At 39.5% G+C, this 288,358-nt stretch overlaps 2 protein-coding genes, 1 long non-coding RNA gene and 2 pseudogenes across 13 annotated transcripts; 4 read left to right on the top strand and 1 right to left on the bottom strand.

Annotated features, from left to right (window-relative positions):
- Positions 1–43,293: 43,293 nt before the first annotated feature.
- Positions 43,294–44,235, top strand: LOC100614857 (PRELI domain containing protein 3B-like; annotated as a pseudogene).
- A 15,683-nt stretch (positions 44,236–59,918) lies between these two features.
- On the bottom strand, positions 59,919–63,044 carry LOC107970238 (uncharacterized). 2 transcript variants are annotated; one of them, XR_001712677.2, is made up of 2 exons: positions 62,452–63,044; positions 59,919–60,858 (listed from the first exon to the last, which is right to left on the bottom strand). It is a non-coding gene; the product is annotated as an uncharacterized LOC107970238 (long non-coding RNA). The 2 variants fall into 2 exon arrangements; XR_001712675.2 differs by having other exon boundaries at positions 62,416–63,028.
- A 40,427-nt stretch (positions 63,045–103,471) lies between these two features.
- Positions 103,472–239,508, top strand: MARK1 (microtubule affinity regulating kinase 1). Of its 10 annotated transcripts, XM_063791672.1 has the most exons (19): positions 104,087–104,232; positions 155,015–155,218; positions 156,727–156,780; positions 169,573–169,711; positions 173,988–174,036; positions 175,450–175,515; positions 179,735–179,805; positions 191,595–191,651; positions 193,958–194,194; positions 194,284–194,403; positions 206,652–206,751; positions 207,818–207,930; positions 210,988–211,141; positions 211,445–211,638; positions 226,209–226,309; positions 227,575–227,739; positions 228,677–228,928; positions 233,364–233,408; positions 237,386–239,508. In XM_063791672.1, exons 4-19 carry the CDS (start codon positions 169,667–169,669, stop codon positions 237,738–237,740), a joined length of 2,124 nt encoding a protein of 707 aa, XP_063647742.1. In that variant the 5' UTR covers positions 104,087–104,232; positions 155,015–155,218; positions 156,727–156,780; positions 169,573–169,666; the 3' UTR covers positions 237,741–239,508. The 10 variants fall into 10 exon arrangements, with proteins under 10 accessions (XP_016794566.3, XP_009439790.4, XP_016794577.3 ...); XM_016939077.4 differs by lacking the exon at positions 169,573–169,711 and having other exon boundaries at positions 103,472–104,232; XM_009441515.5 differs by lacking the exon at positions 169,573–169,711 and having other exon boundaries at positions 103,472–104,232; positions 228,674–228,928.
- On the top strand, positions 201,263–203,157 carry LOC100615118 (histone deacetylase 1-like; annotated as a pseudogene).
- Positions 239,509–265,300: 25,792 nt separating the features above from the next.
- C1H1orf115 (chromosome 1 C1orf115 homolog) lies at positions 265,301–274,291 on the top strand. The gene is made up of 2 exons (XM_001172852.8): positions 265,301–265,858; positions 271,748–274,291. The coding sequence occupies exons 1-2, from the start codon at positions 265,349–265,351 to the stop codon at positions 271,865–271,867; spliced, it is 630 nt and encodes a 209-aa protein (XP_001172852.3). The 5' UTR covers positions 265,301–265,348; the 3' UTR covers positions 271,868–274,291.
- The last annotated feature ends 14,067 nt before the right edge of the window (positions 274,292–288,358 follow it).

The following is a 288,358-nucleotide window of genomic DNA, read 5'->3' as shown; positions in this document are numbered from 1 at the left end:
CATATCTACAAAAAAAATTTTTTTAGTTAGTTGGGCATGGTGATACACACCTGTAGTCCCAGCTACTTGGGAAGCTGGGATGGGAGGATTGCTTAAGCTCAAGTGTTTGGGGCTACAGTGAACTATGACTGCACCACTGCACACCAGCCTGGGCGACAGAGTGAGACCCTGTCTCAAAGAAAACAAAAAACCTATTTGATAAGTGAATTTTTATATTTTAATTCAAATATGTTAAAGCCACACAGACCGGTGGTCTGGGCTGCACCTGTGTTCCGTGTTCCTACCTCCCAGAAGCATGTTGAAGAGATGAAGAGACTTTTGGCCTCTGCTGACTCCTCCTTTGCCTCCCTGGCAAAGTCAATGGGTGTGAGATTAGGGTCAGGAGCTTTGGGTGTGGGTTTAACATTCAGTGGAAGCTTTGTGACCTGGGTCAAGTTAAATTCTGTGAATCTCAATTGCTTCATTTGCTCATAACATGATTTTGAGGATAAAAGGAGATAATTATGTGAATTGGCTTTGGACATTGTCACTTTCTGCATTTTTTTTTCTGCTGGTAATTCATAAGCACAAAGAGCTGAAGCTATGGACATCTGAGGGGTCAAGGGGTGTAAGTTCTTATGTCAGGCAAGACTAAAATCTAAACTGTTCAAGATGATGGCTCTCTGTATCCATGTGTTCTGCATCCCTGGATTCAACCTACTGTGGCTGGAAAAAAAATAATGGGTGGTTACATCTGTATTGACCATGTGCAGGCTTTTTTCTTGTCATTATTCCCTAAACAATATAGTAAAACAACTATTCGCATAGCATTTACGTTGTATTAGGTCTTATAAGTAATCTAGGGATGATTTAAAATATACAGGAGGATGTGTGTAGGTTATGTGCAAATAATACACCATTTTTTATCAGGGACTTGAGCATTATGGATTTTGGTATATGCAGGATTCCTGGAACCAATCAATCCCCCATGGATACCAAGGGACAACTGTATTTGAAAGTTTCCATAAGTGGAAAATTCACAAATATCTTTGGTAATGTGTTCAGAGGTTTAGTTACTTGAATTTTGGAAAGGCTTTACCTGTAACATAGTTTGTGCTGCCTTTAGGTCCTATAGCATCTATCAGAAAACTACCAATTAACTCCTAATGTAAAGAAGGCTCTCCCTTTTTGGTCCAAAAGGGTGTGTCTCTAGCTATCCCTTTGGAAGGGCCAGGGCAGTCCTGTGGTAAGGGGGAAGGTGCAGTGCCAGATGACAGGCTATGGATGGTCACTTCTTGCTGCCCCATGGTCCACCATAGGGATTGTACCCATGGAACAGTCACAGGGAACACCTGACTTTCCCTGGGGTAACCCCACACTGGACCTCAATAAGATGCAAGACCTTTTTAATGAAGGTCTTTAAATGGTCATTCCAAAGTTGCATAGAGTGGGAAAGAGGATGGAGGAAGAATTGGCATTTCCCCCCGGTTATTTCTATGGCCTCTCTGGATCACACAAGGTGCCAGGTCCCATCTGCCTAGGCCTACTTTACCTTCATGTTTCCCAGGCAATTTGAGGGTACCTTGCAGATTTCTCTTGTTCCTGAAATCTCTATTTACCTCCTACTTCTAAAGGTCCTTGCCCTTTCACTCCTCCCCACCTGCCTTCAGGATGCCTTCCTTATGGAAAATAAATTCCAGGTCTTCTCTCAGGTATTGTACATTTCACGATCTTTATCACTGAATGTTAATGGTGGTATGGTGGGGCACCATCCCTATGTCTGCCTGTCCCTTATGATCTGACTCATGAATGGAGAGGTGGAAACTAGTGGACTTCTTCTCCAGACTGGCTAGTTTCCTTGAATGTATTGCAAATCAAACACCACCATGAAGATCAATTTCTTTCCCAACTTCCCTCCTTTTAGTCTGCAGGGGAAGTTGTTATTCCTCCTATTGTTGTAGCTTTGACTCTCTTTCTTGTGAAATACTTCTGTCAGCTTTATTATGTTGAGGGAGAGCTGATGGCTCCCTCTCTGCCCTAAGTTATTTCACAAACCGTCTTAAATAAACTTAACACTGAAGAGCACCATGTCTAATTACTTCTTAAACCCTCAGAGGAGTCAAAAAACTAAAAATAGAGCTATCATATGATCCAGCAATCCCACTACTGGGTATATACCCAAAAGAAAGGAAATCAGTGTATTGGCGAGATACCTGCACTCCTGTGTTTGTTGCAGCACTGATCACAATAACCAAAATTTGAAAACAACCTAAGTGTCCATCAACAGATGAATGGATAGAGAAAATGTGATATATGTACAAATGGAGCTCTATTCAGCCACAAAAAAGAATGAGATCCTGTCATTTACAACAGCATGGGTGGAACTGGAGATCATTATGTTAAATGAAATAAGCCAGGCACAGAAAGACAAACTTCACATGTTCTCACTTATTTGTGGCATCTAAAAATCACAACAATTGAACTCATGGATCTAGAAAGTAGAAGGATGGTTACCAGAAGCTGTGAAGCATAGTGGGGGTGTTGGGGGGTGGGAAAGGTCAATGGGTACCAAAAAATAGAAAGAATGAATAAGACCTAGTATTTGATAGCACAACAGGGTGATTATAGTCAATACTAATTTAATTGTACATTTAAAAGTAACTAAAAGAGTATACCTGGATTGTTTGTAGCACAAAGGATAAATGCTTGAGGAGATGAATACCCCTTTCTCCATGATGTGATAATTACACATTGCATGCCTATATCAAAAATCTCATGTACCCCATAAATGTAAACACCTAGTATATACCCCCCAAAATTAAAAATAAATAAGGGTGAAATAAAATTTTTTTTCAGACAAACAAAAACATCCTCAGAGGTGGATTTGGTGGGTTGTAAGAACAATCTCCATTGGCCCCACCATAGTTATCATTATCATGTGGCTATGTGTCAAATATAATAATGATCATTATTATTTTATTCTAATAGCTGTCACTTTTGATTGCTTACTATGTGCCAGGCAGTGACCTAGGAGCTCTACTTGTATTATGTGTTAAATAAAAAGTATAGAAGGCCATTGTTTTGGACTAAGCTCCTGCACTAGCCCTTAACATGAACCAGACTAAAAGTGAAAATGGAGTCACTCATGCTAAAGTTTCATGTCATCAAACCTAAACTAAGTTGTTATCTGACCTTGGGAGAAATCAGGAAAGAGATAACAGCCAGTTTCTCAAACAGGCCAGTTTCCACCTTCAGTCAGCATAAGGAAGTTCTTTCTGTTTTAACCTGAAGTAACCTAATGTTAACCAGCCAGTCATCATCTTTTTGTTGTCCTGTCACTCTGTGCCCACCTTACATGGAAAGTCACTTTGAAATGACCAATCCACTTTTAGTTCTTTGTTTCTGCTTTCTTCAGTCCTTCTGTGTCTGTAAGCCAACCTCTTTGTTCAGCTCATTGGAACACTTTCTATTTTATGGAATGAAGTGTCACCTGATGCTAGAATTGCAAATAAAGCCAGTTGAGATCTTTCAACTAAATTTGTTGTAATTTTATCTTTTGCCATATGCTACTATAATTCATGATAACCCTGTATGGTAAATACTATTGTTACCACCACTTCACAGAGCAGAGCACTGGAGCACAGGGACTAAGGGGTTGTGTCCATGGTCATGGCCAACAAGAGGTTGAACCTGTGTCAAACCCATGTCTGATTAACTCCAGTGGTTTATCTGTGACTCTGACTATAGCTGACATTTCCTAAGGATGGTTGATTGATTTTCAAAAGAACTTTTAGATCCTTGATATTGAAAATACAAGGTGTAGTTATGTGCTCTGGTTAGTGTTTGAGCAACTACAGTGGTATATCTGGTTTATCTGTTACTCTGACTATAGTTGGCATTTCCTAAGGATGGTCAATTAACTGATTTTCAAAAGAACTTTTAGATCCTTGATATTGAAAATACAAGGTGTAGTTATGTGCTCTGGTTAGTGTTTGAGCAACTACAGAGGTATATCTGGTTTATCTGTTACTCTGACTATAGTTGGCATTTCCTAAGGATGGTCAATTGACTGATTTTCAAAAGAACTTTTAGATCCTTGATATTGAAAATACAAGGTGTAGTTATGTGCTGTGGTTAGTGTTTGAGCAACCACAGCTGTTTTACAATAAAGAGACATGGGCACTGTCAGTTGAAATTTACCCTAACTAGAATGGTGTTATTTTAAAAGCCTCCCTTTCTGACTTGCTAAGTGAATTTAATGCTCCAAATGGGTGCCAAATTGGCAGCCTGCAGGATACATTCCACTATTTATGCAAGAAATGGACACAGTGGCCTTGTGCTTCCACCCTATCCTTGAAGGACCTCCTTTGCAGAACACAAGGTTAATGCGCCCTTCACGTCTTATTCCATCTTGGCCCCCATGAGCTCTACTGACGTAAGTGTTGGGCCAACAGTTGTAATTGTAGTAGGAGTTTTTGGGCTGTGATTCACCAAATCTGCTTGTATATCAAAAGTACCTGGGGACTTTAAAGGTATACAGATTTCTGGGCAATCTACCAAACTTTCTGAGTCAGAACCTGGCCAGGAATCTGTACTTTCCAAATGCCACCCCAGGTTTGAGAACCACTGCCTTGGGGAAAGTACTATCCTCTGTGGACTATTCCCTGCTTTTATCCTGCACTGTCATTAGCCATCTGCTAGCTTATTTACCCTTCCATCTTCACGCATGTACTATGAAGCCAGTGTCTTACTAGTGTCAGAAAAGCTGGAGGAAATGTCAGGCTTTATCGACTGAAGTCAGTATTTACTTGAGAAACCTTTTGGCACATCTGTGTTACTAGCAAATGTCTTTCCAAACTGCTGAAACAACTAAACCTTAACCAGTGGGCTATATTTAATTATAGACTCGACTTCTAAGATGCATTCACATTTTTCTTAACATATTTTCCTCATTACTTCTCAGTGTGTTCTATTGTTTATTTCTTAGGAATTGTTTCCAGAGACTAGAAGGCAAAGAAAATGAAGCATGGCTAGAAACAGGTTGGAAAAAAAATCCCAGTCCCTTTGATAGAGACTCAAATAATAACTTATTGGCAGTCATTTAAAAGAAATATTATTACAGTAGGATAACCTTGCAGTAATTGCTGTAGAATTGTCAATTGTCAGTGTTGCAAATCTGTGGAGATTACAGGCAAGAAGGAAAATGGAAAACAAGTGGCTCAAATTCTTCTTCAGGTATGCTGGGGAGAAGAAAAGGGAGGATATATATAGAAAATGTGCCCACGATCTTGATTTTGGAGGCTCTTAATATCATCTTCTTCCTTATTGCCACAAATTTTTACCAATTGTGTATAATCTATTTGTGAAAGAGTTCCCTAGTTATATTCTGTAGGTTTTTACACTAGCTAGAGCCAAAAATCCGGAAAAATACAGTCTACAGAACAATCAAGTATTTTCTTATAAGGACTTTTAATGTTAGAGAAAGATTTGATGAATAGGAAATTGCATCAACAGACCTGAGTTCTACAATATGCCTCTGTGTTTCCCAGTCTCTCAGAAGTATTACCCTGACATCATTGCTTTATTTGGAGTTTTAAAGAAATGAAATTCTTTTCTTCCCATATGTAAATTTTATTCAGAATGCCAGTATACAGGACAGATATGAGCTATGCTTTTCAGGTGGAAATTGGGGGGCAGAGCACCTGCCATGCAGCCTCCTCCATCTGGGCACCTACTGGAAATTTTGAAACTCCACGAAACAAGATGACTTTGAATTAAGAGATGACCACTGGGCCCACAGGGCTCTCTCCTGACTGCCAGAGCTCCTGCTCTCCTGCTCTTTTTTCCCTGCCTCAGGTCACCTTGGGGCTGTCCTCCATGAAGGGCCTTAATAAGGTGCTCCTTTATAAGTATGTCCTCTGTCATGGCTATCATCCTTATGGGGGACCTCCCATGCCAGGCTGTTGATTTCTCAGGATGGCATCCCCTGCCCTCCCTCCCACCTTATTCATCCAGGGCTCTGATCACATATTCTGAGTCCAATTCTGATTATGCAAGGGAACTACCTCCCCTTGCAAGGGGTTTCTTTTTCTTTTTAGTGTGGAGTGCAATACCTAAGAATGCATACAGATTTGGGGGGCTAAATCTTATAACATTGGAGAGGGGGTTAATCTTTAAGAAAAATGGTACAAGTGGACAAATAAAAATTGCTAGGGTCCCTCTCAGAAACTTGAAAGCAGCCAAAGCAAGTGACAGGCCCTGAAGCTCAAGTTTGATTCGCTTCACAATAATCTGCTTTTTATAATGCTGTCGTGTCTTTCCAGATCAACTCTACCAACTCCTGTTTTGGCACCTAGTCCCACCTTTGCTCCTGGGATCATGAATGAAAGAGATTCATCTAATTCCTGAAGAGACGGCTCCTCCTCCTATAAAAGCTCACCTGTGGACCCAGTCTGCAGAAAAAGAAAACAAAAGATTCAAAATGTACCATGGGTTACATAGATATAAATCTAATTGGATAATTCCCAGTGTTGATGATGAGGAAACTGCAGAAAACGGATTCTATCCACAGACTATAAACAGTGGAGTCTTGGTCTTCTAAGTTTAAGATCCAAGTAAGATCTTCTTTAAGCTTTCGATCCCATTAACTTAAAGTTAATCAGATCCTGTCTATTAATAAGGTATTGCCATACAATGAAAGTGGAAATTTTGGAGAGGCAGAATAACAATGGCAGTCAGCAATCTTGTGGGGAAGAGAGTGGGGAAGGTTGTCCTCTTAGGATGGGGTGATTTTTGTCAACTAGGAAGTTGAAGATGTCACTGGGTTTTCATTGATCCCAGATGGAGAGAGAATTGTCAATTTATTTAAGATTTTCCAGATATTAGTGACTATACATGGCAGAGATCTGGATACATACATCAATTTATTCTTCATATAATAATGTCTTTTATTTAATATTTGCTTAGTAAAGTTTCCTATTGAAAAGGAAATGCTTTGAAGATGTATTGCAAATGATAATTTTAATAAATTAATCAAGAATGTTTTTAAAAAGAAAGTAGTATGAAGTTCACAGTCTAAAATAAAGATTTTTGAGGGGGGGTTATAAAATAAAACAACAAAACAACAGCAAATTCTCAGAGATTGTTGGAGGATACCAAGTTGTATTAAGAATTGAAATTAGTAATTATGATGACAAAAAGGTCAGAAAAAACACTGCAGGGGTGTGTGTGAGTGTGTGTGTGTGTGTGTGTGTGTGTGAGAGAGAGAGAGAGAGACAGAGAGAGAAACCCTCACCTAGTAATGACCTAAAGATCAAAGGATTTCCTGAAAAACAATGGCATGTTTATATAGGTTAATAGGTGAGGTTCTGGGTCACAGCCTTTTAGACACTGAGGTAGTTAAGGCATGGTCCTCAGTGATTACAGCCAAAAAGGTAGAGAAGTGAACCACAGTGGACTGGTTGAGTGTGGTTATTGGGAAGGACTTGTCCCTGGGATTGGATTGTGCATTGGTCAGTAGAAGGCAGGTTCTTCTCCTGGCCTGGGTGGGAGTTGCTTATTTCACATTCCTCAGGCATTCCACTATGAGGCAGGAATGTACATGGTTAGAACAGAGCTCTGAGGGAGCCAACAGCCAGGCTTGACCCAGGCCCTAGCATTTTAGCTAAGTGACTTTGAGCAAGTCTTGGATTCCTTAGCTGTAAAATAAAGTCAAGAACAGTTACTATTTAATTGGATTGTTATAAAGGGTAGTTAAGATACTATATGTAAAGCATTTAGCATAGGGAGTAGGACTTAGTAAGTACTCAGAAAATATTAAATTTTATTATTACAGTGTTATTTTTGGGTGTATGAGGTAGACTCATTCATATCCTATATTATTTAATAGATTTTTTTTAAACAAAGGAATGGTTACAAATTTTTAAGTGTAATAATAGTGCTGCAATGAACATGGGAGTGCTAATATCCCTTCGAGATCCTGCTTTCAGTTCTCTTGGATAAATACCCAGTAGTGGCTGGATAACATGGTAGTCTTATGTTTAATTTTTTGAGGAAGTGCCATACTGTTTTCTCTATTGAGCACTATCATCAGAGACGGTCTGCCCCCTGGTTAGCCTGAGACTCATGAACAGGAAAACCAGAGTGGAACTAGATGATCACAGACCTCTCCAGACTCTGAGCTTCTAGGGTTCTCAAGTACTGTTTTTCAACTGGTGAAAATAAAAGAAAATCAAGCAGGTGCCTGGGGATCAGCCTGGCCGAGGAGGTATTTCTGTGGATTCTATTGAAAGAAGCCATGGACCCCAAAACTCATATCACATAAAGTTCTGGCCCTAAGTTTCCTCCACTCTCAGCCAAAGACTTTGGGAAATAGATCCTTTAATAGGAAGGGGAGGACATGTGCTCCTAGCATCCCAAGTTGGAAACTTTGATGTATTTTTCCACAGATATGGTTATATGTGGTGGCTAGAGTCTAATAATAGTAACAATTTATATTTCTGGAATATAAGAATATACATTATTAACACATGTTCTTTCTTTTTGTCTTTTTCTTTTTCTTTTTTTTCTTTTTTTTTTTTTTTTAGACAGAGTCTTGCTCTGTTGCCCAGGCTAGGATGCAGTGGCACAATCTCTCAGCTCACTGCAACCTCCATCTCCTGGGTTCAAGCAATTGTCCTGCCTCAGCCTCCTGAGTAGCTGGGATTACAGGTGCCCACCACCACGCCCAGATAATTTTTTATTTTTATTTTTGGTAAACGTAGGGTTTCACCATGTTGGCCAGGCTGGTCTCAAACTCCTGACCTCAAGTGATCTGCCTGCCTTGGCCTCTCAAAGTGCTAGGATTACAGGCGTGAGCCACTGTGCCCAGCCTATTAATTCATTTTCATGAGAATCTTGTGAAGTAGATACTTGTATCAGTTAGAGACACTTGTATTAAGTCAGACATACTTGATACTTGTATTAAGTCAGAGAGGCAGGACCACTAGGAGCCATACAGAATAAGGAATTTTTATGGGGATTTAGCCTTTTGCAATTGTAGGATCTGGTTAAACAATGTATGTGTGACTGTTTTTTGTTTGTTTTTGTTTTGTTTTGCTTTGTTTGCATCTGGTGCTGGGTCCTGAAGTGAGTAGGGCAAGGGTTAGGGAACTGTGGCTGTCAGCCTCTATGATGGCCCCAGTGATTCCTGCTTCCTGGTATTTACACCCTTGTGTAGTCCCCTCTCATATGGTGCCAGTAGCAATCTGAGTGACTGACAGATACAGCAGAAATGATGGCATGTCACTTCTGAGATTGGGTTATAAGATAAATTGTGACTTCTGTTTTGGTCACTCTCTTTTGCTCTCTCTCTCTCTCTCTCTCAGATCACTCATTCTGGAAGAAGCCACCTGACTCGTTGTAGTAATGCTGTGGAGAGACCCACGTGACAAGGAACCGAAATCTCTGGCCAACAGCCAGTGAGGAACACAAGCCAGCTAGCAAACACTGGGGAAGCTTGGAAGTGGGTTCTCCGGGCCCAAGTAAGTCCGCAGCCCTGTCCAAGAATTTGACCAAGACCTCATGAGAGACCTTGAGCCATAATCACCCACTAGGCCTCTCTCAGATTTCTGGCCCTAAGAAACCATGTGAAATTATAAATTTTGTTGTTTCAAACTTCTTATCTGGGGTCCTTTGTTGTCCAGCAACAGACAGCTAATATAAGAAGAAAAGCAAGACATGAAGTGGAGAAGAACAAAGACAGTCTGAAACCCTTAAGGATAAGCTGGAACCAAAGGACAGACTGGAACTTGCATGGGTCTTACGCTCCTTCTAAGCCTTCATCTTTGATGATGCATGATCTGCAGGAGAAACTGGGACCTTTCATCACAAAGCTAAACAAGCACATGACTCAGTTGCTGGAGAGGCTGAAGGAAGATTCAGCAGGAGCTAGAGTGGCTACAGGCCTGGCTGCCACACTGTACCATCAAGGTGAGTCATCAGATCAGCTGTTACAAAGTGCATGAGCTACAACAGCGCCTGGTGCCTTGCACCAAATCTGAGCCTGAGATGAATATGGCTTCTGCTTCACTTCTGCCTTGCAAATTGTGCACAGAATGTCTCTTATGGCCAAGTTAACCTAGAACTGTGCAGAGAAAGAAATTCTGGGAAACATAGCTCTAATTTAGCTAAATTGACACGATACAAATCCACCACGGCATTATTTCATTTAATAGGTATAAGCTTAGAATCTGAAGGTTAAAATGATTTTTTTTAAATGCCACGCAGTTGGCTGGTAGAAGAACTAAAATGGAAAACCAGGGCTATCAACTCTTATCATTACATCTATTTGAATCCTTCTAAATTAACTAACTAATGGGCAAAATAGCCTTTCATGGATAGACCTAGGGAAACAAACAATTGTCTTCCAAATACATAACAAATTAATGGTCCAGGTCCCAGGCTCTTTGTACATAGCAATGGTGGTGTGCCTGTTCTCTCATGCCCTCTACTCACATTCCGGGCACACAGCTAGGGGCTCAAGATTAATCTCTTCTCTGAGCGGAATTTCTAGCTCAGAATTTCAGCAGTGTATACCTTTTCTCTTGACATCTATCCTCTTACTCTGGACCACAGTGAAGCCTGCTGTCCTGGCTCTTCCTGTAGAATGACTTTCTGTGGGTTGTTCTCACTGGTGTGACTCTCTATATTGAAAGAGTTTAATGTCTGTGACTTGTGAACTCCCTAGAATAGCCCTGTCTCTGAGGCAGGAATTCACCTTTGGTAGATTTTCTTTCATAATGGAGCAGTTGAGTAGTTGAGAGCTCAACAATTTCAAGCTAGATAGAGACATCTTATGCAGAATGTTTAATTTCAGCCAGCATTGAAACTGTGCATGATAATAACTAAAAATAAGCATATATATTGTGCATTTACTGTGAGCCTGATGCTGAACTAAGTTTTTTACATACATTAGTTATTTCATGTAATTCACACAACATCCATTGAGGTAGATATTATTATTATTCCCATTTCACAGATAAAGCATGCAAAGACTGCTTCATTATCAGTTATTTATCAAACCACTTCTCTTTTCTCCCTGGGATACAGACAAATTTCACAACCCAGGCTGTCTTGCAGTTAGATAAGGCTAGGGGATAAGTGGTGTACTCCACTGGCCCATAAAAACCCCTCACCCAATCCTCCAACCTATGTCTCTTTCCTTACCTACTGAATGAAGGCAGACTCCAGTAGAAAACTCCAAGGCCTGGGAACTCCATGGGAAACTTAGAACCACTAGATAGAAGGAGCTTGAGTCCCAGGATGAATGTGTGAAATAGAACACACCTTGGCAATATAAGCAAGAAATAAATATTTATTCTGGTTGTTATATTAGATAGCACACTTATATCGATGCCTTGAAGTATGGGGGTCTTTCAAAACAAAACTCCAAAACATGTGACATTGGTTTAGCAGTTGAGTAATGGACACCAAGAAAACTGACATCAAAGGCTGGAAAGATGGCAACCTACATTATGCAGTGGTGAAACATTTGGTAAAACTGTCACCTTGCTTAATTTGCACAGAGTTTACATGTGCACTGAAGCTGTAGCTCCAGGGGAAATAGTTGGAAAATAACAGAGTGTTAGTGAGAGTATGACAATTATTAGCTCTCCTTGACAAGGTACTACCCAAAGAAGAAAAAAGAAAAAAGGTAAGCTAAACAAACTGGCCAGTTTACGAGTCACAGTGGAAGAGTGTAGAAGGAGTCCAGAAATTTTGGACATCAGGTGTTAAAGAATTAACTGCTTCTTGATCCTAAAAGGTAAAATGTATACAGACCTTGAGTGACAAAGATCTAGTAACATTCTTCAACTGAACAGAGTGACTTAGCCCTTTGACAAAAAAAGTCAATTTAAGTGTGTGTCCTTCCTTCATCTTGTTTTGGACAACTTCAAGGTGGCCACTGTTAAGGAGAGAGAGAGAGAATAAATCATGGAGATGAAGAAGGAAAGGAAGAAACCAGGCTTGAGGAGTACATCTAGGAAAGAACTTTGGGTGTTGTTACTGGCCCATGGGACTGACTGGTGGAAAGTACACTGGAAGCCTAGGAAGTGTTTGAAAGCATTCTATTGCCAAGGAAATCATGAGCCTGGACTTTCCAAGGTGCAAAACAACACCTGGACTTCCAGACTTGCCTCACTCCTATAAAAGCTCCAAGCACATAAACTCCATAAGCACATATACTGCAGCTCTCCAGACTTCAGACAGGGACAAAGAAATGATCAACTAGAAAAAACACCACAAAGGGCCAAACCAGGGGCCCTAGAGAATGAAGGACAAAGGAGTTCTTCCCAGAGTGCAGAATTAGGTTGTAACTAAATTACTTCTTCTACCCCAGGGGAGGGAGCCTTCTTACTGACTGTTTAGATAAGGGCCAATGTTGCTACATCTCTCTTCTATCCCTTTCTAAATGAGACTTTCTATTGAGAATACCCTGTCCCTAACCCATCATAGTATATTGGGTTTATATGGGGGAGGGGGAATGGGAAGCAGGTAAATTGTTTTTTAATCCAAAGTGACAGATCTCTAGACTAGAAGAGGTCACATCTAGACTTGATGGAGGGGAGCATGCAGCCCTTGGAGATCCTAGACTTAATCTAGGTGCAGAGACTGGGTGGGGTTTTGAGGGACTTTGGGGTTGTCTCCTTTGGATTGCCTACAAGAGGAAGGTTACACAAATATTTGATGACCAGATTGGGGGTCTACAGCAGAGATTGAATAATTGTTTATTTGATCACTCATTTTCCTCCTAAGCATATAACCAGATGACAATTTTCTATCCTTCCTTGTGGTTATGGGCAACCATGTCACTGAATTTTGTCCAGTGGACTATGGCTGGATGTAATGCATGCCATTCGAGGCCTGACTGATAAAAACTTCTGCACAATGCTCCATGCTCTCTCTTTTCCAGCTTGGCTTAGAAAATCCAGCAGATAACTCTGAGGAGAGCATGGAGCCCGATGGAAGGAGTCTGGACCTGCATATCCATCTGAGATGGAAACCCCTTCCAGCCTGCACTGTTTTGTGATATGACTGAGAAATAAATCTATATTGTGTTAAGCCACCAAGATTCTCAGAGTGCTTTTTACAGCAGTTTGCCTACTCTCACCAATGGAAATAGATTTAGAGCAATTAAGTAATCTGCCCAGGTCACACAGCTATGGAGGGGTAGAGCAGAAATGCAAGTGAGGAGTAGGTCCCAAACTTGGGTCTGTAGAAGAACACAATGAGAATCATCTGGGAACTTTCTCGAACTACAGATTCTTTAGTTCTACTCCAAAAATGCTGCTGTTGTAGTTTTTTGGTGTGAGGGGAGTGACAGGGGCTTTAAATCTATTTTTAACAAGATCCCTGGATAATTCTGCTGCCTAAACCAGTGTTGAGAGGCACCAAATGCCATCAGTTATTCTAAAACATAGAAGCTGAGTTCCTGGGGAGAGATGTCAAATGAGTAGGCTGGTCAACTAATTTATCGTCCAATCTAAGACACTTCCAAGAGTGAAAGAGGGAGCTATTAATAATCACACTTGAGCACCAGGCATAAAATAGGACTTTCCCAGGCAAAGTGGCATGTAAAAGCCTCTGTGTATGACAGCAAAAGATGGGAAAGCTGTGTTCTCTGCTAATAGAAAGTGTTATTTCCCATTAAGAGAATTTTCAGTTTTCTAGAGTGCTATCTGCCATCTGGGTGGGACAAAAGTGGCCTTCAAGCTAGATGCAAAGCTGCATTCTGGAGAGAAGTTTTGAGGGGTACCCTCAGAGGCTTGGAGTAACAAAACGAAAGTGTCTTATGGAGTTGTAGAAATGATACCTGAGTATTGGCAAAGGCTCACACAGACCCAGGGACCACCAAAGGCTTAAAGAGCAAGCACAAGCATAGAAAAGGATGGGAACAATCCTGATTGAAACCAACAGAAGCTTAGAAACAGGCAAAGTACAGAGCCAGGGTTCAGACTAGGATGGGAGAGGAATTGTCTTGATAGATTTTCCAAGAAAAGATTTTGTGCTCTCCTTTCGAAGGCGCTGGAAACAGGTAGCACCTGGCACAAATGAAGCTAAATTTGGGCCTGGAAAGGTGTAAGGTAAAGGCACCTGACAGCAATAACTTAAGCACATCCTAAGCAGATGCACCTGAATGTGTGTTGAGCTAGGGAATCTGGGAGTGGCCAACCTGGAGATTCATTCCTTGTCTATGAGGAACAGCTAAACCCCCATCCCATCCCAGGTAACATGGTTGTACAGGGGATAAAGGCCCTGAGTTTTGGGTTAAATGAAGGTTGCCACATGGAGGTCATTAAGAGAAGGGTGTTAAGTGAAAATGCTGTATAAACTGCAGGTTGTTTGCAAGTTGTTGCAGTTTTCCTGCCCAGCCCACCACCCCGGGCCATGCAGTTATCTTGTCCAGCCCACTGCCACTGGACAATCTTCACTGTATTAAGCCCCCAGTAAAGCCCCATGTCTCGTTTGCTGGCTCTGGGTCTCTTCTTTGGCCTCTTGAACCTGTTGCCATCCTGATTGGAGTTAATAGGGGTTTGGCATGACAAAAGGAAGTTCCAGAGTTTGGCTAATATCTACTCTTGGGACCACACAAAAATAATATTGCTGTTCTCAAGTAATTTGTCATCATTCAGCCACTTATTAGCTGATCAGTACCACCTTAATCCGTCTGTTTCTCACCGCCCCAGTGGGGAGACTTATACCTCTCTCAGCCTACCTCATAATGGGTAACTGGGAGGATGAGGCAAGATGATATGTAAGTATTAGGTTGGTGCAAAAGTAATTGTGGTTATACTATGGAAAGTAATGGCAAAAACTGCAATTACTTTTGCACCACCCTAATAGTAGTGCTTCTGAAATAGCAAAGTCTTTTGAAAGGAAAGATATTACTGTTAGTGACATTAACAATAAAGTATAACAAATAGTATCAGGTAATAGCAAGTTTCCCAGCATGTGTTAACATTTTCTTCATGAATTGAGTAGGTTCTTAAGTGAGCTAGTGTTCTCCCTTATGTAAGTCAGGTGTGTGTGTGCCTGTGCATTTGCACACTTGTGTGTGTCCCCTACATCTCATATATTAGCATCTCCTGGGGCTGCATGCTAAAAATGCAGATTCATTTCAGGTTTGCTGGATCTCTGCTGTTGAGGCCCAAAAGTCTGTAGCTTTAACAGGCTTCCCAGGTGATTCTTATGCACCATTTTCTGAAATTAACTGCTTTGAGCAATGGGGCTCTAAGAATCAGCTTCCTGTGGCTTGGAGGCTAATTGGTTATCAAATTCTATTGCAGTTTGACCCAGGAGCAGAAACTAGCCAATCTATCAATCTATCAATACCTCTCTGAAGCTAAAGTCTCCAACAGGTGGACCAGGTAACTGCTGTATGTGGTGTGATGTGTTTACGTATCTTCTTTGAATTACCTAAGTGAAGCCAACTGTGGATCATGGCACTTAATTGGTCACAGAGAAATAGAAGGATAGAAAAACTTCTTACCTCAATTTGCCAAGAGAAACCTGAAACCAGCCATTTGGAATTTACCATCTATTTCTCTAGGTTTTCCTGGAGATTAAAGAGATAGAGTGAATTTCAGGTCCAGAAACTGACTGTTCCTTAGACAAGGTCTGATTCAATGAAAGAGACAGCAATGAAAGCACTTCTCACATCTTAGATGTCAAAAAGGTTTTGATCATTTTGGACCAATATTTATTTCATTCCTTCAACCAGTATTTATTTCTCACTTGTTTTCTACTATGGACCCTACTAGACAATGAGAAAAAGTTAATGAACAAGACAAACACAGCCTTTCAGGATAAGGCAGCTATTGATCTTACTTTTCAGACTCGCTTTCTTATTCCACATTGATCTTGGATGTTCCTGTGATGGTTAATTTCATGTGTCAGCTTGGCAGGGGCATGCAGTGCCCAGATATTTGTTCAAACATTATTCTGAGTGTTTCAATGAGAGTGTTTTGAATGATGCTAACATTTAAATCGGCAGACTTTGAATAAAGCAGGTTGTCCTCCAGGGTGTGAGTGGACCTTATCCAATGAGTTGAAGGCATGAATGACAACAAAAAAGACCGGCTTCCCCCAAGCGAGAGAGAATTCTTCAGCAGACTGCCTTCAGAGTTCATCTGCAGCATCAGCTCTTTCTGGTTCAAAAGATGTCTGCCTTTGGACTGGAACTAGAATCGCAGCTCTCCTGGGTCTCCAGCCTGCTGGCCCACCCTGCAGATTTGGACTTGGCAGTTACCATAATCATGTTAGCCAACTCCTTATAACTCATTTCTTTCTATTCTCAGTTCTTTTTCTCTGGAAAACCCTGACTAATACAGATCCCCGGTGCAGTCACTAGATCCAGTAACATCCAAAAATGCTCTTTTACATTCTCCATAGCAGTTACTTGCTTAACTAGGATGGCTGTGAAGGAAATATGGACATAGAACAGGATCAAGGAATCAGGGTACCAGGGTGAGCTGCGATAAGTGAATAAATGCATCTTCTGTTCTTCCCTTGGGAACCCCCAATCTGAATACACAGAGCATTAGAGGAGTAAGCAGTAGGGAGACAGTGAACCTGACTCTGTAATAGGGCTGGATAACTACAGAAGGCCTAGTGCTCCACCAGAGTCTTGCCACTCATTGATTACCTCAGGAAGCACAGTTGACCCTCAATGACACCTCTCCAATCCCATGGCATAGCAAGAGGGTGGTGGAGGGAATCCTGTCCTACCTCCTCCATATACTCATTCTTCAAATATTTACTGGAAAGCACAAGTACTGTGGGGATGGGGAGAACCAAAACTGGAGAGTGATGCATGCTTTGCTCTTTTTTTTTTTTTTTTTGAGATGGAGTCTTGCTCTGTCACCCAGGCTGAAGTGCAGTGGCATGATCTTCACTCACTGCAACCTCTGCCTCCTGGGTTCAAGTGATTCTCCTGCCTTAGACTCCCGAGTAGCTGGGATTACCCACGCCTGCCACCACACCTGGCTAATTTTTGTATTTTTAGTAGAGACAGGGTTTCACCATGTTGGCCAGGCTGGTCTAGAACTCTTGACCTCAGGTAATCTACCCACCTAGGCCTCCCAAAGTGCTGATATTACAGGTGTGAGCCACCATGCTCAGCCTGCTCTCGATTTGCCTAAAAGCTATTTGAAGAGAGACCAAGCTCTGCATATATTAGAAGGAGTCAACAGTTCCATGTAGCAAATAGCAACATGTAACTAAATGGATGATAACAAACTCTCAGTTTATAAGTTGAGTCCATTAGCTATGGAATCAAGCTGATCTTCAATATGCCACTTCCAAGCTATGTGACCTTGAGGGAAAACTGCTCAACTATTGAGTCTGTTTATTCCTCTGAATGGTGAAGGATACCACTACCTACCTGATAGGGTTGTAATAGAGATTAAGTACAAATTCATGTAAAGCCCTCAGCACAGTACCTGTTGGGCTAAGCTGCCTCTAATTGCTTCTTACTGTTGATATCCTCCATGAAGAATTAAATAATAGGAAGTTTCTGTGAGGAAGAGAAATCCTAGCTCGATCTCTGATCTTTATTGTCTTTAAAGATATGACACGGTTGTTTGATTTTTGTCTTCAAACATTTAGAGCTAGAAAAAAGAAATTCCCTTCTGAAAGTATGAGGAGAGAAAGGGAGATGGATATCTTGAGACCTCTGGAAAGTGGTGGGTTTTGTGGCAGATATGAGATACAGATCCCTAAGCTGTGAAGTATTAAATAATATATTACCTCTTTAAGCTCACAGAAATCATTGCAACTTTTTTTAAACTCAGACCACTATTTGCAATAAGAGTTTGGACTAGATTTTGCACACTTAGACAATAGCTTTCATACTTAAGGATTTATTAGAATGACCTGGAGAGCTTGTTAAAGCAGACTACTGGACCTTACTCCAGAGCTTATTTCCCAGCAGATCTGGGGTGGGACCCAAGCATTTGCATTTCTAACAAGGAGAAGCTGATGCTGCTGGTCCAGGGACCACAGTTTGAGAACCAATGTAATGATTAAGGAGACAACAGGTAAGTATGAGAGTTGCTGGTGAGAAGAAGAAATGGTTCATTAGCATGGTCGCAATGTGTCTTCCCTGACATCCTATGGCAATTATTGTCTGCACAATATATCTGGCAATTAATCATGTCTTGCCTTTTCACAGTTCTTCTCTTTGCCTGAATGCTATTTACATCTTTTTGTTGGGTCTATGCTTAAGATCGAGGCAGGACGAGAAGCCAGCAATGGACAACCAGTGGGAGAAAGAGGAGAGGAATTCAGGCCCAGGAGGGAGCAGGAAAGGGATGATTGAGCAGACAGAGGATCTGCCTGTGGGAAAGTGGAGTTGGAGCTACTCTTAATACAGGAGGAAGAAAGCAAGGAAGAAAATTCATGCAGTTTTTGGAAGATACAGTATGGAAATGACAGGCAGGCACCAGAGAAGCCATAGGTTAACCTCACAGATAAATGACCCAGCTGTCAAGACAGATTAAGGGAGAAGGGGTTCATGTGCACTGCGATATCCCCTGAAGAAGGAACCCAAATCTTGTGTGGCATTTTCCTTTATCCTCTGCAGAAGAAAGGAAACTGTGGCGGTGAGGAAGGTGCTGATGTGTGTTGTTTGAGGATGAGGAGGGTGGAGCAGCATTGCTTCCTACTAGGAGACCCAAGCAATTTGGGTGGGTAAGTTCCAGGAAAATGGATCAGGGCCAAATTCTTGGGAAAGGCTATTTTAAAGACACCAAACGAAGAGGAATGGAGCTAGTGCCTCAATCAAAGGAAAACACAGAGTGTGGGTTGGTTTAAGAGAAACAGAATTGGGTTCTTGAGATGGGGTGGTCAGTTTTTTGTTTACAATTGCTATACTCCTCCTTTTCGGCCATTCAACACCTATTTGCAAAAGGCAGCCTTTCTCTTTTTTTTTGAGATGGAGTCTCACTTTGTCACCCAGGCTGGAGTGCAGTGGTATGATCTTGGCTCACTGCAACCTCCGCCTCCCAGGTTCAAGCAATTCCCCCTGCCTCAGCCTCCCGAGTAGCTGGGATTACAGGCACCTGCCACGACGCCCAGCTAATTTTTGTATTTTTAGTAGAGACGGGGTTTCTCCATGTTGGCCAGGCTGATCTCGAGCTCCTGACCTCAGGTGATCTGCCCATATGGGCCTCCCAAAATGCTGGGATTACAGGCGTGAACCACTGCACTCAGCCATCTTCATTTTTTTCTGTTATTTTTTTCTCCCTGCTTATTTCATCCTACATTCTAGGCAAATCTTTCTACTTTTACATTGTGTTGAAATTGTTAACATTTACATTTGCTTCTGCAACAAAAATCAAGTCTTCTGTGTTGAGTCGATAGTTGGCTCTAAAAGGTAAAAATCAATACATGTTTTACATTACTTTGATTGTTCTACGCTATGCTGAGGGCTGGGATTACATTCTTTTCTGGGAGTCCAGTGGAAACATCCACAGGCTAAATAGAGTGTTCTTAGCTTCAAGGTCAAATGGCTATTCTCTTTTAGGTTGCATCAGTTGCTTAAAATCTCAAGATGTTTTTGTTTGCTTAGTACTTGATCTATGTGTTTCTTGGATAACTTTCTGTTTTTCCTGGAGTTGATAATTTTCTGCTTCATTTTCTTACAATTTATCATATCTTCAAGTGTTTCCAATCTTTAACTCATTTTATCTCCTCTATATGTCTTTTCCAGAGACCAGGACTCCTCTTGGAGTCCTTGATCCAACTTAAGCTAGCTTCACAGCCAGTATCTGAGAATTCTCCTCTTTGCTTTCCTGAGTTGGGTCCTCTGGATTCCATGTCATGTCTTTCTCAGTTTACCCTTTATTTGCTGTGTTTATCACCAAGTAATTTCCTAGGGAAAGATTTTTTTGTTGAAAATACTTTTTTCTCCCCTCACACTTGCCTGATAATGTGCCGTATATAGAACTCTAGGTTAAAAACTATTTTGAAGACAAATATTTGAACATCCAGTGTTGCTGGAGAAACTTGATGGCAAACCAATTCTTATTCTTTTCCAGGTGACTTGTTTTATTTTCTCTGAAAGCTTTAATATCTCTCTTTTGTCTTTGGTGTCTTGAAACTTCATATAAAAATGTTGAAGCATGAGGATTTTTATTGTTTTTGTTAATTATGTTGATGCTCAGTGGGCACTTTCCCTCTAAAAAATTATATCTTTCGGCTGGGAGTGGTGGCTCACACCTGTAATCCTAGCACTTTAGGAGGCCAAGGCAGCCGGATCACCTGAGGTCAGGAGTTCAAGACCAGCCTGGCCAACATTGTGAAACCCCTTCTCTACTAAAAATACAAAAGTTAGCCAGGTGTGGTGATGGGCACCTGTAATCCCAGCTACTTGAGAGGCTGAGGCAGGAGAATCATTTGAACCCGGGAGGCAGAGATTGCAGTGAGCCAAGATCACGCCATTGCATTCCAGCCAGGGGGATGAGTGAAACTCCATCTCAAAAAAAAAAAAAAAAAAATTATATCTTTCTTTACCTTTGGAAAATTTAAATTTATTGCTTCCTTAAAGATTTCCTTCCTTTTATTTTCTCTGTTGGTTTCTTCCTAAGATTCACATTCATCTGACCAGATCTTTTAGATTGTCCTTCTATTGTTCTAAGGAGATCTTCTTGATTTTATTTGTAGTTGTTATATTGAAAAAATTATATAGTCTTCTTTTTATTTTGTTTCATTATTTTATAAATATTATATAATATCATTTCAAATCTTCTGAATTTATTAAGCAGAAAGGTTTTTTGTTTCTAGTTCTTTTGTGTTTCATGAATTATCTGTGCTATCTCTAGAGTCTACGTTATGTTTCTTTTGGCTATCTGCATCCAGGCTGCTTTTCATATCACATACCTAATCAAGCTACTTGTCTTTGTTTCCTTCTATTTAGGAAAGAAGGACCAGAGCTGATCTGTGCCAAAACACCTTTCAGAAACTTCCCAGGAAAGAGTTTATGGAACATACATTTTTCAAATGTTGGCATGACTAGTGATGTCTTTATTCTACATTCATCTTTGAATGTTAGTTTGATTTGAATGATAAAATGTTATTTTGACGGTCATTTGTTTTTAGAAATTTGAAGGTATTTTCTCATTGAAAATTTTGTTCATTGTGTTAAAATAAACATAACATGAAATCCACCATTTTAACAAAAATGTACAACGTACTGCCACTAAGTATATTCACATTGCTGTGCCACCATTACCACTATCCATTTCCAGAACATTTTCATCATCCCAAACAGAAAGTCCGCCCCTATTATATAACTCTCCACTTCCTCTCTCCCTTTGTCCTGTGGTAACCACCATTCCACTGTGTCCCTATGCATTTACTTATTCTAGATACCTCATGTTGCCGGAAGTCAGGGACCCCGAATGGAGGGACTGGCTGGAGCTGCGGCAGAGGAACATAAATTTTGAAGATTTCATTTTGATATGGACATTTATGAGTTCCCAAATAATACTTTTATAATTTCTTACGCCTGTCTTTAATCTCTTAATCCTGTTATCTACGTAAACTGAGGATGTACATCACCTCAGGACCACTGTGATAATGATGTCAACTGTACAAATTGATCATAAAATAAGCGTGTTTGAACAATATGAAATCAGTGCACCTTGAAAAAGAACAGAATAACAGCGATTTTTAGGGAACAAGGGAAGACAACCATAAGGTCTGACTGCCTGCAGGGTCAGGCAAAAAGAGCCATATTTTTCTTCTTGCAGAGAGCCTATAAATGGACCTGCAAGTAGGAGAGATATTACTAAATTATTTTCTTAGCCAGGAATATTAATAACCTGGGAAAGGAATGCATTCCTGGGGGGAAGTCTATAAACAGCCGCTCTGCGAGTGTCTGTCTTATGCAGTTGAGATAAGGACTGAGATACACCCTGGTCTCCTGCAGTACCTTCAGGCTTACTAGGGTGGGGAAAAACTCCACCCTGGTAAATTTGTGGTCAGACCCGGTCTCTGCTCTCGAACCCTGTTTTCTGTGGTTTAAGGGTTTATCAAGACGATAAGTGCATAGACCCTTATCAGTAGTTCTGTTTTTGCCCTTGGCCTTGTGATCTTTGTTGGACCCTTATCAGTAGTTCTGCTTTTGCCCTTTGCCTTGTGATCTTTGTTGGACCCTTATCAGTAGTTCTGCTTTTGTCTTTTGTCCTGTTCCCTCAGAAGCATGTGATCTTTGTTAGACCCTCATTAGTAGTTCTGCTTTTTGCCCTTTGAAGCATATGATCTTTGTACCTACTCCCTGTTTTACACCCCCTTCCCTTTTGAAATCCTTAATAAAAAACTTGCTGGTTTGAGGCTCAGGTGGGCATCACGGTCCTACCAATATGTGATGTCACTCCCGGCAGCCCAGATGTAAAATTCTTCTCTTTGTACTCTTTCTCTTTATTTCTCAGCCGGTCGACACTTATGGAAAATAGAAAGAACCTACGATGAAATACTGGGGACAGCTTCCCCCGATAACCTCACATAAATGGAATGGTACAATACTTATCTTTTGGTGCATGACTTATTTCACTTGACATAATGTTTTCAAGGATCATAAATGTTGTAGCATGTATTAGAATTTCATTCCTAAGACAGAACAATATTTTATTGTATGTATATACCACATTTTGTTTATTCATTCATTCACCAATGGGCACTTGGATTGCTTCACCATTTTGGTTATTGATAATGCTGCTATGAATACTAGAACACAAACATCTGTTTGAGTCCTTGCTTTTAATTATTTTGGGGATATACCTAGAAGTGGAATTGCTGAATCATATAGTAATTTTATGTTTAACTTTTTGAAGAACCTCCATAGCGGCTGTGCCATTTTACATTTCTACCCTCATTCCAATTTCTCCACATCCTCATTGACATTTGTTATTTTCTGTTTTTATAATAGCCATTCTAATAAATCCAAAGAGGTATCTCATTGTGCTTTTGTTTTGCATTTCCCTGGAGAAAAGTGATTCTGATAATTCTTTCTCATATTTATTGCCCATGTGTGTATCTTCTTTGGAAAAATGTCTATTCAAGTCCATTGCCCATTTTTAAATTGAGTTGTCTTTGTTACTGTTTTGTTGTAGAAGTTCTTTATTCTAGACATCAATCCCATATCAGATATATGATCTGCAAAAGTTTTCTCCCATCCTGTGGATTCTCACTCTATTGATAATAACGTTTGATGCACAAAAGTCTTTAATTTGATTAATTTATCTATTTTTTTCTTTTGTTGCCTGTGCTTTTGGTGTCATATTCATGAAATCTTGCCAAATCCAATGTCAGAAATTATTCCCTGTTTTCTTCTAAGAGCTTTATAGCTTCAATTCTTACATTTAGGTCTTTGATCCATTTTGTGTTAATTTTTGCATATGTTATAAAGTAAGGGTCCAAATTCATTGCTTTGTATGTGAACACCTAGTTTTCTCAGTACGATTTATTGAAAATACGTCATCATCATTTTCTCATTGAATGGTCCTGACATCCTTGTCAAAAATCAATTGATCAAGCCTGGCATGGTGGCACATGCCTATAATCCCAGCTACACAGGAGGCTGAGGCAGGAGGATCACATGAGCCCAGGAGTTCAAGGCCAGCTTGGGTAACATATAGGGAGCCCATCTCAAAATAAAGAGAAAACATTTATCATATATACTCTACTGCCTTTTAACTACCAGTGTTGCCATTGTGAAACTTGCTGTCATTCCGATTCCTGCTAATTTAGAAGTGACCTATCTATTAAAGTTTTTTGGAAGATTTTAACCTAGTGGTGGGAAATTTTGTGATAATGTGTCTTTGTAGGTCTCTTTTTATTTTCTTTCATTTTGATGGGCATTTGCTAGGGCTTGTTTGGGGAAATTTTTCTTGAGCTATTTCTTAGATAATTTCCTTTCTTCCATTTTTCTCTTTTCTCTCCCTCTGACTTATGGTGTTAGGTTTCTTTTTTCTCCTGTTTTTTAATTTTTCTCTTTTCTGATCTACTTTATGGAAAACTTATTTGATTTGTAACATACAACCCTTCTATTGTGTTTCAGAAAAATTAGGCTCACAATTTACTTTTCAAGAACCTTTGATAGTGTTCTGATTGTTTCTTTTCATAACATTATATTCCTGTTTTAGGAAAGCAATATACTCTTACCTTTTAAATGGTTTTTGACATTTCCTTCTGTGTTCTTCACAATTTCTGTGTGTTTGTTCTACCTATTTGTTTATCTTGGGTTCTTTCTTTGATGTTAGAAATTGTCCTTGAATGGCTTGTGATTGTTGGTATTTACAAGTAAGGTATTAAAATATTGATTGAAAGCATAATGGCGGGGGCAGGGCTTGTCTTTTGGTGGGCTTTGTTAGAGGATGATCAGGTAAGCTGGCTTCTTTGTTGTGGGATCTCAAGAATCAGTATGAGATCTTTTTATTCTCTTTCTCCTTATCCAGACCACAACTTCCTGAATTCTAGAGACCTTATTTTATAATTTTTTATTCCTTTCAAATCCTATTATGTTTCAATAAATGATGACTGTTTATTGATTTGATGCTGCGGTAACAGAAACAGTGGGAACTTCAATTAATCAAACAATTGTTTTGTTTTCTCAAAACACGAAGTTTGGCAGCTCCCCTCCTACTCCAATTTCTTGCTCACTTTTTCAGGTGCAGAAGTGGCCTAATATGTATGTGTGTATGTGTGTATATATATATTTTATATATAAATATACTTTATATATTTATATAAATATATACTTTATATATAAATACATATAAAGTATATATAAAGTATATATATATAAATATATTTTAAAAATGTATATATATTTTTGCATTAGAAGCCCACATCTGTATTTCTGAGTTCTACCTTAAGGAGGGTGGGCAAAAGTGAACAGGAGCAGTGGCCTGAGAGAGAGGGCCAGTAGCCACTGACCAAATTCACACAAGGGCATAAAAAAAATTCTTGGTCCAGGAAATTTTAAGAATTCCAAGGAGGTGATGGAGGAGGGAGTGGGTTGGAGATGAGAAGGGTGAGGGTGAATTGGTTAGAAAATAAAGCAGAGCTTCTGAGTATGTGAAGCAGAACAGGTACACAGAGATCAGGTACACAGTTCTGAATGCAGATATTGGAAAAAGCAGAAATAAGGCCTGGACCCCAGAAAAAGAGAAGACAGAACAAAGGACTGCAGTTAAATAATTAGAGTAGTACCTATCTGTTTATGTTCTGTAGAGACGGATCACTCTCATAAGATGATCTCCAGCAAAACATGGACTATAGAAAAGATGATTCTAAGGTTAGATACCATCTCTATTGGATGTTTGTAAAATTTAAAAGCAGTTTTTGAGCTTAAGAATCTATGTGGTGAACCAATCTTTCTTATTTTGTCTAATCCAGGCTTTTGCCAAATTCATTAACCTCTCTTTATTAGTGGTCTATGGAACACACTTCGGGAAATGCTCAGCCCTCCCTAGGCCAGACCTCTGCAGCATTCTGGTTTCTTTCCTCACTCTCTAAAACGCCTTTAGCTCTGGGTAGAAAAGGGCAATAGTATACACAGCAGAGAGGCTGAATGCCTCTGTGACAGAGAAAAGTCCCTCTGTTATTTGTTCTCACTTTCTGTGGCCACTCTGCTTAAGCCCACATTTCCCAGTCTTTCTGAAAGTGGGCAGAGCATGTGACTGGATTCTGACCAATGGGTCAGCAGAAGTCATGTATGCAACCTCTAGGTTTTGCCCTTAAAATGAAAGGAGCATAATCACGTGGTGACTGCAGACAATAAGGATCCCATCAAGCTGGCTGTCTTTCTGCCTGCCCTGTGTCACAAAACGGGGATTCCTTAACGCATTATCAAGGGGAAGGCAAGACTGAGACATGTAGTCCACAGGAAGACCTGCACCACTGTCGCCTTCACACAGGTTAACTCAGGAGACAAAGGAGCTTTGGTTAAACTGGTGGAAGCTATCAAGACCAATTACAATGACATGATGAGATCCGCTGTCACTGGGGAGGCAATGTCCTGGGTCCCAAGTCTGTGGCTTGCATTGCCAAGCTTGAAAAGGCAAAGGCTGAAGAACTTGCTACCAAACTGGGTAAAATGTACACTGTTGAGTTTTCTGTACATAAAAATAGTTAAAATAATACACATTCTCCTTCAAAAGAAAGAAGGAAGGAAGGAAGAAAAAGAAAAGAAAAGAAAAAAGAGAGAGGCATACACTCTCTTTTCCTTCTCATGTTCCTGAAGGTTGAATGTGAATTCAGGGCAGGGAACTAGAGCAGCCACCTTTGACCATGAGATAGAAGCTGTATGTTGAGGAGGAAGAGCAACAAAGATGGAAATAGCCTGGGTCCTTGCCACCACGGGACCTCCATGTCCAGACTGGCTGCTTACTCTCAGTCTGTTCCTGAAAGAGAGAGAAACCTCTCTCTTATTTTAACTACTTTTTTTTTCTGTCCTTTGTTTCAGCTGCTGAACTAGTATTCAAAGTAATACAATGGTATCCCAGAACTTGATTCCCGATATCATTAAAGAAATGCCAAAAGGATAGTAACCCAAAATGGCGTCTAACAATGGAGACAGCAGAGCAATAATTACTGATGCACAGCTTGGTGCATCCTTTAGGCTCTATGAAGGAGAGGAACACCCTAAAAATGATGCCAGGTTCACTGGGTCCCGCCCTGCAGAGCTGCTTTATGTCACTCACTCCCTTTCCCTCACCACACACTAAGCGCCTCAAAAGCGGGGGCATTCAGCACACTGTTGGGGGCATGGCATTAATTTCTGAATCTTCTCCCTCAGCCAGGTTCTCTCATCCAACCAGATCCTGCTTCTCACCCTCATCCTGCTGGCAACCCCTACTGTTTGTTTTCCTCTCTTGCTTCTTGGAGTTGCAGTTCACACTGAGATCCATTTCTAGAGCTCTGACTTTGGTTCACCTCTAACATAATTTGGCTAATTTATCTTAGTTTCTTCTCCCATCCCAGCTCTGCCTCCTGAAAGGTAACTTTGCTGATTAGCAGAGGTTAACATTTTTTTTTAAAGGCAGAGGTGGATACAAGGGTGTGATTGTTTGCATGCTTTGATTCTTATTAAGGAAAAAATAAAATAATTCATGCTTCATGATTGGAGTTTGAAAACAAAATGGCTTAAAACACCTGTGTGATGAAATAGATTTTAAAAGTTATTATTTTTAGTTAAAAAGAAGTTTTATAGACTACATATAGTATTAAACACAAACTAAGACATGGAATACTGTAATATTATTGTGTATATTTTAAAAACAGATTATTTGTTCCATAAATATTTATTGACCGACAAGCCAAGAAGCTATCACCTGTCAAGCATGTTGCTAATGTGAGAACAGCTACAAAGGTAAATGACTATAATTCCTTTCCTTCAGAAACATGAAACTAAGTCAGGCAGAAACACATGAAACTAAGACACTATAGGCTATGATAGAATGCAATAAATATGGTAAGCTCATGAACCTGATTTTCCTAAACAGTATCCATTTAAAATACTGTCCCTCATACTTTCCAAAATATATGCACCAACTTCTGACTTGGAAAAGATGGTCTCTTTGGCTGTAAGATTATGTACAAAGCACTTTGTGAACTCAGAGGAGGAAACATCTTTCTGCCAGGGAGAATCAGGCAAAGCTTCAAAGATAACATTATATTTAAGTCTGGTTTGGAAGGGTAAAAGAGGAGCTTGACAAGGGGCTGAGGGGAGAAGATGTGCGTGATAGAGAGAGGGAAATACAAAGAAAGATTCCTGGAAGGTCATCACTTTCCATTAGTAGTTTTCTCCTCATTCGTAAGTGATGTCAGACATTAATTCATTGGAACCTCACATCTCTATGAGCTGTTTTGGTATATTATTATCCCCAAACCTTAGATAACCATGTAAAGAAGTCTCTGGGAAAATGCTCCAGAATCTTGAAATTTCTCCAGGGTCTGCCTCCTACACACAATATTAAGTAAGCTTGTCTGCCTGGGTGACTCTAGTTTCCATGTTTGGCTTCTGTTTCGCTGTGCAGCCTTGTGGCTAGACACATTGGTTGCATTTAGGTTCTGACTTTACTTCCAGTGCTGTGTTTGGCATTCCCTCGGCTCTGTGCTCTGTAACTCTCAAGTCAACCCCATTTCAGTGGGAGTATCTCAGCCTCAAGCCCAGAGCCAGATCAATTCTAAGATTTAGCCTCCTTCATCTCCGCTGCAGTTAATTATGGGTAGGGATTAAAGAGCTAAGAATGGTCAAGGAGGCTGCATTTGGATCTGTGTGTGTGGCCTCATATACCTTGTTGTAGAGTTTACAATGAATAAACATTGTAAAAGTTACATGGTAAGATTGTTTGGTGACCGCAGAGTTAGAACAAGGGGCAATGGTTTTATGATCAGAGGTGATTAGGAGCCTGGGGCTTTGTCTCCACCATAGAGGCATGAACCTCAGGGCAACAGATCCTTGCACCAGTGTGAAGAACCGCTTTCTTCTCTGCTCAGTGCTTGAATAGGAGCTGCTAATTTCTGACCCTAAGTTGCCAATCACCTAACATGGTATGAAGCAAGTGATAGTCACATTTACATTTCAGTATTCCATTCCTAAAATCACTTCACTTGAGAGTTCATTGACGGTCTCTTCAGAACCCATTTATAGTTAATCTGCAACCTTAACCTCTCTTTCCTTCCTTTCCTGACATTTTCCCCTCAAATATTCTGCATTCTGGCCAGACTGGACTGTTACTTGTACCTGGACACTCCCTGGTTTCTACCTGCTCTCTTTGGCTTATGATTTTCTGCGGTCAGAATTCCCTTCTCTCCATCTCTGCTCTCCATCCTCGAGAGTGTAGCTCCAGTTCACTTCTTGCCTTCAGCTTTTTCTGATTCCTGCAATAATTGTGATCTCATCCTCCACTTAGCCCAGTGACCTTTATCACCCTGTGCCTTGGGCTGTTGTTGCTATTTGCGTGTCTGGATACACATTGAGCAAGGACAAGAAACTTTGCCTTTGATCTCTCCAGCAGTGCCTGGCTCTAGCAGACTCTTCTCTCGAAGTATGTGAATCTATTTAAATGTTATCTAACCACTCTCTGTATGCTGATGGGAAATTGTATCTGAAAAAAATAGATGTTGATAGGAACAGTTAACAAAAGACAGAGTTGACAATCAGTTGGAATAAAACATTCCAAACCAAATATAAGGAATAAGATGAATTGGCCAAATCCCTTCAGATGTGAATTAAGGTTATAGAGCTAATAAATATCTATACATAAAATATTTTTTACCAGAGAAATACTCCTCAGCCAGATATGGCAGAGAATCCCTTTGGTTTGGAAAAGGCAAGCAATGACTTTAATGTTTGTTAAAAAGAGAAGTAGCAACTGAACTAACTGCTGGATTCTTGCACAAGCCATGAGTGCTAGAATCTGAAGCAGAGACTGAGTTGAAGTTTCGTAGAAAGGGTACAAAAAATGTAGTAGAATTAAGAGAATAAAACAGAAGTTTAATAAATTTATTTCATTAATTTGTTAGCTTCCTGCACTTGGTATTCTCAGTGAGTAACTTAGATAGTGAGTTAGTTTAAGTTTAATTCTGAATATTCCAGTTTGTTTGGTCATGGCTCTTAAATATCTGGACCGTCTAGAACCTGTAGTGAAAAACATTAGCTGAGTTTCACCAACCAGTCAGCATTCTCTCAAATCTTCAAAATGCTAAGATATTGTGTCAGAAGCTTTCTAGTTGACCTAGCCCCAAATTCCTCTTTAGCTTTCTCTTACCCCTACTTAGAATCCAAAGAAAGGAACTTTTGGCCATTCACACCCCAAACTTCTTGCCTTTCAACACCACCTGGGCAGATGACATCCCTTCCCATAAAAACGGTTGTATTTACCTCTCAAACCTCTTCATTAGCAATTAGAGTCTCCTTTGCTCTAAAGACACATGATATATCCCAGCCCAGTATGCCTATCACACTGGAATACTAAAGAAAGGCAAAATTGTATAATGGTTCTCTCCGCTGGTCCAGCCCAAAAGAAGCACCAACCATTCAGGGAAATTAGAATCACTCACTGTCAGCAGGTTCAAATTGTACTTGAGGTCAGAACAGATTTTTGCTTTGGAAGCAGCAGAAGGGAAGAAGACCTAGAAGAATCATTTGGATGATTCTTGCAGAAGCATGGGTAAAAGAAGGTGGCATTTTCATGAGTTGGGCTCTGCCTGGCAAGCAGGGCTTCTCACTAGAAGACCAGGTTTAGTTTATGCCACCTCCTTTGCTGCCAGGCCATCCCACCAGCATCTCAGCATTGGAAGCCAAGTGAATTTTTCTAATAGTTAAGTCCAGTGTTTGGTTCACCTCCTTTTACCACAATGAACCCTGTTTATGCTCCATTTTTCAACCAGTCTCCTTAAACATAACACTTGCTCCATTTGTCATAAACCCCAAGGACATCACCATCACAAAATCTTTACAGAGTCACTGTAAATCTGTTGGGTTTGGTCATCACCCTGTGTTAATTTGAACTGGGGAACGATCATTATAACAGGATTTGTCAGGGAGTATTTCTCTGAGCTATCAACATCTTCTGTCTTTTATGGATGAGAGGTGTTTATACTTCCTTACCAGTACAAGAGAAACATTGGAGGCAGGTATCCTGTGTGCTTGAATTAACATACCCTTTTATTTTTCTGCATTAATTTTTGCCTTTTCCCCTTCTTCCCTGTGGTTCTTCCACCCTTCACATGCTTAACAAAGCTACCATTGTTCCTACCTCCTCTGGGAGCTGAAAAGAATACCATAAATGTTTCCTATGTGAGGCACACGTCAGGTTACCATCTTCTCTCCTCCACTCCCCTGGAAGAATGGTGTTCCAAGAGTGTTTGGATATTCCAGTGAGATCGCATGAGAAAAGTCAAATCTTCTTCTTTTTCTGTTAAAATTCTTTCATTATTTTTTAATTGTGATAAAATTTACCATTTTAACCATTTTTAAGCGTACAATTCAGTGGCATTAAATACATTCACATTGTGCAACCATCACCGACATCTACCTCCAGAACTCTTTCTATCTTGCAAAACAAAAACTCTGAACCAGTTAAATAATAACCCCACAACCCAGCCACAGGGAATCTTTTTACTTTTTGTCTCCTTACTTTTTGACAACTCTATGTACCTCATATAAGTAATTGTACAGTTTTTGTCTACTTGTGACTGGCTTATTTCACTTAGCATGCTATCCTCAAGGTTTATTCATGTTGTAGCATAAGTCAGAATTTCCTTTCTTTTTAAGGCTGAATAATATTCTATTGTGTGCATATTTCATATTTTTATTTATTGATTGATCAGCACTTGGGTTCCTTCCACCTTTTGGATGTTATGAATGATACTTCTATCAATAGGAGCTTGGATCCCCTTCTTTGGAGAATATGTAAAAAAGGGATGGGAGAATGGGAAAATGGCAGGAGGGTAGAAGGATTGTTGGGAGGAAAAGTTCGAAATAAAGTAATTTTGTTTTTGAATATATATCATAAAAATTCAAGCAACTCTGAAAATGTCATTCTAAATTCTACTGCTAGGAGAAAATCACTGGTAATATGGTGACGATCTTCTTTCTATCTATCTCTTTATATGTCCATGCCAAATATATCTTATATAAATGAATCATATCTTCCATATTGTTTAATAAGCTGATTTTTAAATTCAGCTTTATGATACGAACCTCTTTCCATATAAATAAATGTACTTTTATACCATCATTTTCATGGTTGCATACTTTTATCAATGTATCATAATTTATCCAATCTTCTATTGATGGAGTCTCAACAAATTATCATACTTTTATCAATGTATCATAATCTATTTATCCAATCCTCTATTGATGGAGTCTCTACAAATTATTCTCTTTGTTTTTTAAAAAAGTTATTAGCATAAAACAGTGTGGTGACAATTATTATTTTACATGTTATCTTCGTGCTCTTGTTTCCTAAGCCTCTAAAACTGGAAGTGAGTCAAAGGATTTAACTTGACATTTTATTTACCAAGCATAATTCATATGTGTGAAAATCCTAATATCTTAGATCTCTTATTCTTATATATTTATCTATGCCAAAATACATATTTCACATCATAAGGGACAGAGTGAGAGCTCTCTAGAGCTTTTCTGGGGAATGTTCTATGTGGAGAAGATTAGAGACACTGAGTTATATCAAAATATTACATTGTATATGAATGCATGTCAATGCAAAGTAGTAGAGAAGGTTGGATTTACTATCCTTGTTGGTTCAGTCAAGCAATGTATGTATAGTCATTAGGAAAGGAAAAACAATCTTGAAATGAGCCAAGTAATGGCTATAAATTCACTTATAGCTTGGCAGCTTCAAAGCCAAAGTGGTGGTTGGATGTAAAGTGGAATTTTAATTGGCAGAGGAGGCAGATAGTGAGAAATGTTGATCTAATAATAACGTGAAGTCCAATAATTTGTGTTAATCCAGAATGTAGGTCAAATCCAAAACTGGTAGCCAGAAGCTCAAATCAGTGTCTAAATGGTTTTTTTGGCCAGTTCTGTTACTAAATGTGGTGCAATGGTGGAGTTTCTAGGCAAGTAGAATCTTCTAAATCTTACAGGTGATGGTATTATTTAAAAAATGGTTTATCATCCCATTTACTAAGGGCATGGGATATAGGATCTGTTAGCGGTGGTGAATCCATACAAGTCCGCAGCAACCTGAATCCTTGCCTCTTCAGAAGAAAGAATTCAACCAAGGGGAATATGGCAGAATGAGACACTGAGGCAAGTTTTAGAGCAGGAATGAGTTTATTAAAAAGATTAGAGCAGGAATAAAAGGAAGTAAAGTACACTTGGAAGAGGACCAAGAAGTGCACCGTTTGACCTTTGACTTGGGGGTTTTATACGTTGGCATGCTTCCAGGGGATTGAATCCCTTCTCCCTTGATGCTTCCCTTGGGGTGGGCTGTCCGCATGCGCAGTGGCTTGACAGCCACTGGGAGGGCTGCATTGGGAGCATGTTTACTGAAGTTGTACACATGCTCACTTAATGCGTTTTTCCCTTCCCAGTCGAGTGTTCCTATAAGGTCATACACCAGTTAAACTCCACCATTTTGCCTCTTAGTACACATACTTAAGCCCACCCACCCAGCTCCTGAGATCTTATTGGAAAGTTGCTGATCAACAGTGTCAGGGTTTTTTTCTATCTAATGGGAGACTGCCTTTCCCTGGCGCTGTCTGCATTCAATTACTATTTTAGAGAGACAGTTTTACAACTGCCTGACCATCGTGTGATTGTTGCCTGACATTCCTAGTGGTGGTTGGGGGTAGGTGGGGAAGGCTTTCCTGCCCTGCTCATGTCTGACTAGCTACCTCCTGTAACAGAGTGAACTATTTGTGGGAGAGGACAGGGATGGTCTTCACAGAGATTATCACCAGCCACGTTGGCTTAGATTTGAAGCAAACTCTAGATTCAGGTGGATCATTGGAGTGTGGGTAGCACTGTTTTATTGTAGGACAAGCTTCCAGGAAAACAAACTGAGCTGAAATTTTGAATGGAGGTAGTTTATTGGAGAGTGCTCTTGGGAACAATGCTTACAAGGATATGAGGGAAGGATGATTCAGCAGAAGGAAAAGTGAAGTTGTAGTGCCTTTGTAACAGAGGTCTCACTCAATACCATAGTTGCAATCTCATTCAATTCATAGAGCCCTGAAACTTGAATGGCTGTTCAAAGATGTCCAAATGAGGCAAGAAGACTTGGCCTTTTGCTACCATGCTGATCAGCTCTTGGATATGGGCTACCCCCAAAGAAAGGCTGTAATCTTGGACAAGGCAGCTCCCTTTGGTTGATGGCCTTCCTGAATGGAGGATCTGGGTGGCACACCATAGCACCTTCTATAGACTATAAGGCAGAAGTTCAGCTATATGAATCAAGCAGACAATATCTTGAATAGATAACCATAGTTCACTCTAATAGTATCAGATGAGAGCATCTAGGCTAATTTTACATCTTCTCTTAACACCCTTACTCCAGTCCATTCCATTCCACTTCAACATACTGTTGGTGAAAAAAACCCAAACTCTGAAGTATTTAAAGAGGCTTACTCGGAGCCAATTTGAGTGACCACGGCCTGGGGAACAGTCTCAACTTCTCAACTGTGCCCGAGGTGATTGACTTACAGTTTGGTTTTACCTATTTTAGGGAGACAAAAGTTACAAGCAAAGACATAAATCAACACACCTCAGGTGTACATTGGTTTGGCCCAGAAAGGTGGAACATCTTGAAGGAGGGTGGGGGGTGTGCTTACACATCATAAGTGGATTCAAAGATTTTTCTGAGTAGCAATCGATTGAGAGAGTTATGCTTTGTCTAAAGACTTTCAGTCAGTAGAAAGAAATGCTTAAGATGAGAGGGGTTGTGGAAACCAAGGTTCTTGTTATGTAGCTGAAGCCTCCAGGTAGCAGCCCTCAGACAGAATAAATGGCAAATGTTTCTTTTTGGACCTTAAAAGTTGTCAAACTTGGCCGGACTTGGTGGCTCACACCTGTAATCCCAGCACTTTGGGAGGCTGAGGCAGGTGGATCACAAAGTCAGGAGTTCAAGACCAGCTGGGCCAACATGGTGAAACCCCATTTCTAATAAAATGCAAAAATTAGCCAGGCATGGTGGCACATGCCTGTAATCCCAGCAGCTCAGGAGGCTGAGGCAGGGAATTGTTTAAACCCAGGAGGCGGAGGTTGCAGTGAGCTGAGATCGCGCCACTGCACTCCAGCCTGGGTGACAGAGCAAGACTCCGTCTCAAAAAAAAAAAAAAAAAAAAAAAAGGTGTCAAACTCTTAATCTTAATCTCTGCTACATCCAGGAAATGCCTGGCAGCATTAACGGAGGCTCTCTATAAATGCAAATTTCCCCCACAAAAGATGGCTTTGCAGGGCCATAACAAAATATGTCAAATATATTGTGGGGTAAAATATTTTGATTTCCTTCAAGATCTGCTATCTTTCATGTGATGTTATACTAAAGACAGGATGGAATTTGGTACAGTCTGCTTCGTCAGTCAGTCTTTTGATTTCTATTTTAATGTTAGTGCTGGTCAGTTGTGTATAATGAGGTTTGTCCAGCCTCCCTTCCATTCATGGCCTGGGATTCAGTTTTTCAGGTTTCTATGGGATCTCATTGGCCAAGAGGGGGTTTGTTCAGTTGGTTGGAGGAATTAAGATTTTATTTCTTGTTTACAAAACAAACACACATGCTGATGAAAACGGGATTCCAGTATGAGTTAAGTTTGAGTCAGTAACAAGGCAGGGTTAAATGTTGAGGATGCAGGTCTTTCCTGTTGATAGATGCAGGAGGCAAATAAGGGAGAGGGTCCCCAGAGAATCTCTGACCTGCCTGCACACTGGGAGAATGGGGTGGAGCCAGGGCAAGTTCATGCGTGTACAAGGGTGAGGAGCCTAGCCTCTGCAGTTCCTGTGTGTGGCCTGGAATCAGTGGGTGAAGTGGGAGGCCTTGTTAGCAGGATCCCCTCTCGTTTTGCTGGAAGTTTTTTTCTTCTTTTCCTTTTTCACCCAATAAATTTCATTCCCTTCACCCTTCAATGTGTCCGTGTTCTTAATTCTTCCTGGTCATGTGACAAGAACCCAGTTTTAGCTGCACTAAGGAGCAAAGTTCTGCATCACTATCTGCAGCTGAGCAGAAGGGACAAGGCAGTCATGGACTCCAGAGAGCAAAAATATTACCATTAAAAACCAGAGATGTATAGATCTGAAATGTGGAGGCCATATAAATTATGTTTCTATTTAAATAAGAAATTCCAACTCCTTATCAACCCCTTCAATTCTATCACTCATAGAATTAGAACTCATAGAACATTCATTTATTCATTCTTTAAATATTTCTAAATTAATTATTATATGCTAGGCACTGAGCTAGAGTCCAAGAATTCAAAAAATAAAATATAGTTCCTGCTTTTAAGGGCTTTGCAGCTAATGGGGAAAACAGATAAGATAGGACTGTGGCATGAATGCTGGTTACTGGGTTTGCTAGGGTCATGGAGTGCACTTTATTAAATAGACTATAGGACTTTCCTGTCTGCATTTCTGTCAATGTTGCATTTAACAACAGTTGAAATGGGCCTTTTTGTGCTTGGAGTGGTCTACAATTTAAACTTAAGATCTGGTTAAAATTGTCTGACTTCAATTTGAAGAGAAAAAATTACATTATGGTATAAAAGACAGTAACTGCAGTCAATGATTAAGCAATGTCCCTCTAAAATTATCCAAGGGCTTATTTAAGTGCACTGTTAAAATATTTTGGAACTCTAAGAATTGCTGAAACAGAGCATGTCTTTCCAAGTTTCTATCTTTGTCCTCATGTGTTCTCTTTTATGTATGTTTGCCCTGGGGCTTAAGAATGAAGTAACTTTTTTAATGTGAGTTAAGAATGAAGTAACTTTTTAAATGTGGTTCCAGTTAAAAGGTATGATTCCTGATTCTCCAACATTCTGATTTTTAAAATCTGCATTTGTTTGTATCTTATTTGGGAAGGAATTTACCAGATTTTCCATAGCACACATCATTTTCTAACATGCTATATAATTTACTTATTCATTATATTATTTATTGTCTGTATGACCTTGCTGGAATGTAAACTCTGTAAGAACAAAGATCTTTGTTTTGCTCAATGTTGTATCCCTCCTTCCTAAAAAATACTTGGCAGGTGGCATATATTAATATTTCATAAATATGTGTTGAATAAATGAAATAAAAGATAAAGGAAGACCAGTTCCACAGACCATTGATGATGATGTGCTGTGAATGGAAGAGTATAAAGAACGCAATTACTTGCAGCCACTAAATAAATTACAGTATGTTAGGAAGCTCACCATTTGTCTTCCCATAGAATGACCCATCAATAGCTCCTGAACTTGGAGTTTTTCCTAATAGTATGTCCTCTTAGTTTTCTAGTTCAGACTTCTCTGGTCAGGCCCATTTCACCATGTGTATCTTAGGCCGGTTAGATATGGTTCATTTCATATCACATGGACCCACTATGACTCCTTTGAGATGGTACATATAAACCAAACCAAGTTAGAGGCAGAGGGAGGCTTGCTTCATTCCCATGTCTAATACCACAGAAAAACAACAGACTTCTTCTAAAAATGAGTAACTGATAAATGGAAATACTTCAATTTTTCCACCTTACTTGCCAGAATTAAGTTAGTTTATCTTACCTAGTTAGAGTGCAAAGGCAGATTACTTCAAAAGTATATTTCTTTGATAGGACTACCTTGAAATTTTGACCTAAAAGATATGGGATTATTAAGCCTTTTTCTGTTAATTAAATGTTCTTTTTGAATATCCAATATAGTTGAATGAAAGTGATGGTACAATGGCTTTTACTCTCTGAAGTTCAAGCAATGCATGACCATCCTACAAAGAGAACCCACTATTTTCACAAATAGAACCCACTTGAGAATGGAAAAATCCATTTGTGTTTAGGGAATAGGACTGTCCCAGTGCAAAGATGTGGCTTGCTTCAGAGCTAAAATTCATCAGATTGATCCCATTAAAATAGAACTTATGTGAGAGTAATGAATTTTAAAGCCCCAAAAATAATTTTTTGAAGTTAAAAATACAAGCAAATAGTGAGTTGAATTATTAACTTTAATAAATTTATCATCATAAAAGTATGTTTTAATTTGACTTCAATGGTTTTTAGCTCTGGATTCAAGCCAGGATGCTGTCATCCGAAAAGACGATCCGTGATCAAGAAAGAAACGTGTTGGGGTTTAGAAAACTGGGAGTTCAATACTGTGGAAACAGTTTTGAGACTCTAAATCTGAAAACTGAGAAATGTTTAGGCATGAGGAGGTGGTAGACAGTGCCATCGTATATGCATTATATCAAGGGATACCATTCTGAGTGCCCCAGTCCATGCCGGGCAGAGGCTCTGAGGATAGGGCAGCAGCTGTTGTAAAGTTGCATGGTGTGAGGATGCTGCTGGATTACTAACACAGGAAAGTTGCTTCCAGTGTCTATGTTCCATTTTGCTTATATGCCTGCTGGTCTTGGAGCCTCCTGAAGACCTGCAGAAGAAAGCAATTAAAGGTAGGCAATGGAGACATAAAGCACAGATTTTGAAACCAGATGACATCCCTCATTAGAGATGACTTATTTAACCTCTTTCATAGTTATGGAGAGGCAATCTCAGCACCTCTCATGGCAGATTTGAGATTCCCTTTGGTTATGGCCACCTCATATTTCCACTAGTGAATAGAATAGTTCTCACCAACTGTTCTCTTGGCTTCTTCGTGTTTATTCTCCAAAATTACCCAATACCTATCCCACCGCTATCTTAAGTGGCCCAGTGTAGTTTTACCATCCTTTAAGATAAGTTCCTTTCCTTAGGCCTCAAGCCAGCTAGGTGGACTCTCAGTGTTCTTGTTCCTGAGGACAAGAGTCTTCTCAGGCTGGTACACAGCCTCAGCCTCACAGTTGAAGCTAATCTTACAGATGACCCAGTAGGTAGTCTAAGAAAATGCTTGATATACCAGAAAAAGTAAGGCAATATATTTTTCAAAATATTTGTTAAAACTTTGCTAATTTCTATATTTTACTTGGCTTTGCATTAGTATCATTTTTTATTAGGAATTTCGCCTGGGAAGAATGTTGGAGCACCTCCTAATCTTTTTCAGTGCTTAAGGCCTGCAAAAGTCTTTGTTTGGCTCCCACCCCAACCCTAAAGTTCTTTATTATCTTTTCTCTGGATCATGCACCCACATTTTCTTAAACTAGTCTCTTTTCTTGTAACTTGAGGCAAATGACCCAACCTCTGCTGCTGTTTTCTCAGATCCTGCTTTTCTCACTGCTCTCAATTTTTGCCTCTTTTTGATGTCACTTCCACTGCCCTATCTATAGAAGCAACAAACACCCCTATAAAATCTGTTGACCATGTTCTATTTCCTTCTTGTGACAACCCATTACCTCCCAAACAAATGAATTCATAACCATTGATCTAGACTAGTTCTTTTCTATAGCTAAAGTGGGATGGCTATACTACACATATCTTTGCATAGATCCTTCCTAAACTCTCTCTCACCCTAACACCTGCTTCCTTCAGCTCTGCATAAGCAGTTGGAGCCTGAGGTGGGTGTGGGGTGAGGAAGAACAGCTCATCTCAAATTTTCTAAAATCATCCGTCATCACCAACAGAAGCAGATCCATGCGGTATTAACAGCTGACATGGTGACCCAGGAGGTTTGATAAAATGCATATTTTTACCTATACAGGGTGATGAGAAAGTGTTACCACTTCACATGGCAGCATTATAATTAGGTCTATAATCAACAAACACCTGGGGAATAAATGAATATGTGTCTTTGTGTGCATATGTATGTGAGATACAGACAGAGAGGATTTAAATATATTTGTTTCTTACTGAAGGACCTGTTTTGTACTACATAGTGTTTCACTGAAACATGGAAGTGTCTCCTGGTCGAATGACAATGGGTCATATGTAATTGGTCCTCACCAAACCTGCCCTGTATATATATTTATATCCTCTCTAGTTGTCTTTTGTCAAGTAGTATGAAAGAAGAGCTGGAATCACAGGCTCAGCAACCCTGTTGGCAGGGTCATACCATCAGTTGTATTTTTTGTTTATATTTACTGCCTTTAAAAAATGATACTAGTAATATTTAATACATTCTTACTGTAAATTATTCAAATAATATCAAGTACAAGAAATATATAAACAGAAATGTGAATATCTTCATTCCTCCCACACTGCCTTATCTACCTAGAGGGGAGAATGTCAACGTTTTGCCAAACCTCTGCTATGGTCTAAATGTTTGTATACCCCAAACTTCACATGTTGAAACCTAATCACCAAGGTAATGGTATTAGAAGGTAAGACCTTTGGGAGATGGAACTAGTGCCCTTATAAAAAAAGACTTGAGGGAACCTGTTTGCCCCTTTTGTGAAGACACAGCAAGAAGGCGCTACTCATGAGGAACAGGCACTCACAGACACTGAATCCTTTTGATGGCAGTGGCTGCTGCCATCATGCCGGCTGCAGCAGGGAAGTGCAGCTGGGGCTGCACGCTCCAGGAAGCAAGTGGGAGCCCCGCCCCTTCTGAGTTGGGATGGGAGCTCCCCGTGCTGCTGCAGCTGCCCAAACCACAGCTGCAGACCCAGGCCCCCTGCTCTATAGAGCAGACAGGGGCCCCGACCGGGGCTGCAGCAGCGCAAACTGCAACTGTGGATCTGAGCCTCCCTGTGCTCTTGGGGGAGCTGGGAACAGGTAGGATCTGCCCTCCCAGGTGTAGCTGCAGCTGCAGCACCTGTGGCTGCAGACTTGGGCCTCCGGCTTCAGGAAGTCGGTAGAAGCAGGGAACAAGCGGGAAACCTGTCCCTTCCAAGTTGGTGGGGCAGCAGCTCCCAGGTGCAGCTGCTGCTGCCCTCCCAAGTACAGGACCTGGGGATCTCTGCAGCCTGCACCCTTGGGAGCCCTTGGGCACCCCAGGAAGGTCCCCCTCACCCCCGTCCCTGCAGGTTCAGGGGTGTCTGCTCCCACTGTCTGGCTTCTCTCGGCTCCCAGCACCCTCTCCAACCTCAGAGTGGGGTTGGAGCCAAGCCCCGGGGCCATGAATGGCAGCCGGAGGCAGACAAGAGCCCTAGACAGAAGGGGTGGGGTCCCCAGTGAGGCGCCACCCTCAGGCAGTGGAGGGCCTGAAGGCTGGGGACTGGGCTGCTAGTTTCTCCCGCCGGAGTGGGAACTCTGGGTGCCTCTTCCAGCCTGCTCATGGCCGCCCATGGACCAGTCAGCACACACTTCCTCCCCTCTGAGGTCCATAAAAGCCCTGGGCTCAGCCAGAGTAGGGCAGAGGATGGCTGGAGGATGAAGAGTGCAGACAGACAGGCCAATCAGCTGCAGACAGGAGTACCCTTTCCACTGACAGCAGCAGAGAGGAGCTGCTCTGTCTGCTGAGAGTTTCAGAGACCTACAGAGACATCTGAATGACTTGCCTGCATGGAGGAGCCACCCTCTCCAGGACCTCCTCTCTGCTGGGAGCTGAACATTCGACAGGATGACCTGCCTACAGAGAGGAGCTACCCACTCTTCTGAGCTGTTCTATCACTAAATAAAACTCTTCTTCACCCTTCACTTGTCTGGATGCAGGACAAGAACTTGGGGAAAGGCACCATGGCCAGAGGTTTCCAGTCAAAGAAATCAACGCTCCAGAGATCCCGTAACATTTTGGTTCCTTGATCTTGGACTTCCCAGCCTAGAACTGTGAGCAACAAATTTCTGCTGCTTTTAAATTACCTAGCCTAAGGTATTTTGTTATAGCAGCCTAAATGGACTAAGACAACATCTTTTGGTCTTCGGTCTTTTTTAAAAATGCATGTATACATATGCACTATACACCACACAGTTTAGCTATTTGTTTTACACACATGATAATAATATATGGATCATTATTCAACCTGTTTTTTTCATTTAACAATAGGTCTTTAGAGCTTTGCACATCACTGCAGTCAGCTCTAGCTCCTTCTTATAATGACAACCAGTATTTCATATTATGCATATAATATGTAGTGTTTGACCATTTCTCTATATAACCAATAATGAATGTTCTTGTATGCATCTTCATGAAGCTATGTAAGTATTTCTTTAGAATGGAGTAATTGCTGAATGAAAGGGTATATACATTTTTCTAAAGTGATCTTTCAGATTCACTCCCTTCTATATTTTATATTTACTATCCATTTCTGCTTAAACATTTAATATTTTCAATTATTTTAGTTGATACCATTCTGATAGGCAAAATTGGTATGCTTGTTCCAATTTGCACTTTTCAGATGACAGTAAATTGCATATCCTTTTATTCTCTGTTTATACTTTTTCTGTAAATTTTCCTTTCCATCCTTTGTCCATTTTTTAAATAGGCTATTTGGCATTTCCTTACTAATTTGTAAGAATTCAATGCATGCTAGATTATTAACTTTTTTCTGTAAATTTTCCTTTCCATCCTTTGTCTGTTTTTTAAATAGGCTATTTGGCATTTCCTTATTAATTTGTAAGAATTCAATGTATGCTAGATTATTAACTATTAGCCCTTTAAATATCTTGCAAAGTTTTCTCCCTGTAATGTAACTTAATTTTACATATGATGTCTTTTACTGCATTGAAGTTTTAATTGATTCAATCTACAATTATTTTTATGGCTTTTTTTGCCTTGCTTAGAAATGATTTCCTTGTTCCAAAGTTAGAAAAATACCCTACTATATTTTCTTCTCACATACATTTCAGGAATAACTTTTAAATTTATTTGGAGTTTATTTCAGTGAGTGCCATGAGGTATGGAGTCAATTTTTTCCCCAAATATATATTAATAGTTATTTCTTTTAACACAATTTGGTAAATTTCTTCAGCTGACTTAAAATGTCACTTTTATCATAAACTAACTTTTAAAATATACCTAGGTCTGTACCTAGACATTGGCTTAGAATTCCAATTTCCAGAAAATTTGGCACATAACATTCAACATTGAGAAATAGCCTAGGAAACTTGAAGAAAAAAACACAGAAAGTAGAGATACACAAAATACAAAATGATAAAGGGGAAATAACCACATTAGAAGAACCATTTAAGATGGCTGAAATCTATGCAAATGAATTTTAAAACCTGGATAGAAATGAATAACTTTCTAGAAATTCACCACATTTATCAAAAGTGACTCCAGAAGAGATGGAAAATCTAAACAGTCTGATTTTTATAGAAGAAATCAAGAAAACTTTCAAAGAGTTACACCCCCATCAAGGCAACAAGACCAATAGTGTTACAGATGAATTTGATAATGGCATTAAAGGGCAAATAATTCCAATGGCTTTTTTTTTTTTTTTGAGATGGAGTCTTGCTCTGTTGCCCAGGCTGGAGTGCAGTGGGGGTGGAGCCCTAGCCAGGGACCCACCTTTCTCTACCCACCACTTCCCTTCCCCACTTCCCTATCATTTAAAGGGACCACACTGTTCCCTTCTCAGCACTCCTATATCAAAACCTCCATATTCTCTTTATGAGACAGATATAACTGGGCTGCGCATCAGGAGGTCCCTCATGTTAGGCCTGAGAACAGCTCAGAAGAGTGGGTAGCTCCTCTCTGTGTTCTGAGGGCTGGCTGGGGTGCTGGAGGTGGGCCGGGGCAGGTGTAAACTCTGCGTCTCATTGTTCCCTGGTGCCACCAGACATTGCTCAGGCTACCAGCACCATGAAGATCTGGACTTTGGAGCACGTCTTTGACCACCCATAGGAAACTGTTACAACAGCTGCAATGCAGAAATACTCAAACTCTATGAGCCCAAGTGTGGTTGGAGTTAATGTGTTGGACAGACATATAGATCTGTCTGGAAAGTTGCACAGCCACAGACTTCCCAGCACAGAGTAGGGACTGCTGTCCATTGTGAAGTCTCTTATTGGTGCAGCAAGAACCAAAACGTGTGTGAGAACATTCTGTTGATCCTGTAGAGAAAGCAATGGAACTTAAATCTACTAATATTTCATTTGCAAATATGGTTTCAGTAGATGAGAGACATATAAAACCACATCCTCAGGACCCAGAAGGAACCATTTTGACTCAACAAGCTGTAATCACCATGAAAGGAGTTAGCCTCAGTGGTTACCTTGAAGGACTGATGGTAAGTACAATATCCTCAAGTGCTAGTAAAGGTGAAGAAGCAGTGGAATGGGTAATACACAAATTAAATGCTGAGAGTGGGCTGGGTGCGGTGACTCAATGCCTGTAATCCCAGCACTTTGGGAGGCCAAGGCAGGCAGATCACCTGAGGTCAGGAGTTTGAGACCAGCCTGGCCAACATGGTGAAACCCCGTCTCTACTAAAAAATACAAAAATTAGCCGAGCATGGTGGTGGGTGCCTGTAATCCCAGCTACTCAGGAGGCTGAGGCAGGAGAATTGCTTGAATCCGAGAGGCGGAGCTTGCAGTGAGCTGAGATCCTGCCATCGCACTCCAGCCTGGGCGACAAGAGCGAAACTCCATCTCAAAAAAAAAAAAAAAAAAAAAAAAAAAAAGAAAGGAGATTGAAGAATTGACAGCCTCGGCAAGAGGAAGCAATGGCAGCAGCAGCATTTGCAGAAAGGAGATCCTGAAAGTTGACAGACAACATCGGGTACCCCAGGTCTCTCCAAGCTGACCATATATTTATTTGTCATTTTAAAATTGCAACTATAGGTAGATTTTTTTTTTGTTAAGCTGATATAAGGCTATGTGACTTTTGATCAAAACAGAAAGGCTTCTAAATAAAAGGGATTATCTGAAATTAATGTTGTTTGAAATTACTGATTTTGAGGGTTTCAGTATTTATGTGAAAAATTAACAAGAAGTCCTTGGAAACTGGTATTGACATTAAATCTCTTTAAGGTAGAATTTTAAAGCTTTCCATACATTGGAACTCCACCTGCCTTTGGACCGACCCCAGAACAGAGCAGAGCCACTTCCTATTGCCCTGCTGCTGTATACGCTTCAATAGCTTGCATAAGGGAATTCACTCAAAAGGAGAAATTGCATGGTTTTAAACTATATTCTGTGTAAAATAACTTGCTCGGCTATAAACCACCATTAAAAACCAGTGTTTTGATTTGGTACTTAAATATTTTGGGAGTGAAAATTGTCACTAAAGTAACATATGACTCCAACAAAAGTATGGTTTTGTGTTATGTTTTGTTTAGTTTTGAAACAATGTCTCGCTCTGTCACCCAACCTGGAATGCAGTGGAGCAATCTCAGCTCACTGCAACCTCCCCATCCTGGGTTCAAATGATTCTTGTGCCTCAGCCTCCCGAGTAGCTGGGACTACAGGCTCGCACCACCACTCCTGGCTAATTCTTGTATTTTCAGTAGACATGAAGTTTCGCCATGTTGGCCAGGCTGCTCTCGAACTCCTGGCCCATTCTTGTATTTTCAGTAGACATGAAGTTTCGCCATGTTGGCCAGGCTGCTCTCAAACTCCTGGCCTCAGGTGATCTGTCCACGTTGGCCTCCCAAAGTGCTAGGATTACAGGCATGAGCCACTGTGCCAAGCCAGAAGTATGGTTTCATTATATTAGAGTACAGTAGGCCAGGCACGGTGGCTCACGCCTGTAATCCCAGCACTTTGGAAGGCTGAGACGGGCGGATCATGAGGTCAGGAGATCGAGACCATCCTGGCTAACATGGTGAAACCCCCTCTCCACTAAAAATACAAAAAATAAGCCGGGTGTGGTGGTGGGCGCCTGTAGTCCCAGCTACTCAGGAGGCTGAGGCAGGAGAATGGCGTGAACCTGGGAGGCAGAGCTTGCAGTGAACCGAGATCGCACCACTGCACTCCAGCCTGGGTGACAGAGCGAGACTCCGTCTCAAAAAAAAAAAAAAAAAAATACTGTATTGATTTGCCAAAGTTTGCAACTTAGTAAAGGTATTATCTTCCTTGGATTTGTACTTTGTGATTTAGTGTGCCGTACCATGGGCTGGTTATGTTAACTGAAAAAATAAAGTCATTACCTGAGTTTTGCAGCACTCTAACTTAAACAGAACAGCTGTTCACATTTTTAGCACTTCACATTTGCCTAACTTAAAAATCGCCATGTGTCAAAATCATGGTTTGTAATTGCTAAGGCATGATATGTCAGGTCATTTGAATATAATTACTTTTTGAAGTAGTTGTGACCACAAAACATGTTTTTTACATGAAGGAACTGTAAATCATTTGAAATTACTCAAATGATGTTTTGTTCTGAAGCATAAATCCCAGGTACTTTATGTTTTTACTAATATGGTGCCACTGCAGAGTTTGGGGGCAGTAGGGAAGAACAAGAATAATGATGGAGGGAGGATTGGTCTGAAACTAACCACTAAGTGAACTGCACTGCAGCTTTTATTTGTGGGAACCCCTTGTTTGGGATCTCAGAGGGCAGCTGCAAACTGAAAAACAATCCAGTAAATATGCTTTGTTTAATATTTCATAGCAGGCAATAATCAACCACTTAATAATAGCTTTGACATTTGCAACTGTTGCATACAAAGTATTTTTGCTAGAAGATGACTAGCTCTCACTTTTATTTTACAGTGCTTAATGTGATAAACTTCTAGTCATGTTTCCTATCAAAGAGATCAGTTAATATATGTACATCAACCACAGAAACAGTATAACAAAATATTTTAAAATTATCATTTTTCTACTTCAAATATGTTTAGCTTAAGACTTCTTAGGACATTTATAAAAGCAGGTTAAATTTAATAAGATTTCTGATTTTTTTTTGTAATTGAAGATAGTTTTTACCAGTGAAATAACATTTCAGCTAAATAAAACTTTGCTAAATATTGATATTTGATAAAAAGTTACCTTGTATAATTTCTGCAAATTATCCTTGTTCTGAAAAGGTGTAATGCCCTAATAATAAAAGATTTTTAAACAAATCCTTATCTTTTGATTTTTTAAACTCTGATCTAATGATACAATTTTATAAATTTTCATTTTCCATTTTCCAGTGCAGTTAGTTACTTTTTTTTTTTTTTTTTTTTTTTTTTGGAGAAAGAGTCTCGCTCTGTCGCCCAGGCTGGAGTGCAATGGTGCCATCTCAGCTCACTGCAAGCTCTGCCTCCCGGGTTCACGCCATTCTTCTGCCTCAGCCTCCCGAGTAGCTGGGACTACAGGTGCCCACCACCATGCCCTGCTAATTTTTTTTCTATTTTTAGTAGAGATGGGGTTTCACCGTGTTAGCCAGGATGGTCTTGATCTCCTGACCTGATCTGCCTGCCTTGGCCTCCCAAAGTTAGTTACCTTTTTAAAAAAATAGCTGGTAATTTCATAGCTTTTACCTGTTAAATATAAATGCACAGCAAGCAAATGAATTTAAGAGGACTAAACTGGAATAAAGTGTTAATAAATGAAAATCTTGGACTATTTAATATTAAAATCGAAATGTGAATTAAGAAAAACTTGTGTTAGTAAAAACTTTCTTCTTTTAAAAAAACAAGCATAACTAAAGATCAAATCCATTTATAAATGTCAATGCAATAATCCTGAATAAAATATTGGAGACTATAATCCATAAAAATATGAAATTAATATTATGGACAAGTAAGATTTAGTTCAGGAGGGCAAAAATGGTTTAGGAAATCTTTTTTCTTTTTTTTTGATGGGGGGATGGTCTTTTTTGCCCAGGCTGGAGTGCAATGGCACAGTCTCAGCTCACTGCAACCTCCACCTCTGGGTTAAAGTGATTCTCCTGTCTCAGCCTCCCGAGTAGCTGGGATTATAGGCATGTGCCACCACACTTGGCTAATTTTGTTATTTTTAGTAGAGATAGGGTTTCACCATGTTGGCCAGGCTTGTCTCAAAATCCTGACCTCAGGTGATCTGCCCACCTCAGTCTCCCAAGGTGCTGGGATTACAGGGTGAGCCACCATGTCTGGACCTAGGAAATCTGTTAATATAATTCATCGAATTAATAGTTTTTAGAAGATAAACTATTGAGCCTCTCTATAAATGCTGAAAAGGATTTGGCAAAAGTCAACAACCATTATTGACTTAAAACAAAACAAAACTCAGTATGATAGGAAAAGACAAATCCTTAAAATGATAAGATAAAGCTTTTTTGTTTTTTTGCCCCAAAACTGAGATTATTACCTTTGATGTCAGAAACATGACAGGGATACCCACTATCGTCATTTCATACTGTGCAGGAGGTAGTAGTCGGTGCAATTAGCAAAAAGGAAAAAAATGGAAGTATGAAATTGGAAAGGAAGAGGTAATGCTGTTACTATTTTTTTATTGATACAAAATATTTTACATATTTACGGGATACACACGAGTACTTGTTACATGCACAGAATGTGTAATGATTAGGTCAGGGTGTTTGGGGTATCTATCACCCTGAGGATCATTTCTATATGTTGGTAACATTTAAAGTCCTCTTTTTTAGCTACTTTGAAAAATACTATGCAATGTTGCTAACTATAGTCACCCTACTCTGCTATTGAATATCAGGACTTATTTGTTCTAACTGTATGCTTATACCCACTAATCAACCTCTCTTTATTCTTCCTCCCAAACACTCTTACCAGCCTCTAGTATCTGTCATTCTATTCTCTATCTCCATGAGGCCAATTATTTTTTAGTTCTCATGTATGAATGAGGACATGTGGCATCTGTCTTTCTGTTCCTGATTTATTTCACTTAACATAACCTCCAGTTCCATCCATGTTGCTGCAAATGACATAATTTCATTATTTTTTATGACTGAATTGTATCCATTGTGTATATATACCATATTTTCTGAATCCATTTATATATCGATGGAGCTATTACTATTTTCAGATAACATGAAGACCTAGGTGAATCAACTGCAAAACTATTACAAACAATAAAATAATTCAACAAGAAGGAAGGGCACAAAATTAATATAAAGAAACCAATACATATCAGATACAGAAATCACAATCACCTAGAAGCTATAATGGAAGAAAATCCCCCAATATTACAATATTTTAAAAAAGTAATTAACAATAAATGATAATATTTATATGACGGAAAGCTTAAAACATTTTGAGTCCCAGAAGGGCAGGAAAGTGAGAATGAGGAATAAACAACATTTGAAGAGATAATGGCTGAGAATACAGTCATGTACCACATAAAAATGTTTCAGTAAACAACAGACCGCAAATACAAAAGTGGTCCAAAAAGATTATAATACCATATTCTTACTGTACTTTTCTATATTTAGATACACAAATACTTACCATTTCGTTACAGTTGCCTACAGTATTCAGTGCAGTAAGATGCCGCACAGGTTTGTAGCCAGCAGCAATAGACTCTACCACATAGCCTAGGTGTGTAGTAGGTTATACCATCTAGTTTTGTGTAAGTATGCTCTATGCTGTTCACACAATGACAATGTTTTCTAAGGTCATGTTTCTCAGAATGTATCCCCATCATTCATTGTTACAAGAATGTATTCCAAAACTGATGAAAGGCATCAATCCACAGATTTGAGAAGCCCTATGAATCCAAAGCAGAATAAATAGTTACACCTGAGACACGGTGTAAACCAATCAATGTGAAATCTGGGTTTATTGGGAATGGTGAGTCCCTATGTAACCTTGTGGCATTGGAGGAAGAGAAGTTGGTACCTTTTGATTATCCTTGTAACTCCCCTCTCAGACTTCTCTGGTCCCAGGTAATAGATTTCTGGTCTGGTCGGGTCTGTGAGTCTCTTTACACTACTGTCCACTGAGGTGTGGCTAGCAAACTTCTGGTTTGTTCTTTCAGCTGGGTTATAAAACCCTGTGGTTCTCATTGTGATCTCAGCCTACCTTGGGTCTCACTGATCCTGTAAGTTCTAATTCTCCATCATGGTCCTCACTAAAAAACCTATCCTGTGGCTTCTGTGGTACAGTCATTATCCTCTGGCTACAGAAGCCTTTGGAAATCTTCTTGCTCTCACTTCAGTTGTCTTTAATCTAGTGGTTAAAGGTATAGACTTCATAACTAGATTGACTTTGTGTTAAAATCCTCATTTCATATTACAGCAGTGTGGTCTTGGACAAAATAGTTAACCTCTCTGTACCTCAGTCTCCACAATTTAAAAAGTGCAAAAAGGACCTATGTCATAGGGCTGTTGTAAAGATGCAGTAAGACCATTTTTGTAAAGTACTTAGACTTGTTCCTGGCACATAGCACTCAATAAATGTTAATTATTATTGTTTATTGAGGTTCATGAAGGCCCAGTAAATAGCACTCCATTTCCTCACCTGAGTACTCGTGTAATTAGGAAATAGAGAGTAAAGTAGATGGAGATCAAAATTCACCTTTTTTTTACACTGATAATGCATTATTGTAGAATGTGATTTATATCTCTGGGCAAGTGTCTTCTTTACACCAAACCCCAGAAGTAGGTGGACCTACCCAATCACAGATGACAATGAACTGGGGCAAATCTGTCCCTGTGAAATTTACAGTAAATCAACCTGAGCAGATGCTTCTGTGATCAGATTTCTTCTTTCTCTCATCTGTTCCAGCGATAATTGCCTATACAGCTAATAATTTGGCAATTGATCATGTCCAGCCTAATACCACCACATTAGAGGTGATCAGATGCTGTCAGAGGTCTGCTTATATCCCATTAGCACATTTGGCCATTTCCAGGCACAGCGATCACATTGATGTTGTGTCCGGAATTGGTGGGTTCTTGGTCTCACTAACTTCCAGAATGAAGCCGAGAACCCTCGCGGTGAGTGTTACAGCTCACTGCACGCCTAAGGTGGCACGTCTGGAGTTTGTCCCTTCTGATGTTCAGATGTGTTCGGAGTTTCTTTGTTTTGGTGGATTCGTGGACTCGCTGGCTCAGGAATGAAGCTGCAAACCTTCCCGGTGTGTGTTACAGCTCGTAAGGCGGCACGTCTGTAGCTGTTCATTCCTCCCGGTAGGCTCGTGGGATCGCTGGTTCAGGAGTGAAGCTGCAGACCTTCGCGGTGTTACACCTCATGCAAGCAGTGTGGCCCCAAAAAATGAACAATAGCAACATTTATTGCAAAGAGCAAAAACACAAAGCTTCCACACAGTAGAAAGGAAGCCAGAGGGTTGCCTCTGCTGGCTCGGGCAGCCTGCTTTTATTCTCTTATCTGGCCCCACCCACATCCTGCTGATTGGTAGAGCCCAGTGGCCTGTTTTGACAGGGTGCTGATTGGTGCGTTTACAATCCCTGAGCTAGACATAAAGGTTCTCCAAGGCCTCACCAGAGTAGCTAGATACAGAGTGTCGACTGGTGCATTCAGAAACCCTGAGCTAGACACAGGGTGCTGATTGGTGTGTTTACAAACCTTGAGCTAGATACAGAGTGCCAATTGGTCTATTTACAATCCCTGAGCTAGACATAAAGACTCTCCACATCACCACCAGACTCAGGAGCCCAGCTGGCTTCACCCAGTGGATCCAGCACCGGGGCTGCAGGTGGAGCTGCCTGCCAGTCCCGGTGCTGTGCGCTCGCACTCCTCAGCCGTCGGGCGGTCGATGGGACTGGGCGCCATGGAGCAGGGGGCGGCACTCGTCGGGGAGGCTCGGGCCGCACAGGAGCCCACGGAGAGGGGGGGAGGTTCAGGCATGGCGGGCTGCAGGTCCCGAGCCCTGCCCCGTGGGAAGGCAGCTAAGGCCCGGCGAGAAATCGAGCACAGCGGCGGTGGGCCGGCACTGCTGGGGGACCCAGTACACCCCCCGCAGCCGCTGGCCCGGGTGCTAAGCCCCTCACTGCCCGGGGCCGGCGGGGCCGGCAGGGCCGGCTGGCTGCTCCGAGTGCGGGGCCAGCCGGCTGCTCAGAGTGCGGGGCCCGCCAAGCCCACGCCCACCCAGAACTCCAGCTGGCCCGCAAGCGCCGCACGCAGCCCCGGTTCCTGCTCGCGCCTCTCCCTCCACACCTCCCCGCAAGCTGAGGGAGTGAGCTCCGGCCTTGGCCAGCCCAGAAAGGGGCTCCCACAATGCAGCGGTGGGCTGAAGGGCTCTTCAAGTGCCGCCAAAGTGGGAGCTCAGGCAGAGGAGGCGCCGAGAGCAAGTGAGGGCTGTGAGGACTGCCAGCACGCTGTCACCTCTCAATGTGAGCTTCCACTCCTTAGAGCAAGCACCCACATCTCTCTGTTGTAAGGCTACTTTTAAGCAGTGATGACCCACTTTTCCTGCTAGTGCAGACAGCAGGAAGTGCCTGGAAATTTATTTAATATAAGTGGCCATCACACTCCCAACCCAGGGTGCCTCATCTTAAGGGCTGATGGACAGGAGGAATAATTACCCCAGCTCCCTGGCCCCGGACCAGAACATGGTCTCCAAAGACTGAAAGACTGAGCCGAAGTTACCCTTTATGGAATTTCCCTTCCTGGTCCTACTTTCCTACTCCCCAAATCACTTTCACACAAATCCTCATCTGGGGATCCCAGCTTAAGTCGGGAAACAAATCTATTATTGTCTAGTGGCATTTATATATATTTTTTACTTTCAATTGATTTCCTATGTTGACTCGTTGTAAAGGTTTCTTTGGGGGATATGAGCAGACCTCCAACAGAGTGTAGTACTTGTGTTTCTTCATACTCTCCATCGTATAGTTGTACAAACAGTAGGAACTAGGCTTTTTTAAAAAAAAAATGCTTTCTCAATTCATTTTCTTTTTAAATTGACATCAGAGAAACTCAAACTATGTGAATAAACAAGGCGTTTGGGGAATATGCATACATATCATGCAAAGGGTGCTATACACAGCCATAGAATTTTAAGGTTATTTTCTGAATACAAAAATATGTTACATAAATTTATAAAGATCGCAGAGAATATTTAGGTTGATATGAATATTGTATAAAATTATTATTTGGGATTGAATAGCTCTATACATGCTCTTAGAGACGTTTTAATGTTGAAGTTGCTTTTAAGAATTAGTAACTAGTGAATAATTAAAATGTTGTCAGAATGGATTCAAGGCCAATTAGTTTGGTTGCAGATAAAAAGTCCTAAGAAATCCATGACTGCCGTCAGTGGCAATTAATACAGTTTTATTTGCATGCTAAAACAATCCAGGGTAGGTCCCAAAATGTACATTTTCTGCAATACAGTAATTTAGCTTTCATGCCCAGACTGGAAGTGTGATACTTAGAATAAATGAATCCAATAATGGAGGTGCAGGAAAATAATAGCATAGTGATAATATTTGACATTTGTATATGCTTTATTACTTTTCAGATGAATTTTGCAGCTCTTTTACTCTGATAGCTAGACCAAAAACCTATTTATAAGTTTGTACAGGCTACAGTTTTCTTCGCTTTGAATACCGACTAATGAATTTCAAACCACCAATCTGACCCTTTTATATCAAATTAACTGGTTATTTGGTCAACCCAATTCACTTGACCTGCTATCCTGGTGACAAGTAGATATTTCCTGAATCAGTGTCCATCAGTCCATGCCTTGCTTCAGCCATGCCCAGCCCCTGTGTCTCTGACAGCCAGGTCCAGAAGATGTATCTGTGCTGGTACAAGTCTCATCCTACATGTTCTATGAAGCACTGAGGGCAGGGCCTGACACTGTGTTGGGGAACTCTCTAGAACCTGTGATTAGGTTTCCATCTTTCTCAATGCCTACTGTTTGTGTCCTTTTGCTTCTAGATCTGCTATACTCCTACTTTTCTGGATGATAATCCCAGCTTGAGTCCTGCCATGCTCCTCTCAGTTCCATTCACCAATGATAGTGACGAACTCCATTCATGCCTTATAGCGGGAGCACACCATTCTGCATAATATTCAGCTATTTTCTAGGGTTAAATTTACCCCCTGAAAATATATTTGATTAAATACATATAGAGAATTTTCCTACTGATAATATTATTATTAGTGGTAATAATCATAATTTTCATTATTAGTCTCAGGCTCAGTCCTTGTACTTAAAAAAAAAAAAAGATAGCCAAATAGTATACAGTGGGACATTTAATAAAACCTGGAGTTGTCTTTTGATTATTAAATTAATCCAAAGCTCGCAACGGATTTTTAAGTTTCTTTAGCCACCAAGCAAGTTGTGAGTAAATATATAGCAAAAAAAATGGAAATGAATCTAGAAAGTTTTATATTATTTTGGCCAGGTGCGGTGGCTCACACCTGTAATCCCAGCACTTTGGGAGGCTGAGGCAGGTGGACCACGAGGTCAGGAGTTTGAGACCAGCCCGGCCAAAATGGTGAAACCCCATCTCTACTAAAAATACAAAAAACTAGCCAGGTGTGGTGGCGGGCACCTGTAGTCCCAGCTACTCAGGAGGCTGAGGCAGGAGAATTGCTTGAACCCAGGAGGCAGAGGTTGCAGTGAGCCAAGATCATGCCATTGCACTCCAGCCTGGGTGACAGGGCGAGAGACTCGGTCTCAAAAAAAAAAAAAAAGAAAGAAAGAAAGAAAGAAAGAAAGAAAAAAGAAAGTTTTATATATATTTTAAAACCAGGCTTTCTCTTAGCAAATTGAAGATGCTAGTTGAGGATACTTTATAGACATCGCAGGCCCCCAAATATTTTAAACTGAAATACACTGATGCCCAAGGAAACATATTCATTTTGCTGAAATTAATAGGTTGTTTTAATTTTTAATTTGTACGATAGCATGTACATAACCTTTTATTGTCTACTCAATTTTACTGCTGGACATTTACTCAGTTAATGAATCTTTCAATAAGATACTGACTATCATAAACTCTTGGAAAGACTCATTCTGTGGTGAGCTGAGGGAATAAAAATTTGTTTTCCTTTTTTCTGTGGAAGTAGTGGGGCTGCCAACTCTTCTTCCTGGCATGTTTTAATCTTTTTTTTTTACTTTTTAATTTTAATGGGTACATAGTAGGTATCTATATTTATGGGGTACCTGGGATATTTTGATACAGACCTACAGTGTGTAATAATCACATCAAGAAATTTTCTCCTTTTTTTTTGGCAGGGGCGCTTCAAGGTCATTATTTGGAACTCAGGCTGTGACATTGAAAAAAGATAAATGGGGTTTCCATCACCTCAAGAATTCATCATTTCTTTGTGTTGCAAACATTCCAATTGTACTCCCTTGGTTATTCTAAAATGTCCAACAAATTATTGCTGGCTGTGGTCACTCTGTTGTGCTATCAAATACTAGATCTTACTCATTGTATCGAATTCTATTTTTGTACCCGTTAACTACCCCCATTTCCCATTTCCCCTCTCCACTACCCTTCCCAGCCTCTGGTAGCCATCATTCTACTATCTCCATGAGTTCCATTGTTTTAATTTTCAGCTCCCACAAATGAGTGAGAACATGCAAAGTTTGTCTTTCTGTGCCTGATCTTTTTTGGAGCTACAAGAAAGCATCTTGGCCAACTAGGTGTCTGCACAGATTTCCATCTGGAAAGGGAAGCTCTTTGTCTCAGAGGCAAGTGAAGGTTTTGTTTCAGGCCAAAAGCTCAAGGTGAAGGTGCTCAGGAAATTTTTCTTCTTCTTCTTTTTTTTTTTGGCAGGGGCACATCAAGGTCATTATTTGGGACTCAGGCTGTGACATTTAAAAAATATATATATTCCTTCAACAGCAATCTATTTCCTTCTTTGCCCAGAGGACACCTGTGCTGTTGCCCAAGTACATGTGAAAAGAACCAGTCAGCCTCACAATTTATACCTTGCCCCATTTGTAACAACTAGGAAGTCTCATCGGATTCATCTTTTGGTTTGTGTTCCATTTTAACAAATCACTCAGAAGGCTGCCAGAGATAATAACCTCTCATGAGGAAACAAATATTTCATCTCAGTGCTTTCTTCTCAAGCTGAAACTGGATCGTTGCAATTTGGTGTAATGTCGTTTCTTAACTTAGCCTCTGAAATTTACCCCATATATGAACAGAAAAGGATTCTTAACAGTTATTTTCATGTTGGCACAGAGTTCTGCTCAGTAGCACTTAGTTCTTTTGCTCCTTTTGAAGCATCATGACTGCCTGGTCTGCGCCTTGATGGACGTCAGCACTCTCAGGTCAGGTCTAGACAGGGCAATCAAACCACCCAAAGGAAATTCAGTATTCAGTCATCTGTGTGGATGACTCTGTACCCGGTAACCTGAAGGGCTACGTGATAGTTTATTCCGATTTTTTTTGTTGAGATAGACAAAAAAGGTCTGTTAGTTATCTCATGATCTTTCAGACATGCCAGGAAGTTGTTTCTGCATGTCTTCAGCCACCATTGAAGAAAAGGAAATTTCAAATGCTATTAGAGCAAACGAGCTATGTCGGAACGTTTCCCCATTACTCCACTTAGATGCACAATCCTAAATAATAATAACTTCTTTCATATGGAATACTTACTCTGGTGCCAGACATGAATTAACCCAGTGCTTTCACATGAACTCAGTGAACCCTTACAATGCCCTATGAGGTAAATACTATTTTTTTTTTGAGACGGGTTCTCACTCTGTTGCCCAGGCTGGAGTGCAGTGGTGTGATCTCAGCTCACTGCAACCTCCGCCTCCCAGGTTCAAGTGATTCTCCTGCCTTAACCTCCTGAGTAGATGAGACTACAGGTGCATGCCACCATGCCCAGCTAATTTTTGTATTTTTATTACAGATGGGGTTTCACCGTATTGGCCAGGCTGGTCTCGAACTCCTGACCTCATGATCTGCCCGCCTGGGCCTCCCAAAGTGCTGGGATTACAGGCGTGAGCTACTGCGCCTGGCCAGTAGGTACCATTTTTATCCCTACTTTTTAGATGAGGAAACCGAGACATATAGAAGTTAAGTAATTTATCCAAAATGACACAACTGCTAAGTGACAGAGTCAGAATTTGAACCACTAGTGGTACCACTTGCTGGTAAACACTCATTACAACAGCCAAAAGTAAAGTGATCATCAAAACAATCGCCTAACATTTTTTGGACCTTTACATGCTCTGGTAAAGTAAAGTTACATGGTCCAGCAGAGGTGTGAGAAAAATTTAATGAATGTTACAAGACATGCTCTTAACTTTGTCTGCCTCAAGCAATAGGAGTGAGGATAAGTGACGCCCGGTGAAGATCCTGCAGAAGTCAGACTTTTCCTCTTAAAGCTATGGCTTCTCCTCTAGAATGAAAAGTTGCGATAACAGGAGTCCTAGAATGTGGGCCACAACTTCACATTCTGGATGCTGAGTCATTTGTCATTTCTGTGCTGAGCAGTAGAGAAATACTAGGTGGCCCACCTTCTAGGACTCCTATTATCAGAACTATTCATTCTAGAGGAGAAGCCAGAGCTTTTAAGAGCGGAAGTCTGACTTCTGTAGGATCATCACATAGGTGTTACTTAATGCTCACTCCTATTGCTTGAAGCAGAGAAAGTTAAAAGCATGTGTTGTATAGGCACAGGCAAAGATTTCATGATGAAAGCATCAAAAATAATTGCAACAAAGCAAAAATTGACAACTGGAATCTAATTAAACTGAAGAGCTTCTGCATAGCAAAAGAAACATCATCAGAGCGAACAGACAACCTACAGAATGAGATAAAATGTTTGCAATCTATCCATCTGACAAAGGCCTAATATCCAGAATCTACAAGAAACTTAAACAAATTTAGAAGAAAAAAACAAACAACCCTATTAAAAATTGGGCAAAGGACATGAGCAGACACTTATCAAAAGAAGACATATATATGGCCAACAAACATATGAAAAACTCAACATCTCTGGTCATTAGAGAAATGCAAATCAAAACCACAATGAGATACCATCTCATGCCAGTCAGAATGGCAATTATTAAAAAGTCAAGAAACAACAGAGGCTGGCGAGACTGCAGAAAAATAGGAATGCTTTTACACTGTTGGTGGAAATATAAATTAGTTCAGTCATTCTGAAAGACAGTGTGGCCATTCCTCAAAGACCTAGAGCCAGAAATACCATTTGACACAGCAATCCCATTACTGGGTATAGACCCAAAGGAATAGAAATCATTCTATTATAAGGATGCCTGCATGCATATGTTCATTGCAGCACTATTCACAGTAGCAAAGACATGGAATTAACCCAAATGCCCATCAATGTTAGACTAGATAAAGAAAATGTGGTACATATATACCATGGAGTACTATGTAGCCATAAAAAGGAATGAGATCATGTCCTTTGCAGGGACATGGTTGGAGCTGGAAACCATTATCCTCACCAAACTAATGCAGGAACAGAAAGCCATACACCACATGTTCTCACTATAACAATGTGAACACATAGAACATGGAGGAGAACAAGACCCTGGGGTCTGTTGGGGGTCAGGGAGAGGGAGAGCATCGGGATAAATAGCTAATGCATGCTGGGCTTAATACTTGGGTGATGGGTTGATAGGTGCAGCAAACCACCATGGCACATGTTTACCTATATAACAAACTGCCCATCCTGCACATGTACCCAGAAACTTAAAATGAAATTTCTTTAAAAAGAGCATGTCTTGCAGCATTCATCAAATTTTTCTCTCACCTCTGCTGGTAAATCTGTCATTTAATTTTCCACTCAGGACTGCACTTTGCCATTATAGAAATGATCTCTGAGTGACTTTGAGCAATTCATCCCCTGGAGAACTTTTGTCTTTATTTATGAAATATGTATAGAAACACAAACCTTTGAATGTTATGGCAAGAAATCATCAACTGACAGACACTTCATCCTTTTAAGTGTTTTGGTTTACAAAGCCGACTGATGATACAGAATTTCAACAATTGTCAGCCATCTACTATAGGAATGGAAATCCATTTCTTCACTATTATGATTTCTTATTTTAATGGCCAAATTTCCTGGATTTGATCATTGTAACCAATTCAGCTTCATTTAGGAATATCTCATTCTTCATGCAGCACTTTTTATAGTGTCTATTTGTGTTTTCAATAGCAATACACATTTTGGAGTTTTAAGCAAAAAGAACCCTGAAATATCTTCCTTCGTTTCTGCTCCCTAGAGGATAACCTTTATGAGGCCAAGAATTTTGTTTAATTTCTTCATTGGTTTATCACAAATATTTGGCACATAGTAGGTGCTTCAGAATTATTTTATTGAATAAATAAATTTATAAAAGTACATATGCCACTTTTAGGGGGAAATTAAATTATTTCAGCTATTAGCCTTTGGAGTTACAAGATTCTAGATTTGATTCCCAGCTCAGTTTACCAATTGTGTGACTTGGGTCAAATTCTTGGGGTCTTGGGAATGGGATTTCCTCATTTGAAAACTGGAGATGACATCTAATTTACAAGGTAGGTATGAGGAATGCCAGTGAAGACCCAGCCCATAGGAGGGCTCTGAAGTGTTAGCTTTTGCCCATCTGTGGATCTCAAAGCACTTCTCAAATCTTAGTTATACGGACTAGGCAGGTAAAGTATTATTCTCATTTTGCCCATGGGGGAAAATGAGAGAGGAAAGACAGACACAATTGGCTAAAGACTTTTTGGAAATGTAGCTATTTAGCTCCAGTTAACAGTTGGCTTTCCTCCTTCTCTAGGCTGGCTAGTGATGACTTGGAATTTAGCATACTCTTTGGGGGTTTGAGGGAGGTGATTATGTAGAGCTTCTTTAACAGTTCCTTGTGTCTTTGTTGTAACTTTCAGTGGTGAGGAGGGAACCATGGGTTACCAGCCCAGGACTTGAGATTCTACCCATCTGGTAGTGGGTGGGACCGTGGGGATTGAAAGAAATGATATGAGAGCAAATGACGACATGCTCGTTGACTTTAAAATGTTATTAATAGCCCGCTGCGTTGGTCACAGCAATTTCCATTGCAACTTTCCTCTGGAATTCCTTGGATTGGGAAATAGCAGCTTCAAAGTCTCCTTGCTTAAAGAAAACTGAGACTGACCTTTCGCTGACAGTGTGTTTAGGGGTTTGGAGTGGAGACTAAGCCAGTGACTCTGGATAAACATCTCCATATTGTGGTGTGAGCTTGTGTTGCCTTCCCTCTCCATGCTGGAGGGGATTCTGGGTGTAGAGGAGGCTGGAAAGGGAGGATTTGCCCATATGTTTGCAAGGCAGACTTACAGGCCCCAGAGCAAAGCCCCAACCCCAGCAAAAGAGAAACACATATGTGCTGCATATTAAACTCCTACTAGGATGGGGATGGTGTGGGAGAGAGGAATGCAGAGGGACAGATAACAGAAACTTTGAATTGATATATTTCCTAGGGAAGCTGGGTTTGTCTGTCTCCAGCATCATCCTTGCACTGGCAGCATGACTGCAGAGAAAGAGCAAACTGATGAGTCTTGGCAGAACATTTCCCATTACTCAGTTTTTGCAAAATATGGCTCTAGACACTTGTATGTGGTGGGAAACTCTCTCAGCAATCACTTAGATGCCATTAATGCTCCATTACTACATCTGTTTAAAAGGCTCCTGTTTTTAATTGTGACACATTTCAGACAAGATGCTTTAAGAACATATTGAATAAAAATGTTCCTAGTTATGAAGGACTGGGGCAGTGAGGGTGACTTGATTCTTCCATCCTGTCATTACTCAGGTGGAATTGGCTACAGCTGACATTTCAAGAACAGAGTGGTGTACTAGTGGAAGAAACCAGGACCAGACAGGGTCCAGGGTGGGGAGATGTCAGTCGACCACATGGATTTGGGGAGGCCCACGCAGAGGATCCAGAAGAAAAGAGAAAGGCACACTAGTGTGAGATATAGACAGGCGTCCATATCAGCAGGGGTCTAATTGACAAATTAGGAGAGTCAGCCAAAGCCTTGACCATGAGGTTCTAGGCATTCATTCCTCCACAGCAGAGTCCCAGCCAACAAAGTGGGCTTTGAGCCCTGCCCGAAGCCCAGGGGTAGGCAGAGCTGGACTGTGGGCTCTGTGAGGCAGGGCCTGCTCTTATGTCTATGTCTGTATCTGGGTGCCAAGAGTAGTGCCTGATATGAATATGCATGCACCTAATGGTTAGTGGATGAACAAATGGAAGAAAACAAAGCAAAAGCCAAGCTAAGCCTTCCAGACTGAGTTAATCCTGAGCAGGGCAGGCAGGTCAGGGGTGGGTAGGTGTGCAGGCACTTAGGATAATGATGGCCCATATATTTGAGGCAGCAGACTCGAATAGGTCCATATCCCACCAGTGAGCAGGCTGAGGTTGAAGGACTATATGCTGTCCATGTCACAACTGACTCACGAACTGCAGAAGGCAAAGCTTTCCATTGGAGAAAGGCATTCATGACCTCATCCCAAAGGACTGGCAGAGGTTGACATCTATAGGTGAGCTTTGGAGGTATCTCTCTGGAGGGTGTTTCGTTCCCTTATTTGACATCCTTCTTGGGGCTACAACTCTATCAATAAATATACAAACACTCAGGTCAAACACACAGCATTGTAGATTTAGAGAATCTGAAAGCTGGAAGGGGCTTTAAAGACCATTTAATCCAACCTCATTGTCATACAGACGAGGAAATTGGGACCAAAAGATAAATGACTTGTTGAACAGGGTCTAAGTGTTTTCTCTTTTATTCTATTTGTTTTTTCAGCTTTACATGGTTTTTGTTTCATGTCTTGCCCCTAATAGACTGTGAGTTCCTCCAAGGAAACTATTTTTGTAATATCATGATCTCAAATACACATGGCATAATTTTACGGACAAGGAGTCTAAAATACAGCTGTTGGCTGACTGATGGAATGAGTGAGCGCATACATAAAAGAGGACATTTTTTAAAGGGCAAGTGAGTCGTTTTGAAAGTCTGAAACCCCACGTAATGAACAAGCTACTGAGAGCCCAGAGAGGTGCTCCTCCTCTCAGGCACGTTCAATCTTCAGGATTCAGAAATTGTTCTGAGTAGAAGTTGTATTTCAGGTAACACTGCCTCTGCTGCAGGGCCTGGTAATGGAAACTTAATGGAGATGGCCCTGGGGGGTTATTATTTCTCAAGACAAGAGGATTCAAGCCGGGACAGGAAGGGCCTTTCCATCTTAATTTACAGGGCCATGCAGCAGAATAATCATGGGTCATTCTTTTAAAATGGGGCTTCCATGTTTCGAAAGGAAAATGGGAAAATGTAGCATGGTGGCCTAACTAGCTAATTGTGTTAAGCACAGTGGCTGGAAACCAAGAGTGTACATCATCGTCACCTGCAGAGTGCCTTAAAAGCACATGCCCAAGCCCTAAACATATTTTGGGGATGGGGACTAAGCATATTAATTTTAAAAAACTTCTAAGGGGATTTTGATGTGTACACTGCTAAACTAACCAACTGCATTAGAAGAAGAAACCAAATAATCAGAGAGTAATCCTTTGGCATCTGTCTCCGGCAAAGTGATATTTCACCTGTAAGTTTCAATTTTGAATGGTTTCCACCCACTGTCACTCCTCACTCCTCACTCCTCACCAGCATCCAAATAGTCTTCCTCCACTTATTAAAACTGTTCTCCCAAAGGATCTGTTAAACGTATTCATACCACACTGTAGATAACTGACAAGGCTTAATACTTTCATTTTAGGGTTAATTGCATTTTTTTCTTTGAAATAATATTAATATGACTGAAAATGCAGAGGTGACATCCATTGACTAGAGCAGGGTTTCTCAACCTCAGCCGGGCTGGTTAATTCTTTGCTGCAAGGGCTGTCCTGCTTTCTACCTACTAGATGCTAGTAGCACCTTCCCAAGCTGTCTCCAGACACTTCCAAATATCTCCTGGAGGTCAAAATTGTCCCAACTAGAGAATCAGTTCAAAATTAATATGCTTGTAGAGTTAATTGAATTTTAACTATGGTCAAAAGACAGTGGTGACTCTAATTATGGAATTTTAAGTCTGAATTAGTTCATGGTCAAACTCTTTGGAGAATTAGAGAAACTTTCCTGGTGTCCCCAAATCTAGGCATATAGAACACTCACCTAGAAGTAAAAGTGGCTGTGAGGAAGTAAACATACCCTGGTCAGAAGGGTCTCAGGGAAGCTGGAGGGCAGGCGAGGCAGATTCTAGAAGTCCAGTCACTGAAGGGCTGCTCACTTTCTGGGGCTATCACAATACCCCAGAGTCCCAGGACACTGGGCAAAAGATAGCCTTGGCCCTACTACTCAGCCTTTCTGTAGTTGCTGTTTGCTGTGAAAAAATAAAACCATAAAATAATAACTCTATGAAGGGTACAGTACCATCAGGCCAAAGAGGCCTCTGCCAGGAGACATTTCTGAAGTCTGAAGGTGTGCGTAGGGGTAGCATAAATGCCATGGTTAATTTTTAACTTCCCCATTGGTGAGTCCTGAATCAGAGGACAGTGTTTCTATGGTGTCAGGCGATATTCCTGTTCACGCTGAGGTGTCACCTGACAGGCACCAGGTGAGTAATGTACAGGGTGGTGGCACCATTGTAAGCCTCTGCCACATCTCCTGAGGGCCCAGCTTTAATTACACCAGGATCCAGTGTTTGACATTTGTACTGGGTGACACTGTTCCTTCCTGCTACCTTTCCATTGTTCCACCCTCTCTTAGTTGCAGCATTCTGGCAACTGTGGTTTCACATTACTAACTCATTGCCATGGTTTCCATTTGATGTGCGATGACGTCACAGCTGATGAGGAATGGAGCTTCCTTTTCACTCTGATTACAGCCTGCTACACTTCTCTTTTCACACTCACTATAATACAGTGAATGCTCACAGTAATCAGCTCTCTTTCATATGGGTTCTGCCTTTCACTGAACATGTGATTTCCAGTTGATCATAGAACAGGCACTGAACAGAAATAAAAACTGGAGTGTGCAGGATCAGTGGTTGGCATCCAGGGGCAGGTTTGGTTCATTATCACAGGGACAACCTCAGGTACAGGCATTGAGGACAAATGGGGGGAAATTACAAATTCTATATTTTTTAATGTTTTTGATGTTTTGTTGTTAAACAAATACCAGACTTTAAAAACAAAGGGAAGTAAAAATACATCAAAAACTACTTATCATCACACCACATAGAGATAACCACTGTCAGCATCTTCACTCATTTCCTACACTTTATTCCATACATATGTGTAGCAGAGATGGGGAATTCTTTAATGAAGATTGGGTATGTGGACATCTCCTTACACTCAGCCAGACGTATATTTGTGTTTTGTTATCCATGTGCACAGAGACTTTGGCATTCTGGGTGAAGGAAGAAAGAAGAGAATATACATGGAAATCCAGGGGTAAGAGAAAAGGACAACAGAGAATGTGGCATGGGGAATGCTCTGCTGGGTCCCATTGAATGGTTCTGAACCACTGTGGGAAAAAAGGAGTTAGAAAGAATCAGATGCCAAAGGAGCCAATTTTCACAATACTCCGAGACTCAGGGCAGTAGCCTATGGGTAAAAGAAGACACAGAACTGAGGGGAGGACTTTTCCCCTGAGTCCACCACAAACCGCCATGGAGCTGAGGCAGCCTGAAGTCTCAGGGGCATGGGAGGGATTTGCCTTTTGGATTTCTCCAATGGGATGTCTTACAGGCACTTCATATTTAGCAGATCCAAAACTTAACTCAGATACTCCTCTTGCCATATCTGTTCCTCTTGCTGTGTTCCTGACCATGATTATCACCATCACCTACCAGCTGTGTAAGCCACACACCTGGGAGTCCTCCTAGCCTTTTTCCTCCTCCTCTCATCCTCCAAATCCCATTGACCATCAGGGCCTACTGAGTCTACACTCCAATTTTCTTTTAAATCTATCCCCACTGCCACTGTCCTAGTCTAAGGCAATACCACCTGGTCACCCAGATCATTCTATAGCTTCCTAGTAAGTAGACCAGCCTTCAGTCTGAGCCCTCCTCGGTCCTTCCTCCCCAGTGCTGCTGGAGTAATCCTTCTAACACAACCATGAAAGCAGGTCACTGGGGCTCAAATGATGTCAGCGGCTTTATCATCCATGTTGCCTGGCTTTTCACAGGCATGTCTTGCAGTGCAGCCTTATAACTCTCTGAACACACCTCTGTATCCTCCTCATTCTTCATGCTTTTATAATGTCAAGCCATGCGACACTCCCTACATATGCCATGTTTTCTCTTTTTCCTCCTCCCCCTCTCTCATTTGCAGCTTCCCATACTTATCTTCCTAAACACTACTCTTTTTGAAATGTTTATTTAAAGGGTTTCTTATCTTTTAAACCATCTCAGACTCCCCTGGGGATTACCCCTTTTCCTATGTTTTTATTGTAGCATCCTCACAAATTCACTTTAGTTCCTTCGCATTCTGGTGTCGCTATATATTAGTGGGACTATGTCCCCATTAACCTGTTAGATCTCTTGAGAAAAGGGACATGTCTTTTCATCTTGAGTTCCCCAATACTTAGTATTGTGCTTAGCATATGCTAGGGGCTCAGTAAATATTTGATATGTGTGTGAAAGAATGAATCAATCAATCAATAACAAATGACAGACAAACTCCAACCCCCAAACCTAAAAAAAAAAAATCAAAACTTTCCCCTTGCTCTTAGTGTAGATACTGCTCATCAACATAAGGCAAATTCTTCCTGCGCCTCTCAATACAGAGGAGGCGAGAACTCACAGAATCACAGAATTAGAGCACTGGCTTTGGCATGAGAACACCCTGAGTTAAAATCTGGCTTCTGCTATTTATTAGCCACATGACAGTGAATCTCCTTGAGCTTCTGTTTTGTACAAACTTAAGTTTGGCTTTGTGATCTTATTCCTCTTTGGTGCATCTGTACAACCCAACTGCTTATTCATATGACACTGCTAAAACATGCCTTGCCTTCTCCCCCACTATTTTTTTTGGAGACAGAATCTCCCTTTGTCACCCAGGCTGGAATTCAGTGGTGTGATCTCGGCTCACTGCAACCTCCACCTCTCCAGTTCAAGCGATTCTCATGCCTCAGCCTCCCGAGTAGCTGGGATGACAGGTGTGCACCACCATGCCTGGCTAATTTTTTGTACTTTTATTAGAGACAAGGTTTTGCCATGTTGCCCAGGCTGGTGTTGAACTCCTGAGCTCAGGCAATCCACCCACCTTGGCCTCCCAAAGTGCTGGGATTACAGGCGTGAGCCGCCACATGAGGCCTATTACTACATACTTAATAGGGTTGTTACGAGGATGGAATGATGTATTTTAGGTGAAGTATTTAGCATAATACCTCGCACATAGGAATTACCCAATAAATGACAATTGTCGTCATTTCTTTTGTTTTTAGGTTTTATTTCACTATTGTGTCATCCAATCACTGGAAACTTCTTAGTGTCAAACACCCTTTTAAGAGTCTGTACACATATATACAAATTTTACAAACAATTGCAAGAGTTTTACACAACTCCCAAAGCAATTTCATGGAATCCATGTTGAGAATCTTCACACTAGGAAGTAGAAGAGGAAAGGAAGACATATCATTCAAACTGTATTTTGCTTTTTGGAAAAAAAATCTGAAATATAATTATAGATTGTCAATCACTAGGTGAAAGATCACAGATGCATCTGAATTTCTTAATACCTCTGGCAAAATGCCATCAAACCAAAATACCTATTTAAGAAAGTTGAGAGGTTTGAAAAATTTAGCCCAATGACTTACTTATCCTAACTTTCTGGTGGATCCAATTTGCCCAACAGTTGTACCCTGGCCAGTGGTTCTAGTGACAAATTTTGGGATAGATAATGTCCATGGGAATTCTTTAACCATAGAGTGACCTGTGCTGGCACTATTGAAAGACATAGCATAGGAAGATTTTTAATATACGTATACCCCGAAACCTCCTAGAAAATCCTAGAGACTTTCTTTCTTACACAAAGAAGAAGTTACACACTGTAAAGTAAGTGTGTTTCTGAGAGTTAACACATTTGTTAGAAAAACTCAAAAAAAAAAAAAAACACTGGGCATTATCCCCAGTCTTCTCCTGTTAGCTGGGATTAGTGTACGACTAGTGGCTGGAAATGCCTCTTAGGCACTGACAACATGGCAATCACAGCCTTATCAGTGCTTGTATTTCTAATAGAATTTACCAGGCACCAGTTTGTTTTATATCAATACAGGGATGCAGAGTTTTTCTTTTTCAATAAATTAATATTTTAAAATAAATGCACAAGGGGTTCTCATGATTTGATAACTATGGCGTTGAAATATATAAAAAGTGAAGAGTTCTCTTAGGAATTGTCCACTAATTTGAATATTTTATTTATAAGTTTGAATTTTAGCATTTAAGATGTTTAAATAACAAAGTATAGCTATACAAGGTCCAGCTTGTAACAGAGCTTGAGGTCGGTCATCTGTAATGCACTTTTTCTTTCTAGTTTGGGAAAATACCTCACTTGTTTGACCCTCATCAGGACTGGAATTAATATTTTAACCAAGCAGAAAATTGCTCATCTCAGATTGGCAGCCGTGCCTGCCAGCATATAGTATTTTCTAGGTGGCCGTGATAGATAAGAAGAGAGCGTCACAGTTGGGACAAAGAAACATCTGTTGCATGACCTGAAAGTAACAAATTAAATGTTTAACTCTCCCGTCATCCTTGGCCACAGTGGTGGAGTCTGCTGATTGTTCCCCCTTATCTTCCTTTAATAGGACCCCTTCTGTCAAGTTTTGACAGGGCCCATGGATGACCAGCAAGAGCCTCCTTTTAGTTATAGGTGGTCATGTGCCCAAGTTCTCACCAGTGAGATGCAAGTAGAAGTGACCTGCAAAACTTCCCTGTTGCATTACATCCTTAAAATAAATTTGATTAAGTTCTTATTTTCCTCTTTTTCATTCCCGGGGATTAGAATGAAAATGAGATGGTAAATCAGTTTGCTTCATGGGGATTTAAACAGCATTCTGAGGAAGGGATAAGCCACAGGATAAAAGGAACTACAGCTACCCCTCCACACTGCACTGTTTGCAGATCTCTGGCCTGTTATTAAAGAGAGACAACGAAACTTCTATCCCATTTAAGCCACTGCTTTTGGACTTCTATATCCAAGCAGCTTAGCTTGTATCCTCAATGAGCCACAGTCTCCATTATGATGATACACAGTGGTGTGGATAGCCTCTCAGATGGTCCCCAATGATCCTGCCTCATGGTATATGTACCTTTGTATAATCCCATTCTCTTGAATGTGGGTTTGTCTGGTGACTCTCTTCTACCAACAGATTGTGGCAAAGATGGATGACGGGATGTCACTTCACTGATTAAGTGCCAAAAGGTTGCAATCTCCTCTTGCTAACAGACTCTCTGCCTTGCTGGCTTTGATGATGCAATTTGCCATGTTGGAGCTGCCTATGTGGCATGAAACTGAAGCAGGCCTCCAGCCAACAGCCAGCAAGAAACTGAGACCCTCAGTCCAACAGTCCACAGGGATCTCAATCTTGCCAACCACCATGTGAGCCTGGAAATAGATCCTTGCCCAGTTGAACCTTAAGATCACTACATCGCAGCTGACACCTTGACTGCAAGTCTGTAAGAGACCCTGAAGTGCAGGAACTTGCTAAGCCTGCCCAGACTCTTGACCCACGGAAACTGTGAGACAATACATGTGGGTTGTTTTAAGTTTGGGGGTAAGTTGTTATGCAGCCAAAGGTAACTAATGCCACAGAGACATCATTTTATTTTCATACAGTGATATGTAACAGAAGTAGTGTGTTGAAGTCAGAAAGTGAATTTTAAAATATTAGAGAAGGGGATGAGCTTGACACTAACTTAGGACTGCATACTGCAAAGGACCTCAGTTCTTTGCTGTGGACACTGAATCCCAGGGTGTGATCCTCTGCTTTGGAGATCCTTAGACTTGATTTATTAGCAAGCCCAGGGTTGTTCAGGCTCAGGGGAGCTTAACCAGCTAAACAAACTCCCAAGAGAGCTATATCTAAATCAGAATGCCAATTTGTTAATTTACTTTTATAAATAAAACTGCCAAGTGGATCAGATAAGTTATATCTTTGTATGTTAGTTCTTCAAGGCTGAGTAAAGTGTCACCTTATTTCTTTTTCTAGTCTCTCTCTCTCTCTCTCACACACACACACACACACTCTCTCTCTCTCTCTTCCATATTCAGAACAGACTTCTACGCGCTCAAATATTGTATCTCCTGATATATTGATGCCATTGAGTAGGCCACAGCTTGCTTTTCCAAGCAGCCATGCTCTATATCTGGTTAAACACACTTGGGGTGGACACCTGGAAGCCCAAGTGAGCATGGATCTTCCTGTCTAGCCCCCTTCCTTGGAACTGGGTCCTTCTCAGCTGCAAGATGACTTTTCATCCACATTCTTTTGGAGTTCTAGGACAAGGCTCCAGTTGGACTCTGGTCATTAATGCCAACCATCTACAGTAACTCCATGCCTGTGCCTACACTGGCTTTCTATTTGCTCCTACCTCCTGCTTACAATGACTCCTTTACCCATTGTAACAGACTCTTCTGGTGCCCCATCTCACATTATCTCTGCCTAGCTTTTACTCCAGCCACCATACTGACAACCAGCTCCAGGTAGGTGTAAACCTGACAGCATGTTGCTTCAGCTGCACCTTGTTATCATCTGATTTTTCTGGGGCTTCTCAGAGGCCTTAGGGTAGAACACCTGTGGAAAGCTGCCTGGCACTCACACTGCTGCAGCCTCACAAGAAAGAGTTCAAGCCCCACTAAGACAATCCTTGACTTCCCCCTTAAGTGGAAGAAGAAGGTGGACAAATTCTGAGGTTCATTTTACATGGCATTTCAGAAGTTTCTGAAGGCAGGATAGAACCCTATTCAATAACAGTAGAGATCACTCAAGAGCATACCTTTTCATTAACTTTTTTGCCTTCCTTGTTTCAATCTCCCCGTTTCCCCACTCCTACTCACTAGGATCTTTTCCTCAAATCAACTAACTGCATGCAAGCCATCACCTCAGGCTCTGCTTTCTGAAAGAACCCTGGTGAAGCTTACCCCTCTCTAATGCTGTCATTCACTGATGGCCCTGCCACTGCTCCATTGAGGTCTCTGGCCTCTGGCTCTTCTCCTCCACGGCTACTCCTGTTGCCATTGTCCTACACAGCAAGGATGACCCCATCTGCCACCCAAGCATTACAGACTGCTTTGATCTTCTCTAATTAAATGGCCTCCACCCCACTTCAGCATCCCCACTGGAAATAAACATTACCCTGAACAGGTCTATTTCTGAAATCTTTAACATCAATATCTTAGCTTTGTACATCAATATTCACCTATGGGTCCTATTTCCTCATTCTTATTCCCACTTTCTAGTATTTGAATTTCACTGAGACCTCTGGTGCTTTGACCACTCTATTTTCACTCCCTTGGAACTTCTTTATTCTCTTCCCTACCCACCTAGATTTTTTTTTCTTTCTTGAGACAGGGTCTCGCTCTGTTACCCAGACTGGAGTGCAGTGGCGTGATCACAGCTCACTGCAACCTCAACCTCACGAGCTCAAGCAATCCTTCCATCTCAGCGTCCTGAGTGGCTGGGACTACAGGTACACACCACCATGTCCAGGTAAATTTTTGTATTTGTTGTAGAGATGGGGTCTCCCTATGTTCCCCAGGCTGGTGTTGAACTACTGGGCCGAAGCAATCTGCCTGCCTCAGCCTCCCAAAGTGCTGGGATTGATTATAGGTGTGAGCCACAGCTCCCAGTTCTCCTTCCTAGATTTTATGGTTATTTATTTCAGTCACTCTCCAGAAAGGCTCTTGCCTCCCTACGCCTGTATATTTTGCCTTCTGAAACTTATTTTTTATCATCCAAATCATCCAATGATTCCACTTATAATCAAGCAGATGAGCACTGCCGCAGAAAATCACATTATCAGGCAGATGCTGTCACTCTATGTATGAACACAAAACTCAGCTGAACCTTCCTCACCCACCAACCCTGTCTGATTATGTGTCCTGCTTCCATGCTATATAGCACACTGTGCATTGGACACATAGACACATCATTTAGCACTTATTTAATGAGCACCTATTATATGTCAGGTGTTGCATTAAGTGTTTGGGGTGAAATTCTGAATGGCTAATAGGGAAATACGTCCCTGTTCTTTGGGAGGCCTACATTGTTCTCTGATATACTGCACTCTAGTCATTGTACTATGCTTGTCTGTTCTCATTATTAGACTGACTTTGTCTTATTTATATTTTGGATCCAAAGTATATGGCATGTAGTAGGGGTTCTATTTTTGTTGTATAAGTGAACAAATGAGTGAAAAAGATAACTACTGCTGATTAATAAGCATACCTCTAATATTCAAACATTCCTATTCAACACTCAAAGGGTAATCTGTTCTCAATGTGGGCCCTCAGGTACTGACTGCAGGGTGCATGAGAAGAAAAAAAATGCATTTGATTTGACTTCACTACCCCATGTGTTTATTGTCATTTTCCATTAAGATGCCAAGTTTTGAAAAAAATTAGTGAAGAAGTTTAGAACAAATGATTCTTGACATCGTATATTTCCCCCCGTATAATTTGTGTGGGCTTCCCTTCCCATGTATGCTAAGTTCTGTATCTTTTGGTCTCTGCCTCCATGTGTTTCTGCAGGTCTTTTCTAGTTAGGTGCTCTGTCTGCTCTCAACATTAATTCCTGGGTTGGGGCAGTGAGTACTGGGGTGTCTAGGAACACAAGTTAGCATCCAGCTGCCTATTTATCAGAGAAGACCTCCTTGGCCAAATGGGCCAACAAGTCATGGGAAAGGCATGAATGTGAGGACAGGCTTGAGACAGAGAAGGAGCAAGATCCCTTCCTTCAAACCCCAGCCTAATATGTCCAGAACGCTTTCATAATGGAGTCTTTTTATCTAATTACTACATTGGTGTGGTAATTGGGGATATGGTCCCAGAAAGCCTGGGTGAATAGCAGTAATCATGCAATAAAGGAAAAGAAGGAAAAGGCAAAGAGAAACAGCCTCTCCTTGTATTAGTCCATTTTGCATTGCTATAAAGGAATAGCTGAGACTGAGTAATTTACAAAGAAAAGAGGTGTATTTGACTCACAGTTCTGTAGGCTGAGCAGGAAGCATGGCACCAGCATCTGCTTCTGGTGAGGGCCTTAGGAAGCTTATACTCATGCATGGAGGAAGGCAAAGCAGGACCAGGCATCACATGGCAAGAGAGGGAGCAAGAGAGGGATGCCAGGCTCCCTCAAACAACCAGCTCTCATGTGAATTCATTACTGCAGGAAGGGCATCATGCCATTCATGACAGATCCACCCCCATGACCCAGACATCTCCCACTAGGCCCCACTTCCAACACTGGGGGTCACATTTCAACATGACATATGGAAGGGACAAACTATATCACCCTTGATATGCACCTCCTCGGTGAGTATTACCCAGCCACTCATTGGTTTTTGTTGTTTGCTTGTTTGTTTGTTTTGAGACAAAGTCTCACTGTCACCCAGGCTGGAGTGCAGTGGCGCCATCTCAGCTCACTGCAACATCCGCCCCCCAGGTACAAGCAATTCTCCTGCCTCAGCCTCCCGAGTAGCTGGGACTACAGGCGCACACTACCACGCCTGGCTAATTTTTGTATTTTTTTAGTAGAGACAGGGTTTCACCATATTGACCAGGCTGGACTCGAAGTCCTGACCTCGAGTAAGGAGAGTGGATCCACCCGCCTTGGCCTCCCAAAGTGCTGGAATTACAGGCGTGAGCCACTGCGTCCAGCCGCCAGTCACTGTTTTAACTCTATGCCTTTGGGTCTGCGTTGTAATAATACCCTTTACATCACTCTTTATCACAGGAATTTGTAGAGTTTCCTTGTATGTGTACTAGACTGTGAACACTTTGGAGAGACATTTTCTTATTTATGTAACTCCTAGGACATGGCTATTATTACTCATCCAATGATTTCTGGGTTAATTAATTTTTTTCATCTCCATAATGTATAATAATTCAGATCGAGGAAAAGAATTTCAAATCCAATATGTAATATGCCAGCATGTTACTATTATTTTGAAGATTGGTCAAGAAATTCTCAGAGAAGAACTGAAAGTAAAATTAATTTATTTGATATGAATAAAAAACATATTTTGCTAAATTCCCCATTTTTTTTTGATAGGCAGCATAAGTAAGGTGAGGGATGTAAAGTTAACCACCCTTTGATTGCATGTCCCAACTTTAGAGAGTTGATGGCTGAGGGGTGCCCATTGAGATGCTGCAGGGCAGCCCCCTGACTCAGAAATTCTGGGCTCCTCCAGAGAGAAAGAGATGCTGTCAAACTACAGGCTTAGATTGAGATTAGGTTTCAGCTGAGCATAAGGAAACGGGAATTTGTTGCCGAAGGGTGGAAACCTGAGGATGTGGGACTTTCCTTTCCAGCCTCTTGGCTAAACCTGCCCTTCCCCTCCCACACCCAGACAAAATAAGCTCCTTTCTCAACACTCCTCAAGCTGTCTGTGCTTTCTCTACTTCCTTACCTGTGAATCTGTTGTTACCCCTGCTCAAAAGATCCCCACTCTCACCTTCCCACCTCTTCCCTAGTTATCTTAGATAAACAAATAAATGTGCTAGGGGATTTGGGAATATTGTCCCATTTCGCTCTGTACTTCCCCTGCAATTTATGCACATTCTATTCAAGTTGCTTGTTTAATCGTTTACTTGTTCTCCCACCAGACCACAGACTTCATGAGAGTGGGAACCATGTCCAACTTGTTTCCTATTGTAGGCCTGGCCCTCAGCTTCATGTCTGTCTCATAGTAGGTGTACAGCAAATGCTCAGTGAATGAATGAATATTCAGGCTCTCCCTCTACATATGGCGTATCCTTCATCCTTTTGAAGTGATCACTTTACCCAAGTTTTGCTTGAATCCTCCTGCCTAATTTGGATTTAGAGATGCCACTCCCTGCCATACATTCCACTGCAAAATTTGCCAAACCATTTTGACATCAAAACTCCTTTAAAATTAGAATGTACTGACAGAGCATTGACAAAAGGTCAGGAGATGTAATAGAGGCTTGGTTTCTATTTATGCCAGAAAAGGGACAGACAAAACAATTGCTATCATAAATGATTAAAATTTTATCAGTTTTCTTTTTTTGAACATTATGTGACAGTGAAAAAACATTTCTACATAGTCCTGCATGGATTTCTAGGGAGAGTATTTTGTTTGCCAAGTGGGGAATGGGGTGGGTGGGGGTGGGGGTTGAATATACTGAAGTAGATCTCAAGGAGCTGGAGGACTGGAAGGCAATACCAGTGAGGGAAGGAGGGAAAGGCAGATGGGGAAACAGGGACACACAGACCTGGCAGCTGGCAGACTAGACCAGTCTTGGAGAGCAATTACCCAAGGGAAATTTTTTAATGAAGTCATCCATGATGCACCATGAAATCTTTGGTGAAATCTACCTTGCACACTAATACCCTGTGGAGTGGATTTTATATTACGGAAACTGGGAGAAGAACTGTCAGTATTAGCACAGGGCAAACACAGAGGATGCTGTGGAGAGAGACAACTTTCTGAGTGCCCCAAGGAAGGCCCACCTCAGCATTGTGGCACATCTAAAAAAAACACAAGTCCGGCTTTGAAAGTCTTAAAGACTAATAATGATTATTATTGAAGATTATTTTGGTGCTACTGCTTTTCTATGAGCAGAAAAAGAGAGAATTATACTGCAAAGCACAGAGAAAAACCAAGCAGTTTTTCCTCATCCTTCTCAGTACGGAACATTATTGACGGATGCTGCTTCCAGTTCCTTTCTCTGCCTGTCTTTCCAGAACTTTGATGCCCTCTCCCTGTCTTTAAGTTTGTGTCATTCTTCGTGATCTTTTTCTATGAGCTCATTGATGTTTGCGTGGTTTCTCTCAACCTTTAATTTGCCTTTTTATCCCATCAGCACCACAAAGGTACAAGGAGCTAAATGTAAAACATAGGATATTCTTTAGAAGGAGTGACAAGAGAAAGGATATAATATTTAAGGTTTCACAGTTGTTGTCTTCCTTCTAAAATTGTCACACAAAAATTAGAAAAGTGGAATATTTTAAGAGAAAACATAAAAATCTTATTTTACATGTTAATGTAAAATGTGACATCAAAAAAAAAACCCTTTTGACAAAAACAATGTTTTGTGTCTAATTTTGGAAATGATATATTGCTGAATTAAAATCCAAATTTGAAGTGCAGCATCTAATCTCTTCCACATTTTCCTTTCATTTCAAAGAAAAATAAAAAATCCATGGTTTTTTTGTTTTGTTTTCTTTTGTTTTGTTTTTGAGACTGTTTCGCTCTGTCGCCCAGGCTGGAGTGCAGTGGCACAATCTCGGCTCACTGCTGCCTCCACCTCCATGGTTCAAGCGATTCTCCTGTCTCAGCCTCCCAAGTAGCAGGGACTACAAGCACCTGCCACCACTCCTGACTAATTTTTGTATTTTTAGTAGAGATGGGGTTTTGCCATGTTGGCCAGGCTGGTCTCGAACTCCTGACCTCAGGTGATCCACTCACCTTTGCCTCCCAAAGTGCTGGGATTACAGGCGTGAGCCCCCATGCCCAGCCAAAAAAATCCCATGTCATAGAGGTGGTGAGTGTTACAGGGAAAGAAAGAGCCCAAATTATATATTTTGCAAAATCTTGGTACCATTGACTTAGATTATTCTGGAATAATTCAGTGTTTCATTTTGGGCATCTTACTCCCAGGCATGTTTAGAAAGCAAAGCTTTAACCTTCATTTTGATGTATTCCAACTTCTGCTTGATTGTGACACAGTTTGAGAATCTCAACACTCTTTTTTGTTGTTTGGAAAGGTCCTTTTTTGAGTCACAGATCTATGGAGCATAAATTTGTGTAGCATAAGTATTTAATATAAAAGAAACATTAAATATTCATTTATGTTGAAATTGTAAGACAAGATAGATAACACACAGCAGCGGACACTGAATAAATGACATAGATCAACCTGTAATCAATGCTATTTATGCATCACTATAGATGGTGAACATTTTGCATGCTCATATTAAGTAATAATCTTTCAAGGAAAGTGTTCTTGGATATGGCAGATTATTGCATATTTGGGGTCATTATATAAGAGCATATTTTGGATTTCCTTGTCTGAGAATATTGAGATGAAAAACAGTTACTATCATTGTGTCAATTTGTTTCCTAAAGTGTCAGTTAATGTCTTGAGGCACAGTAGTGCTTTTGGGAAATGCTGCCTGTGGCAGACCAACTCTAAGAGGGACCTCAATGAGCCCTGCTTCCTGGTATTCATGCCCTTGTTTAATCCCTTTTCCTTGAGTGTGCATGGAACTTGTGACTGCTTCTAATGAGCAGAGAAAGCAAAGAGGATGGGATGTCATTTTTATGATTAGGTTACATAACATAGTAACTTCTGACCTGCTAGCAGACTCTCTCATTTGCTGGATTTAATCAGAAAACTGTCATGTCAAAGAGGCCTGCATGGTAAGGAATGGTAAGGAGAGCCAACAAGGAAATGAATCCTGCCAACAACCTCATCAGCTTGGAAGCAGATTCTTCCCCAGTTGAGCCTTCATACAAGACCCCAGATCTGGCAGACACTTTGATTGCAGTCTTAGGAGACATCCTGAAGCGGAGGACCCAGACAGGCTGTGCTTGGATCTCAGTCCACAGAAACTGTGAGATAATAACCGTGTGTTGTTAAAAGCCACTAGCCTTATGGTTATTTGTTACACAGTAATAGGTAACAAATATACCTCCCTAACTTGAATTGTAAGTCAGAGTGTAAGTATTAATCCTGAAAAATTTGCAGTCTTTATAAAGAATGTTCACGAAGCCAGGGGCTTCCAAGTAAAATCTGAATTACTGGTAAAATATTTTCCTTTTCTCTTTTTTTCCTTTTGGCAAATGCTGGAGGTTTTTTGGATGACATAAATGTATGTTATGGATGTTAAATAATCTTGCCTTAAGTTGATCCTTTTAATGTGAATTAACAAACTACTAATCCTTAAAGATTGACCCTAGCAGAATTTCCAGCTCTTCTCTGGACATTTAAAGGAGCTAGAAACCTGGTTTCCTTTGTACTTCACCTTGCCCCTTTTAGACTTGTCCAATTAAACAACCTTGCCTCATTCTCCAACTTCTACTCAGGCAGCTTTGGATCCAAATAAAGACAACAGCATCTAATATTTATTAAGATATAAGTGCCAGGCACTGTACTATGTACTTTACATTGACTGATTGATTTAACATTCATGGCAATTGCATGAGACAGGTAATATTACTATCTCCATTATACAGATGTGAAGACTGAGGTACACAAGTTAGATAACTGTTACTCCTCCTCCTCCTCCTGTCCCCTGCTCCAGCACCCTGGCATCTCCAGCAGATGTTGACTCACTTATGGTTCTTGTTGGCTCTGTCCTGGGTCACTCTTACTCAAGACCGATAATGTCTTCCTGGATAGTAGACTGTTCCTAACCTGGGGTGTATGCCATAGTCCCTTAGGTGTTTCAAAGTACATTGAATCAGATCTATGTATTGGGGGCCCCAGGAAATTATATTTTGACAAATATCCCCAGTGAAATCAAACAATCGTCCTAAGCATCTCTTGTCCAGTAGATGTGGGAGATGCACTGCGAGTCAGAAGTCCAAGGCTTTCTACACATGCAGCAACGATGACCACATGAATTTCAACCAGTCATCAGCTGCAGTTCTCAGGATGAGAATGAGGATACTTCACAGACTTCTCAAATTATGCTACTGTGTAAAAAGAATGTGCTTGATATAGTTTGAATATATGTCCCCTCTAAATCTCATGTTGAATTGTAATCCCCAATGTTAGAGGTGGCCTGGTGGGAGGTGACTTGATCATGGGGTAGATTTCTCATGAATGGTTTAGTGCCATCCTCTTGGTGCTATCCTTACAATAGTGAGTGAGTTCTTGCGAGATCTGGTTGTTTAAAAGTGTGTAGCACCTTCCCCTGCCTCTTGCTCTTGTTCCTGCCATTTAAGACACGTGCTCCTCCTTCACCTTCTGCCATGATTGTTGGTTTCCAGAGGCCTCTGCAGAAGGGAATCTTGGTGCTATGCTTTCTGTACAGCCTGCAGAACCATGAACCAATTAAACTTCTTTTCTTTATACATTACCCAGTCTCATGTATTCTTTTATAGCAATGCAAGAGTGGCCTAATACAGTGCAGATCTGCTGCATGGTTATAACCATTTTAGCTACTTCCAGCATAGATGAAGGCCAGCATGGGTATTCATGCTGATTTGGAGAGAGTAGTTTCAGGGTAGGTGCATCTTACCCCTTCCCTTCCCTTTATATCCATCCTGGTGGTAGGTGGCAGAGGTACAGGCTGAGGGTGGGGTGGGAGTGTTTCTGTTCTTTACCCTCATCAACCCAGGCCCTAATACACAGATGGCCAAATGCCACTCATTCATGATGCTGCCCTAAAGTAATGTCAAACAAATTGTTTATCAGTTTATCAGTGTTTTATTGTCATTTTTGAAAGCCCCATCCTTCAAATTATAATAAGTATTAAGAAGTACAACTCCAGGACTTGCTCTGGACTCCTATAAGTCTGTAGGGATGGGGTGGGGGCAGTTTAAAAATACAAAAGGGAAAGCTACTGATGAATTTGATCTTTTTGGCTTGACCCCTGGCTGATCATCCACATTCCCTGGCCACATTAGATGGTTTAGAATTACTGACCAAGGTGGGAAGGCCATCCTCATTAAAGCAAGGAGCATTTTTCCTTCCAAAGCATTTGTACTGTTTGTGTAGAGTGTACCTTTATCCTGTGTGGCATAAGAGAATGCACACAGGAAACATTAGGCCTAATGCTAATCCATTAACAGGCAGGCAGACTCTGTACCCACCTGAGCTATTACCTAGGCATGTGATATATTTAAAATTGTTTTCTTCTTTGGCTATACCTGCCATAAATTCTTCACTTTGAACTCTTTTTTGCCTATGGTATCACAATATCACAATATATGAAGTTTCTCTCTAAAGATTTTTTTTCTGTTTCTCCCAAGAGCATAAGAACTCTCTTACTGAATACCAATAATTCAAATTTTTTATTCTGAGACGAAAATCTCACTTTTTCCCTCCTTCCCTCTCTCACTTTACAAAGTGCAGAAGTGAAGGAGAAGGGCAGGCTTCTCTATGTAGTTCTCTCTCCTAAGCAACACCATCATATTAGAAAACTTTGATATGAACAGAAAAACCCAGATAATAATGATGGTGACTTACATTGTAGATCATGTGCAAAGAGAAGATGCTAACTAACCAACTAATGATAAAATGATGTCCTGCATTTCTGCAGCTCATTTCCTTGGTCACGCTACAATGTTGGTAAATATTAGCAGATTTCCTGTACCTTCTCAGGTGACAATTAGTCAGTTGGAGAAACTAACCTGCATTTGTGGTGGAGGCTACGGAAAGAACCCTCCCACTCTGTTAAGTCACTTATTTGCCTTTTTTTTTTTTTTTTTTTGAGACAGAGTTTCACTTTGTCACTCAGGCTGGAGTGCGGTGGTGCAATCTCGGCTCACTACAACCTTGACCTCCTGGGTTCAAGTTATCCTCCTGCCCCAGCCCCCCAAAGCAGCTGGGACTACTAGGTGTATGCCACCACGCCTGGCTGATTTTTGTATACTTATTTGTCTTTAAAAAGAATGACATTTCGAGAAACTTTTTCTCTTTTATGATCTGGTTCTTTGTTCATCTTTTGATGGGAGAAAAGGAGACCGATACCACAAGCTGGTGATACCACATCTGGGGGACACCTGTAGTCTTTTCATGCCCTGAATATTAATCCTCTCACAAGGCAGCCTTCTATTACTGCCCAATAGCTGCAATATACAGCACTTTTCTCTTGCTTCGGTATGATGTAAAATGTGGTTCTATATGATCATAAAATTGGTTTAAATGCAATTATTTCAAGACTAGTTAATGGACATTTATTATTTAAAATATCTTTTAAGGTCATTTGCAACCAGGAAGGAAAAAGCTAAATTCTTTATCTTCTCTTTATTCCACTAAGAAACATATATTTGTTACTGAAAATGCTCACTAATGACTTTAGCTTATTTGTTAATTTAGAAGGTTTGTTTTCTAATAAAACTGGGGTACAGTTATTTGACTACCTGAATTTGTAGCAAAGAATCTTTTAAAGAGAAATACTTGACTCTCATTATAGCACTTGTTTCTGAAAGGCTATAAGCTGCTATTTGGAAGTGGTCCCGGACTTTCTCCCAATATGAATTCATTTTTCAAGCTACTATCTTCAAGGTTATTTTCCAGTTCAGGCAGATGCTGCTATTAATGAAAGCCAGAGAGCTTTCTCCTACTCACTAGTGACCTCTAAGACGTCTTCACCAATTATCGTTTCCATTCTAGTCTGTCAAAAGCCACTGCCAGTAAAATCTATAACAGTTGTTTCAGCATCTTCTCCCTGTGATCCCTCATCCCAGGATAGCAGCTGGACTGGTCTTTGAATTGACACGCAGTTCAGCCCTCCTGACTGCTATGAAGTCCCAGGGAGTGTTTATAACATCAGCCTTCAGATGGCTGCTCAGTTCAGTGCAACCCTATTTTCTCTAATGTTGGTTGAGCAGGAAGCAGGGCTTTGCAGGAGGGAGAAAAGAAGATGGCATCGAATAAAATTATTTTTTAGATTTCGGGAGCTGGAAGGGCTCCTAGAGTTTATGTAGGCAACCTTTATCATTACCCTGGATCTTAACATGGTAAACCACACTAAAATCTTTCTCCCTGCTCCCTGTAGCAGTGGGACGTGCAAAAATGGACCTCACGAAAAGCACAAACTATCAAAAAATATTTACTCCTCCCCCTCCCCAACCAGGAAGAAACAGGGAGATAATTAATGTAAGAGTCTGTTTGTGTGGCATGGTTTGAGGCAATGGGATACAAGACGTGCTTTTGGTTCTCTACAGCGAACAGCCTAGTAGAAAACAGACAAGTTAATCAGCCCGTCTTCTGACCAGGGTAATAAGTGCCGCACTAGAAGCACACACAGGGCACTGAGAGCACGGAGGAGGGCATTTAAATGTGACTTGGGGAGCAGGTCACTGAAGGCTTCTTGGAGGAGGTGAGGCTTGACTTCATTCTGATGAAAGAGTTGAAATCAACTGGTAGAAATATAGCTGCCTGGGGGTCAGGAAACCTGAATTCTGCATCCAGCAAAGCCACTCATATGACCGTGGACAAAAATCTATACATTAAAAAAATGTGGCAAGAAAACCTTATGCAAGAGTGTAGAGAAAAACAAGGCCATGCTTGAAAAAAAAAAAAAGGCCATGCTCCTTTCTTAAACCCTTCTGTCCTCAGACCTCTCCGACAGGTGAAAAGACCCAGAGATGTTCACCATGGTGCTTGTCAACAGCAGCAGCTCTAGGGAATGGTGACTTTAAATATTTGAAATGACAAGTGAGAACAATTGTCTCTGAGGTATTTTACCCTGAAAACCATAAAGGTTTGCAACTGGGGATTTATCTGATTGCCCTGGGCTCTCACACAGGCTGTCACGGTTTGCACATTGGTTGGAAAGGTGTCTTCAGCTGACTTCAGCCAGTAGCTCCCCACAGTAAAGATGAGGGTCCTTTCCTCAGGCTTAGAGGCTCTATATTGTTATGGTATATTACTTTATTACTAGCATATATTAAGAGTCTTTTCAGTGTCATGCACTAGACTGGAAACTGCTATACACAGATGGCATACTTAAAATCCCTAAGACACATGCAGTTCAGCAGGAGAGACTAACACGAAAATCCATGATGACGGGACAATGTAATAAAACCTATAACAAGGCAGGGACCCAATGGACATGGATGAGATCCCGCTGAGGGGCGCAGGCAGCGAGGGATTCTTCGAGGAGGAAAACCTTGAGCAGAGATTTTGAAGGAGAAAGTACAATTAGCTGGACGAATATGCGTGTTTGGGTGTTAGGGATGGGTGGAAAGGGATATGGTTAAAATAGCCTTCTGAACACAGCAATTTGGCCATGTCCTTTCTTCAAATGCTTTGAATAAACTTCTAACTACTTAGCACTCAAAAATTAATCCCAGAGGGATGATATCTATCTTCCCCTCCGTTTTTATTTTATTGTATTTTTTTAGACAGCATCTCTTTCTGTCGCCTAGGCTAGAGTGCAGTGGCATGATCTTGGCTCACTGAAACTTTTGCCTCCGGGTTCAAGTGATTCTCCCACCTCAGCCTCCCGAGTAGCTGGGACTACAGGCAAATGCCACCACGCCCAGCTACTTTTTGTATTTTTAGTGGAGATGGGCTTTTGCCATGTTGGCCAGACTGGTCTTGAACTCCTGGCCTTAAGTGATCTGCCCGCCTCGGCCTCCCAAAGTGCTGGGATTACAGGTGTGAAACACTGCACCCAGCCTTCCCTTCAGTTTTAAAGAGCAATAAAATAAAACTTGCTCTACTCACACAGTAAATTTTTAGGATAAACTTGCGGTTGGAGAAGATGTTAGAGATCATTTCTTCACAGCCCTCTCCAGTGCCCAAATTTTCTATGCAGAAACATTCTTGAGAAGAAACTTTTCAGGTGTTCATAGGCATTTTGCTAATGGTAAAGTAAAGATACAGAAAGGGTTCACTAGGCTTAAACTTCCTTTTTATATTCAGAACATTAAGCATTAAGGGTTAAGAATTTGGGTTCTAGAACCAGACCGGCAGCAAACCCTGACACTTCAACTTTCTAGGTGTTGACCTTGGGCAAATTACTTAAATTCTATGATCCTCAGTTTCATCCTCTCTAAAATAGAGAGAATAATAGTCTAACCACCTCATGGGATAATCTTTGTAATGGATTTAACACAGTACCTGGTACAGAGTACATGCTCAATAAATTATGTGTCTGCCCATCTATCTATCGATCTATCTACTTATCTACTATCCATCCTACTTATATAAATCCCACTCCTCAACCCATCCTAACAGGCAGATGGACCATCTGCAGTCCCCCTGCTTCCACTTGAATTCACATTTCCTCTTACTGAAGTTATCGTGAGGCCTCAGGGAAGGGATAAAAATAAATTTCATTAGGAAACAGATACAGCTACTTGCATGTTTTATGACAGTTTATGCTGTGAGAAATGAGAATCCTTTAGAGATATTTTGTAATATGTTACATCTTTGAGGAAACTTGTCGGTGAATGTACATAGAGTGCTACCCTTCCCTTTTCGTGTTCCTGTCTCTGCTTTTTCCTGAGGAACAGATGACTCAGGATACATACATAATATAGTGACACTCCAAGCTATACTGTGGCAGTGAGATGCATGGGCAGGTTGGTGGGGACACAGCAGCTGTCTAGTCACTCCCTAGATCCCACATAAAAGCATGCTGGCCAGGCTGGTCTCGAACTCCTGAAACCCTGTCTGTACTAAAAATACAAAATTAGCTGGGCATGGTGGTACACGTCTGAAATCCCAGCTACTTGGGAGGCTGAGGCAGGAGAATTGCTTGAAGCCCAGAGGTGGAGGTTGCAGTGAGCCGAGATCACACCGTTGCACTCCAGCCAGAGCAACAAAAGCGAAACTCTGCTTCAAAAAAAAAAATGCTGGCTTTCTAGCTGGCCTTTATCAGACCTGACTTTTCTTCTTTCCACTCCCAACATGTGTATGAGCATGGATTAATATTTACTCCAACCAAACTACGATTTGGTTCCCATTATGCTAGTGCCTGGAAGGATGCAGGAGTCTTGGTGAAATCACTTAATTGCAACATATGCAAGTACTTGATTAGATTAATTTCAATTGTTTTGGTTTGATGTGAATACAGTTGACCCTCCATATCTGCAGTTTCCACATCTGCAGATTCAAACAACTGCAGATCAAAAATATTTGGAAAAAAATTAAAAAGTAACTATACAACAATAAAAATAATACAAATAAAAACAATACAGTATAGTGACTATTTACATAGCATTTACATAGTATTAGGTATTATAAGTAATCTAGAGATGATTTAAAGTATACAGGGAGATGTGTATAAGTTATATGCAAATACTATGCCATTTTATACAAAAGACTTGAGCATCTGCGGATTTTGATATTCTTGGGAGTGCTATAATCAATCCCCCTAGTATACTGAGAGATGACTGTACTGTGGTCATTGGGAAAAGGGAAATAATAAAGTGAACTAAAATAGTCAGAGAAGATTTCAGGAAGGAGTTGGATATTTAAGGTTGGTTAGGATGGAAGGTCGAGAAAAGTTATCTTAAAGTTGAACAGGGATTAAAATGTAGACTTCTAAATTGAATATTCAATTGCTAGGTCACACTGTTCCTGGCCATGGGGGATTAAAATATTTATCCCAGATTTTTCTATGTTGAGGGGTTTGATATCGACAAAAATGTTTGTTCTCTTATGACCACAGTGAATGACTTCAACTCAGGTTTGAAAGTAAGGAGGAAAACAGGAGATGAGTAAAATTTTAAGAGCAAGCTGAGTATGGAGAGCCATGTAAGAAAGCCGCAGAATGATACTTGGTTAGGAGTGCAGTGCTTTCTGTTGGGAATGCTGTTGGTATCTGTAAATTGTTTTTGGAGGCCAGAAATTCTTTAGGGTGAAAAGGAGGAAGCACTTGGGTATATGAGTCCTGCGGAGAGCAGTCACCCTCCTTTTCCCAGGCTCCATCATGGGCTATGGAAAGCTGGGGTGCTACACAGGAAGATGTAATGAACTGAATCATGTGGAAGGACAAGGTCATATCTTGTAAAGTCTATACCAGCCGGAGATGATGAAGAATGGTCGAGAAAAAAGCAAAAGTAGGATAGAGGGAAGGGCATGACAAAAATGGAAGGGGAAGGAGAAAGGGACTGAGGAACAGAGGATGGGACACAAGGTGGGAGAGAAGTGGACGAGTGGAATTTTTTGTCTGCTGGCCTTTGTTGTTTCTGGGTAAATTGATGTAAATTCTTAGAGCTGCTGTTGGTTGATAGTTGTGTTTGTTAAGTGATTCCCCGAACATTTATTTCTGTTTGAAATACTTCATTTAATAAAAATATAATTATGCAAAAATATTAGCTCAAGAAGATGGTTCTTGGGTGATTCAAACTCCTCCTAATCGCCACTAAAAAGACTTAATAGATGTTAAAATTTTCCGATATTCCCTTCAGATCTTTTCTTCTTTTAAAGGAAAGTATTCATTATACAGGGTGTCTTGACCTCTTCTCCGAGCTCAGATTCACCTGCAAATTGGATATCTCCATCTGCATGTCCCATAGGTACTTCAGACTCATGTGTTAAGTGAACAATAATTTTCCCCACCCCCCAACATGCTCCAAACCTGTTTCTCTTCCAGTATTTCCTTTATTAAAGAAGGAAGCCGTCATCAGTTCTAGTGGTCCATAAGCTTGTTTTGTGTACTCTACCTGCTCCTCCGTCATTAAGCTCATGAGTGCACAGGATGGTGCATCCCTCCTGCCCTTTGCTGTTCCAAGTGAGTCTCTGTAACTAGAGCAATAACCTTGGTATCCAGATGTAAGCTGATAATACAGTATCACCGCATATATTTTTTTAAAAACAGGCACGTCTTGTTCTCCAAAGCCTTATTTGTCTCTCTACATACTTTGAAGTATATCATGCTCTTGTTTCAGCCAGCAGCTGCCTAGAGCAAGGATCTTGATACCTTCCTCCTATGCTTTAAGATTATGTATTTCCAGGAAAAAAAAACAAAAACAAAAACAGGATACAAACCTGATCAGCTTCCATTATCTTCAAGTCGAAAAGGAAGTCTTTAATCTAAGGCTCTGCCATTTGTCAAGTAGAAATGGTTTGAAGATTGAGAGCTGCCTCTAAGGTATGTGTGTTTTCTGTGTGTATTTTGTTGGGTATGTGACACTTTTTCCCCATTTTATAGCATGCCCAGAATACTTTTTTTTCTCCAAACCCATCCTCTTATATTACATGTCATTTTATTTAACTATCTTCCCAGACTCTCCACCACTCCCCTTGTCCTTGTAGGTCTGGGAATCATTTTGTATGTGTCCATGGAGAATACACTCACTTGTCCCATCAGAATACCTATGACTCTGTGCTGTAACTCCCTGCTTCTTTCATTGTCTGGCCCCCTCACTAGAAGGCAAATGCTGGCACGTCAGGGGTTTGTGTGTCTTGTTCTCCACTGATTCCCCTAAACATAGCAGAAGCTCTTGCGTTTAGCAAGCACTCAGTGAGTGTTTGTGAACTGAATCAAGACTTTTCAGCAATTCCTAGATTCCTTCCTCTTGTTTCTCCCCTACTCTACTACTTCTATGGCTGTCTGGCTTCTCATAATCTCACATATGGATTATAGCAGAACCTCCATCCCCCTGACTACCCCATAATACTCATCCTCCCAAATAATTTCTTGCACCAATGATAGATTCATATGCCCAAACCTTTTCTGCCACTTTCTTGGAAATAGTTAGCAATTGTTTTCTATTGCCTATCAGATTAAGTTCAAAGTCCTTTTATCACTTCAAGATTAATGTTCTTGGCTTACCTAAATATACAAACTCAGGTACTTGCTATTCCCAAATATAACTCCTGTCTATAGACAAGCCAATTTCCTTCCTATTCTCCCATCCATGCTTAGGTCAGGCTTACCTGGCTTACTACTTGCTCTTTCCCCCAGCTATCTCTTTATGTCCCCCTTCTATCCATCCAAACCCTTCTTATCCCTCAACGCTCAAGCCAGGGAGCTTGAAGCCTTCTTTCAGTCATTCATGCACACATTAATCTTATAATTTTATATCCATCTCTGAAATTTCTAGCCAGTTGTACATTAGTACTCTTTGTATCTAATTTCATAGACAATATCTTAAACTCAATTTTAAGATGCTTGATGTCAAGAATTATACCTTGTAATGCCTAGCTTATCAGAACCTGACCTAGCATGTTAGATTAATTGGTACACTATTCTTAAGCCTGTTGATTGATTGATATTCCAGAGTCATCTAAGGTATTAAGATATCAAGAAAAGTCATATAAAAATGATTCAAGATACTTAAATTTATGTACCTTCAAATTAAGTGTTACCTTATTACTTCATGGAATAAGAGGAAGTCCTATACACCTCAACCCTATCCCAGGCAAATATTTTTTAATGGGAACACAATAATTGCAAATTGTAATATTTGTCATGGGCCCTAAGTGTTGGGAAGCATTGGACATAGCAGTTACCAGATGACTGGAGCTACAGTTGGTAGCCCAATCGGCATTCGAACTGATGCTGATATATACTAAGGCCTGCTGCAAGCCCTCTGTACTGTCTATTGCTAAGCAAATGGAGGATGAGACAGGTCTGGTTGCTGACACAGCATGCATAAAAGACTGAGTCACTGTTCCTGCCCTCTGGGCATTTGAATACAGTAAGGGCAACCGAGGAGCACATAAATAACTATAATCTGAAAGAGTGTCTCTTAGATATGGGAGGTGTATGTGTATAGGGATAAACTACAGAAAACTCCAAGGTCTTGGTCTGGGATACTGTAACAAAATGGAATGTCAAGAAGGAAGCCAATGTGAGAGACAACGATGCCAAATTTGGTTTTGAGCCCATTTGAGGTTAAATTAGAAGTGTGCTTAATTTTGTTAAGCGTAAGTAAAGAATGAATGGCTTTGATGGGAATGTAATTTGGGGAGTTGAGGGCATAGAAGTAATGAACAAGGTATGTAGGTAAGTTGCCCAGAGAGTGAATGAGTTTTCCTACATGTTGTTTTTCCATCTCTGAACTGATGTTAATAATACTTGATTTCCACTTGACATGAAGTTCTGAGAATTATTCTTAGATCTTGAAAGTGCTTTATTTAACCTCTACTGATTGATAAAGAGACTGGGCTTTCATGAGGCTGCTGAGAAATTCCTGGGAGGCTTTCCGAGATGGAAGCAGGCAGGAGGTTGCTATTGCCTCACACTCAGGTTACTGCTGCTGAAAGGGAGTGGCGGCTTATCCCACTGTGACTGCCCCTGGAGGGCACAGGAGGACATGGCACATTTTGGACCTGCCAGAAACAATTCAGTACTTGGACTTGCACAATGGCTCTTCTTCCTTCAAACAACAAAACTGTAGAACAAAGCATCCCTGATCCTAATTAAGAAAGTTCAGATCAGCTCCTATCAGCATCATCATAGTTATCTTACATCCTGTTAGTAATACCTTGGCCTATTTACAGTTGTGTGCTTTTGTTTGGAACGCTTTTATACAGATTGTCTTGTATTTATACTGATATATGGTCTAGCTAGATAGTGCTGCGCTTTTCTTGAGGGCTTTCTACACATTAAGCACTGAATTAGATGCTTTGCGTTCACAGATCTGGCGTTATGAGTGTGCACCTGCGCAGTGGCACAAGATGCTGGCCTCAGAAAGGCCTGCATTTGATTTAATGCTCTGCTGTTGCCATCTTAAAATTCTGGATAATTTTTGAAAAGGGGGCCCTGCATTTTCATTTTGCACTGGATCTCCGTAACATGTAGCTGGCCCCGTACACGGGCTATTTCCTGTAATATGTACAACTACTCTATGTGTAGGACATACGATGCCATTTCACAGATAAGAAAGTGGGCTCACAGAGTAATTTGCCAAGATCCTTAACACACCAGAATTGGTCTTTTGGTTCTGGTCTGTGCAATTCCCAATCCTATGCTCTCAATCGGTGCTTCCAGGTGAATGTTTTTCCTGGTGTGTCCACAGCCTACCTGCGTCAGATTCATCCAAGAAGCTTGTAAACATGCAGATTTCTCATAAGCAGGATCTACAGACAGGGCCAGGGAATCTGTATTTTAGTTCATTGACCAGGTGACTCTTGTACACCATTCAAGTCTGAGAACTAAAGCCCCACATCAATCGCTTTCAACCATGTTTGGCCCAACCCAGGTAAAAAATTCATTTTACATCAAGATGCAGTATACACACATGGCAAAAGTGTCATAAGATAGTACTTACCAGCTGGGCATGGTGGCTCACGCCTGTAATGCCAGCACTTTGGGAGGCCGAGGTAGGCAGATCACCTGAGGTCAGAAGTTTGACACCAGCCTGGCCAACATGGCAAAACCCCGTCTCTACTAAAAATACAAAAATTAGCCAGGCTTGGTGGCATGGACCTGTGATCCCAGCTACTCAGGAGGCTGAGGCAGGAGAATCACTGGAACCTGGGAGGCAGAGGGTGCAGTGAGCCGAGATCATGCCACTGCACTCCAGCCTGGGTGACAGAGCAAGACTCCATTTCAAAAAAAAAAAGATAGTACTTACCCTTATTATACACAAGACACTAATGATTATTTTACTCTATTCTAATTCTCTTGTAAATGCCTACAGTGCTTTATAGTACAGATCACAAAGGTAATTTGAAGAACACAGTGGCTAGATGAAGAGGAAATATTAAATAAGGCTTGAGTCTGGCACTATAAAGAATCTAAGTCAAAAACACAGAAAGAAAGCTACTCTTCCATTTAGGATTGTTTAAATGAGAAGTCTTAAACTTTTTTTTAAAAACAGAGCTCCTTAAAAAATCTGACTAAAACTAGGGCCCCATTTTACAGACAACTTCACATATACTCGTGATTTCTTATATCTTTCAGGGGGTCTCTAGATCTCCCTTTTTTTGGGGTGGGGTGGGGATGGAGTCTTGCTTTGTTGCCCAGGCTGTAGTGCAGCGGCGCTATCTCGGCTCACTGCAAAACCTCCACCTCCTGGGTTCAAGTGATTCTCCTGTCTCAGCCCCCTGAGTAGCTGGGATTATAGTCAGGTGCCACCACGCCCGGCTAATTTGTGAATTTTTAGTAGATGGGGTTTCACCATGTTGGCCAGGCTGGTCTTGAACTCCTGACCTCAGATGATCCACCCGCCTCGGCCTCCCAAAATCTTGGGATTACAGGCATGAACCACCATGCCTGGCCTAGATCTCCTTCTTTTTCAGACTCTAGACAAATGATCCTTAATTTAATTATAGCTCTATACAGAAGCAGAAGTCCAAAGTGGATGACCTCATTGCATCCTCATTACATCATGGCGGGGGAGGGCTTGAAGTTTCAGGAGGTTATTTTCTTTTAGCTTTAAAGTCATAAGGACTGATGCCCTTCGGCCATTCTTCTTTATTTTCTATTTATCTGATATCACGGGAATGCAGTTATTAGAGAAAAATGTTGCCAAAGGATAAGGATGGCTGCTTGGAAGCATTTTTGGAGGCAGCTAATGTCATTTGGTGGCAGAGACCACCAAAACAAAGGCTAGGAAGGAGGACAAATGCACTTCTAGAGTTCCCAACTCTCTTGGGCTCCCCTGTCTCTGGACCAGGGATTGGGGCATGGAGGACCTGGCATTCCATGGCAAATCTCAGGAATCTCCCCTACTTAGCCTAGGAGTGGTGTGCAACTGTGGAGTTGTTTGGACAAGCCTAGACTATTTAGCTTTCTTTACCAGAAGACTATGCCCATTCCCAGTGATTAAGTAACTACTCAGATCATTTCCGGACTTGAGATGAAGACACAAAGCTGAGAAGATGCTCTGGATGCTCAAAGATAAGATGACATTTCTAAATTGCTAGCACTAACCATGCTCCGGTCTTGCATACTCCTCTATGCATAGTCAATGAACTATGAGATCAGTATTAAGAACATTTTGGGGTAAAGTACAGGAGGAAATGATGGAAAGAGAGTTCAGGGAGAGTACATTTGAGCAGAGCTACTCAAAGTATGGTCAGTCCACACGCTGGTGCCAAACTCGGAATTGTTCATTTTTGTTCAATGATGAGCTGAGTACCCATTGAGTGTTTAGAAATGTATAGAATTTTGAGAGTCCCTGGCACATTCGCCAACCTCCTCCCTCCCTTCCTTCCTTTCACCTCCTGGGGAAAAAAAAGGAAAAAAAGAAAAAGAAATGTATAGAACTTGACGGAGTAATTTTAGGTCTGTTGAATCTAGTAATAAATTTAAGCTTTTATTGTGTATGTCTACATTTTTAAATGGTTTTTAAATGAATTCATTCTTATTGTACTTTACAAAGGTATAATTATTTGACAGGTTTGAAATTTGGGAGGAAAACACCTGGCCCCTCAGCATAGATAATGTTAAAAGCAGTATTCTAAAGCAACATACATATATTCAGAAGCCTGGGAAAGGCATTCAAAGATCAGAACTATGAACCTTTCCCTCAGAATTGGGCCACATATAAATTAATGTAATTTTAAGTGGCATTTTTTGTCACCATCTAAGAGGTCTGTCAGGAATGATCAATTCTCTATTCTGGCGACTTTTCTTATTACATCACGTAGATATTGTGATTTTATCAGAAATAGGAGAAAGTGAGTACTTTCAAACCTATATTTATAGTTCGCTGGGCCTTTGAACATATTTTATAAGCATTTACTATGAGGTGAGAATGGCTATCTCCATTTTAATGAAGAAACTGAGGCACAGGGAATTGCCATAATTGACTTGCGTTGAAACCAGGAAGCAGGCCCAGAGTTCCTGTTGTTCCATCATCTGGTATGGCTTAACATCCAGACCCCGCTTCCTCCCCAGAGGAGATTATGGAGGGTTGGAGTTGTGTTCATTTATTGTTTAAAGCTCTTAGTATCACGAATAAATGGTCTATAAAAATAACAGGCAGCAAAGCAAAGCAAATATATTTCTTTAGCAATGCATTAAAGTATCTTACAAAAACAAGTTTCCACATGCTGAACTGCAAAATATTCTTTCACTACAAATAGTTGTGGTCTTTTGTTGGGAAAGAATCTCAGAAAATGCACAATAATACATTTCAACTAAAAATAAAGATTGTATTCCCCTCTTAAGGAAATAGAAAGTTTGCGTGTGTGTATGTGTTTAATACTAGTATTTATAGACCTAAGGGAGTGAGTGTTGCTAGAACTCAGAGGAGCCCAAAGATGAGAATTGAATGGTCCCACAGGGAGAAAACTGCGAAGGAATTGAAAAAAGCAAGCAATGGTTCCCAGCATTATTTTAAAGCCATCTCAGTAGATGCTGATGGTTCTACAGCAAGTAGCAAAATTCTATTCAGAGAAAGACAACGTTCACCTATGAGCACACATAGCTGAGTTCTTAAATATTTTTTCACATGAATGATTCTTCAGGACTGTGGAAAACTTTGTTTCAGTCAAACAAAGCTACTTGTCATCGCCCATCCACAGCATGCTCATTCTTGTTTCCAGGCCTTTACCCATTACATTCTTCTTGGAGAATGCCTGATTCACTTTACTTATATTTGTCCTTTTTGTCTTTTAAAACACAGCTTAAAGCTCTGCTCCTCCAGGAAGTCTTTTCTAATTAACTCATGTAACTGACTCAGTCATTCTTTTGTGGCCCTAATCTATACATTTTATACTATATTTCTATGCAGGCATTTTGCTTTATAGGTGCTTTTGGCTCTGTGTAGGGTGTGTGTGTGTATGTGTGTTCAGGTCTTGGTGGTAAAGTGGCAAGATGTGGTGGGTAGGCATCTGATCTACTTAGATTGTGAGACCCTCGAAAGCAGGGACAATTCCCTCAGGCTGTGGTGGAGTCAGACATATTTCATAAGTGTGTGTGACTTTAGGCAACTCCCATAGGATTGCTGTGAGGATTAAACAGCATGACAAACGTGACCTGCAGGGCACCCGGTAGATGTTCAATAACAGAAGCGCTCTATCTTTTTGTGATTCTAGTACAAGGCTCAGTATGGGAGCTCTTCACTCCAGATTGCTAGTTTTCGTGGCTATTGCTGTTGTGGTTGCTTAATGAAAATAGCCTACGTTTATTCTCCTGGGAGAGTTAGATGGCCATTGAAACTAATGCTAGCATTTAGGAAACACCTTGTCTTTCACTAACTACTTAACCTCCTTGGGCAGGTTGTTACAGGCACACCTCATTTTATTGCACTTCACTCTATTGCACTCCACAGATATTGCATTTTTTTACAAATTGAGGGTTTGTGGCAACCCTGCACCAGGCAAGTCTATCAGCACCATTTTTCCAACAGCACATGCTCACTTCATGTCTCTGTGTCACATTTGGGTAACTCTCACAATATTTCAAACTTGTTTCTTGTGGTATCTGTGATGGTGATCTATGATCAGTGATCTTTGATGTTACTATTGTAATTCTTTTGGGGAGCTACAAACTGTGCCCACATAAGTCGGCAAACTTAATCTATAAATGTTGTGTGTGTTTTGACTTCTCTACCTACTGGCCATCTCCTCATGTCTTTTCCTCTCCTCGATCCCGCCTATTCCCCGAGACATAACAATATTGAAATTAGGCCAATTAATAACCCCACAATGACCTGTAAGTGTTCGAGTGAAAGGAAGAGTCACATGTCTCCCACTTTAAATCAGAAGCTAGAAATGATTAAGCTTAGGAAGGCATGTCGAAAGACCAGGCAGGCCAAAAGCGAGGCTTCTTGCACCAAACAGTTAGCTAGTTGTAAATGCAATGGAAAAGTTCTTGAAGGAAATTAAAAGTACTACTATAGTGAACACATGAATGATAAATGAAACAGCATTATTGCTGATATGGAGAAAGTTTTAGTGACTCAATAGAAGATCAAACCAGCCACAACATTCTCTTAAGCCAAAACCTAATTCAGAGCAAGGCAGTAACTTTCTTTAATTCTACGAAGCCTGAGAAGTGTGAAGAAGCTGCAGAAGAAAAGTTGAAGCTAGCAGAGGTGGGTTCCTGAAGTTTAAGAAAAGAAGCTGTCTCCATAACGTGAAAGTGCAAGGTGAAGCAGCAAATGCTGATGTAGAAGCTGCAGCAAGTTATCCAGAAGGTCTAGCTAGGATCACTGATAAAGTGGCTACATGAAACAACAGATTTTCAATGCGGAAAATATAGCCTTCTATGGGAGGAAGATGTCATCCAGGGCTTTTACAGCTAGAGAGAAGAAGGCAATGCCTGGCTTTACAACTTCAAAGGATTGGATGACTCTCTTGTTAAGGGCTCATGCAGGTGGTGACTTTACATTGAAGCCAATACCAGTTAGGGCCCTTAAGAGTTATGCTAAATCTACTCTGCCTGTGTTCTATAAATGGAACAACGAGGCCTGGATGACAGCATATCAGTTTGTAGCATGATTTACAGACTATTTTAAGCCCACTGTTGAGACCTACTCCTCAGAAAAGAGGATTCCTTTCAAAATATTACTGCTCACTGAGAAGGTACCTTGTCACCCAAGAATTCTGCTGGAGATGTACAAGTAGATTAATGTTTTTTTTCATGCCTGCTCACACAACATCCATTCTGCAGCCCATGATCAAGGAGTAATTTTGGCCTTCAAGCCTAGAGGTATATTAATATTTTGTAAGGCTATAGCTACCATAGATTGTGATTGTTCTGATGAATGTAAGCAAATTGAAGAGCTCTGGAAAGAATGTATCCTTCTAGATTCCATTAAGAATATTCATGATTCATAGGAGCAGGTCAAAATATCATTAAGGGGAGTTTGGAAGAAGCTGGTTTTAGTTCTCATGGATGAATTTAGGGGTTCAAGACTTCAGTGGAGAAAGTAACTGCAGATGTGGGGTAAATAACAAGAAAACTAGAATTAGAAGTGGAGCCTGAAGATATGACTGAATTACTACAACCTCATCATAAAAGCTGAAGGCATAAGGAGTTGCTTCTTATGGATAAGCAAAGAAAGTGGTTTCTTAGATGAAATCTACTCCTGGTGAAGATGCTATGAATGTTGCTGAACTGACAACAGTGGATTTAGAATATTACACACACACAGTTGATAAAGCAGCAGCAGGATTTGAGAGGATTGACTCTAATTTTTAAAGTCCTACTGTGGGTAAAATGCTATCAAACAGGATCATCTGTTAAAGAGAAGTCTTTTGTGAAAGGAAGAGTCAACGAATGTGGCAAAGTTCATTGTTATCTTATTTTAAGAAATTGCCACAGCCACCCCAGTCTTCAGCAACCACTACCATGATCAGTCAGCGCCATCAACATGGAGGCAAAACCCTCCACCAGCAAAAAGAGTACAACTTGCTGAAGGCTCCAATTACAAGTTGCTGAAGAATCTGGTGGTATTATTTTTTTTTTTAGTAACAAAGTATTTTTAAGTTAAGTACCTTATTTGTTTATTCATAATGTTATTGAACACTTAATAGATAAGTATAGTGTAAAGATAACTTTAATATATACCGGGAGACCAAAAAATTTGTGTAACTTGCTTTATTGTGATACTTGCTTTATTGCAGTGGTCTGGAACTGAATCTGCAATATCTCTGAAGTATGTCTGTAGTCCACAAGCTCTCTCCCAACCATCAACATGGCAAAATTTCTCTCCACTTCGGCATATAGGTGCCTTTCCCTCTTACCAGTCCCTCCAATACATACTCTCTAGGCTGTACGTTACATAGTTTTATTATTTCTTTCCTATTTCTAGTTTGCTGTTTGTCTTAATTCTAATCTGATTTCATCCATATAAAAACATCAGGCAAGCTACACAATGCAGTTTGTCCTGAATCCTGCCTTTATGGCCAGACCTGATTTTATTTCACATTTATAGCAGAATAAGTTCACAACATTTATTCATATATTTTTATGTCCTTAACACTCCCCTCCATGTCTCTGTTGCACTAATGTTCTCATACTCAGAAGACTACAGTGGTTTTTAAAAGTAAAAACAAAAAGAAAAGGGAGATATGGATGTGGGAGTCAGCAATCATTATGCAGGTGCCTGTGACCCAGAAATGAATGAAAAGAGGCCTGGGTTCAGGGCTGGAGGGCCTGGATTTCCAGATCCATTTGTCATGGAATATATGCTACAAGACAAACCTTTTTACCTTTTGTGCCTTGGTTTCTTCTTTGGGGAATGGACTAAGAACACTTGCTGGTTTATAAGAATTTTAGGCTGAATTACTGGAGATGATGTAAGCAGAAGACTTTAGAAAACCCACATAAACTTTAGCTCTTAATAAAGACGATGATGATATACATTGATGTTTCTGTATGAAGCCTTTTCTTTATCTTCCTTTGCCGCTAGTGCCCTTTGGACAGTTACCAATTAACACTGTATTTTGTTCTTTAACTTTTCATGTTACTCTATTAAGACTGCATGTTCCTCAACTGCATGCACCATATGACCACCTGTAGAAATGATTGTAAAATAATTAGTACATATCCTAAAATAGTTACTTTTCAAGATTTTATGCTTGAAAAGAGGCTGTCATCATTCATTGTTTTAAATGCTCCTTTGAGGAATGATCCAGTTTGATGAACATAAGAAAATACTGTTGTTTTTACTATTACATTTCTGTTGTTTGATCAAATGTGGGATTATCCAATTTAATTATCCATGCAGTTCATCAAAGTTGTTTCCAAACAGATACTTCATTAAAAATAAGTCATCAAAAGACAAAGATTTACCACCCCTGAGAATATACAAAACATCAAACTACAGGTTCCAGAGCTCTTGCAAAATAAATTCATAAAGTGTACCATCACATCATTGTATTAAATATATACTTCCTCAGAGTGACTACTTTGAAAGCTCAGCTCAAGTTTTGCATACAACTCTTGTTGTATTTATGTAAAAATTTTGGGAGGCTGAGGTGGGTGGATCACGAGGTCGGGAGATCAAGAACATCCTGGCCAATATGGTGAAACCCCGTCTCTACTAAAAATACAAAAATTAGCTGGCTGTGGTGGTGCATGCCTGTAATCCCAGCTACCGGGGAGGCTGAGGCAGGAGAATCGCTTGAACCTGGGAGGCAGAGACTGCAGTGAGCACAGATTGCACCACTGCACTCCAGCTTGGAGACAGAGCGAGACTCCATCTCAAAAAATATATATATATATTAATTGCAACATGTTAGCATCATACCTCATACCTACTACCTCTTAGAATAGAACAGAACTCATAGTACATGCTCAACAGTATGCAATTGATTGTGGCTTATTGTTAAGAGTTTGATATGACAGAAGTAGATAACAAAAGAACGGTTAAAAATATTACAAATGAAATATACTTTTTCATATGTAAACAAACCTGGATTCTAGCCATAGTAATCTTCTGAGATGCATATTCCATGATTGTAATGTTTTTAAAAGGACACATTTATAACTTTAGAAATTTAGATGCTTGTTTTAGTGTTAGAAAAGGAAGATATTAGTAAATAGTGGAAAAAGTTAATATGGGAGTCTTGGCAATTGAGTTCTTAAGCAATGGATGGCAAGTGCCCAATGGGTGACTATAGAGGGTCAATTTGGAAAGATTAAGGACACTTAACCTGGGTTCTTCGCTTATGAGTGGTAATATACTAAAATCATCTGAAAGAAATCCAGGATCTGAAAACATATGCTCAAATTCAGACAGATGATTAAATCTACTATTCATTCATCTGCTTAATTGAGCAACTCCCATATGCTAGGCACTGTGCTAGGCATTAGAGACACAGTATTGGACTGAACATTCACAATTGCTTTATTTTAGTCATTATTATAAGAGCTATTAAAGAAAAGTAGAATATACTACTAAAGTAATAGGGAGATTGGTTTTTATGGAATGGACAGGGAAGAGTATTCCAAAACTGTTTATTTATCTGAAAAAAAAGTACTGCTAAAACAGTTATAATAAAGCTGTTTCTACTATTACAGAGTTATAAAGTTTACACATCAACTTTGATGAGCTGCATTGATAATTAAATTGGATAATCTCACATTTGATTAAATGGTTTCAGTCTGCTGAAAGGCTTTTGCTTAGGTTATAATGTAGACTCCTATTTACTATATGATTTTTTGCTGAACTACAAAAATATTATTTAGCACTAACAGAAATAGAAAACTATCAGTTATTGAAGATAAAGCAGTTCATAATGTTGAAATGTAGTAAGTGTACTGGTGTCAATATAATAAAGCTGGCATAATATTACGAAATGTAGATCAAATATAAGTCACCTGCTCAGGAAGGCATCTTTATTATGGTTTTCAAGTACCTAAGCTAGTTGTGGAACCAGTTGAAGCTGTTTATACAAAAGCTTATTGGAGAAATGCCAAAATATTAAGGCAGAAAGCAAATTATAATTGGATTGGAGAATAGATCTAGCTGCTGTAATTCATTAATTTTTTTAGAAAAGTTAAACCTGGGTGCTTGTGTTTGTTACAAGAGTAATATAATCAAGACATAACAAAATGTTATTTGGGAGTCTCTGGTTTTGAACTGTCTAGACACTGAAAGTACCTATAAAAATGTGAACTTCATGTGGGTGGGGATTTTTGTCTATTTCGTCTACTGCTGTTTCTGAAGAGCTTAGAATAGTCCCTTACATTAACAGAGCTATATATTTTTAAATTAATGAATGAATGAAAAGCAAAGTGAAAAATGGTGTATTTATGTACAAAAGGAAGAAATCAACAAAATGTTAAGTGATGTCACATTTAACATAGAAAAAATAATTTGAAGGCATTGAATAAATTGAGTTTATAAAAAGAACCTACAAAAATAACATTTTTATATTAATAAGGTAAGTATAAAGACATGAGGGAACAATTCACTTAGTGTGTCATCTAGGAAATCAAATACTCAAATTGCAAGCCTGTTTAAAAGGGCATTGAACTACATTATGTGTAATTTGTAGTCACAAATGCCAAGTAAAAGACAACCAAACTCCTACTTTAGGGAGGCTACCATAAGACTTTCAAGAGATTGTTTTGCTTTCTATGTGACTTTACAAAACTACAGTATGGAAGGTACAATAATGTGGGTATATCTATACTGATACATTTATGAACTCATATGCAACCATTGTTCCTTTGAGATAACGCTATGAATGTTGATTTTCACCTGCACTTTTCCAGCATTGCTAAAGACCAGTGCATAACTCACTGCAATAGTAACTTCCATGTGTCTTGTTCTTTGTTTTGCTGTGCCAATTTGCACTGCCAAGTGACACTGTGGCGCTCAGTCTGCTGAAAGGCTTTCACTTAGGAAGAGTCACCCAATTTCTGATGACTGTTCCCTGGGGTTGACCGCCAGCTCTATTGCCTCTAGCACTTCATTGTCGTGTCATTCCATTTTTAATTTTTCGACCTACTTTTGAAGTGTTTCCTCCTGACCAAGTACAGTACACCTTGGTTTATGCAGATACTCATTTAAAAGACTTATTGAAATATCAATGATCAGCAATTCCTATGTATGGATAAAAATGAATAATTACAGTAAAATCACAGAGCAGTAAAATTAGTGGCACTATGGTAATCTGTAGGAGACAGAACAGAGTCACTTTGCTACCCAGTCAATAACATTTACTGGGAAGATACTTTGCATATTATGTAAACTCTTATATCCCCCAGTTGTAGACTTTAATTATCCTCCTATATTTTCAATTCTCCTATATTTTCAATGATGCTTCTTAGAAATTTAAAAGAATGTGAAAGTTCAGGAGAACATACAAGTCAATAAAAGTCATTTAGGAAATTGGGCATCTACTAATTGCTAAGCACTGTGCTAGGTTCTAGGCAAAAATAAATAAGACATATTCCCTTCCTTTTCCTAGTGCACAGGTGGATAGGGGACCAGCCAGGTACACAGTGCAAGGAGAGCAACAGTAGAGGTATGTCCAAGGTACAGAGGTAGTGCACAGGGAGTGATTAATTAACTGTGGGTGTGGGGAGAAATAGCGGTGTCAGGATAGGTTTCTAAAGGAAGGTTTTTAAAGATCAACTCTGAGGCCATCAGGCAGAAAAGAGGAGAGGACATTCCAGGAAGACAGAACAGATGACACAAATGCACAGAGGAGTCAAGAAATATGGTGTGTTCGGGGAATTCCAAGCAAACCAACATCGCGGAACCTACAGTGCTTGTGGGAAACAGAAGAGTAAACAACTCTTGGAGGTTATGTTTGTGAGGTGTGGAGTGGCATAACCAAAAAAAGCATTGAGCTGACCCTTGCTGGGTCTGACAGTTTATGTATATGCTGATGGCTATGAAGACAAGTATAAGTTAAATTATCACAAGGACTTTTCAGTCCTTCTATGACAATATATACAATGTAAAAGGCAACAGCTTTAAGCAGTTTTAAAAATACGATATATCGTTTCTTTTGAGGATCTTGTCCATTTCAGTGATTCTATATTTTAAGTAGTGAATGTTGACACAATAAAAATTCACCTTGCCAGACAGGCAGGCAATCAGGACCCAGTTTATTTGTGACAAGGACTGATTATTCTTTCCTGATGGACATTAACCTTGTTTCTCTTTAGCTGAGACTGCTCTTTGTTACCTTACTGAACTGTCTATCCTGTAGTTTTCCTGTGTGGCTAAATGAAAGATTGTAAATAGCCTTGTAGTACCTAAAACAAAGTACTCAAATAATTATTGACTGGCCAAGTCTATCAGACATTGGATACATCTAAAGCACATGATATAAAGACGTGCAGTTTTAAGAGTTTACTATTAATCTGCTGAATCTGTCACATTTGATAAATTCTTTGTTTACAAATGACTGCAAGCTGGTAATGCTCATTTGTATGAATTCAACTTGTTTCCCACTTCGTTCTTTAAAAAGAATGCTGTAAGACTGACTGCCGCTAACTATTAGGTGAAGAATATTCCCCTAGAACAGCACAGCATGGCATGTGGTAGAATGGTGCCCAACAAGCATTTATTGGGTGCCACTCTACCACAGAATGAATTATTAATAGCTTATAATCAAGGCCTTCGATTCTTAAGCAACTAAGCCTTTTTATTCTCAGCTTTGACCATATGGAGAAGTACTGTCCAACAGAGAGATAATGTAATGTAAACCACATATGAAAGTTTATATTTTTTAGGATCAGCATTTGAAAAAGTAAAAAAGAAACAGTTGAAAATGATTTAATAATATATTTTATTTAACCTAATATATTAAAATATTGGCATTTCAATATGAAATGGTTATAATATTTATAAAGAGACATCTTACTCTCTTTTTTTCCCTACTATTTGAAAATGTGGTGTGCATTTTATATTTATAGCACATCCCAATTCAGGTAATACATTTCCATCAGAAATACTTGATCGGTATATAGATTTCAGAAAATTTACAGTTGAAAAAGTAGATTCATATACTTAACATACTTTCAAACATAACACAGTTTTTCAGTCACTGAATCAAATCGGTTTTTAAGTGTAAATTATTTGAAATTGAGTCAAATTAAAAATTCAAGCAACATGTCAAGAGCTCAGTAGTCACATGTAACTGGTACTGGACCCGGTAGTTCTAAAAAATTCTACTCCATAGGGCTGATGGTAGGCAATGCTCTTTTCCCACTTTTCACTGTAGGTTTAGCACCTTTTAGATCTTTATTTCCCTTTTGTTTTGTCAGTACTTCAATTTTCTTCCGAAACTTTCATTACCCTAACACATTAAGTTAGGAACCTGTGAATTGAACATGCCACATTTGGTTAATAACCCAAAAGAAAATTACTCAAAGCCTTAAAATATTCCCTTTGTCATTTCTCCATAGTCACAGACACAGAAGCTATATATAGTAACACAAAAAAATTTTGCTCATGAGCATTTTCATTTCTAAGGACTAGGGTTAAACAGTATTGACTCCATCACAATAATGCCTCATGTCATTTTTTTTTTCCTCTTCCATGTTTAAGGATCTACTAATGCCATTTTAAGGGGAGAAGAGCTCATATAGGGACAGACAGTATTTCCTTTTGAAAAACATAGTGACTTTTTTTTTTTAACCTGGGCAAAGTGCATTTTCACTTAGTTTTCAGTACATACCAAGCTTAAAATTGTTAGGTATTAATAAGGATTATTTGAATGGCATTTTCTTTTGAATAGAGTTGTTCTTCCAAAAAAACCATTTGGTTAGCTAGAATTATGGATTCGAGCTACCTAGTAATGACTCTCTTTGAATGTAGTTTCACTGTTAGAAGTGTTCTTTGGGGATTGACTTAAACAATAAATATCCCTTCCTATTATTATGTGATATTCCGTAAATTTCAATATGTGAAATAGTGAGCATTGTGTAGCAAATACAGCTAAGGGATTTGTCCATGGCTTTTAACATACACTTTAAAATCTGTGGAAGCCACTGTGCCAGAATCTGGGGCTCTCCTTTAAGCTCTGTCTCGAATTAGCCATTATATCTTATGGGGTGAACCTATGGTTTTTGTGACTGGTGCAAGATTGAACAGCACCACATATTTCAGTTATCTTCTTCTGTATCTTATTAACCTGGTGCATCTGTGATCTTGAACAAGTTAACTTAGTGGAATTTTGTAAAATGGAAATAAATACGCCTGTCAGGGTCACCACGATTATAAAGATAGAAAAATATGTGAGTATACTTTAAAGAGCAAAATACAAACTACCAGCTGAAGGAATGATTCATATTCCAATGGGGCTGAACGCCTTTTCACAGCTACTTGTTTATTGCTAGGTTAACTCAGGTACTATTGCAACACTAGGTACCCTTGTGTGGCTGCAGCAGTCAGTGATGCCGCTGACACTGTGGTGGCAGCCCCTACAGGCAGCCGTCGCAATAGTTAACCAGAAAATAACCAGAAAAATACAGGATTATGTCCTTGCAACTTCAATACATCTTGGTGATTCAGGATTTTCTGCAGAGGGCATGTAAATGCTTGACATTCTCAGTAACACATCATAGTTCAGGAGGCAGCATTGCAGTTCCGCTGCCTAAATTCTGTTTGAGAAGTGGTGATGACCACCAAAGGGATCTTGTTTTTTTTTTTTTTTCATTTGCTTTGTGAAATTGGTAAGTGGTTACAAGAGAAAATGCTAAAGAAATAAGTACATAGATGGTGTTCTAGAAGTGAATATAGACTGAGTGAGAATTGCTTCTTTCCTCAAAGGATTTTTGTGTTTGCTATTTTCAGGTCTTTTGGACCCATGCTTCAAGGGTCAAGTGTTAACTTTTCAGAAACAATCTTTAATGAGTCAGGATAAAAACCATCTGGTTCAGGGATTCTTCTTTCAAATGGAGGAAATTCAGAAGAGACGAGAAATTTCCCACCATTATAAGAATTCCATTGGAGGCATACTGAAGCAGCTCAGAAAATCAATGTATCCGCTCCTATCTTTCATTCCTTTTGTCTTCCTGCCCATCCATGAAAGGAAGTGAAAAAGAAATGTTGCAAAGAAGAATAGAGAGACGATAAGGTTTTCGTTCTACAGGCTGAATGTGCAAAATGTAAGCTCTCAAATGAGATTAAAAAAAATGCAGCCTTGCTTATAAAAGGCGAATGGGTCCTGGACAATGCACTACAGACGCGGGTGCCTACAGGATGTCTTGAGGCAGGTGGGTGGAAGTGTGAGGAAGCCACCTGGAAGAGGGAGGACAGGGCCCAAATCAGACACAGCTCTCCATCCTCCCTAAACAGGCTCGCCTAAGTGACACTTCCTTGTGTCCCAGGAAGTGACGATCAGCCAGTGTAGATGTTGTGACTCGCGGGTCTCACCCACTCCGAGGGTGCTGCAGGGCGCCCAGAGCGAGACGTCTTCCGCCGGCCCCATTCCCGAAGAGGCCGCGCCGTCGGGGGCTGAGACCCACTTGTACTGAGTCTCCAGCCGCCCCCCTAGGCTGCTGGCGCTTCTAGGGGCTTCTGTGCTTTTTGCCAAACTCTGAGGGTGACCCTGAACCTAACGGCTCCCTAGAGAAGGAGACTGACAGAGGGCTCAGGCGACGACAGGGATTGAGAAAGCGTGGAAACGGGGGAGGAGGAGTAGAATTTAAGAATGGTAAAAGTCCCGAGGTAGGAGAAAAGGAGGGGTAGGATCCAGGGTAGGATTGAATCCAATTCTTCTCCAATGAAACGGACAAACAAACAAACAAACAAAAACAGAAAGAAAGAAAAAGAAAAAAAAAAGCCACTGATTCACATCAGCTCTCTCTCACCCTCAACCCGGCAAAAACCAAACACGAATAAAAATAAAACCACCAGAGGCTCTTAGACGACCGTAAACTCTGCGGGTGGGGCACGAAACAAAAATAAACACAGGGACAGGCGGGCAAGAGAGCGCGGGAGGAGGAGGAGGAGAAAAAGGAGGAGGAGGAGGAGGAGGCGGCCCCGCATCCCTAATGAGGGAATGAATGGAGAGGCCCCCTCGGCTGGCGCCCGCCCACCCGGCGGCGGCCGCCAAGTGCCTCTGGGCGCTGCGTGCCGCGCCCGCTGCTCCGCGCGCAGCCGGCTCGGGCCGCTCCTCCTGACTGAGGCGCGGCGGCGGCGGTGGCTGTGACCGCGCGGACCGAGCCGAGACATTCGCGCCGGGGGATCGGGCGCCGCCGCCGCTGGGCCCCGGGCGCGTGGATGCGGCTGGGTCGGGCGGCGCCGCACACCTGAGGCGGAGAACGGGGCGCGGCGCGGGCGACGCTGTCAGGGCCGCGGTTCCTGACGCCCAGGCGCTCGCCAGGACGCGCCAGGCAGTGATTTGAGGCACCGGGTTCACCTTCACCCATGGTCCGGAGAGCCTAGCGGGGCTCGCCGCCGCCTCCCGGCTCCCCTTCCACGCCTCCCACCCCTCGGCGCCGCATCCTGCCAGCCTCGCCGCCCCGCCAGCGCCGGGCAACCGCCTCGCCCGAAGCCCTCCCTCGTTACTGTCCGCATACCCCGGCGGCGCCGCCGCGGGAAGCGGCTCCCCCTCCTCTTCCTCCGCGTCCTCTTCCCTCTTTCCCCCGCCGGGGCCGCTTGTTGCACCGCCCCGCGGCCTGCGGGAGCCGCTCGCCCCGGCCTTGTGCTCGCGTCCGCACCCCTTTCCTGTCGCCCCCCGGGGCCCGCACCACAGCCCGGCCGGCGAGACCCCGGCCAGACCCCGCTGCCCGCACAAAATGTCGGCCCGGACGCCATTGCCGACGGTGAACGAGCGGGACACGGAAAATGTGAGTAACCGGAGCCTCCCTCGGGAGCAGTGGGGGCGAGACCCTCCTCTGATCCCCACTTCACCCGCGCTTGGGCCGTCCCCCGTGCCTCGGCGCGGCCACCCGCGGCAGGGTCTCCACCTGGAGCCCGGCATGACCCTCACCCACTGCTCAGCCCTATTCTTCATTCCAACCCCATTTCGCTTGTTTCCCCTCAAGGGTGAGGGTGGGGAACCGTAAGTGGCGCCCTCTCGCTCGGAGGTGGTCCTCCAGGAGCGGATGGGGTGATGGAGGGCAGAGAAGCAGAATGGGATGGCAGAGTGGGCAGTCAGGATTGCTTTATTTCTACCTCTGCATTCTGTGCCCCCACCCGAATGAATGCTTGCTTTACAATAGCAGACGAGCCGGCTACCTCTCACACTCTTGCTTTTCTGGATCTTTCAATCCTTTGCACTCTCCCCTCCTCCCCCCGCATTGCCCCATGACTTTGCTTTTTGTAACATTGTGTCCACATTTTGGGTCATGGGCACCAAAGGGAGAAGGATGGGAATGGAAGTGGAGATGTGTGCGTGTTTGTGTATGAGTTTATACTGCTGTGACACTCTTAGTAGGGATGAGTAGAAGAATTTCACGAACAGCATCTATGGCCCTGGGGTTACAGCAAAATGTTGAAAAGCCACATGAAGCCAAGGGCTTTTTAATCTCTTCCTTAAGTCAGTGATAATGATGCAGGGCAGGTTTTACTTTAAATATCTCTCCTCCTTGGAGTGTCACAAGGTGCACATCTTTAAGGGAGGGATTTTCAGTGTCTTTGATCAGATTGCCCTCTGGAGCTGTTATCAAGATGCAGATGTGCCGGGCTTTTAAACTCTTGAAAAACGAAAAGAACAAGATCCCTTGTATTTCCACCTTCTGAAAAGTACAGTTGTGTGTGTGTGTGCAAGTTCCTTTGTGGGAAGGTTTTCTTGTTTTTGTTTTTGTTTAAAACACTCAAGACCTGTAAATAGGGCTTGGCTGATTTTCCGACTGATTTTAAGGACCTAGAGGGGTACTAAGTTTTGGTCAGCTGTCCAGAGCTCTCTGTCTAGTTATCTCATCAGCCGTCCAGCTTTTGATATACCACTGACTTCATGGGGTTGGTAAAATAAAATAACGAAGCGCTTTGGTGTTCTTAGACAAAAGGCATGAGAGAAAGGATACAAGCTCACTTCTGAGTTGTTGGGGGGGTATAAACAGATGATTTCATCTTAGGAGGGAAGCACAGAAATTTAATATAACTATACAAAGAGAGAAGAAATTCTACTAAGAGACCATTGTTAGAGGACCTGTGAAGATGTTTCAGAGTATGCTTTTGTCTTCCCTAGCGCCGTGCATTTAAAATGGGAAAGATAGTGTAAGGCTGCTGCTATCATAAATTAGAACTTCATTTGCATCATAACTATTTTAGAAAATATAATTGATACATAATTTTGATTGAGAGATCGAACAAGTTCAGAGAAAAAGATGGATATTTTGGTTTAAGTTGGTTTTAAAGCCGAGTTGGCACAGAATTTTTCTAACAGGAACATTAAAAAAATGCCTGTCATTCAAGAGTGTGAATGAAAAGTATGACAGATGATAACCTTTGTTTTTATTAGCAAATTACTGTATGTGTTAACCCAGGAGGAGTGGGAAAATACATTGTTTTTATTTTCTTTTAGATTTTGAATAGTATAGCTTTTCTCATACTTGTATGAATAAGGTACTTCATAAAGACATGAGATATAATTATAGAAATATGCATTAAGGAATAGCACAAAATGCAGCGTCTCATGTAAGAACACACAAAAAAGGATTTTAAAGCTAAGCAATAATAGTATGATAAATTTTGTTGTGAGTACCTTCTGAAAATGATTATGCTGTATAAACTGATTTGCTGTTTCTGAACATGTTATTTCAAAGTCACTTTTATGGTCTTGGGCCTTATTGTGTTGTACATAATGATATCTCCATTTAGCTTACTTTACCCACACCTTATTTTCTCCTAATTGCTGTGGAAAATACCTATTATACGACACCTGTCAATTAATAAGTATGCACTCAGCATGTTCATTTTTTAGGTAAAGGGTTGGGAAGGGGATATAGAAGTAGTGTTTAAGATAAGGTCTCTCCCTGCAAGGAGCTTACAGAAGAGATAATAATCCCAAACAAGTAATGTATGGTAGAAGACATTGTGTAAATAGGGCTAAATTGGTTTATAGGTATTATAGGTGTTTATCAAAGAGGCCACCACTGATGGCTACGAAATCACCATTGGTGACTCTCTTTATTCTCTAGTTGGTAGTAAATGGCATCATCCATTTTTACTTCTCATCGATGAAATAAAGTAACAAACCTGCTTGTTAGCTAATATATTAATGCCAGTATGGCAGCCAAAATGTATTTTTGTTTATAGTCATTTTCAATTACATGACATATTTTTAAAAATAGTTACAAAACTTTTATATTCATATGACTATTAAAGGGTTCTAAGTCCTTTGGTATATCAAGGACACTAACTAAAAACATTTTATTTTCCTTAGAAATTAAAATCAACAAATACAGTAATTTAAAACACCATCTTGATATTTCGTTGTCGTTTGCAGTTAATATAAACATTTCTTTGGTCATCCATATAACGTATTTGGATTTTGTGTCCTTGGGAATATATAATATCTACCCTTCTCAGTGTCACTAATATATATTCAGGATAAATAAAAATCCCAAAAGAGGAATATTATAGCACTGATCTCTTATATACTACTACTATATATAGTAGAATGAGAAAGAATTGCTTTTCTCTAAGAACAGTCTATGTGTACTTTTTCAGGAGTATTTTCTTTGATGAAAGATTTGTGTGTGCCTTGTTAATAGGCCTCAACGGGCTAAATACAACAGGACAACCAATGATTAACTTTTAAGGCAATAAACACTTTGTAGTAAAGTAAAAAAAATGTGTTGCAGATAATAGAATCTATGCAAAATGTGTTTGATTTTAGATTATAAACAGTAAGTCCAGAAAAAGAGTAAAAAAGATTTCTCTTTTTTTCTTTTGGTAGATTTTATTTGGATAATTCCACCATGGATATAGATAATATATTATCATTACTCTTACATGTTTTTTAATGAAACAAGAAAAAAAATTTAGTATTTGGGAAAAACTCCGATTATGCTAATTATTAATGGGTCAAAAATGCTCAGCCTAGCTTTCTGTGATGAAATTTTGATCAGTATGAAGAAAACTCTTTTGACTACTTCTTGGAATGTTTTAAAATTGAATTCAGTTAGACTAAAAAGCCTTTAATAAAAAAAGACTCGATGTTGAGTCTTGTGACATACTGAAATTCATGGCGGTGATTATAATGATTACCTATTGTAACTAAGGTTGCCATCAGTAGTTTGTCTTTTGAGAATCATTGTTAATGGCATGAAGAAGCGAGAGGAAAGCATACCTTTGTCACTACCCTTGGATTTTCTGTGCATCCTTCACATGTCACAGTACGTATCACGTAGCATCTAATTGCCTGACTTTGTCTCCCTTAGTCTGTGTTGCCAGTGCCCAGCACAGTGACTAGTACTAGTATATAAGAAATCAGTGCTGTAGCACCCCCTTTGAATTTTTTCATTTATCATCAAAATATATTGGTGACATTGGTGAGGGTAGACATTACGTATTACAACCTGAGAGGCTGAATGAAGCCTTCAGAGAGAAAATTTAGTGACCTACCCAAGGTTAATAATTCTATCCTTCAAGGTGAATAATGAAAATCTGACACTTTCCACTATTACTGTACTCATGCTGTTACTTCGAGAAAGTGTTTTTTTGTTTTCTTTTGTTTTGTTTGTGTCTTAAAGATTTTAGAAGAGTGGCTCATGCCTCTAATCCCAGCACTTTGTGGGGCCGGGGTGGGAGGATTGCTTGAATCCAGGAATTCGAGACCAGCATGGGCAACATGGAGAAACCCTGTCTCCACTAAAAATACAAAAATAAGCTGGGCATGGTGGTGTGTGCCTGTAGTCATTCACAGCTACTAGAGAGGCTGAGGTGGGAGGGTTGCTTGAGCCGAGGAGATAAAGGCTGCAGTGAGCCAAGATCACACCGCTGCACTCCAGCCCGGGTGACAGAGTGTGAACCCTTTTTTTTAAAAAAAAAAATTAGATTTTAGAAGAGCATATGAAATGGTATAAGATACTTTATTAGAGGAAGAACAGGGTATGCCGTCCCTATCCCTACTTCTGAACCTTTACTGTTTCCTGTGTGGAGTGCCTTGCACTTGTCCCTTTATATCAAATTTACAAATCCTTTATGGCTTGTCTCATTGTTTTAACAAGACTTCTGAAATGATTGCAGCTAATATTGTTGTTTGTTGTAGCTGAACAGTGGTGGATGTATATAGTACACATCAGTGGTCTCTAAAGTGGGTGTGCAGGGCGATACATTGGAAGAAGAAATGTATTTAATGTCTGTCACTTCACTTCTGACCTACATGCTATTACTTTTTTTTTATAAAAATCCAGTTCATATAGAATTAGACACATGATTTTAAAGTTATTATTGTTGTTGTTGTTATTATTTTTCTTCTTCCATCTCATTGTTTCCTTTGGGTGTCATTTTCTCTTTTCCTGATGAATATCTGTGGAAGTTCTTTTGGTGCAGGATTGTTAGTGATGAACTTTTTTAGATCTGAAGACATATTTTGCCCTAATTCTTAAACGATAGCTTTGCTTGGTCTGTAACTCTAGGTTGATAGTTTGATTTCTTTCACCACTCAGAAGGTAGTATTCCATTGTCTATTGATATACATTGTTTCTGTTCAGGAGTCATCTGCTATTTGGTGTGTGATCCTTTCTGTCTGTCTCTATCTTGTGTGGATTCATATGTCTCATCAGTTATGGGAATGTACCAACCATTATGTCTTTGAATGTTACCTTACCTCTGTTCTGCATAGTATTTCTGGCACTCTGGTTAGATGTGCTAAAATTTATCATTCTATCCTTCATGTTTAACCTGTCATTTATTTTTTTCCTCCTATTTCACTGTTTATCTGTACTCCAATCTGTAGTATAACCTATACTATAGTTACCATATATGTTTAGATCTTTCTTCAGCTGTATATAACCCTGTTAACCTATCTGTTGAATTTTTTTTCATTGTGGTAAAAAGCACACATCAGATACACCCTTTTAACAAATTTTTAAGTGTGCAGTACAGTATTTTTGGTGGGGAGGGAGTAGATTTTAGTGGTGGTAAGGTGGCAATTTTATTTTTTTATTTTTTCACGTCTTATTTTTTATTTAATTTTATGATATGTATTAGATCTATTAGTGCATATTTTGGGGGTATATGTGTTAATTTGATACATTCATATAATCAAATTAAGGCAATTGGGATATCTATCACTTTACATATTGATCTTTTCATTATACTAGCAACATTAAAATTATTCTAGCTATTTTGAAATGTACAATCGATTAGTTAACTATAGTCACCTCAGTGATCTATTGAACACGAGGTCTTTTTCCTTCTAAGTGTATGTTTATACTCATTAATCAATCTCTCTTCATCCTCCCCTTCCTACTAACCCTTTCTAGCCTTTGTTAACCACCAATCTACTCTCTATCTTCATGAGATCGCTTTTTTAACTCCCACATATGAGTGAGAACATATTTGTCTCTCTGTACTTGGCTTATTTCACTTAACATAATGACCTCCAATTTCATCCATAGGCACAATATTGTACAGCACATCTCTAGAAATTTTTCATCTTGTGTGACTGAAACAGTGTACATATTGAACAGCAACTCCCTATTTCCCTTTATTTCCAGACCCTGGCAACCACCATTCTTATTTTCTGCTTTGATGAGTTTGACTACTTTAGATACCTCACAAAAATGGGATCATGTAACATTTATCCTCTGTAACTGGCTTATTTCATTTTAGCACAATGCTCTTAAGGTTCATCCATGTTATAGCATATGACAGGATTTCTATCTTTTTTATAGCTGAATAATATTCCATTGTATTATGTACCTTGTTTTGTTTATCTGTTTATCTGCGGGTGGACATTTGGGTTGCTTCTACTTCTTGGCTCTTATAAATAATACCTCAGTAAATATGGGAGTGCAAAGATCTCTTCGAGATCCTGATTTTAGTTTTTTGGATAAATACCCAGAAATGGTCATATGTTAGTTCTATTGTTGGGTCATATGGTAGTTCTACTGGGTCAAATGGTAAGTCTATTTTTAATTTTTTGAGGAGACTTCATATTGTTTTTCATAGCAGCTGCAGCATTTTACATTTCCACCAACAGTGCACAAGGGTTGCAATTTCTCTACATCCTCACCAATGTTTATTTTCTGTTTTTATTTTATTTTTGTTTTATGGTTTTTAAAATTATAGCTGTCCTAACAGTTGTAAAGTAAATATCTTACTGTGGTTTTGATTTGCATTTCCCAGATGATTTGTGATGTTCACCATCTTTTTATGTACCTGTTGGCCATTTGTATGTCTTCTTTAGAGAAATGTCTATTCAACTCCTTTGCACATTTAAAAATCAAGTTTTTTTAAATCAAGTTTGCGTATAGTTTTGCTCATACTGTAGTGTGCTTTTTCACTCTGTTGTTTTCTTTGATGTGCAGAAGCTTTTTAGTTTGATTTAGTCCTGATTGTCTGTTTTTGCTTTTGTTGGCTGTGCTTCTGATATCATATACAAGAAGTCTTTGTCAAGACCAATATCATGAAGCTCTTCTCCTATGTTTTCTTCTAGGGATTTTATAATTCAGGTCTTAAATTTAAATCTTTAATCCCTTTTGAGATAGTTTTTGTTTATGATATAAAATGAGGGTCCAGTGTCATTCTTTTGCATATATATATCCATTTTCCCAGCACCATTTGTTGAAAAGACTGTCCTTTACCCACTGTGAATTTTTGGCATCCGTGTTGAAAATCATTTGACTGTGTATGCATGGGTTCATTTCTGAGCTCTCTATTCTGTTCTTAGTGTATATCTCTGTCTTTAAGCTATTACTATACTATTTTGATTACCATAGCTTTGTAATATGTTTTGAAGCCAGTAAGTGTGAGGCTTCTAACTTTGTTCTTTCTGAAGATTGTTTAGGCCATTCAGGGTCCTTTGTGGTTCCATATGAATTTTATACTTTTTTTTGTTTCTGTAAAAAATGCCATTAGGTTAGTTCTTTGTTAGTGCATAGAAATGTAACTGACTTTTGTATGTTGATTTTGTAGCCTGAAACTGTTGAATTTGTTTATTATTTCTAGCAGTTCTTTTTTTGGTATTTGGAATCCTTAGGGTTTTCGGCATATAAGATAATCTCATCTACAAACAGTGATAATTTTGCTTCTTTCTGATTTGGATACCTTTTATTTATTTATTTTTTTCTTGTCTAACTGCTCTGCCTAGGACTTCTAATACTATGTTAAATAGAAGTGGCAAGAATGGGCATCCTTGTCTTGTTCTTGGTCTTAAAGGGAAACCTTTGTTTTCTACCACTGAGTGTTATTTATATTAGTTGTGGGCTTTTTTTTTCCCCACACAATACATTTTATTTTATAAACTACTGTGTACATTTTATGCAATTATGACTGTTTTCCATGCCTTAAGTTTCTAACCTTATCATTTGCAATGGCTACATTAGAGTGGGTGAACTAGCATTTATTTAACCAGTCCTCTCTCTCTTTTTTTTTTTTGAGATGGAGTCTTATTCTTTCACCCAAGCTGGAGTGCAGTGGCGCAATCTCAGCTCACTGCAACCTCCACCTCCTGGGTTCAAGCGATTCTCCTGCCTCAGCCTCCCAAGTAGCTGAGATTATAGGCACACGCCAGTAGCTGGGATTACAGGTGCACACCACCATGGCCGGCTAATTTTTGTACTTTTAGTAGAAACAGGTTTCGCCATGTTGGCCAGGTTGGTCTCAAGCTCCTGACCTTGGGTGATCTACCTGCCTCAGCCTGCCAAAGTGCTGGGATTACAGGCGTGAGCCACTGTGCCCGGCCCCAGTCCTCTCTTGTTAGATATTGAAGGTTTTTCCATTTCTGTACTGTAAATAACCTTGATGAGTATCTCCATAGATAAGTCTCTAAGTGTATCTATTGTTATTTTTTTTTTTCAATTTTTAAGTTCAGGGGTACATGTACAGGATTTGCACATTTGTTACATAGGTAAACATGTGGCATAGTTTGTTGCACAGATCATCCTATCACCTAGTTTTTTTTTTTTAATTTAAGTTTTAGGGTACATGTGTACAATGTGCAGGTTGGTTACATATGTATACATGTGCCATGCTGGTGTGCTGCACCCATTAACTCTTCATTTAGCATTAGGTATATCTCCTAATGCTATCCCTCCCCCCTCCCCCCACCCCACAACAGTCCCCAGAGTGTGATGTCCCCCTTCCTGTGTCCATGTGTTCTCATTGTTCAATTCCCACCTATGAGTGAGAACATGCGGTGTTTGGTTTTTTGTCCTTGCAATAGTTTACTGAGAATGATGATTTCCAGTTCATCCATGTCCCTACAAAGGACATGAACTCATCATTTTTTATGGCTGCATAGTATTCCATGGTGTATATGTGCCACATTTTCTTAATCCAGTCTATCATTGTTGGACATTTGGGTTGGTTCCAAGTCTTTGCTATTGTGAATAGTGCCACAATAAACATACGTGTGCATGTGTCTTTATAGCAGCATATTTATAGTCCTTTGGGTATATACCCAGTAATGGGATGGCTGGGTCAAATGGTATTTCTAGTTCTAGATCCCTGAGGAATCGCCACACTGACTTCCACAATGGTTGAACTAGTTTACAGTCCCACCAACAGTGTAAAAGTGTTCCTATTTCTCCACATCCTCTCCAGCACCTGTTGTTTCCTGACTTTTTAATGATTGCCATTCTAACTGGTGTGAGATGGTATCTCATTGTGGTTTTGATTTGCGTTTCTCTGATGGTCAGTGATGATGAGCATTTTTCCATGTGTCTTTTGGCTGCATAAATGTCTTCTTTTGAGAAGTGTCTGTTCATGTCCTTTGCCCACTTTTTGATGGGGTTGTTTGTTTTTTTCTTGCAAATTTGTTTGAGTTCATTAAAGATTCTGGATATTAGCCTTTTGTCAGATGAGTAGGTTGTGAAAATTTTGTAGGTTACCTGTTTACTCTGATGGTAGTTTCTTTTGCTGTGCAGAAGCTCTTTAGTTTAATTAGATCCCGTTTGTCAATTTTGGCTTTTGTTGCCATTGCTTTTGGTGTTTTAGACATGAAGTCCTTGCCCATGCCTATGTCCTGAATGGTAATGCCTAGGTTTTCTTTTAGGGTTTTTATGGTTTTAGGTCTAACGTTTAAGTCTTTAATCCATCTTGAATTAATTTTAGTATAAGGTGTAAGGAAGGGATCCAGTTTCAGCTTTCTACATATGGCTAGCCAGTTTTCCCAGCACCATTTATTAAATAGGGAATCCTTTCCCCATTGCTTGTTTTTCTCAGGTTTGTCAAAGATCAGATAGTTGTAGACATGCAGCATTATTTCTGAGGGCTCTGTTCTGTTCCATTGATCTATATCTCTGTTTTGGTACCAGTACCATGCTGTTTTGGTTACTGTAGCCTTGTAGTATAGTTTGAAGTCAGGTAGCCTCCAGCTTTGTTCTTTTGGCTTAGGATTGACTTGGCGATGTGGGCTCTTTTTTGGTTCCATATGAACTTTAAAGTAGTTTTTTCCAATTCTGTGAAGAAAGTCATTGGTAGCTTGATGGGGATGGCATTGACTCTATAAATTACCTTGGGCAGTATGGCCATTTTCACGATATTGATTCTTCCTACCCATGAGCATGGAATGTTCTTCCATTTGTTTGTATCTTCTTTTATTTCCTTGAGCAGTGGTTTGTAGTTCTTGAAGAGGTCCTTCACGTCCCTTGTAAGTTGGATTCCTAGGTATTTTATTCTCTTTGAAGCAATTGTGAATGGGAGTTCACTCATGATTTGGCTCTCTGTTTGTCTGTTATTGGTGTATAAGAATGCTTGTGATTTTTGTACATTGATTTTGTATCCTGAGACTTTGCTGAAGTTGCTTATCAGCTTAAGGAGATTTTGGGCTGAGACAATGGGGTTTTCTAGATATACAATCATGTCATCTGCAAACAGGGACAATTTGACTTCCTCTTTTCCTAATTGAATACCCTTTATTTCCTTCTCCTACCTAATTGCCTTGGCCAGAACTTCCAACACTATGTTGAATAGGAGTGGTGAGAGAGGGCATCCCTGTCTTGTGCCAGTTTTCAAAGGGAATGCTTCCAGTTTTTGCTCATTCAGTATGATATTGGCTGTGGGTTTGTCATAGATAGCTCTTATTATTTTGAGATATGTCCCATCAATACCTAATTTATTGAGAGTTTTTAGTATGAAGTGTTGTTGAATTTTGTCAAAGGCCTTTTGTGCATCTGTTGAGATAATCATGTGGTTTTTGTCTTTGGTTCTGTTTATGTGCTGGATTACATTTATTGATTTGCATATATTGAACCAGCCTTGCATCCCAGGGATGAAGCCCACTTGATCATGGTGGATAAGCTTTTTGATGTGCTGCTGGATTCGGTTTGCCAGTATTTTATTGAGGATTTTTGCATCAATGCTCTTTTTATATATGGTCTTTTTTATGTTGATGTAATTTTTTTCCATTCTTATTTTGTTGAGTGGTGTTTTTAATCATGAAAGGGTACTGAATTGTGTCAGTGCTTTTTCTGCATCTATTGAGATGATCAGGCAATTTTAATTTTCCTTCTATGAATGTGGTATATATCACATTGATTTTTGTATGTTGAGCCATCCTCGTATCCTAGGGATAATTGCCTCTTGGGCGTGGTACGTGATCCTTCTAATGTGCCGTTGAAATTGAATTGCTAGGTTTTTTTTTTTTTTTTCCTGAGAATTTTTATATTGATATGCATTAGGGATATTGAGTTGTAGTTTTTTTTTTCCTGTAGTGACTTTCTCTGGTTTTTTATCATGGTAATGCTGGCTTTATAAAATGAGTTAAGAAGTATTCTCTTCTCTTCTTTTTGGGGGAGATTTTGAAAAGGGTTGGTTTTAATTCTTCTTTAAATGTTTAGTATAATTCACTAGTGAAGCCATCTGGTCTTGGGCTTATCGTTGTTGGAAGGTTTTTGATTCCTGATTCAATCTCCTTACTAGTTATAGCTTTGTTTAGATGTTCTATTTTTTCATAACTTAGTTTTTGTAGGTTTATTAGGGTTCTCCAGAGAAACAAATCCAATAGGCTGTATATAGATATATGAGGAGATTTATTATGGGAACTGGTCCATGTGATTATGGAGGCCATGAAGTCTCACAGTATTTCATCTGAAAGTGGGAGAACCAGGAAAACCAGTGATATAATTTAGTCTATGTCTGAAAGCCCAAGAACCAGTAGGTCTAATGCCTGCAAGCAGGATAAGATGGATATCCCAGCTGAAGAAGAGAGAAATAAATTTTCCGTTTTTTTTCTTTATATTCCAATCGGGCTCTCTCAATGGATTGAATGATGCTTGCCCACATTGATGAAGGTATATGCTTTGTTAAGTTGCTGATCAAAATGCTAACCTCTTCTGGAAAAACTCTCTTGGATATACCCCAAAATAATATTTTGCCAGCTATCTGAGCATTCCTCAGCCCAGAAAAATTGACATATAAAATTAACTATCACGGTAAGTTATATGTTTCTAGGAATTTATACATTTCTTCTATGTTATCTGATTTGTTGGAATATGATTATTCATGGTAGTATCTTATATCCTTTTTATTTCTGTGGCATCAGTTGTAGTATTTCCTCTTTCATTTCTGATTTTATTTATTTGAGTCCTATCTTTTTTTTCTTAGTCAAAGGTTTGTCAAATTTGTTGATCTTTTCAAAAAACCAAGTCTTTTGTTGATTTTTTTCTGTTGTTTTTGTATTCACTAATTTGTTATTTCTGCTCTAATCTTTTTTATTTCCTTTCTTCTGCTAAATTTTGACTTAGTTTGCTCTTCTTTCTCTAGTCCTTGGGGTGTTGAGTTAGATTATTTATTTGAGGTCTCTCTCTTTTTTTTTTTGTTTGAGATAGAGTCTTGCTCTGTCATCCAGGCTGGAGAGCTGTGGTGCAATCTCAGCTCACTGCAGCCTCTGCTTCCTGGGTTCAAGTGATTCTCTGCCTCAGCCTCCTGAGTAGCTGGGATTACAGGTGCCTGCCACCATACCTGGCTAATTTTTGTATTTTTAGAAGAGACGGGGTTTCACCATGTTGGCCAGGCTGGTCTAAAACTCCCAACCTCAAGTGATCTGCCCACCTTGGCCTCCCAAAGTGCTGGGATGACAGGCAAGAGCCGCCACACCCAGCCTCTTATTCTTTAACGTAGGTGTTTTTTTAATGAAATCACGATAAACTTCCCTCTTAGTACTGCTTTTGCTGCATCCCATAAGTTTTGCTGTTGTATTTTTGTTATCTGTCCTGGAGAATGTTCTGTGTGTGCTTGAGAAGAATTTATATTGTGCTGCTATTGGGTGGAATGCTCTGTATGTCTATGTGTCTGTTAGGTCAATTTGTTCTATAGTGTTCTTCAGGTCCTCTGTTTCCTTGTTGATCTTCTGTCTAGTTATTCTATCATTATCGAATGTAGGGTATTGAAATCTTTTATTGTTGTGTTGCCGTCTATTCCTGCCTTCAGTTCTGTCATGTTTGCTTCTGTTCTGATGTTGGGTACATATGTATTTATAATTGTTTTAGCTTCCTCATGAATTGATGCTTTTATCACTACGTAATATTCTTCTTTGTCTCTTGTGACAGTTTTTGACATAAGGTCTGTTTTATCTGATGTAAGTTTGGCTACCTCTGCTCTCTTTTGGTTATTTCATCCTTTAATTTTTAGCCTGTGGGTGTCCTTAAATCTAAAGTGAATCTCTTGTACACAACATATAGTTGGATGTTATATTTTTAATCCATTCAACAATTCTATCTTTTGATTACAGTGTTTAATCCATCTTCATTTGGTGCAATTAGTGATAGGGAAAGACTTACTATTGCCATTTTGTTAACTATTTTCCGTCTTGTAGGTTTTTGTCCCTCTTATCCTCTCTTGCTGTATTCCTATGTGTTTCATTGATTTTTTTGTAGTGACCTCTAGTGTAAGCTGGGTTCTATCAGCATCTAAAACCAGTCCCTCTGGCAGTCCCCTAAAAATCAGAGCATTGGATCCATGCTCCACTCTTTTTCCCCATCTGTTGAATTTTTAATTTCATTGATCATATTTTTAATTTCTAAGTTTTAAGATTTTTCTCTTAAGCTTGTCTGCCTTTTTAAGTAGATTCTTGGACTTTGCTTATTTTATGATTTCATCTTCATTTCCTTGAACATTTAATATATAGTAATTTGCATCCTTGCAATTTAATATATAGTAATTTGTTTCTGGTAATTCCATTATCTGAAGTCCCTAGGAGGTTAGATTTATTGTTGATATCTGCTAATTCTCATTCACTATGGTTGTTTCTTATTGAATTGCTGGTATTTGATGGTGTCATTCACTATGGTTGTTTCTTATTGAATGTGCTGGTATTTGATGGTGAACTCCTCTTTGCCTGATTGTTATTTGTGTGAAACTTGGGGGCCTAAATTGAGGATGCTTCCTTCAGAAAGGGATTGGGTTGCTTCTGCTGGGAACCCCTACTGACCTGGGGCACTTTAGTCTCCTGTAGGGATTCCTGGGAGTTGTAGGTTCAGCTCTCTCACCCTGTAGTGAGTCCAAGGCTTAGTATTTGACTCCAGGGTAACTAAGGCTTTTGTGGTTAACTTTTAGCTGTTGTTTGTTGATTTGTTTTTTTATGTTTGTTTACTTGTTTTTGTTTTGCCCTTGGAGGTCTCTCTTACTCTCTTATAGTTCAGTAATTCATTTAAAAAATAGATACTATTTTGGAGTACCCCTTATGATATCATGCCTACTGCACTGTAGAAATTCTGGAATAAGTTTTTTGTAAATGGGTCTTCAGAAATTTACATACTTATGGGATTTCCATACTTATGTTCCATACTTATGTAAATTTCCATACTTATGTTCCTAAACCATGTATCATTTCTGAAATTCTCATATCTGTATACTTTAAAATGTGCATAATTTTCTGTTTATAAATCTTTCGTTTGAAAATTTACTAGATTTTTGAAATCATTTGTTACAATTGTTAGAATGATTAATTTTCAAGAATGGCTCAGGCAAAGTGGAAATCTAACAGAACTTTTGCATAATTGGTGAATAGATCGAACTATGAGCATCATAATTAAATAAGTGCAAGCAGTTGTCCACTGCTTCCATTTATGTGAGATGCTCTCATTAGCCATGACAGTCATTGAAATTAAGTAGCAACATAAACTGGACTTATAATCAGTCTTTCAGTTCTTTATCACAAATTGTTAAGCCAACATTTACAAATCTCAAGAAACATTCATTTGTATTGTATAACATTAATAATATTTTGCTAATCACTGAAAAGTTTGTACCATTAGAATTCAATATGTTTCCAAAAATTTTTATACTATACTTTTTAATATGCATAATCTATTTATAAAGTAATTCATATGTAATTTATTAGCATTTCTATGGGAGTGCATACTTACACATTTTGAAGCTAAAAATACCTTGGACTGTAGTTTAGAGGCCATTCTATGCCACAGAGTTTAGCGTTGTTCTCTAATTCTTCTGCGTATAAACTTCTGCTTTCTAGCTAAATTGAAAATATTTTGAGGCCATGGACCACTTTCAACATTATTTCTGTATATCCTTTATTACCTAGCATAGTGTTTGGCATATTTTTTGGTACTCAACAATTTAATAAACCAAGGTCTATTTTATTTATTTATTCTCAAATACAGTGAGTTTATGAACTACCTGAGGAGATTGTTTCAAATTTGCATTTCTTAACTCCTGCTCCCTCCCATTCTTTGTTCTTGCTCAGTTTTTCTAGGATGGGGTCTAGGAATTTCTCTTTCTCCAAACCCTTAGGGAATTCTTACACAGATACCCACCAGCTAGGTTTTGGAAAACACTGATTTATGTAATGATGATGATTACATTGTAATTAACCTCATATTATGATGAAAATGAAAAGACAATTATAGTTGATGGCTATATTTTAGAAAGTAGGATGGAAAAAATGATAAGTCAATCCTTTTGTAGGTGATGACAACAGTAGAAAATATCAGGGAATTTTCTGTAAGTAGTAAGGTACATCCATGTGGTTGTTATAGGTGTGAGATATAAGAAAGGGTTTAAAGAGGAATTTCATGTTCTTCCCTTCCCTTCCCTCAAATTTACGTGGTTAACAATAAAGTGGGAAGGGAGATGGCAACCGAAAAAGGAGTTTACCATATGGTGCCTGCTGTGGTGTGAATGTGCCTCCCAAAAGTTTGTGTGTTGGAAACTTAATACCCAATGCAACAGTGGTGGGAGATGGGGCCTAATAAGAGATGATTGGGTCATAAGGTCAGAGCCCTCACGAATGGCTTAATGTTTTCTCAGTAGCAGGTTAGTTATCTCAATAGTGGGTTGTTATAAAGCAAGCCCTGCCCATAGTGCTTTTCTCTTTTGCACACTTGCTTACCCTTCTGCCCTTCTGCCTTTCCACCATGGGATGACGCAGGCTGAAGGCCGTCACGAGATGCCAGCCCCTTGATATTGGACTTCCCAGCCTACAGAATCATGAGCTAAATAAATTTTTGTTCATTATAAATTACTCAGTCTGCCGTATTCTGTTATAGCAACGGAAAAGAGATTAAGACAGTGCCTTTAGTTTTAGGCTGAATCTTTCTCCTGAGAAAGTGTTATTTAATACTGTTTTGACCACTGTATCAGGTTAGTCCAGGTGGTAAACAAATTAGAAGCTGAGCCACAGTACCAAATTATAGTGAACTACCTGTAAAGTATATGGTGACAGGTTTAACAAGACTACCTTTCCTTTTGGGATCAGCAATGCTGCTTTCACAATTTGAAAAGAGGGTTTGCTTTTATTTCCTTTTCTATTTGCTTCATCACAATTGAAGATGATAAGGATACAAAGACAAATGAAACCTGTTCCCTGCTCTGGAGTGACTCAGAGCCTGAAGTGGGAGACAGACATAGAGACAAACAAGTATAGTAGAAAGTTGCAGTTCCTTGTCATCCAGCTGATTAGAACACAGAGTAAAGAAGGAAGGAGAGGCGGGCCAGGTGCTCAAGAAAGCCTTTGAAATGAGGCTTGAAAGATAAGTACTCCTTCACCAAGTGGCTCTGTGGAAAGTTGAGTTGGTGGGAAGACGAGGGCATTCGGGGTGGAAGGTGCATTTGCACAAAGTCCCTGAGTGTGAAGTGGAGAAGAGGAGAGCATCACCCTGAAGAGGGCAGCATTTAGTGAGAGGGCCTGGCTTGAGATTAGGCAGGGCCTTATATGACATAGCAAGAACCAGTCCTGGAGGCCGCAGAAGCTCTTGGAGGATTTAGATGGAGGGTCAACTTGATGAGATTTGTATTAAATATTTTCTGTGTGCCTGCATGCTTTAGAAACACTCTAGTTTTTAAATTCAGTGGGCTGCTTTCTCATGGTTTTTTTTTTTTTTTTTTTTTTTTTTTTGAGATAGGGTCTTGCTCAGGCTAGAGTGCAGTAGCGTGATCACAGCTCACTGCAGTCTTGGCCTTTCGGGTTCAATCAGTCCATCCGCCTCAGCCTCCTGAGTAGTTGGGACTATAGGTGCTCGCTGCCATGCCTGGCTAATTTTTGTATTTTTTCGTAGAAATGGGAGTTTCGACATGTTGCCCAGGCTGGTTTCGAACTCTTGGGCTCAAGCAAGCCACTCTATCTCTGTCTCCCAAATTGCTGAAATTACAGGCATGAGCCACCACACCCAGCCTGAAAGCGCTTTTAATACAGTATTTATATACACTTTATCTGGCATATGAGAGAAAGGTTTGGTAAAGGGGAGACGCCAGTGCTAGTGACAAAGACTCTTGACAAACTTTAATTAGGCTGCTCAGAGTCCTGTTCTCTACTAGGCCTTGACCTTGGCCCTCTATTTCCTTCCTGCCCTTACTGGGCCTGCACAACTCCGAATTAGCAAAGAATCTTGCTAAGTCAGTTTGGTGAGATATCACCCTTGATATCTGACCACCCCTGAGAGCTGATTGAGTTCTTCACCCCCCATCTTTGATGTCTGAGTCCTTGGCCTGTCATTTGCAAGAACCACCTTACCCTTGATGTCTTCTTTAGTACTTTTCCATCTATTGACCCTCTCACTCTGCTCCTTGCCTATAAATCCCTAGCCATCTTTGCAATATTCAGAGTTGAGCCTGTCTCTCTTCCCTATGGTAATACCCCTATTACAATAGTCTTGAGTAAAGTTTTCCTTATAGTTTTAACAAACATCAGAATAATTTTTTATTTAACACCAGTTAAGAAAATATTCACATTTCATAATGAAATCCCACACATTTTTCACTGTGGTGGTATGTATTGCGAGTATGGTTACAGATGTCCATGGTAACCATAAAACAATCACTTAGTATACTAGAAAGTAGAGTTTCTCTAGATTTAGGGCAGAAGAATAGGATGATAAAAAGGGGCAAGGAGAAGGATTTAGCAAATACTAGGATTAGTATATCGTTGTCCTTTAATGGTGATTGGTCTTTGTGATTTTAATCAGTGATGAATATAGTTGAACTAAAGGGAAAGATTATTTAGCTACTGCTCTGTTCTGGGTTAGATTTATCTTTCTATTACCGCCTCTTCAGTTTCTTAAGGAGGGATATTATTGCTTTGTAAAGATAGTGTCCAGCCTGCTTTTAGAAATGAAAAGCAACTAATTGGCTGGGTGCAGTGGCTCACGCCTGTAATCCTGGCACTTTGGGAGGCTGAGGCAGGTGGATTGCCTGAGTTCAGGAGTTCGAGACCAGCCTGGGCAACAATGGTGAAACCCTGTCTCTACCAATACAAAAAATTAGCTGGGCATGGCGGCATGCGTCTGTATTCCCAGCTACTCGGGAGGCTGAGGCAGGAGAATCGCTTGAACCCTGGAGGTGGAGGCTGCAGTGAGCCAAGATCGCACCACTGCACTCCAGCCTGGGCAACAGAGTGAGACTCCGTCTCCAAAAAAAAAAAAAAAAGAAAAAAGAAAAGAAAAGAAAAGCAACTATAGGAATAGAAAGCAAAAAGCTATGGATAAGCTAGTTTATCTTGGATCAAATCACTAACCTTTCTTTCTTATGGCTCTTACTGGTACATTTCATTTTGGTACCTACTTACCTGTAAACTGTCTTGGGTACTTTTTTCTACAGAAATTATTTATTAACTGAATAGCACTACTAAATCATGCCATTGATCCTTCTGGCCACTCTAGATTCTTTCTGTATTGCCTAAATACCAAGAACTAGAAGGAAATAAAGTATTTACTAGTAGCCACTGTTTAAACCAGTGGAATTGGCTTACTAGTGAATTGTTAACTACCAGTGCCCAAATAACATCCTACGGAAGAAAGTCTTGAATAGAAAAGGTTGGAACCAGGTTGGTTGATCACTTCCACCTTTCCCTTCTACCTTCCTCTCCAGGAGGGGAGAAAAACAAAGAGAGGTAAGAGTATGGTCACTGAGGAGACTCTACTCCCCTTTTTGCCAGAATTGAGTATTTATCAGTTGCTAATTCTGCTTTGTATGTACTTTGTGACAGTAGTGTCAAACTGTACTGTGATTTTCTTTTTTTTTTGAGGTGGAGTCTCACTCTGCCACCCAGGCTGGAGTGCAGTGGTGCGATCTCAGCTCACTGCAAGCTCCACCTCCTGAGTTCACACCATTCTCCTGCCTCAGCCCCCCAAGTAGCTGGGACTACAGGTGCTCGCCACCACACCCGGCTACATTTTTTTGTATTTTTAGTAGAGACAGTGTTTCACCGTGTTAGCCAGGATGGTCTGGATCTCCTGACCTCGTGATCTGCCCGCCTCAGCCTCCCAAAGTGCTGGGATTACAGGCGTGAGCCACCGCGCCCAACCTCTGTACTGTGATTTTCTTAAGCCTGTCACACACATAATGCTGCAAACTCCTTGAGACCAAGAACACTTACTGACTCCTGTATCAAGCAAACAGTGATACCTGCACTTTGCAGAATTGCTTACCTTGCTGGATTAAAAACAGTAAGAGTATGTCAATAAAATACATTCCTCTTCCTACAATACTTTAGCACAGTGCTGTGCACATAGTAGCAACTCATTGGATGTTTAGTAAATGTATACAGTTAAGATTCATTCATTCCCTGGAAATAGTGGAGTACTTTAAGAATATGAGATGATGCTATGTAGATACAGTATTTGCTGGTTAAATTCTGGTCATTTTTTGGTGAACATCTGAAGTATATCGGAGAGAGGTTCCTCTCTTTATGTTCATGATCAAAAGTTAAAGTTATCATAAAATTTCAATGTACTTCAAAAAATTAATTTAAGTTGATATGATTATTAGCTTATATTAGGAAATAATTACTGAATTTTGTTAGATTTACTAAATATAACTGAAATGAAGGTCGTAGAATAAAGCTCTGACTACTAGAGTATTAAATTAAATCAAATGTAATGATTTAGAGAACAAACATCTGGTTGGGCACGGTGGCTCACACCTGTAATCCCAGCACTTGAGGAGGCTGAGACTGGCGGATCACATGAGGTCAGGGGTTTGAGACCAATCCGGCCAACATGGCGAAACTCCATCTCTACTAAAAATACAAAAATTAGCAGGCGTGGTGGTGGGCACCTGTAGTCCCAGCTACTTGGGAGGCTGAGGCAGGAGAATTGCTTGAACCTGGGAGGCAGAGACTGTGGTGAGCCGGAGGCTGCAGTGAGCTGAGATCGTGCCACTGCACTCCAGCCTGGGTGACAGTAAGACTCCCATCTCAGAAAAAAAATATAATAATAATAATTAATAAATAAAGAACAAACACCTATTGTAATTTCTGGCATGAGTTTGCTGTAACGTTTTTGTTCTTGTGAGAGTGAAAGAACTAGGAAGTTTGGAAAAGAATTTAACACGGTATTTTTAGATAATTTAGGTAAGTGTTTTCTTTTATTACCAGCTTGTAATAAATCCTGGCAAGTGGTAGTGAAAGCCCTCCCAAAGTAGCTTCTTGGGGTGTAGGGGAGTATCTTAGGGAGAAGTGCCTCTAAAATTAAAATACAGGCTCAGCCACTCCCTGTTCGCCTCCTCTGTCTCAGCCCTCAGGCTGTGCTTGTGTGGGGAATAGGGGTAATTGCCCTTTGTATACCACAATTCAGATGTAGAGGCAGTGTAATTTCTTGGTTAAGAGCACAAGCTTTGAAGCTCAAGTCCTTGGGTTCAAATCCTAGCATTTATTAGTTGTGACCTTGGGAAGCCACTTAACTTCCTTATACCTCAGTTTCTTTACATGTAAAATGGAACAAAAGTGTCTACCTTATTCAGTTGTTGTTTTGTTTAACTAACTGAACACATATAGCGCCCTTAGAACAGTACCTGACACCTAGTAGAAGTGCTAGCTGCTGATGCTGCTGTTATTATTCCATTTAATTAAAGCTTGAAAGAAGTAAATTTGCCAGTTTTAAGTGCATCTCAGGGTTCCTGAATTACATGGTTTTCATTTTTTAAATTTCTGTATTTTACATCATGGATTTATTCCTTTTATACCAAGAAAAAGTATTACATTTACAACATGAGGTCTTTCTGTTTTACTAGAATTCTTGTAGTAAGTGTAAGAGGGCCACTGTGAAGCTGAATTATCTGCAGTCGGCTTGGTAAGCAGGGAATTAGAGCAGAGTACAGAAGAGGAGAGTTGTTTAGTGACATAGATGTCCTCAGTGGGAATGGACATATTTGTGGTGTTACATAATGTTTAAGAGCACAAACTTTGTAGACAGGACATTCCTGGGGTTTATCCTGAGCTCAGCCTTTTACAAGGTGTATTACATTGGGCATGTCTCCTTATCTGTAAAACAAAGATAATACACACCTGGTTGGATGGTTGTTGGGTTTTCATTAGTAGGCTTATATAATATACTTTTATAATAATAGATGTTCAGTAATGGTATCAAAGAAGCAAGGAATCAAACCAAAATGATGAGAAAGTTCACAGCTGTTGATCAGGATGTATTTCTCTTACCCCACAGTCGTGATACAACTAAATTCATGTTCTTTGGGCTTGCCTTTTCTCCATGCTTACCAGTTTCTTCATTTTAATGCATTCATTCTTGAGACTGAGTACAAATATACTTGAAATGATTACAGCTTTAAACATGCTAATGGAATCTCTCTCTTGAGACTGCATTGATTTTACTGAACCCAAATATAAAGGCAAGTCTTAAGTCAGGGATTTACAGCTTGAAGATAATTTTCATAATGTCATTGTGTATGCTGGAATATAGTATTCTTCTGTTGTCTTTTCTGAATCATAATGCTTATATTTTTGCCCCTTAGAAATGATAGATAATAGTTTGAAGAGCTAGAAGCAGAGTTAGGAGAAGCTCTTTTTTTTTCTTGAGACAAGGTCTTGCTCCGTTGCCTAAGCTCGAGTGCAGTGATGGGAACATGGCTCACTGCAGTCTAAACCTCCCATGTTCAAGTGCTCCTCCCACCTCAGTCCCTCAAGTAGCTGGGACTACAGGCGTGCGCCACCACACCCCGCTAATTTTTGTATTTTTTGTAGAGACAGAGTTTTGCCATGTTCCCCAGGCTGGTACCAACTCCTGGGGCTCAAGCAATCTGCATGCCTTGGCCTCCCAAAGTGTCAGGATTACAGATGAGAGCTGAGGAGTTCTTCTAATTCTGTTTGTCCTGCGTCCCTTTAAGGAAAGATATTTTCATCTTTCTTAAAGTAATGCTTGGTATTTTTTTATTCAAAGGAATTAACTTCACCTTGGTCAGGTTTACATAATAGTGACTTAAATTAGAAATACAATCTCATATTCAATTACCTTTTAGAAGTAAGAACGTTGCCATTTAATTTATCACATCGGAGTTCAGTCAGGGAAGCAGAATTCTGTTAAGTGATACAGAATAAAGCTTTTACTAAGGGATTATACTTACACAATTGTGGAAGCTGGTTAAGCATTCTGTGTATAGTTGCTGCTTCAGAGTCTGGTATTAAGAGGCTGAAATCCTCAGGGCCAGCAGTCAGAAGGGAAAGATGAATGTGACATGGGGGAGTAAAACAAATTAGAACCTGCGAGGACAAACTGGAACTCGTGTCTCTCACTGCCTTCTGTCTTCTAAGATGGGTGACCTGGAGGATAAGCTGGTGCCCTTCATTGGAGAGTTGCCCAGGCATCTGGACCAGAATTCAGAGCAGCTGAAGCAAGTGGTCCAGCAGGAGCTGAAGGAGCTCCATGAGACATGCCAGCAACATCAGCTATGTCAAGCGTGAGTGCTGCTGTGTCTGGCCCTGCACTGACCTTCAGAGCATATAAATGGTTACTGTTTTCATTTCTGCCTTCTTAATCTTGTGCAAATTTCTCTTGTGGCTGATGTTAGCCTAGGACCATAGAGAGAAGGGAATTCTGGGAAGCGGAGTTCCAGTTTAGCTAAGTTAACACATTGGAAGTCATTAAAACCCACTCCTTGTCAGCTTGGCCATCATTTTAAGTATGAGATTTAGCCACACTTCTCTTAACCGTACTTAAGATAAAGATAATAGCAGAATTAATCTTTAGCCTAACATGATACAAAAGTCTCTTTATCTATCTTTAGGTGATGCTCATTTCTCTTCTCAGTCTCTCCTTATTCCCTGCAACTTCAGTATTAACATAAAGAGTTAGCTAACGTTAACACTTTGATGTTGAATGATGGAGAAATGGGAAGGGGAATCAAAAAGAAAAAAAGAATTGGTTAATATATATGCAAGTATATTTACAGCAAAATAAGGAAAAAATATTTATAAGTATTACAGGGCTTGTTTCTGTAACTGGTCCTGTGGTTGTAGGTGGTATTTATAATTACCTCCTTCAACTACTGATTCCATATTTCCTTTGCTCTCGGCAAACACTTCAGCTGAGTTTTGTTCTTTGCCTGGTGAAGTAACCCAAGCCTTCATTCCTGAGGAGTCTGGGCCATCAGAAGTCTTGCCTGCACTGGGTTATTGCAGTTTTCCATTGCCTTATCCCATAGGACATGGGAGTAAGAAGAGGTGCCCCAGAGGATCCCCTGCATTTCAGATATAGTCCTTCTTATAGACATTATGTAATAGCAACCTAATTTTCCCTTGATAGTCAGGATCAGTCACCCCAGCCAGTATGGTAACCTCTTTTTTTGCCTATTGATTCACTGCCATGAAGCAGTCTCAACTTGCCATTTAATAGACCATTACTATGACATCTGGTGGAAGCATTTTCTCCCTAGGCACTAAGACTTCTAGACCAGCAGAACCCAAAGTTGTAGGGACTAGAAAAAAATTTTTTTACTAATGGATCACTAAGGATAATAGTGAGAACAGCTATTCCCATTTCTATTTATTGATTCCTGAACCTGTGAATTCTGGTTACAGGAGAAATAGCACCATATCTTAGTCACAAATTTAGAGTACATATTGCATCCTAGAATATATTACCCCAGCTCTGCAAGGTATCATTACCCAGCTGGCATCAAAACAATCTTCAAAAGATTGTTTTATCAAGACAGCTGCTTCAGAGTATTGGGGGAATATAGTGAGACTGGTGATTTCTCAAAGCATGAGCCTGTTTTCATTCTTTATTTGCTATAAAATGAGTTCGTTGCCTAGAAGCAATGCTATGTGGAATACCATGATGCTAAAGAAATACTATAATGGTGAAAATGTATTCTGTAAGTCCACCAGTGAAGGTTTTGGCATAGCATTGTGGACAGAGAAGACAAATACATGTCTGTAGCAAGTATCTGTTCCAATGAGAATAGACAAAACACCTTCCCTTCTATTATGAAAGTAGTCTAAAATAAGCAACCTGTCACTGGGTGACTGGGTAACCTTCTCTTACCCACCTGCCCACTCCACCCCCTGCCGCCTGCCACCCCCAGGAGTGGTGCTATTTTGGGAGCTCAGTGTTGTTCTATGAAGCTGACAGATTAGCCTTAGTGAATGTTCATCTATGTTGCTGGGCCCATGCATAACCTTCATCCCTGCCATCATGGCTACTTTGTTCATGAGGCCATTGGGCAAGAATGGGTGGCTGGAGAAAGAGATTAACTGATGTATACAGCATGAGTCATCTTTTCTGAGTATGTACATGGGAAACAGTGATCTCCATATGCTGTGCTCATTCAGGGAGATCTATTCACAGATTTCCTCCTTGTTATTAATTTTCAAATCATACTCTTTCTAAGTCCTTGATCATTCAGCCAAGCCATTAGCACCAGTCTGTGAATCTCTATAGATTTATACTACATACTCTCTCTCTTTCTAGGCAAAATAAACAACCAGGTACACTGCTCAAAGTTCCGCCTGTACTCTTCCTTTGGTACCACCCCAGAGTGGGACTCTAGTGCTCCATCTACTTATGGGTGGTACCAGCATATTGTGCAGAAACAACTGTAAATAAGACTTGTATTGTTTTCTTTCTTCATCACCAGGTGCTAGGGAACTCCCCATGAGGCCATACTTGTTGGTTTAGACATCAATGTAGCAGGGGAGCAGGAGTATGGGTCAGGAGCATCTCATGCAATGTAATTTGTTCCTTTAAGACCTGCTCAAGCTTTATCTAATACATACCATTTGCATTTATAGTGGAATGTTGCAGTGCATGCCCAACTTTTTGGCTTGATGAATCGGACAACACCCAGCTCATAATGGGAAGCTTACGTTGAATGGTAACTTGGTGGCCTATGGTCAATTGCTCAGTGTTTACTAGAGTTCGGTAGTAAGCTACTAGCTGCTTCCTTAAAAGAGAATAGTTGTGTGCAGAGAATGGCATACCTTTGCTCCAAAATCCTGAAGATCTACACTGTGGTTCATAAGGGGCCCACCAGAGGCTCCATACTGGATTTCTATCTGCCACAGACAGTTACTTCAAGCACCAGTGAGTCTTCGGGGTTCAAGTGGCTAAGCAGCTTGCATGACAGCCTAGGCCTGTTGCAGACCTCTGATGTTCTGGCATCCATTCAAAACTGGCAGGCTTTCAGATTAGCTGTAATGGTAATGCAGTATATATTACTTTCACTACTGACATACATGGTACCCTTTCTTAAGGGTAGAAGGGCCCAGATGCAGCAATTTCTTTTTGTCCTAAGAGAACTATCTCAGCATGTCCCAGACCACTAGACTCCTGGGAATTTCACTGAGGAGGCAGGTCCCTGAATTTATGTGGGATGTATATCTCACCCTCTGGCATGCTTGTGTCTTATCACGGTGTCTAAAGTAGTCATTACTTCCTGCTCACCAGATCTAGTCAGTGTAATGTCATCAACATAATGGACCAGTGTGATTTCCTATAGAAGGAAAGGTGATTAAGGTCCCTGTGCACTAGATCAGCGCTTCTCAGCTGGGGGCAGTTTTACCTCCCAGGGCACATTTGCCAATGTTTGGAGACATTTTTGGTTATCACAAGTAGAGGTTGGAGTACTACTGGCATCTGCTGAGTAGAGGCTAGGGATGCTGTTACACTTCTTATAATGTGTAGGATAGTCTTCTATAACAAAGAATTATGTGGCCCCAAATGTCTGTAGTACTGAGTTTGAGAGACCCTGAACTAAATTATGACATAAGGGTAGAGGTTTGAAATAGCCCCCAGGTAGGATAGTAAATGAAGCAGCAAGCTGGTTCAGATGTTTATTTACTAACAATTATAAAGAAAAAAGCATTTGCAGTTCAGTAGTCACACACCAGGTACTGGAGTGTGTTGATTTGATTCAGCAAGGAAACCACATCTAGAATAGTGCTGTAATTGGCATAACCAACTTATAAAACTTTGATAACTTAACTGTCATTTTACAAGATTCATCTGTCTTCTGCATAGGCCAAATAGGTGAGCTGAGTGGAGATGTAGTGGGAATTGCCATCCCTGAAAATTTTAAACTTTTTATGGTGGCACTAAACCTACAGTTCCCCCAGGAAGCAATATTGCTTTTGGTTTACTATTTTGGTAAGCCCAAGCAGTTCTAATGGCTTCCACTTGTCCTTTCCCAGTGTAATAGTCCTTAATTCGCAGGCCAAGGGATGAATGTGTAGGCTGTAGCAGATGCTGAGTACATGTCTTCCAACTGTATTCCAGAACTGGGGAAGTAACCACAGAATGGGTTTGGGGACCCACTGATTCCATTGTGAACTGGACCCAGTCCAAAAGGTCATTGATCATCTGATTTCCATAAACTCCTGCTTTGATTGGTGGATCACAGTGGAATTTGGGGTCTCTAGGAATTATTACTTTGGAGATAGTTTGGAGATGTGGCAGGGGGTTGAGGGCGTGGAAACCTATTACATAATCATCCTATCTGTATTAGATATATTTAATTGTAATGAAAATAATCACATATGACTTAATTTATGTCTCAGTTTATTCTGGCTGCTGTGGGCAGAATTCTTAGGGGTAAGGAGGATGCAAAATAATGACAAGCAGAGAAAATTGTTGGGAGGTTGTTGATGTATTGAAGTAAGAGATGATGACAAGTTGGTCTAAGTGGTAAAGGTAAAGGTGTAGAGAAGTGAATGGATTTGTGACATGTTTTGGAGCTAAGGTTGATTGCATTTGCTTATGGGACTTGATTTGAGGAGTTAGGGTGAGGAAGAAGAAAACCAAAAATAACTAATTGATTTTTAGATGTAGAACCATTTAATGAGATGAGCTATTCTGTGAGAGGAGCAAATTTGATATTTGGAAATTAAGTTATGTTTGGCTATGAGAAATCTGAAGTGCCTATTCGATATCCATATGGAGATGTCATACAGTTGACACACAAGTCTAAAATTCAAGGAAGGTCATAGGTAGAGAGAAAGTTTGGGTGTCATATGGTACAGATAATATTGAAAGTCACGTGACTGAGTAAATTCACCTAGGGAGAATATATAGCCAGGAAAAAGGGGAGAGTACCAAAAACATAGTGGACTGAATTGACATGGTTCCCTTTCTTCTTGCTGCTAATATGTAGATAGACTTAAAATATAATTTCTGAAAGTTTATTAACTACATAACTGAGCTTTAAAGGACAAAGGAATGAAGAGAAATCAAAGCCAGAATGGTAAGCACAAGCTGACATAACGGCATTCCTCAGGGCTTTTTGATCCAGCATAAGAGTTGGGACATGTAGCTCTAACACTGTCTTAGGGACAGGAAATACGGTATCAGCACCATCTGTGCTGGAAGAACTGGAAATGAACCTCCTGTATGAAGCTCAAAGCCTTGATAGCTCTGTCTCCCTGCAAAGAAAGTTAGAAAAGACTCTGCCCCTTAGTTGAGGGAGTTGACAAGGAAGCTTGTCATCAGTACCGGAGGCCTTAAGTTTAACGGGGAGACACTTAAACTTAAATGATTATTCTAAATAAATGAAAACATCAGCTCCATGCTATATGTCGAGTAGAAACCCCAAACTATGAAATTAACTTGAAAAAAATTTCATGACTTGTTTTTGCTAGAAACAAGTGAAAAAGTGCTTGGTAGGATTACTTTCAAAATCTAGGACCCATGGGACTGTCACAAAAAAAAACCAAAAGAAACCAAATTACAGATTTCATGAGGAAACTAACCACTTGTGGAGAGAGTTAACAAATACAAAAAGTAGGAATACCACCCTAAGAACTGGAAATAATGCGACTATCTGAACAATCTGAAATAAAGCAGAATATAAATTTGTTTAAAAAGTTTTAAAGGCAGTAATAAATACCATAATAAAAGAATAAGAAATGAAGAGAATTAAGCTGATTAGAAAAAGAACTAAATAGAAATTATAGAAATGAAGTATGTTGTCACTGAAATTAAAATCTCAGTAGAATGATTAAGCAGCAGATTATTCCCAGCCAAAGATAGACTTGATGGACTGGTATAGATCTGAGGAAATGACTTGGAATGAATCATAGAGAAATAGGGACTGAGGATATTAAAGACTGGTTAATAAATATGGAATACAGATAAGAAAGTGCAGCATTCATCTACTAGACATCCAGGAGGAGATAATAGAGTAAATTTTTGAGAGGCAGTATTTGAAAGATTGTGGCTAGGGGTTATCCAGAAGTGGAGAGAGATACATGTCTTCAGATTGATGCACAGCAAGTACCAGCAGAATAAATAAAAGGAGATTCATACCTATGGAATGGCAAACTCAGAATAGAAAGAAAATTTTAATAACAAAGAGAAAACATGATTTCCAAAGTAACAAAAGTTAGAGTTCTCATCAGCAATAACAAATATTTTTAAAATGAAATAATATTTTTAAAGAATATGACAGAAAATATCGGTCTCATGTTATCTTCTTAACTAAATGATCCTTCAAGAATAAGGACAAATTAAGCTGGGTGCGGTGGCTCACGCCTGTAATCCTAGCACTTTGGGAGGCCAAGGCGGGCAGATCACTTAAAGTCAGGAGTTTGAGACCAAACATGGTGAAACCCTGTCTCTGTTAAAATAGAGCTGGACCTAGTGGTATGTGCCTGTAGTCCTAGCTACTCGGGAGGCTGAGGCATGAGAATTGCTTGAGCCCAGGAGGTGGAGGTTGCAGTGAGCCAAGATTACACCACCGCACTCCAACCTGGGTGACAGAGAGAGACTCTGTCTCAAAAAAAAAGGACAAATAAAAGTTTTTTCAGACAAATGAAAACTAAGATTTTTCTACCTATGTACTCTTATGTTTGAATTACAAAAAAATATAGTTCAGGGAGAAGGAAACAGAATTTAGAGGAAAGAAGTTGGATACAAGAAGTGATAATATGCAAAAGAAGTTGCAGGTTGATAACTATGAACAAGAACTGACTGTAAAACTGCCAAAAAAGAGCAATTGCTTATTTTTAGGGTGTTGGAAAAATCAGGTGAGACAAAGATGCCAGATAAGAATAATATGGAAAATGCCTGGGCACTGTGGCTCACACCTATAATCCCAGAACTTTGGGAAGCTGAGGCAGGTGGATCACTTGAGCCCAGGAGTTCAAGACCTGCCTGGGCAACATGGTGAAACCTGTCTCTACAAAAATTACAAAAAAATAGCTGGGCATGGTGGCATGCACCTGTACTCCCAGCCGCTCAGGGGGCTGAGGTGGTAGGATCACCTGAGCCTGGGAGGTCAAGGTTGCAGCAGTGAGTCACGATCACATCACCACACTCCAGCCTGGGCAACAGAGTGAGACCCTGTCTCAAATAATAATAATAGTAATAATAATAATAATATGGGAAATGGCAGGGGAAACATTGGAGCTAAAAATTCTGAGGTCTTCAGTTATTGGGGAGGAGGATGGAAATGGACTTTTATTATGCATTATGCATTTAAAATTTTAAAAGAATAAAAACTGAATGTATAACTTCATAGCAGCTTGCAGTAGGGAGGAAGATTGAAGAAAAGTAAATCCAGTGGGTAGAAGAAAAAGAAAAAACCAGGTAAGATAATCAGAAAATAAATATAAAAGGATTAAACTCTCTTATTTAAAAAAATAGTTTCTCAGCTTGTGTAAAAACTAGTAAAACATAACTCTAGCTATTTTAAAGTGACTAAAGCTTGCTGACAATGAAAGGTTGAAAAAAAGATGATTAAGAATCTGACATATCAATATTAATATCAGACTAATAAGATAAAGAGCATTATTAAAGATAAAGGCCATTACCCTAAATAATCAAAGATATTATTAACAAGGAGATATATTACTGTAACTATACATATATAACAACATGGTCCAAAATATATAAAACAAAAAATTGATATATTTATAAAAGAAATGGGCAAATAGATGATTTTTAAGAAGCATCTCTAATGATAAAACTATAGAAATAAGAATAAGCAAAACTTGAACAAGCAAAATAAGTATTACTCAATGGAAATGTATAGAGTTGTATACTCTCAAAACAGAATATACTCTTCTCTTGAAACATTTATAGAACATTTCAGCTAAAATGCAACTAGGATGAAAATTTATTACCCTACATACACATATTAGAAAATAAGGAATTGAAAATTAATCAGCTAGTGTTAGAGAACTAAATAGGTTCAAGAGGTCAGTTTTGCAACCTAAAATAGGTTAAACAGATAAGGTAAGTAGAAGGAGGAAGTAATGAAAATTAGAGCAGCCATTAATGAAATAGCAAAATAAAGAAAAATTACAGAAATCAGAAACCTAAAAAGCTGGTTCTTTGAAAAGATGAATAAAACAGAAGGGGCTTTGGGACAGAGCTCTTGTGCATGTCAACATTTGGTGCTAGAGAAGAGCAGCAAAGGGCCGTGAAGTATCTGTTAGAAGGAAAATCTGGAGATTGTGGTGTTGTGGAAGCCAAGAGAATAAAGAGGGATAGGTCATCTGTGTTAAATGCAGCTGTTGTCAATCAGCAGGTAACTGATGATCTTGACAAGGCTAGTCCCAGTGGAATGATGGAGGCAAACCTGGTTGGAGTGGGTTGAAGTAAACACAGAGAAGTGATACAACAACTACAAAAACTTCTTTTAAGAACTTTTTATATATAGGAAAGCAGAGAAATAGGCCCATAGTTGGAAAGGGACATGTGGTCATGGGAGAATTTTCTCTTTACCATGAGATACAGGAGCATGTTTATATGCTATTGAACAAAGTCTATTTGAGAGGGAGTAATTGATGATTCAGGTAAGTGAGACTAAGTGCGGGAGCAAAAGCTCTTGAAAAGATGGAACTGAACAGAATCCATAGCATGGGAAGTGGTTTTGGCAGGGAGATTTCACATAGGCAGAGAATATGGAGGCAGTGGGAAGGCTGCAGTTTTGATACAGATTGATGACTGAGTGGATCTCTAATTGTTTCTGGATTAATGAACCATAAAGCAAAGACATCACTGGCAAATGGGGATGTAAGAAGACAGAGGAGGAAGAATGAAGTGGAAGTTTTAGAGAAGAGTAAAGTGAGTGTACAGTAGTCCCCCCTTATACTTGGGGTATATGTTCTAAGACTGTGTTAGTCCGTTTTCACACTGCTGATAAAGACATACCCAAGATTGGGTGATTTATAAGGAGAAAGAGGTTTAATGGACTCACAGTTCCATATGGCTGGGGAGGCCTCACAATCATGGCAGAAAGCAAAAGGTACCTCTTACATGGCGGCAGGCAATAGAGAATGAGAGCCAAGCGAAAGGGGAAACCCCTTATAAAGCCATCAGATCTCATGAGACTTATTCACTACCATGAGAACAGTATGGGGGAAACTGCCCCCCCATGATTCGTTTATCTCCCACCAGGTCCTTCCCACAACACATCAGAGTTATGGGAGCTCCAATTCAGGATGAGATTTGGGTGGGGCCACAGCTAAACCATATGAAAGATCCCCCCCAGTGGATGGCTGAAACTGCAGATATACATATACTGTGCATGAATTTCTTTTTCCTCCTTTGCAACTTCATGGTTAGATTTGTTCTTCCCATGGATCTTAATTGCCTCAGCATGGGATTATTATTTTTTCCTTATTGTTGAGAACTTGCACCTTCTCACTTAAATTAAGTACATTATGGCTTCTCTTTGGCATACCTTAATGGCCAGCATCACTGCCCTTGCACTTGGACCATTACGAAGTAAAATAGAGTTACTCAAACATAAAAGCACTGTGATGCCGAGACAGCCTATCTGATAAGTGAGATGGCTACTAAGTGACTAATGGGTGGAAAGCCTATACAGCATGTGTATGCTGCACAAAGGCATGATTCAGGTCCTAAGCAGGACAGAATGGACAAAGTAAGACCTCATCATACTATTCAGAATGATGCACAATTTAAAATGTATGAATTGCCTATTTCTGGAATTTTCAATTTAATATTTTCAGGTCATGGTTGACCTTAGGTAACTAAAACCAGAGAAAGTGAAATCACAGATAAGCGGGGAATACTGTACTCAAAGTACGGAGGACTGTCAGGTGATGTTGAGTCCTCATTGGGATCTGTGACCAAAAATTTAAGTGAAATCAGGGAGCTCATTTGTATATGTGTGTAACAATGTTGAGCTTTCAGGTGCAGGTGTAGAGTAGGGAGTGGTTGGGTTTTGGAATGGTGTGGGTTTGCCAAGCAAATATGGAAGAGAGTGTGGAAAGCAGGGAAGTTAGGGATGTTTGCAAAGGAGTGGTTATACTGAAGGACCCTGACATATAACCTGAGTAAGGAGGTGTAGGTAGGACATTACAGGGATGAATGGTAGTGAGAATGGGAAGGGCCAGTGAATTAGAGGCTTTGAGGTTAAAGAAAGCTTTGAATATTCCAGGAAAGGTATTTGGGACCAGAGTTAAACACATGAAATAAATGCTCTATATCAAGCTTGTCCAACCTGCAGCCCCTGGGCTGCATGCAGTCCAGGACAGCTTTGAATACAGCCCAACACAAATTTGTAAACTTTCTTAAAACATTACGAGAATTTTTGTGATTTTTTTTTTAAGTTCATCAGCTGTCATTAGTGTTATTTTATGTATGGCCCAAGACAGTTCTTCTTCTTCCATTGTGACCCAAGGAAGCCAAAAGATTGGACACTTCTGCTCTAAATGTGCTTAGCTTCTCTGTGACAAGATTTACTTAGAGGGATACATGAAAAGTTAAAAAGTTACAAAGAACAAGGTCAAACAGAGTTTGATAATAGTGTTTCTAAGCAATGTGACAGGATTTAAGCACTTCCTGGGAAGATCCATGCCATTTTGAGACACATGATCAGATAAATATTGTTAATATTGTCTGAGTTATTATTAAGATCTACTAGAATAGTATAGACAATGGTTAATGAAAATTGGACTTGGGTGAATGAAGAGACAGTATGTTAATGAATAAAAGATCAACCATTTTGTATTTGGAATTTGGCCAGGGAGCTGTTGTGTTCTGTTTACTTCTAGATATTCTAGATTTCAGAGTTTCATGGACTTAGAAAATTAATAAAAATAAAAACCTATTGGCAATGGATGACATTGCCAGCTTTTTGTTTGTCAAGTATGTGGGGGAAAACTTACCATGAGAAGAAGGCCATGATTTCAGAGGGATGGTCCTTTTAAGAGAGAACATTTGGCAATCTTACACTAATATATGTGTATGCATTTGCATATGCATACAAATATATATTTTTTATTTGCTGAAGACCTGTGTAAACTTTTATCTGGTTGGAAATATTTTGGAAACACTTAACTTGCTTATTTGAGAATCTTGGTATAGCCAGTTGGCCTTTTGATGATACTATTACTATTAACAAAAACAGGCCGGTCATGGTGATTCACGCCAGTAATCCCAGCACTTTGGGAGGCTGAGGCAGGTGGATCACTTGAGGCCAGGAGTTTGACACCAGCCTGGCCAACGTGGCGAAACCCCATCTATACTAAAAATACAAAAAAAAAATTTACCTGAGTGTGGTGGCACACACCTGTAATCCCAGCTACTTGGAAGGTTGAGTCACGAGAATCACTTGAGCCTGGGAGGTGGAGGTTGCAGTGAGCCAAGATAGCGCCACTGCACTCCAGCCGAGGTGACAGAGCGAGAACTCTGTCTCAAAAGGAAACAAAAACAAAAACAGTAGCTAAGATAAAACTTCAGCCATAATGAGTAAAGGACTTTGAAGGTCCCCAAAGAACTGTGTAATTGATGAGGATTTCCATTAAATGCTCAGGACCATTTACAAACTCCCACCTCCCTCAACCCAGTAACATTTTGTATAGTTGTCACTCCATGTCTGTGGGGATTGGTTCCAGGACCTCCCGCAAAAAAAAAATTGACAGATGCTTAAGTCCCTTTATATAATATGGCATAGTATAATATTTGCATATATCTTGTGTATATCCTCCTATATACTTTAAAGCATCTTTAGATTACTTACAATACCGAATACAGTGCCTTCACACCAGTTCATTCATGTGGATTCAATGTAGTATTTGGCAGAGCAAATTCAGGTTTTGCTTTTTGGAACTTTGTGGAATTTTTTTTTTCTGAATATTTTCAATCCATAGTTGGTTGAATCCATGGATGTGGGACACTATAGATGTAGAGGGCCAACTGTACATATTGATATCAGTCCTCTTCCTGCATTTAAGTAGGTAGCTTGGCCAGTAGCAGGTGCTGAACTAAGACACAGTCTCTTGGCAGGTCAGGGCTGTCTTTATTGCTTTGTCTACAAAATGTGGTTCTTAGTATGGTGCTCAATAAATGTCTGAGATCAAGGTAAATGAAATAATGTATCCCAAAGTTAGCTCCTAACACTGGAAGGGAAAATCCTTTCAAGCAGTAAATTAATGTAATTCTTGATTTTGGCAAATCGTAAATACAACCTGCAAAGACAATGAGGAAATTTATAAATAATTTTCCTTAAAAGAAGGTAAAAGAAAAGCCAAAAAAAAAATTACCAATTACCTGAAAAATAATGGCTAACATTTATTGAATGCTTAGTATACCTCTTACTGTATTGTATGTTACTCATTCCATTTACTCAGCGTTAACTGAGTTCCTACTTGTGAGTACTGGGGACTGTTCCTAGGAATCAGGACTATAGAAGTAAATAAGACAGACAAGATTCTTATTCTTACAAATCAGATGAAAACAAGTAAATGATAACTGTCTATCATTTTAGATAGTAGTAAGTTATGTGAAGAAAATAAAGGAAAGTTAAAAGATGGAGAGAAACTGGCAGGAGGCATTTTTAAAAACAGTGATCAGAGAAGACCCCTCTGTGTAGTTGGGTGAAAATTGAGCATAGCCCTTTGAAGAAGATATTATCATTCATTTTCCTACTTGTGGTAACCTAGGAATATGCAAGTTAAAAAACGTGCCCAAGGTCACACAGCTTACAAGTTGCAGTGCCTGGATTCAAACCAGGTGGCCTGATTCCAGACCTGTTCATTTCTTTTAATCACTGTGCTAAAGTCTGTAGGAATGAATGAATAATCAAAACATATTTTTAATGGAAATATTTTTAATTTGAACCCCCATCTTTTTTTGCTTTAAAAAACTGATAATCCAGTTTATATAGAGAGAGCCTTCCTTCTTTATTGTGCTGTCTTCCCTTTGGTTATTTCATTGTAAATCAGTACTTCCGTTAGAGGATAGCAGTGGAAAAGAGAAGAGTTGCCAAGTTAAAATGGATTACATGCTTATTTATTAAAAACATTAGTTTAGTGAGAGACAAAGTAGAAATCATTGCATTAAATGGCCTTTAAATAGCCTGTGGATTTAATTTCTCTGAGTTCTCTGTGCTCTTAATTTAATACAAATAATTGAGGGTTTTTTGTTTTATGTGTTTTTAGTCTGTAACTTCTTTTTGTGGCTTGGATTGAAACAGTATTCATTAACTAAAGGCTTTGTGACATCTAATGAGTATGAGGTACTGCACTGGGGAAGCCCAGTAGTAGGGCTGTATGTATTTGGATGTTTAATCCTTTGTTTCATACATGAAAATCTGTTGTGAGCTGAGTATCTGGTACAAAGTGTTTTGTTTGGTATGAGACAAATGAGTCAGCACTTTTTCTGCCCTTTGGAGACATACAATTAATTATTTAATTATAGCGATAATTGTTAAGAAGGTAAAAACCAGATGTGTATGCATATTGTTTTCTCTATATATTATCCAATTAGGTCTCGGATGGTACAAGGTAGATAAGAGATCTACTGAATTACAACTCAGGTGGCCTGAGAATTGCTGTTTAATGTTGGGAAACAATTCTAGCTGTCAGAAACATAGCATCCTGTGTGTACCTTTCTTATAAAGTACCATATCATATGGAAACTGTTAGTTTTTCCTACTAACCTTTAATATTTTGGGCCATTTCTTGTAATCATGTTTATTTCTTCAGCAACTATAGGTTGTCAATTAGTATTGGTTAAATTCAACTAGACAATGTGATGTTGAAGTGTAGGGACTTCATCTTATTCCTGAAGTAATACTGTCTTTTTTCTTCTTTAAGGCTGTTTATTCAAATACCAAAGAAGAAGTATCCAGTATAATTTCCTCTTTATTATCATTATTCTCATTTTCTTCTTTAGATTACTTTTTCTCCTTTCTTCCCCTTCTATTTTTTCAGAGAAGAAACTTGCTTATATTGTAATTTAAAACACTACAGAACTACCTATTTTATGCAAAAGCATGTAAAATCCCAAATGTGTATAATTCTGCCTTTATATTTCAGTAAGGTATTGTTTGCAGTAAATTTTTCATTAAGAATAGAACAGTAGATGTGAAAAATGAGCAGAGCTTTAGGGGAAAATAAGTATATTTTAATTATATCCATCAAATAGATTCCCATTTGTTTCTCACTGAGCATTTAAGCTATAACATGAATGATCAGTTTTCTCAGCTGTGACCATCATTTAGAGCCTGTGGGTGTCTTTCATCAGCTAACAACCTATTTCAGATGGTGCCACAATATTGAGGTCCTTCTGGGAGCCACCAGTATCCCTATGGTAATATCCAGAGAATACTACCTTGACTCTTGGTTTTGTAAAGTGGCCCATAATCTTGATTTGTTGAAGTTGCCGTCATTGTTTTGGAGGAACAGAAGGAAATGCTGAAATGTGAGTGTGTACTTGTATATGCACTGTTCTGTGAGGGCTGGCTACATGGCAAGCCCCTGGTCTTGGATTGCCTATGAAGAGTGGGGGTCGGTGGGGGAGGTTGGAGCAACAAAATATAACTGGGAGTGGGGGAGGAAACAAAGGCTTCCCTAGCCCAAAAGCTCAGGCTAAAGACTCTGTAGGAGGAAACTGGCCTTGTTGTAGTAGCCAGTGAGAGATATTGATGAGATTTTTCCTTGTCCATGCCTGTAAGAATTCCCGTCAGATTTTTTATGTTTTTCTCTCACTTATTGTTTTTAGTTATTTGTAAGGCTGGACAGTCACAAGCCTCTGGCACAAGGGGCAGAGCCTGCCTTGCAAAGCTTACCATGTAGATGAAAGCTGATAACACTCTGTAAACACTCAGCCCCAAGAGGAATCCTTTGGTATCTTCAGAGACTGTTAATGTTGGGATAGGAGGAAGGTTTGGGGAGGTAGCTCTAGTGAAAAGCATAGGTCTTATAGTAAGATGGATTTAGGTTTTGCCTCTGGAACTGACATTTACTAGCTGTGTGACATTTGTTTTGCTTTCCAAGCTTCTGATGTCTCATCTTTAAATTGGGTAATGTTATCAGTTTCTCAAGCTTACAATTAGGATTAAATAATATAATGTCTAAAAAAGCATTCAACACAGAAGACATTGTCAGTGTTGAGTAAATGATGACTGCTATTACTATTATTGGACTGGTAGTAACATTATTCCTGTTTTCAGGGATTACAAGTAGTTGCCAATGTATTCTGCTTGTAGTAGAAGCTAGGACAAAATGGAAGAGAAGTGACCAGATGAAAGAACCACCATTTAAGGCGTAAACCTATGCTATTTAGTCTTGAATGATCTATTAATAAAGAATAATACTGAGTCACACCATTTCACCATACATCTATCTGCTAGAATTTTCTAGTTTGGATCTCCATCTGCAGACCAGAAAACATTTGTACTTGAAACTATTATTGGTCAAGCAGTTTACTGAGAGCAAACCGTTGCTGGGGTTTTTTGTTTTGTTTATTTGTTCATTTCTAAAAGGAGGTGATGTGAGTGGATGTAAATACACTGTGCTTGCCAGGATCAGTAAATGTAATTTGTGTGGGCATGTATGTAGTTCCCTAATGACAGCAGTATTAACTAAACAAATTATGAAATTGAAGAAAAAATGTCAATACATAGTAGATATTTAGTTAGCCTTTGGTGAACAAATTCAGGCATAATCTACTAATTTGCTTAGAAAGTAGGTAAGTAGTTTCTATCTACTTAGTAACTACTTAATAGCAGCCATCATTTACTCAACACTGACAACATCTTCTGTGTTGAATGCTTTTTTAGACATTATTTTATTTAATCCTCATTGTAAGCTTGAGAAACTGGTAACATCTGCTAAGTAACTACTTAGAAACTAACTACTTAATAGTCTTTTGTTTAAATATTTTTGTTGATAGGTAATATATTCAAATACATGAAAATTTTAAAAGTTCAAAAGGGTATGCCAGTGAAGTTTTCTTCCCCACCTAGTCCTTAGTATCTTGAGTTTGTTTTCATATATATTTTATGTATATATAAGCAAATACAGATTTCTCCCTTACACAAATGGCAGCATATGACACTGTAAGTGTAATAGTATGTCTTAGAAATGATTGCATATCACTATATGAAGATTTTATTTCTAAAAATTGCTTAATACTCTACCTATGGACATATTTAACCAAGTTTGCTACTGATGGCTATTTAGGTTGTTTCCGACCTTTTGTTATTACAAATATTTTATTGCAGTGAATGTCTGACCTGTACTTGTGTAATTTCACATTCATATGTGTGGGAATTTATTTGTAGGCTAAAATCTTAGAAGTGGAGTTGCTGGCTCAAGGAGTAAATACTAAAGAAGCTTCTGATAGGACAAAATTAGTACTTGTGTTTTACCTAAGAGGGATGGAAAAACACAGGAGAGCTACCAGTTATGTGGTAAGCCTTTTCACATTAAAGGCTATTCAGGCCTCTTCCGATTCCTGAAGAGATATCCGAAAGCTAGAATTGCTACTCTGGACTTTCCCTTTATTTTAAAACAACTCGGATTAGGCCTATTTTTCTGATATCAGAAATATTGAAAGGCATTTGTTCCACTTTGAATTGTGACAAGGACAGTAATCACAGTAGGTTCTGGTATTGAGAATGTGCCAAGCATTGTGTTAAATGCTCTCTTTTGTATAATTCTAATTTAAAAATCCTTGACTTATAGGTAATAACAACATTTTATAGAATAGTAAACTGAGGCTCAGAGAGGTAACTTCCCGAAGGTCACATTACTTAGTGGCATAGGCACTATTTGATACTAAGTCTATCTAGCTTTAAAGCTTATCCTCTTAATTACCACATGGCCCCTGCTTTCTATCCATTTGTATTTGCCTAGTATATTTTACTTTTAACTTTTTTTACTTCAGTTGTTTTAGATGTGTCTCTTATGGGCAGCATATAGTTGAATTTAGGTACACCCCTCTCATGGTATAAAAAGTCTTTTTCTTTTGAATAGGTTAATGCAACCCACTTATGCTCAGTAATATAATAGATATGTTTGTTAAAATATTGTTAAATTATTGTATTTGAACCTTTTTGGTACTTCTTGATATTTGTACTTTCTCAGACACTTGGGATATAAAAGTAAATGCAATAAATATCTTTGTTCTTATGAGGGTGAGAAAACACTAATAAACAATCAATCAGTAAGGCAAAGGAGATGTGTGGTATGAAATAGGTCAAAGTAAACCTCACTGCAAAGATGAGATTTAAGCAAAGACTTGAGGGACCTGAAGGAATTGGACAAACTGATATCTGAGAGAAGAATGTTCTAGGCAGAGGGAACATCTAGAGCAAATGACCTGTTGTATGAGTGTGCCAGACATTCCTGAAGAATGGCTATGAAACCAATTTGGCTGGAGCAAGGTGAGTGAGAAGGGGCATAGTAGTAAATGAGGGCAGAAAGGTAATAGGGGGTCCGACTTTGTTAGTCTTACCTTATTGGTCATATAAGGGCTTTGATTTTACTCTGAATAAAATGGGGATCTGTTGCAGGATATTTAACAAAGAGTGTGATGATATGATATGAAAAAGAAAATGTTCCCTATGCTCCTGTTTCCCAGTCCCCTAGCTCCCTTTTCTAGAGGTAACTACTTTCTCTTCTGTGTCTTGTGTAACCTTCTGGAGATAGTCTGTGCTTATTGAAGCATGTGCATGGAGGCACATGTACACATATACACATTTACAAAGAACATACCGTACATACATAACCAGCTCTGCCTATTGATGGACTTTGTGCTTGCTTCTGTTTTTTGCTGTTACAAACAGTGCTACAATAAATATTGTATGTGTTCATCTTTACACTCATTTGTGACTATGTCTGTAAAACTAATTACTAGAAGTAAAATTTCTAGCCCAAGGATTGTGGGAATTTACTTGATAGTTGTCTCCCAACTCCTCCTATACATAGAATTTGTGTCAATTTTCACTGTGACCAATGATATATAAGTATGCCTAGTTCTATACCATCACCATCAAATGCTATCAAACTCTAATCGTTGTAATCTGATAGATGAAAAATAGATTTTATTGTAGCTTTAATTTATATTTCACTTATGATTTACTTCATATGTTTAAAAGTCACATATATGTCCTTTTCTGTGAAATATCTGTATACATCCTGTGCACATTCATATTTGCCCATTTTAAAAGTTGACTTGTGGAAGGTTTAGTATTTTAAAATTAACCATTTTCCTGCCATATGTTACAAATATTTTTTCTTAATTTATTGTCTGCCTCTTTACTTTGATATAAGGAGAGTTTTTTAAAAAATCAACTACTGTCTTTTAAATTTGCGATGTCACATTTATTAAACTTTTTTTTAGTGAGTTCTATTTTATGTTATACCTAGAGAGCCATTTCCCGTGCTGAGACTAAAAAACACTTGCTGAACTGTCGATTCTTTCTTCTAGTACTTTGGTGGTTTCTTTGTCTTTGTGTTTTTTTCTGTTTCTTTTTACATTTATATCCTTAATCAATTGTGAATTTATTTTGGAGTAAAGAGTGATACCTCACTCCTAGAGATTCAGCTTTATTTTTTCTAGCTGTTCCAATACCATTTGTTGAATAATTTATTACTTCTTCATTGAGATGAAGTGCTAAATTTCACACTAACATATCACATATGTTTGCATTTAGATCTATTCCTTAGACAAAGGTTTTGTAAAAAGTTTTTTCACCTGGAACTTCTGTAGGATTTCTTCTGTCTTTTATTGTTTTGTCATTCAGAGGTCACAGTTTGTGATGTGTTTATAGATATCAGTAAGCCATGTTTCTGAAAGGTTCAACCTTCTGGAATAAGTCCAGAAGTAAGTGGAAAAATGTTCCTTTGTACCTGTTCTGTATCTAATGGAATTATTGTTTACATGTGAAGTTGAAATAAGAAAAATTAGTAGCTGTAAAGATTCAGAAAGTGTAGCACCTACACACCTATCTGAAAAAAATTTTACAAACTAGAAAAATCGAAGAGAAGTGCAAGGATGTAAGAAACAATGGTGAATAATATATCATTTCATAAAAATTAATTTAAAAATTTGGAACAGTGCAGTGCTAGAAATAATAATAGAAAGACCAAATATGACACTGAACCTGGCTTAGTTGAAGAAGGAGTGGAAACTCCAATATGATGTGTGGTGTTTCCTGGGAAGTGATATCTAAGCTGAATGCGAAAGGATGAGTGAAGAGTTAACCCAGTGATGTTTCTCAGAATGTAATGATTGTTAAGGATGTTTCCTGTCTCTTACAACTTTTTGAACCTCCGAAAGATACTTTATTGATTTACTTGGATTTTCTAGGTTTATATTTATACCAGCTGCAGAAAGAGAATACAAATAAATCTTTTCCATGTATATATCTTCTTAAGAAGTATTGCTGATATATCTAATACTACTGCTTTGTTGAATGAGGGTGTTTGATGGGATATTCTTGTTTCTGTTTTTATGGTTTATCTCAGTACTACTCTATGTTTTTAAAGTTGAAGCAGTAAATTGTAATATTTTTCTTGTATAGAGTTAACTTTGCCTTCTGATCATACACCTAATTGATTGAAGTGATAATTGTTTAATATGTTATGGTGATATCAGCTAATATTTCATTTAGGTTCCTTGGATCTCTGTTAATACACTGTATTGGCTACTTTTCTTCATTGTTATCTTACTGTTTAGGTTTTAAAACTGAACCTATTTCTAGTACCTAAAAACAAGCCAGGTAAAAGACTACTTGTAATATGAACATTTGGAGAAGTATGCACTTGCTCAATAAGGGCAGGCAGGAACATATTGTACAATTTCTCCCTTTGGATTTATGCTGTGCATAGCATAGTAGCTTTCAGAAGGTTTTAGTGGCAATTTATTTCAATAGCTTTTTCTTTTTCCATTGTTAGAACTCATATTTTTGTGTTTTATGTTTTTGTAAATAGGTATGTGACTGTCTTATCAAATTTATTGACATCTCATTGAAATAAGCTCCGATATATCAAATAAAATTGATTTTTTTGTTTGTAATTAAGTTACATTTTGTGGAGGACTTTTAGTTTTGTTGATTTTAAAGAACCAGATAAAATAATTACTGGCCAGTTTGCAGAAGGATTTAAGTTGAGTATTTAACAATAGAAGATAACATATTTAGTGGGTCCATTCATGTACTAGTCACTATATTGAATGATAATGCATGTAAAAGACGTAGTGCGTGACAACTTAAAAGCTCACAGTTTCATAGAACATGGTTTAAAAAAATAAGGTAGTTTCATTGTAAGGTTGTAAGTATTATGTAAAAGAATGTTTCAAGTGCAGTAGGAACATAGAGGAGGAGAATCACAGGTCTTCTGTGCTTCATAAGCATTCTTTTCCAGCTGTTAAAACATTTTTGTCACTCATAAAAGTACTGTCACTGACAACATCCACCATCGTACTATTTAATATGAAAATTCACCTTCAAATGCCAAAACAGGGGAAAGAGGGAGAGATTATTATTGTATAGTAACATAATAAAGGAAGCGTACCAGCTCAGAGAAATATTTCTGACAACTAAACTCAGGCAGATTCATTGCTTGGATCCTTATGAAGTAGGTATTAATTATTATTAATGTATCTTCAGCCATGTTCCTATACAGATGTAACTGTTCTTTTTTATTTATTTATTTTTATTTCTTTAGAGACAGGGTCTCACTATGTTGCCCAGGCTGGAATGCAGTGGCTCTTCACAGGTGCAGTCCCACTGTTGATCAGCACGGGTGTTTTTACCTGCTCTGTTTCTGACCAGGGCTGGTTCACCCCTCCTTAGGCAACCTGATGGTCCCCCACTCCCAGGAGGTCACCATATTGATGCTGAACTTAGTGCAAACACCAGGTCAACATAGTGTACTACAGCCCAGAACTCTTGGGCTCAAGCGATCCTCCCACCAGCCTCCTGAGTAGCTGAGACCACAGGGAAACACCACTGCAGCCAGCAAAGTAGCTGTTCTTTTGAAGTTATCCTTTGATTAAAAAGACAAGGTTATCACTCTAAAGAGAACTAAAATATCTATGGAAAGAGCTTAAGGGAGCTAGAGAAGTGTTCTTGACTTAGAGTTTAAGAACTATGTGCTTTAAGAAATCTGTAAGCTTCCATAACTTGATAGTGTTGTTCAGATTTTGTGTATCCTTACTGTTTTTTCTTTTCCTTTTTTTTCTTTTTGGAGACAGAGTTTCAGTCTTTTTGCCCAGGCTGGAGTACAATGGTGCGATCTCTGCTCACCACAACCTCTGCCTCCCGGGTTCAAGCAATTCTCCTGCCTTAGCCTCCCAATTAGCTGGGATTACAGGCATGTGCCACCACACCCGGCTAATTTTTTGTATTTTTAGTAGAGACGGGGTTTCTCCATGTTGGTCAGGCTGGTCTTGAACTCCCGACCTCAGGTGATCTGCCCTCCTCAGCCTCCTGAAGTGCTGGGATTACAGGAGTGAGCCACCGCGCCTGGTGGTTGTTTTTTCATGTATAGTTGTTCTTTCAGCTATTGAAAGAGTAATGTTGAAATCTCTGATTGTGGTTTTGTTTTCACATATACTTACTTCTGCTTATAAGTTCCACGTACAGTATTATGCTTTGCTTTGAACAGTCATATGTCTTTTAAATAAATGAAGAGATGGAAAAATGTGTACTGTTTTGTATTTACCCACATATTTTCTAGTTCCAGAGCTCTTTATTCATTTATATAGATTCATTTTACCCTCTATTGTTACTTTCATTTCTTTAGCATTTTTTATAGTGTATGTCTGTTGGCAACCAATTCTTTCAGTTTTTGTTAATCTAAAAATGTCTTTTTTGCCTTTTTTGAGGAATGTTTTCACTGGATAATGAATTTTGACTTGCATTTGATTTTTCTATAGCACTTTAAAAATGTTGTCATCTGACTTCCGTTGTTGATTAATGAGAAGTGAGTTGCCATTTGTATTGTTATTCTTATGTGTGAATGTGTCATTTTTCCCTGACTCCTTTTAAGGTTTTTGTTTTCCTCTATGCGTGGTTTCAGCAATTTGACAGTGATCTTCTACACTGGGTTTTTTTATTTGTTTGTTTGTTTGTTTGTTTTGGTATTTATCCTTCTTAGAATTTACAGTTTGGAGGAATTGTATGGCCATTATTACTTCAAGTACTTTTTTCTACCCTATTTTCTTTTATTCCTTCTCTGGGCCCCATTTATACATGTGACAGTTTATGTGATATTGACCCACCACAGATCATAGAGGCTTTGTTTGTTTGTTTATTTATTTATTTATTTATTTATTTATTTATTTGAGATGGAGTCTCACTCTGTCGCCCAGGCTGGAGTGCAGTGGCATGATCTCGGCTCACTGCAAGCTCCGCATCCTGGGTTCACACTGTTCTCCTGCCTCAGCCTCCTGAGTAGCTGGGACTACAGGCACCTGCCACCACGCCCAGCTAATTTTTTGTATTTTTAGTAGAGATGGGGTTTCACTGTGTTAGCCAGGATGGTCTCGATCTCCTGACCTCGTGATCCACCCGCTTCAGCCTCCCGAAGTGCTGGGATTACAGGCATGAGCCACTGTGCCCGGCCGAGGCTTTATTTTTATTCAGTCTTCCTGTGTCCCAGTTGTTAAGATTGGCTATATTTTATTAATCTGTCTTCAAGTTCATTGACCCTTTCTTCTTTGCAGTCTACTGTAATCCTATCCAATGAATTTTTCTTTTTAAATGTTGCAGTATTGTAGTATATTGTATATTGTAGTATATATTGTAGTATATATGTAGTATATATTGTAGTATATGTAGTATATTGTAGAATTGCCATTTGTCTCTTTATTATAGTTTTCATTTTTCTGCTAACATTTCCCATATACTTGTTCTTTCTGGCCATATTTTCCTTTACTTTAAAAAATGTATTTATAATATCTGCTTTAAAGTTCTTGCCTGCCGATTCCAACTTCTGGGTCATCTTGGGGTCTGTTTCTGTTGACTATTATTTCTCTTGACAGTGAATCATATTTGTCTGTTCCTTCATGTGTCTAGTAAGTTTTACTTACATACTGGACATTTTTATTGATACTCTACGGAGACTCTGAATTTAATTATCTTCTGAAGTGTTGGTTTTTGCTTTAGCAGACAGTTAATTTGGCTTCACTCAAACTTCAAATTCAGCCTCCGTTGTGGTGGCCAACAGGCCAAATACCTACTTTATTATCTTACACTTCTAACTGCCTTGTTCTAATGTGTTCCTTAGAGGTTGTCTTGCTTATACATCGTTTGGGACTTAGCAAAGCACCTGCAATTAATATACAAATTTCATTTTTCTTCTCCATGACTTCATTTTTCCCAAGGTTTTCTCTCTCACTTTCCAGCCATTTTGTGAGCTCCCAAACCTATCCTCAGACTCCTTTTTAGCCGAGAAAACTGTTGCTGTCTGCTTGAGTTTAAGTCACATGGAGCGAGGTGGGCCAGAGTTTGCCCCCAGCTCGAAACTGTAACAAGCCAGATTCTATGTTGTGAAATTTTTCTTCATTCAATGATCAACTTCCCTTAAGACTTTGCCTGCTTTTTTGTGGCTCTTCAGAGCCTTCAAACAGTTGTTTTTAATATTTTGTCTACAGATTATATTTTTGTCTGCTGATAGGTTTAGTTACAAACTATTCTTTGTTGGAAGCAGAACTTCCCTACTCCTTTAATAAAATGACTTTGAGAAATGAAAGTTTGGTTATTGTTTCTAAATTGCAATGACCTGTATTGGTGCTAATATCACTTGGCCAAAGGGTGGTTGTGGTATGCAAAAATAGCATATTCCAAAGTCCTGAGAGCAGAGCTGTGACAGCCCTACCTTCAGGTCTAATATGTTATCTGACTTTTTAGGAGTATTTGAATATTCGGTCACCAAGCAGATTTAGTGACTGTCATAAAACATTGCAATTTTTAAAAAATATTTCTAAGGATGTATAGCCAGTGAGTAGAAGAACTTCATTTCAGTCAGTATTAAAGGCAGGGAAAATTCTCTTATTACTCAGGAATTTGAGTCTGGTGCTCCATGGGATGCAGCACTGAAGAGCTAATGAAATCATTATCTCTGCTTACTTTGACTACACTGCACACTCAGGGCAAGCTTTAGGGTCACATTACCACTGCTGCAGAAAGAATAAAGGAATTCACAGTCTACTGGATTAAGTGGAAAACTTGAAGAAAGAATGACAGGATTGGAACTTGTGTTTTCAGATAAAGGTAGAAATTTAAAATTCATAGACATGCTGTAATTGAGCTAACATAATTTCTTCTATCTAACAGCCTTAGGATTGAGGTAGTTCCAAATTAAATTCACTGTTTAATCTAGCATGAGCTGAATTGATATTCTTGCCACATTTTCTATTTGAGAATTAAGCTATTGATCAGGAAAGTGAGATCAGCTATCCCAAACTGTACTTCAAAGAGTCCTTCCAAGGAAAGGTTGTCTCCTAAGTGATGCTGTAGCAATCCTAAGGAAAGATGTAATTTTTGAAAATATTTGTTTTGGTGGGTATCTTATAATCAGAATATATAATATATTCAGAATGTATAATATATATAATATAAAATATATGCTGTATATTCTGATTTTTTATTTAAGACATATAAATGTATTGTGTATAAATGATCATGTTTAATGTTGAGAGCTAGGAGATCTTTTAAAAAAATCATTGAGAACAATTTAAACCTGTATCCCAAAATGTGACATGTTACACCAAGGGTTGGCCAACTGCAGCCTATAGGCCCATGGGTATTATTTCTCCAGAATCGTTTGTCGATCTCTGTGTTACACCATACTTGGTGATGGGGATGCAAAATAATCAAGGATTCTGCTCCCATACAGCTTACAATGAAGGGTTTCTCCTTAGGGAATTGACCGTATATTGCTCCTTTTTTTTTTTCTTCTCTCCCTCCCTCCCCCTCCCTCCCTCCCTCCTTCCCTCCTTCCCCCCTCCCCCCTTTCCCCCTTCCCTCCTTCCCTCCTTCCCACCTCCTTTCCTCCTTCCCTCCTTCCCTCCTCCTTCTCCCCTTCCTGTCCTTCCTTCCTTCCTCCCTCCCTCCCTCCTTCCCTCCTTCCCTCCTCTTTCTCTCCTTTCCTCCTTCCCTCCTACTTCTCTCCTTCCTTCCCTCCTCCTTCTCTCCTTCCTTCCCTCCTTCCTTCCTTCTTTCCTTCCTTCCTTCCCTCCCTCCTTCCTTCCTTCTTTCCTTCCTTCCTTCCTTCCTCCCTCCCTCCCTCATCCTTTCTTTTCAGACTCTGCTAAAATGTAAACATGTCTGATAAGAATCTTCCAATTGTTCATAAGTTTTTCCCTTTTCTCTTGTGTTTACTTTTTAATTTTAAAATAACGATAGCATTGTGTATCTACTGACATTGCCGTGTAACAAATCATCCCAACCTAAGTGGCTTAAACCAAGAACCATTTATGATTTCTCATGAGTCAGAGTCAGCTGTGGATCAGTTGATTAAATCTTGGCTTAACTGGCAGTGACTCTGCTCCATGTATTTCTCATCGTCCTGCTGTCAGTCTGGATAAGTCCTTCTCATGGTGATGGCAGACAGCAAGTTGAGACACAACAAGGCCTCTTGAAGTCTAGCTTGGGACTCGCATAACATCATGTCTAACTCATTTTATTGGCCAAAAAAAAAAAAAAAATCACTTGACTAAACCCAAAGAGTGGGAAAGTATGCCCCCGCCCTCAGTGGGAGGGTCCTGGAAAAGTTACATGGCAAAGGGTGTGAAAATTTGGGATTAATAATACAGTTCATCAAAATGTGGTATAGTATTAATATACAGCCTACAACCAGCATTAGGAGCTGAGCTACATCTCAAGTATTTTAATGCATATTGCTTTTATATGCATCAAAGATCTGGACAGCATGGACTTATTCCTCAGAAGTCATTCTATAAGGGTACCAGGAGTATGAGGATCCTAAATCCCTTCAATTTAGTTAGTATGTATCAAATGCCTTATTTGTGCCTAACACTGTATTAAGTTATGGGGCTTTAGGAGCTTTAAGTTAACGGTAAACACAGACCATGGACAAGTACTTAGAAGATGGTGTGAGAGTTCTAATAGTTGAAGTATATATTGGGTATATAGGTAGCAACAGAAAAGAGGAATAATCATCTCTGTGAAAAGACATAGAAAGCTGTGTGGAGGAGATACTCATATTAAATCTTGAAAGATGAATGGCCAGATGCGGTGGCTTATGCCTATATCTCAGCACTTTGGGAGGCTGAGGTGGGAGGATTGCTTGAGCCCAGGAGTTTGAGAACAGCCTGGCCAACATGATGAGACTCCATCTCTACAAACAAAACAAAACAAAACAAAAAAACAGTTAAAAAAGCAGCCAGGGGCAGCAGTGCACACTTGTAGTCCCAGCTACTCAAGAGGCTGAAGTGGGAAGATCACTTGAGGCTGCAGTGAGCAGTGATCGTGCCACTGCACTCCAGCCTGGGTGACAGATCAAGACCCTGTCTCAGGAAGAAAAAAAAAAAAAGATACATCTTAAAGGCTGGAGAAGTCAGCATTCCCTGCAGAACAAGTTCAGGTAGAGAAGTACTAGTTGTAGGAAATATCATGGCAGTCTGTTAACTCTTAGAAATTAAGTACTATAATTAAAATCTCTTGTTTCTACCCAGGTAATAGAAGAGTCTCCAAGAGCCAGTGAATAACTTTATATTTTACTCCTTCTTACATTATTTTCATTGCAGTTCTCAAATGTTGGCATGCATCAGAATCACCTGGAAAACTTGTTGAAATACAGAGTGCTGGACCCTACCCCCAGAGTTTCATATTCAGTAGGTCTGGAATAAGACCAGAGAATTTGCATTTTGAACAAGTTCTCAGATGATTCTGATGGTGCTGGACCAGGGATAACACTGTGAAAACTATTGCTTTATTGAATCCTTCCTGTGTATCTGGCAGCCTGTAATGTGCTGAGTACATAAAGATGAAAAGAAAACATCTGTGCCCTAAAATTGTTTATAATAGGGTGGTGGGAGACAGACGAGTAAATGTATAATGATAGCACAATGGAAAGCATGCTGTGATACGTGGAAGTACAGGTTGTGGCGAGAATACCCCAAAGCGCATCTAACACAGAATGAGGCCAGAGGTTGCAGATGTGTATAAGACCCAGAAAAACCCTTAATCCTGAGCTGAGTTTTAAAAAATTATCATAAAATAAAACAAAAAGTAGTAACAAATAGAAAAATGACTTTGAATCATGCTTTGCATGAGATTGGTAAATGGATTCCTCTTTAATGTTGCCTTTAAGATCAAAATTCTTTAGGAAGCTGTTGCTTTTACAGGTAGGACAATATAACTCTGCATTAGTCATTTTGCAAACAAAAGATATCCTTTCCTTTGTTATTTTGTTTTATTCTTCTTCAGCAATTTTTTAAGAAGCCAGAGAAAGATGTTGTGTTTATTATGTGTGATTCAACATTTTCACAAAAACTGCTAGAAATTTTATGTATGTCAAAATGCAGACAAAGCTAGACAAGAGCAGGAACAATCACAGCTAGTGAAACAGAGCTGGTTAGGCAGCTTGACCTGGGAATTTAGGTGCTGAGTCCATAGGTGAACAGGATCAGCTCTCCATTGCAATTGTAGGTTAGCGTGAGACCATGAGACAAAGTGACATATTTGCCTCCAGAACAGCACTGATGCAATGGATAGATTATGGACCTGGGCAGGACTATAGATAGCTTTCACTTGGACATGATAAACTGGGTGAGGGGGTTGGGCAGAAATGAATTAGAGGTATACTTGAGGCAGGCTGCTGATTGGTCAGTTCTTTGAGTTATATGCCCAGAAAATGGAAGCAAGAACATGACAAATGGCTGGGCTAGTTTTGAGAAAGAGATTTATACTCATGAGGTTGTCTTGGCAATAAAGACATTCTGCCTTTTTAATGAAGCAGCCCTGAGCTATACTGTCATCACAACCTAAAGCGATAACACCTTTATAGGAATAATGGTTTGTGAGGCTTCTGGCTGTATATTTACAATTTTAAATTGAAAGCATATCCCTAAAGCCATGTAGAATATTTCACTTTATTTTATTTTTTTGAGATGGAGTCCCGCTCTGTCACCCAGGCTGGAGTGCACTGACATGATCTTGGCTCACTGCAACTTCCGCCTCCCAGGTTCAAGTGATTCTCCTCCCTCAGCCTCCTGAGTAGCTGGGATTACAGGCACGTGCCACCACAACCGGCTAATTTTTGTGTTTTTGTAGAGATGGGGTTTCACTGTTTTGGCGAGGCTGGTCATGAACTCCTGACCTCAAGTGAACCGCCTGCCTTGGCCTCCTTAAGTGCTGGGATTACAGGCATGAGCCACCATGCTTGGCCTGAATATTTCATTTTAAACAATTATACTCTACCTGGTAAAGGGAGCTGAAGTCCAGAAGAAATTATAAATAGAATGCTCAAACTTCAAAAGGATGTAGTGCAATATGTTTTTATTGAAGAATTGGTAATAATAATTATTTGTACTCTTTTTACTTGTCCTTTTATAATATAATTTAATTAACAATGAAATCTTGTAAACTTTTTCTTAGCATACATCTGTGGATGGATATACTGAACCACACATCCAGCCTACCAAGTCAAGTAGCAGACAGAACATCCCCCGGTGTAGAAACTCCATTACGTCAGCAACAGATGAACAGCCTCACATTGGAAATTACCGTTTACAAAAAACAATAGGGAAGGGAAATTTTGCCAAAGTCAAATTGGCAAGACACGTTCTAACTGGTAGAGAGGTAAGTTTGCACAATGCCTTTTAATATCTGCCTGGACCTCTCTGGAGTCTTGTTAAAGCTTCCTTATAGCCCATGTTTGGGAGTAAAATGACAGTTTCAATATGATTAACACTGGGGTGTGTGTGAATGGAACATTAGTAGGCAGAGGTTTATCACGGCATAAAAGTTGACCTTTTAATATTTAGAAAAGAATCATTCCTATATATTAGCATCTCATAAATCAGGTGTGCTGCAGATGAGCTTTCCTCAGATTCTGACTTTCGTTATATGATTTCTGTGAACATTTCTGATTGCCATTGCTGCCCAGCCCTCAGGAACAAAAGTTCTTGCTGCTTGATATAAGTTAGGTATAAATATGTAGAAAGTCACCTGCTAATTTGTATCTGTTTAGAGACTACATTGAACAAGTACTTCTATATGGGTGGTTTTCTCAGGTAATAAGATAATTGGATTTCTAAAATCTCGTGTGTTTTAAGTTATATGTATTTATATAGTAAGAATTTATATGTTTGCACATATGTACGTTGTGTATATATACCTGTATGCTAGGGTTAAAGACTTTATTTGAATAAATATGTAACATTTTGTATTATATAACGTTTACTAGATCTGATTAGGACATTATAAAAAAAAATCTCAATCAGGCCCAATGCAGTGGCTCATGCCTGCAATCCCAGAACCTTGGGAGGCTGAAGTGGGCATAATTGCTTGAGGCCAGGAGTTCAAGACCAGCCTGGGCAACATGGCAAAACCCCAGCTCTACAAAAAATACAGAAATTAGCTGGGCTTGGTGGTGTGCAACTGTAGCTACTTGGGAGCTTGAGGTGAGGATTACTTGAGCCCGGGAGGTCAAGGCTGCAGTGAACTGTGGTAGCACCACTGCACTCCAGCCTCAGCAACAGAGTGAGATCCTGTCTCAAAAAAAAAAACAAAACCTCAATGAAAATATTTTTAATAAATTTTCACTTTGCTCTATGTATAATATTATTGTCATTTCCCATTGAATTTGGTTCCTTCTGTCTATTCTGACCCCAGGAGCCATTCAGAGGCAGGGAATACTGGGCAGAGCCTTAGATATTCAAGTCCATTTTGTCAGTTTGCTCTAAGTAAGCTTGGATATCCAATCTCTCTACCAACATAATTGTTTTATTCACATAATATTTAACTTACTGCAAGTTCACAAGCCACTTCCCCCTATAATTGTTGCTTATCAAGATCGTGAGTAAAAGGTTAAGATACAGGATGATTTTTACTTTAAAGAAGGAAACTTAGAAGAAATAACAAAGCTTTCATTTCATTGGCTCAGGATCAAAAGATTAAAGACTTGGGTCAATGGAGTATATTCTAAGACTGCCAAATTATCAAAATGTTACTATCTGATTATGTGAACACCTAAAAAGAGCTAAATTATATCTAGTTAGGAATGAAACAGAAATTGGATTTTTTGTAAGTTTTATTCATTAAAATATGCATTTTTCAAATAGAGTTTAATGATTCTTCTTTTTTAGGTTGCTGTGAAAATAATAGACAAAACTCAGCTAAATCCTACCAGTCTACAAAAGGTATTTAATTAATTTAATAAGTAATTAGAATGTGAGTTTATCATTAATATGTGATGTTCTGTAAAATCAGTCATTCTAAATTTTCTATTAGGTACAATTCTACATTTCATCAATATAAGAAGAAAAGACATAATATAAAATGTAATGTTTATGACTTACCAAGTAGTTGCTTGAAAACTATCTACTACTTAAATACATGTAGTATATGAAAGAAATGTATCTCTTCTATTCAATAGAATAAAACCTTGTGTCATACATTTTGAAGTATTCAGGATTTGAAATATTCAAATATTTTGAAGTATTTTCAAGTATTCAGAATTGACCTCTGAAAATTAGACTTATATTAAATGAATAATCCATTTACTGATAATATCTGGTGCCTTAGCTGTTATATAAAATGACAAATGGTGGTGGCCTAAGCCATTTAAACTTTTGTGAGTTTTCAGATAAAGTCCAGAGACCTTGCTGATAAGCTTCTTAATTAAAAATCTAGTTAGAAGTTAATATTGTTCATAGGTGAGTTTCCTTTTATTGCTTCATTTGCTCTTCTTCCTTCTTCCACAAGAACTACTAGTCTTTCAGATAACTCACAGTACAAAATAAGAATGTTTCTTTAAAGGATTGAAAATATGAAACAACATAGAGAGAAAAGAAAGCAGTTAGGAAGGGGATTGCCTTAGCAAACCAAAGCTGTTTCACGTTACTTCATTAATTACTTAAATGGGAAAATTTTCTCAGATGCGCATTTTAGTACTTTAAAAATGAAGCAAATGTTTTAACATTTATGCCATATGTGATAGGTTTGTATAGAGTGAGAGAATATACATTGTGACTTTTACTAGAATATAATGGGACCATTGTCACATATGTAATTTTAACACAAATGACTTTGAATTCCTAAAACAGAAAGAATCTTATAAGAAATTGTTAGTATGCTGTGCTTACATCTGCTATGATTATAGCATTAGATTAAAATTTTAGATTTGTGATATTCAAACTTTCTTCTCATTTGGCTCAGTCCCAGATTTCTTCTTAGAGCTCTGCCTTTGTACTTATCGGAGATTCTTTTGAAAATTTGACAACCAGTATAACTTTTCATAACACTGATATTTCTGCCCAGTAAGAACATGAAAACTTTGCTGGGTTCTTCTTTTTCTGTGAATGTGAGATAATGTATTATGGGTCTCTTCTTGGAGAAAGTCTCTTCTTTTAGCACCAGTCTTTTTGCTAACCATGATGCCTTTGTGTAAGTGAGAAAAAGACATCCTACCTGGACCAATTAACTATGCAAAGATGCTGTTTTTTACTGGGCTGGAACCACAGTAGGACATATCTTTGCCTACCCCTGTGCTGGGAACCCACTTAAAATGCACAAACTGGGTAATTGTACACAGTGTCCCTGTCCATGGCCCACCTAGCTTTTCTACTTTTCCTGGATTTAGTTGTGGATTACTCTGGCAAATTGAGTGATTTTTAAGTGGCATCTAGAACTACTCAGGCCTGTTGTGCTAGCTGGAATACACAGCAATGCAACTCCTACTCTGTCTTTCCCAAGGTTGTATAAACAAAGTTGTACTTATTGAAACATGTGAACATGAAACTGAATGTTGCTTTCTTTATCTGAATAACTAAAATGTGTACTTGTTGATGATAAATAATTTCTGTCATAAAATCTACTAATCTTGTTGATAAAGTATTGCTTTTCCAAATAGGCATATAAAAAATGATACAATTTTGTTTTCTTTAACCCGTGAAAATAAAAATAAAGATGAAGACTCACTAAATGTAGCCAGTACACTGTGTGTGTGATTGTTTTTTGAGTGATTTACATGTATGTTGATAGACTTGCTTTCTTTTAGAAGTTCTGAAGAAAAAGCAGATCAAGTCTTCATTAATTCTCATGTGTTTAGAACATTCAGCATTTGACCTTTCCCATTTAGGCAGTAGCATCTCCCAGTCAGTCATACTTAAAAAGTAATGGAATGTGAAACAATCCATTTTTCCCTAGCATTGAAAAAGACAGTAAAATTTGCTTCCATGTCTTAGGTATACTCATAAAAGGCAGGTAATTATCGCACATTTATATGAAATAAGGATTCATTGTAATCTCACTTCTAGAAGTGTTTGGGTAAATTTGTTCTGGTTTGATCTGAATTTAAGCTGATCCCTCTCCTTTATCCTCTTCTGTGTATCAGATATTTATAGGAATTACTGCCTTCCTTTGCAAACATCAATGATAGATAAAAGAATCTAAAGTTGATACACCAACTGCTTAATACTGCCAAAATACAAAGTTCTTAAACATGTTTGGTTTTTGGAATTGTTAAGTATCTTTGGCTTCAATATTGTTCCCATAATATGCTCATATTATTTGTATTACATATTTTGAATTAATGGAATCCAATTCCATGAGTTTTCATAGTTAAAAAGTATTTTAGGTAGATGCTATTTTTAGTTTTTCCTCTTCAAAGCATTAGTTCTACCTCATAGAATAATGTATTTTAGAAGAGGGTCCATGAACCATACTAGTGATTCCTGGGTTCTTTTTTTTTTTGAGACAGAGTCTTGCTCTGTCGCCCAGGCTGGAGTGCAGTGGCACGATCTGAGCTCACTGCAACCTCCACCTCCCAGGCTCAAGTGATTCTCCTGCCTCAGCCTCCTGAGTAGATGGGACTACAGGTGCATGCACCATGCCTGGCTAATTTTTTTTTTTTTTTTGTATTTTTAGTAGAGACGAGGATTCACCACGTTGGCCAGGATGGTCTCGATCTCCTGACCTCGTGATATACCCACCTCGGCCTCCCAAAGTGTTGGGATTACAGGTGTGAGCCACTGCACCCTGCCTCCTGGGGTTCTTTTAAGCAGCCTACTAATGTTGAAGGAAAAGCAAGACAATAAAATAATATTTTTCATAGTTCATAAATTTGAAATGTTGTAAGATCATTTTCTCAGAGATATCACTAGTTTTGAAACTTGGACACATCAATTTATGCAAAGATGACAAAGTTTGTGTCAGTCTGTCTCAGCTTACAGTCACCAGAGTGCAGTTTATCTCTGCTAACGTTTTTGTATCTTCTGTGTATTACTTATTAATTTACATTTTCTATTGTTTTACTGTGTTATATTATGTTCCATATTCACAAAAGTGGCTAAGTGGTTCAGAAGTGATTTCCTAAGTAGTAAAATCTGTAATGAAAATAAAAACAAGACTTAGTACAACTCAGAATTATGTCATTATATAATAGATGACTGCTGCGCTAAAGTTTTATAGAATGTGAATCGCTTTGCTAGGACAGTGATTTTACACAAACAGGAAAAGGGTAAAACATTTAAATTATTGAATTCTGAAAATTAGACTTTATTAAATGAATAATCAAGTTACCGCTCGTGTCTGGTGTGTTACCTGTTATATAAAATGTTGTCAAATGGTGGCCTAAGCCATTAAACTTTTGTGAGTTTTTAAATAAAGCCCAGAGACCTCTCTGGTAAGCTAATTAAGTTTTCCAGATTATCTGCAAAATAATCTTTGTCATGTTGAAGAATTTGGTAACTAAAGGTAGAGAGGAGAACAGAACCATGGGAGCAATATTCAGAATTCAATATGTTTTAGCAAATTATCAGAAACCAAACTTGCAAAACCAATCACAAAATTATTGACAAATATTTTTATCAAGGAGAGAGCACAAGAAGCTCTTTGGAAATATTCCTTAACAAATGTCACTATTGGACATATATTGAAATATCAGCTACTCTCACATATACATGCTATATAGCATATTTCACTCTATAGCTGAACAAAACCACTTATGTGCTGAGTACTTCTTTCATACAGTTCTTGTCACATGTGTGGATCATTTGAAGGAACAATTTGGCCAGTTCTTACGTGGGCCAACAAAAACATAAGTGATAAGAGAATTATTATTTTGTGAAATGATATGTAGACTGCATAAGTTATCTTTTAACCAATAATGATGAAATACCCCTAGAGCTTTTTTGAGGGTTAAAGGTGGGGATATTCTGCAAGGAATAATTCTGCCATGTGAATAAATAAGATTATGCCTAATAGCCAGTTACCCACTGTTTCACTCTCCATGAAATTAGTGGTCAGCAAAATGCTTTTAATTTTGATTTGGTTTTGGACAAAGTACTGAAAACAGAGTATAACATAAAATCATATGAAGAATTGGTGGGAAGTATACTTTTCACACTGAAATATGAGGATTTTGAGGGAAAGGTGTTTAAACAAGTGTTTTAAAGATGATACCAATAATATTAATATCTGGCTAAAATATCAACAGTTTAAATGTTGAGGATGTGATCATCAGATTTGCTGAGAAAAACAAACTGTGCAGTTTAGTGACCAAAAATCTGACTTTTCTAAACCTTGTTAGCCCTCTTTAATTACTGGGGAAAGGGCTCAATGACATATAATTGGGCATTTTTAACATACAGATGTGCATCCAAATATGAAAAATATCTTCCAGAGCAAGCATATCCAAAGAGTATGTCAAAAATCTATTTGCTAATATCCCTCAAATTAAAACTTCCAGTCTTTCACGTTTTGAGTTTAGTAAGCTCAACAACCTAGAATTTCACAGCCATACATAATCTTCGGGGAGAAATATCTCTTTAAGGTTAGATTCAGTAATCACTCTGGATGTCTTGAGAATTACCTGAAACATTACCTAATGCTTATTCATTTTCCCAGTCAATCTATGATTGTGACTTGGGAATTTTCAGTCTTGCTGATTTTATTTCTTGTATCTCTTTTGAAAATGTCTGCTTTTATCTTTCTCTATCATGACCAGTTTAGACAAAGTCACTGTTATCTTCTTGTAGCCTTCCAACTGCATCCACTTTACATACGTATACACACACACACACACACGTGTGCGCGCGCGCAGAGAGAGAGAGTTTAAAATGTAATACATAGAGTTTAAAAGTCCTCAAGGATGCAAAATACATCTGTGAATATGCTATCCCTTTGTTTAAGCTTTCAGATGGCGTTTTATTGTTTGTAGTCCAAAAATCAAATTCATTAACATGGTATAAAGGTCCTACCTTCCTTTTCCACCTCATGGACCATGAACTCGCCGTAGCTTCTCTTCACTCTCCTCTTCCCCGACTCCTGCAGCTTTAGTGATTTTCATCTGCTCCTATTCATACTCTATTCCAGTTACCAGGCCTTTGCAACTTTCTCCCACCTTCTGGGTAAGGCTTATCTCCCCTCTTCCCTTAATTAGTCCTTACTCATTCCTCCCATTTCAGCCTAGAGTCACTTCTTCAGGGAAACCTTTCCTATTCCCCTAACAGTGTTAAATCCACTTACCCTCCATAAAATCAAGCACTCATAACCAAGGATTATTTATAAATAACCACTTTATTTTTATTTGTTTTGGTTTTGGTAGTCGTTTGTTGATTTGTTTGTTGACACTTTTTGTTTCTGATGTTTTTGTTTTAATGCCTGTATTCTGCCTCTAACTCCAAAAACCTCTGTCCTAATTGCTTGGTTTTTAATAGCTGCAAAGCATCCATTTCTGTGTTCTCAAGAAGCTACTTAAGATATACTGAAATCAATGTGGAAGAATTTTCTCTTGAGGGAAATGAAGGAGGCTTAGAGTCTTTAAGTCACCTATGAAGTTTAGACTAACTATCTGGCTGTTTTAAAAGTCACAGTCTTATGTTCTTATTTAGTTATTTTAAGCATCATATTTTCATGTTTTTCTAAGCTTGGCAGTTTGTTGATATAATAAACTAGTCTATTTTTAATTTTTGGATGGGGACTTCAAAATGTCTTTCCCATTTTAAAAAAGTTGCTTTCTCATGATATTTATTTATTGCACTAAAATGTTTTGTTCTAGTCTTGTTTTTAAAGAAATAAAACATCACAGCTATAATTGAAGACTCATGTGTCATTTCTTGGTTCCAGTCTTGTCTTTCCTACCTAGAAATAACCACTATTCTGAATTTGATCTTTCTTATTCCCACTTAAATTTTTAAAAACTTTTTTTTACATATGATTGTACTTAAAATACAGTATATTAGTTATTTTAAAATTTCCTATCTTTCTGTAATCAGATTTTTTCATTTAACATTGTCTTATAGTTTATTCATGCTAACTATATAGTCTCTCCTTTCCTTCCTTCCTTCCTTCTTTCCTTCCTTCCTTCCTTCCTTCCTTCCTTCCTTCCTCCCTTCCTCCCTCCCTCCCTCCCTCCCTCCCTCTCTCTCTCTTTCTTTCTCTGTCTCTCTCTCTCTCTCTCTGTCTTTCTTTCTTTCTTTTTTTGGACAGAGTTTCACTCTTGTTGCCCAGACTGGAGTGCAATGGCGTGGTCTCTGCTCACTGCAACCTCCACTTCCCGGGTTCAGGTGATTCTCCTGCCTTAGCCTCCCAAGTAGCTGGGAATACAGGTGCCCGCCACCAAGCCCAGCTAATTTTTTGTATTTTTAGTAAAGACAGGGTTTCACCATGTTGGCCAGGCTGGTCTTGAACTCCTGACCTCAGGTGATCCACCTGCCTCAGCCTCCCAAAGTGCTGGGATTACAGGCATGAGCCACCGTGCCCGGCCTTGTTCATTTATTTTTTATTGCTATTGTTAGATCCCATTGTATGAATATGCCATGCATAGTTTATCCATTTTCTCCTTAATATACTATATCTATTTATTTTCCTGTTAGTGGATTTTATTGTTCTATGTATTTTATTTTGTTTTTCTAGTTAACTATTTGTTTTTACTATACAGATAATGAATGACCATTATTGTGTATATCTTTTTGAGAAGATGTATAGAGGGATGTCTCTCTTCAAGTAGAATTGCTGGGTTGAAGGGCATGCATAGCCTCAACTTTACTAGATAATGTCAAATTGCTCTCCAGTGTAGTTGTACCAATTTTTACTTAAGCCAACACTGTATGAGATTTACTGTTGCTCCACATTCTTGCCAACACTTTATATTACCATGTTTTAAAATTTTTGCCAACCTTATGGGTGTGAAGTTGTATCTAGTTTTAATTTTAATTTCCATGATTTCTAATGAGATTGGCCATCTTTTCAAATTTAGGCTGCTTTTAAGTTTAATATCTTCTTTCTGAAATTATTTAACTTCATATCTCCAACAATTACTTTTACTGAGCACCAACTTATACCCAAAGCTGTGCAGGATCTTAGGAGAGATTCAAGTAATGTGAAATTGGTACTAGTTCATAAGAAATTATAAGACTTATAATCTTCTTATAAGAATCTTATAATCTACCTATGTGAAGACAAAACTTTGGGAAACTGACACAGGCTATCATTTATAGAATATTTCCTTCTATTACTTTGCAATGAATAATTGGCTGCAAGTTATCAAGTTTATAAAGAAATACTGAATAATTATTTTACTGTTGTAGTTATAAATCATCTAATATATATTCATTTAATTATATTCAGATCTCTTTCTGTGCTACGATTTCATAGGAAGACCTTAAGAAGTTAGCTTAAATTGTTATAGTGCTGCTAGCAATAATTTTACAAAATACTTGACATCCCAATGAGATGTCTAAAAGCTAAAAAGGAAATGACATGATGATCCTAGAATTTAAAAAGCTGAAAGTTTAATCTGTAGGATTCTGTTAACATAGATAAAATATATATATACATAATCCCTCAATAAATGGCACTTATGAGATAGTCTAGACAAGGACCTAGCAGTCTCTTGGAACTGCATGTCACCTTCAGGGTAAAACCACACCCACACTTCATATTAATAGGCCAGTAAACTGTCAAATATACAGACAGAAGTTTTATAAAGATTGCAGTGAAGACAAAGAAGGGTTCCTATCCCTCCTGAAACCCAAATCAGAGCAAAATCCTTGAAAGGTGAAGAAGGCTGTGTTGTAAGGCACAAGAACTGTATGCCAGCCTTCTACTAGTCCAGTTTACTGTGACTCTGAAGACAGCCTGGAAGAACTCTCTCAGGAGGAACAAGCTGAACCACTGCCTTTGTCAAGCTCCCAGTGACCACAATGTGCTCCTTCTGCCTCAAGATCAAGCAAGCGATGGCGAAGTCCTGTGACATTGATGAGACCAAGGGCAACTTCATCAGACTGGTGAGCAGGTCTGATGGAGAGAAAACCATGTGCATTTGGCCCCTGACTATGACACTTTGGGTGTAACTAGAATGACGATTGTCTAAGCCATGTCCAGTTGGCTAGTTCTAAAAATGACAGACTTTTTCATCATCACGAAAAGAGTGCTAGCAGAGGAATGGAAGAGATAGGAAGGAACAAAGAGCAGTTGAGAAGAGAAAAGGAAAATGCACATAATTGAGGGAAATATTGATTGACACTAATGGAGTTTGGCTAACCCTGACCTAAGCTCTAGCCAGGAAAGACCCAATTGAAAAGTAAATATCTCCAAAGAATTGAAGATTGTTTACTACTTTAGTTATCTGGAACAAAGCCAAGAACCAAGAAGGAAACAATAAAGGCCTCTGAACAACTAGAATAGCTGTGATACAGAAGACATATCTCAGGCCTTCACTCCTGACTTATTTTCCTAATTTAACACACAAGTCTAGCAAACTCTGGCCTTAATTTCCAGCCTACAGCAAACCTGGAACAGTAAATTTGAAAGGGAATAGTAAACTCAGAGCTCTTTTACTAAATTTACATTTGCTAGCAACATTGTGTGACATCACAGTTTGAAAATGAGAAAGAAAAAACTGAAAATTAACATCAGAAACTCAAATAATAGCATGGCGCTGCTGTTCTTAAAATTACCTCTATTTTTTATACTTGTACCTGGAGTGTATGACACATGCAATAATTAACTTTTTAAAGAATAACTCTGTTTCAAAGTAAACTTCTTTTCATAGTCTAAATGCCTACTCAGCTCTCTCCGCTGACCCAAAGAAGTGTGAAGATTGGCACCTTGCTGATGAGGATCTGCTCTGGGTTAAAAGATCACATATGTATATGTGGCTCTTCCTCTCCCTCTGCCTGCTTCCTTTTGCCTCATGCAGCTCATGCAGAAAACTCTGCCATTAGCTTCTGTCTCTTTCTTTCATGCAGCCAGCTGGAAAATAAAGAGTTAGGCAGGGGTTGAGGGGAGTCTTGGAGAGGAAGAGATATCTTAGACATTTGCTTAAGATGTGGTACTTTTCAATTGGCCAAAATTCTCTAGATTTGGAGGGTTATCATACTAGTCTGCTAGTCGGGCCATCACAAAATACCACAGACTGGGTGACTTAACAGAAATTTTCTCACCTTTCTAGAGTCTGGAAATTCAAGATGAAGGTGTGTAGGCAGGTTTGGTTTCTCCTGAGTTCTCTCTCCTTGGCCTGCACATGACTAGTTCATCCCTGACATTTCTCCCTCTTTTTAGGACACCAGTCATATTGGATTGGAACCCCACTCTTCTGACCTTATTTAACCTTCATTAGCTCCTTGAATTCCCTGTCTCCCAGTATAGTCACACTGGGCATTAGGGATTCAACATATGAATTTAGGGGGGCACAGTTCATTTCATAACAGGGATCCAAATCCAGCTGACAATTCAAGTGTTTCTTTGTGAGGAGAGATGCTTGATGGAATAGGAATCTGGTATTCCATTATCCTTACTCAATATACCATGTAAAACATCCTAATGCTCCTTCTTACAGCAACCATTCTTCGACAACTGCCTATCATTTTTAGTCAACACACACCCAAACCCACACACATCTTCTTGTTATCGCTTATGTTTTTTTCTCTCTCCTTGTCCAAAACTGCTGAAGGAGAGGAAACTAAGGATTAAACAATATACTCAAGGCATCTTTGAGATATAGGAACCCAATGGCTGTGTATTGTTGTTTTATTGGAATTAAAAATTCCAGTTAAAGTTCTGATTAGAACTTTGGCCCTGCCTACACCTCTTTTTCTTGCTTCTTCAGATGGAAGTGGAGTGACCTTCTGTTTAGGTGTTGTTTTTGTTATGGATGCCCCAGTTTTCACAAAATGATTTTAATCATGTCCCTCAGCTCATGTCTGTTCTTTGTAGAACGGAATAACTGCATTCCAGGTACCAGTCAGGGATTGAATTTATGAACTAATTGCAGTCAAAAACCCAACTTAAGAAATAATTAAATAAACAAAAAACACCCCAATACTTTTGGAGGAATTCCTGAAGAATTTGCTGCCAGTCTATTTCTTTAGATTAGTTGTTCTGAAACATGGAGCTGCCAGGAAACATCAGTATGTTTCTGTTAGTTTTGAGATATGTCCCAGCCGATTCTAAGAGAAAACTACCAAATTTGCCAGTAATTTCATAAAAAGTAACTAGAGTAAATTCAAGATTATTCATATGACAGTGTTGTCTTCAGTATTCTGTAATTTGATGTGCTTTGTCAAGACAAGAGAAAGAAGAGGAGTTAGAACCCAGAAACCAGCATGGCTTATTCATGTTGTAGCTTAATGGGCCACACTTCCTAGTACACAGGAAATGCCTGTGCCAATTAGAGAGTACAAGTAAAAGCCCTCTTTCATAGTGCAGTAAGGAGCTGTTAATTGAAAAAAGCAGGTTAAAGTGAGGAATTATTAAAAGTTATATAAACATTTAACACTTCTATTGTACACACAAATGTATATGCATTGATGAATCTTTTCATGTAGGGCCAAAGCTTTTTATTTATTTATTTATTTTTTGAGTTTGGTTCTGCCAATTGTCATTCTACTTTATTTACCTTATACAGATCACACTCATAAGCTCATAGTACACTTCCTACTATTTCCAGTTTTGTTTTGTTTTAATTAATGAGATAATTGAATGACACTCGGGCAGCAATCAGAGCAGAAGCCTAGATTTTATTCCAGTCTTTTGCATTTATCTTGCCCACACCTAGCTGGACAGCAGTCTAGCAACTTTTATCTAGTATTTCCAAAGTATTCAATTTGGTTTTTTTTGTCAAACAACAAACATGTACTTCATTGGTTTATGTAAAATTTGTATTGGACAGACTTTGAGGCAACCCCCATGATTCTTGCCTTCTGATGTTCACACTTTTGCATAATCCCTTCCCCTTGATTGTGAACAGGACCTATGACTTGCTTCTAACCAATGCAATAGGGAAAAGGTGATGGAATTTCACTGTCATGATTATATTATATTATATTATATTATATTATATTATATTATATTATACTATCTTTCTAGCAGACTTGCTCTAGAGACTATGCTTGCTGGCTTAAGAAAGTAAATAGCCATGTTGGAGAAGTCCACTTGGCAAGGACCTATGTACAGTCTCTAAGAGGTAAGGGTGGCCCCTAGCTGACAGCCACCAAGAAGCCAGGGTCCTCAGTACTAACAGCTAAAAAGAAATGAATTCTGCCAGTAACCTGGGTTAGCTCAGAAGTAGATTCCTCCCTAGTCAAGTATCCAGATGAGAACCATCCTGGACAACATGTTGATTGCAGCCTTACGAGACCTGAGCAGAAGACCCAGTTAAGTCAGGCTTGGAATACTGAGCCGCAGAAACTGCAAAGCGACAAATGTATGTTGTAAATTGCTAGGGTATGGTACTTTGTTACTCATCAATAGGAAATTAATATATAAACTATTTCCAGTGGTAACTGCAACTGGCAAACATGTTTGGGACCTAGACAACCTCTGGTAAGCATGATTCTCAACTGCTTGGAGTGTAAGGCTGCAGGGAGCACCACTAGCCAAGAGCATTATGGGTGCACAGATGTCACTCACTGTGTGTTGCAGAGGGAATGTAGAGCAAAGGTTGGCAGGTTAGTTAGTAGAGGCCAGTTACAAAGATGTCTGATACACTGAAGTGCTGAGTTGTGATTTTTTAAGTCATTTCCTACAGCTTAACAAATAAATACAATTTTAACAAGAAAGCAAGAATAGATGAAGAAAGTAGAAGCGGTAATTCATTTAGATATTCTATATGAGTGTAGGAGAGCAAGACTGATGCCAGGGACTTTTCTGTTAGAGATATATAATAGCAATAATACAAATAAATTACAAATGAAACATAATAATGCTACTTATATTAATAACAAGTTCATAAACTTTAAAATCTATATCTTATAGCAAAACCAAAATAAGTACTGTTTGTGTTTATTCTTTATAATATGTTCTCGGAGGCTTGGGGAAGACTATTTTTAAAAAATTATGTTCAATTTTTAAAATTACCTCAGTTACACTTAAGCATTTTTTCTTATAAAATGACTTTTAAATGTTTAAATGGCTGATTTTACTACCCAGTGCTTATAAAATGATTTTATGAAAGTCATCAAATAATAAGCTACCGTATTTGACTTGACTTTCTGGGAAAAATTACTTGGTTACATTAAAACCTAGAATCAAAAGATTTGTGAATTTTGGTTTTATAGCTATATGTGAATCTTCTCTGCTCATATTACTTGTGAATTTTATCTGCTCATGTGCCACAGTAAGAAAAAAAATAGGTTGAAATAAGAAGCCTAGATCCTCTGCAAATCTAACCCACAGAGCCCCACCCCTACTGTCAGCCTGGGAGTCTCTGGGCAGTGGTCACCTGATGAGGTGCCCCCTTGTTTCTCTTTGGGGTTCTCAGGGAGGTGAGTCTGGGGCGGGTTAGGTAGGCAGAGAGGAGGCTCAGGTGGAGTCAGAAGCCAAGGTAAAAACCCTGAATGTGTTCTGAGGGGACTACCTGCTCAGACCAAGGGACCCCATGGAGCTCCATTTCTGTTGTCAGTCCTGGGTAGGCCCAGGCAGGGGTGGCATCCTTTCTGTGTCAGAGTGAGAGGCCCCCTCAACCCTCACTCTGGATAATCACCCAGATTCCAGGCACATTCTCCTCTGCTGACCTGAGGGCACGCCACTCAGACCAAGGCCCACACCTCCCTGAGACCCCTGAGGAGGAATTGAGGGAATATGACTTCTGGCTCCCTCTGCCCAGGACCTCCAGGACTGCCCACGGTAAGGACCCTTTCTCTGATGTGACAAATTAGAATCAACAAGATATTTAATGAACATTCTACATTTCCTACTGTCCACAGGCATCTGGTATTGTTGAGGATTGGAGGAGGCTTCTCAAAAATTGGCTTGAAAAGGCTTGAAAATGAACAACTTGATTAACACATAGGTGAAGGATCTGAACAGACACCTCATCAAAGAAATTATACAGATGGCAAATAAGCATATGAAAAGATACTCCACATCATATGTCATCAGAGAAATGATAATTAAAACAATAGTGAGATACTGCTACATACCTATTAGAATAGCAAAAGTCCAAAACACAGCACCAAATGCTGGCAAGGTTGTGGAGCAACAGGAACTCTCATTTGTTGCTGGCGGAAATGCAAATGGTACAGCCACTTTAGAAGAGAGTTTGGCAGTTTCTTACAAAACTACACATATCTTACCATATGATCCAGCAGTTGCACTCCTTGGTATTTACCCAAGGAAGCTGAAAACTTACGTCCACACAGAAACTTGCACATGGATGTTTATATAGCAGCTTTAGTCATAATGGTCATAACTTGGAAGCAACCAAGATGTCCTTCAGTAGGTGAATGGATGAATAACCAATGGTACATCCAGACAGCAGAATATAATTTAGCACTAAAGGGAAATGAGCTATCAAGCTATGAAAAAACTTGGAGGAACCTTAAATGTGTATTACTATGTAAAAGCCAATCTGAAAAGGCTACATGCTGTATGATTTCAAGTATGTGACATTCTGGAAAAGGCAAAACTGGTGACAATAAAAAGATCAATGGTTGCCAGAGGTTAGGGAAAAGGGAGGGATGAACAGGTGGAACACATTTTTCAGAGCAGTGTTAGTATTAGTCTATGTAATACTAAAATGATGGGTACATGTCTAAACCCATAGAATGTATAGTAGTAGCAAGAGTGAACAGTAATGTAAATGTGAACTTCCAGTGATAATGATGTGTAGGTCCATCGATTATAACAAATGTACCTCTCTGGTTTGGGATGTTGATGGTGGGGGAGGCTCTGCATATGTGGGGACAAGGAATATATGGAAACTGTTTGTACTTCCTGCTCAATTTTGCTGTGAACCTAAAACTGCTATAAAAATAAAGTCTATTATGTTTATGTGTATCATAGATATGTATATGTATATAAAATGACTTCTGGTGCTACTTTGACTTTTCCTGGTTCACATACCTGAGTAAGGCAATTTGGTCAGTGAATGCAGCTGTCCCTCTGTGGGTCAGATGCTCAGTTTTGACAAGCAATCAGTAGCATGCTAATAGCTAATAGCTTTTTAAAACCTGTTAGCCCTGTTTGGGAGGTGAAGAGTTCAAAACTCTGAGGAACGCTTCTGGGTGAAGGCTGACTCCCATTGTCCAAGGCTGCAATAGCAAAATCATCAGTTACAGTCACTTGGAGCTCAAAGGGGCCATTAGGACTGTGGAGCACAAAGGTAGAGCAGACGAGGCTCAGAGTAGGCACTTGAGAGTCATGAGATAAGGCTAGAGAGGTAAATAGGATCTTGATTTTTTTCTAGAGTCTGGTAGCCAGTGTTCAAGATTAGGGGTTTTGTTCTAATGGCATTGAGAAACCACCAGTGGATGTTAAGTAGTAGATAACGGATTGGAGGATGGGAGGATAGAAAAGATGTGTGGATAACAGATTGGAGGATGGGAAGGTAGAAAAGAGAGTCAGAATGGTTGTACCAAGACCAGTGAGATTCAGTGTGACAGTAGTGTCAATATGGATGGGTAGACGTTGATGGATTTGAGATAAATTGTGGAGGTGAATAAAAATGTCTTAATGATGCATCTGATGTAGAAATTTTAAGAGATGGTGTTGTTAAGGATGATCCTCAAGTTTCAGTCATTAGGGTGCTTGACAGACATATGGAGCTGGGGAAAACCAGTATCAAATTTGATGTGAGAAATCAAGTATTGGGTTTGAATTTCTGTGAGACAGCCAAGTGAAAATATTGAGTAGGTATATAGGGATTGGATATAAATGTTGGGATGATAAAGTTAAATTTAGTAGTCAGCAACAAATCGATGATATTTGAAGCCATGATAAATCATTAGGAGAAATATGTAGAGTGAGAAGATAAAGGGGGCTAAGGGCTGAACCCTGAGGACCTCCATGTTTAAAGGTTGAGTAGAAGGGGAGAGGTTTAGTGGAAGACTGAGAGGGGTCATTTAGGCAGGAGGATGGTCAGGAAGATGTACTGTCAGAGCCAGAGCAAGAGATGATCTCAAGTGCACTGAAGACCATGTGTACTGAGAGGTTAACCCGCATGCTCTTTGTCCCAAATTTGAAATGAAAATGTGTTTCAAAGTTACAGAAAGTACTTGTCTTGAACATGAATGAATCCACCTTTATATTTTATTTACTGATAGGTAATTTTTAATTATTAAAGTTGTAAGTATCATGGACTTTATAAAAATTTATTTATATGAATATACATATGCACACATACAGACTCCCTGGGTTTATGTAGGAATTATTGAGAATAGCTAGGGAAAGCAAGCTTTTTTGTAGGAGGTAAGCCTTAAGTCATTTTGTTTTAATTGGGGTGAACATTTATTGATTCATTTTTGCACATTTTATTTCTTTCCTTAAATTGTGGTAAAATATACCTAACAAAACTTACCATTTTAACCATTTTAAGTATACAATTCAGTGGCATTAAGGTGCATTTACATTGTTGTTCAAACATCACCATCAATCTCCAGAATGTTTTTCGTCTTCCAAAATGGAAACTCTGTACTCATTAAACAGTAACCCGCCCAGTGCCCCATCCTTCCAGCCCCTGGCAACCATCATTCTACTTTACATCTCTATGAATTTGACGACTCCACTCTAGGTAACTTATATAAGCATAATCATACAGTGTTTGCCCTTTTGTGACTGGCTTATTTCAGTTAGCCTAATGTTCTTAAGGTTTATCCATGTTGTATCTATCATGTGTCAGAATTTCCTTCCTTTTTAAGGCTGAATAATATTCCATTGTTTGTATAGACCACATTTTGTTTATCTCTTCATCTGTTGATAGACTCTGGTTGCCGGGCTATTGTGAATAATGCTACTATGAACATGGGTGTACTAGTATCCGCTTGAGTCTCTGCTTTCAATTCTTTGGGTATATGACATATACCCAGAAGTAGAATTACTAAATCATATGGTAATTCTGTTTTTAATTTCTTTAGGAACTGCTATATATTTTTTTTCATGGAGGCTTTATCGTTTGTCATTCCCGTCAATACTGCAGAACTGTTCCAGTCTCTCCACATCCCCGCCAACATTTGCTATTTTCTGGGCAGAGTTGGGGGTTGTTTTTTGATAGCAGTCATCCTAATAGGTGTGAGGTGGTACCTCTTTGTGGCTTTGATTTATATTTCCATAATGATTAATAATGTTCAACATCTTTTTGTGTTCTTTTGACTATTGTGTATCTTTGCTGCAGAAATGTCACCTCTGAAAGTAGTAACTTTAGATTTTATTCTGATAAAATGCATATGTCTTAATATACTTTCAGAATATCACTAATTTTTGGTTCTCCTATTTTCTTGAACAAATTGCTTTATTTGGAATCTAACATATACTCAAAGACATAGAGAAAATAATACCAAATGATGCTTTTGAAAAATGTGCCCTATATTGTTTAAAAAGTAAAATGAAAAGGAGGGAAATTTTAACATTTGTGTTTCAAGTCGCTTCTTGTCATTTTGTTTTTATATAAATTAGTAAATGTGTTTTTATTGTTCTTTAATGTTATTCTACAAATCTACCTAAAAACCTTACTGAATCTTTCATTAAAATGTCTGATCAGTCAGAAGAGATGACTTTAAAGAGTCAAACCCCTAAGGAAGGTGGTTTCTGGGTAAAAATCATATGAAGGAGCATTTAGTTTCATTTTCAGTGTTTTTCTTCTGTAGCTTTTCATAAGGAATGGTTAAAAAATTGTAAGTTTTATTGTGTATAGTGTATTCACACCACAGACACACACAGACCATTTGAGTTCATCTACTTAAAATTCTTTTAGAAACCAAGTCACAGCGAAGTTAATGTCACAGTCTAAGTTAACATAGCTTGTTTGTACAGAGTTGGGACTGAGAAAATATCTTGTTTCAATGCATTACCAGAATCCTGTAGCATTTTGTAAGCAGATTAATTTCTTCAAATAAATATTTTAATTGGCTCTCTGCTTGCTTGTTTTTTTTTTAACAGAAATATATCTACCTGTTTTCTTTAACAGTTATTTCGAGAAGTACGAATAATGAAGATACTGAATCATCCTAATATAGGTATGAAATATATATATATTATATATATATATAATTAGTGATGAAGTGTTTTCCTTAATTTGAGGGTATTTGAAAAGACACAATGTTTAAGGATAGTTTATTTAAGCAGAAGAAAAGTGATAACCTGAGTGATAACCCCAGGAAGTGATACTTTGGGTAAAAATAGATTACAAAGAAGCTAACTGGAGGCTACAGATTGCTGTTTTCTGCTACCTTGCTATCTTCTGCTCTCCACTAAAATAATTGATATCACTCAGAATTAATGCATACAATTTTTTTTAATTTCCTAATCAAATGTTTCTAAATTTTAAAAAACATGTCTTTCTGGCCGGGCATGGTGGCTTATGCCTGTAATCCCAGCACTTTGGGAGGCTGAGGCAGGTGGATTGCCTGAGTTCAGGAGTTTGAGACCACCCTGGGCAACACGGCAAAAAAATACAAAAATTAGCCAGGAGTGATGGTGCGCACCTGTAGGCCCAGCTACTCAGGAGGATGAGGTGGGAGGATTGCTTGAGCCTGGGAGGTGGAGGTTGCAGCGAGCCAAGATCGCACCACTGCACTCCAGCCTAGACAACAGAGTGAGACCCTGTCTCAAAAAAAAGTCTCTAAATAGAGATTGCAGGTCATTTAGGTATTTATAAAATAAAAAATGGCTTTCAGATATTTTGATACTATGCACTTGGGTTTGATCATAGGTTTACAGGCAAAATAACTTTGCATTTTAAAGAAAATAAAAAGTTGATTTCAATTTTAGTAAAATTTTTCAGTAAGTTCTGATTTCTCCCCATCTTTGCAAATAAACGTATTGATTAGATATATTATTATATGAAATCATTTGATTGTGACAAGTAAAATTCTTTTTAAAATCTGTTTTTTAAAACACTTTTGTTGCACATTTAAAAATTTATCTGTATATAGTTGTTAAAGTGTTTATTTGTGGTGAATATTTGAACTACATAAATTTGATAATTTGGTAATTTTTCTAACCAGAAACTTTCATAATATCACAGAAATACAGAAATTCTTTTGTTTCTGTACCAAAGATTATTTAGCATTTTTTGATGGCTCACTGTAGTGTAACATAGTCTCTTTTTAAACTTCAGTTTAAATTCTGTTTTTCTGATTTTAAGAGTTCCTTTTATTACCTTATTCTAATTTGAAAAAGTAATGGCCTTTTAATCCTAGAAACTTAACTTTTTCAACTCAAGAAGTTGGTTCTAAATCACTTTGTGGTAAGTAGTTTTCTGTCATAGGAGTAATAATCTTTGAGAGACTTTTTGAACTTAAAATTGTGATTAATAATGTTTAGTAAATAGTCAAATTTTCTACTAGTTTAGTGTTACCTTAGATTTTCTTAAAGCATATTCAATCTGTGCTAACAGTTATAGAGTTATATCTCTAATTTTTTTTCAGTAAAATTGTTTGAAGTTATTGAATCAGAGAAGACTCTCTATTTAGTCATGGAATACGCGAGTGGGGGTAAGAATGAGGGTGATTGAAAAGTTCTCTTTGCTGAGACATACACAAATGTTAACACCTAAGAGTTCATTATGACATTTATGTCTTCAGTGTTAATGAATCTATTGTTTTATTTAAATGCCTTTAAATTACATCTTAAGGAAAATTCAGTGTTTACTTTTAAGACCTTTCGATCTTACATTATAAATGGAATTTTTGGCTTATTTACATTTTACTTAGGGACTTTTTTGAAACGTTAAATTTGTATTTTCATCTTATAAATGTATTGATTCTCTTATCTAAATTTTACTATATCATATCATGATTAGAAACTCTTGGCTATCAGCAGGATATCTCAAGTACAGAATGTATTTAATAAAATCTATAATAAAAGCTTGTTCTAGGTCAGTGTTTATTTCACTGATTGTTCACATATGACAGATTCTCAATATACATACATTTCCAAGATAATTCATAAAGTGAATTAAATATTTCAATTTAAACAAGTATTGATCTGTACATTTTATATGTTAGAGGACTGAGTTGACAGGGAGATAGCAAGATGCATTTGTAGTAGAATATCACATATGTTTTAACTATCATGGTGTCAAAAATAGGAATGATTTTGAAACACTGATATGTGATAGAAAATCATCTTCATCTCCTGCACTTTCCCTTAAACGAGAAATGTGTCAGCTCAGAATCACTTTTCTTTTAGACTTAGGACTTCACTTTCTCAGAAATGGGTTGAAAATTTATGGAATTAATCATTTAATAAGTAAAAATAAAGAATACTTAAAGGGAGGTTTTAAGGGCTCAGGATTTAAGCAACTGAAGAAGAAAGAAGGCAGCTGAAATTATTTGGCTGATTGATTTTTTGCTAATCAATAGAAAAACTTAGTGTTGAACTTACTATTGAGCTCTTTTAGTTAATGAAATTTATAATTTTTATGGTGATTCAGATTTTATGTGAACTAGAATAAAAAGGATTTATCTAGTCTGTAGCAACTAAACTATATTTATACTGTCTCGTATTTCTTTTCTTTTTTCTTTTTCTTTTTCTTTTTTTTTTTTTTTATTTTGAGACGGAGTCTTGCCCTGTAGCCCAGGCTGGAGTGCAGTGGCACGATCTCGGTTCACTGCAAGCTCCGCCTCCCAGGTTCACTCCAAGCTCCGCCTCCCAGGTTCACTCCATTCTGCTGCCCCAGCCTCCCGAGTAGCTGGGACTACAGGTGCCTGCCACCGTGCCCGGCTAATTTTTTGGTATTTTTAGTAGAGATGGGTTTTCACCGTGTTAGCCAAGATGGTCTCGATCTCCTGACCTTGTGATCTGCCTGCCTCGGCCTCCCAAAGTGCTGGGATTACAGGCATTAGCCACCACGCCTGGCCTCATATTTCTAAAAAACTACTATAGATGTTAATATATTTAATTGCTTTTGCAGTTGTTTATACAGATTGAATATTTTAGTCCTTTTTTTTTTTTTTTGCAAAACTTTTGTCACCTGAAAAAAATATTTCAGTGTAGGTTCTTTTACTTAACTTGAAAATCTATCATTAATGTTTATTATGATAGGATTTTAAAAATTATATTAAAACAGCCATGTAAATTTCCATAAAATGTGGATCTATAATAAAACTAATGAATCTACAGATACCACATAATGAACTATTTCTCTATTTTTATGTCCTTCAGTTAGATTGCTATAATAATCTGTCTCATGGGAACCCCAAATATTATTTTTAGTTTAGTTAGACTCTTTTCTTCCTTTTAGTGATATAAAATTTAGAGAAAGGGGCTATACCCACTTTGATTTGGGAAATCATAGACTGCTAAAATTCTGTAGACACCCTTCTCTTTTTATAAAGGCCCACTGCAAGGCTGTGTTAATATTAACATGTGTACTGACTTAATGGTTAATGGTAAGTACAGTCAACTCTCTATTGGTGCTAATGAAGGGGAGTAATGGCTAGAGTAAGAGTATGTAAGGCCTTCACCACTCTCCTTCAGTAGCATATTTGGGAGGCACAGTGGGGAGTAGTGTAGAGAAATGGGTACAGGAATTCAGACCACACCAGCCAGTCTCATTAAATCCTGATTCCTGCGATAGGTTTTCTTTGAGTTTGCAAGTTAGTGATTCTGTAACAAAAACCATCATGGTTCTGTGGCAGTAAATCTAGAATGATTTTCTTGCCTTTTTAATCCATAAATGGCAAGGTGACTCTGGAAAATAAAACACTAAATATTTTTCCTCTGAAATTTCTACTTAGTTTAGGATCAAATCTGACATGTACACTAGAAAGGTAATGTGAATAAGAATTAAGTCAGACAACTGCCTCTTTGCCAAGAGTTGATTCTGGTTCACTAATGGAATGAAAATTTTCAGTGATTAGAAAATCAAAGAAATCTTTTTTTTATTTTGAACCATGTTTAATCCAAAGGAGCCTATTAAAAGTGGGTTTCAGGACTACTGTGGAATGATGTGTTTATTCTTTCTTTTGTTCATTCAAACAACATTTATAAAATGCTTACCATGTGTCAGGTAATGTTCTAGGTGCTGGGAATACATAAGTGAGCAAAGACAAAGTCCCTGCCCTCAAGACACTTACATTCTAGTTGGGGAAGTAAATCATACACAAACAATATATGATAAGTACAGGACTATGTCATGTAAATACCTGGGGTAAGTGTATTCTAGGCAGCACTTAAGAGTAGATCCAAATTTTTTGAACTCTTATATATATCTTTCCTAGCCTAAACTCACATATCTAGAATTAACTGCTATGATGGGTTAACTAGAATTAACAACTATTACCACATATCTAGAATTAACTACTATGATGAGTCAACTAGAGCATCCATTCATTTCTCTGTTCTCATCATCCCATTTAATCACTTAAGTATGCTTAATATTATATAATATGCTGTCTAACATTGTAGATGTATTAGTTTCATGTGACATACATTCATTACGTATTTGATTTTTAATATTTTATTTATATCCTAGGATTGATATTGCATATATATGTAATATATCTGTATACCTAGGTACAAAAATGCAATTTATTGAGTGCTTACTATATGCCAGTCGCTGTGCTAAGCACATGCATTATTTCATTTAATCCTTACAACAACCATGTGAGTAGACAGTAGGTAGAAACTGAGTCTTAATGAAGTTAAGAAATCTTCCTAATAATGTCTTTCAGTAGTACTCAGGGCTAAAACAAAATTCATACCAAAATTGGTCTGATTCTAAAGTCTGAGTTTTTTTGTTTTTACCACTTTGCTATACTTTACAAGAACACTTTAAGCCATTTTGTGAGTTTTTAATATACATGTATATCTATCTGGTACAAATTATAAGGACACAAAAATAAATTTAATCCTTATACTAAGATAATATTTTATTTTTAAAATTGTAACTCAAGTTTAATTTAGTTTTAAGCTATTACTAACTAGAGAAAAAGGAGAAAAACTTACAGACATGTAAAGTAATGGATCCAGTAGAAAATTTATACAGCTTCTAGTTCTTTTTAAATTATTTCACCAAACATTTATCTATCCACTTTGTGTTCTGCCATGAAGATGAAGATGCAAATTAAGTATGGATATTATGATGATTTTCAAGTAATTTACAGTTCATCTGGGGTAATAGAGATACACACACAAATGATTTAATTCTGTATAATATGTGGCTGACTACTAGAATGTATGAAATGAGTAGAGTGAGAATAAACACAGAGTATAGGAAAGGAAAGAAATAAATCAATGTGGATGGAAGTAGTGAGATGGAATTTTATCCAGACTACATGACAGGGAGAATTTAAAAGAGCAATCCAACAAAACACACTTCGTCATTTTGTTTGAAACGTAGGCCCCAAATACAAAGCCAAATGTAAATTTTGATTGACCAGGCTGTGGCTTCCCTTTACTAGAATGGATAATAAAGAGTTGACTGTATTTTTACATAATACTTGAAAGCAGAAAGCAAGTTTTCTTGGTTGTGTTTTTATGACTTATTTTTTAAAGAGTTTTGCTAAATCACAAACTGCTACAGGTACTCAATTTTATATGTAATTTTTTCCTTTTTTCTATTCATGTGTTAGTTTGTAACTTACATAAACTAGCAGAAAATTGTGGGCCAAAAGTTTCTTTATAAACAAGGAAAAAACTTGACATTGCATATATTGTTAACCAAAAATCTATGTATATTTTACTACCTGCTTTACCTTTCTGATTCAGGTGAAGTATTTGATTACTTAGTTGCCCATGGAAGAATGAAAGAGAAAGAGGCCCGTGCAAAATTTAGGCAGGTATGGAAAGTAGTTTTCAACTTTGTTTTGCTGATAATTGTAGCGATGTACAATGGACAGTATTACAAACTGGACTTCACAGCACATGGTATTTTAAAAAGAAGAATTCCTGCTTTCTTATATTTTTAAGGATGGAAAACTCCTAAAAAATAAACCTTTCTGAATTTAAATTTAAATAGTTGCAGATGGTTATTTTCAGATTGTCATAAAGAGTAAATATTTATAGATGAGACTCACCTTATTAAGACTCTCTGAGAGTCCTGGAAACGTAGACTAGACTGAGATAGAAAAAAATTAGTTAACGCTTTGAAGTCTTTATCCAATAATTATTATAAATTATTACTGGCTTTATATATACAGCATATATGTGTACTGTTTAAAGAGGTTATTGTATTATATTCTTTTAATTAAAGATGTTTTGGTGTTTAAACTCATTTTTGTAGATTTAAAGAATATGGTCAATTTTATTTAACCAAGTAGGCAAGAAACTCCAAATTGTGGCAGAGGAATATGATAAGATACTCATATTTCCAGTTCAACTTGAATATGACTTATTACAGAAATGATAAAATAAGAAAAAATAAATTTATCTAGAATTTTATTTTTAATTTTTAGAACTGAAGTGATTGAAATAAGCATACATATAAGTTACCATATAAATAGCAAATTAGTGAATTGTAAATTGTAAGCATACATGTAAGTTACCATAGAAATAGCAAATTAGTGAATTGTAAATTGTTCATAAAATTTACTAAAGTTTAAGTGGATAATTTACTATATCCTAAACTTTTATTAAATTTAGAATTTTAAAAATGGCTCGCTACCTCTTCTGCCTGCATGAACACTTTAATTCTACAATTAAAGAGGTTCTGTAATCAGTATGTTCGGAAAAGACCAAATACTGATATAAGATCTTTCTCTAAGATACATATGTGTGTGTTACCATGTTAAACAAATAGAGAAGTCCTGAAAGGGAGGGGAGGAAAAAGCCTGTTTAACTTGTTGTAACATGGCATTCTCCAAATTGACCATGAAATGAGTGTGTTTGTTTTGTGAAACCTCTGTTATTAATGTTTCACAGAATTATTGCTTTTTGGAACACAATTTGTGAAATGCTTTATACCAAAGATATGCATAGCACTTTTATTTGTGATAGATTCCTAGAAATATTCGTGTTAAAATAGCTGAATGTAAAGACAACTGGTAATAAGGAAAACAACTTTAAGAAACTGAACGGCATTCAACCACGTACTGTAATATTATTTTCTATCCTGGGATGGAAGTTCAGCTTACCCTTAAATAAAGTATTACACACATCATTTTTTAAAATTTTTATTTATTTTATTTTATTTTATTTTTCTTCCTTTTTTAAATTATACTTTAAGTTTCAGGGTACATGTGCACAACATGCAGGTTTGATACATAGGTATACATGTGCCATGTTGGTTTGCTGCACCCATCAACTCATCATTTACATTAGGTATTTCTCTAATGCTATCCCTCCCCCAGCCCCCCCCACCCCACGACAGGCCCCAGTGTGTGATGTTCCCTGCCCTGTGTCCATGTGTTTTCATTGTTCGACTCCCACTTATGAGTGAGAACATGTGGTGTTTGGTTTTCTGTTCCTGTGTTAGTTTGCTGAGAATGACGGTTTCCAGCTTCATCCACGTCCCTGCAAAGGACAGGAACTCATCCTTTTTTATGGCTGCGTAGTATTCCATGGTGTATATGTGCCACATTTTCTTAATCCAGTCTATCATTGATGGACATTTGGGTTGGTTCCAAGTCTTTGCTGTTGTGAATAGTGCCACAATAAACATATGTGTGCATGTGTCTTTATAGTAGCATGATTTATAATCCTTTGGGTATATACCCAGTAATGGGATTACTGGGTCAAATGGTAGTTCTAGTTCTAGATCCTTGAGGAATTGCCACACTGTCTTCCACAATGATTGAACTAATTTACACTCCCACCCACAGTGTAAAAGCGTTCCTATTTCTCCACATCCTCTCCAGCATCTGTTGTTTCCTGCCTTTTTAATGATTGCCATTTTAAACATTCTAACTGGCGTGAGATGGTATCTCATTGTGGTTTTGATTTGCATTTCTCTGATTACCAGTGATATTGAGCATTTTTTCATGTGTCTGTTGGCTGCATAGGTGTCTTGTTTTGAGAAGTGTCTGTTCATATCCTTTGCCCACTTTTTGATGGGGTTGTTTTTTTCTTGTAAATTTCTGTGAGTTCTTTGTAGATTCTGGATATTAGCCCTTTGTCAGATGGGTAGATTGCAAAACTTTTCTCCCATTCTGTAGGTTGCCTGTTCACTCTGATGGTAGTTTCTTTTGCCGTGCAGAAGCTTTTTAGTTTAATTAGATCCTAATTTGTCTATTTTGGCTTTTGTTGCCATTGCTTTTGGTGTTTTAGACATGAAGTCCTTGCCCATGCCTATGTCCTGAATGGTATTGCCTAGATTTTCTTCTAGGGCTTTTATGGTTTTAGGTCTAACATTTAAGTCTTTAATCCATCTTCAATTTTTGTGTAAGGTGTAAGGAAGGGATCCAGTTTCAGCTTTCTACATATAGCTAGCCAGTTTTCCCAGCACCATTTATTAAATAGGGAATCCTTTCCCCATTTCTTGTTTTTGTCAGGTTTGTCAAAGATCAGATGGTTGTAGATGTGTGGCATTATTTCTGAGGCCTCTGTTCTGTTCCATTGGTCTGTATTTCTGTTTTGGTACCAGTACCATGCTCTTTCAGTTACTGTAGCCTTGTAGTATAGTCTGAAATCAGGTAGCATGATGCCTCCAGCTTTGTTCTTTTTGCTTAGGATTGTCTTCACAATGCAGGCTCTTTTTTGGTTCCATATGAATTTTAAAGTAGTTTTTTCCAATTCTGTGAAGAAAGTTATTGGTAGCTTGATGGGGATGGCATTGAATCTATAAATTACCTTGGGTAGCATAGCCATTTTCACAATATTGATACTTCCTATCCATGAGCATGGAATATTCTTCCATTTGTTTGTGTCCTCTTTTATTTCGTTGAGCAGTGGTTTGTTGTTCTCCTTGAAGAGGTCCTTCATGTCCCTTGTAAGTTGGATTCCTAGGTATTTTATTCTCTTTGTAGCAATTGCGAATGGGAGTTCATTCATGATTTGGCTCTCTGTTTGTCTGTTATTGGTGTATAGGAATGCTTGTGATTTTTTGCACATTCATTTTGTATCCTGAGACTTTGCTGAAGTTGCTTATCAGCTTAAGGAGATTTTGGGCTGAGATGATGGGATTTTCTAAATATACAATCATGTCACCTGCAAACAGGGACCTCTTGACTTCCTCATTTCCTAATTGAATACCCTTTATTTCTTTTTCTTGCCTGATTGCCCTGGCCAGAACTTCCAACACTATGTTGAATAGGAGTGGTGAGAGAGGACATCCCTGTCTTGTGCTGGTTTTCAAAGGGAATGCTTCCAGTTTTTGCCCATTGAGTATAGGGAATGCTTCCAGTTTTTGCCCATTCAGTATGATGATATTGGCTGTGGGTTTGTCATAAATAGCTCTTATTATTTTGAGATACGTTCCATCAATACCTGGTTTATCGAGAGTTTTTAGCATGAAGGGCTGTTGAATTTTGTCAAAGGCCTTTTCTGCATCTATTGAGATAATCGTGGTTTTCATTGTTTGTTGTTTATATGATGGATTGCGTTTATTGATTTGCGTATATAGAACTGGCCCTGCATCCCAGGGATGAAGCTGACTTCATCGTGGTGGATAAGCCTTTTGATGTGCTGCTGGATTTGGTTTGCCAGTATTTTATTGAGGATTTTTGCATTAATGTTCTTCAGGGATATTGGTCTAAAATTCTCTTTGTTTGTTGTGTCTCTGCCAGGCTTTGGTATCAGGATGATGTTGGCCTCATAAAATGAGTTAGGGAGGATTCCCTCTTTTTCTATTGATTGGAATAGTTTCAGAAGGAATGGTACCAGCTCCTCTTTGTACCTCTGGTAGAATTTGGCAGTTAATCCATCTGGTCCCGGACTTTTTTTGGTGGCTAGGCTATTAATTATTGCCTCAATTTCAGAGCCTGTTATTGGTCTATTCAGAGATTCAACGTCCTCCTCGTTTAGTCTTGGAAGAGTGTATGTGTCCAGGAATTTATTCATTTCTTCTAGATTTTCTAGTTTATTTGCATAGAGGTGTTTATAGTATTCTCTGATGGTAGTTTGCATTTCTGTGGGATCAATGGTGATATCCCCTTTATCATTTTTTATGGCATCTATTTGATTCTTCTCTCTTTTCTTCTTTATTAGTCTTGCTACTGGTCTATCAATTTTGTTGATCTTTTCTAAAAACCAGCTCCTGGATTTATTGATTTTTTTTGAAGGGTTTTTTATGTCTCAGTCTCCTTCAGTTCTGCTCTGATCTTAGTTATTTCTTGCCTTCTGCTAGCTTTTGAAAGTGTTTCCTCTTGCTTCTCTAGTTCTTTTAATTGTGAGGTTAGGGTGTCGATTTTAGATCTTTCATGCTTTCTCTTGTGGGCATTTAGTGCTACACATTTCCCTCTACACACTGCTTTAAATGTGTCCCAGAGATTCTGGTATGTTGTGTCTTTGTTCTCATTGGTTTCAGAGAACATCTTTATTTCTGCCTTCATTTTGTAATTTACCCAATAGTCATTCAGGAGCAGGTTGTTCAGTTTCCATGTAGTTGTGCGGTTTTGAGTGAGTTTCTTAATCCTGAGTTCTAATTTGATTGCACTGTGGTCTGAGAGATAGTTTGTTGTGATTTCTGTTCTTTTACATTTGCTGAGGAGTGCTTTACTTCCAAATATGTGGACGGTTTTGGAATAAGTGCAAAGTGGTACTGAGAAGAATGTATATTCTGTTGATTTGGGGTGGAGAGTTCTGTAGATGTCTGTTAGGTCTGCTTGATGCAGAGCTGAGTTCAAGTCCTGGATATCCTTGTTAACCTTCTGTCTCATTGATCTGTCTAATATTGACAGTGGGGTGTTAAAGTCTCCCATTATTATTGTGTGGGAGTCTTAAGTCTCTTTGTAGGTCTGTAAGGACTTGCTTTATGAATCTGGATGCTCCTGTATTGGATGAATATATATTTAGGATAGTTAGCTCTTCTTGTTGAATTGATCCCTTTACCATTATGTAATGGCCTTCTTTGTCTCTTTTGATCTTTGTCAGTTTAAAGTTTGTTTTATCAGAGACTAGGATTGCAACCCCTGCTTTTTTTTGTTTTCCATTTGCTTGGTAGATCTTCCTCCATCCCTTTATTTTGAGCCTATGTGTGTCTCTGCACATGAGATGGGTCTCCTGAATACAGCACACTGATGGGTCTTGACTCTTTATCCAATTTGCCACTCTGTGTCTTTTAATTGGGGCATTTAGCCCATTTACATTTCAGGTTAATATTGTTAGGTGTGAATTTGATCCTGTCATTACAATGTTTGCTGGTTATTTTGCCCAATAATTGATGCAGTTTCTTCATAGCATCGATGGTCTTTACAATGTGGCATGTTTTTGTAGTGGCTGGTGCCAGTTGTTTCTTTCCATGTTTACTGCTTCCTTCAGGAGCTATTGTAAGGCAGGCCTGGTGGTGACAAAATCTCTCAGCATTTGCTTGTCTGTAAAGGATTTTATTTCTCCTTCACTTATGAAGCTTAGTTTGGCTGGATATGAAATTCTGGGTTGAAAATTCTTTAAGAATGTTGAATATTGGCCCCCACTTTCTTCTAGCTTGTAAGGTTTGTGCCAAGAGATCCTCTGTTAGTCTGATGGGCTTCCCTTTGTAGGTAACTCAACCTTTCTCTCTGGCTGCCCTTAACACTTTTTCCTTCATTTCAACCTTGGTGAATCTGACAATTATGTGTCTTGGGGTTGTTCTTCTCAAGGAGTATCTTTGGATGTTCTCTGTATTTCTTGAATTTGAATGTTGGCCTGCCTTGCTAGGTTGGGGAAGTTCTCCTGGATAATATCCTAAAGAGTGTTTTCCAACTTGGTTCCATTCTCCCTGTCACTTTCAGGTACACCAGTGAAATGTAGATTTGGTGTTTTCACACAGTCCCGTATTTCTTGGAGGCTTTGTTCATTTCTTTCTACTCTTTTTTCTCTAACCTTATCTTCTCGCTTTATTTCACTAATTTGATCTTCAGTCACTGATAGCCTTTCTTCCACTTGATCGAATTGGCTATTGAAGCTTGTGCATGCATCATGAAGTTCTCGCACCATGGTTTTCAGCTCCATCAGGTCATTTAAGGTCTTCTCTACACTGTTTATTCTAGTTAGCCATTCGTCTAATCTTTTTTCAAAGTTTTTAGCTTCCTTGCGATGGGTTCAAACATCCTCCTTTAGTTTGGAGAAGTTTGTTATTACAGACCTTCTGAAGCCTACTTCTGTCAACTTGTCAAAGTCATTCTCCATCCAGCTTTGTTCTGTTGCTGGCAAGGAGCTGCGATCCTTTGGAGGAGAAGAGGTGTTCTGATTTTTAGAATTTTCAGCTTTTCCGCTCTGGTTTCTCCCCATCTTTGTGGTTTTATCTACCTTTGGTCTTTGATGTTGGTGACCTACAGATGGGGGTTTTTATGTAGATGACCTTTTGGTTGATGTTGATGCTATTCCTTTCTGTTTGTTAGTTTTCCTTCTAACAGTCAGGCTCCTCAGCTGCAGGTCTGTTGGAGTTTGCTGGAGTTCCACTCCAGACCCTGTTTGCCTGGGTATCACCAGCAGAGGCTGCAGAACAGCAAATATTACAGAACAGAGAATATTGCTGCCTGATCTTTCCTCTGGAAGCTTCGTCCCAGAGGGGCAGCCACCTATATGAGGTGTCTGTCAGCCCCTACTGGGAGGTGTCTCCCAGTTAGGCTACACGGGGGCCAGGGACCCACCTGAGGAGGCAGTCTGTCCATTCTCAGAGCTCAAACACCGTGCTGGGAGAACCACTGCTCTCTTCGGAGCTGTCAGACAGGGACATTTAAGTCTGCAGAAGTTGCCTGCTGCCTTTTGTTCAACCATGCCCTGCCCACAGAGATGGAGTCTAGAGGCAGTAGGCCTTGTTGGGCTGCGGTGGGCTTTACCCAGTTCAAGCTTCCTGGCTGCTTTGTTTACCTACTCAAGCCTCAGCATTGGCAAATTCCCCTCCCCCAGCCAGGCTGCTGCCTCGCAGATCAATCTCAGACTGTTGTGCTAGCAGTGAGCAAGGCTCCGTGGGCATAGGACCCGCCAAGCCAGGCACAGGAGAGAATCACCTTGTCTGCTGGTTGCTAAGACCTTGGGAAAAGCGCAGTATTTGGGTGGGGAGTGTCCCGTTTTTCCAGGTAGTCTGTCACGGCTTCCTTTGGCTAGGAAAGGGAAATACCCCAACCCCTCGTGCTTCCCTACCCTGTTTCAGCTCGCCCTCCGTGGGCTGTACCCACTGTCCAGCCAGTCCCAGTGAGATGAACCAGGTACCTCAGTTGGAAATATAGAAATCACCTGTCTTCTGCGTTGATCATGCTGGGAGCTGCAGACCAGAGGTCTTCCTGTTTGGCCATCTTGGAATGTCCCTCGACATGTATTTATTTTATTTATTTATTTTTTATTTTTATTTTTTTTTTTGAGACAGAGTCTTGCTCTGTCACCCAGGCTAGAGTGCAGTGGCGCTATCTTGTCTCGCTGCAACCTCCACCTCCTGGGTTCAAGCGATTCTCCTACCTCAGCCTCCCAAGTAGCTGGGATTACAGGCACACACCACCACGCCCAGCTAATTTTTGTATTTTTAGTAGAGATGGGGTTTCAGCATGTTGGCCAAGCTGGTCTTGAACTCCTGACCTCAGGTGATCTGCCCACCTTGGCCTCCCAAAGTGCTGGGATTATAGGCGTGAGCCGCTGTGCCCAGCCACACACATCGTTTTAAGTATTATTCATTTAATATCAGTCACAGTAGCTTTTGTTAGTAGCAGACCAGCAAGAAAGTTCCAATTTGCATTAAATATTCCCATTAGAATCCTAATGTATATTTTAAAGATTATTGCTACTTATTTTTTAAGGCAGCTAGTTTTACTTATTTTTTGATAGATGTAGAAAATTGTACTGGGTACTATATGGAATTAGAGAAGTTGGAAATGCCTGCTATTTTAAAGAGCTTTCCATCTTTGCTGGTGAGCGAGAGCAGGATAAGAGGTTGGGACATAGGTATTTTAATAGAGATACAAATAATTACTAAAATTGGCTTGGTTTTTTAAATAAAGTCTGTAATATTTTGAAATCATCTTTGTATTCTTTACATTGCAGAGACTGAGTGCCAAATGAATGCTATATAAATTGTAAAACAATGGCAAATATTTTCTTTATAATTTATTTATTTACTATAAATTTTAAATGTATTTAGTATCTATATATGTTTTCCCAAAACTAAAAAAGTTACTAACTCACATTTTTACAAACCAGAGATATGTAAACATACATACACACATGCACACACGTACATTATTTTGTAGTTACCTGACTAAAGATAAATTTATACTTAAATTTATTTTTGAGGAGCTTATTTTTATTTATGGATTTCATTTAAACTCTTACGGACTTAATGAATATACATTTACTTTTATTTGCTTTTTTATTTTAACAGTGAAAGAATGTATGTATTAATACTGTGTCAACAATAATAAATGTATATACGTCCTTGACCTTACTCTTAGAAATACTGAAGACACTTGGGCAGTTTAAGACCACTGAGCAGCCATTGCCCATACAATGCTTTTACATTCCTTAAGACTTGAGCCTACAGAAAAAAAAAAAAGTAATATTGATTCAATTCTTGCAATATCAAGTCTGCCACTTATAAGTATTAATAATTGCAAAGTAACCGTGATAACTCCACCTCAATGGAAAACACTGATGTGTGTGATCTTACCGTCAGTACCCAGCTGACAGTAAATCATGTTTTCAGGATCCATTAATAGAAGGCTCATAGGGAAGTTCCGATATCCTATTTATGGAAGTACAGAATGGTTTGAGATGGGAAGGTCTAGCTGTAAAATAATGCAGTAAAAATTGGGCTTGTGGAGGGGGATTCTTGCATTGAGTCAGAAGGCAGAACTTCTTTCATGGCAGAAATTGTTCCCTGCTAAGCAAATGTGGTAATACTATAATAAACTACCACATTTGACTGATAGCTCAGAGTTCATAGAGTTTGGGGAGAACACATGCTTAATGCAGAGGATTCTTTGTAATTATCTTTCCATTCTTGATGCTTTGAGGCTCAGGAAATGTTTGATTCCAGAAGTACTTATAGAACTGTTTTCATAGAGACCATTCTGTCTGACATGAGTTGCATGGCCTCTGATCATGTTTGGTAACCAAATTATTATCTGTTGCATACCTTCAGTGGCTCATACAAACATGTGACTAACAAAAGATAATGTAATTATCTGCAAATTTCTGGCACCCATGATACAAAATAATCTTATAATATGAACATACTATAACCTATATAGTATGTCTAATAAAATATACATATAAGTGTATGTATCTTTTGGCTAATGAATATAATTTAGTGAAAATTGGGTATTAGAATTTTGAAGCATATTGCTTAAGAAAACTAATACTACAAATTTTCATCATTAGAACCTTCTGTATTTTTGGGAATCATACTTCAAATTGATTATAATCATTCCCAGTCACCCTGCCCAAGAACATCTAGTGGTTCTGCAGTACCTGCCTAGTTTTGAATTCATGACTTTTACCAACCTATTTGTCAAGATTTGACTCCCACTGTCACCATTTTTCCACCTCCTTTTCTTTAATGATTTTTGGTTTGGTTTGGTTTTGTGGGGTTTATTTTGTTTGTTTGGTTGGTTGGTCTTTTTGTTTGTTTGTTTGTTTGTTGTTTTTGAGACAGAGTCTCACTCTGTCATCCAGGTTGGTGTGCAGTGGTGTGAACATGGCATACTGCAACCTCGATCTCCTAGGCTCAAGAAATTCTCCTGCCTCAGCCTCCCGTGTAGCTGGGACCACAGGTGCACACCACCACACCTAGCTAATATTTTTATTTTTTGTAGAGACGGGGTCTCACTGTGTTGCCAAGGCCTGGTCTTGAACTTCTGGCCTCAAGCGATCATCCTCCCACTTCAGCTTCCCAAAGTGCCAAGATTATAGGCATGAGTCCTACCTGCTTTTCAAATACACAGTTCCCTTGTCATTAATGCATTTCATCACCTCCCCATCCCCAGATCTCCACATTTTAAAATATTTCTGTCCTTCAAGGATGGCTTAGACCAAATATCACCTCCTTCAGGAAGCATTTCCAACTGAAATTAGTCTTTATTTTTTATGATTCTCTCATAAAAGGTAGAGTTCTGTGATTCTACCTTGTATTATAGGGGAATAATACATACCTCTCTATATACAATATATAGAAAGGGAATAATATATACCTCTATATATAAAATAATATATACCTCCATAATACAAGTTATATAGAGAATATATACCTTATTTTCTCTTCTTAATCAGATTGTAAGCGCCTTAAGGACAGAGTCCACTTAGTATTCATTTTTGTATTTGCCTAGCAACCAGCACATTTCCTTGCACATAGCAGGTACTCAATAAACTGTTGAATCAAAATGAATTAAATGGAATTGTATATTATTCATTGTGTGTTGATGATTTTGTTTTGAATTCATGTTTTCTCTGTCTTCAAACCATTTTAATATACATTAGAATAATTTTATAATACTGAAATATCAGTTTACTTCTACTTTGAAGTTTTTTTTCCACCCATATTCCTATTAGCATGGTCATACTTCACATCACCTTTAGACTTTTAAAAAAATCTCATTTTTGTCTCCATTTGTAAATGCCTAACATTCAAACTGTTTTTATATTTAACTGAATCCACAGAATTGAATGTTCTGATGTACATTAAAATGACTGTCCTTCTATTCATCAGATGTAATTATATGTACAAAATAGTTCTTAATTGATTGCTATCAGATGCTTTCTATTTCTGTATTTTATGTAATAAAGAACTATCATAGAATTGTTTATAATCTATTTCTCTCATAGTTTTGGCCTTTAAACTGTTGGGTTCCTCCTTGTTTAGTCCTTTTCTCCAAAGAGCCCTGTGTGATAGTTAAAAATTATGGCTGCATACAAAATCAAGTTACAGGCATAGAATACTTCACCTGACTGAATTAGTGACAGGTTTAAGATTGAATTTCATTTTTCCCTCTTTTCTGTTGCTGATCAGGTTTCTTTTTAAGGCTCAAAAATTTTCCTTTCTTTTTATATATGAACAGATAAATATAGATATTGCTAAATACCTCATTGTTAAGTTCTTAGTGATTTGGCCTCACTAAAGAAACATGCCTTGAACACATTTGATGTAATTCCTAGAATAGAGTTTTGCTTTTTTAACTTGAGACAATTATCTTAAAATACTAATTCATGTGTGCCAAAGCTTTTATTTCAACACTGTAATAAACCATTTGGCCAAAACTATAAATTGTACACATTCAGTCACATAAACAGAGAACTATAAATGATCCATATGAAATCTTCACAGCCTCTGACAAAGAAATATTTTATTGTATTTTAGCAAGAGAATATTACTTTTCCATATTTTCTGCATTTAACAGCGAAAGTTTCATCACTTTAATGTGTATAGTTTTCTGAACTAAAAGCATTGCATATTTATTAAATATTACCTTGAAATCCGAATTAGTAATTTATCTAAATTGGAGGTGATTATTGGGGAAAATTGTGTTTTTTTAATAATTTGACTCTTTTATCCAAATATTTATTCCAGATTGTATCTGCTGTACAGTATTGTCATCAAAAGTACATTGTTCACCGTGATCTTAAGGTAAGCTTCTGAGTGTAATTAAAAAAAAAAAATCTTTATTATTAACATATATTTAATAATAATATTAGAGCTGTCTATTTTATTGCCTAACTGTGCTGCTAGACACTATACAAGTAGTTTTTGATTCTCACAGCAACTTTATGAAAGGTAATATTTTCACTGAGCAAATGAAGAAAATATGAGTGATAAGTTTTCTAGCTTTAGAGGTTAGACGATTTGATTCACTATTAATTAGTTTGTTTTGAATGCATAGATATGGAACTTCGTTCCCAGCCAAAAGTGTGGGACCTCAGACAGAAGCAAAGTCAGAGCACAGACCCATGTTTCCCTTACATAAGAGACAGTATTCACACTCTACCTTAAAGCTCAAAGAACTGAGGAAAGTTGTAAAACATTTTTATGAACATTAAATGTGTATAATAGTATAAATGAGCATACTTTGGAATAAGAAATGTGTAGTTAGTCAATAAATGGTTGTGCCACATAGATTTTGTTGAAAGTGGAAACACCCTGGACTAAAATGTTTATACTTGTTTTTCCTTTTTTCTCTAATCTTCTAAATTTAATTTGCATTGTCCCTTACATAGGACTCTTATTTTTCTGTTTTACTTTTTTCCTCATCACCTTTATCAACTACTATCACCAGTTTGGGTTATATTTGAATATATTATCCTAAACAGTTGTCAAAAGTCAAGTCTAATTCTGTATTTTAGCTTCATTTTTCAGAGCTTATGAATTTTCTATTGCTCCAAATTTTTCTATTTCTTGGTTTCCTTCCTTGGCTATTTTAAGGGGAATCACTTCTATGATGAATGAGAAAGAAAAGAACTGTTCCCCTGCTTCTGTGTTTAACTCCCAGTTTATCATCTCATTTCTTATATGAAAAAAATCTGCAAAAAATAATCATGTTCAAAACCTTGTGTTTTCCCTCCAGTCCAGTAGAGAGAGTTTTCCTGTACATTCCTGGAAGGAGACCTCAGAACCCCTTGCAGCTCTTCTCTTCTGAGGCAGCTTGGATACTTTGATATCCATCCAGACATTTTTAGAGAGACTGAAAAAAGTCCAGCTTGCTCACAAACAGCTGCAGAAATTTACAATGACCAGCCCCTTACATCAGAACATAAAAATAACCTGGTTTTGTCACAGTTCAAAAATGTGACAATCTAATATAAATTTTTCCAAATATATGTGCTTTTATAGTATTTATGTGATAAATGATACCCTATTTTTATTGTATATTTTGGGTTCTAGGTGTATCTGCATTTTCCAAAATAAAATGAAAACAAGTATCCCAAGCTAGTATACCATAAAAAAGAAGAAAAGAAAGGTTGTGGTGGGTAGGGAGGGAAGAGATAGATGATGGGCAGAGTGCTTGACTCTTATAATTGTTGGACCTTCCAGTAATATAGAGAAATCTGATTTTTGTTTTAGTCAAATTTTATTTCTTTTTGGAACCTGATAAAACACATCTACAAAGTAACCTATAACTTTGTTAGTCTATCCATCCATTGTAATAGAGTTTAAAATAAAACATGTACAAAAGCAAGTCCTTTATTGAGTTGCTTCTGTTTACAAAAGGGACATGTAAAATATTGTCTTTGAGTGATTCTGCTTTAGGATTTTGGAAAACCATCTCAAAACGTGGAAAATTCATTGTTTTCTGTGTAAAATATACATCAAGAAGAGAATCTAGTTTTAGAACAGCAAAAAGAAGCTTAAAACAGACAAGATATAATGGAGGCTGTATTTTTTGGTCATGTTTTACTGAAACAGTACTTTGTTGAGAAAACATTCTACAAGAGAGGACAAAGGAATGAATTAGTAGTCACAGAACCTCTGACAGGCAGTTACTGTAGATATACCTTTGAGCCTTGCTTTAACCAACAATACCCTATTAAAATGGAGCTCCTTTGGGTAATCATGTTGGTTTAAGTCCAAGATGGATTAGTATTATGTTCTTTAGAGTAGGTCATATTAAGGTACGCTTCCAGGATGTTTCTGACTGTGAGGAAAAAAATGAGTTTAAAATAACCTATGAAAGAAAATAGGTTTTAAATAACCTTTCTTAAGTAGTTGCATATATGCATATAAAGAGAGCTTTCCTTATGTAGTGTTAAAATTTAGTCTTATGTAGATGTAATTCAGAACAGTTATGCATTGAAGTACCATACTGGGCTTCTAAATTTGATACTACATTTAGAAATGAGGGGCAAGAGATATGTAAGTTTGGAAGCTAAAACTCTTCTACAAATATTTTTATTTTATGTAGGCTTTTTACATTGTTCTTTCTATTATTTTCCTCTTAGGCTGAAAACCTTCTCCTTGATGGTGATATGAATATTAAAATTGCTGACTTTGGTTTTAGTAATGAATTTACAGTTGGGAACAAATTGGACACATTTTGTGGAAGCCCACCCTATGCTGCTCCCGAGCTTTTCCAAGGAAAGAAGTATGACGGGCCTGAAGTGGATGTGTGGAGTCTGGGCGTCATTCTCTATACATTAGTCAGTGGCTCCTTGCCTTTCGATGGCCAGAATTTAAAGGTATCAGCTAAATTCTTTATTAATGTTTTATCCCCAAGTATGATTATGTCAAAAACCAGTTATAAGTGCTTTTTTTCACTTTTATTAAGGAACTGCGAGAGCGAGTTTTACGAGGGAAGTACCGTATTCCCTTCTATATGTCCACAGACTGTGAAAATCTTCTGAAGAAATTATTAGTCCTGAATCCAATAAAGAGAGGCAGCTTGGAAGTAAGTAAATTTTTGTACTCCAAATTTAAATTTTAACAATTAAAATATTCCAGGAACTGAAGAGCATTTTTCTCCTATGTTTTCTTAGGAAAATTGCCAGATTATCTAATCTGCCTTTTGTTTATAGGTAGGGAAAATTACATGACTTTTTTTCACTTTCAAAAGTTGCCACAGTAGCTGTCTCTAAAAACTATTATTTCCTCTTTGTTCTGCAGTGCCGTATTAAATAAAAACAACACAAAAATAGAGGTTGACTTTTAGTTAGAGAAGGAGGAAAACGTAGCTGCTGTCAGAAATTGCTTTGTCGAAAACAGAAACCTTGTTTTTAGTAAGTACTCAATAAATATTTCAAGGATAAAAGAAAATAGTGAAAATTCTAATCTAATGAATATTTCACAGCTATATCTGACATTGATATCTAGCATTTAAAAATGTAGGGCTGGGCACGGTGGCTCACGCCTGTAATCCCAGCACTTTGGGAGGCCGAGGCGGGCAGATCACGAGGTCAGGAGATCGAGACCATCCTTGCTAACATGGTGAAACCCTGTCTGTACTAAAAATACAAAAAATTAGCCGGGCGAGGTGGCGCACACCTGTAGTCCCAGCTACTTGGGAGGCTGAGGCAGGAGAATGGCGTGAACTTGGGAGGCGGCGCTTGCAGTGAGCCGAGATCACGCCACTGCACTCCAGCCTGGGCGACAGAGCGAGACTCTATCATAAAAAAATAAAATAAAATAAAAATGTAATAGAAACCTCTCAACTTTAGTAAAGAAAATTTACAAATATTTAAGTACAACATACTGGAAACAGGCATTTCATTTCTTAGCACACTGTTGTGTTGCCTACATACGTTCTGTATGTGAGGTTATTTATAATAATAGACACTATTATAAATGGACTAAGTATGTTACAGCCAAGCAAGTTCACATAACCAAAATGTCTACTATTTTTTTTCTTCTGGCACTGCAATTAGAATAATTTATTTCTTAAGTATTTTGCCCATCTGTTTTTAAGAATGATATTTTAGCCTTTGCTAAGATAATTTCAGAGATTCAGCATGCATTATTCACTAGTACTTTGTCTTCTTTTATTTACCTTAATAGAAAGGGTAGATAATTCAGAGAATTAACCTCATATAAACTGTACTTTTTTAGTGTAGCAATGGGGCTTTCTGGCATGGACTTCATGCTGCTTAGGAGGCAGCCTTATAGTGAGCCATCCCTGTGTACAGAGCTCTCAGGTTAGTGTGGGCTTTGTAATTTTATTTCCACAAATATTTTTCAGTAGAGGATACAGCATGTTTTGATGGAAGTTAAGGGATGGCGACTTCCATTGGGAAATTATTTTAAATGCTTTGTGTCAGTTAGTCAATTATCATGATTTTTTTACTGAATTATTTGTTTAAATGTGATTAGTTATAGCTTATGAGTTTTGTGGGCTTTCCCCCCCTTTTGGGGTTAAAAAAAAATGAGGTAATGCTTTAATAGAGAACATGTACTATATAATGCCCACTTTTATATCACTTATTTTGAAAGCTTTCCATCATTATTCATAGAAAAATTAGGTGAAATATTTAAAAAGCTAAAATTTTTGACTCTCATATCAGTTCTAAAATAATGAACTTTAGAGAACATGGTTTGTAATCCTGTTTTGTGACTAACTTTTATCGTAAGAACCCCACTTTACCTGAGTGACACAATAAAATGCCCAAAGTTGAAGCAGCAGCTTAGCTAATGAGCAGAGCAAAAAGAACATGCAAAAAGAACATACAAAAATTATTTTGGGGGGATAGATATTACAGATCTCTATGGACAGTAGGTAAGATGTGCTTATGTCTTAAAGATGATTAATTTATAGTAGCCAAACACTTTAGTCTTTTATCATTGTTATTAACGTGTTGAGGATTAAAATATTAGAGTGCTTTGAGTTGAATTTAAAAGCCAAATTTTTATTACTAAAATATTTGATCATCAGAAGCTCACTCTAATATATTTCAGTATAGTCTGCAACTTTCTGTTCCAGCTTACCAAAACAAAGTTTTTCAGCTATGAAACCACGAGTCCCCACTGGAAATATTATATTATAGATATTACTATACAAAGGCTGATTTGCTTCACAGTTCCCAGAAATGACTTTCCAGGGAAACTTGACACCATTTTTTAAAAAAGAAATATTTCTTATACCATACCTTAAGAAACTTTCCTAGAAATATTGGTGACTTCAAAAATTGTTAGTCTTCACTTTTATTTTTCATACCAATTTTATTAGCTTTACAGTAAAAAATCTGTAAACTTTTTTAAAGCTATTTTCAAAATACTCATCTTTATTATGTAAACATAACATTTTATGTGTTAGTAATGTTTTATATTATGTTCCATTCTTTTTTTTAACCTTAGAAGCTTTTGATATGCACTTCTTGCTTTGTCATAAGAATGCACTCCTTCCTTTTTAATAGCTATGTTATTCTCCTTGGGTTACGTAACGTAATTTATTTAACTATTCCCTGCTTATTGCACATCTGATTGTTTCCATTGTTTTTGATAAAAAACAATGTGGTATACTTTTTTCCCCTTTGGGATATATGCTTAGATAAATTCTTCAGAGTGGAATTACTGGGTCAAAGGGTGTAAGTGATCGGATAGCTCTTTTATCATTGCCAAAAGATATGTGTGACCCAAGGCTTTTGAATGTACCTATTCTCCATACCCTGATTCAATAATGGATACAAATTCTAGTATTTGATGCCTTGCTTTAATTTGTATTTCTTTTATTAGCAATAAAATGGAATATTTTAATGAATAGTTTGTGCTTCTTCATGTATAAGCTCTCAGTGTCTTTTAACTACTTGTCTTAAGGAGTCTGGTTAATAAGCCTTATAGATTTGTACCAACTTTGTATATTTTAATATAAAATATTTTTCTGGTAATTTCCACATTTTAAAAAAATGGAACATCATGAATGTTTTTTCAGTGTTACTTTAGTGTCATGAATTATTGATTAGAGTATCCTCTAGTCTTTCTTCACTATATATTTTGCTAATATTGAAATTTGATTTAGAGAATTTTACATGGTTGCATATTGTTTCAAACTTATTTAACTTACCTTTCTGTTGCTACCAGACATAACTGTGTATTTTATTAAAGTGTTTCTTAAAGACTCATAAGTTAAATGCCTTATTTATCATCTGTGAAAATAAAAATTATTGAAATTAGTTTCACATTCTACTAGGCCTATAGTTTGTTTCCAGACATAAGCAAACAGTTACATAATTTTTTCAGGTTATATATGTGAATGCTGTCAGCTCTTTCTAATTGTACTAGTCTGGAACTTCCATGTGTTATACTGTCCTCTCATAATGAGGGCATTATGATTTTAAAAGGATTTGTGCTTTATGTTGTACATTAGGGTTTTTTTAAACCCATTTATTGGAATATTAGTATGTCTAGATTTTTTTATTAGAAAGAAACTGAAAAACTTTTCTGCTTTCCCTGTTTTGTATGTGTTCGTTCATTTTTCCAGTCTTTAACCAAGATGGACTATATTACCTTTCAAAACAATGCAAAATTTGAGCCTGAAGCAAAGCTCCTCTTATTGCCCTCTCTTTGTCATCATTGGTCCTCCCATAAAAGTGTTTATTTTGACTTTTGATACTTAATTTTTCAGGTGTTACTAAAATAATCTTTACAGTCTTGTTTATGTCTGCCAAATGACAGTAAAGCAAAAAAATCAATTAATTCATAATTTTTAATGAAAGATTTCTGTGTACAAATTCAGAAGCATATAGTATATTTTACAAAGGTTGAAATCATTTAAGTAAAATTATTTGTCTGGCCATTCTAAATTTCATATTTTTAAAATGTGCACCTCAGGCCAGGCTTGATGGCTCATGACTGTAATCCAAATACTTTGGGAGGCCAAGGCGGGCAGATCACCTGAGTCCAGGAGATCGAGACCAGCCTGGGCAACATGGAAAAACCCTGTCTCTACATTAGCTGGGCGTGGTGTCACACATCTGTAGTCCTAGCTACTCGGGAGGCTGAAGCACGAGGATTGCTTGAGCCCAGGAGGTTGAGGATGCTGTAAGCCATGATTGCGCCACTGGACTGCAGCCGGGATGACAGAACAAGACCCTGTCTCCAAATAAGATAAAATAAAATAAATGTGCATCTAAGTATAGAGTGTATATTTCCCATAGCTGGTTTAATTCTTTAATTCGTCTGAATTAATTATTTTGTTAATGTAACTCTCAGGCAGTCATTTATGTTCATTGGCACTGATGGCTAGAGTAAACTTTGTTTTGTTAATTTTGGAATTGTTTTTGTCCTCTAGTTTCTCAGGAGGTACCTGAAATGAAATCGGAGTGGATGAGTTTATTCAGCTAGTTTCTATGTCTAGTGCAGTTGGTTGGCCTAGTTCTTTATACCATGCCTGAGACCACCCAGACTCGGGTTACATGAGCTCTCTCCTGTCACCCAGTACCTCCATTTTCTGGGAAAGTTTTTCCCTCGACTTTTAATGTTAACTCTTTTGGTTACCATGAAAGAATTTTACATATGCATGAGGTTCACACAACTAAGGGCAGGTAGTCCATATCTCTCTTCCCTTTCATGTATCCATACTTCGTTGCTTTCTATGCTTTATTTTGGAAAAAAATAACAGAGTTATTAACAGAGTTAAACCCCCACATCTTCCCTTTCTTAAGGAGATCTTCTTTCCAACCTTTATCTTCCATTCTGAGAAGATTACTTTTATTCTACTTTGAAATACAACTGTTGTTGTGAGACAAACTGCTAAGTAGACTCTTGGTGATTCCCAGTGACTAGAATAATAATAATAAAGGGAAACAAAACTGTTGATTCTCTCATTGCTGCCCAATTCTCTTTCTTTCCTTATCACTGCATTTTCTACTTTTTCTGACTCAGCCTAGCCTCAAATCTAGTTTTATGTGAGGATTAGCAGTCAGTCCTTCTGTGTCCACCTATTGTTTTTTTTCCCGTGCTAATTATAAAATGTTGTATAAAATGTATTCTTTCATTGTATACAATCTGTGTGCTTAGTAAAAGAAGGGTGCCTCCTCACTGTTCCTCACATCCTTCTGCCATGACTTTGCACCATTCCAAATACTGCTTATGTTTCAAATCAGTTTACATCCTGCCCCCTTACAGTTCCTTCCCTGAAAATCCCAGCCCACACTTCAAGTTGTTCTTTTGGTCTTTATTAAAACTCACTGCTAATAGCACAACTTTAAATAGTTAATTCTGTTGTGTATTCAAATAGTTTTGGCTGACACCTGTAATCCTAGCACTTTGGGAGGCCCAAGGGGGCGGATCACCTAAGGTCAGGAGTTTAAGACCAGCCTGGCCAACATGATGAAACCCCATCTCTACTAAAAATACAAAAATTAGCTGGCCATGGTGGCGAGCGCCTGTAATCCCAGCTACTCGGGAGGCTGAGGCAGGAGAATCACTGGAACCTGGGAAGTGGAGGTTGCAGTGAACTGAGATCACGCCACTGCACTCCAGCCTGGGAAACAGAATGAGATTCCATCTCAAAAAAAAAAATAGGTTGGGCACGGTGGTTCACACCTGTAATCCCAGCACTTTGGGAGGCCGAGGTGGGCGGATCACCTGAGGTTGGGAGTTCGAGAGCAGCCTGACCAACATGGAGAAACCCCGTCTCTATTAAAGATACAAAATCAGCCAGGCATGGTGCCCATGCCTGTAATCCCAGCTACTCCAGAGGCTGAGGCAGGAGAATCGCTTGAACCTAGGAGGGCAGAGGTAGCAGTGAGGCGAGATTGTGCCACTGCACTCCAGCCTGGGTGACAGAGCAAAACTTCGTTTCAAAAAAAAAAAAAAAAGTTTTAGATTTCATAAGTAAATCTCATTTCCCCAAATAACAAACAAATCACTTAAGGGTTTGATCCATGTATATATTTTTTCTGACAGGAACATATGGATATGAAGTGAGCACCAAATAAATACAACTTAACTGAGAAACATCAGAAAGTTATTTTCATTTTCCTTCTAACGGCTTATCTCTCAGCTATCAAATCTGCTATTGCTCCTATATTTCTTGCTTAATTTATAGAAACCATATTCTGCCAGGCACCTGATTTAAAATTCTCAGAACTCTCTTGTATTCCATCCATTCCCTCAGAACCAAATGAATCTTGTCATCAAGTGCAATAGATTATACTTCTGGTTTCTTTCTTCCATTTCCTCATGTCTAGTTCAGTCCTCTGTTCTCTTGTCTTCTTGTTGCTAATCTCTGGATTCTGTCTTACCCAGGGATCTTGTAGCAACATTATTTTAAAACACTACCTTGTTCAAAAACAGGCATCTGTAGTGAGAAAAACAGTATATAAGGCACAGCCTTTGTCCTCAAGGACTTTAAATAATGTGAAGGAGATAAACCTCTACACAACTGACTGTAATCAAAGGTAGAGTTTAATAACAGTAACACTAGGATATAAGCAGAGTTCCATGGAAACACAGGAGAAGGACAGATGAGTGATTAAGACGAGGTTTTATTCATTCAGTTTACAAATATGTACTGACCATTTAGTGCTGGGTACTTTTAGGTGCTGGATATGCAATATTGAACAAACCAGACATGGATCATTCTTTGATTGGGTTTATGGTCCAGTGGTGGAGATACATGATTAACAGGTAAACCAAAATATTACATAACAACAAGCTACATTCAATTGTAGGCAAAGATCAGGGTGCCATGAAAGAGAGTAACAGAAAGGTCCCAGGCTTTATGTGGTCATTTTGAAATAAAAAGGAACTTAGGTGGGAAGATAGGGGAAAACATTCTAGGCAAATATCCTTGTCTTTTATTCCGCTGAGAAGATAGAAACCAAAAGTCATGAGTACTCTTCACTTCCCATTCCCATACCTTAAACATTACTGTTGAGACCAACTGATGGGAGGGACGGAAGGCAAGCAAGATGACGCAGACACAGGGCACCAGGAGGAAAGTCTGTTACTACTACGACGGGGATGTTGGAAATTAATATTATAGACAAGACCATCCAATGAAGCCTCACCAAATCTACTACTCACAATTTGCTGCCCAGCTATGGTCTCCACTGAACAATAGAAATCTGTCACCCTCACAAACCCAGTACTGAGGAGATGACCAAGTACCACAGGGATGACTACATTAAATTCTTGCGCCCCATCTCTTCAGATACATGTTCGAGCACAGCAAGCAGATGCAGATTCAACGTCGGCAAGGACTGTCCAGTATTCAATGGCCTGTTTGAATTCTTACAGTTGTCTACTGGTGGCTCTCTGGCAAGTGCTGTGAAACTTAATAAGCAGCAGATAGACATTGCTGTGAATTGGGCTGGGGGCCTGAACCATGCCAAGAAGCCTGAGGCATCTGGCTTCTATTACATCAATGACATTGTCTTGGCCATCCTGGAACTGCTAACCTATCACCAGAGGGTGCTGTATATTGACATTGATATTCACCACGGCGATGGGATGGAAGAGGCCTTCTATACCACAGACTGGGTCATGACTATGTCTTCTCCTAAGTAGGGAGATAACTTTTCAGGAACTAGGGATCTACAGGATATTGGGGCTGGCAAAGGCAAGTATTATGCTGTTAACTACCTGCTCCGAGATGGGATTGACGACAAGTCCTATGAGGCCATTTCAAGTGCAGTGCTCTTACAGTGTGGCTCCGACTCCTTATCTGGGGACTGGTTAGGTTGCTTCAATCTGATCATCAAAGCACATGCTGGCCTGTCATGGTGGCTCATGCCTGTTCTCAGCATTTTGGGAGGCCCAGGCAGGAGAATCACTTGAGGTCAGAAGTTTGACACCAGCCTGGCCAACATGGTGAAACCCCGCATCTACTAAAAATACAAAAATTAGTCAGACATGGTGGTGCACTTCTGTAATCCCAGCTATTCGGGAGGCTGAGTCATGAGAATCGCTTGCACCCTAGAGGCGGAGGTTGCAGTGAGCTGATTGCACCAGGGCACTCCAGCCTGGAGAACTGAGTGAGACTCCATCTCAAAAAAAAAAGGGGTTGAGGGGGGCATGCCAAGTGTATGGAATTTGTCAAGAGCTTTAACCTGCCTATGCTGATGCTGGGAGGAAGTGGTTCCAATTTGTAATGTTGCCTAGTGCTGGACATATGAGACAGGTGTGGCCCTGGATACAGAGATCCCTAATGAGCTTCCATACAGCGACTACTTGGAATAGTTTGGACCAGATTTCAAGCTCCACATCAGTCCTTCCAGTATGACTAACCAGAACACGAATGGTACTTGGAGAAGATAAACAGCGACTGTTTGAGAACCTGAGAATGCTGCCCCACACACCTGGGTCCAAATGCAGGTGATTCCAGAGGATCTGTCCCTGAGGAGAGTGGCGATGAGAGCGAAGAAGACCCTGACAAATGGATCTTGATCTGTTCCTCTGACAAACGAATTGCCTGTGAGGAAGAGTTCTCTGACTCTGATGAGGTGAGAGAGGGTGGCCACAAGAACTCCTCCAACTTCAAAAAAGCCAAGACAGTCAAAACAGGATGGAAAAGAGAAAGACCTAGATGAGAAGAGCAAAGGCACAGAAGAGGAGAAAACCAAGGAGGAGAAGCCAGAAGCCAAAGGGGTCAAGGAGGAGGTCAGGTTGGCCTGAGCAGACCTCTCCAGCTCTGGCTTCTTGCCAAGTCCCCTGCCTTTCTCCACCAACACCTCAGGTTTTATACTTTCTATTTCTCTGTGTATTTATAGGAAAGTTTATTAAATATAAATATCCCCAGGGACTAGACAGAAACCAAGGCCCTGAGCCCAGGGCAGCTATGCTGGGTGAACTCTTCTAGGAGCTGCCTTGCCACCCATCCTTCCATCCTTCCCCAGTTCTTAACTTTGAACCATAAAGAGTACCAGGTTTGGGTGAAAGGGATACTTTCATGCAACCATAAGACAAAATCCTGAAATGCCAAATGCCTGCTTAGCAGCTTTGGAAAGGTACCCTTATTGAACATTCTAGAAGGGGTGGCCAGGTCTTCAAGGGTCTCCCGTTCTTTTCAGGCTGCTAATGTAACATCAGCCATTTTTAGATTGGCTCTGTCCTCATACCTTCCCAGTGGCCTCAGGTGAGCCAAGAAACTCACACTGCCTGCCCTTTGTCTTCCCCTAATTCTGCAGGTGGAGGTTGGTGGTCTAGTTTCCTTTTTGAGACACTGTTTTCATTTTTGAGACCTTTGTAATAAAATGGTACATTTCTATACAAAAAAATTTAACTGTTTAGACCCCATCTCTCCCCACTGCTTGTCACAGTGGAAAGATGTCTTTTGTTGAAGACTTCACTCACTCATCTGTTTGCTGTATCTGGTGACTACCTTCCTTCTCAGTATCTCACCCCTTCAAAAAGGCTCTCTCTTCTGTAACCAACTGAACCTTGTCTCTATCGACTCCTTTTCCTCAGCTTTTATACATACGTGAATCTCTTCCACTAAAAAAGGCATCCTTCAACCCGGCAATCCCCTTTCAGTGCTGCCATCTTGCTCCTCCTTTGTAGTGAGCCCTTTTGAAGAGTATCTACACTTAAACCATCACCCATTCCTCACCAATCCATTTACTTTCTGGTTCCTAGTGCCACCACTCCACTGAAATTTCCCCCAGCAAAGTCCTCCATCTCTGTTGCTAAACACAAGGGGCTACTTATTTAGTCGTCACCTTATTTGACCATTTGGCTATATTTGACAGGACTCTCCTCTTCGAAGAACTCTTTCCTCGCCTTCCATGTCATGCTGTGCGGGTTTTTCTTTTTGGATTTCTTTTCTTTCTAACCTTTAAATACTAGTGTTCCTTGAGGCTGTACTCTGAGCCCTCTTCTATTCATTCTTACACTATTCATTCTTCCTGGAGAATCGCACCCACCCCACAACTTTTGTACAGCATCCTCTGTAGGCTAAGGATTCCTGAGTCTCAATCCCTAGCCTTCCAAGAAAATATGAATTCTCTAGAAAGTTTAATTTAAAAATGTATCATGTGGCTGGGCATGGTGGCTCATGCCTATAATCCCAGCACTTTGGGAAGCCGAGGCAAGCAGATAACTTGAACCCAAGAGTTCAAGCCTGGGCAACATAGTGAGACCCTGTCTTTAAAAAAAAAAAAAATCATGTGACGATGACCGCTGGAAAAGCCTCCAATCCAGCACAGCAGTATTCTTAAGAGATTCCAGTTGTTAGAGATCTGCCCTGGATTTCTTATTTTCTGGTGATTAGCTTTAGGTAGATATGAATAAATGAGGGGAAGGTACCTGGGCAGTCAAGAAATTAGCCTTCAAAAGATATATATTTGGGAAGTTATTTTTCTAATTAGTGGAATATTGGCAAGTAAAGTTTAAAGATGGAGAATGTACTTTACAGGACCTGGAAAAAGCAATTAATATATCAGCACCTAAAATGAAAACCTAAAATTCTGTAGTAATAAAAAGTGAACAATCTTTCTAAATTAATACGGAATTATTCAAATAAGTTTCTTCCAGTTTTCCATTGCCTGACCATGAGTATAGTAAATTCTCTACAAGATTGCCTTTTTTTTTTTTTTTTTTGGTGGTGGTGGTGGTAAAAAACACGTAACATATATTTACCCTCAACAACTTCTAAGTGTGTATCACAGTGTCGTTAACTATATGTACATTGTTGTACAACAGATCTCCAGAACTTTTTCATCTTGTGTGACTAAAACTCTGTACTCATTGAACAAATCCCCATTTCTCCCTCATCAGCCCCAGCAATCATCATTCATCTTGTGTGACTAAAACTCTGTACTCATTGAACAAATCACCATTTCCCCCTCATCAGCCCCAGCAATCACCATTCTATTATACTTTATGTTCCTGTGAGTTTAACTACTTTAGATAATCTGTATAAGTAGAATCATGCAGTATTTGTCTTCTGTGATTGGCTTATTTCACTTAGCATAATGTCCTCAAGGTTCATCCATGTTGTAACATATAACAGGATTTTTTTAAGGCTGAATAATATTTATTTGTATTTATGTACCACATTTTCTTTATCAATTCATTTGTCAATGGACATTTAGGTTCCTTCCACATCCTGGCTTTTGTGACTAATGCTGCAGTGAATATAAGTTTCTGAATAGCTCTTTGATATTCTGCTTTCAGTTTTTTTGGATAAATACCCAGAAGTGGGATTACTGGATCATATGGTAGTTCTATTTTTAATTTTTTGAGGAACCTCTGTACTATTTTCCATAGCAGCTGCACCATTTTAGATTCCTGCCAGCAGTTCACAGGGGTTTCAGTTTCTCCACATGCTCACCAACACTTGTTTCCTGTTTTTTTGGTAGTGGCCATCCTAATGAGTATAAGGTGATAGCTCACTATGGTTTTGAGTTCCCTGATGACTGGTGATGTTGAGCATCTTTTCACACAGCAAGCATGCTTGTTGGCCACTTATGTATCTTTTTTGGAGAAATATCTGTTAATTACTTTGCCCATTTTTTATTCAGGTTATTTGTTTTGATGTTATTGAGTTGCAGGCATTCTTTACATATTCTGAATATTTACTCCTTATCCAGTATATGTTTTGCAAATATTTTTCCCATTCTCTAGTTGGCCCCCACAAGGTTGCCTTTTAACAGCCCAGGACTGTCTGTTATTTCACAGCCTTAGCTTAATCTGACTCTGGTAATTCACATCAACCCCAGCTTGATTCTTACCTAATTCCTAACTCTAGACTTAAATTTTGACTGCCTTCCCTTCCCACATTATCTTAGCTATCTTTATTGATAGCTTTACTGCTAACCCTGATTTTCATTCCCCATGACCTCTTCTTTACTAATATTTTAGTAAATGATGATTTTAAAATAAGGCATATATTTGGCATAAAACAGGAAAAAATTATAATCTCTGTATTAATCTTAAATGTAAAAATCTGAAACAGAAGTTAAAATCTGTTTTATAAGAAGTAAATTCTTATGTTAAAATATCCAAATTTGAAAATATTCCCTTTGAAGGAATAAGAGAGACATGCTATTTTGAATCAATGCATTTGGTGAGTGTGTAGGGAGATAGTCATAGTTGTTGTGTGTGTCCCAAAATCTTACACCTCTTTTTGGCCCACTAATCAAACTATAAATGTCACATGAAACTTCTTGAGTGAACTAGTAATTTTACATTTGCTAAAACAGAGCTATAATAAGTGGCTGAATGTTCTGATTGACCACACATAATGTAGAGTTTATTTCCTAGCAAATAATGAAAGATCGATGGATGAATGTTGGTCATGAAGAGGAAGAACTAAAGCCATATACTGAGCCTGATCCGGATTTCAATGACACAAAAAGAATAGGTAAGTATTTAAACATGGTAAGAAGTGCTGTCCCTAGGCAACAAGTAAGAGTCCTTTAGTGTGCCAAAATAGTGTTTAAGGGTATAAATAGGAAGCAATTTTTATTTGAAAAATACTTGCATTGTCATTTTAATGATAATATGCTGAAAATTATACATTTCAAGTTCCCTAATTTGTTCCCATATATATTATGGTCTAATTCAATGTTTGACAACAGTGATATAAAACCTAATGTAAATAAATCGAATTCTTTCCTTTCAGTGATGCCCAGCAGGAGGAATGGCTGATGTAACTATCAGCACTGATCAGACTGATAAGCATCAGCGAACATAGCATGTATTTTAACCAAAGACGTAGAGGCACCGAATTAAGAGTTGAACACTTTGGCTCTCCCTTTCTTTTTCCACTGTCTTAGCAATGTTTATTCTCCCTCCTCACTCGTCCTGCTACTGCCCATACCCAGCCAGAGCTCTCCTTCTAACTTGTTCTCTTCATTTCACAATCCCTTCCCAAAGCCATCATTTAGTCTCAGCTGAGTCATCTCAACTGTGTTCCTATCTGGCTTGAGGGCAGAGTGTCAGGGGAGAGCATTTTAGGGTGTTAGGAACCTGATCAGAAAAACCATGGAAATTCAAATCTCCCAAAGAAGAGTCAACCTACTGCAAATCAGAAAGCAGAAAATTTTAAGAGATGAAAGAAACCACTTCACTAGTAGCTGAGGACGAATTGAGAGAAAGACAGAGAATTTTGTGTGTAACAAAGACTGACATGGTCTTAGACTGGACAAAGAAAGTTAGCTCAGGAATGTATTAGGCAATGAGAAATTAAGTGGGCCCATTAATATATTAACCATGATGTAGGTAATTTCTGCATGTAAAATTATCATTGTACAATATCTGTGAACATATGGTATCCGTAGGTTAATAGTCCAGAAGTTTTTAAAACTACACTTTAAATTTTCATGACTAAGTTTTCATATTCAAAGATGGCAAACTTGCCCGTTTTTGTTGATTCGTTTACGAAAATAAAACCATTTTCAGAAAATTTCTCTTTTTTAAATTTCTAGACATTATGGTCACCATGGGCTTTGCACGAGATGAAATAAATGATGCCTTAATAAATCAGAAGTATGATGAAGTTATGGCTACTTATATTCTTCTAGGTAGAAAACCACCTGAAGTAAGTTTTTCACCTTTTCAGATTACTGTGAATTATTTCTTGAGCTAATATATTAGTTAATATATTCTTTGTGGAATCAAAAATAATATAAAGATCCTACCCTAACATTCTTATTTATTGGACTTCAAAAATCAAGATGTTAAATTATGAACTGGTTGTATTTCTGGGTACCAAGAGAGATTTTATGAAAGAATAGGTCTACTGTCTTTCTTAGCTCCAAGAGCCACCATTCACAGCCTGGCCTTTGAGAATGGCCTCCCCCACAGCTTGTGCATCCAAATGTAACAGTCCCACCAAAGGTAATATGGTTATTCCAAGTGTACAGAAAAGACAGTGAGTGAAACATGAGGAAGTGATAGCATTTAAAATAAAATGTATGTCTTAAAGGATTTTTAAAAGAGGTAACTCCAGGAAAGGTTATTTGATGATATTTTGCCTTATAAAGTGTCAAGTGACTGATGCTTTCAATTGGGAATTCTCAAGGCCAGGAGAACTATAATAAGGAGATGGATTCAGGAAATAACTGTATACAAATGGTGAACTATGTTAGTCAGTTTTGCATTGCTATAAAGAAGTACCTGAGACGGTAATTTATAAAGAAAAGAAGTTTATTTGACTCACAGTACTGCAGGCTGTACACAAAGCATAGTGTTGGCATCTGCTTCTGGTAAGGGCCTCAGGAAGCTTACAGACATGATGGAAGGTGAGGGGGAGCCAGCATGTCACATGGCAAGAGGGAACAGGTGAGAGGTGGGGGAGGTGCCACGCTCTTTTAAATAACCAGATCTAGCGTGAACCCATAAAGGGAGAACTTGTTACCACGAGGACAGCACCAGGCCATTCATGAAGGGTCCACCTTCCTGACTCAAATACCTCCCTCTAGGCCCACTCCAACATTGGAGGTCACACTTCAACATGAGATTTGGAGGGGACAGAGCATCCAAACCATATCATGAAGCATAAAAGCAAATGATTCTTTAGGAAAACAAATATAAAGGCTATACATCGAGAGTCAAGAACAGATTGCAGAGCATTAACAATTTATTGGAAGTTAGACATCTGTGGGAGGTATTTTAGAGAGAAAAAGCTGAAATTATTTATAATTCCGTAGTAACTGTTAATGGAGCAGTGCACTCCAGCTGACATATATTGAACCTTTATTGTACCAGAAATGATGCTGTGCACTGTGAATAGAAGGACAAGAAAGTCTCTGCTCTCAAGGAGCCCTTAGTCTAGAGACGAGGTGAGCAGTTAATAGTATGGTACAGTATGTGTTCTGATTTGGGGGATGCACAGCATACTCTGGGAGCATATAGGTGGACATGTACCTACAACAGGCTAAGGTCAGACCCACCAAGGCAGGTCTGTGTGACATGTAAGAAGTAGAATTAACAGTAGCACTTGGCGACCAGTTGGAAATAAGAGATAAGAGCCCATGAGATTTCCAATATGGAAGACTGTGTAAGCACATTTGCCAAGATAGGAAAGGTACAGATTTTAGGGGGAAGAGGGGAAGTTCAATTTGAGATGGTTGAATTTGAGATTCCTGTTGGATGGAGCTATTAGGCATTTGGATATAAAGATCTGAATTGGAGGGAGAGATTTGAATAATTAATAGATTTGGAGTCTTCATTAGAGGGGAACACATTGCAGACAGTAGTGTGCCAGGAACTGTTCTAAGGACTTTACAAATACTAATTAATCTAATCCTCCCAGTGAACCTACCAGGTAGGTACTATTATAATGGAAGAGAATCTTTAGTGGAGACATTAATAGCTAGAGATGTGGTATCAAAGAAGCCAAGTCAAGAGAATTTTAAGTGGGAAATAGTACAAATGGTTATTTCTAAAGGCTTTGAACTGAACTGTTTCTACTTAGATTTTAAAGTACACTCCCGAAGTCTTTAATTTTCCTGTTAATTTAAATATAAAAGAAGCACTAATTTTATAAGTATATAACCATGCCACGCATGAATTTAAATGAAGTATGAATTGTATCAAATACAAACGAATGAGGCTACTGGTAAGTAGTAAGAGCCTGAACTTTGGAGCCAGCTTCACTGGATCTAAGCACCCCCACCCCTGCCCTACCCCAGCACAACCACTAACTATGCAACTAAGGCAATTAATTTTCTGTGCCTCAGTTTTCTTATCTATAAAATGAGGGCAATAATGTGCTTATCTTTTAGAATCATTGAAAATGTTAAATGAATGAGTACTTATAAACTCGGAACAGCTTCTAGTGGATTATTATGTGCTTAAAAACTTGAAACAGTTTCTAGTGGATTATTATGTGCTCTGCATTAGCTGTTTATTATCATCGGTATTGCTCTGTGATTTATCATTAGTATTATCTATATATGAATTTAGATTTCCTATTGGGATGCCAGTGATTCCAACAAAAGTTTGCTGGCAGCAAACAACTTGTATGTTACAGAGAGAGGGATAGTGTGTCAACCTACAGTTTACCATGCTGAGTTCTAAACAGATATAATTTCCTGATCAGAAACAGTAAACCAGATTTTTTTTTTGCAAATGTGGAGAAAACCAAACAAATCTATATGTATGTTTATATGCATACATATGTGTATATACATGTGTGTATATTTAAAATTTTAGATTTTATTGTAAGTTTGAATCTCAGTGATGCCCCTTAACTTTTTTAACCTCAGTTTTTCCATCTATAAAGTGTAGGTTAATACATCACAGGTTTGTTGTGATGATTAAATAAAGTGACATATAGAAAGAGCTTATTTAGCACAGTGCCTAGTCTATAATAACCCATTCAGTAATTGGTAGCTGTTATTTCGTATTTTGACTAAACTAAGGATTTGTACAAGATAATACAAGATTATGGTAGTCACTAAAGCGTATTCTATCCAGTTCACCCCTTTTCCTGCTTGCCAACTTAAAGTTCTAGGCCCAATACTACACTGTTTTTTCAGTTTGGATTACTTCTTGTATAGCTTTAAGTCATTTAGAAAATCAAGAGTGCAGTGTTTGTGCAAACTTTTTTTTTTTTTTTGCTTTAAAATCCTTGTGGTTTTTCTTCTTATAGTTTGAAGTTGGTGAATCGTTATCCAGTGGAAACTTGTGTCAGAGGTCCCGGCCCAGTAGTGACTTAAACAACAGCACTCTTCAGTCCCCTGCTCACCTGAAGGTCCAGAGAAGTATCTCAGCAAATCAGAAGCAGCGGCGTTTCAGTGATCATGGTAGGGGAAAAAGTCAAATAAGTGAAGCAACACACGGGTTCTTCCCAAACTTGTGTTTTTAAAGCATTGTACATTCACGTCTCTATGTGCTTGTGTTATCTAGTCCTCACAGACTTATATTACTGAATTATAAATATAATCCCTTTTGCAGGGACTGACCTGATTTTTGAAATCAAAATTTAATCTTCGTTCAGAGTTTAAAGCATGCAAATATGGATAATTTTAATACAGAGTTTTTGTTTGTGAGCAGAAAGTAGATCAGTTGTTTTTCAGCTCATTATGCTATTTTTAAAAAAATTATAGCTGGTCCATCCATTCCTCCTGCTGTATCATATACCAAAAGACCTCAGGCTAACAGTGTGGAAAGTGAACAGAAAGAGGAGTGGGACAAAGATGTGGCTCGAAAACTTGGCAGCACAACAGTTGGATCAAAAAGCGAGATGACTGCAAGCCCTCTTGTAGGGCCAGAGAGGAAAAAATCTTCAACTATTCCAAGTGTGAGTAAATACTCTGGTATATTGCAATTTATTGTAATAACTTGTTTTAGGGTTATGTGTAAAATTTTTATCTTTCATTTTTTTAAATGATTGAAAATTTTAAAGGGAATTATAATTTAAAGAACATGCAAAAGGGACCACACTTCTCATAAATGCAAGTTAAAAACAACAAAAAAGAATTCTTTTTTGCATGCGTTAACACTTAACCTCAACACAAAATGGTACATTAAACTTTCCTGCTTCATTTTCCTTTTTATAATGTTTATTTAATATTATATTGGCACATTTCATTTTTATTTACAAATAAGCTGTTTAATGAAGGCAGACTCAGTTAAATAATTAATTTATAAAGTTGCCTCACATTATTCACTTAAAACAGCAAACTGTAGAAATTATATAATGGGAACTAGAAGAAGGTTTGAGATGCTCTCCCATAAGGCAGCAGGAAAGAATAGAGATAAGAAAATATAAAAGAAAACTAAGATATACGAAATGTAGAAATAGAGTTGGTAACATTCAGATAATAGGTGTTTTGAAAGGAAAGGGAGCAAAATGAAGGAGGAGAAATAGTTAAAGAAATAATAACAAAAAATAAAGAGGGAAGATTTCATTTTGAAAAGACCCAGAGTGACAAATAGAAGCCAGAAAGAAAACCTATTCCTGGACTCTTAAAATAGAATTTATAGATACCAAAAAAAAGATGAAGAATATTTTAAAGATTCCAGAGTCAGCGCAGACGACCTTAAAAGGAACAAGATTCTGTAGTCCCAGCTACTCGGGAGGCTGAGGCAGGAGAATAGCTTGAACCCGGGAGGTGGAGCTTGCAGTGAGCTGAGATTGCACCATTGCACTCCAGCCTGGGCAGCAGAGCGAGACTCCGTTTAAAAAAAAAAAAAAAGGAACAAGATTCAGATTGACCTTAGGTTTATCAATAGCAACATGGATACAGTAAGATAAAGGGAAACATATTTTTAAAGTATTGAAAGAAAAGCTCATTGAGCCCAGAAATTTTATCTAGCCATGTTGTCATTTAAATATGAAGGTACAAAAACCATGTTCTTTGGCATAAAATGTCTCAACTGTTTTACTACACGGTGACCATTTGAAAACACCTTAGTTGGAGGAAGCATTCTTACAGGAAGAGAAATGAATCTAGAATGTTGCTGTAAAATATATAGGAGTTGAAAGTAATCAACTTACTAAAGTATTGTATGTAGTAACATAAGCAAAAAGAGGAAAATAATGAAAATTCAGAATCAAAACTCTGAATAGTATCCAGGGCATAAGGATAGAGGTGGAGATTAAAGAAATATAAACAAACACATGCCTTGTTAGGCAGATGATAGGAGTAAGTTTAAGAAATCATTAGCAGTTAAGAGGCCAGGCGCAGTGGCTCACACCTGTAATCCCAGCACTTTGGGAGGACGAGGTGACTGGATCACTTGAGGTCAGGGGTTTGAGACCAGCCTGACTAACATGATAAAACCCTGTTTCTACTAAAAATATAAAATTAGCTGGGCATGGTGGTGCACACCTGTAATCCCAGCTACTTGGGAGGCTGAGGCAGGAGAATCTCTGGAACCTGGGAGGCAGAGGTTGCAGTGAGCCAAGATCATGCCATTGCACTGCAGCCTGGGCAACAGTGAAACTCCATCTCAAAAAACAAAAGAAAGAAAGAAAGAAAGAAATCATTAGCAGTAAGCAGCAAACATGAGTTCAGGAACTTAAGGGTGAACAATGTAAGAACAAAGAATTAAAACCTTTAAACCAGCAGAAGGAAAAAAAAAAAAACCTCAGCCTGTGGACAGGAGAGAAAAAAATTACTTTAAATAGCAAATGCAAGATAAGATACCAAAATGCGCAAAATTCCAAGTGGCTTCAACTCCCTAATACCCATTATTTTATGTAGTCCACTGGAGCCTTACCTCTTTTGAATATGGTTATGTATATTTGAATATGTATGTATGATATGATTAGATTATCACCTTTTAGTCTGTGGAACAGATGTGCATAACCACTTCAAGAATTGATGGATAAAACCACTTAGCTTCTACCTGATCTGTTTAGAAATGATTGAACTATAATGGGGCTTAAAATTTTTTTTTTTTTTTTTGCTACAGAAGCCACTATTTGCCTTAGAGGACAGTTTCCAGTGTAATCACCCCACATAGCAGAAAGAAATAATTGGTCCCGTACTTTCTACCATTTAATATTAACCTGTCATTTGACTGAACTGAGTCTTATTTTTCCATGAACATACTCAGCTTTGTCTATCTCCATGCCTGTCTTTATGTAGTGCCCTTGCCTAAACATTCCCCTTACATTATGAAAATTCCATTTCCATAGATCATTTCAAGTCTTGTCTCCTGGACAGAATCTTTTATGGCCAAATACTCCAAAACCCATCAGCTTTTTCAATTGCTTATCCTGTCATTTAGCTCTTAGCTGTTTATATGCTGTCTTGTTTCATTCACTGTTGTTTTCCCATATAAACCTTATCTCCCCAAATTTATAATCTGTTGTATATTGACACAGCAGCTTTCTCACAGTCATTAGTGCTGAAGCATACAGTGTGTATTCAAAGCATATTTATTAAAGAAGGCATAAAAATTAAGAAATTAGTTTAAATTCAAATTAAATATGTCACACTTATTTATCATTTTTTTTAAAAAACATAAGCAAAAAGATTTTGATAGAGAAATTCTGTTCTTAGCCACATAATACTATAATATATTGTTATTTACTGTTTTAATTTTGGTAGTTTGAGAAACCAAAGTAATATATTTTGTTTAATTTTAGCACTATAGGAGTTTCTAAAGTAAAATTAATCATCTCCTCTTCCCTATCCATTTCCTTTTAGTCTGAACTCCTAATTATAACTAGTGCTAATCATTTAGGATGAATTCTTCTATAGGTTTTCCTTCATTAAAGAAAACATAGGCTGGGTGCAGTGGCTCATGACTGTAATCCCAGCACTTTTGCAGGCCATGGAGGAAGGCTTGCTTGAGGCCAGGAGTTTGAGACCAGCCTGGGCAACCTAGTGCAACTTGATTTCTACAAAATATTTTAAAATTAGCCTGGTGTAGTTCCAGGCTAGTTCCAGCATGCCTATAGTTCCAGCTACCTGGAAGGCTGAGGAGGGAGGATGACTTGAGCCCTGGAGTTTGAGGCTGCAATGAGCTATGAGCTATGGTTGTACCACTGTGCTCCAGCCTGGGTGACAGAGTGAGAGACCCTGTCAAAAAAATAAAAATAAAAATAAATAAGTGAATGTATATGTACACAGAGCATTATTTTATTTTACTTTTTTATAAAAATGAGATCATACTATGTAACATTTTAATTTATTTCACTTATAATAGTTTGGGGGTCCTTCTAGGTCGGAACATCAAGATCTTTTTAATAGATGCATATTATTTCATTGGTATTAACAGATAGATATAATTTATTCAACCTTTCTTTTGGTGAAGTGTTCAGAGTTTTTCATTCTCCAGAGTGCACATCCTTATACATTTACGTTATTGGTATACTTCTATTAGAGGCATTCTCAAAAGTTCCATGTCTGGGTCTGTGTGACTTCTTTTTAACCTCAGTGGCAAAGAGGCAGGCTCCTCATGCTCCTCAGTCCATGACACAGTCACCCTTGGTCTGTGCAGCCCCATCCCCACTGGCACTCACCTCACCTAAAACCTCAGCTCTGATGTGTCTTAGTATACTTGACTATGTGTATATCCTTGGAATATATACATTTAAATTTTTAATAAATGCTACCAAAGTAATTTTCCAAATGGTTGGGATAATTTAGAGAGTAGTTATTTCTCCACAAACTCATCAACAGGATATTATCAATCTTTAACATTTTTGCCAATCTGAAGGGCAAAAAGAAAAAAAAAGTTTCCATTTGTTTTCAATTTGCATTGTCTTGTCTATTGGTGACATTGATGGTGTGGCCCACAAAACCTAAAATGTTGACTATATGACTCTTTACAGAAAAAGTTTGCTAATCACTGCTTTAAAGCCAAAACACACAGCTTTAATACCTTTTCTTTGAGGTAATTTTTAGAAAGTACTTGAGCATTTACAATTCAAGCCCTGTAATAGTGTAAAATATTGCCTGAACAAATGAACATTTTTACCAGTGTCAGTAGAATATAATGGAAAACATTAAATCCATTCAAATGGCATGAAATGGTCCCTTGCTTTCTGATGGAAAAAGAAATAGTGCCCATAACATCCATAGGTAATTAATAGGTGATAGTACATTTAACGTTTATAAAATCAGAATTGTCTTAGTCAATAGTAAAAGCTCTTGCTTATAAGTATGATTCTATTGACAGTATTATTTAATATTAGTTTAGTATCTTGACTGAAGGATGATACTGGCAGATGATCTTTAAAACTGGCCAGTTGATAGCATGGGGAGAGTTTTGAGTTAAATAGTTAAATAGAATAATGGTTGGATAAATGTTTTGGTTAGTTATCTGAGTCATCTGTTTTATTGTTCATCACCCACAACCATCACAGACTAGAAATGAAAGGAGTCTCTCTTAGTTCATTTTGTGTTGCTATAACAGAATACCACATAATGGATACTTTATAAAGAAAAGAAATTTATTTCTTACAACTCTGGAGGCTGGGTAGTTCAGTATCAAGATGCCAACTTCTGGTGAGGGCATTCTTGCTGCATCATCCTGTGGCATGGAGGTCAAGAGGGCACATGCAAGAAAATAAGAGGGGGCCAAATATGCTTTTTATAACAAAGCCACTCTCAGATAACTAACGCACTTTCACAAGAATTCCTTTGTGAGACTAGAGCCTAATCACCTCTTATCAGCCACACCTCCCAACACTTTTGCATTGGGGATCAAGCTTCTAACACAGGAACTTCAGGAGACACATTCAAACTGTTGCAGAGTATTACTATTTGTAAGTAAGGTGCAGGAAAAACAAACTTAATATTTTCCTTCTAGAAATTCCCATCCAAAAATTATATGTGGGAGTTCAGGGAAAACCCTTGACTAGCCTAGAAACTTGGGAGCTAAGTGTTGAGTTTTGAAGACACAAATATGTTGTGCTGTTTTTGAATCAAGAAAACAATAAAACTTGTAAAGGCATTTTCCATATTATCTATCATATGTGTGAGCAGTACAAAATATAAAATGATGTAAACCACTGTGGTATGAATCTTAGTGCCCCCTGCACCCTCTGCCAAAATTCACATGTTAAAATTCTAACCCTAAAGGTGGTAGTATTAGAAGGCAGGGCCTTTAGGAGGTGATTAGGTCATGAGGGCCCTCACGAATGGGATTAGTGCCCTTACAAAAGAGGCCCAAGGGAGCTTGTTCTACCCTTCTACTGTGTGAAATCACAACAAAAAGATGGCCATCTAGGAAGCGGGCCTTCACATGCTGAGTATCTCTGCACCTTGATCTTGATCTCACAGCCTCTAGAACTGTGAGAAATAAATTTCTGTTGTTTATAAGCCAGCCAGTTTATGATATTTTTTTATAGCAGCCCAAACAGACTAAGACATGAACGCTAAGAAAAGTATTAATCAATTTTTTTACAAAATAAAGGGAAGAAGGAAGGGCCAAAGATGGCTGAGTAGAAACAATGCCTGTCTGCATCTCCCACCGAGAGGAACGCAAAAGGCGAGTGATTTCTGCCCTTCCAACTGAAGTACCCAGGTTCTTTCATTAGAACTAACTAGGTGATTGGTGTAACCCAAGAAAAGCAAGGAAAAGTGGCAGGGGTGGGGGTGGGCGGTTCACCCAGGAGCTGCACTGGGCAAAGGGACCTCCCTCCCCGAGCCAAGAGAGGCAGTGAGGGAGTGTGCTGCCTTCCTGGGGCACTACGCTTTTCCCACAGATTTTTGCAACTCATGGATCGGGAGATTCCCTGTGAGCCTACACCACCAGAGCCCTGGGTCCCAAGCACAAAACTGGGCAGACCCATGGCAGCTGCCCCTGTCAGCAGCCGTTTGGACAGGACTGAACTGCAGGAGTTTTTACATAATCTGGTGGCTCTCGAAACTCCAGAAAGGCAAGAGATTTGTCCACTCCCGTGGAAAGGGGGCTGAAGCCAGGGAGCCAAGCAGCCTCACTCAGTGGGTCTCCCTCCCATGGATCCCCCGCAAGCTAAGAGCCACTGACTTGGAATCCCCACTGGCCAGCACAGCAGCCTGGAGTCTGCCTAAGATGACCAAGTTCCCAGTGTTGGGGGCAACCGCCATTACTGCAGCTCTAGTCAGTGATTTTCCCCTGCCAGTGTTAGGGAGGCTGCATGGTTTGGACTGGGCTGTATTCCCCCACAGCACAGCATAGCAGCTGTGGCAGATCATGGCCAGACTGCTTCTTTAGGTGGGACCTGGATCCATCCCTCGTCACCAGGCAGGGCCTCCCTGCAGGAATCCCAGCAACTCCAGACAGGGTCTTACAGACAGAACTCTCATCTCCCTGAGACAGAGCACCTGGGGGGAGGGGCAGCTGTGGTCTCAGGTTAAGCAGTCCTACCTGCTGACTCTGAAGAGTCTGGGCGTTCAGAATGAGGGCGATTCCCTGAGCACAGATCACCAGCTCCACCAATGGGCAGCCAGACTGCTTCCTTAAGGACGTCCGTGATACTGTGCTTTTTGTCTGGGTGAGACCTCCCAAGTGGGGTTAGTAGACAACTCATACAGGAGAGTTCCAGCTGGCATCAGGTTGCTGCCCCTCTGGGACGAAGCTTCCAGAGGAAAGAGCAGACAGCAGTCTGCTGTTCTGCAGCCTCCACTGGTGATACCCAGGCAAACGGTCTGGAGTGGACCCCCAGAAAACTGCAGCAGACCTGCGGAAGAGGGGCCTGAGTGTTAGAAGAAAGACAAACAGAAAGCAACGACAAGTACATCAAAAAAGACCCCACAAAAACCCCATCCAAAGGTCAACAGCCTCAAAGATCAAAGGTACATAAATCCATGAAAATGAGGAAAAACCAACACGAAAATGCTGAAAATCCCAAAAGAAGAATGCCTCTTCTCCAAATAATTGCAACACCTCTCCAGCAAGGGAACAGAACTGGCTGAAGCTGAGATGGATGAACTGACAGAAGTAGGCTTCAGAAAGTGGGTAATAATGAACTTTGCTGAGCTAAAGGATTATGTTCAAACCCAATGCAAAGAAGCTAAGAACCGTGATGAAAGATTACAGGAGTTGTTAACTAGAATAACCAGTTTAGAGAGGAGCTTAATGACCTGATGGAGCCGAAAAACACAGCACGATGCAAACACAAGTAGCAACAGCTGAATAGACCAAGTGGAAGAGAGACTATCAGTTTGAAGACTATCTTGGTGAAATGAGGCAGGCAGTCAAGATTAGAGAAAAAAGGATGAAAATGAATGAACAAAACCTCCAAGAAACATGGGACTATGTAAAAGGACTGATTGGAGTACTTAAAAGAGACAGGGAGACTGGAACCAAGTTGGAAAACACACTTCAGGATATCATCCAGGAGAACTTCCCCAATCTAGCAAGACAGGCCAACATTCAGATTCAGAAAATATGGAGGACCCCAATAAGATACTCCACAAGATCAACCCCAAGACACATAATCATCAGATTCTCCAAGGTCAAAATGAAGGAAAAAATGTTAAGGCCAACCAGAGAGAAAGGCCAGGTCACCTACAAAGGGAAGTCTATTAGACTAACAGTGGACCTGTCAGTGTAAACCCTGCAAGCCAAAAGAGATTGGGGGCCAATATTCTACATTCTTAAAGAAAATTTCCAACCCAGAATTTCATATCTGGTCAAACTAAGCTTCAAAAATGAAGAAGTAAAATCCTTTTCAGACAAGCAAATGCTGAGGGATTTTGCCACCACCAGGCCTGCCTTGCAAGAGCTCCTGAAGGAAGTACTAAACATGGATAGGAAAATTTGTTACCAGCCATTACAAAAACACACTGAAGTACACAGACCGATGACACTATGAAGCAACTACGTTAACAAGTCTGCAAAATTGGCCACCCAGCATTATGATGACAGGATCAAATTAACACATAACAATATTAACCTTAAATGTAAATGAGCTGAATACCCCAATTAAAAGACACAGAATGGCAAGCTGGGTAAAGACAAGATCCATCAGTGTGCTGTATTCAAGAGACATATCTCACGTGCAGAGACACACATAGGCTCAAAATAAAGGGATGGAGGAAACTTTACCAAGCAAATGGAAAGCAGAAAAAAGCAGGGGTTGCAATCCTAGTTTCTGACAAAATAGACTTTAAACCAACAAAGGTCAGAAAAGACCAAGAAGGGCATTACATAATGGTAAAAGGTTCAATTCAACATGAAGAGCTAACTATCCTAAATATACGTGCACCCAATATAGAAGGACCCAGATTCATAAAACAAGTTCTTAAAGACCTACAAAGAGACTTAGACCCCCCTACACACACACAATAATAGTGGAAGACTTTAATACCCCACTGTCAGTATTAGACAGATCATCGAGACAGAAAATTAACAAGATACTCAGGACTTGAACTCAGCTCTGGACCAAGTGGACCTGATAGATATCTGCAGAACTCTCTACCCCAGAACAACAGAATATACATTTTTCTTGGTGCCATGTGGCATTTACTCTAAAATTGATCACATAATTGGAAGTAAAACACTCCTCAGCAAAGGCAAAAGAACTGAAATCATAACAGTCTCCCAGACCACAGGACAATCAAATTAGAACTCAAGATTAAGAAACACACTCAAAACCACATAATTACATGGAAATTGAATGACCTGCTCCTGAATGACTTCTGGGTAAATAATGAAATTAAGGCAGAAATCAAGAAATTCTTTGAAACTAATGAGACCAAAAAGGCAATGTACCAGAATTTCTGGGACACAGCTAAAGTAGTGGTAAGAGGGAAATTTATAGCACTAAATACCACATCAAAAAGCTAGAAAGATCTCAAATCAACACCCTAACATCAAAACTAAAAGAACTAGAGAACCAAGAGCAAACAAACCCCTGAGCTAGCAGACAAGAAATAGCCAAGCTCAGAGCTGAACTGAAGGAGATAGAGACATGAAAAACTCTTCAAAAAATCAATAATCCAGAAGCTGGTTTTTGAAAATATAAATAAAACAGACCACTAGGTAGACTAATAAAGAAGAAAAGAGAGAAGATTTAAATAAGCACAATCAAATGATAAGGAGGATGCCACCATTGACCCCACAGAAATACAAACAACCATCAGAGAATACTAAAAACACCTCTATGCAAATAAACTGGAAAATCTAGAAGAAATGGATAAATTTCTGGACACATACACCCTCCCAAGACTGAAAGGAATAGCTTGAATCCCTGAATAGACCAATAACAAGTTCTTAAATTGAGGCAGTAATAAATCACCTACCAACCAAAAATAGCCCAGGACCAGATGGATTTACAGCTGAATTCTAATAGAGGTACAAAGAGGAGCTGAAACCATTTCTTCTGAAACTATTCCAAACAATTGAAAAGGAGGGACTCCTCCCTGACTCATTCTGTGAGGCCAACATCATCCTGATACCAAAATCTAGCAGACAACAAAAAACTTCAGGTCAATATCCCTGATGAACATCGATGCAAAAATCCTCAATAAAATACTGGCAAACTGAATCCAGCAGCACATCAAAAAGCTTATCCACTGCGATCAAGTTGGCTTCATCCCCAGGATGCAAGGCTGGTTCAACATACGTGAATCAATAAATGTAATCAGTCACATAAACAGGACTAAAGACAAAAACCACATGATTATCCCAATAGACACAGAAAAAGCCTTCGATAAAATTCAACATCCCTTCATGTTCTCAATAAACTAGGTATTGAAGGAACATATTCTGAGTTCCTTAAAAATAGTAAGAGGCATATATGACAAACCCACAGCCAATATCATACTGAATGGGCAAAAGCTGGAAGCATTCCCCCTTGAAAACTGGCACAAGACAAGGATGCCTTCCCTCACCACTCTTATACAACATAGTATTGGAAGTTCTGGCCAGGGCAATCAGGCAAGAGAAAGAAATAAAGGGCATTTAGATAGGAAGAGAGGAAGTCAAATTGTCTTGGTTTGCAGATGACAGGATCCTGTATCTAGAAAATCCTATCATCTCAACCCAAAAGCTTCTTAAGCTGATAAGCAACTATATCAAAGTCTCAGGATACAAAATCAATGTGCAGAAATCACAAGCATTCCTTTACATGAACAGCAGGCAAGCAGAGAGCCAAATCATGAATGAACTTCCATTTACAATTGCCACAAAGAAAATAAAATACCTAGGAATACAGCTAGCAATGGAAGTGAGGGACCTCTTCAAGGAGAACTACAACCACTGCTCAAGAAAATCAGAGGACCAAAGAAGATGGAAAAACATTCCATGTTCATGGATAGGAAGAATCAATATTGTCAAAATGACCATACTGCCAAAGCAACTTATAAATTCAATGCTATTCCCATTAAACCACCATTGACATTCTTCACAGAAATAGAAAAAAACTATTTTAAAATTCATATGGAACCAAAAAAGGGCTCGTATAGCCAAGATAATCCTAAGCAAAAACAAAGCCAGAGGCATCATGCTATCTGACATAAAACTGTACTACAAGGCTACAGTAACCAAAACAGCATGGTATTGGTACAAAAACAGGCATGTAGACCAATGGAACAGAATAGAGAACTCAGAAATAAAACTTGCATCTACAACCATCTCATCTTCAACAAACTTTACAAAAACAAGCAATGGGGAAAGGAATCCCTATTTTAACAAATTGTGCTGGGAGAACTAGCTAGCCATATGCAGAAAATTGAAACTGGACCCTTTCCTTATACCTTATACAAAAATTAACTCAAGATGGAGTAAAGACTTAAATGTAAAATCCAAAACTATAAAATCCCTAGAAGAAAATCTAGGCAATACCACTCAGGACACAGGCATGGGCAAAGATTGTATGATGAAATCGCCAAAAGGAATTGCAACAGAAGCAAAAATTGACAAATGGGATCTAATTAAACTAAAGATCTTCTGCATAGCAAAATAAACTGTCATCAGAGTGAACAGACAACCTACAGAATGGAAGAAAATTTTTGCAATCTATCCATCTGACAAAGGTCTAACATCCAGAATCTACAAGGAACTTAAGCAAATTTACAAGAAAAAAAGAACCCCATTAAAAAGTGGACAAAGGACATAAACAGACATTTCTCAAAAGAAGACATACACATGGCCAACAAACAAGAAAAAAAGGTCAACATCACTAATCATTAGAGAAATGCAAATCAAAACCATAATGAGATACCATCTCATGCCAGTCAGAATGGTGATTATTAAAAAGTCGAGAAACAACAGATGCTGGCAAGGTTTCAGAGAAACACTTTTACACTGTTGGTGGGAATGTAAATTAGTTCAACCATTGTGGAAGACAGGGTGGTGATTCCTCAAAGATTTAGAACTGGAAATATCATTTGATCCAGCAATCCCATTACTAGGTATATACCCAAAGGAATATAAATCATTCTGTTATAAAGGTTCATGCACACTTATGTTCATTGCAGCACTATTAACAATAGCAAAGACATGGAATCAACCCAAATGCCCATCAATGATAGACTGGGTAAAGAAAATGTGGTACATATACACCACAGACTACTATGCAGCCATAAAAAGGAATGAGATCATGTCCTTTGCAGGAACATGGATGAAGCCAGAAGCCATTATCCTCAGCAAACTAATGCAGGAACAGAAAACCAACACCACATGTTCTCACTTATAAGTGACAGCCGAATAATGAGAACACATGGACACAGAGAGGGGAACAACACACACTGGGGCCTTTCAGAGGAGGGCGGAGGTCGCAGGAGAGCATTAGGAAAAATAGCTATTGCATGCTGGGCTTAATACCTAGGTGACAGGTTGATAGGTGCAGCAAACCACCATGGCACACATTTACCTATGTAACCTGCACATCCTGCACATGTACCCTGGAACTTATAAAATAAGATTTAAAAATTAAAAAAAAAAAGAAACAACATTGTAAAAAATAAGGGGAAGAAGAGATTTCTTTTAGGAAAACTCAAAAAGATTTAGAATGCTATAGTAAGTATAAAATACTGTATATAAACTTATGGTATAATTATATAAAATATCACTTTACTGTGAAAGAACCCCCAAAAAGTTGTTTACATGGTTGGTTTCCACATTGGGGAAGTTACCAAACTACAGTTTAAGAGTCTGCAAGGGTAGTTTTCCACCTAATTCCCAAATCCTCAGCAGAAAGAACCTTACCTGCTTAGTGATTACTAGATCTTTTTTATTTGAACTAGGAAAGTCAGCTATAAAAGTTAGTTTTATATGAATGTATGACAAATGGAAGCAGTGACACTGTGTTTCCATAACTTTTGCATAATTGTATCTTAAATTTCCTTGGGGAAATACAACTGATGGTTGCCATACCTGAATGTCACTGGCATTGAAGCCCCAAGGCAAGGGAGGTAGAGTGGGAGGAGCACAAATTCAGAGGCACAGCTTGGAAGGAGAGATCCCATTCACCATCAGCCTTTGAAAAGGAAAGAAATGTCATTGAGAATAGCCAGAAACATTTTAGAGGCTTCTAGAAGATGTATGGTAGCATGATTTGACAAGGAATTAAGTTATTCATATGACAGTTTGGCCAAAATTATGAGATTATCAAAAGCAAATATTTTTATATTGGTACATTTGGTGCCCATGGGGTGATTTTACAGCTTTTCAGTAATCCTTTGCAGTTTTAATAATTGCCCAGGGTGTTTTTCCTGTTTCCTATTACGTATTTCTAAGATTTGTCCTCTAGATTTCAAATTTCCAGTTAATTTCTAGGGAATTAAATATTAGTAGCTTCTAAGAGTAAAGTAGGAAATAATTTAAGTGTTCAAAAATTAGGAATTTATTGATTAAAATAAAATATGGTATGTCTGTACAGTTGCATAGGCTACAGCTGTAAAATGTGGATAGATGTTAATGACATGTTAAATGGGAAAGCAGGTAATGAAACAATTTCTTTCAAACTGTGAAATACGGATGACATTTCTAGTTTTTTGAGAACTTTTGTGTAAGTTAGTTTCATAATGGGTCTGCATAATCGAATCAATTTTCTTTGCCTTAATAACATGGACCAAGTCTTTTTTTTTTTTTTTTTTTTTTGGGACACGGTTTCACTCTGTTGCCCAGGCTGGAGTGCAGTGATGCAATCACAGCTCACTGTATTCTTCTCAACTTCTTGGGCTCAGGTAATCCTCCCACTTAAGACTCTCGAGTAGCTGGGACTACAGGTGTGTGCCATCACACTCAGCTGATTTTTTTGTATTTTTTGTGGAGATGGGGTTTTGCCATGTTGCCTAGGCTGGTCTTGAACTCCTAGCCTCAAATGATCTGCCCTCCTAGGCCTCCCAAAGTGTTAGGATTACAGGCATGAGCCATCACAATTGGCCTACATGTTCCAAGTCTTACCTAAACATTTTAATAATCTTAGCCTGTTTTGCTACCATACTTTTATAGTTTTTAGCATATGCTTTTTATATAACTGGTGGCAAAATTCCTTCCATCTAGGAACCTGCACTACTGAAAAATTTTAAATCTGTATTCAGTTTTGTTTATATGAGTTTTTTTCCTTCTTCAAAGTGAATTCAAGCAAGTATCTATTAAGTTTGTAACCCTCATGATTCAACAATGTTTAGGTTGCTTATATATTTTAAATGCTGGGTTAGTCAAAAGTAGCAAAAATTTTTGTTCTGTTGGGTAAGGATTAAACAGAAGAGTATTATATCCACATTGAAAATCATTTCTGTATATTTTATTACTGGTGAGTAGTCAAGGATTTGGCAGGCACAACAGTGGGTTACAGGTCAAAGGTTGTGTGCATGGTAAGGAGAATTACCTGCCTATCCCTTTTTGCTTATTTTCTCTCTTCTCTCCAAGGCTCCTCAGACTTGGCCTGCCTTCTAGCTCAAACCTGAGACTCGAGGAAATATCTTCAGGGTGGCACTGCACACACCACTGTTGGTGGCCTCAGCTGGACATGCCTTTGATCCTGGGGCATTTAGTCTGCTTAATATTCCTGGTGGTTGAGAGAGTTTCCCAAGCAGGTGAAGAAAGGCAGCCCACAGGCTTCTGAGTGGGCATGCCATCTTCACTGCCCGAGGCTCCTGTTGGTGATGATACTTAGTGTGGAGTTGGCTTGCACTCCTTGTTACTTAGAGCTGCTCACACCTCTGCTCCTGCCCTTTCTCTACCACCAGCTCACAAAGGAGGGAGTGAATAGAAACCCAGCTCTCCTATTGCTTCCAAACTGCTGGCTGCTATTATAGGAGGATAAGCTAAAACTGTAATGAGTTCATTTTTGATGCTTTGTCTTTTACTTCTGAAATCTAAATTAGAGAGAGGCAGGGGATAATCTTGTTAATATAAGATTCTGATCAATTAAAATTCTGTGGATTTTTCTCAAAGTCAGCCTAAATACATTTCTTTGGCTTTCCCAAATATATTTATTATTTTTTAATTGCTTTTTTTTTATTCTTGAAGAACAATGTGTATTCTGGAGGTAGCATGGCAAGAAGGAATACATATGTTTGTGAAAGGACCACAGATCGATACACAGCATTGCAGAATGGAAAAGACAGCAGGTAAATGCCACAGTGCCAAGTAGTAATACCTTTGCTGTTGTTCTGTGTTAGTGCCCTTGCTGAAATGCCTGCAGCCGAATGGGTCAGGAGAAAAGCAGTTATTACATGAAATAGTAAGATTGCAACCAACCGTTCTTAGTAAGACATCTTTCCTGTACCAGGATAGAAGGATGGGAAAACATTTAGAGAAAACAAGAAACAAATCTCTTTACCTGCCAATTTCTGAGTAAAATCTGATAGTAAATATTTTTCTATAACAAAGCAGATCATACCATCCTAATTTCATCTTCATAATTTGAATCTTATTCTCTTATGCACCTGCTGTCTCCTTCCCTTTCACTTCCCATCAAGTCATTGCTGTATCTCAATAAAGGCTTTATTTTCCTCCCTCTGAAAAAAATGTGACCATCTTATTTCTCATCATTCAGAACCACATAATTTTTAAAGTGTTTTATTTCAAATAATAATAAATCATATCATTTTTATTACTTAAAAGATGTGTCTTCTTTCTATCATGAGTCACAAGGACTACTCATCAATATAGTACAAAGACATGGAGCCTATTCTAATGAAATTATTTTCTTAGTACCACCTTCAGTCATTTCAGTAGTGTGTACAACCCATTCTCACATTTGTTTCTTCTCACTTAATAAGAATGTAAAGTAAGTGCTATTGTAAGGCATACAAAGAAAAATGTATCTTCTTTGGACATAAGATAATTGGAAATTGATTTCAGACTTATGATTTTTCCTATACTAAATTTTAAGCTGCAGCTCCGTTAATCTGCAACAGTTAACCTATTGACTCATAATATGATCTAAAAGTGTTTTGATGAATCCAGAGATAATATTTTTGGTATAATTATCAATTCTGATTGTATGAATAATGGACAATGAACTACAGCAACATATCACACCAAACTGTGACTTTGGGGAAGTAAAAAATGACTCCAGTCATAATAATTTTATCTGAAACTATCGTATATCCACAAAAATAATTTTGTACTTTCTCACATTTACATACATAGTGTGTGTGAGATTTTTTTCATAGATGATAGTGATAAATTCACCCTGTATACTTTTCATAAGAATATTAATTGTTTTGTTAGTCATTAATAATGCCACTAATGTTAGTTTCTTTCAAATGTTTCAGTCATGAAAGGTGTTAGTCAGTTTAGATTTTTTAAAATATAGTTCTTAAATTTTAGTAAACCACAATTTTTCCTCTTTTTTTCCATGGTCTTCTCAACTGCTTTATGGTGCAAGCCTTACGGAGATGTCTGTGAGTAGCATATCTTCTGCAGGCTCTTCTGTGGCCTCTGCTGTCCCCTCAGCACGACCCCGCCACCAGAAGTCCATGTCCACTTCTGGTCATCCTATTAAAGTCACACTGCCAACCATTAAAGACGGCTCTGAAGCTTACCGGCCTGGGTAATGTGTTGGTTACATCTCATTTTGTTCGTTAAGAGTTTCTAAAAATATAGCACCATGTGAAAATACATGATAGTCACCATCACATTAAGACCTTTCTAATAAGATTCAGTGTTTGTTATGGAGGAAAAATTGAATTGTAACATAAACTTTCTGTTATTGGAAATGTTGCATATAACTTAAATCATTTTCTAGAGGAATTTTTTTAAGGATTTGATTTTACATCCGTCTATAAAGTTAAAAATTGCTGTTTAATTTGTCATTTAGGTAAATTGATTTTTTTATTATTTAAACCATACGAACAAACACTAGACTGTGAGTTGAGACCCGCAGATAATGATCAGGCTCAATTCCTTGTTCTTAATAAAACCAGGCTTCAGTTTTCCTGTCAATGAAACTGATGAACTCAAAGAGCCTGTTCAGATATAAAATTGTATAATTGTTTTTCTAGTATTTTTCTATTTTAAGATTTCCCAAATTCAGTACATCTGAACATTTTAACCCTCTGTTAGATTTGTTAGGCATATTGGTGGTGCCATGTGGTATTGTAGCATCACTGAGGCCTAAATTAGAAATAGGAAATTATTTTATTCAAAGCCTTTTTAATAAACAATAAAATTTGTGTTCAACATTGCTAAGTGGTTTCAGGAGAATATTAAAAAAATATTTGCAGTACTCCTGGTTTGGCATTCCTGATACTGAAAAGTATTTATCTTTGTGTCCCTGTTTCAGTCATTTCTTGATTTTTAGTGACCAAACAAAAGGTACCTAATTTCAAACTGAAATTTTACTCCAAACCCATGTCTCACATCTCTAATGTGAACAAATAAAGTAGGGCCAAAAGAAGTAGCCATAGCTATTTGTTTCAAGTTTTTAGCTTGAGTGAAAGGTTTTCTTGTCATTATTCTGAATGATATATCTTAATTTGTCCCAGCAGTACAACCCAGAGAGTGCCTGCTGCTTCCCCATCTGCTCACAGTATTAGTACTGCGACTCCAGACCGGACCCGTTTTCCCCGAGGGAGCTCAAGCCGAAGCACTTTCCATGGTGAACAGCTCCGGGAGCGACGCAGCGCTGCTTATAATGGGCCACCTGCTTCACCATCCCATGAAACGGGTGCATTTGCACATGCCAGAAGGGGAACGTCAACTGGTATAATAAGCAAAATCACATCCAAATTTGTTCGCAGGTCAGTACCAATGTACTGTCATGTTTTGATTCCTCTAGAAATTATAAAGGAAACTAGACTTTTTAAAAAAATCTTTATAATAATTTTCTAAAATGGTTTCATAACATTAGAGCTGCTCTTTTACAGAGTTGGAAGAAAAAAATCTAGGAAGACATAAAGTATTTTTCCTTAAGAGAGAGAAAGGAAAAAATGGACAAAATGAGATTTTAAAAATCTGTAAAATAAAATGGAAAGAACAAAGACTTGACTTCAAAAATGTGTGTTTTAACAAAAGATTATTTTATATTTAAAAGCCTTCATTGAGGAAAAGAAATGAGTTTACATGTTTCCTTCAAATTTATCTTGACAATACTTTTAAATTGCTTACTAATAATATATAATTTACATTTTTTTCTTCTTGCATAAAAAGCCTACACACCAGAGTCACAGATCACTTATGCAATTTTACATCATAAAACCTTATCATCAAAACATAGTAAACACAAAATGAATACATGTATAGTAAAGGTCTAATCTACTTAAACAATACAATTATACTTTCTAAAAAGTAAGCATACTTACTATGCTTACTATGCATACATGTACAGTGCACATTGATGATACAAGTTGCTACTACAATGCAGGCTGATGTGGATTTCATCTATTCCTGTGTCCCACTAAATGCCTACTTAAGCCCTGCGACAGACAAAGCACTGTGTTAGGTGCAGAACAGAATCTAAAGATAGGTAAGACGGCATCTGTGCCCTCCAGATTCTTATAGTCTTGTAAGAAGCAGACAAACAACTAGCCATGATATAAAGCAGAACATGTGCTAAAAAGTGTGGGCAACATGCTGGATTCCAGAGGAAGACACAATTGTTTCTATCTAGGGAGACAGTGAAGGCACCCTATCATATAATCATTTCAGCTGCGCCTTCAATGATGGGTAAGAAATAATTATACTTGCTTTAAGAAATACTAATTAAATACTTAGTTTCCAATGTTATTAGTGTTTCTAGGATTTCAAAGAGTGGATGTGGAAAAGAGAAGAAGCAGCTTCAGTCTTACTTGCCTTGTCATGGAGCTATTTATAGGCTTGGTTCATACATCAGTTTGCCCAGTATCACATAGCTGAATTAAAAACTTTAAAGCCTCAAATGTAACATAAATTTCTAACCATATCAGTCAGTGACTTTGTACCATTGGGGCAATTACTATGCAGCATGAAACTTGCTAGAGAAAGAACTAAAAGTTCACCAACAGAGTCAGCATGGAAGTTAGATCATAGTGTTAGCCGGCCATCTGCAGGGTACTAGTCAGATTATCAGTAGTTTCTGCTTTTGGAATTTGTCTATTTAAGGCCATTTCAAAAAGCCAGTACATTCTCATGGTTAAGCCAGAATTAATTTTAAAGTGAAGAAAAATAGGTTTATAGTTTAGTGCTTGATCACTAATTGTGCATTAAGCATTGTGCAAAATATTTCTCTTAACTGCAACAAAAATTTAGACTCTAGGGGAAACAGAGTACTGTGGAAAGGAAGTTGTGAGATAGAATGCCAAAGCAGGAAAGTGCCTTAGAGCTGGTCTGTTGGGAGGTTCTGATAAAGATTGCCATATAGTCTTTGAACACATATGTGGAGACCTACTACGCGCAAGGCCCTTTTGTAGGAGCTATTGCTACGGCAGTGAGTGAGACTGATGGGTCTCCTGCCTTCCTGTGAGCAACTTACTATCTTGAAACATTCCACACATTTAAAGCGTTTCCCTTGCTTGGCTCTGGTTTTCTCCTACCTCACAGACTAGCTATCACTTCTCAGGCTCCTTTGCTGGCTTTTTTCAGATTCCCTTGCCTTTCCCCCAACCTCTAAATATTAGAATGCCCCAGAGCTCAGTCTTTGGACACATTTTTTTCTCTGGTTTTCCTTACACTCTTGGTGATCTCAGTCAGGCTCATGACATTAGATTCCGTCCTGTATGAACAACTCCCAACTGTATCTCTAGCCCACATCTCTCTCCTGAACTGCAGACTCATATCCAACTGCTGCTCAGCCTCTCCACTTAGATACGTTATAGACTCTGAAACAGAACATGTTCAAAAGTAAACTCTCATTCCTCTTCCCAAACCTGTCCCTCCCTCATTCTTCACCATGTTAGAAATTGGCAGCCTTGTCCTTACAGTTGCTCAGACCATAAGCCTTGGAGTTATCCTTGACACTTCTTTTCCTCATACCACCTCAGATCCATTGGCAATTTGTGTTGGCTTTACCTTCACAGCATTTCCAGGATTTAACTGCTTGTATCACTCCCGCCACTGCCTTCATACTCTGAACCACTATTCATCTTTCACTTCCTCATAGGTCTCCTAGTTTCTGTCCTTGTCCTCCTCTTCTGTTTCAGCAGTGTCATGTCACGTCTGATCATGTCACTCTTAAATTTAAAGCCCCTGATTAGCTTTCACCTTGCTCAGAATACAATTCTGTGCCCTCACTGTGGCCTGTGGGGCCTTGTGTAACCTGGCCATCCATTTCTGCTCTGACCTCTTCTTCTCCCACTCTTCCCCTTGCTGCTTCCACACCAGCCACACAGGCACCAGACTGTCCTCAAGTACATTAAGCACTGCTTTGGCATTGTGTACCTGCTATTCCTTCTGCCTGGAATTCTCTGCCCTGAATACCTGCATGGCTCACTTCTACACCAAACCTTATGATTTTCTAACCATAGCTCATTCTTATATAGGGAACAACCCAGTTTGTTCAGTTGAGTATATATTGCTATCTGTAGGTAATTGTTTTTTAAGTGTTAAGTGTTGGAGAGCATGCTGTGCTGCATATGCTGTTAGAGCCAGCTGCACCTTCTGTAGCTCCATCTGCCTCCTACCATGGCTACTTAAAGCAGACTTCCTGGGCTCTTTGAAACAATTGCCAAGTAGCAGAAATTCTTCCAATGTTCCTACTGGCATCCAGGTAGGCAGGAACAGGGTATGGGTCAATTGCTATTTCAGTCAATTACAGCAGAGGAGATAGGGTCTAAGGGACATTTCACTCCTAATGTTTTAAGTTTGGCAGCTGTGGTATAGGTGTTTGCTAATAGTGAATAATAAAGCATAATATAAATAGGACAGAAAAGTCCAGTGAGATTTTTGTCCCTTCCTAAAGGAATTTTGTCTTAGCAGTGGGAGTCAACAGCATTACTGTCTTGCTTGCCAAATTGGTATACTGCCCATCTGTGTATATCAGTTCATCTACATGTAACTGAAAATGTACATTTCACTTTCAGCCTGCTCAAAAATGTTTTATTTATTTCAATGTGCTATAATAAAAATGGATTTGTATAGATGGCATTGAATTTTTATTATACTTCCCAATGAAAATGCCAGTTATTAAAAATAGAAATTTAAGAAATTACATTTGAATGTGAGAATACATTTTAGTATTCTTTTAAATTCAGATAGAAAAAAATTTTTTTTCATAATATGTTTGTTAAGAAAGGCATGTATTAGTTAAAGACCCTGAGAGGCATAAGGCATTCATATTCTTAAGAACAATTTAAAATTTTAGGGCTTGGTATGTGGGTGTGTTTTATGAATTTGGGGGATGGGAGAGTACCACTGATTTTATTCTTATTGCATTCGTTTTACATAAATAATAGAAATGTTTCTGGAATGGCTAAAACATTAAGACAGTATTAACTTAAGGATTCAAGTTGGTGATTTTTCCCACTATTTAATAGTATTTTACCCTTTATCACAAGATATTTAATTACCTTTAAAAATAACAAAGCATTAAAATTTTGGTAGACTTCAAAAATATTAATTACATGCAACACAGAACAATTAGTAGTGTTTTCCTGGTTTTATTTCGCAGGTGGATATCCAGGTAAGGTCAGTGTTTTTATTTAAGATTGAATCCGTGTTTTTAGACTTGCCTACATGGATAGGCTGTTAATTTGCTGTGATATTTTATCATGTGCATGAATTGTTAGCATAACTTCTAAAAGAAATTGCTTATTTAGAAATTGGTGTTTATTTGCTAACTACAAGGTTAATGTATATATTTTCTAAATTGAGCGACTACTAGAATTATACATAATTACAAATTTGAAGTTGAATCTTGCTATTGATAATTATTAAATAGTTTTTACTTTAGATTAAACTAAACCAAAAGATAAATTATGACTTCAAATGAATCATGGCTGGGAATTGGAAGATTATGAAAAAAAATTTCAAACTTTCACCTTATATTGCCTCTTGACAAAAATGAGTAGACGCTCAATAAATGATAAATTACATGCGGTTATGGTGAAAAACATGAGAAATAGTCTCAGACTGACTGGTAATAGAAAACTGTCATGGTAGAAGTTTGCTCAACAAGCTAATTTTAAAATAATTTTAGATATAGGTTTTCTTGATATATTTTTTACTTTTATCATTAAATCTCAACCTTCACTTTGTTTTGAGGGATCCAAGTGAAGGCGAAGCCAGTGGCAGAACCGACACCTCAAGGTGAGGAGCCACTATTAATACTTCGCTGCTAGGTCCCTGTGTATGAAAACGTACTTTTGAAATACTTACAGCACTTAATGATCATGAATAGATCTAATAACTAGATAGCATGCGTATTTTAGATTTTTATATTGGGGTGGGTTTTCATAATGTTACCTAGCATTCAATTCAGTCAACTTTAAATTTGTTTTCCAAACATGCATTTGAATTGTGTACTTGGTATAGAAATAGGCTTTCTGTTCTATAAAGTATGTCAAGCTGAAGAATTAATAGATTAAATGTACTGATATTTTTCTCACTAAAGTAATGTAACTAAAATTAGTCTGAGTCAAATAGCACAAACAACACAGAACAGGGAGATAATTACATGTAGGAAGATTTGATATTAGTAATATATTTTAGGTGATAATTCAGTGTTTGACCACATTTAAAAATTCTATCCAGGCATACTTTTGGGGATTTCTTTTTTTGACATTTCATGCTAGTTGTATATTCATTCTGGCAATGGGTTTCATACTTGAGCACAATCAGAATTACAGGGAAGACTTGATAAAAAGGTTGCTGGATCCCACTCCCAGGGTTTCTGATTCAGGGGCCGAGGCAGGTGCCTGTGCATTTGCATTTCTATCAAGTCCCCAAGAGATGCTTATGCTGCTGTTCTAGGGACCACATTATGGACATGTTAGTACTTGTGTTCATATTTTACAAATGGGAGATTTAAGAAATGAAGACATTAATTTATTTTGAGTGTACCCAAGCATTAAGGGATGCAATGTAAATTTTACAACCAACAAGTATTCCACAGTATGAAAGGCTCTGGCTTCATTCAGGAACGATTGTGACCAGCTGAACACAAGCCTCCAATTTGATTTCTACTTTTCAAGTTACTTAAAATATAAAACATAATTAACTTTGGAAAACTATAGCATTCCCATGTAGTCTTTTTAACAAACTGTGCTATATTTACATTTAGTAATAATAGTTGAAATGTTTCTTTGTAGAGTTAGGTACCTGAGTCACCACGGTAGGGAGCCACAGGGGAGCAAGACAAATATTCTTCACTTTCTTCTGCCTTTTATAGAAACATGGAGGACTTGTTCTTAGCCTCTCCCTCACTTAGTCTTCACTTTTGAGCCCCTCCTTGCTTTTCATCCTATATTTCCACTAAATTTCCCTCTGAGACATTTAGTAGTGTGTGGCATTGCAAGTGGCCCTTAATAGTTGCATTTTTGTCCTTTTAATGTAACTATATAATTTTATTACATTATAAGAATTAGTAACTGATATTTTATAAATGTTTACACAATACTTTTCACATTCCCTTTTGTTTGGTTGTTGTTGGGTTTGGTTCTATTTTTGCTTTTGAACTGACTTATTGAATACTAACTATAAAGTACTTTCTGATCATTTAATTTTCACAACAACTAGGTGAAAATGCCTATTTTACAGATGAAAAAAAACAGCAAGGAACATAGGTGGGATCAAGCCAGCTATAATAAGGTTCTGTCATTTCAGGGAGATGAGGTGATACTGTGGTTAGAAGTATAGGTTCTCAGCCAGAGTGCATGGGTTTCAGCTATGTTCTACCACTTACCTTACTGTGTGGCTTTGGGGAAGTTACTTCAACTCTGCGTGCCTCCATTTCCTCACTCTAACTGCCTCATAGCGTTGTTCTGAGGGGTAAATGAGTAATTAATACATTTTAGGCACTTAGGACAATTCCTGCACCTAGTAAGTACTCAATAAATGTTAGCTGTTATTATATTAATATCCACATTTCCAGGAGCTTTCTACAATGACATTATCAGTGGCAATGTCTGTGAGACCATGCAGAAAAATATTTCATTGTCTTAAGGTCATCTTAAGGTGGAATAGAAGGAAACTAGACTTAGAATAATATCCCTAAATTCTAGTCTTCACTTTTCAACTCATTAGCTCTATAACTTCAGAAAACTAATTTTTTTTTTTCTTCTGAGACCAAGTTTTGCTCTGTTGCCTAGGCTAGAGTGCAGTGGCACGATCTCAGCTCACTGCAACCTCCACCTCCCAGGTTCAAGCAATTCTGCCTCAGCCTCCCAAGTAGCTGGGATTACAGGTGCGTGCCACCACACCTGGCTAATTTTTGTATTTTTAGTAGAGACGAGGTTTCACCATGTTGGCCAGGCTGGTCTCAAACTCCTGAGCTCATGGTCCTCCCACCTTGGCCTCCCAAAGTGCTGAGATTACAGGTGTGAGCCACAGAAAACTAATTTTAAGTTTTCCAGCCATCAGTTCCGTCTTTAAAATGAGTGCTCAGTCAACTGATCTCTCAGGACCCTTCCAGCATGCCGATTCCACCAGAATTATACATGTGACCTTGGTAAATGACTCTGGTTGGCTTGCAAGCCCTAAGAGGCCTGTGATGCAATGGCTTAGATTCAGTGGGCAAAAAGAGAAAAATAGAGAACACGATGAAGTAAATACTTTCCATACTTATTAATAGTCTTTGGAAATTTATTTTCTCTACGTATTCCTTTCCTTATTTTCTTAAGATTGCATAGTTTGCAGAGCTTTGGGGACTCAGATACCTAGGCTCAGACACCTGGAAATGAAGTAGATAATATATATAAAATTATACATGAATATATATCATACTATTGATACAAAATGTATATATATATTAATTTAAAAGATGTATGCAGTAGATTATAAACTCCTTCCAAGGGACTTTTTTTTCTTAAATCACATAAGTGAGATAGGTTAACAAGTTGCAATTGTAACATCTCTATTTGGATAATTGTTCAAGAAATTTAATTACAGGATTTTCTGTATCACGAATAATCTATTAACTTTGATGAAGCTATGAAGGTTTCTTTCTATGACTGTTTGAAATAGGTTTTTTGTTTCCATATTACTTGGGGAATGCCTGCAATAAGTAAAATTCAGTGAGATTTAGTCATTTAACAAATATGTTAATTATTACTATGTACCCAGCACAGTTCTAGATGCCCGAGATATATCAGTGAATGACATAGACAAAATTCCTTGCCCTCCTGGAGTTTACAGTCTAATGGTAGATTCAGACAACACCCTAACAAATGGGTTAAATAATATGTTAGAATGTGTAAGTGCTATCGAGAAAAATAAAGCAGGCTAAGGGGGCTTGGCCATGCTAGGATAGGAGTTAGGGTACAATATGAGCAAAGATTTGAAAAAAGCAAAGGAGTTAGCGTCGCAGCCATCTGGGGAGAAGCATTCATGACAGAGGGAACAGTCTGTGCAACAGCCTTGTGGCAAGAACATAACCCGTGTGTTCAAGGAGCAGCATGGAGGCCATTGTGTTCTGATAGGAGTGAGGAAGGAGAAAAATTCTAGGAAATGGGATTGGGGGTAGTAGGAGTTGGAATGGAAGTCATGGGGAACGTTGTAGACTGTTTTAAGGATGTCTTTAGTGAAATGAGAAGTCACTGGAGGACATTGAGATGTGTGGTATAATCTAACATCTTTACCTAATTGCAGTACAACATTCTTTCTCAACCTTACCAGGTAAACGAATTATTTTTCCCTCTGAAGTTACGACATTCCTCCTATCCAAAAAGGCAGAAAAAAGAAATTTTTTATATTTCAAAAATGTATATTTACAAATAGAATATTAGTGGTCCCTATTTTGTGTGTGTGCTTGAACAGAGAAATATGGAACTGAAGAAGGTATTAAGTTCTTCACTTTCAGTTGCAGACTTGTTTCCCTCAGACCACTTATATTTAAGAAAAATGCTATTTGAGATTGACAATATTAAAAGTCAAAACAGGTGGCATCTTGGGGTGTGTTTCTGTAACAGCAAGATAACATAAATCTTTGCGTCCATCTGAGGGTGGTCTGCAAATTAGGTAGTGTTATTAGGCACTGAACTACGACCACTTAGATTTTATGTGTGTTTTGATCTCTTTGCTGAGTGAAATATTTGTTTTCATTCTTTCCCTTTGCCCTCTTCTTCCAGAAGTACATCAGGGGAACCAAAAGAAAGAGACAAGGAAGAGGGTAAAGATTCTAAGCCGCGTTCTTTGCGGTTCACATGGAGTATGAAGACCACTAGTTCAATGGACCCTAATGACATGATGAGAGAAATCCGAAAAGTGTTAGATGCAAATAACTGTGATTATGAGCAAAAAGAGAGATTTTTGCTTTTCTGTGTCCATGGAGACGCTAGACAGGATAGCCTCGTGCAGTGGGAGATGGAAGTCTGCAAGTTGCCACGACTGTCACTTAATGGGGTTCGCTTCAAGCGAATATCTGGGACATCTATTGCCTTTAAGAACATTGCATCAAAAATAGCAAATGAGCTTAAGCTGTAAAGAAGTCCAAATTTACAGGTTCAGGGAAGATACATACATATATGAGGTACAGTTTTTGAATGTACTGGTAATGCCTAATGTGGTCTGCCTGTGAATCTCCCCATGTAGAATTTGCCCTTAATGCAATAAGGTTATACATAGTTATGAACTGTAAAATTAAAGTCAGTATGAACTATAATAAATATCTGTAGCTTAAAAAGTAGGTTCACATGTACAGGTAAGTATATTGTGTATTTCTGTTCATTTTCTGTTCATAGAGTTGTATAATAAAACATGATTGCTTAAAAACTTGTATAGTTGTCTAGATTTCTGCACCTGAATGTATGTTTGATGCTTTGATTTGAAAATGTTCTTCCCTGTTATTTACATTCTGGTGGGTTTTTAAAATTCTTACCTCCATCATGCAATTTTGAAAATTGTGTCCAGAATTAAAAGTGCATAGAAATAGCCTTTACAATTGTAGCATGGACCTTTAAAAATTGTTTTAAAATCTTATTTAAATTTAAACCAGAAGCTGAAAAATAGATCAGCTTTATTATACACAAAATTATTACTGCTTATCTTTGCTCTTTTCCTTGTTATCCCGCAAGGTTTAGTTGAGAAGATACAAAATGTTTACAGTGTTGGCACTTAGAGTTTTTAAATTCAAGTACATGAAATTCAGTAATAGCATTGCCTTGAGCTAACTAGGAAGTACTGGGAAAAAAGTTAAATCTACATCAAGTTTCTTTTGAACTTTGAAGTGTTTTCTGACCCACTGCTAACTGTAGCAACAAAATTTAAAAGAAAAAAACCATACTTTATCTGGCTATTATAACATAAACTGTCACGTAGGTTTGCTGCCTTCAGAATACCGCAATTTAATTGCGGGAATATAATAATATTGGGACTGTTTCACAGCACAAACTCATCTTTACAGTGTTGATCAATGCATCAGTTAAGAAATAATGCCACCTCAGGAATTAACTGGCATTGGGAACATTTGCCTCATTCTCCTGCTATCCTCTTCATTCACCCCTGCCACTGTAATATCTATAAGTACTTAAGAGACTTGTGAGCAAAACATACTATTTATAACAGTATATGATTGATTTATGCTTATGTGGTTGTTCAGTTTGTTCCCATGTAACTCGTTTGTTTTAAATATTTTGCCAGATTTCTTGTATTTATTCCACATCATTATGCCTATAATGTGCCGCTTTGTGATTGGGCATTTGCCTACTTTTCTTTCATAATTAGTGATATATGCGATGTAAAACCACTAGTAAAGGTACATTTTAATACTTGTTATTTTATACTGAATTAGCCTTGGAGGTTGACTGTGCAATGTTATTTACTGTTGTAATTACTGTAATACCAACATATGGGCCCCATCTGCACACTCCTGAAAAACAGAAAGTGTATTCAAATTTTATCAGTTTAAAGAAAATAAAGCTGTGATAAATACTGTAATTCCAACCTACATTAGAAGGTCTAAGTGTAGGTGATGTGCCATTCCATAATGGCTTCCAGACTAGGGTGAATTTTACGTTCTGTACTGTACTGTGATGTAGCTTTCTTCTGTAACAGTTATGTTTTAAAATTAAGTGAGTTTTTTTTTTTTTGCCTTAGCAAAGGGTGGTGTTTGAAAAAAAAAATGTGTAGCCCCTTTTTAACCTAGTGTTCATTCAAAAAAAAATTGATGCAAATCTTTATTCACTTTCACTGGTGCACACTGAAATTTTACTTGAACAGTTCTCATAATAAAGCACTTGTCTTTTGCTCTTTATCAGAATGTGAATTACCTGTTTTCTGGTACAAAAGTATTCTGTATGAGGAGTTTATTGTATGTGTTCTAAATTTAGTTGGCAAAGGGTGAAGCTGTGAAGGTTTTCAAGATTATTGAAACTATGAAGGTTTCTTGTCATTATGACAAGAAAGTTTAATCTTTTTATAGGAATTCCTGTCACTGAAATACTTTTTTAAAAAAATAGACTCATGTGTTTTCCACGGTAGAAACTGATACTTTTTTACATTTTCTCACTGTGGCCAACTCTTCTGTGTTTGTAGAAAGGAATTTGACTTCAATGTCTTTTATGAACTAAAAATGAAATCTTGATACTTTAGATTTTTCATTTTATGTGTTCATGACAACATAAATATTTTTCAAAGATTTAGAGGAATTTTGCAATATGTTTGCATAAATAAATACCAGTTTATGTTCACTGGCTATGTGATACCAGGATTTCCTTGGCTTCTGTTGAAATATTATTTGATATGACATCCCTTATATTAAATTAATTATTTTGTAGAAACTGGGGCACAGCATTTTATTTGTTAAATGAAAAGAATAAGATGAAATATACTCCAGAACCTTGTTCCAATAATATTCTCTAAGATAGAATTTGATTTAAAACCTAAAAGCTCTTATTTTGAGGTGATTTTCACCAACAGTGTCATTTCGCACCATGGGGGGAGAAAAGCATACGGTGAGCAGCAAGGCACCAATTTACTGTAAACTAGTGATTCCATTAGCCTGTGCAAATTAATCAAGATGACCTCTGCCTTCATTTTCGAAATACCCATTGAAATACCTACTGTGTCTTAAGATACATAAAAAAAAATTATAAAAGATGGTTCCTACCTCTCTGAGATTTTGGTCCATTTGAAAAAATAGATGTAAATATATGCACAACTAAAACATACACACACACACAGAGAGGAAACTGAAAGCGGTGAAACAAGCACAGATAATAGATGCTATAGAAATTCAGAGAAGAGTGAATTCTGTATGGACATTGGAAAGGTGGGTCTTTTAAGGGATTTGAAGAGTGGGTAAAATTTAAGAGACAATAGAAAAGATCCTACAGATGGAAAAAAAGCTACAAGTTAGTAATAGCTCTAAGTCATGTTAAAAAATAAACCACATATTCTAGGAAGTGGCAGGGTTCACATAGCTTGATTAATAGCTGATTATGTAAAGCATTAATTGGCAGTCTCAGCTTGGACTTGATCTATGGATAGAGGGGAGAAATTACGAGGTTTTTTTAAGCCAAGGAAGTACCTAATAAATTGGTTGTTAAAGAATGGCTTATTAATTCAGCAAGTTTGTTGAGTGCCAGGGTACATTAGTGTCTAGGTTCTAGGAAATAGCAGTAAAAAAAATGTATCATAGAAATGTATGAACTCGATTAAAGACTAGAGGCAGGAAGATCTTTTCAGAGGTTAAAACAATAAAGCATGAATGAAATAGCATAGATGTGGGGTGGTTAACACAGGGTGGAAAAAGGTAAAAGGAAAGAGACATTTCAAAAGATGTATCAACAAGGTATATGAGAGATGTTTCAAAAGATGTATCAACAAGGTATCATGGGCCAAGTGCAATGGCTCATGCTTGTAATCCCAGCACTTTGGGAGGCCTAGGTGGATGGATCACTTGAACTCAGGAGTTCAAGAACAGCCTGAGCAACATGGTGAAACCCTGTCTCTACAAAAAATACAAAAATTAGCTGGGCATGGTGGCATGCATCTATAGTCCCAGCTACTTGGGAGGCTGAGGTGGGAGGATCGCTTGAGCCTAGGAGGCAGAGGTTGCAGTGAGCTGAGATCATGCCACTGCACTCCAGCCTGGGTGACAGAGTGGTCCCTGTCCCCCCTCCGTCTCCAAAAAAACAAGGTGTCATGAATAGGATTCACAGACTGTAAGAAAGATGATTGGGTGGGAGCAGAGCTTCCTGGCATAGGATTCAAGTTTTCAGCTTGCATTTTAAGACTTCCACTTTCACTTAACGTGGAGCAGCAAGTACCAGATTTACTCTCCCACCTAAGACAATGAAGAAACGAGATATATGAAATAATAAATTCACACAATGTTTTCATCAGAATAAAAACAATTTTTAAGACATTGGCTATTAGTCAATGAAGAACAATGATCCTTGAGAGGAAAACAAACAAAATGACCTCTATGATTGGCCCAGCCTGTGGCACAGGGAGAGGAAAATCAAGTTGGAGCTTGGCATTCTCTGGTTAAGAAGTCAGAACTGAGAGGCCAGGGAGGCCAAGACAGCTAGAGTCTGCAGGGAAGAGCGGGGTGGGGGGATACCAAAGAAACAGCTCTGGAGATCTGCAGAAATCAGCACATGAATGTAAGAAAACTAAATGAGGCCAGTGAAAGAACCACCTGAAAGTATTAGAGGGAACAATTCATCGAACCTCATGCAAGGGTAATGCCTGTTCCACCCAGTCATTTGTAGAAAACAATTCATGGAGCAGTGGGCATAGTACTCAGAAGAGTTTTGCCTCAGTAGTGGGAACTACTTAGCACTAAATTCTGCCTTGGTACTGCTTAACACAAGCCATATCCAGAAGGATAAGGGTTTCTGAGTAACAACTGTGTCCCAGAACAAAGTTCAAGAATATAGTAATAGAAAATGTGCCAGGCACGGTGGCTCACGCCTGTAATCCCAGCACTTTGGAAGGCTGAGGTGGGTGGATCGCCTGAGGTCAGGAGTTCAAGACCAGCCTGGCCAACATGGTGAAACTCCGTCTCTACTAAAAATACAAAAATAAGCCAGGCGTGGTGGCACATGCCTGTAATCCCAGCTACTGGGGAGGCTGAGGCAGGAGAATTGCTTGAACCTGGGAGGTGGAGGTTGCAGTGAGCCAAGATCGTGCCACTGCACTCCAGCCTGGCTGACAGAGTGAGACTGCCTCAAAAAAAAAAAAAGAAAAGAAAAAAATACAAAAATTAGCTGGGTGTGGTGGTGCATGCCTGTAATCCCAGCTACTCGGGAGGTTGAGGCAGGAGAATCACTTGAACCCGGGAGGCAGAGGTTGCAGTGAGCCGAGATCACACCATTGCACTCCAGCCTGGGCAACAAGAGCAAAACACCATCTCAAAAAAAAAAAAAAAAAAAGAAAGAAAAAGAAAACAGAAAATGTGCATCACTCAACAAGGTAATAGTCATCATAGCTTGCATTAATTCAAGGTTATCCTGCATGCAAATATGCGGGAAAATACAACACATAATGAGAAATATCAATTGACACTGAACCAGAAATGGCAGAGATGATCAAATTGATGGACAAAGACATTAAAACAATTATTATAACTATATATGTTCAGAAAGGTAGAAAAAAGGTTATGTTAAGTAGAGACATTTCATGTAAAAAAAAAATACTATTCAAACATCTAGAAATGAAAATTAAGATTTCTGGGGCCAGGCACAGTGGCTCACACCTGTAATCTCAGCACTCTGGGAGGCCGAGGCAGGCGGATAATGAGGTCAGGATATCGAGACCATCCTGGCTAACATGGTGAAACCCTGTCTCTACTAAAAATACAAGTAATAATAATAATAATAATAATAATAGCCACGCATGGTAGCGGGTGCCTGTAGTCCCAGCTAGTCGGGAGGCTGAGGCAGGACAATGGCATGAACCCAGGAGCCAGAGGTTGCAGTGAGCCGAGATCACGCCACTGCACTCCAGCCTGGGGGACAGAGCGAGACTCCATCTCAAAAAGAAAAAAAAAAAAGTTAAGATTTCTGAGGAGAACACACAAATGGAATTAGTAGATTGGGCATTGCAGAAGGAAAGATAGTGGACTTGAACATATCACAATAGAAATCCAAAATGAAACAAAAAACAGCTGAAAAAGGATTAGAGAGCTGTAGGACAATGTCAAGCAATCTAGTATATGTGTAAAGTCCCGACAAAGAGGAGGAGGTGGGGAGAGAAAAAATGTTTGAAGATATAATGACCAGAATTTTTCCAAATTTTCAGGAAACCATAAACAGACCTAAAATGTTTCATAAATATCAATTAAGAAAACTATACTAAATTTTCATATCACAGGTTGCTTAAAACCAGCAAGGGGGGGAAAAAAACAGTAAAATCAGCCACAAAAAAACCCAGACATATTACATAAGGAAGAAAAAGGAACAAAAATAAGAACAACAACTGACTTCTTGCAGAAATGATGCAAGCCAGACAAGTATTGGGAAAAATATAAAGTATCAAATTAGAATTCCATACCCAGATAAAATGATCTTTCTAAAACAAAGGTGAAATAAAGATGTTCAGACACATAAAAGCTGAAATAATTTATCACCAGCAGACTTGCATTAGAGCTGAGAGGCCAGGGAAAGAAATGTTAAATAAAGCTCTTCAAGCAGAATAAAATATATACCAGATGGGAGTCTACAAAAAGGAATAAAAAGCACCAAAAATAACAACTATGTTGAGAGTAAAAATATGAACAATGCATTGTAAGATGTATAACATGTAAAAGTAAAAGTTATGGCAACATAGTACCAAGGTTTTTTGCAAAGCTCTTATATCATGTATGTGGTGGAAATGGAGTATGTTAAAGATGTGTACTGTAAACCTTGCAGCAACCACTAAAAATACAAAACAGAATTATAACTAATGAGCCAGCAAAGAAGACAAAATGGAATTTTTAAAAATTCTCTTAGAATTACATCAAACTTAAAAGCTTCTGCCCAGCAAAGGAAACAATCAAAAGAGTGAAAAGACAACTTACAGAATGGGAGACTATATCTGCAAACTGTTTGTCTGAAAAGGAGCTAATATCCAAAATATATAAATGAACTCAACTCAATAATAAGAAAACAAATAACCTGATTGAAAAATGGGGAAAGGACCTGAATAGATATTTCTCAAAGGAAGACATTCTAATGGCCAACAGTCATAAGAAGGGAGAATGCTCAATAGCTGTAGTCATCAGGGAAGTGTAAATTAAAACCACAATGAGCTATCACCTCACACCTGTTAGAATGACTGTTATAAATTGCTGAATGATTAATAAATACTGGCAGGGATGTAGAGAAAAGGGAACTTTTGTACACTGTTGGTGGGAATGTAAATTAGTACAGCCATTATGGAAAATAGTATGGAAGTTCCTCAAAAAATTAAAAATAGAACTACCATATGATACAGCAATCCCACTACTGGATATACATCCAAAGGAGATGAAATCTGTGAGTTGAAGAGATATCTGCACTGCCGTGTTCACCGCAGCATTATTAACAATAGCCAAGATATGGTGCCAACCTAAATGTCCATAAACAGATGAATGGACAAAGAAAATGTGGCATATATACATAAGGGAATACTATTCAGCCTTAACAAAGGAAGGAAATGCTGTCAATTGTGATATGAGTGATACCTCCAGGACATTATGTTAAGTGCAATAAGCTAGACACAGAAAGACAAGTACCCTATGATCTCACTTACAGGTGGAATCTAAAAAAGTCAAACTCATAGAAGCAGAGTAAAATAGTAGTTACCAGAAGCTGGGGGTGAAAGGATAATTGGGGAGATATTGGTCAAAGGATACCAAATTAGACAGAAGGAATAAATTCAAGAGATCTATTGTATATCACGGTGACTGTAGATAGTATGTTTCATACTTGAAAATTCCTAAGACAGAAGATTTTTAAGTGTTCTCACACAAAATATGATATGTATGTGAGGTAATACCTATGTTAAATAGCTTGATTTAGCCATTCCACAATGTATACATATATAAAAACATCATGTTCGCTGGGTGCAGTGGCTCACACCTGTAATCCCAGCACTTTGGGAGGTCAAGGCAGGAAAATTGCTTGAGCCCAGGAGTTCAAGACCATCCTGGACAAACAGTGAGACCCTGTCTCTACAAAAACTAGAAAAAATTTAGCCAGGCATGGTAGTGTGTGCCTGTAGTCCCAGCTACTTGGGAGATGGAGGTGGGAGGATTGCTTTGGCCTGGGAAGTTGAGGCTGCAGTGAGCGCAGATCATGTCACTGCACTCCAGTCTAGGTGACAGAGTGAGACCCTGTCTGAAAAACAAAAATGAAAACAAAACCATGTTGTACAACACAAATATAATAATTTTAACTTATCGGTTAAAAAATGTTTTAATTGAACCAGAAAAAAAAAACACAATCCAAAGGAAGGCAGTGGGGAAGAAAAGCAGAAAAAGAAACAAAGGAAACAAAAGAATAGATGACAAAATAGAAAACAAACAACAAATGGCAGTCTTAAACCCAATCATATCAAAATTACATTAAATGTAAATGGTCTAAAAGCCCCAGTGCAAAGGCTATACTTGGCTGATTTGATTAAAAAATCAAGACCAACTATATGCTGCCTACAAGAAACCCACTTTTAATATAGACATAAATAAGTTAAAAGCAAAAGGATCAAAGAATCGTGAGTTGCCTAGTTTAGAAGTAAAAATAATGTTTGCTTTCAGGCTTAGAATTTTTAAATCATAGCATAAAGATAATCAAGCTTTACGCCTCTATTTAACACATAAATAGGTTGCAGCTCAGTGCAACAACTTAGATGGCAGGCTAAGGTGATGGACTCTGAATGAAATGTCCTACAGACAGATTATAAACTGGAAGCTGGATCTAAAGGCAGATTTGGATATTCTCAGTAAAGATATGATGGTTGTAGATTCAGGACATGATCAGTAACTGAAATAAAGAATATATAGTCATGATCCAATGATAGGTACTTGGGGGAACACGAAGAAAATTTATAAATGTTTTCAAATGTGAAAATCATATATCCTTTATCTATGGGTTTGGAAACATTAAACATAAATTATTTATTTGGGGAGTATAAAATTTAATATTTTCCATTCTCTAAATTAGTATTATAACTGAATTATTTATTGCTAAAAATGAGATTTTTGCATTTATGTAGAAACTTGTCTACATTACATTTAGAACTTTTTTAAAAGCCAGAATGGTTAAAAGTTAATTTTTTTCATTCATCATATTGGTTGGTAATAGCATTTGCATTTTCTTTTTTTGGTTTTGTTTTTTGAGATGGAGTCTTGCTCTGTCACGCAGGCTGGAGTGCAGTGGCATGATCTCAGCTCACTGCAACTACCACCTCCCGGGTTCAAGCTATTTTCCTGCCTCAGCCTCCCAAGTACATGGGACTACAGGCATGTACTACCACACCTGGCTAATTTTTGTATTCTTAGTAGAGACAGGGTTTCACCATGTTAGCCAGGATGGTCTTGATCTCCTGACCTCATGATCTGCCCGCCTTGGCCTCCCAAAGTGCTGGGATTGCAGGTGTGAGCCATTGCACCCAGCCTGCATTTTCTGTATGTGTAATAGAACACCACAATACATTTTCATGAGTATAAAGCAAGAGGTATGTGAAAGAGAAGGATATGTGATGAAAGTGAATTATCTGGAAAAATTACCCCTTTAAAAAATTACAGCCTGTTTTACAAGGCTGTTAGGACACAGTATAGTATGGCAATAAGTACAAAAACCCATTTGTAGATATGGAGTGTTACATATTAGAAACATCATCTTTTAAAAATCATCAATATTTAAAAAATTTCTACCTACTTAACAAAAGCTCTACCGTATGATCATTGCAAATAGACATGTTCTGTAACATTTCCTAATAATTGCTGCTATACTCAGTGGTTTGGTGCTAATACATTTGAAATATAGACAAGGTGTGGGGAAATGATACTTCAATCTTGATCTTTATTTTTCTAAGAAAAAAGTAATTCAAAAAATTAGTGATACTTACTTTGAAAATCAAAGACTTTGAAAAAGTATTACTTTTTACTTAGTATTACTATAACTTTTTACTTTGAAAAAAGCTGGCATTTCTTAGTTTTAGTCTTAGTTTATCTCTAAGTAAGTTGTATTTTAACACAGATGGCGCCGTGAAAGTAGTAAAGCAAGTAAAACAACAAAACCCCTCCTTAATGTTTACAATAAATCAAATTTTCTTACATGTTTATAATGTCTAACTCATACCTTTTTACATATAAACAAATCTAACTGGAATTCTTTATACATTCCTAAAATGCTAATTTTATTAAAGTAGAATCTGAGTTACATTGAGTTAATATTTTTTCTTTATGCCATCATTAATTAAATTATTCAACATGAGGCATTCTGAAGTTTGATATTCCTGTACCCACAGTGGACAATTTTTTCAACCCCAACAGTAATTTATATAGAGTATTATTCTTTATGTCTAGATTAATTGATAATAATTGTCCAAGAATCAAAATATAGATTGAAAGAGCTCTTATGATGCTGGCTGTAAATTAAGCTGTCTCTCCAAACTAGTCATGCTACTGCTGCTTCAGGAGTAACAAAGACAAGGCCAGCCTGCCCTAAATATTGCCAAGGGCAGGCACAAGAGCACAAAGAAAACCAAAGAAGTCCCAAAGGAAACCCCTCTTCCCCACTCCCATCCCTCCAGCTCAGTCCTCCACTGGGAGGGGCATGAAGCACAAGCGTGTGGACAGTTTCCTGATCTGCATTTATTTCATTTGGCCAGTTACAAGTCTTACTAAATCTATGATCATTCAACTTGCTCTTCCCCATTTTGATTTTTCCAGATATATAGCTGAAATCTAGGCATACTTTCCATTACATTTAATAATAATAATAACAAGAGGAAAGAGGAGAAGGAGGAGGGGAAAGGTTATATGGTATAATGCAGTTCTTAATGCATCCATGCCACTTGCTAATAATTACCTTTCATTTTCCTTCCTCGGTGCTTAGTTCCTAAGCCACTCAAAGATCTTTCTAGATCTTTGATGTTTACCTGTTTTGGTAGTGTCTGGTGCCTCTTCTGTTTTGCTCAATTTCTCAAAGCACACTTAACAGCAATTCAGAAATTTCACACTTTTTTTTCCTGAAGTTTGCCAGAAGTATTTATTTTACAAACACATTAGTGGGACTTGAGACTCATAAAGAAGAAAGCCACAAAATCAACATAGGACCTCCTGTAACATCTGGTGAGCCAGGAGAATTCTGAAACAAATACACAATAATTGGCACTAAGCAAATCAGAGCAATAACACATTGCACGACAGCTCCTAGTACACAGCCTGGCTCATTGCAGCCACTTAAAATGCCACTTGGGTTGGGCCAGGTTGATGTAGCAGGTCCCCTTTTTAAGAGCATTTCGAGAGGCTGACATTGACAAGCTAGTGTCAGAGATTGAGGTCCTCTCACTTCAAGGACATTTGAAGTTATGTAAATGTATACATTTTTCTCAAGCTAATATTGCCATTCGCCTATGTATCCAAAGTTTCATCTATGATATACTATACTATGCTAAGCCATAACTGCCATACAGTTCCAGATCATTCCACTCCATCTAAAAGATCTTTTTGAGTACCTAACAAATGTGAACTATTGTGGGGAAAAAGTAATATATTAGAAAGGTGAGGTGACGTGATATATTAGAAAGGTGAGGTGAAGGAATTCTCTTAGTTTCTACAATTTAAAAAATTAAGAAATTTCATACTCTGAGCTGTTCTAGTGCCTTTGAATGTTATTTTTGCAGCTAGGAGTCCTAAAATAACTCAGAATGGCAATGAAAATAACCTTATATGCTATTCTGTTTTTAAAAATCAAAGCATTTATTCATCTTCTTTAAAAAATGACAGATGTTTTATGAAAATTTAGAAAATATAGGTAAGCCAAAAGAGGGAAAAAAAAAAAAAACCTGAAACACCTCACTATCCAGAAACCACTGTGAATAATTTGCTGTATGTCCTCCAGTGTATTTCAGTGGCAAAATCTGTATATAGTTGTAGTGAGTTTGAATGTTGGGGGTTGATCAAGAAAAAGACCAGACCATGAGATGACAGTAGCACACAAGAGCTTTATTTCGATAAGGCTTGGACAGATTGCATGGAAGGTGAAAGTCCTCACATCAGGAGACCTTCCAGATACAGCAGCAGGGCCACCACCATAAGGGAAAAAGGACAAGCAACCTCCCTGGGGAGAGGAGGATCAGAGAGGGGTTTGCAGGTTTGAGGATGTCACTTAGCAGCATAGTGAGGAGCCTCTTGGTCATAGATCCTTAAGGGACAGCAGCCATCTGGGGTCTTTTGTAGCCCCACAGTTTGTCTTATATATGGCAAGAAGGTGTTGTGTGCAGTTTCACAGGTTATGCAAAGCAGGTGGGCTCTAAAAGGGTAAAAAAAAAAAGGGCTATATTTACAGCAATTGGATGTGCAAGAATTTGAGTTTGGTGCCGGCAGGCTTGAGTTAATGATCCTGGGGTGTGGTACAGAAGTAAACACCATGGGTGTCAATACACAGAGGCCGACTTGAACCCATTTATTCAACAGTAATTTATTTATTATTTATTATTATTTTTTTTGAGATGGAGTCTCACTCTGTTGCCCAGGCTGGAGTGCAGTGGCACGATCTCGGCTCACTGTAACCTCCGCCTTCCAGGTTCAAGCGATTCTCCTGCCTCAGCCTCCTGAGTAGCTGGGATTACAGGCATGTGCCACCACACCCAGCTAATTTTTGTATTTTTAGTAGAGACAGGGTTTCACCATGTTGGCCAGGGTGGTCTTGAACTCCTGACCTCAGGTGATCTGCCCGCCTCAGCCTCCCAATGTGTTGGGATTAAAGGTGTGAGCCACCATGCCCAGTATTCAATAATAACAAAAAATTAGATTCATACTGACCACTGCTTTACAACACACCTTTTCCACTTAAGCTCTATGGACCTCTTTCTGGGTCTTTATGTCTATATTCTTCAACATTCTTCAAGCTTTTTTTTATGAAGTGGAATTTTTTTCCCCCAGTGCATGAAGTGGAATTTTTTTCCCCCAATGCATTGTTTCATGGAATAAATATATGGAAAAAAAATACACACACACACTACACACACACATATCTATATGAAAATTATATATATACATTATATATATGTATATACGTGTGTGTGTGTGTGTGTGTGTGTTGGAGAGAAAAGAGTGAAATTCTGCTTGCTTTTGCCAGCTACCCCCTTCTGGCTTTCTGTTAAAGTCTAAGGCGATAAGCCTCTGCTATTATAAAATATTTTAATGGTTTTATGATATTCTGTGTAATAAGATTACTTAATGACCTGTTTGGCAGACATTTTAATTTTTTTCCTAATTCTTCATATCATAACTTTGCCATGAATGTCCTTGTAATCAAATCTATACATATTTCCATAATTATTCTTTGGGTAAATTTTTTTCAAAACACATGACTATTTTTATAGTTTTTGGATTTTTATTTTTTCTTAACTATGGTTATATTCTATCCCTGAAGCTGGCAATAATTTTCCTTGAGAGAAGAGAATGAAATAAAAAATTAGTTGGGAATTTATTGCCTTTGTCACAAAAACACAGGTTAAGAGATGGGCCAGGTGGGCAGTTTCCAGGGTTCCAGTTCATAGGAGGGGCCAAGACAACACCAAAATGTAAGGAGATGGAAAAACTAGATTCACCAGAATTCCTCTTAGAAAAAGTCTCAGTGGGTGGTTGGAAAGAATACTTTCATAAAGGGCTGAAGATGGGGAAAGAGAGACAAGACGTCCTCAGGAACATGCTTGTAAAATAACATGTTCGAGGAATTGCCTTTTATTCAAAGTCCTTTTACTTTTATCCAGTCCTTGAACTTTTATTGAAAGTTCAAACCACAGAGCTGGTTTGGCAAAGTGCATTGTACATATTTATTGGCCTCCCCTGCCCTTGCTATAGTTTTCAGTGATACCTCTAAATATTAAAGAAATATAATATTAAACTAATTAAACTAGCATAGCTTTTTAAAAAAGTTCCAGATTAACAGATTTGCATGTCCAAGGATGCTCTGTCCCCCTCAGACTCATGCTCTCACTACTCTACTCTGTTCCAGTCCTCTCTCCAGCTCTCTGGAAACCCACTCCAAAGGGGCACTCACCACCTCATCTCTGCACAGGACTTCCCTTCCACCTCCCAGTCTTAACTTGCCTCCTCTGAGAGGCAGTATTTACCTGCAGCTCTCTTTGAATAAAGGCTGTTCATTTCCTGTGCCCTATGTGTCTCCATAAAGAGAGTGTCCCCACCTCCTCTTGCTGCTTGAGGAAGCGTAAAGTAATGTACAGGAGTCATCTTTTTTTTTTTTGAGACAGAATCTCACTCTGTTGCCTAGGCTGGAGAGCAGTGGCACAATCTCAGCTCACTGCAACCTCTGCCTTCGGGGTTCAAACGATTCTCGTGCCTCATCCTCCCAAGTAACTGGGACTACAGGCGCACACCACCAGGCCCAGCTAATTTTTGTATTTTTAGTAGAGACAGGGATTTACCATGTTGGCCAGGCTGGTCTCGAACTCCCAACCTCAAGTGATCTGCCCACCTCAGCCTCCCAAAGTGCTGGGATTACAGGCGTGAGCCACTGTGCATGGACAGGAGTCATCTTCGACCAGACGAAAGACAGCAGTGCTGAAAGATAACAGCCCAAACCCTGCCCATGTCCTGCATTGGGCCCACTTTTCACAGGCTCTTCGTGGTGTTTTCTACTTAGCATGGTTCCCTCCAAGAACTTTCTCAGCAGTCCTTACCAAAATCAAATCTGTTGTTAGACATGTTGCTTAGGCCGGGTGCGGTGGCTCACGCCTGTATTCCCAGCACTTTGGGAGACCACGGCAGGCGGATCACCTGAGGTCAGGGGTTCAAGACCAGCCTGGCCAACATGGTGAAATTCCGTTTCTACTAAAAATACAAAAATTAGCTGTGTGTGTTGGTGCATACCTGTAATCCCAGCTACTCAGGAAGCTGAGGCAGGGGAATCGCTTGAACCTAGGAGGCGTAGGTTGCAGTGAGTTGAGATCATGCCACTGCACGCCAGCCTGGGCGACTGAAACTCTGTCTAAAAAAAAAAAAGACGTGTTACTTAGAAAGAGCATCAATGACAACAACAAATAACCTGATTAAAAATGGGCAAAGGAACTGGAGAGACATTTCTGCAAAGAAGATATAAAAATGGCCAATAAACACATGAAAAGATATTCAAGATTTCTAATCACTAGGGAAATGCAAATGAAAACCACAATGAGATACCACCTCACACCGATTTGATGACTACTATAAAAAACAAAAACAAAAAGTATTGGCAAGCATGTGGAGCAATTGGAACCTTTGTGAATTGCTGATGGGAATGTAATGGGCAGCCCCTGTGTAAAACAGTATAGTGATTCCTCAAACAATTAAAAATAGAATCACCGTATGCTCCAGCAATTCTACTTCTGGGTATATACATGAAAGAATTGAAAGCAGGGACTCCAATGTATTTGCACATCCATGTTCATAGTAGCATTGTCCACAATAGCCAAAAGGTAGAAGCAACTCAGTGTTCATTGACAGATGAAAGGATAATGAATGGGTAAACATATGCGATGTATATGTACAATGGAATATTATTAAATTTGAAAAGGGAATGAAATCCTGACATATGCTACAGTATGGATGGGCCTTGAGGACATTATACTAAGTGAAATAAACAGTCACAAATGGACAAATACAGTATGATTCCTCTTATATGAGGTACCTAGTCAATTTCATAGAAACAGAAAGAATGGTGGTTGCCAGGGGGTGGGGAGAGGGGATAATGAGGAGTTAGGATACCAACAAAGGGCAGAAACAACCCACGCTTATCGGAGCCATCCCCTCACCCTAGTTAGACACATATTCTCTTACATAATTTATTCCTCTTATTTTCTAAACTTAGCAGATATAATTCAGTGCCTACAGCTTCATTCGTGGGCCTCTTCCAATATTCTCTTTTCAAGATAGCAATTCCAAATTTGTATACTTTTGAGTGACTTTGCATCTTAATGTCTCCTTTACCCTCCCTTTAGAGCAGGCTGATTTGGAGAAAGAATACCTGGCGAGTACTGCAAAACAGGACAGCCATCAAAGATTCTTCCCTGATGACATCTCAGTTTCTTTTTTCTTTTTCTTTTCTTCTCTTTTCTCTTTCTTTCTTTCTTTCTTCCTCTCTTTCTTTCTTTCTTTCTTTCCTCTCTTTCTTTCTTTCTTCTTTCTTCTTTCTTTCTTTTTCTCTCTCTGTCACCTAGGCTGGAGTGCAGTGGTGTGATCTGAGCTCACTGCAACCTCCAACTCCCGGGTTCAAGCGATTCTGTTGCCTCAGCCTCCTGAGTAGCTGGGACTACAGGCATGAGCTGCCACACCTGGCTAATTTTTGTACTTTTAGGGGAGATGGGGTTTCATCATGTTGGCCAGGCTGGTCTCGAACTCCTGACCTCAAGTGATCCACCCTCCTTGGACTCCCAAAATGCTGGGATTACAGGTGTGAGCCACCATGCCAGGTGACATCTCAGTTTCGTGAGCATCAATGTGGCCTCTGTTCTCTCCTTATAAAAACAGTTATTTTCCTACTTTCCTTGCAGCTTTCCTGCAGCCCTTCTCCTCATCAAATAACTATTAAGTAAAAATTTTAAAATTTGATGTTTTAATCATAAAAATGCATTCTTCTTATTGTTGCTATTATTTGAAAATTAAATGACCCCAAAATAGGCACACAGCAGACATAACTTGTTTTTTTCAGCTATTTGTAAAGGAGCTGAAAAGGTTAGATTAATCCAAGTAGTTTTACTTCAGATGTTGAGTACAAAATGGGATGTAAACTTGAGTTATAGTTATAGTATTTTTCTTCAATCTGCTCCTTTTTAAAGGTATAATCCTGTTTGTTAAATGAATTTTACTTAACTATGGAAATAAATGTATCCAGACTGGAAAACTGGTTCCAATTTTTAAACTCTTCCATACTTAGTGTTCTCAGAAGATCAGGGACCGATGAGGCCTGAGAAACTATTTCAGCTGTGCCCTCATTTCTCTCCTGAGGAAACTGTGTTCAAAGATGTCTTAAGTGATTTGATCCAAAGTCTTTCTGAGCAAGGTCTCAGCCCTGGCTTTCAGAATCCCAGCCTGCTGCGCTGCTGGTTCTTTCCAACATCATCATCAACAACCACCTACCAACACCCACGTTTCTCTTTGTGGACCTAACTTTAGAAAGGTTTGTTCCATCAAGCTGCACTTAAATAATAATCCTTTGTCAATTAAATATTCTGGTATCAGATAATCTCTGCTACCCTATTGAACGGACATAAGTCCAGCCAAAAGGACAGAAATGCCATATCATTTCTTTCTTTTTATTTTTTTTTACTCATCCATGTTTCTGTTTATATATAGGATAACAAATTCAGAAACAATGGGAAAATAATATATGAAACCTTAATAGGAAATATAATAGAGATTACAAAACACCACCATTTGATTTTTTTATGCAAATACTTCAATATTCCAATATTTTTACTCACTTGTTAAATAAAGCACATGCCTCGAAATGCTAAATAATTCTGTTAGTCTAAATCTTTTAAAGAATAAAATGTTGGTGAAAAACCAAAATTGTTTAGTAAGGTATGTACGACCTTGTTTATTATCTATCATAGATATCAAGATGATCATAGTTAATACCAATTTAAGCTTTACAGAATAATGTTTTAGGCCCAATATTGATATATTAAATGAAGGTATCAGAGAATCTTGTATTTATGGCATCAGGTTATAAAGATCTATTCAAAACCATTTTTGTCAAAGTTTAAACCCTGGAACAAAAGTCAAATTGTTTCTAAATGAGACACAAAATGATTCTTGCTAATAGTACAAATTTTGTCCCATAGGTAATACTATTGTCTTTTTCTTTTTTAAAAAAATTATTTCTATTTTTATTTTAGATTCAGGGAACACATGGGCAGGTTTGTTAGCTGGCTATACTTACCATTTCTTTTAAACGTTTTGACATGTTGAAATTGTTAGTTTCTGTTATTACCAGAGAGAACCACTAGAGGTCAGGGAAAACCCCTGCCCAGGACAGTGCTTCCGTCCTACCACCTGCAGCAGTCGGAACCCTCTGGATCTGTCTGTACAACAGAGACCCCAAAGCCCCCTTCCCAAGAAGCACTTGGTCTTGTGTCCCACATACTTAACTAATAGCATGTCTTTTTTCTTCTGCCTACTCATGGATTTGAGGCTAACATCCTTCCCTGCTTAAGTTGGATTTTGCACATTTTTTAATCTGCTCATGCGATTTAACCATCTTTCCATCTGGCTACAAAGGCACCTTAATTCCATTCCATTGGATTCCTTATATCCCGAAAGTAAATGCTTTCATACGTTTTTAATCAAATTTGATAAATTTTGATGAAAATTCTCTCGATAAATTTTGATACAAATTTTGATGATAATGTTGATGAAATCTGATGAATTTTGACGAAAATTTGATGGAATTCTGCACTCTTTTCATATAATGTAAATCTGATGGGGCCAAAGCCTTAGAGATATTAAAATGACTTCTAAACATGACATAGTCTTTCATAGCTATATTATTTTAATGTCATACTTTTTTCTCAGGTTACTGCGATGAACCAATGGCTTTTCATTGACACAATTTGTTTCAATTATTTGTAGTCATCAGTTCTTTTTCAGTGATCAAAATGTCACAATTTAGCCAAAGGAAACTTTTAACTGGCCCACGTAGCCTTTTCACAAAAAATGCACAAAATATTTAAAGTATCTTTGCTTTTCGGCAACAAGATGCCACAGGCTCATTTTGTACATCTGGTCCCAGATGTGAGATCTAGCAATTTTCCTAGTCCCAATTTCTCTCAGAGAAAGAAAGCAGGGACCCAACCATGAGCACTGTGGGAGACCACGGCAAGCGGATCACCTGCCGTGATATTAGAGACCCAACCATGAGCACTGTGATGTGCTTATTTGGCTTCGTGCTGCTGGGATGATAGAACTTATGGGCCGTTTCAATGGACGGTCATGGGAAAAGTATACATACACACAGACAAACATATGTCTAAGAAGTTCACAGCCATTTTCAAGTTAGTCCCAATATTACTTCACAACCATAATACTTAAATTCTTAATCCTATACTCAAACTATAATTGTGCTTCATTTTCTTTTTAATGGATGACTCATATTTGCCATTCTGAAGCTCTTGATTCATAACAAAGCTAACGTAATCACTTATTTATTTTAGATCCAAAGTAGGTCCAATAAAATAAATAGGTCCAAAATAGCGATACTGTACTACCTATAAAGCCACTAAGTAGAATTCCAGTGTTTTTTTGTAAATTGCCTTTGTCCTTAGAGTGCAGGATACAGAGGGTATAGGATACAGAGTACAATTACTTTGATCTAGAGTACTCTGAAATAAATCCTCACTCTGTGGGTTATAGAAGTCTATCCAAATGTTTCCGTTCATTTTCAGTTTGAGTTCTTAGGATTTTAGCTTTCACTTTCTGCTTAGAGTCTATATGGGGTCGGAGGCAAAAGGGTAAGTCAGTTTTATCACGGGGACAAATAGAAATATCCTAACCGTTCAATGTTCAAAGTACCAGAAAAAATTTCATTTATTCACTGTCTGCCTCACCTCCAATGACTTATTGCCCAGAAGTTACATGTACAAGATTTACATGTGCATAAAAAGCTGTACAAATCCATTCTGACTTCCAATATTCCTCTGAATATATTTAGGAGCTACAGTTTTGTGTATCCAATTAAATTTTAATTATACTACATCCTATCCTGAGAGCTTTATGATTTATCTTCTTCCTCCCTGCACCCCAGCTTCCAGTTTTTCTTTTTTCTCTGTCATATATGACAGCATTCCCTTCCAATTAACACAGTATACATGTTAAGTATCATCATATCAAGTCACGGTTATAAATTATAATAGTTATTTAGTTTTACAATATGTTTACATGTATATGCCAAGACACTTTTCCTTGTTGCTGTTTTGTTTTGTTTTCTCTCTTTTTTTTTTTTTTTTATTTGAGACGGAGTCTTGCTCTGTCGCCCAGGCTGGAAGTGCAGTGATGCGAACTCACCTCACTGCAGCCTCCACCTTTCGGGTTCTAGCGATTCTCCTGCCTTAGCCTCCCAGGTAGCTGGGATTACAGGCACACGCCACCACGCCTGGCTCATTTTTGTATTTCTAGTAGAGACGGGGTTTCACCATGTTGGCCAGGCTGGCCTTGAATTCCTGACCTCAGGTGATCTGCCTGCCTCGGTCTCTCAAAGCGCTAGGCATCAGCCACTGTGCCCGACCCCTTGTTGCTGTTTTCTAAATATAGTAGCAATTATTAAGATAGTTTAATCTACCTAGAGGGATGTAAATGTATATAGTAGAATGGCATACTGTTGGCAAGGGAGATAGAGACCAATGCAGGGTTTTCAGGTTTTGTCAGAAATGTCCTTTTAACTTATAAGGCTGTAATTCTGACCTGAATTCTCTACACATGTATTTTTCTATTATCAATATTATTAAAGGCAGATAGTTCCATCGTTTTTTTAATCTTCAGTGGCTTTTGAATATGTACAGTCCAATAAGACATAATTCCGTTACATTGTTAAATAATTCTTTTAAATGTTAGGTATTATGCTTTAAAACTTTATCCACGGGAGACTTCTGATTCTGCTTCTGATATAGAATGATTCAAAAGACTTTTCAATCTGGTGGTAACACAGATGTAAATCTGTGCACACACAAATTAAAATTGCATTCTATTGTGGTATCAAAGAGTGTTGAGTGCAAGACAGCCTTGGTGCCTGGGATTCCAGAGAAGGGCATGGCTTTCACGGGTGAGCAGCGAGCTGCAGCCGTTTCCACGCCTGGGCAAGTCACTGATCTGGGCAGGGCTGGGCGGAAAGTGGGCTTTTTCCATAAAGTGGGCTCTTTTCTGAAAAAGTGAGCCTGGCACTCAGGCGCCTCTTCTGGCGTGAGCGGACGCCAGCCATGCTTTTATAATAGTTACGGTGTGGGCTGGAAGGACAGATTGGAATTTGCAAAAGCCCCAAATAAGAAAATAAACAAATCACACAGCCCCGTGATGCCACCCTCACTCCTGCAGTTATGCTGAGAAAGCCGCGGGAGGAAGCCTTGCCAAGCAGAGCTTGCATGCTTGCTTGTGCATCCGCACAGTGGTTGGTGCCTCGGCTCTCCTGAAGTTGAAGCCAAAAGTGAACCCAAACGCCTACGCTGCACTCCATCTCCTCCCAGCTGAAAGCCCCACAAGACCAAAGGCTTTGGGCCCTGGACCATGATGGCCCAGAAGGTCCAGGCTTGAGCTAGCCAGAGGTGAATGCACTCTGATTAGCGCTCCGGCCCAGCCCCACCACAGCTGAGCTAACTCTTGGTAGGTTTTAATGGTCAGTCCCTCAGGACAGCCACCAGCAACAAAAAGGCTTGCTCTTAAATTTTAAAAATTCTTCATATTCCACAAAAAACAATATATGGAAGACCCTTGTTTTATGTTTGTAGCAAATTCTAGTTGAAATACCCTTTAACTGCAATTCCATGATACATTGTATTTATGTCAAGTCTTTGCCCTTTATCTTCAGTGTAAGAACTCTAACCCTTCAGGTGAAATAAAAACGTGCTGTGCTTGGCCGGGCACGGTGGCTCACGCCTCTAATCCCAGCACTTTGGGAGGCCAAGGCTGGCGGATCACCTGAGATCGGGAGTTCAAGACCAACCTGACCGACATGGAGAAACCCCGTTTCTACTAAAAATACAAAATTAGCCAGGTGTGGTGGTGCATGCCTGTAATCCCAGCTACTAGGGAGGCTGAAGCAGGAGAGTCACTTGAACCTGGGAGGCAGAGAGGCAGAGGTTGAGGTGAGCCGAGATTGTGCCATTACACTCCAGCCTGGGCAACAAGAGCGAAAATCTGTCTCAAAAAAAAAAAAAAAGAAAAAAAGTGCTGTGCCTGAGATTTCTAACTGTGCATTTTATGGGGCCTGCATGATTACCACAGATATGTATTTGAGGAGAAAAACACTTAAATGTAAATGTTAAATTTCTTTTTCTACTACATCATCTACTTTTATCACTTTTTGAACTAAAAGGTATTTAATGTGGAAGACCCCAATAAAAAATGATCTTTAAAAAAATAAATTTTTTAACCTAAGGAAAGATAATTTTTTACCATCCTTTTTTTTTAAGGCTGCACCAAAAACTGAGGCTTAGCTGGTATACAAGACTGCCACTACCACCACCTCTATGCCCCCCACCTTCCTTTTAAGTTGCAATCTTTGGAAAATTAAAAATATTTTCCTATCTGGTTCATGGTTTATAACCAGTTCTTATCAGCCAAAGATGTACTTCTTCCTGAGTCTAAATCTATCTTGTAAAAATAAATTAATTGTTTTAAACAACTTTAATTCATACAGTCTCAGGTCTATACACATTCTCTTACTCTAAATTCACACATTTATTACAAAATGAAAGAGTAAAGAGTAAAACATAAGGTCCTTATGTCTACAAATGGAAACTTTGTTTTCAATTAAATATGTATAGCTGTTTCTATGCAAGTCATTCCAAATAAGCAATTATTTTTAAGCTTCTGAGGTCTCTACACATTTTTGAACTCAATAACTGACAATGTGTTTTCATGAATCTTAGCTCTCCAATGTACTTGCTCCTTTGGAGAACATGTTTCTAATTCTTATCAGTAAAGAAAGATTCCTACAAGAGGTGAATGTTGTGGGTTGTCACTCAGCATTCTTCTCACCCTCCTTCCAGCGTGCAGAGTCTAGGAAGTGAAATCATGTTCCAGGGTCCCTCGGGTACTGGAGGAAATTGAGCAAGTCAGCTTAGGCTAATCAGGTGCACTCCCGAGAGTTTTGGAAGGCAGAGGGGGTGGAAGCCATGCTTCAACTGTTTATGCTGCTTCTGCTGACAAGGGCAGTCCTGCAGATGTTGGGATTTTTTGTGCCAGAATGCCAGCGTCTGGTCCTCAGTCTCATGGGTATTTAGAGAAAGGGGAGGGGGTGCCTGTGTGTTGCCAGTGCAGACCAGCAGTCTGTTATGGATTGAATTGTGCCCCAAACCTCCCAATTCATAGGTTGAAACTCTAACCTCCAGTACCTTAGATGTGATTGTATTTGAAGATAGGGCCTTGAAAGAGGTCATGAAGGTTGAATGAGCCTGGGTGAGGTGGTTCACACTTGTAATCCCAGCACTTTGGGAGGCCAAGGCAGTGAATTGCTTGAGCCCAGTTCAAGACAAGCCTGGGCAACATAGTGAAACCCAGTACTCTACAAAATCTACAAAAAAATTAGCTGGGCATGGTGGCTCAGGCCTGTAGTCCCAGCTGCTTGGGAGGCTGAGGTGGGAGGATGGCTTGAGCCCAGGAGACTGAGGCTGCAGTGAGCTGAGATCACACCACTGCACTCCAGACCCTGTCTCAAATAAAAAAAAATTTTTAAAAAAAGGTTGAATGAGGTCATAAGGGTGGGGCTCTAATCCAATAAGACGGGTGTCCTTCTAAAAAGAGGAAGGACCAGGGATGTGCATGCACAGAACAAAGGTGATGTGAGGACAGAAAGAAGGTGGCCATCTGCAAGCCAGAGAGAGAGGCCTGAGGAGAAACCAAACCCATGGACACCTTGTACTCAGACTTCCAGCCTCCAGAATTGTGAAAAATAAATTTCTGTTGTTTAAGCCACCAGACTGCAGTATTTTGTTATGGCAGCTCTAGCTGACTAACACACAGGCAAGGCTGGGACTGTAGCTAACTGTCGGGATTTGGGAGCTTGCTAGGTGGCAGCTGAAGTGGTAATGTCCTTACAGCCACCAGGACCAGTGGCAGCCTCCTGGTGCCCAGCTTCCTCACTACAGCACAAGTAACAGCTCAGTGGTCATTCTAGGAGTTACACTGGAGATGGCCCAGCCTAGAGCTTGCTATTCTAGCCCTTTGTGAAATGTGGAAGCACTGAAGTCCGTATATCAAATCCTGTATCCACATGGCCATCTTAAAGGCTCAGGATAGGAAAACCAGTTGTCATAGTCCGTTCAGGCCACTATAAAAAACATCATAAACTGGGTAACTTGTAAACAACAGAAACTTACTTCTCAGAGTTCTGGAGGTTGGGAAGTCCAAGATCAAGGTGCCAGCTGATTCTATCTCTTGTTGCTTCCTCATAAGGCAGAAGGGGTGAGGGGTTTCTCTCTTGGGCCTCTTTTTATAAGGACATTAGTCCCATGAGGGCTACATTTCATGACCTAATCACCTCTCAGAGGCCCCCCATGCCCAATACCATCAACTTGGGATTAGAAATTTAACACATGAATTTGGGGGTTGAAGGGGGGACACAGACATTCAGACCATAGCATTGGCATGGAACCACAGGACCCTTGGAGATTGAGAAGGGCATAGGTGATCAGGGATTCAAGGGTATTTGCTGGGTCATAACCAGTAGAGTAGAATGTTTCCAGTGAGGGCCTGTAGAAAACTATGGACAACCAGCTTCAAACACCTGGTAGGCCTTGTGGGTGAGACAACACCTTGGGCAATACTAGCCATGGAAGATGTTTTCTGCACTCTTCTCTGTTTTGGCCCTGGAAGAGTCAGAAACCAGTTTACAAGCTTGGGAGACTGAGAAACACTAGGTGGGGGAAGCAGAAGAGAAATTGTTGTTTCTCCCCAGTCCCTACTCCCTCACCACCACTGCACACAGGTACACACCCACATCAGGTGCCGCCTGAGGAGAGAAGATTTACTTTAAATCAAGTTCAAGGTTCTGAGTATTACATGGAATTGAACATTATACGATTTAGGATTATATAGATTAAGATTATGTTTAGTTATTTATTTGTTTATTTTTATTTTATTTATTTTTTTTGAGACAGAGGTTGGGACTTATTACTTCTGTGTGAACAGAAAAACTAAAGGACTGCTGGGCGTGGTGGCTCATGCCTGTAATCCCAGCACTTTGGGAGGCCTAGGCGGGTGGATCACTTGAGGTCGGGAGTTCGAGACCAGCCTGACCAACATGGAGAAACCCCGTATCTACTAGAAAATATAAAATTAGCCAGGCATGGTGGCGCATGCCTCTAATCCCAGCTACTCGGGAGGCTGAGGCAGGAGTATCACTTGAACCTGGGAGGCGGAGATTGCAGTGAGCCAAGATCGCACCATTGCACTCCAGCCTGGGCAACAAGAGTGAAACTCTGTCTCAAAAAAACAAACAAAAAACCCTACAAGACTACCTAAGTTTTCACCGAGGAGCAAGAGACTCATTCTCTGAACAGAATAACTTGTAGAGAGACAAGGGAATGCAACATAAAGACAGTTTCTGATTACATCTCCTTAAATTCTGCTTGTTCACTGGTTATAGAGACTTAATCTGGAGATCAATTTTTAATTGTTCTAGTGTTTTGCCTTTAAAGGCAAACTAAATGTTGTTGTGATATTTGAACAGTATTTTGTACTGACAAAAACACATTTTAGGCCCATGGATGTTCTACCTTCGTCTCTATTTGTATTAGTCCGTTCTTGCACTGCTATAAAGAAATACCTGAGACTCAGTAATTTATAAAGAAAAGAGGGTTAATTTGCTCACAGTTCTGCTGGCTATACAGGAAGCATGATGGCTTCTGCTTCTGGGGAGGCCTCAGGAAACTTACAATCATGGAAGAAAGTAAAGGGGAAACACGCAAACATGGCCAAAGAAGGAAGATGAGAGAGAGAAGGGGGAGGTGCACACCACACACTTTTAAACGACCAGATCTCACGATAACTCACTCACTCACTATTACTAGGATAGCACTGAGGGGATGGTGCTAAGTCATTCATGAAGGGCCACCCTCATGATCCAATCACCTCCCACCCGGCCCCACCTCCAACAGTGGGGATTACAATTCAACATGAAATTTGGTGGGGACATAGAACCAAACTATATCACCATTTGATAAGCAGCCTAGGGTTCTTTGAGGTCGGTTTTGTACAAAAAAAAAGGGACTACAAGGGTCTCTGTTTGTTTATAAAGTAATAGTTGCTTTAGCAAAATTACAAATCTACAAATCTACTTTCTCTTAACCTTTTAAATTCAAATTACATACTGTTTTAAACTATTTACTCACCCGATAAAATTTCACAATTACTGTAAGGAGGCACTTTTACTGTTTAGTTAATTCTCCTAAACATTTCAAGCAACTTTTACAAATTTAATATTTGACTTTCTTTTCAAGTACTTCAATTCTATAACAAAACTCTAAGTAATTCTTATAAATATAGTAAGTTAAATTTATTTTCATACCCATTTCACCTGAAATTGAATTGTACATAAATTTTATATACTATTTTACATATAAAGACTCTATGTTTTTAAGATTAAATATAAGTCATTACTTATTACCTTATTACATAAGTTAAATAAAAGCGTAAATCAATTAGTTGCTTACTTTTTTTTTTTTTTTGAGACAGAGTCTCACTCTGTTGCCCAGGCTGGAGTGCCGTGGCACGATCTCCGCTCATTGCAACCTCTGCCTCTTGGGTTTAAGCAATTCTCCTCCTCAGCCTGACGAATAGCTGAGACTACAGGAGCACGCCACCATGCCTGGCTAATTTTTGTATTTTTAGTAGAGACAGGGTTTCACTATATTGGCCAGGCTGGTCTCGAACTCCTGACCTCAGGTGATCCACCGCCTTGGTCTCCCAGAGTGTTGGGATTACAGGTGTGAGTCACCGCACCGAGCCAAACATTTTCACTTTTTTAGAAATGGGGCCTACGTTGCTCAGAACTCCTAGCCTCAAGGGATCCTCCCACCACAGCCTGTGGAGTTGCTGGGATTACAGGTGAAAGTCACCATGCTGGCTCACATTTTAAGTTGGAATCACAAAACTAATTTCTTTTGCATCCTAGTGAACTAAATTGTCGTAAACATTGTATGTGCTTGTACCAACATATCCACGTTATTCTTAAATTTAATCACAAACTTTAATGTTAAAATATCAGTATATCTAACAATCTATGTTATTTTATACCTAAGTATTTTTTTGAGATGGGATTTCACTCTGTCGACCCCTTTGGAGCGCAGTGGCACAATCATAGCTCACTGCAATCTCCACCTTCCAGGATCAAGCGATCTTCCTACCTCACTGGGACTACAGGTAAACTTTTGTATTTGTTTTTCTATTTCTAGAGATGAGGTCTCCCTGTGTTGCCCAGGCTAGTTTCAAACTCCCAGGCCCAAGCGATCCTCCTGAATAGCTGGGATCACAGGTGTGCGCCCCTACGCCTGGCTAATTTTTTTTTTTTTGTTCTAGAGATGGAGGTCTCACTATGTTGCCCAGGCTGTTCCCCAACTCCTGGGCTGAAGCTATCCTCCCGGCCTCTCAAAGTGCTGGGATTACAGGCGTGAGCCACTGCTTTCGGCCCTTAATTCTACATTAGCCAGAATTCAAAGGCATTTACCCACTTAAGAAAATAGGGCACTCTCAGCTTGTTGAGATTCACAGTACACTGATAATGCTTATCTCACAGAGAGATATTCCTGAAAATCATGATTTTAAAGACTGCGCCATATGCTGGCATGTCTGCACCAGAATTTCCTTTGCCCCTCCCTGTTGGTTTGCTCCACTTTTTCACTGAGTCAGACCGTTGAACACCGTGGACACACTGTCTTGCGTTTCCGAATATTTCCTAGAATACGGACGTTTCCTAAGACTCACGATAAAGATTTTCTGATCGTCTCTCCAAAACCTTGCCACCAATTTGCACTCCCACGAATCCTGTTACCGTGACTATCTCGCCATGCCCTCCCTAGCACTGAGCGTGATCTCTAGTATCATTTTCCATCGTTGCTAATTTGAACATGAGCAGATGGAGTCCTATTATTTGGGGTCATTAATTTCGTAGCAAGTGCAGTTGAAGGTGTCTTGCATGTTCATTGTGCAGTGCGCTCCGTAGTCTGCAGTTTGGCCGGCAGGTGGGATGAAGGGCGGGGCTGGCGGAGCGCGCCCGCCGCCTGAGAGGCCAGTTCGGAGCGGAGCCAACGCCATCCCGGGCCCCACGGCCAGGGGGCGCTGCGGCCCCCCCAATCCCCCGCCCCGTCCGGGCTGGGGCGGAGGAGCGGGCGGGGACCAAAGGTTGGTGTCTTTGCGCTCGGACCTTCGCCAGAGGGGCCGGGACATCATGACGGTGGGAGCCAGGCTCCGAAGCAAGGCGGAGAGCAGCCTCCTGCGCCGCGGGCCCCGAGGGCGAGGGCGAACCGAGGGGGACGAGGAGGCGGCCGCCATCCTGGAGCACCTGGAGTACGCGGACGAGGCGGAGGCGGCGGCCGAGAGCGGGACGAGCGCGGCGGACGAGCGGGGCCCGGGGACCCGGGGCGCGCGGAGGGTGCACTTCGCCCTCCTGCCCGAGCGCTACGAGCCACTGGAGGAGCCGGCGCCGAGCGAGCAGCCCAGGAAGAGGTACCGGAGGAAGCTGAAGAAGTACGGCAAGGTAGGGGCCCTGCGCCACCACTGCCCGGGGGGCGCGGGTGTGGTGTCCCGCGGGGGAGCGGGAGCCGGGTCCTTACCATCGACTCACCCAGTTTCTCCGGGCTGCACCTGCGACCCCTCCGCCCCCGCTCCCATTCCCTCGCCGGAGGGAAGCCGCGAGTTGCGAGTCGTGATAGAAACTTAAATCGGGGGTTGCGCTGGGTGGTCCCCGCTGTGCCTGCTATTGCGCTCCTGGCTGCTTAAGAACATTCTCAAGGGGCTCCTACCGAGGTGGTTTTTATGTAAGATCAGGAATCAGTCTCCTGATTACAGATGGGAATACTGAAGCGTTAGCGCGGCAGGTGACTTGGAGAAGGTGGCCCAGTTGGAAAGAAAGAAATTGCAACCCAGTGTATTTGTTTTCCAGTAACATCCCCTCCAGGATATCCCACTAGTTGAGAAATGTTTGGGTTACTCTCCCAAATATTCCCAAGGTTATTTCCCGAGCCTGGGAGCGCAACAAATACATAAATAGGCGCTCGTTGAATTTTTCTCGTCTAGCCAACTATCAGTGTACTCTGGGGCCTTCAAAACATTCTGCCATTTGTCTCGGGGAGATGGGGTTAGGAAGAATGAATATGGGAGAAAATGACAGTTTCCTTCGCGGAAATCAAAGCCCAGATGCAGTTCCCAGGTGTCTCTGCATGGAAACAGTCGAAGCTGCTGCCGGAAGCTCTGCTGGCCTGGACAAGGCCACCCAGAATAAAGTCACAGAAGTTACTGTGTCCTGGCCAAAGGCCACGGGCCCCATCTGATTTATTGTCTATTTATCTGTGTTGCCCAATGCCGTCTTACACCTGAAGCCATTCAGTCTCTGTGCCTGGGAGCTTAGGTTTATCATCCTCTTTAAAGGTATGTCAGCAGCTTCTGGAGCAGAATACAGGCAGGGGTAAAACTATAAAGTTGGGTCGTTCAGGCTTAGAGCCCTGCTAGGACGATTCATCTCTGCTTTGGGTCCCAGTTGAGCACAAAGAAGCCATCATGTCCCTCTCCATTGGTGAACTGATACTGCAGAAACCTCAGCTCAAGGACTAGTACTTGAAGATATTTTGGGGGCACTCATTATGCGTCAGGCATTGTGCTGAGCAGTAGAGATGCGAAAATGAATACAGAGCAGCCCTGCCCTAGAGAAGGGCACAGCCTCCCAGGGAGACACTGACATAGCTGGCTCCCCCCGCCCCCGGGGGGGCTTCAGGGCACAGAGCTCAGGCAGTTCACTCCTCAGCGGTGAGCTTGTAAACTCAGGGAAGTTTTCAAATCACGGTGACATGAAAACTGGACACAGAAGGATGAGTTAAGATTTCACCAGATAACAGTGAAGTGGTATGAAGTAGGCACACTTCATCCCCACTAAAACGGCTACTCCAAAAAATGTCCAAACAAACCGAATAACAAATGTTGGCGAGAATGTAGAGAAATTGGAACCATTGTACATTGCTGGTGGGAATGTAAAATGGGACAGCTGCTGTGGAAAACAATTTGGGAGTTCCTTAAAAAGTTCAGTGTAGACTTATTCTGTGATCTAGCAGTTCCACTCCTAGGGATGTAACCAAAGAATTGAAAACAGGTACTCAAATCAATGTTTATATACACATTTTAATGGAAGTATTATTTACAACAGTCAAAAGGTGGAAACAACCCAAATGTCCCTAAATGGATGAATGCATAAACAAGTGTGTTATATACATACAATGGAATAGTATTCAGCCATAAAAGGAAGGAAATGTACTAATCCATGCTACAATATGATGAACCTCTAAAAATATTATGCTAAGTGAAGTAAGCAAGACCCACAAGATCACGTATTGTGCATATGATTCCATTTGTATGGAATGCTTAGGATAGGTCAACCCATGGAGATGGAACACAGATTGGTGGTTGCCAGGGACTGGGGGAAAGAGGAATGGAGCCCATCTGCTTAATGGGGAATGTGTTTTTTCCTGGGGATGATGAAAATGTTTTGGAACTAGATAGAAGTGATGGTTGCACAACATTGTAAATGTACTAAATGCCACTGGGCTGTACGCACTTTAAAATGGTGAATTTTATGTTATGTGAATTTTGCCTTAACTAAAACAAACAAAAAAACAAGATTTCAGTGGATAGAGAAGTGGTGTCATCTCAGGTAGAGGGGCCATCACAAGCCCAGCTGTGGGCATGAAAGCTCTAGAGTGTTGCACGCTAGTTCAATGGACCCAGGAGGCCAGGTGAGAGGATGTCGTCAGGTTAGGGTTGGATCTCTCCTTTCTGCCCTTCAAAAGTGACTTCAGCTTCTACTTTCTTGGAGCCACCTGAGAGGGTCACCAGGCTCAAACATGGAGATATAAAGCAGGTGACCCCTCTTTGTTCCCCTAGACCCCAGCTCCCCTCTGAGAGAGTAGTTGGGTAGAAAGCTCTACTCAGATCAAAGAATTCCAAATGCACTCTCTTAAATGACACTGAAATAGTGGTTGAGAGATATTTTATGTTTCTTTGCATTTCATTTCTCAAATCTGTGTTTTTAACAGTGTTCCAGTTAATGAACTATTTTAGTAGATTTTTTCCCCTAAATTACAAAGTGACAAGCAGCTTTTAAAGTATAACAGGCTGAGCAAAATGGATGTACAAATACCAAAAATGTCACGTTTAATGCAGGCGATTGTCATTCTGATCTTGTTTATAATGGATCACTCTTGATTGTTAAGCTTGTTGCCAGAGAATATGTTTTTCTTTTGTTGTTTCAAACATGTAAGTAAAATTCCCCCAGTGATTCTTATCACACATTTAGAGAACTGTATCTCTTAGCAACATCACATACCCACACATGCGCATGCCCCAGCCCAGTGTCTCTTTGAGACTTCAACAGGGTAATGTCCAGGAAAGCAGTGTCTAGAGAAGACACAGACATTACTTGGTTTTTGCAAAGCTCCTCATTTAGCGGGAGAGGTACCAAAGGAAACACCCAGCCTCTTTCTACATGCTCAGGATACAGTAATGAGCACAACAGAGTCCCTGCCCTCCTTCTGTTACTGTGAGGGACCCTGTAATTTAAACTATTGAAAGCTCGGCTGGGCGTGGTGGCTCACGCATGTAATCCCAGCACTTTGGGAGGCTGAGGCGGGTGGATCACCTGAGGTCAGGAGCTGGAAACCAGACTGACGAACATGGTGAACCCTGTCTCTACTAAAAATACAAAAAGATTAGCCTGGCGTGGTGGTGCATGCCTATAATCCCAGCTACTTGGGAGGCTGCAGCAGGAGAATCGCTTGAACCTGGGAGGTGGAGGTTGCAGTGAGCTGAGATCGCGCCATTGCACTCCAGACTGGGCAACAAGAGCAAAACGCGGTCTCAAAAAAAAAAAAAAAAAAAAAAAAAGCTCAAGTAAGCCAGAAGTCATAGGAAATTATAGTCTTAAGAAACTTTCCCAAACAGACAACAAAAATATTGGGTTTATCTATCACCACCACAAACCTAAATTGCTATGTAATCAAAAGAAGCAGATGTTATTTAGCAGTAATAATAGCTGACATTGGGGGGCACTTATACTGCCTGCAGTTTGTGCCAGGCCCTGTTCTCAGTGCTTTGCTTACATGATCTCATTTACTCCTCTTAACAACCCAATGAGGTGGTTACTAAATATTCCCATTGTATAGGTGAGGAAACCGAGGCCATGGGAAATTAAGTGATAGAGTTGGAATTCAAGCCCAGGGCATGAGTGGTTAACTAGAAGCTTACATATTGCCTTTATTTAAAAAGGGAAACATAGTATGGGGGTTAAGGTCATAGGCCCTGAAGTGAGATTTCTTTGGGATTGAACTTCAGCTCTGCCTCTAACCAGATATATACATGTGGACAGATGTAATCTCTCTGTGCTTTGAATGATTGAAGTCTGATAGACAAAGGCCACCAGGGACATGCCAGTAGCCAATCCACGTTAGGTTTATGTGCTTAGGGCTACAAGGGAGAGTGCATGCCAGAGGAATTGTGGGGTCTTCAAAAAGTGGAGATCTCAAGTAACGAATTGAATATTTGAGTCTGAACTAAAGAGTTCTTCAAATCTAGGAGATACTTGTAGTTATTAGAAATGGATGAGACCATCTAAGGAGAGATTGTAGGGAAAGAAAGGGAGAAGGAAAGACCCAGGACTGAGTATTGAACAACACCAACATTTTAAAGTCTGGTAGAAGGGATAATTTAGCAAAGAAAGCTGAGGAGGAGCTCCCTATTTAGGTAGGGGAGAACTAAGAATATGGAGTCAAAGACGCCACATGATTATTTCATAAAGTATGTCAAAAGCTGCTGAGAGGTCAGGGAGAGAAAGACAGAAAAGCGTCCACTGGGTCAGGCAGCATGGGGGTTGTAGATGGCCATGACCAGACAGTCCCTCATGGGTTGGGGTAGGAGCCGGAGTCAGAGGGAATAAGAAGCGCAGACATGGAGGCAGTATATGTGGTTGGCTCTTTTGGCTGGCTTGGCACGATGGAGGGCAGAGACTGGGGCAGGATATGGAGTCACGGTGATACCCGAGCATGTGTGTAAGCTAATGGGATCCAATGGAGAGGAAGCGAATGATGGAGGTGGAGAAGGGAAAGCCAAGATCAAGGTGGGAGAAGGCACCGACACAAGTATGAAGGGAATGGCTTGGGGGAAGAGGACCACTTTCTCCACCGTAACACAGGCAACGCGGGAGAAGCCGGGGCAGACACAGGCAGGGCTGTAGAGAGTGGTGGAAGGTGAATGTGTTCCCTGACGATGTCTGGGTTTTTGTTTTTTTTTTTTCTGTGAAAGGTGAAGTGGGATCATCTCATGAAGGTATGGAGACTTGGGTGTGTTCGTGTGTGTTGCAAGTGGGGAGGCTTAAGAAGGGAAAAGGTATGAGGCAGTACCTGGGGGAGAGAGAAATCCATCCTACTGGACAGATGTAGAGGTTTGTCAGGTGGTGTTGGAAGTCAAGGTGAGATATGTGATTATGATCAGGAATTTTAAGTTAAACCAGTCTGAGTGGTTATGGTAATATGGAAAAGTCAAAGGACTGAGAGACAAGGTATGTGGCCTAAGGCACAGGTTATCTGCATGGACATTGATGTCACCAAGAGTGATGACAGAAGTTGAGGTACGGAGGGGAACACCATGGGCAGCCATGCAATAAATGTTTGGTGGTGGTGGTGTTAATTTTTCTGTTGCAATCACATTTGAGTCCTTTAGATGTCCCCTGTCTAGCACCTGACATTCCCTGAATGTCCCCTACCCAGCCTTGTAGAAAAGGAAGAGGAGGAGTGGTTACCAAGAAAGCATTGCCCAAGCCTGACCATCAGGGAGCTTATAATGGTATTGGAAATGCTGGACTTACATAGATATAGCAATTAGAAAATGGCAGAAGACTACAAAAGGACAGATGTGTGGGTCAGACAGAAATATGCCATTGAGGTAGAAGGAGGAGAAGATGGGCTTTCAGATAAGGTGAAGGAAGGAAAACTTAACCCAGCCTTCTGACGGTCCAGTAATTTTTAGCTGGAACAGAGAAGAGGAGTGATCTTTGGTTTAAAAAACAAACAAAACTGCTTTAGTTTTAGAATTAGCAGCCTTACTGCTGTTTCCAAGAAGGTCTTTGAATTATCTGGAAATAAGCTGTGCTTGAAAGCACTTTGCAAGGTGATGATGTCTGCTGTGAGCTGCTACATATTCTTAGGCTGGAGGTGGGCACCTTCCACCAGAGATGTGGGAATGTGGTAACTTGCTGATTTGTCACAAGAGAATCAGGAAAAATGATCTTTATATATGTCGCCGTGACTCATTTTTTTCATGAAAGATGGCAGAATTAAAAAGTTGCCTACCCTAATCCTTTGCTTTTCTCTTTTATTCCTAACACTAGAATGTTGGGAAGGTCATCATCAAAGGATGCCGCTATGTGGTCATCGGCCTGCAAGGCTTCGCTGCAGCCTACTCCGCCCCGTTTGCGGTAGCCACCAGCGTGGTATCCTTCGTGCGCTAATGGGAGCTGCTGTGGCAGGTGCCCCCAGAGTGAACGGGAGCCCCTGCTGTGGGAACTTTGTGAATCCTGGAGCATCTCAGACTTGAACACACGGCATATTTGGAAGAGAAAACATGCCTTTCTTTGTTGAATCACATTAGTATGATGAATGAGTCATCCCTGCCCATCTGCTGAGCTTCTCACATCTCTCAGTCACACGTGGACCCAGTGGTCAATCCTGCAGAGAATTCGGCGGAGGTTAGGTTTGGGAGTGGAGCTAGCATGCTGAAGCCAGAGCCTTCACGTGAAGGTGGCAGGCACTGGGGCGGAAGCCAACACTCAACAGATGCAAGCAGTGTGGGTGTGCAGCAGAACAGTGATCTTGGGGGAGGAAGAGGATGTTACTGGAGTCAGATGATTTGCTGTATTCTCCTGAAAGGTCGTAGGCTGACAGGCGCTCACATTCCTTGGCTGCCTCGGTTCTGAGGGCAGCTAAGGAGCTGTTTATTCCTCAAGTCATGCTCCCCGATCTCCTTCCTCTACCACTCTGTCACCAGGAGTTTAATTACAGGCTTGAGAAGAAGAAAGGAAGAAAAGATATCTTGATGCTTTGAAAACTGTGTTGGCAGTGTGGCATGACTGTTTAAAGTAGATAAAAGCTTGTCATTTTACCCCATCCCTGCATGACTGTTAAGCTGGCGAGAAGGAGGAAGAAGGGCAAGTTCAGATGCAGGCCGGGTGGCTGGGACAAGTTGGCTAAGGGACTAGTCTGGAGGGCTCTTCTGCCTGGCATTGCCCACTTCGGCCCAGCCACGTGTTTGCAGCGACCAGAGTCCCTGCAAAGGTGTGGCTGGCTGTGGTCAGGGTGCTACTAGCACCATCAGCGCACTCCCGCCATTGGCTCAGCTCCTCTCTGCCAGTCCAACTAAGAGGGCTTTGTCCTGGGTGGGACATAGGGGCTGAGAGAGATGGGGGGAGACATAACACCCACGAATGAAAATACAGATTTAGAGAAGGAACCAGTAAGTAGGAGACAGATGTGAAGGAAATGGAAATGAGGCAAGAGGACGTTGGAAGAGAGAAGTTTGCCGTCCAGGAGCCAGGTCTGGAGCATCAGTGTGAGGGAGTTCAGGTAGGCTGGGCCTGTGCCTCTAGGTAGGGACAAGGGAGGCTGGGTAGCCAGGGCTGGTGCTTAAAACCCCTGAGGCCATGAGTTCATTGGCTGCCTTTGTAGCATCCTGTCTTCTTCTGTGCTGCCTGGTTTGACCTCATCTCACCTGGATTCAAAGGGTAAGGTGGGCATGGGTCTTGGGACTGACACCCACCAAGGATGACCTGTGGACTGCCATCGGATGCTGAACAGGGAGATGAAAGAAGGAGGTCCTCTTACCATACCCCTCTGCCAACCCCCCAATAGGCCACTGTTCTGACTTTGTTTCCAGAATATCCAGAAATCCAAAGGGGCTGTTGCTGAACAGTCTGCAGGATCAGTGACAGCACCTACCTGTTGTCCCAAGGCACACAAAGGAGGCCTCAACACTCATGCTTCTCTAATCAAGCCCTACCAAGACAGACAGAAAGACAGACAGAAAAAAGGAAGGGGTAGAGGAGAAGGTTGAAGCTGCGGAGCTAGACTCTGCTTCACTTCCTGAAGCTTCAACTTCATGTCGAAGATTCACTGGGACCCAATTCCTGCATTGTTAATATTTGTGAGGAAAAGTGAAACAAGTGATCTGGTTTTAGCTCAGATGATGAAAGTGGTTACGGCACATTTTCACACACGTGAGATAATTACAGCTTGCCCCACAACACTGGGTGTTGGAGAAAGGGAGAGATAGTCATAAGTGGAAGAAAAAGCCAAGCATAGTGAGTGGGAAAGAGAGTGAGAGCCTGTGCAGGCTGCTGACGAGCCCCAGGCAGCCCACAAGTTTCTTGTGGGGAGACGGAGGCAGAGCCCAGGGTAGGGGACAGAGCTGCTGGGGCCTTTCCTTGCCTGGGAGTCTGTCCCAGGAAGAGCTTCCCCACTCCCATCCCCCAAATTGGAAAAACCGTACATTCAAGCCTGTTTGGCCCTGAAATTCTTAAGAATCTGGTTAAGAATTAACTCACTAATGTCAAAAGTCAAAACCTCCTAGGGGTTGTCCTGGGAGTCAGGTTCACGGGTACAGAAGATGAATCTCAGATGTCACTCAACCTGAGCCGTCATTCTCTGTGGCAGGGCTGCCCTGGGTTTCTCTTACTCAGTCCCTGGAGTGTAAGCATTTGGATCATGTCACAGATTACCTTTTTACCTTTTCTTTCTTTTTTTTTCTTTTTTTCAATATCAGTGCCCACACCTTACTGAGTATTGAGTTTTAGAGCTTTCGCTTGATGTGCTTGACCAAGAGACTTCTTTTGTATCCTTTTCTTGTCCTATGATGTAAATAAAAGCCTCGATTTATGTAATGTTTCTGGTGTGAAGGGTTCCCAGCTCCTCACTTTCTAGCCTTGCCTGAGGGAGATTCCTGGAGTCCAGCCACACTGAGAGCCTGGCACAGCAGGTGATGACCAGTCGGGAGAGACCTCCCTGGGAACCAGTAGGAGCCCACAGCTGCTCCCCAAGGACCCAGGGGAGGGAGAGACCCCAATTCACCTGGGAACTCTGCATGTGTGTTAAAGGGGACAGTTCTCTCTAAGCCAGCAGAACAGGCATTGCCTTGTAGGAGCCTCAGCTCATGAGTTTGTTAAAAAATGGGCCGGGCACAGTGGCTCACGCCTGTGATACTAGCACTGAGGCAGGCAGATTGCGTGAGCTCAGGAGTTCGAGACCAGCCTGGGCAACATGGCGAAACCCCATCTCTACTAAAATACAAAAAATTAGCTGGGTGTGGTAACGCACTCCTGTAATCTCAGCTACTTGGGAGGCTGAGGCAGAAGAATTGCTTGAACCCAGGAGGCAGAGGTTACAGTGAGCCAAGATCGCACCACAGCACTCCAGCATGGGCAACAGAGTGAGACTCTGTCTCAAAAAAAAAAAAAAAAAAAAAAATTTCCAGAACCTCCAGCTCAGATTTAGAGAGCCTAGCAGGGGGGCAGGAGCTGCACTGCCCACAAGGTGCTGAGAAAACTCCAATGCAGCTGTTCCTCTGCCTCAGCTGGGAAATGCTGGCCCCTGGGGGCCTGCTGCACTTTGCATCTGCCAGTGGGACTCCAAGTGGGAGGCTGGGCCAGAGGAGGGGCCCTGCCAGGTTCCAGGCCTGCACTGAGTACGTGTGGTATGCCTGCTCACTGAGCCCTCACAGAAGTGATAGAGAAGGTCTTGGAGGTGGGGAAGGTGGAGAGGAGAGGAGTGGTCCTGGTAGCCATCAGGGCCCACTGGTCCCAACCTGCTGTTAGGCTTACAGCAAAGCAGAAGAGAGGGACCACTGTGTCTTCAGCCACCTTGGAGTCATCTCTGCTACCCCTCTGCCCAGCACCTGTGTCGTGCCAGAGAAGTCCCGACAGCCTCTGTGACCAAGAAGCAGCCAGAGGCAGGACTTGAACTCAGACCACCTCCTCCGCCCTCCAATAGTCTTCTGAGGAATGGTAGTCTCCCTTAGCAGAAAACAGTTGTGGCCTCAGGAAACAGTTATTGCAGTGTTAGATTTAGGCAGCTGTGGTTAGGGGGTTTGCACCCATGAGGTCTTTTTCCAGCCCCTGACTGCAGGAGTACAGAGGAACTGAGTAAACTCAATGATGCCATCACTTCCAGAATGTTTTTGAACATTTGATAGATCACCCCAGAAGCTTATTTTGTAATTAACACACAGAAAAACATATTTGAGAGGTTCCATGGTTTTACCAAAAACCCAGATGGTTCTTGAGTGAAAAAAAGTCTCTACTGCATTGACCATTCATGGGGAAATGTGGGAAAATAAAAAATATATAGGGTGTGTATTTTTTTTTTTTCTAGAGGCAAGGTTGGTTTTGAGCCAAACCACTCCAAGGATAGCCAAGGGAAAAGGAGATTACTTCTGATCTACAGGGCTCAGTGCCTGAGCCTAGTGAGTGCAGCAGCCACCCTGCCGAGGAAGGCAGAACAAAGGCTTTATTGCTGGAAGCCTCAGGCCAAATCTCCGCCTCTAAATGCTTCCTGCTTTCTACCCTTCAGCCTCATCTGGAGACACAAACTAGGATTAGAATAAAGCACCTTGAGGATGGGCTTTGCTTTTTAAAAAAGTGTTTCTCAGGTAGTGCCTCTTGCATAACCTGTTGACAAGGCTCTGAACAGATGCATCTGGTTCAAACCAGACATAAAAATCCCAGCCAAAGGACCAGACAGAAATAGAGCTGAAGAGTTCACACTTCCTTTCACTTGCTCTTTAATTCCATGGTATTATTATCGTGTCCATGGTCACAGAGCTCGGAAGCAGAGATGCTTTCTGGCAAGGATGATGATTTTTGCATTTTGAGTTCTTAGAGTCAAGGAGAAAAAAAGCATGTAATTATGAAATATTTTCACAGCCATCATTCTCGTATACAAAATCAGACTTGAATTTGTCTTTCAGTGTTTTCATTTTAATAAAGCAATGAGCCATTCATAGAATTCCACAAGCCCCTGAATAGAACCCCATCTGCTTCCCCTGGACACACTTCTGGGACATATATGATCACTGCAAACTAAGATGCATTAAACATCCAGTAGGGGTGAGGTGCAGTGGCTCATGCCTGTAATCCCAGCACTTTGGGAGGCCGAGGCGGGCGGATCACTTGAGGTCAGGAGTTCAAGACCAGCCTGGCCAATATGGTAAAACCCTGTCTCTACTCAAAATATAAAAATTAGCCGGGCATGGGGGCAGGCGCCTATAATCCCAGCTACACGGGAGGCTGAGGCATAGAATCGCTTGAACCTGGGAGGCGGAGGTTGCAGTGAGCCGAGATAGTGCCACTGCACTCCAGCTTGGGCGACAGAGTGAAACTCAGTCTCAAAAAAATGAAAATAAACATTCGGTAGGTACACGAGGCACTGTGCTGGGTGGTTCAGCATCATTTTATCTCCATTTCTTTCTCAATAACAGTGTCGATGAGGTAGATATGATTATCTCTGTTTTATAGATAATAAAACTGAAGTTGAGGAAAGTTAGGGAATTTGGCTCTGGTGCTTTGGCCAGGAGGTGCTGAAATCAGGACCCAAGACTATGCACTTTCTGTCAGTTTCAGCTGCCTCTTATTTCCATTTCCTCTCAAGCTCCTGTCAACTGAAGGGAAAAAAAATCAAGCTTTTAAAGCATTAAAGTCACTTTTATTCAGAAATCTTCGAGATTGAGGCTTAAAGCCGAGGAGCAGCCCTTTAGAGAGGTCCTGTCAGGCTGCTCCAGCACAGTGTTTCAGCCCATTGCTTATACGCAGGTGGTGCAGGTTAAGTAGCTGCAAAATCACATCAAAGTTTGGGTTCAAGATTACATCAGCTCCAGATTACAGAAGTGTAACCACTGACCGCGGGTAATTCCACCACCCAGACATATGGTGATGGACGTTTCCTGATCATTTGAGGTCTTCTACAGCACAATGTGAAGTGACTGTGGAACAAACCATAATCTTCTATTATTGCTTGTTTGGCGGACGTTATGTGTAGGAAACAGCAAGGACTATGATCATTTATCTTTTAAGGAATGTAGTGACTCAGGCAAGAGATATGGAGGTGTCCTGTGCTGTATCCTATTTTGTCTTCAGTGCATCTTTCCAGAGAGTTGCATGTTGTCACAGTCAGGGGCTTCGTGAAATTACACTGGCAGGCAGAGTTGAGGGAACATGGCTTCTTACCTTTGCTGCTTTGGCTCACACTCCTGTTAAGCTCCAGTGACCACAAGGAAGAGAAAGCTTTAGATGTAATTATATCCAACATGCATTCCTCATTGCATTTATGTAATCAAAATAGTTAGCAAGACTCCAATAAAGACTTGAGGTGCCGAAATTATACTCTGGATTTTTGAGATGCTGAGATAGTTTAGCTGTGGATTTGCCGTGGTCAAAACACAGAAGGAAGCATGTGAAGGGGTGTGTGATTCCCAAGTCGATGGGGTTGAATTTGCTTTGCAGTTTTGCCACACTTCCTTGGCGTGATTTCTGCAGCTGCAGTAACTATTCCCACTGGCTGCAATTTTGTTCTCATGATGCAACCCTCCGTTTTTCACCCCAGGGGCCCAGAAGCCACCTTTCAAAGCTCCAGGGGCAGCAGGAAGCCACCCTGCCTAATGGGAACAGTATTGGCATTGGACCAGCTGGCTTCTAATCCTGTATCTGTGTGACCTCAGACAAGCTCTTCAACTTTGAATTTCATTTGCAAAGTAGATGGCATCTATTTCAGAGGCTTATTCGGAAGGTTAACTATGAAGTGTATTAAGAGCCCAACCTATAGGGTATTAAGTGTTCTGCCTCTGCAACTGCCCCTAGCTGAAAGTCAGCTGCCTCTGACCCGTGGGAGGAAAGGAAAGAGGTCTGAGAGCTAGGGGTGGGGCAGGGTGATGGGGAGAGTGCAGGGAGGGAAACAGGCAGGGGTGAGAGGGAAAGGAAAGGAGAGACACAACCTGTCTCCCCAAACATTTGTGTTTTTCTCTCCTTCCAGAAAGATTGGAGACCTAGCTTTCCCTTTGCTGGAAAGCAAACCCGGCGGCAGGAGCTGCAGGGGAACTGGGTTGGGGGCTGTGGCTCAGGAGCAGCAGGAGAGAGAGGGCTGAAGAGGACGGAGCTGGGCTGGTTCAAGGCAGCGGGAAAGAAAGGGTTTGTGTGTAGCTTTTGGTCTCTCCCAGCCACCCCTGACAAGGAATGACTCAATTTTTGCTCTGAACTCACTTCCCCTTCTGGTCAGCCTATGGCCTTGTTTCTGGAGACCCAAACTCACCTTATCTGTAACGGGATGGAAGAAGTCCTGTTAGCTCCCCAAGGCACAAGGGTGCACAGGACAAACAGGCAGTTTGAGGATCAATGAGAAAACCCTTGGGCCCTGAGGAGGTGCACAGGGGTCGCTGTCACTGCTCATTGCAAATATGATGGCAACATACTTAATAATAGCTATTATGACAACCTGGAAGGCAAATATGCACTTTCCTTAATCTCCCAAAGTATTTTCATTTATGTATTTATTCACTTATTCAACAAACACAGTTGAGCCCCTGCTGTGTGCTGGCCTCATTCTAGATGCTGGGCCTGCTCCACTGGGAGGTGTTAGAAGGGAGGGAGCCGTTATGGCTGTGAGTCCTAGTGTCAGATTCTCTGTTGAGGGTTGGAGTTTAATGTACAGGGTGATGACTAGCGGGAGTGCCTTGATCAACCCCACAGGAGAAGGAAGCAGGACTGGACAGGGGGAGAAGTTGAGCTGCAGTGCAGACCCAGCAAAGGCCTCAGCCCACCCCACCAGGAGCTCCGAAACTAGAATGGCCCTTCAGGGTTGACCCAACTTGCAATGGGATGGCCGGGCCATTATGTTAGGGAAGCATGGGCTTCAGAGAGCCAGAGTGACACCATTTTAAAATCAACTCTGTCGGCTGGGCGCGGCGGCTCATGCCTGTAATTCCAGCACTTTGGGAGGCTGAGGCAGGTGGATTACCTGAGGTCAGGAGTTCGAGACCAGCCTGGCCAACATGGTGAATCCCTGTCTCTACTAAAAATACACACACAAAAAATTAGCCAGGGGTGGTGGCACGCACCTGTAGTACCAGCTGCTCAGGAGGCTGAGGCAGGAGAATCGCTTGAACCTGGGAGGCAGAAGTAGCAAAGAGCCAAGATGGCGCCATTGCACTGCAGCCTGGGCAACAAGAGCGAATCACTGTCTCAAAATAAAAAATAAAAAATCTGTCTTAAAACTAGCCTTGCAAGACACTTTCCTTGCCAGTCATGACCCATCCTAAGATGTTTAAAGCTAAGAAAACAGCTTGATAATGCCTTCGAGGACAAATTCCTACAACAGAAAGTCCAGACGTCCCATAACAATATACGCTTTCAAGATAATGATAGTTATACTTGAATGTATTAATACACTAAAATGTTAAGGATAGTTTTATTTGAATCAATAAAATAATAAAATTTCTCAGGCTATCAACCCACCTGGACGTAGGCACAACTTAGCTTAGTGTTGACATAGGGAAGGTCCCACATAAGAAAAACACATAAGGCACAGCTTAGCTTAGTGTTGACATAGGGAAGGCCCCACATAAGAAAAACTTAAAGACATTCCTCTGCTTGCTTTCTGAGGACACCCTACCCTGTGATGGAGTCACTTCAATAAACTCGCTTCTTTCACTCCACCCCACAACTTGCCTTGAATTCCTTCCTGCACAAAATCCAGGACCCCTTTTTCCAGTAACAATTATACCTGACGTTGATCAACTGATGGACGAGTTGCCCTGGGACAGAGATACCTTGAGGCCAGGCAGCTCTGGGTTGCTGCGGCAATCCTTGAAGGGGCTCTGCGCTGCAAAGTTGTCTGCTGACAACACTCCCAGCAAGTGGCACAAGATCCTCACTCGAAGGAGGCTCTGGGTAGCATATAGATCTGTCCACCACACTGGCTCTGTGGAATCTGACTCCACAACTCACGGTGTGACCTTGGGCAAGAGGCTCAACATCTCTGATGAGTTTGCCCAACTGACAAATGGGGGTAATACCACTTCCTAGAGCCATCAGCAGGATGGAGTGAGTGAATTCTCACAATAGTGAAACCCACAGAAAGAACTCGGTGTGTATTGTCTTGCACACTTCCAGGCAACTATAATCCAGTATGATGAGCACGTAGAAGCAGGGGTTGAGGGGGCCCTTAGGAAGGGCACCTCACCCCATCCTGGAAAGGCTTCTCAAAAGGAAGGGGTATCCAAGCTGGGGCCTGTGGATGAGTAGGTGATGCCCAGGCAGAGGAAGTACAGAAGGGTGGGAGAGGAAGAGGGTTTTAGGCAATGGTAATTACAGATGCAAGACCCTAAAGGTGAAAGAAACTCAGAAGCGACAGTGTGGCTGGAGTGGGAGACCAGGGGCTGGCAGGGAGGGGGCAGTGGCGGGTGCCTCAATCATGAACTGACCTTGGCAAACAGAAGCCTTTACAAAGCAGGTGCCTTCTGCTGCAAGCATAAAATAATCTGTTGTTATCATAATAATAATGATAATAACCTGTTTGCTCTTCTGATTGGTCGGGACTGGAGCCAGCCCTCCTAGATAGCCTGGGCTTTAGAGCGATGGATGCTAGTTGGCAGGGAGTTATGAGGAGACCTTGACCTCCAAGGCCAGGGAGCGGTGGGGCAGTAGCCTCCTCCTCTTAAGGCCCTGCTGAGGCACTATGCCATGAGGTCATCCCGGACACCTGGGCAAGTTGTCCTGCTTAGCTGGGAATTTGGAGCCATGCTCAGCTGACACAGGAGGCAGGGAGAAAGAAAGCATTTAGGGCTTTCCTTTCTGCCTGTTCTCAGCCCCAGGAAGCAACCTGAGCGCTATACTGGGGGTCAGCAAGGCAATCAGCCGCATGTGACCTCGAACCAGTCACCCACCTAGCTGAATCTGGGCATCTTCTGCAAAACAGTGCGGTTGAAGTAGATGGTACATTCGTCCCTCCCTGCTCTGGCATGCTGAGTCTGAGGTGTTTTCTCCTGTCCTGCCTCTAAGAAAATCACCTCTTGTTTTTTTTGGATCATTGTCTTTCATTTCATGAGGGCCATTTCCTATTGGGCTCCCTCTTGACTTTTTAAGCAGCTCCCAAGGCCACTCTGACAATATCAGGCCTGCCGCCTCCTCTCACGCTGCCCCCAACAAAGGAAACAAAAACAATGGGAATCGCTTCTGCCCCACCTCGGATAGGTATCTGAGTTGTTTTGCTGGCCCTGCGGCTGTTTTTCCCAACCCCACCATCCGCTCTGCCCTGGGCTCCCTCCTGACCAAGGTTCCCAGTGGCAGAACAGTCAGGATTGGCCAGGAGAGGCCACTCCTGGCCTTCACCCCAGCCTCCCCACTCTGCACTTTAAATTCTGCTTCTCTCTCAAAGCAAGGGCCCCACCTGAATGAAACCTTCCCTGATCTCAGCAGCTGGAATGAATCAGCCTCTGGACAGGGGAGCACGATGTGTGTCCCGATATTCAGCCCCTGTCTTATTCTGCTGCGTATGAGAATTACCTGTTCACAGATACGATTTCCCCTACTGGCCCCAGCCTGATGTTTGCATATAGTGGGTGCTTCATGTTTGGCTGGGAGAGGGAAGGAGGGAAAGAAGAAGGCAAGAAAGGAAACAGTACGAATCTCTATAGGAGGCTTGGTACATCTAGGGCAACATTAGTCTCTGTTCATTGTTTTATGTCCAACATAAAAATCTGTAGGGAGTGTGTGGGCTCTGGGTACTTCCATTGGATAGCTCTGCTCAGGAACAAGGAAGTAGGCTGTGAGGGAGGTCTCCCTGGGTCACTGCTGACAGCCCTGGGAAAGCTGCTCCAACGGCCCTGCTGCTGCATTCAGGTACCCTTTGCCCGGAGCAGAGTGTTCAGAAAGTGTGTGTGGGTGGGAAGGGTGGGACCCTCAGCTATAGTTCTGGGGGCTGTCCACAGGCTGCCCTAGGTGTGGTCCGGATGTGGATGGCATTTGTCCCATGTGTTGCCTGGCCTGACTGAGGAGCAGCAGGATGCCCAGGAGGAGCAGAGGGACAGGGAGCTGGGTTGGGGGGCGTGGAGCTGGGGATGGGGCCATCACGCAGGCCTCATGGGCCGTGTGAAGACTTGGCTCTTGCTCAGAGTGGGATGAGGCACTGCTGCACGATTTTGAACAGAGGAGGGCAGGGCCCTAAAGGGAGAGACGCTCATTAGTTCATCTCACAGATGAGGACACTGAAGCAAAGTGACGAACTCGCCTAAGCCCCAGCCCCACCGCATCTAAGGTGTGACTCCCTCACAGCCCCCTGCTCATGACCAGCCCTGTCTGTACTTACTTCTCCATCAGTTTGCTCACTTGTTTGCAGGTTCACTCCCCCAACTCGAATGTCAGCTCTGTGAGGGCAGGGACAGGTTTGTTCGCTGCTGAATCCTCATGCCTTCAACGATGCCTGGCATGGAGCAGGGGCTCTGTGTCCATCTGCTGAAGAGTGAATGAGATCTTGTGATGTCTTAGTCATGTGTGCTGCTGTAATAGAATACCACAGACAAAGTAATTTATAAAGAACAAAGTTATCTTCTCACAGTTCTGGAGGCTGGGAATGCCAAGGTCAAGGAATCGGCAGGTTCAGTGTCTGCTGAGGGCTGCTCTCTACTTCCAAGATGGCGCCTTGTTGCTGCGTCCTCCAGAGGAAAGGAAGGCTGTCCCCTCACATGGACAATGGCAGAAGGGCAAGAGGGGTGAACTCTCTGTCAAGCTCCTTTATAAGGGCCCTAATCCCATTCATGAGGGAGAAGCCCTCGTGGCCCAATCACATTTTAAAAGACCCAACTCTTAATACCATCCCATTAGCAACACCTGAATTTTGGAGGGGACACATTCAAACCATAGTACTGATATGATAGGAAATGTATATTTGGTCTCTGCCCCTGGTTCCTGTTACAGAGCTCCTGAAACTCTTATAATTTCCTGGGCGATAGGAATATATTTTGTTCTAATGAGGCACCTCTTGGTGGGCTCCTAGATGGGGGCTGGGCATCAGAAAGAACAAGCCATGTTTAGAAGCTTGGAGATTTCAGCCCCATCCCCCATCCTCTGAGAAGAAGGGAGGGGCTGGAGATTGAGTTAATAATTGATCATGCCTGTGTGATGAAGCCTCCAAAAATTCCCTGAGCTTCACTCAAGTGGTGGGAGTTGAACAATGAGAACACATGGACACAGGGAGGGAAACATCACACATGGGGGCCTGTCAGGGAGTGGGGGCAAGGGGAAGGAGAGCATTAGGGAAAATACCTAATGCATGTGGGGCTTAAAACCTAGATGACGGGTTGACACGTGCAGCAAACCACCATGGCACATGTATACCTATGTAACAAACCTGCATAGGTTCTGCACATGTATCCCAGAAATTAAAATTTAAAAAAATAAATGATTTAAAAAACAGAAAAAAAATTCTTGAGGGCAATATATACCTCATTTACACTGATGTGATTATTACGCATTGTATGCCTGTATCAAAAATATCAATATCTCAGGTACCCCATAAATATATACACTTATTATGTACCCACAAAAATTAGAAATGAACAAAATAGCCATTCTGACTGGTATGAAATGGTATCTCATTGTGATTTTGATTTGCATTTCTCTAACAGGATCAATTACACCCAACCTCAGCATCATAGAATATACTAATGTAAAAAACCTGCACATGTGCCCCCGAACCTAAAAGTTGAAATTAAAAATAAATAAATGAAATGAAACTTAAAAAAAATCCCTGAACTACAAGGTTCAGAGAGCTTCCTGGTTGGTAGACACATCACATGCTGAGAGGGTGGCACACCACAGTTCCTTGGGGACAGAAGTTCCTGCACTTGAGACCTTTCCAGACCTTGCCCTATATACCTCTACATCTGGCTGTTCGTCTGTATCCTTATCACAGCCTTTATTAAGATAATAAACTGGTAAACATAAGTGTTCCTCTGAGTTCTGTGAGCCATCCTAGCATATTAATTGAACCTAAGGAAGAGGTCATGAGAACTCTGATTTATAGCTGGTTGATCAGAAGTATAGATGACAACCTACCACTTGGGATTGGCATCTGAAGTAGGAGGCGGTCTGGCAGGACTGGGCCCTTAACCTGAGGGATCTGACTGACTCCAGGTGGCTCAGGTCCAAATCGAGTGAATTATAGGACACCCAGCTGGAGTCTACCGGAGAAGTGTTTAGTGTATGGGGAACATCTGGTCTCAGAAGTGTTTTGTGTTGAGTGTTGGGTGTGTGAGTAGGAAAAATACTTTGACTTTGTTCCTATCTCTTATAGTAAACAAGGACAGACAAACACAGCCCAGAGAGGAGGTGCTGGCATGACTGGTGCTGGGTTCTCTCCAAAAAGTCAGCACTCAAGCTCCCATACAAATTCTGGGGCTCCATGCCAGCCTGAAGTCCAAGATGTGGGTGTCTGCTTAGGGTCCTACCCTAACCCACCATGACACTGTACCTTGGAGAGTCAAAGAAGTATGCTTGGCTCTATAGTGTCATTCATTACCAATTCCTTTCACCTACTGATTTATTTATTTTGAGGCAGGGTCTTTGTCACCCAGGCTGGAGTGCAGTGGTGCAATCACAGCTCACTGCAGTCTCAACTTCCTGAGTTCAAGGGATGCCCCTGCCTCAGCCTCCCAAGTAGCTGGGACTACAGGCATGCACCACCATGCCCGGCTAATTCTTTCACCTATTTAGTCACTCAGACATTTAACAAATGTTACCTGACACCTGCTCTGCACCTGTCACTAGGCTGGGACAGTGCACAAGCAACCAGGGGCATGGTGCCTGCCTCCTTGCCTCCTACTGAGGGGCAGACCAAGGATAAAAGACAAATGAGTAGTCAGCTGCTATGGGGGAAGCAAATGAGGAGGCCCTAGCCTCCGGTGGATGGGCAGGGAGGCCTGTGGGAGAACTTGACAGCCTTGGGGCAGGCGCTCTGGGCAGGGATAAGAGCTGCGAGGTTGTCAGAAGGGATGCCTTCAGTGCCTTCAGGAGGGTGGGGGCTCAGCGTGGTTGGGAAGGGAATCCAGTTTTGCTGGAGAGGGGAGAGGAAGGGAGTGGGGGTGGGAAGTGAAGGTGCCCTCTCCCCACTTCCTGTAGGCTGTATTGACAGCGAGGGGAAGTGAAGGGGAAACTTTTGATAGGCTCTAAGTAGTGGGGAGGCGTGGCAGTAGGATCCACTCCATGGTTTGAAAAGATCCCTCTAACTGCTATGGGAACAGGCTGGCCTGGGGTGTGCCTTGCTGAAGCAGAGAGGAGTGGAAGGGGCCTTGGGTGGTCCAGGAGCAATGGAAAAGAGAAAGCCCACTGGAGCCATATTGAGGAAACGGGTGCATTGGCTCAAGCCTGTAATCCCAGTGCCTTGGGAGGCCAGAGTAGGAGGATTGCTTGAGGTCAGGAGTTTGAGACCAGCCTGGGCAACATAGTGAGAACTCTGTCTCTAAAAAAATGAAAAATGTTTAGCTGAGCATGGTGACATGTACCTGTAGTCCCAGCTACTCAGGAGGCTGAGGCTGGAGGATCCCTTAAGCCCAGGAGTTTGAAGCTGCAGTGAGCTATAATTTTGCCACTGTACTCCAACCTGGGCAACAAAGAGAAACCCTGTCCCCAACCCCTTTGCCCCCCTACCCCCAAAAAAAGGAAAGGAAAGAAAACAGAGGTAACAAAATTTGTCTATGTAAGTGTGGGACTTAGGGAAAGCGTGGAACCAAATAATTCTCTGGGATTTTGGTCTGAACGACAGGGAAGGCACCAGCTGGAGGAAGAAACAGGAGAATGTGGAGTCTTTTGAGCCCAAGGCCAAGATTGCTGTTTATTTGTTTAATTTGCACAATGCCTCTATGCTGGGCCAGAAAGACAATGTGCAAAGCCAAGCTCTGGGGTTTTCTGCTGCAGCCAAAGTATTTCCTGTGCCCTTGTCATTTTTACCTTGGAACCTGTACAGTCACATGGTTGGCCCCGTCCCTGACCTTGCCCTCCCTGGGGGAGACAGAGACTTACTGTACACACACTCCCCACTGGTGTCTCCTGGCTCTGGAGTCTGCTTCAAGGCACATTTCAGGCCCTCCTGAAGGGGACAGAAGTGGTGCCTTTTATGCATATAAGGCAGAACTGAGTGGAGGAAATTAACACGCGCGCCTCAGTAAAATTCAGGCCCTGCTAGGTGCTCAGTATCATGTCATTTAATCCTCATAAGAGCCCAGTAACATAGATGTTATTATCCTTCTTATTCAAATGAGGAAGTGAGACCGAGAGGCCTCTCCTTGCACAAGGCCCCACAGGAGACATCTCAGGCTGGGTGGATTCCACACCGTTCTTGGTCATGCCTTCCCTCCAGATAGATCCCGAAACGCTTTTTCTGCTCTGGTTCTCCCACTCCCCTCAACACACACATACATTTTATGCTTGTCATCCAGGTGGACTTTACACTAGGCAGTTCCCCTTTCCCAAGCACTTCTCTTCCCATTTGAGGGTCTGTGGGTTCCCCATGTTGATTTCTCCAAAACTTAGGGAAGAAACAACTTTGTGGCTTCCAAATACAGTATTGGGTTCAGTGAAATCCCCCTCTCCTTAGGGAAATATGGGCAGCAAAAAAAATGTTTTTTTTGAGACGGAGTTTCGCTCTTGTTGCCCAGGCTGGAGTGGAATGCAATGGCGCGATCTCAGCTCACTGCAACCTCCACCTCCTGGGTTCAAGCAATTCTCCTGCCTCAGCCTCCTGAGTAGCTGGGATTACAGGCTCCCGCCACCACGTCTGGCTAATTTTTTTGTATTTTTAATAGAGACAGGGTTTCACCATGTTGGTCAGGCTGGTCTTGAACTCCTGACCTCAGGTGATCCACCCACCTCGGCCTCCCAAAGTGCTGGGATTACATGCGTGAGCCACGGCTCCTGGTCGGGCAGCAACTTTTATGCAGCCCACCCCCTTGTTATTCAGTTAAGGGGTGATGTTTCAGGCAGAGGCTGAGGGAAGGGAGAACTGCTCCTGGGGAAATAGAGTTTAGATGGATCCGGATTGGCTGGAGCCATAGGCTCACACTCTTAGAGACGATTGCTCTTGCGGGGAGCCAGCCAGGTGAGCTTGGGCACAAAGATCTCTAGGGGCCCCTGCACCCAGGATAACACTGCGTGGTGGACCCAGACGTGCCTGCAGATGAGTTACTTTAAACCTTTCAAGGCTTTAAATGCCCTAAAAGTGTTTTTTGTTTGATTACTATTTATTGTTCATCTTCTGAATATTTAGTCACAGAAGATTTGAATGGAGGAAAGAGGGATATGAAAAACATTGGTAATTCCACCACTCAGACATATGGTGATGGACATTTGCTAGATCATTTGATGCCTTCTCCAGCCCACTGTGAAGTGACTGTGTGGAATGAACCATAATCTTCTATTATTGCTTGTTCGGGAGGCCTCCAGTGTTCTCTTCTGGATAGATCTCTGCAAGATCTTTGCTTCCCAAACTGCACACCACTGTGCTGTGCTGGAAGCATGAGAAACCAGACGACAAACGGGGTCTGCGGGCTTGGAGCTACTGTTTATGTGATGGAGGAGGCATTTTAAATCTATCTGGAAAGGGTGGATTACTTGATAAATGATGATGGGACAATTTGCTATTTATGTAAAAAATAATAATTTAAATAGATCCCTATATCATGCCATATTCTCACCCAAATTTCAGATAGAACTGTGGGTTAAATTAAAAAAAAAAGTGTGTGTGTAATATAAATTATAATATATGCAGAATTGAAACAAAACTCTTGTAAATTAAAAGGAAAAAAAGAACATTGCAAATACGTCCTCAATAATAATAGAAATGCAAATTAGCACAAAAATACACCATTATAACCTCTTCAATTGACTTAAAAAAATCCATTGCTTCCTTATACA

The sequence above is a fragment of the Pan troglodytes genome, chromosome 1 (assembly GCF_028858775.2).
Source record: "Pan troglodytes isolate AG18354 chromosome 1, NHGRI_mPanTro3-v2.0_pri, whole genome shotgun sequence".
Classification (NCBI taxonomy): Eukaryota; Metazoa; Chordata; class Mammalia; order Primates; family Hominidae; genus Pan; species Pan troglodytes.
Note: the sequence above shows the minus strand (reverse complement) of the source record. Positions and strands in the feature narration are given on the sequence as shown.

What these genes read in the sequence shown, in the direction of transcription:
- MARK1 (XM_009441515.5), top strand. Translation starts at nt 104,182, where the DNA reads ATGTCGGCCCGGACGCCATTGCCGACGGTGAACGAGCGGGACACGGAA. An exon ending in CATGGAATACGCGAGTGGGG is followed by an intron (nt 175,516 to 179,734) that starts GTAAGAATGAGG and finishes TTTCTGATTCAG; the next exon opens with GTGAAGTATTTGATTACTTA. An exon ending in GCGGCGTTTCAGTGATCATG is followed by an intron (nt 211,142 to 211,444) that starts GTAGGGGAAAAA and finishes AAAAAATTATAG; the next exon opens with CTGGTCCATCCATTCCTCCT.
- C1H1orf115 (XM_001172852.8), top strand. Translation starts at nt 265,349, where the DNA reads ATGAAGGGCGGGGCTGGCGGAGCGCGCCCGCCGCCTGAGAGGCCAGTT. An exon ending in AGCTGAAGAAGTACGGCAAG is followed by an intron (nt 265,859 to 271,747) that starts GTAGGGGCCCTG and finishes TCCTAACACTAG; the next exon opens with AATGTTGGGAAGGTCATCAT.